Source organism: Jaculus jaculus, chromosome 5 (genome assembly GCF_020740685.1).
Source record: "Jaculus jaculus isolate mJacJac1 chromosome 5, mJacJac1.mat.Y.cur, whole genome shotgun sequence".
Taxonomy (NCBI): Eukaryota; Metazoa; Chordata; class Mammalia; order Rodentia; family Dipodidae; genus Jaculus; species Jaculus jaculus.
The window spans coordinates 140,830,566-141,048,367 of NC_059106.1; the positions used below are offsets into that span (position 1 = coordinate 140,830,566).

At 40.2% G+C, this 217,802-nt stretch overlaps 1 pseudogene; it reads right to left on the bottom strand.

The window, feature by feature from the left end:
• Positions 1-40,075: 40,075 nt before the first annotated feature.
• LOC101611566 lies at positions 40,076-182,966 on the bottom strand (annotated as a pseudogene).
• Between the last annotated feature and the right edge of the window lie 34,836 nt (positions 182,967-217,802).

The following is a 217,802-nucleotide window of genomic DNA, read 5'->3' on the forward strand; positions in this document are numbered from 1 at the left end:
TGATTTCATTGAAGGTATACTGTAATCTTTTTAGAACATTTCAAAATTTGCCTGGCCTTTTCCAATATAATCTCAGTTCCAACCAGAAATAATGGTCCAAAAATATCTGAATCTTGATCCTCATATCCTGCGAATATGTTATCTTATATAACAAAGGAAATTATGTAGTTATGATTAACTCAAAACACTTGAGATTAGGAGATTATCCCAGATTACCAGTGTAATCACGACAGCCCTTACACTGAAGAAAAACACAGGCAGTCAAAACAAGTGGGGAGATGCTGATGGAAGCAGATACTGAACTGATGCCCCTGTGGGACTGGTCGCTAGGGGCATAGTTGCATAGTTCTGGGGGTCCTATGGTTTAATTGACAGGTTTTGTCTTCACAGCATTTTCTTTTTTAAAGTTTTTTTTTTATTGACAACTTCTATACTTACAGGCAATAAACCATGATAATTTCCTCCCCTCCCCCACTTTCCTCTTCATGACTCTACTCTCCATCATATCCCCTCCCTCTCTCTGTTAGTCTCTCTTTTATTTTGATGCCAATGTCTTTTCATCCTATTGTGAGGGTCTTGTGAAGATATTGCTAGGCACGGCGAGGTCATGGATATCAAGGCCAATTTCTGTCTGGACAGTTGCACTGTAAGGAGTATTACTCTTCCTTTGGCTCTTACATTCTTTCCGCCACCTCTTCCTCAATGGACCCTGAGCTTGGAGGGTGTGATAGAGAGGTTTCAGTGTTAGACACCCCTCTCCCTATAGCATTTTCTTTACTACATAGGTTCCTTCTTACAATACATCTGATTTTAATCCTATAAATATCCAGTTACACATAGGAATAACAGTAAGTAAGAACTTATTCCTAGTGGCTGCAGAGATAGCTTGGTGGTTAAGGCACTTGCCTGAAAAGCCTAAGGACCCAGGTTTGATTCCCCACTAGATGCACAAACTAGAAGCACAAGGTAACACATGTGTCTGGAGTTAGTTTGCAATGGCTAGAGGCCCTGGTGTGTCCATTCTCCCTCTCTCTCTCTCTCTCTTCCAAATAAAATATTTGTTAAATCTCTCTAAAAAAAAAATTTTAATAGAAGAATTTGTTCCTAAAAGTTCTCTTAGAGGACATAGTTTGCCTTACTGTACATGTACCCAAGACCAGTCCAGGCTAAATAACCCCAGTAGACCTATGTAAAAGCCTGTTTGAATAGCCCCTGATCACAACACAGTGGTCTCTAAGGAGAGAAGAAAATAGTTCATTGTTTGGGGTACAGTGTTCATGCAACCTGATGCAGGTGGGGCACCCAGGTTGCTCAAGTGCATTGTAACAAAAATGGTGAGCTTAATGCCCAAATCTAGCTGTCCTGGGTGGCTCAGCTATTACCCTATGCTTGCTTGCCTCAGTATGACTTCTGACCTCAGAATAATTGTTACCAGCATCTCGTCCTGGCCTCTCTGCAGCCCCCAGTCAGTGGTCCTTATGATCACCATTGAGAGAATTCACACACAAGACACAGATTAGTGCAGCAGATAGCTAGGGTTTGTACAGTGACTGGGGCACTCTCAACGAGGAAGAGAGAACAGTGACCAAAGAGACCATTGACATGCAGCACACTCGCCAGGAGAGAGTGGACAATGGCCAAGCAGATCATGTGCTGGTCTATGTTTTAACCAGACTTTATACTATTTAGAAAGTCTTTGGAGCTGTCAGTTTCCCCTGAAGAGTGCTTCTTAAACCAGGTGACTTGACAGGCCTATTTGGATTAAGTCTTAAGGGAGGAGACAATGCCATGTCATTATCCTTTACTAGAAAGCCTCTATCTAGCTAGATCATAATCAGGTGACCTTCTGCACAGCTCCACCCAGGACCCGATAAACAGCTCAGATCCCATCCTGCGGATCAGTAATCTGAGAGCCCAGAGGTTTCAGTGGCTGCCTTTACAGATTACCATAATGAGGACGGCATCCACGCTCAAGCACCTTCTACCTTGCTAGTAACCAACTAGCTGCCTTACGTCAATGAGCGTTGCCTAAGCCCCATGTGCAGAGTCACTTTCGCCAACACTGAGGTAAATCAAGCTGTAAATAGCACACTTACCTCAGGGACGGTGCTGCTCATAAAGTAGTTCAGTCTCATCCATTCCTTCCTGACTAATGATATACACGAATACAGCAGATTTCTGACTGAGATTGTTTTAAGAATGTAGAGGTATACCATATTTAAAAAAATGCATTTATATCTTAAATTTAACTTCTATCTGGAAGTTCCCATCAGGAATCTCTGACTGGAACCTGAGAGACATCATTTGTTCTCGTAAGCCTAGAAAATCAAACCAAAGATACAGCTGCCCAGGATTTTATCAGCGGTGCCTTTAACTCCTATTTCCTATAGGGTTCCTCAAATTTCAAAGCTCCTTAATTTGGGCTGGAGAGATGGCTTAGCAGTTAAAGCACTTGCCTGAGAAGCCTAAGGACCCAGGTTCAATTCCCCAGTACCCACGTAAGCCAGATTCACAAAGTGGAGCATGCATTTGGAGTTCATTTGCAGTGGCTAGAGGCCCTGGCATGTCCATTTTCTCTTGCTCTATCTGCCTCTCTCTCTTTCTCCCTCTCTTAAATAAATTAATTAAATATTTTTTTTAAAAGCCCCCAAACTTTAAAGAAATAACCTACAACAGGTGCCCTGTAGACCAATAGTGCTGGGAAGGGGGCTTTGCAGGCATTAGCTCCAAATGGCAAGTCATTCTTAGTTCTTTAAAGGTGATATCAAAATTAATGAAATTTGCATTGATTTTAAAGGCAATGTTTTAGTCAAGGCCTTGGCTGCATAATTTATTGAACTATAATCTGGTACAGAGTCTTATTAACTCTGCATATAAGTGTATTATGAAAAGTAAAGACAGTGAGAATGGGCTGTCACTCAAAAAATGTTTTCATTTCAATTTATAAAAGAACACATTTATTACAATTGTATGGGGGTAGTGATAGCTAAAGAAAAGACAGAACTTCCTTATATATGCAGCAAATAGCCAAACAAGACAATATAGACCCAAAGGGGTGGGGAGGGGGGCCAGAAAACAGGAAGGGTATTCATTGGGAAGAAAAATGGATCTATTGGAAATGGGAGGGGACAAGAAAGGATAAGGAAGAGTGAATATAATCAACATTTATTATATACACCTATGTAACTGACAAAAATAAAATTTAGGACGCCAATGGTGGCGCCCCCTAGAGGAAGGGCAGCTTCTAGGTGTTAGTCTGCGATTTTACCTCCGAGTCCTTCCCATAGCCAGTATGATCAGTTTCCTGAACTAAAATCTCCCTATTTCAAGGGGTTTTTTCCCTCGGAGGGGCGGGGATAGAGAGATTGTTTAGTTGTTAAGACACTTGCCTGCAAAGGCAAAGGACCCAGGTTTGATTCACCAGGACCCACATAAACCAGATGCAGAAGTCGGCACAGGCATCTGGGGTTCAACTACAATGGCTAGAGGCCTTACTCGCTCTCTCTCTCTCTCTCTCTCTCTCTCCCTCTTTCTCTTAATAAATAAATTAAAATAAATTTAAAAAGAAAAGTCGGGCTGGAGACATGGCTTATTGGTAAGGCACTTGCATACAAAGCCTAAGAACCCAGGTTCTGTTCCCCAGGCCCCACTTAAGGCAGATGCACAAGGTGGCACATGTGTCTGGAGTTCGTTTGCAGAGGCTGAAGGCCCTGGCGCGCCCATTCTCTCTCTCTCTCTCAAACAAATATTAAAAAAAATTGAAAAAGTAAAATAACATTTTAAGCAAATTCCTACAACTAACATTGTCTATCAGTTCATCCTAATAATTTCCTTAATCAATGCTTGCTCTCCTGGGTCTTCTGTGTCTAGTTTCATGCAGCTATCTGCTTATCAACTAAGAGCAGTCAGGGAACTCCAGGTCCATCCACTGCTATCATTTTTCTGTAAAATCCATGGCAGTGAATATTTTAGGATTTACAGTCCTGATTCAATCTGTCACAATTATGTAACTCTGTCATTGTGCCAATAAAAGAAGCCAGGAACACTATGTAAATAAGTGGGTACAGTATTTTTTCCTTGAAACATTTTTAATTAAAAAAAAAAAAAACACAGGCAGTGGATATCTTAGGAAGCAGGTCCCATTGTTTACTGAGCCCTGCTCTAAACACTGTAATATTGGCTTTGTTAAATCAACAATTGCTATCTTAGTCTTTGGCTTGAACCTCTGAAGCTCCCCTCCTGAATGGAGGACTCCAACTCTGCCTTGCAGCTCCCAGCACAGCCTCCCTGTGAAAATCAGAGTAAAATAAATTGTAGCTGAAGGCTGGAGACACTGAACAGCTACAGTTTATTTACTACTAATAATTTTCAAATGTAAACATTTGATGTTTCTGAGAGGAATAATACAATTGGCAGCAAAACACAATTATTGCCATGGCATGAAAATAAAATAGGATAAACACTTCCCTCACACGTCCTGAAAGGTAATGATCAAATTTGCTTTAAAGAAAAAAAAAAGAAAGAAAGAAAGAAAGAAAGAAAGAAAGAAATCATTGAGTGTTGCATCTATGTGATAAAACACAGGGAGCAGTCTTATAGAAAAAAAATTATATGATGGAACATATTTCAAGCTTAAGGCATAATTCGCATATGTTAAGAATATAAAGTAAAAACAAATATTAAATAAATTGGTAGAAGAGCCTAAAAGTGTATATATATGTGATATACATCTCCAATCAAAGGCTTAGATGGCTCCATCCGTAAAGACCTTGCTTGACCTCAGCTCCCCAGAATTCACCTGTCATCTGATCACAGTGGGGACACAAACCCCAGGGCACGCTGACCTATTAGGGAGATTTGTTTTCAAGTGCGAGCCCCTACCTCAACAAGTAAGGTGGAGAGCCATTAAGGAAGGTGCCTGATGTCCACCTCTGGACTTGACATGCACACACACACGTGCACACTGAGGATACATACACCCACCCCATATGCACATATTACACATGTGTACATGTTAAGAAGAAAAAGAAATATCCACTGGGGTAGAAGACACTAGCTTCTGCTAGCAGAGGATTCGACTTCATTCTGCTTACAAAATGCTACGATATGTTCTTACTGTGTTATGAGTGTCAACAGAAGGCTTGAGGCTCCTGGATTAGGATAAAAGACTTAATTATCCACTTCCCAGGGTGCAAAATGAACATTCCAAAAGGGCCTTAAGTCTCCCTTGTCTCCAGGTCCTCAAGACCCATCAGAGAAGCTCTGATGAATGAGGAGCACACATAGGGTTTAAGTCACAGCCTGACAAACACAGACTGGAAGAATCCATCCCTACTCACTTCATCTCACAGGGAAATTTGACGTCATCCCGAGAATAACTCATGAGGACACAGCCTTGAGAACTGGCCCAAGTAAGAGCGCAGTCAGACCCTCGATTTTGACATTCCTCTCAAGACACAGGACTGCAAGAAACCTGCAGAGGGTTTCTTCGCCTTGGTCATAATTGAAGCCATGTCCTCATGCACACTGTAAGTGTTCCCCCAGTGAGAGAGTGTGAACATTCAAAAAGAAAACCTTTTCCAACAGATCCAGATAAAAAATGTAGGGATAGGGCTGGAGAGATGGCTTAGCGGTTAAGCACTTGCCTGTGAAGCCTAAGGACCCTGGTTCGAGGCTCGATTCTCCAGGACCCATGTTAGCCAGATGCACAAGAGGGCGCACGCGTCAGGAGTTCGTTTGCAGTGGCTGGAAGCCCTGGTGCGCCCATTCTCCCCCCCGCCATCTGCCTCTTTCTGTCTCTGTCACTCTCAAATAAATAAATAAAAATGAACAAAAAATGTAGGGATATAAACAACCATATGAAGCAGTAAAATGATAATAGATCCACTGTATTTCTGTTGGCTAATATCATTACACAAAATATAATAGAACTAGAATAAGTATTTTAAATCCTGACAAAATGATTTCCTAAGTATTTTAAACATTTATGTCACCAGGGTTAAAATATATTGTAGAAAATGACATTGACAATCCTATATGTACTTCATACAAAACATATAACCCTTAAAATCGTTTGGTTACTAACATTGAGCTTTACAAATTTGCTCTAAAGAAGAGAAGTATTTCTTCTGATTTGGGAGTTACCCATTCAGCTATTTTTTATTATTATGGAGAAAGTGTTCTGATAATTTATTTTTTTTAGCTGATAGAGAAACAGAGAGAGTAAGAAGCAGATATGGACAGAGAGAACAGGTGCACCAGGGCTTGCAACCACTGCAAACGAACTGCAGACACATGCACCACCTTGTACATCTGGCTTATGTGGGTGCTGGGGAATTGAACCTGGGTCCTTGGGCTTTGTAGACAAACACCTTAACTGCAAAGCCATCTCACCAGCTTTTCCCATTCAGCTTTTTTAAAAGTTTTTTTTTTAATTTGTTTTAGAGAGAAAGAGGAAGATTATATATGGAAAGAGAGAGAAAGAGAGAGAAAGAACGGACACACCAGGGTCTCTAGGCACTGCAAAGGAACTCCAGACGCATTCACCACCTCACACATCTGGCTTACGTGGGTACTGGTGAACTGAACCTGGGACCCTCATCTTCACAAGGCAAATGTCTTAACTGCTAAGCTATATCTCAAGCTCTTGATTTTTTTTTTTATCTATTCTATTTAACTTTCACAATAGTAGCAAATCAAATAAAACATGTTATTTCTACCATGAATTTTTATAAGGAAAATAAAACAAATAATGATTGGAAATCTTATTATAGTTCAGGTATAAAAGGTATCCTAAAATTTTCACATTTTCTGTATTTAGGAATTGAAATTCAGAAGACTAAATCATGGAGCCATGATTGAGATAAAATGGTGGTGCCTGAAAAAATAATGACTAGTCATCTCTTAGGAAAAGGAAGGATGTGAATATAGCTCAGTGGGGGAATACTTTGCAATGTGCATGAGGCCATGCTTCAATCATGAGCAAGGCAAAGAAATGAAAGGTAATAACCAAATAACTTGAATAGGGAAAGGAGCATGGTCATATAAATCTTGGTCCTTTTATAAGTAAGAAACCTTTCTTCTTTAATCTTTAATTTTTACTTTATAAAGTTGATGAACTCACTTCACTGAAAAGCACAACATGTATGTGCAAACTGAATAGCCTATGCTACTACATTTATTGCCAGAAGCTAAAGCAAAGCCTTTCATATCATTAAAAAGAAAAATAGTCAAGAATTTGAGAAACCAAACCTGAACTGGAGAGATGGTATAGCAGTTAAGGCACTTAAGTACAAAACCAAAGGACCCAGGTTCAATTCCCCAGACCCACTTAAACCAGATGCACAAGGTGGTGCATGTGTCTGGAGTTCAGTTGCAGTGGCTAGAGGCCCTGATGTGCCCATTCATTCATTCGTTTTCTCTCTCTCTCTCTCTCTCATAAGTAAAATATAATAAAAAGAACAAAAAAGAAATCAAACCCATCCATATTGAGTAAACTTGGCTAATATTTCAATATACTTCAGTTATTTTAGAATCAGGTATTATAAACCATGGGGGAAAATAAGCTTTCCAATTTCAGCTTTCTTTCTTTCTTTCTTCCTTCTTCTCTTTCTTCCTTCCTTCCTTCCTTCTTTCCTTCCATCCTTCCTTCCTTTTTTCCTTCCTTCCCTCCCCCTTCCCTCTCTTTCCTTCTTTTCTTTCTTTCTTTCTTTTTTTTTTAATTATTTTTTTCAAGGTTGTACTTTATAATAGTAAGAAAGTAGACACAAATAAATATCTGACAATAGTAAATAAAATAGAAACAATACGGACTGTTCTGGAATTTAAGAAGCTAAGATTTCTGAACAAAAAAACAGGAATCAGGATTCGAACACGTTGTTTTGAGGCAGGGTCTCACTCTAGCTCAGGTTAACGTGGAACAAATCCGTAGCCTAGGTTGACCTGAAACTCATCACAATACTCCTACCTCAGCTTTCTGAGTGCAGGTATAACCGTCTTGAGCCATCATGTCCAGCCAGGTTTTTTTGTTGTTGTTGTTAATGAAATGCATCTCCTGCTCCTCTTGACATATACTTATGATTTGCTCCAGACAAATTCTAGGAAGACTCAATCAAAATTATTCAACAAAAGGAAATTTACACAAGATGGATTAAAGTATAAGACCAAAGACTGAGTTTGAATGAATTTCACTTGATTACTGTACGCATTAGAAATGGTTTCTGCTTTAGTGCCCACACATCAGTTTTTTTTAAAAAAAAAAAAAACATTACTCTTCTTTATTTATTTGCAAGGAGAGAAAGATAGTGAAGAGAGACAGACAGAGAAAGTAGGCACAATAGGGCCTCCAGCTGCTGCAAATTAACTCCAGATGCATAAGACACCTTGGGCATTGGCTTATATATAGGAAACGGGGAATAGAACCCAAGTTGTTAAGCTTTGCAGGCAAGTACCTTAACCATTAAACCATCTCTCCAGTCCCATGTCAGTTTTTCTTTTTTTAATATTTCATTTTTATTTATTTATTTGACAGAGAAAGAGGGAGAGAGAGAGAGAACGAATGGGTGTGCCAGGGCCTCTAGCCACTGCAAACAAACTCAAGATGTGTGTGCTCCTTGTGCATCAGGGTGGGTCCTGGGGAATTGAACCTGGTCCTTTGGCTTTACAGGCAAGCACCTTAACTTTTAAGCCATCCCTCCATCCACCCCCATGCCAGTTTTTAAATAAAGTATGTGCTTTTAAAAAGTGTATGACATTGTATTAGTTATTTTTCTCATTATTGCAACAGTACCTGGCAGAAGCAACTTAAGGAAGAAAGATTTCATCTGTCTTATCATTCTGGGAAACACAGCCCTTGGTGGCAGCAAGGACAAGAGGCAGCTTTTCAGACTATGTCACAGTCAGGAAGCAGAGTGTCGTGAGTACACATGCTCAGTTAGTTTTCTCTTTTGTATTAAACACAAAACCCCAGACCATGGGATGGTGCCTCCTGCAACTATGGTGGGTCTTCCCATCTCAATTATCCTGATCTAGAAATTCCTTCATACACATATCCAGAGACAGAATTGTTTTGAAGGCGATTCTAGATGCAATTCAGTTGAAAATAGAGATTGACCATCCACCCCAGTAGCTTTCTTGGAGGTCTTTCCCACAAACCATGACTTAAGAGATCTTAGTCATTGTGTTGCGTGGCTCAGCCACTTTGGATTCTTTCCTTTCCAGGTGCAGAAAGCAAACAAGCAAAGCAGCTTATGAGAAAATCTAGGCCTGGGCCTAGAGTTAACACTCAGCACTTTCCATCGTCAACAGTGTGTTGAACCAGACACACAGCCCTAACTCAACTGCAAGGAATTCTGAGGAATGTACTCATGCTTTGTGAATAGGAACATGTAACCTGTCTCTGAGCTGGTAGCCTATTACTTTCATGATCATTCTCAAGAATAACATCCATTGCCACGGAATGAATCTTTGTAAAACATGATCATTGGTTTGAAATTTCTTTAAAATGTATTTCTTAACTTATGCTCAGTGGAAAATTGCCAAACTGTCTGACTCTTTGTCACTCATCAGGCCCAGTGTGGGAGGTTTTAACAGATCAGAAGCTTCACCACTTCTAGAAGAGGGCAATGGCATGCAAATCGGTAAGTCAAGCTGACGTGTTCCAACACATCCTTCAAGGCTTCATGTACCATCAGCTGTTAGTTTACGTATGTTGTTTATCATCAGCACTGTGTCTAACAGCCCCATTTGTTTACTTTCATCCCACCTTAGAGTAAACAAAGCTTGTAACTCTTGCATTTTAGAATGACAAGGGCAGCTTCCTTGTCTTTGCACTTATCATCACCTCTCTTTTGATATGACATCATCTCATTTGCTGAGATAAATGGCAAACAACAACAAAAACAAAAATCACATAAGGACCTGGGGAGATGTCTTAGCAGTTAAAAGTAGCGTGTGGTGCATTTGCCTAGAGTTTGTTTGCAGGTGCAAGAGGCTTTCGTGTGTCTATTCCCTCTCTCTCTCTCTCTCTCTGTGTGTGTGTGTGTGTGTGTGTGTGCATGTTTCTCTCACTCTCTCCTCTTTCAGTGAATAAAAACATGTTTTAAATATTGCACTGACATTTCACTTCCCACATTTGTCCATGTCATTCAAAGCTGAGCATGGAAATACAGAGGAAGGGGAATGGTAGTCATTGATGAAGCCATTTTCCATGATATGTATTTATTTTCTACAAGATTTGCATTCAGTTTGGAAGGGCTATCACAGATGGCTACTCACCCACTAGGCTACAACAAACTGCCACCAGTTTGGAACATAAGCCCCTCAGGTCCATGCTGTGGTGGCATCAAACCTCCCTTGTCTTTCTGTTTCCAGGCAGCACGCTTATCTCCTGAAGTACTGAGTAACATCAGCCAGGAGTTGAGGACTGGATTCAAAGCATCTGTGAATGGCTTCCTTCCAGAAAATGCTATGAAAGTTGTGATTCATTTATAAATAATACACAAGTTAACTCCTGTTGAAGCACACAATAGCAGTGTATGTGGCCCCATGTCTGCCACAGGCAGGCACCAGTCTTAAGCTCATCACAGATTTGAGTTCAGTCTTTCAGTTCCTGTTGTGACTGTGAAAAGTTTTTTGCTTTATGTTAGTCCTCAGCCTTTCTTTCTGTGATCTCAACTTGAAATTTCAGTGTTGGAAACTACCAAATGTAGCTAAATATGGCATTATAGCAGATCACTATGATTGAACACCAAAACTGATACGTGCAATTAAACCAAATGAGATGAACAATTCTGAAATATAATGATGATGTATCATTTGCAATACAAATCCTATACTGGATCTACATTTTTTTTAACCCAGAGTCTGAAAAAACTGGGAAGAGTAGAGCAAGAGGATGAATAAATAAATTGTATTGTTTCCAAAAAATAAAATATTATGTGCAAGAGAGAAAGAAAAAACTATATACCTTTCAATGCAGAAGAATCACATGCCTTTAAATATTGAAAGAAAATGTCAAGCTAACAAAAGACGCTGGTATGAGATTATTTACATAAACTTAAGATTCACCAAAGGATATTCTGTACTGCACAGAGTACATGAGTTAATGTACTGGAAATACACTGGATAAACACCAGTGATCACTCTCAAGGTAGAGAAGAGATGGGACATGAAGAGAGCAGAGCTACACAGGGGACTTAAAATGTATAAATAATGTCTAATTTGCTAAACGAGGTAGTGTTTACTTTATCCTTTCCCCCCCTTTTTTTTGACTTTTGAGAGAGAGAGAGATTGAAAGGCAGAGACAGAATGGACATACCAGGGCCTTCAGGCACTGCAAACAAACTCCAGATGTGTGCGCCCCCTAGTGGCACATGTGCGACATTGTGCGCTTGCGTCACTGCATCTGGCTCTGCGGGATCTGAAGATTAGAACATGAGCTCTGGATTTTACAGGCAAGCACCTTAACCGCTAAGCCATCTCTCCAGCTCTACTTTCTGTATTTATACATTTCTTGTTTATGTAAATAGTTGTAAGATAAAATTTACTGAAACGATGTGGGACTACAGAAATGGCTCAATTAGTAAAGTGCTTGTCACATAGGTTAGTTCACTTGTTGTTGAGACCAAATATCTGATAAGAATCAGATTAAGGGCAAAAGGGTTCATTTTGGCTTGCACTTCCAGTAGTCCATCATGACATATCCATCATGGCGTGAATACATGGTGGCAGGACTGGAAAGTTTGCTGGTCACATGGCATCTGAGGTCAGGAAGAAGGACAACTATGAAAGCCAGGGCTCAGCTAACTTCCTCTTCTTTTACACATATAGAATGCCCGGATGACGGAATGGTGCTGCCCACATTCAGGGTGATTACTCCCACCTCAAATAACTTAATCAAGAAAATTCCTTAAAGACACGTCTGGAGCCTCATTTCCCCTATGATTCTAAATCCTGCGAAGTTGACAACCAAGATTAATTATTACATCCCATGAATGTGAGAACCTGAGTTCGTGGTTCCAGCACTCATATACATGCTGGACAAGGTAGCATGTGCCTGTGATTCCAGTGCTTGGGAAACAGAGACAGATGGATCCTACAGACAAGCAGGCTAATCAAACTAGCTGAATCAGCGAATTGTGGGTTCAGTGAGAAACACTTTATCAATAAATAAAGTGGAAGGGGACTGAGGAAGACACCTGACATAGACCTCAGGGTGCCATACACATGAATAAACATATGTACCTGCACACACATGTGTCCACACACATATGAACACTCATGCACATAGGCATGCATAATACACACACACACACACACACTGTGTGTGTGGTGATCATTGCTCCTATAAGTCTGAAAAATCTAATTATGGAGAAAAAACTTTTGCACATAATAAAATGTAGATGTAAAGTCCAAATGAGTCTCACTGTTAATATTTTAAGAGACTTCAGGGAAATGTTCTTTGAGAGGACAGACTTCTTATTATTAAAGAAGCAGAACATGGACATAGAAGGAGGACTCAGAGAAAATCACAATGTATCTCTTCCCATTTAAACCACTTGTCCAGGAAGGCAGGATTATCCCTGCATTCAGATAATCCACGTGTTCCATGCTGATTCCTGGTGTCTCTCAGATCAGAGATGATTGTCATGTAGAATGATACCGATCATTCTACACTAACATTCCCTAGTACCCAGTGCTAAGAATGGGGAACACACAGACATTTTCTGTCTTTTAAAAAAAAATAGTTTTACTTATTTGCCAGAAAGAGAATGAGAGAGGGGGAATGGTCATGCCAGGGTCCTAACACTGCAAACAAACTCCAGACACATGCACCACTTTGTGTGTCTGGCTTGACATGGATATTGGAGAATGGAGCCCAGGCCATCAAACTTTGCAAACAAGTGCTATTAACCAGTAAGCCATCTCTGCAGCCCCACATAGACATTTTCACAGATTAATATTATTTGCACAGTAGTTCTTGTCTTCATATAGAGCCATAGCCCCACAGGAAACACATAGAGAGAAATTTCTTTGGATTCAACATTTGGAGCTAGCTGAACAAGGATGGATTAAAAGGGAATGTAGGGCTGGAGAGATGTCTTAGCAGTTAAGGTTTTTTCCTGAAAAGCCAAAGGATCCCGGTTCAAATCCCCAGGATCCATGTAAGCCAGATGCACAATGGGAACCCATGCGTCTGGAATTTGTTTGCAGTGGCTAGAGGCCCTAGTGCACCCATTTATTCTGTGTGTGTGTGTGTGTGTGTGTGTGTCTCAAATAAATAAAATTATTTTTTTAAAAGGGAATGTAATGGTACAGGAGTAAACAATTGTTTTCATTGTGATGTTGTTTTAATTTTTGAGATAGGGTCTCACTGTATAGCCCTGACTGGCTTGGAACCCCTGATCCTCTGGCCTCAGCCTCCACAGTGTTTTATTACAGATGTGTGCTCACCTATGTTTCTTAATATTAACCCTGACACTTCTGTAAAATGTAAGTAGTAACATATAACAACAATACAATCAAGACCACTTAAACCGCTGATATCAAAAAATACTAAATTGAGAACTATAAGCTTACTGGAAGATTTCTTTGTTTGTCATTCCAGAAGTGGAATGAAAAAAAAAAAACCACAGAGACACAAATGTTGATATACTTTATGTATTTATATGTAGGTTAAAAGAGAGGAGAGACATCACATGCACTTGTAGGCTCTACCTCCAAAGACCCGATGAAGATGAATGATAGAGAGGCTAGAGGAATGTCTGCAGGAGAGTACAGAAACCAAGTGGCTGAGTGAGGGAGGTCCAACAACTGTGGATTCCAAGAGAAGGCAATCTGCTACCAGTTAGCATTGAGAATGCAAAAGAAATGGTGTAACATGAGAACAGATATTTAAGAATATATATATATATATATATATATATATATATATATATATATATATATGCACACATATGTGTATACTTTCTGTAATACCACTGAAATAATGCCTATCTCAGTCTGCATGGCAGGCTGGGGGGGGGGGAGGCAGAGCAGAAGTGCAAGTGTCCCCAGAGTCCAGGAAGAAAAGGAGGAGTAGCAGTGAGCAGAAGGTGGCTGGCGATGGGTACAGGAGAAAGGTGAAGCTAGCAGCAGGGGAAGGGAGGATTCTGTTTAAGTAGAGTCACACAGGGCGGAACGCGGGGAAAATTGTAAGTAGTGTAGGGTTGCTGAACTGGAGTTCAAAGCAGCAAATAGTAAGAGAAAATTTAGTTTACAAATGATGGAAAGTTCGAACATGGTTCTGGAACAGTCCAGCTTATTGGTACTAATATCTTAAATAGATCTATCTGGTAACTATATAAAAGATTGGTTTGTAGGCAACAAAATCAGAAACAGATAGACAAAAAAGAGGTGTTGTGATAGCCTGACATGAATGGAGGCAAATGGAGATTTAAAAAAAAGAAAAATGGGGGGCTGGAGAGATGGCTTAGTGGCTAAGCACTTGCCTGTGAAGCCTAAGGACCCTGGTTCGAGGCTTAGTTCCCCAGGACCCACATTAGCCAGATGCACAAGAGGGCACATGCATCTGGAGTTTGTTTGCAGTGGCTGGAGGCCCTAGCATGCCCATTCTCTCTCTCTCTTTCTCTTTCTCTCTACCTGCCTCTTTCTCTCTGTCTGTTGCTCTCAAATAGATCAGTAAAAATAAAAACAAAACAAGTTTTTAAAAGAAAAATGGCAGAAAATATCAAGAAATCCTTAAGCATTAGGATTATCAGAATTTATGGTTGGGGAGTAATTAAACTGAGCATGGAAGATTATTCCACAAAGATTTAGAATAAAGAGAAATTTAGTGGAAAGCCAGAACCTCCAGATTTCACGGTATTAGGATCAAAATGATGATGGGTAGTTCAGAGCAACGTTATGGTATTAATCCAGAACATAAAGTAAGGATCCAGACTAGTTTATACGACAGTTTAAATAAGAGAGAGAAATGTAGAAGGATATGAAACAAAAAAGCTTACCCACAGGGCATTAGAAACTTCTGACGAATGGCTAAGACATGAGATACCTGACCAACAACCACCTTTAAAGGATAAGCCCTGTGGAAGAAGCTCATCACAGAAGCAGAGAAGAAACAGATGGGGGAAAATGCTCGGTTACTGAGGTCAAGTGTGCGATGAATCCAAAAGAGGAGACAGCCTCTGAGGAACGCCCTTTGAATATGCCAAAAAGAAGTAGTATGACCTTAGAGATGCTAGTTTACCAATGGGAAAGAGACTGAAAAAAAAAAAAAGCTAAACTAAACAGAGTGTAGTGATTTCTAAATAGGATGTGGATGTGTGAAAAGACTTTGCAGTCTCTCCCAGCTGCCTCAGTTGATAGTGCGCCATCTCTCAAGTATTTTGAGAAGGGAAGCCAACTCAGAACAACAGTGTTTGAAGAAAACAATGTCCCGAGAGTAGGCTGAGATATCTGGTTCAGATAAAGACTATGTCCCAAGACTAGAAGTCTCAGCCCAATGAAACACCTCATGTGAAGGAATACAGAATTTAAATAAAGGATGGTTCCACAGGAAAACTGCAAGCTCAACATCATTAGCAGCCGGAGGTAAAGAAACAGCAAGATGCATAGCGAGTTTGATTTTTGAGTTCTTGTCCTGTGAGTTTGTGGAGGAAGGAGCCATGGGTCCTCAGGCTAAGGACAGTACAAGCTTCAGAGCAAGCTCTGTGTTGGTCAGCAAGCTGCAACAAGGAGAACAGTCTGTGGGCCTAAGCCAGGGATAGGATTGATAAGGAGAAAGCATGAGAAAATGTGCCATTTGGAAAATATATACAAAATGGAGACAGCATCTCAGTTTGCTATATCTCATAGGTCAGATATATGAGATAATGTCCACCCTTGACACTGGAATTATTCATGAAGTATTGTTGAGTAAGGAAATAAATGAACAGATTAATAGAAAAAATAATAAATGGGAAAGTTGGTAGCAGTTTTATTTGGTTTCACTTTATATAAATTAAGATGGCCACCTAATATTCATTCTTCATCTTAAATTTTCACTTTTCAAATTAATTTTCCCCTTGAAATCAAATTTCTCAAGACAAAAGTGAAATTTAAGAAGATGATCAATTTCCTCTGGAAAATTAAAAAGTCAGAAGTCATGGGTGTATTTACAAGCACTAAGGATTCATTTTGCTCTGCTATTGTCTTTTTTTTCTCAATTTTCTTTCAGAATGAACAACAGTAATCTATCTGATTTTATCCTAGAACCATATTTTTACACTTAATTATACACACAACACATGCACTCAGCTTACTCTCAATAGAGGGCATTTCTTAATAAAGACAAAACAACATGTTTCTATAACTCAGCAAGGTCAACCCATGAGAAGAATAAATAACAAGATAATTGAGTAACTGATAGAATCATCTGAGAAGATATGAGGGAAGATCATGTCTGGAGGACAAAATGATGGAAAAATAAATAGAAGATGATGAGGTCACAAGGTAAAATGATAAAGAGAATTGGAGTCAAGAGACAAGGGTACTTGTTCTGTGACTTATGTAGTCTAGGACAAAATAATATATCTGTGCTTGAATTTTCCAGTTGAATTTTCCATACCTTTCTCAGTATGCAGCAGCCATGGTGAAATTTTAAAAACAAATCAAATCCTATAGTATCTCTGCCTAAACCATCCAATCATTTCTCATTGTGATAGGAATCAAATTCAACCCTTTTGGCACAGCCTTCAGCATCCCACATGAAGAAAGCCATACTCCTGTCTCTGAACTAATGACTTTACCTTTCGTTAGCAATCACTCATCCTGGTTTGTTTTTTATTTCTTAAACCCTATTAAGGTCAACTTGCTACTTAGCTGCCTCAAATAATGTGCTGTAGGTCCTTTTGTGGATTACTATTGTCATTTAGGTATCAGCTTAAATGCCACCTGCCCAGAGATGCCATGATTGACTTTCTGTTAGAAAATGCCCAAACGTCTCTTCTCCACCAAACTCCATCAACGACCATGAGTCATTTTCTTTACAAAACCCTCTGGTGTAGAGAATCATATGCTGGGCAATGTTGAGTGTGTTCATCTCTCCCATGACATCTTGCCCATCTGATTCATCATTGAAACCTCAGACTCTACTCATAATTTGTGACCAATAGGTATGTGTAAAGGGAAGGAAGAAGAGAAAGGGTAAGAGGAAAGGAAAGAAGGAAGAAAGAAAATGAGCTGAGTGTGGGGACGCATGCCTTTAATCCCAGCACTAAGGAGGCGGAGGTAGGAAGGTCATTATGAGTTTGAATTTGTGGCCAGCCTGAAACTACTTAGTGAATTCCAGGTCAATCTGGGCTATAGCAAGACCGTACCTCAAAAAACCAAACAGGTAAAAAAAAAAGAAAGAAAGAAAGAAAATGAAGTATATAAGTAGAAGTCTATAAAAGTATATAAGTTATGTAATAAAATGGAATGTATTTATTTGAATACCAACAGCATTTTGGATATAGTTGAATCCCATACTCTCGTTTGGATTTGAAGGATCACTACAGACTACCATCCTCATTTTCTTCATATTTTAGTAAAAACAGAACAATGCAGTGAGTTTTGTATATATATGGAGGAGTAAGTGCAAATGTGTGTTTTACTCTCCATGCTTCATTTGGGTGAAGCTAGGCTGTGGAGGCTCATAAACGCCTCAGAGCACCATCAAGATGCCAGCGTTCGCGAGCGCATGTGCGCGTCCTCTAAATCACACTCCTCCAGCTGGCTTGGTTAATTTTGTAGTGGATAAAACTAACAGTGCCATATCACACCCAAACAGCATAAAGCCGAGTAAGAACACAATAAAACAGTAACAAACAATAGATTATTTCAGTGGCATATGGCAGATACACAGTCAGGCCAGCTTCAAGTGAAACCTTTGGATTCTGCTTAAAAATCCAAGCCTAAGTTCCAGCTCTAGCTTTGAAGACACTCCTTGCAAGCAGCAAGCAATGATTTTTTTTTTTTTTTAAAGAAGAGAAAGAGAAGGTCGGACAAAGGAGAAAAAGTAAACAAAAGGTCATTAAGAAAGAAAGATGAACTAAAATAAATTAGTGTGTACATGACAACAAGCCATGGGGAATATAAAATGCATGAAAATATTCTGAGGAAAATAACAAGCATACTTGTATGAAGGAAAATAAAAATATAGGTAATACCAGGAAGAAAGAGAGGAAGATGAAACAGGAAAAAACAAAAACACAAATGAAATGAAAAGCAAATCCATTTTCTGATCTGAGTCTAATCATTCAAATCCATTAAAATGATGCAATGGCTTGAATACGTGTTCCTCAACAGTCCATGGGTCAGGGTTCTCAGAACAGTAATACTGGGAGGTAGTGGAACCCGGAGAAGTGAGACTTTGCAGGGGTATATGGGCTACTGGGGGCATGTCTTCCAAGGATATGCTACGACCACAGCTCCACTCTTTCTTCCTTCCTTCTTTCCTCCCTCTCCCTCTCTCTCTCTCTCTCTCTCTCTCTCACACACACACACACACACACACACACACACACACACCCTCTCTTTCTTTCTTTTCCTGGCCACGAGGTCAGTGACGTTGTTCTACTGTATGTTAATGTCATTATGTCCTGCTTTGTCACAGGCACACAACCTCACTACCCAGTGATCATGAACTTACCATTTGTGAAACTATGAACCGAAAGAAACCTCCAGTTCTTTAAGCTAATTGGCTCAGGTGATGGAAACAGTGATAAGAAACAAAACCAAATGATAATAAAAAAAAAAATCACATGATGAATCTTGAATAAATCTTGGATATATCACTGAAACTTTTATTTCTAATATCACTAGTGAATTATGTTTCATCTCCAGAATATGTCTTCATTATGACTCAAAATTCCAATTGTTATGAGTAAATAAGCATCTTAGGTTTCTGAGATTAAAGTTCTCAAGTGAAGAGCGCAGCCCATGTTTACTTCCTAATATTCTATGTACGCCATGTTTTAACATAAAGATTTGCCACATATCAACTGATATTATACACCTAATCAGTAATAAACAAAATGAAAACATTTTTCTTAAAGAAGTAGTAGGATTTTTAGTGTTCAATGCCAATGTGTACATGTAAGTTTCTAAGTGATAGACTTAATTGATAACTTCTTGGTGATGTAAATGAGCTGAATAAAGTTAATTACTAACATATTGAAACATTTCAAAATAATTTTGAGTGGGGTAACATTAACAAAATAATAGACAGGAAGTTCAGTCCTGATTGCCCCACAAAACACTGATTTAACAATGATATACAGATTATATACCCTTATGGAAATTCTGGGTTCCATTTAAGATGCATAGTTCCAATGGGCATGGTGGTGCATGCCTTTAATCCTAGCACCTGAGAGGCAGAGGTAGGAGGATTGCTGTGAGTTTCAAGCCACCCTGAGATTCCTGTAGTGAATTTCAGGTCAGCCTGGGCTAGAGAGAAACACTATCTTGAACCCCCCCCAAAATAAATAATAATAAATAAATAAAAGGTACATAGTTCCTTAGAAAAGCCCAAATCCAATAGTCACATTGGTATTCTTATTTTTGTATCCATAATGAGAACAAGTGAAGAAATAGACAGAGAAAGGGAGAGAGAGAGAGAGAACGAGTGGGAGGGAATAGAGAGAATAGGCACACCAGGGTCTCTCACCACTGCAAATGAACTCCAGATACATGGACCATTTTGGGCATTTTTTGTGGGTACTGGAGAATCAAACTCTGGACATCAGGTTTAGCAAGAATATGCCTTGAACCGCTGAGCTATCTCTGAGCCCAACAATAGTCACAATGAGATATGTCAGAAGAATTTTCCTTGTGTCAGATCCTCCTAAAATTAGCAAAATTCAGCAAAGAGAGAAAATGCTTCCGTGTGTCTTATCCATCTGGAGAATATGAGAAGTGCTGCTTGCTCCCAACATTCCAGCTTTTCAGAGGGCTGTCCAGTGATCTGTTTTTTTTTTTATTTAATTTAATTGGAACACCAATATAGCTGGCATAACTTGTATGCCAGAGGGATCACTAAGAACAAAGGAATGTAGCAAGATGGTTGCTATGGTCAGTGGCAGTTGGCCATCAGGGGAAGGTGTAGAGCTGGGAGATTCTTCCATGGCATGGGCAGAGTAGAAAGGAGAATGTGTTTGGCGTTCTGGCTCCTCAAAGGGATGCCTAGATTAGTCACTTCCCTCATCGCTGTGACAAAATTCTTGACAAGGCGCACCAGAAGAAAAATGGATTTTTATTTATTTATTTATTTATTTATTTATTTATTTATTTATTTATTTATTTTTTGTCTGATGGTTTGAAGGGGTACGATCCATCATGTGGCGATGAAAGCATGAGGCAGCTGGTCACCTTGTGCCTACTGGAAGTAAAGAGATGAGTGCTGGTGCCCACTTGACTTTGTCTTTTTGGTCATTGCCATTGTTTCTGGGTTCTCAGCCTGTGGGATAGTTAATTCCACCCATATGTAGAGTGAGCCTTCACTCCTCTTAAACCTCTCTGTGACCTACAGCAGAGATACATCAAGGAGTGTGTCTTGCAGGTGATTTTAAATCTGCTGAAGTTGACAATAAAAATTAATCATCACAGGTCCACCCTCTATCACTCTGACCTGAAAGCACATCACTTTGAAAGATCCTATCCCACCTGTGGTCCTCAAAGGCTCACGAACATCTCATAATGCAAAATCATGTGATTCACCTCCTAGAATCCCACAAGTCTTAACAGTCCAACATGGTTCAAAAGTCTGCTCTGAGACTCAAACTAATCTCTTAACTGTGAGCTCATGTACAATCAAAACAAAACACATTATATACTTCCAACATATAATAGCAGAGAACAAACATTCCCCTTCTAAAAGGGAGAAATGGGAGCATAGCCAGGATATATTGAGCCAAAGCAAGGCGGAAACTTAACAAGGCACACACAACCCTGAGCCCAATGTCCAGTACTCCGAGACAGCCAGAGACATCATTTGTGTGACAATGGGAATGGATAGCCCACCCCCCAGCTCTGTTGACTGTGGCACATGTGAGCTCTCTCTTGGGTTGGCTGCACTGTCTTCAGGCTTCCTTGGTGAACATTCTGGTTTGGGTATCTCTAATATCCTGAAGCCTCCATCACAACTTGAGTTTTACCTTCTCAGCCCCGTCAGCAACTCCATGCAAGTGTCCAACACTGCTGTACATTTCTTAGGCTCAGTAGGTCTCGGGAACCTTGTTGTAAACTTCCATGACTCCTCGCTCTTATACCTTTTCATGCCTGTTAATTTACCACCGTAGGTATGATGCCAAGTTCTGCTGCCAGCTTAAGATGTAGCCTGACCCCTTTCACAGACAGAACCCGCTGGATGCCTGCTTGACTATATCTGAGAAAGAACTTCCCTAGCTGCCACTATTAGAACAGAATGAGTTGCAGCCTGCTTTTGTTCAAGCATTTTATTTTTAAGTGAAAATTTCCCAAACTGTTTATATGGTTACACCCTTTAGCTCTCAGCAAGTGGGCTCTTTCCCTCAAGGCACATTTCCAATTATCCAGGTGGAAAAGGGTGACATTTATCTTTAGTAGTACTAATCCTTATATAATTATAACAGCATTGTCCAAAGCTTCCTTGCCTGACCTATCCATGACTTTAACTGAGTTCATGCTCCTTTCCTTGCCAAGTTGCACACTTTCTTACAATAAATCTGGCAAAGAGGAGGGAGCGATAACCATGTCACACCTTGAATGCTATTCTGCTTTGAAATTTCCACTACAATCCATTTTTCATGTATGTGTGCAGGTGTTCCAAGACAGAACTGTAGTCACAGTGAAATACAGGTGTCTTGGTTAATATGCTGTCTGCATGAGAAGACAGTGAGCATTTTCTAATCCTAATGCCTTTTCAACTAAGCATGTAAAATTATACGTAGAAACCATCATCTCCCATGTAAAGCAGGGGGCTCTAATGCCACTCTTCATAAAGGAGCAGGAGGAGTACATGCTTAAAGCTAAGACTTCCTTGGAGAGAGAACATCTGTCTTCAGAAAGAAAGCCATCACAAAACAAATAAATAATAAACGCAACAGTCATCAAAGCGGTTTCCACTGACAATGGTGTTCGTTACAGTGACTTGCGACAGCCTTAACCTAAAGGACAACAGCCCACAATCTTGTATCTGTGGCAAACTTCATACTTTAACATTTACTTTATACTTTAACATTATACTTTATACGTTAACATTTTTAAATTTGTCTATTGGCTCAGCCTATGCAGTTCTACTAACCACTTCTCTCCTACTGCCTTTGGTATAATATAAACCCTTTTATCTTGACAATATTAATAGAATCCTTCAGCCAAATGAAACTGACTTATTCACATCCCCACTTTCCCCATGTGAACATGTAAAATAAGATATAGAGGCTGGTGTGGTAGTGCAGGCCTTTAATTGAAGCACTCAGGAGGCAGAGGTAGGAGGGTTGCTGTGAGTTTGAGACCACATTGAATCTGTATAGTGAATTCCAGGTCAGCCTGGGCTAGAAGGAGACCTACCTTGAAAAATAAAAACAAAAAGATATGGAAAAATAATGAATGGTACCATTTCACTGAGAACTATTTGATAAAAGTACAAAGGGGGAGGAGCCTGGAACTCATGGAAAAAGTTTAGAAAGAACTTGTGATTAGTTTGATAATTGTTCATTGATTCATCTTCACAAAAATGGAACAGTCATGCCATTATGACCTCATTATGTCTTCAACACTCAAGTATTCAATAAAAATTCCTTAAATAAAGAAATGAAAGAATGTCCAAGGTTGTCTGGATTCAGTATGGAAAGAGATAATTAAGTAAAAGGACCTGCCTGGCAGTATATTAAAATGTGAAGCAAACAAGCTCTTTTATGGCCATTAGATGCTCAACATTTTGGTATCTACATATGCAGAGCCATGCTCAGTCAAACTTATGCAGTATTCATAGCATTTATTCACTTACATTTTCTTCATAAAAAGCATTAAGATTTGCAACATAAAATTAAATATTTTTTACATTATAATTTCATGCAAAGGATGAAGTTCTGAGTAAGCAATGTTATAGCTACTAATAAAATATGAAGAAAAAAACCTTAAAGTTCATGGAGAAAGACCAACTCACTGTCTTCAATTGTGCAAAAATTAGGAAATAAACTTTCTCTGGATAATCCGCAAACAAATTTAGATTCAGATCTTAAAGTTAACCCCCAGTATTATAAAGATTCAAGGTATCCAGTGATTTATTTTCTGTAAATGTTTCCTTAAACAATTTCAAATGAATGCATTTCCCAACAAATGCATTATTAGTATTGCCTCATATGTTCATTTCTAGAAAATAACCGTATTATTCATTCTAGTAGAAGTTCCAGTCCTTTAGTATTCTCTTTCAATCACTGAGCCACACTCAGCTTTTCATTTCTAACAGATGGCCAGGTCTTCCACCTCCCAGAGAGAACAGCAGACTTCAGTCACAAACTACCTCCCAGGTTATGCATGCGCCCTCCCAGCTCCCCACTTCCCTAATGTCACAGATGACTCCTGCATTTTTCCAAAGATAACATTCTTATCTGTATTCTTGATTCCGTTCTTCCTCTCTTCCTACATTTCCTTCAGTAAATGTTTATTTAGTGACTTCTAAGAACATTCTAAGACCAGGGATGCAGTGTGTTACATAAGACAAAGTACTATCTTTCATAGGCTGGCCATTTGCTTGTGTGTGCTCCAAGGCCTTTTTAGCATCCACCACCTTAAAAAAAAAAAAAATTAAAAAAAAAAAAAGATCAATATACCCTCTCTGTCAATGGCTGATCTCTTTCAACTTAAAAACCTGCTTAATTCATTCTCATACTTAAAATTCATCTGCTCAGTTTTCTGACCTTGAATGAATTTATCTCCCTCCTTTAATGCTACCCTTCTAGAATGAACTGTGGTTTCTGTCTCTACTTTCCTACTCTTTTGACTTCTCAATGCACAGCAATTTTACTTTTGGTGTCTGACACCAGTAATGCATTATTTATCCTCAGCCTTTGACACAGTCTTCTTTTCCTTAAATTCTCATGAATTTACAGACAAATTATAGGACAGAACACAGTTTATTCTCTTAAATACACTTTTTGCCATGGCATCTTTCTCTGCCCACACTCTTGCTGCTCAACTCCCTAAGATGTTCCTGACCTTCATTCTCCTAGAGTGTGGGTAAGTTTGAGGGTCCTCCAAAGGATCATGTGAGGGGAGCTTGGTCCTCAGAATGGCAATGGGAAATGGCCTGCCACATAAAGAGATGGGGACTAGTGGGCAATTCAGGAAGGCACGGAAGGTGCCCGCAACAAAAAAGATTAAAGTCATTCTTGGATGAGCCTTTGGTAGGTCTCATGGAAGGCCATTATAAAGCCTGAGACTCACTCTATGCACCTTGATCTCTCCAATCCCTTTGACAACATGTGACTGCTTCCCCATGTCCTCCAACGGTCACATAATGCTGCCCACTACTTTCACAGGGGCAAATTGGTGGAGACACCTGATTTTGAGCTTTGAGCCTCTGAAACTATTTTACACACTACCTATGTGGTTATAACTCCAAAGTTGTATATAGTAAAACCCCCATTCCAACAAATTCTTTATCCCTATGTGGTGGTTTGATTCAGGTGTCCCCCATAAACTTAGGTGTTCTGAATACTAGGTTCCCAGCTGATGGATATTTGGGAATTAACGCCTCCTAGAGGGAGTGTATTGTTGGGGGCGGGCTTATGGGCTTTATAACCAGTTTCCCCATGCCAGTGTTGGGCACACCCTCCTGTTGCTGTGGTCCATCTTCTGTTGGCCAGGGGGTGATGTCCACCCTCTGCTCATGCCATCGTTTTCCCCTGCCATCGTGGAGCTTCCCCTCGAGCCTGTAAGCCAAGCCAAAATAAATCTCTTTTTCCCAGAAGCTGCTCTTGGTTGGGTGATTTCTAACAGCAATGCGAACCGGACTGCAACACCCTATTTTCAAGTTCTCAAAAGACGTTCTCATTTAAGTGCCCTTAGGTATCATGTTAAAGAGATGGTACACACAGAGAGAAGGAGAGACAGAGAGAGACAGAGAGAGAGGAAGAGAAATATTGTTAGGAGAGGATTCAATAGCTCCAAATTCTCAGTGGCTTAATAAAACCAAGGTCTTTTTCTTGCTTATTTAAGGACCGTTTGGCAATGATGGTGGAAGTGTGATGCAGGGGATGGATGAAGGTATTTCTGGAACCCAAGCTCATGGAGTCTCTGACTTTTTTACTAAGTGGTTTCCCAGGTCATCCAGGAGGGTCTCAACCAGTCAGCAAATGTGGAGTTAGTGTACTTTTACTCACATTCTACCAAGTAGAATTCAGGTCAAAGGCCCACCTCCAGTTTGGAAAAGGCCAACATAGGTCTTCAGTAGATATCTGGGAGTCTCTGTACTGGAAGTATATGAATGTCTTGTGCAGACAAAATTTTTTTCTTAAATATTTTATTTATTTATTCTTTTGTCTGATAGACACAGAGGAAGAGGCAGATGGAGAGAAAAAGAATGGGTTCACTAGGGCCTCCAGCCACTACAAAATCCAGACACATGTGCCACCTTGTGCATCTGGCCTGTGTGGGTACTAAGTAGCTGAACCTGGGTTCTTAGGCATTGTAGGCAAGCACCTTAACCACATAGCAACTCCTCCAGCCCAAAATTTTGTTTCCAACTTACTGAATAATGACTGAAAAAAATAAAAGTGGAGACTACAAGGGAGCTTTCTAGACTGAACGCACAATGCAGGTGCAATGTTCAACAGAACCCAACCTTAGCCAATATGAGAAAGAAGATTCGGAGAAAGCAACTGGACCCTTGGGCTTCTATTTTTATTTTCTGTAATCCAAACCTCATAGAACTATAATAGACTTAAATTTCTCCCTCTTTGATTCCTTAATTAGTCCCTCTTTAAATTTGTAAGTTATTTTTTTTTTCTGGCAATAAAAGTAAAGAATATTCCTTGTATAACTCACTTAATATTTCATTCTCTGAGTTAGGACATTCAACCATTTCCCCAGCGATTACAGGGCAGAAAGTAAGAAGCACAGATCCTGCTACAAGCAGAGGTTCCACAGGACCTTAGTCAACATGCTTGTTTCTCACTGAGCTGGATGTCCATGAAACCAAGGCTACCATAGCCTGCCTCTCTATGGTCTGTTCTTCATTGCAAAAGAAAGGACAGCTACAAAGTGAATGCTGAGAATGCATACAGTGTTCTGTGTGGTCTGTGTGACCATCCACTCTTGAGTGACTCGCCTGAAATTTGGACAACATCATTCCCCACATGTTCTGAACAGATGCTTGAGTGGTCATGAGACTTGAAGCACAATGGAGTGGGCACTTGAAGTCACGTCATAGGTGGTCCACTCCAAGAGAGTCTTTATACCTCTCTGATTTCTTGTATTGGATACTTCACCTAGAGAATAGAAAGATCATCTTGAACAAACCTCAACAGATGTATCAACAAGGATTGTATAAAATTATATTATATTATTCCCCAAGTGTGTACAAGCACACACACACACCAAAAACCATGCAATTACCACATCCCTTTCTTTGCTTTGAAACATGCTATTTTCTCTCTATGGCATGCCCTTTCCCTGACATTTCTATCTGGAAAAAAAAAAGTCCTGTTCATCTTTCAAATTCAAATATCACCTTCTAAGTAAGGCCTTGCCTAATTCCCCCTGTTATTGACACACTCTCCTTGGGGGACATGTAATGAGTTGTTCATAACCCTTACCTGATATTTATGCCATCATTTAAATGGCTTAACCTTGTAAAGAGGAACCATGTTTTATTGCACTGTGGTTTGGTTCCCACTGCCAAGACTGTCATGTGGTGGACATTCCTAAATACATGTGTGACAAATGGTCCATTTTGAAACAAAATGTCATTAATGTAAAGGCACGTTTTCTTCACAGCGTCCTCTGAAAACAGGGAAAGTAGACCTCTGCTTTGAGGATGCCTTGAGAGTTCCTTGGAGTGACTCAAGAGCATCTCTCTCCAGGAGGAATGAGGAAGAAGGGTGGCAGGTAAATTAGGGGTGGAAAGGTATATGCATCATCCTGCCTTGCTAATTTTTAAAAAATATTTTATTTTTATTTATTTGACAGAGAAGGAGAGAGAGAGAGAGAGAGAGAGAGAAAGACAGAGAGAATGGGCGTGCCAGGACCTACAGCCACTGCAGACGAACTCCAGACACAAGTGCCCCCTTATGCATCTGGCTAATGTGGCCCTGGGGAATCGAACCTGGGTCCTTTGGCTTTGCAGGCCAATGTCTTAACTGCTAAGCCATCTCTCCAGCCCTGCCTTGCTAATTTTGACCTGTTTATCAGTTGCAAATTTAGCTACTCCATATCCAGGAACCTGACGAACAGCTTTTATCTGAATTTTGAGGTGTGATAGTTTCCCATATGGGGCTCCTCCATGGTCTCAAGGCTCTGTGTGGTTGACCTTTCCCCAGGAAATGCCCCAGCTGCACAGACAAATAGCACGGCCTGCTGTCGTCACAGCAGCCTGAGTGCAGTGGAAGCTGCTCCCACACTTGGTAAGGGGCAGAGACACAGCCAGGACTAGGGCCCAGCTGCCATGTCATTAACACCAGGCCAAAACGACACTGCTGTTTAAAATGACTTCTCTTTAATTAAATTAATGCCAGATCCTATTTTTCACCCTACCGCATGAGTTTTCAGTCCATTCCTTAAGTCAGAGAAAGAGAAAATAAAATAATAATAATTTGATTAGTCCTGTTGCTTGGGTTTTGATTTCTATGAGAAACTTAATTCAGATAAAATACTGTTAAGGAAAAGTCGCTTAAAATCACCCTTCCATTTGTAAGACAAATAGGATGTGGTGCTTGCAATCCATGCACCAGAGAAGCAGACACAGAAGATTTCCCTGGGTTTCCTGGCTAGCTTGTTTAGCTGAATCCGCAAACTCTAGGTGTAGCAAGAGTCCCTGTCTCAGAAAATAAGATGGTCAGGGTTGGAGAGATTGCTCAGTGATTAGGCGCTGGCCTGTGAAGCCTAAGGACCCTGGTTTGAGGCTCGATTCCTCAGGACCCAAACATACAAGGTGGCACATGCATCTGGATTTCATCTACAGTGGCTAGAGGCCCTGGTTTTCTCTCTGTCTCTGTCTCTGTCTCTCTGTCTCGTAAATCAATAAGTAAAATTTTAAAAGAAAGCAAAAAAGATGGTCAGTGTCTTACTCAGGGCTCTCTAGAGGAACAGAGCTGATAGACGGAATTGTATTAAGAGGAAGTATTTCTGATTGGCTTACGGCAGTCCAATAGCAGTTTGTAGACCTGAGAGTCAAGACACCCGGTAGCTGCTCAGTCCACAAGGTTGGATGCTTCAGCAGTCCCAAACCAGCACTGAAGGCTAGCAGGCTTCCTGGAGCCACTGGTCTTCAGTCCTCTCTGGTCTTCAGTCCATGTTGATCTTCACTCCACACTGGTCTTCAGTTCATGCTGGTCTTCAGTCCACACTTGTCTTCACTCCACACTGGTCTTCAGTCCACACTGATCTTCAGTCCACGCTGGTCTTCATTCCACGCTGGTCTTCAGCCCACACTGGTCTTCAGTCCATTCTGGATTTCAGTCCATGCTGGTCTTAAGTCCATGCTGGTCTTCAGTTCTTGTTGGCCTTCAGTTTACACTAATCTTCAATCAACACTAGAAGGTAGCAAGCAGCTCTGGCAATCAAGTGGAAGGAAGGGGCTCTTTTCCCACAGAGCTTCCTTATATAATGCCCCCCTGTGAGAGGGGCCGCCCACTCTGAGGGAAGTTCTCACCCTGGGGGAAGGAGTTCCTCCTTCACTTAATCCTTCCTGGAAATAACCTCAGATACCCACTCAAGAAGAATGTCTGTGGATTCCTAAGCAGATCAAATTGACAACAACTTAACCATCACAGCAATTGAGGAAGACACACAATGTTGACCTCTGTCTTTCACATGCATGCCATCCACATACATACATGCACTCACACACATATATACACATGTGCACATACACCATACACACTTAGAGAAAATAAGGAAAACAAAAAGAAAAGTAAGGGCTAAAAAGATTGCCAAGTGGTTAAGCGCTCTTCCTGTGCAGGCACAAGGGCCTGAGGAGTCATGAAACTTCCAGAGTTCCCTTCTCCAGTGGCCACATAAAATGCTGACAATGGCCAGTGCATTTATAACCTTAGAACTTCAGGGGAGCAGAGACCTGAGAATTGAAGTTTTGGAACCCCCCCTCCAACACGCACCACACCCTGAGTCCCCATAAGCTCTAGTATCAATAAAGAGGCTTAGGCTCAAATAAGAATGGGCTGAAGAGTGAAGGGGCAAGACACCCGAGGTTAGATTGGGCCACTACATGCATATCCACAAGCCAGCCAAAAGAAAACTGAACACAGAGAAAGGATCAAAAGGGCTGTGGTGCACATGCAATTTTGTGAAACAATGGCCAGACCTGGATACAGTAAGGGAATAAGCCAGGGAGGTACAAATGGGGAAAGTATTCCAGACATAGCTTAGGAAATGTCTGGGGTAATGAAGCCCAAAGTGTCTAAAACAGCAAGAAGGTTGCCATGGCTTCTGCTGGGCCTGTGGAATAGGCTTTGGGGCCTGTGGGGGGAGCAGGAGCCAGATCTGTTCCAGCTCTGCAACAGGAGCACAGCCTTCCATCAGGTCTAAATGACTATGACACTTGTGACAGGACTTTAATTAGACTCCTGCTCAATGTTCTTTACTCCTCTTAAGGACTGAAAATAAATTAGCCAATCTAGAATAAGTAAAACCAAGAAAGTTATTCCTGGTGCCAATTGTTTTGTTATTTGTTATGCTACCTACTTTCTGAAAGAAATTGCCTTGTTAAAACATCTCATTTATTTCCACCCAAAGGACTTTGCATAAACTGAAATTAAATGGGTGTGATGGCTTTTATAAAGTTGAAAGGAAATTACTTCTCAGTCTCAGAGTGGTACCAGGGCCCTTGTGAAACTATTTGCTTCCTAAGAAGTACACATTTCTTTACCTTTTTGAATGAACCTTATAGATAGTTCATTGGTTTTCATGTAAGAAAACTTTAACACTGTGATGGCTCTTTAAGTCACTGATATACATTGGCTGATCCACTCGATTTCATTTTTTTTTTAATTTTTTACATTTTATTTATTTGAGAGAGTTTGTGGAGAGAGAGAAAGAGAAGGAGAGAGAGATGGGCTGACCAGGACCTCCTGCCGATATAAACGACTCCAGATGTATATGTCATGTTGTGCATCCGGCTGTATGTGTGTACTAGGGAACCAAACCTAGGCTGTCGGGCTTTGTATATAAGTACCTTTAACCACTGCACCATCTCCAAAGGCCTCAGTGAGATTTTGGTAGAAGCTTAGGATTTCGAGTGAGTTTTAAACTAGACACACCCAGGATTTCTGAGTCTCCGTTTTCTGAAATGGTTGATGCTGCAATGAAATGTAGATACCTAGCCTCATGGTTGACACATCACATGCAACTTGAGCAGCTGTTTCTGCCTCCCTCACCCCAGTTATTCCAGTCATGCAGCTGGTGGATAAGAACATTCCGATCCTTCTTGCTGCAGAATATTCAAAGTCCAGAGCACATTTTGTTTCCTCTAGTCACTTGCCTTTCTCTCACCATGACCTTTAGAGACGAAGCTCATGTCCAAGGAGTCCTCCTTGCTCTGCAAATACAGAAAACCTTCAAATTGAAAGGGGTCTCTGAGGTAACTGGGCACAGTACCACATCATATGCAAATGGATCCCCAGTCTTAGAAAGCAGGACTTTAAAACCTACTATAGGTCATTCTGTTTCATCTCACAGACCCACAAGTTATTACAGTTTGATCTGTAAAACACTACGTACATATAAATTCATTTCCATGCATGGGTCAGCCACTTACCCTCACAATATGATTTACAAGTGCTATGTGGTTCCAGGGTCCATGGCAACAATTTGTAACTCACACCATCTACCACAAATTGCTTCCAGCTTCCTGTGAAGCAAGACCTTCTGTGATGTTTGGTGCTGTGTTGTTTCTGGCTGTAAAGCTTCTTAGGAAACATCATGATCACACACATACAACACAACACAACACACACACACACACACACACACAAACACACACACGCTCACTCGGAGTTGTTTTTCTTAAATCTACAAAACATTCAGATGAGAGTTTCAAACCTAGTATTTATTGATTAGAATTTTGGGTTATTTGTTTCTGACTATTGTTACCACTATATTAAAATGGTTTATTCTACACAGGACACAGATATATCTGTGCTCTGCTATGCCATATTGTTATGTTATGTACTTCCTCAAGCAACTAAGCCTGAGATCATAATGAGATTCAACATTAACTTACACTATTGCTCCTAGGTCTACTTTTGCCACAAAAACTATTTTTTAATTTATTCAAATTAATTAATTAAAACTCAAAACACACACACATTAAGTAATGACAATGCATGTATAGACCAGGAATTTGTTACGTGAAACTCATTTTTTTCTCAACCACACTCTTTATTGCTCCTTCTTAGAGTCATGTGATGAGTGGTGGGGGTGGGGGAGGCTTAGTAAAGAGTCAGATGTCTTCTGTTTCAAAGGACTCCATGTTGAATGTTGGAAAGGCTGAGGGATATATTTTCCTGCTTTTTCCTCACTTGATTCTGAAAAGATAGCAGCCTGGCCAGACCTATATTAAGGAGAACAGATCAGAGAAGACAACCATATATCCACTGTGACATCACTGGAGAAGACAAAGTAGTCCTTATCACTGGTGTCATCTTTTCCCCTTTGGTTTTTATTGGCGTTCTCCCCCTGAGAATTCCATTTGTTTCTATTATTTCCATTTTCCAAGACCCATGTCTAGTGTGTCTTATATATGATTTAACCATATTCTTTATCTTTACCAACTTGAACAGAGAGTGGTTTTGAAATGTCTCCCTCTTTAGTATGGTGAAGCATAACAACTGTGGTATAACAACGTTACCTGTGGAGCACTAGTGATCACTATCACATTGGAATATGAAAGAGTTGTTATCTGCAATAAATGATGATTTCCCCACCTTCACTGTAAAATGACTTTTGTTAAGTCTGATATTCTGAAATGGAGGTAACACATATTTTGGAATGGAGATAACTATATAGTATGAACAAGCATGCCACTCTTAAATTACTTTGCTATACTTCTCGGGAAAGTTTAGCCAATATTTTCTTACTATATCTGGCTTACTACATTAAAAATGAGATTGAAATCAGATTTAAAAAGAAACATTCCCGGACACTTTTTGCTCCAGGTAGAAACATTTGAATATTAGTTGTCTTCTTCTTTGGATCTCTCATCCTGCTCTTCTACTGAGTTCTCATAAAGAAAAATATAAATAAGGCAAGGTAATAAATTAGGGGCCAAAACCCTTATTTATTAAAATTCATAAAGAAATGCCCTAAGTATTATTAACGACCGGGCTGCTTGCCTTCTATGTCACATGTTGCTTCAGGTTTTCATTGTCTATATGTTATCTGATAAAGGATAAGGGCTGGAGGGATGGATTACCAGTAAGGCACTTGCCTACAAAGCCAAAGGACCCAGGTTTGATTCCCCAGGACCCACGTAAACCAGATGCGCAAAGTAGCACACGCTTCTGCAGTACGTTTGCAGCAGTTGAAGGCCCTAGTGAGCCCTTTCTCTCTCTCTCTCTCTCTCTCTCTCTCTCTCTCTCTCTCTCTCTCTTTCTCTATCCCTTTTTCTCAAATAAATAAAATGAATTCTTAAACATTAAAAAAAAGAATAAAATAATCACATCAGTAACATACTTCAGGTATTTCTGAAAGCACAGACACTTTGCCATCAGTCTGCCATATGTTGGGCTGGGAAGGCCTTGCTATGACAACTTCTGCCTGGATTCTGACTCAGAACTATGAGATAACGGATGTGGTATTGTTTTAAGCTGCCATGCGGGTAGTAATTTGTTACAGCAGCAACAGCAAACAAATACTGAGTACGACGCTAACATGCTGCTACAGTCATCACGCATGGGAAATAAATTTACTGTTTCTGACTGCAAAATAACTCATTGGTGATTTAACATTCAGAACATGAGGCCTTCCCTAGTGAGTTCTGGCAACATTCAGAAAGCCTGGACTTTCCTTTCGGCTTCTAACAGCAGGCACTCCTCAGTCAGTACATTTGCCTTGAGGGCACTCGCATTTTCTTTGTGGGTTAGACAGCAGAATCTAATAGTCACATCTCAGTCTCTAGAAACTAGAAAGAGAAACTTGTCTGTCTTTGTTCTCTTATTTCAGAGGAATCTTTCTATGTAGAAGAAAAGGTTTAAAGAGTTCAGACAAAAGCCACAGATAACTCTGCTGCAGTATCTTGGTAGATTTTAATATGTGACATATTGTCAGACCTCAGTACGTACAGAAAAATGGAATCTTTCACAAGTGAGTTCACTCTAGTGAGTTTATACTTTGCAGGTAAAGATGATACATTTAATTTTCTTTTATATGAAAGAAACATATGAGGGATGCCTAACAAATTTATACACATATGCTTGAATCCCCTGTCCTTTGGAGAAGTCATGCTGAGGAGTCTTGGAGAAAAAGTGATGTGAATTTTGCTGCTTTTCTACAGCATGAGAGGCTAAAACCACAGAAATGTACTTCTCGTAGTCTTGGATGTTAGAGGCCAGACATCATAGGGTTGGCAAGGTTGTGGACTTTTTCTTCTGCGGATCGTCATCTTCAATGTCTTCCTGTGATCTTCCCTGTATGTCATTCAGTGCTCTAAATTTTCTCACAAGAACACTAGTCAAATCAAACAAGAGCTCGCCTCAATAATGTCACTCAACCTGCTTCCTCTTTACAGCGTATATGTTCAAATACAAAGTCATTTTTCAGAATTACTGGGAGTCAAGACCAACTACAACATATTGACTTGAGTGGGACACATTAAACCCGCAGTAGGATGGGCTCGGTTACTTTTGGAGCACAGCCCCATGTACTCCTGACTTCCATTACCCTCCTTCATAGGGTATCAGAAGCTGCCTCACGGTTTTCAAACACTGGCAGAAGAAGCTTGTCTCTCACACATTTCCAGGGATGATAATAGATGAATTTTCAAGAATTGTTAGGAAATAATAGTCATGAAAGATTGAAGTCTCCTGACGCAAAGTCCAATAACCCCCCATCACACTCTACTGTTGGCCCTGGTTTACAATAGAATGCATCTCAAGAAGGCATAGGCCCTCCTTTTATATCATAGCTATCAGGACATTCTATAAAATTAGAAAACTAGAGAACAAAGACAATGCCTATTTAATATCCTTCACTAAATACGAAGCCTAATCAAAGCACTCTAGAGCAATCCTTGAGTCAAAATGTGACCAATACCATACTGAGTCCTTTATACACTAATCTCACGAAACCCAAGGTAATTTTATGAGGTAAATTGTGGAGTTATGTCGGCAGTATTCCAGAAAAGAGATCTTAGATTTAGAGAGATCTGATGCCTTTTCCAAAGCTAGTATGTTATGAGGCCAGGTTGATCATGGTGTATCCCTGTCCCTCTCTGACAGTGATTATTTTCAAAGCATGATGGGTAACATCACAACAGAATGAAAATCATGACCTCACTGTGTGTGAGTTTCTATGTGTGATGAAAAAATATATTTGCAAGAGAAAATTCACTATGATTTTGGCATGGTTATATAACATAAGTTCTAGACATGCCTGATTGCCTTCATGTCTAAAACACTTTGAAGGTGGGAAAGCTCTTTCTAATACACATAAAATTGAAAGTTTCAGTCAATCATCATGTTCACATACTACAGATAATAATAGAATATAATAATAGAATATAATCTTCTGACAAATAGCCAAACTGTTCTAGAATGCAGGTACAAATCACTATGAATAGGTATGCGTAAAGATTACTTGCTTCTGAGACCACAGTACACAGACATCAACATTTTCAAAAGAAAAACATTGCCAGGTATGGTAGCACATACCTTTAATCCCTGAAATAAGGAGGCTGGAGTAAGAGGATCACTGTGAGTTTGAGGCCCTTCTGAGACTAATTCCAGATAAGCCTGGTCTAGAGCAAGACCTTACTCAAAAAATCCAAGAAAAAAATTAAAAAATAATAATAATAAAGAGAAAAAATATCAGCACCAAGCCATGCCTTAGAGGACAAGCAGATGTGTTTCTTATCATGAAATTCAATCTAGACAAATTATTTGTAAGGAATTAAGCCAAGATGTACTAAGAACTTTTTGCAAACAACAACAAAAAAATAGAAACTCTCACTATTTGAATAAGACAACATATTTTTATTGGCCTATTTCATGAATACTACTATCACCTTCTAGTAATATTTTTATTTATCCAGAAAGCTCTGGAGAGCAGCTGTTCTCTTCCTAAGCTTTGAGTTGAAACAACCCCCATGCAAATTCAATGCCAAGGCTTTCTTGGGAGGCCAAAAGTCGCAGAACTTATCATCTATGGCAAGCAACATCACCCTCTGCTGGTTAAAATCACGGGGCCACTGCAGAAATACCCTGCAAAGAGATGAGAAAGTTTCCAGATACATTGTGCTACAAAATTTTTCACAAACTGATCTGAACCCAAAGAAATGCTAAAATAAAATAAAATAACATAGATTTTAAAAAGTGCTTGGGGAAGAGGAAAATTATATTGAACAGCAAATTAAACCTACACAAATGAATGAAGAGTACCAACAGTGATCGATATAAATAAATATTAAATATGGTCATTTAAAATCTCTTGGCTTTCCCCCATGAATAAAGTCAAGCCCAGGGTCACATAGCTGCTAAAAAATCATTTGACCACTGGGCTACATTACCAACCTTTTAAATCTTTTTTTATTTAAATTTTTTTGTTCATTTTTATTTATTTATTTGTGAATGACAGAGAGAGAGGCAGATAGAGAGAGAGAGAAAATGGGTGCGCCAGGGCCTCCAGCCACTGCAAATGAACTCCAGACGCGTGCGCTCCCTTGTGCATCTGGCTAACGTGGGACCTGGGGAACCGAGCCTCAAACCAGGGTCCTTAGGCTTCACAGGCAAGTGCTTAACCGCTAAGCCATCTCTCCAGCCCATTAAAATTTTTATTTTTATATTTGTGTGTGTGTGTGTGTGTGTGTGTGTGTGTGTGTGTGTGTGTGTGTGTGGTGGGCCCATAAGTATGCTGTGAACATACATGTGTATAAGCATGCATGTAAAGACCTGAGGACAAGTCTCAGGTCTGCCGTATGTCTCTGTTTGAAACCCGGTCTCACCAACTAGACTAGACCGGCTGGCTAATGAACGCGAGGGATTCTCCTTCCTCTACCTCCCCAGTGCTGGGATTCCAAGTATGTACAACCATCCCTGGCAGTTTTACATGGGTTCTGGGCAGAACTCAGGCCCTCATGCTTTCAAGGTAAATGCTTTGCCAACTGAGCTATTTCCCTAGCCCAAGCTTTTTAAATCAAGCAACTAACTCTTGGTTCGAGGCTTCTCCTTTTCTTGCGGACAGCTACATGTTGTCGCGTCATACATAGCACATCCCTGAGGCATGACGGTAAAGGGCACATGAACTGGTTTGTAAGCATTGGATACATGGACAACAAAGCTATTTCAACTCCGATAGCAACAGCAGCAAAAGACGTTAGCATTATCAGTGGCCCCTATCTTGCATAGAATATACTGTTTACTTCTTCCAAAGTGATTTCACACATATGAACATAGGTGATACAATCAAGGCTGGGAATTACAGGCTTGTCAACAATGAGAATGCCATCTCTACTTTCCAAAAAACAAAACAAAATAAAACAAAAGGTTGCTGTGGACATCAGATGAAATGAGGTTGTTGCAGAATATATTTTGTGGATTTCATTGGTCCTCAGGTTTATTTGAAGAGTAAAATCAGGCAGGTCATCGGCTCCGCCCCTTTCACTGATGCCCTAATATTTGTAGTACACTCAGCTTCAACTCTGTTTTCATCCCAGACTCGCTGCACCGTGAAAGGTACAACAGTCCTCTCATGATTACCCTCAGTGCTTCCTCCCCCACCGACTGCTTGACTTCCCTGACAAAAGTCAAGACAATTCTGACATCAGGGAAGAAACACAGTTCACATCATGAGTAGAGTGGATGGCCCATCTTGGAAAGCAGATGATGATATGGGGTTGATTGCATCTGCTGGGCCTGACGAAGCTGTGAACAAGGCCATTTTTGACCTGAATGGAACATTTTGTGTTATGGCTTCCATATGGCAAGCCAACACCGTGTATATTGTTGTGGCTCTTGTCTGTCATCTGAAGAAAGCAACCAAGAATTATGGTGGCAAGAAAGTGGTGAGGCAGATATCAGAAAACCCCAGGGAAATCCTGGGCTGTGTGAAAAAACCATGCTATCTCCTATAACTAACAGTGACACCCACTCTCTCCACTTCAATGCTGGGGCTGGCATTGCTCTTAGTGATCATTTGTCGAGCTCACTGATGACTTTAATTACAAAAGCAGAATGGCATGCCCTCTTAATGATGGCCATTTTATGCATGAGCATGCTATAATTTGATCATATTACCTTCAAATTGCCCTTTTTTGTTCCCCTTCCACATCTCCATTCCATTGAACCCCTTCTTCTTTCCAAGGAGTCTGTCTTCCACTTTGATGTCTCTTTCTCTTTGCCCTTTTCCATCCTGATGGCATCATGTTGATGGGCTCAGTATTGGGCAGGTCTTGGAGAGATAATAACAACCACTGTGAGGTCATGAGTGTACCAGTCAGTTCATGTCTGAAGAACAGAGCCCCAAAGTACTCGTCCTCAACCTGTGGCTCATACATTCTTTCTGCACTCTTTTCCACAATGTTCCTTGAGCCTTGAAGGGCCTGAAAGAGACATTTCATTTAGTGCTGAACTCTCAACAGCAGTAAGGCAGAACCAATATTCTTTCCTCTGCATGTTCCCTGAGTCCCAGTGGGTGTGATAGAGATGTCCCATCCAGTGTTAAACACTCAACTGTCACTTCTCATCGCCATGATGATGACTCAGTAGTCTCTCTGGTAGTCAGGTACATTGAGAACTGACTCACCTATGGTGGTAACTCCACTGGGTGCCTGCAGGAGACATGCATCAGGGTTGAGGCAAGGGAGGGTCTGACACCAGAGTGGTATATCTTATGGTCCAGACGTCTCCATGAAGGTCAAGCCCTTAGAATGTCATTGTAATAACAAAGAGAAAAAGAGGTCTTCAGCTGCTGTCCCAAATGTTGCTCCCAACATACCAAGAATCTCCCATACTCAACACAGATGGTAAGAATAAAATCCTGGGGCAGGCACAACACAGATTAAAGCTATGCAGTGCAAAATAAACCCACAAAAGATTGCATAAAATATGATTTTATTAAATGAAAGTTTAAAGAAGATAAAAAACTATTTTACTGTGAAAAGTAAGAAACTCAAATTGGGGCCAAGAAAAGGGAGAATTGACATGGGCACTTTTCAGAGATTAATGAAAGTATATCTTGGTTAGAGTGGTATGTCTAAAGTATGCATTTATAAATAAATCATATGGAAACCTACTTTTTTGGACAATGGCACACCCGGAAGCCATAGATTATTACTAGAAAGTTTGCAGTGGCATACCTTCCAGTGAGTTGTTGGCTAGGGAGGACTCTGATATCCCCAAGGTTATATAGGCCATTGCTGAAGCTCTTGGCTTCCCACAAGGAATAGATGGTAAGACCCTATTGCTGAAGACTCCACATGCTTGGGCTGCAAGGTCATTGAGAAATCTTATTGTTGGTGAGCTAAAAACCTCCTCCATGTAGACCAGCTGACAGAAGGCTAGAAAAAGCCATGCTGCATGCAGTTCCATGGGAGTGAGAGAAGTAATCAGTGGAAATAAACAACAGTGGACACTGTAAGCCTTAAGTTTGGCCAGCCACACCAAATGAGCCAATGGGTGCAATAGTGGCATGTCTGTTATGGGGGAAAACAACTGCTCTATAATTGGACTGGAGGTCTGCCCCACAGGAAGGAATACATGCCTGATACTGAAAACCTATGACAAGGAAAGTAATGAGCCCTAACAGTATAACACTTGCTGGTGTCTGGCTAAATGTATATATTATGCTCACCAAACTGCCCATTAAGCACTGCTCTTAATGTTCATGCCCACATATTAATGCTACTCTCACTTTTTCTTAGAGAAGCTTCTCTTTTCAAATGGCAGTGACCATTGGGATGACTCAAAATGCACTATAGTGCTAAGAAGTGGCAGAAGAGTGGTCAGCACTGATACATCCCTATCACACCTTGCATGGTTCAAGGTCCATTATGGAAGTGGCAGAAAGAACATAAGAGCCAAAGGAAGGGTATGAGTCCTTACAATTCATTCCAGACACAAAATGTACTGGATCTCCATGACCCCGCAGTACCTGGCACCACCTACATAAGACCCCCATAGTAGGAGGGAAAGATAATGCCATCAAAACAAAAGTGAAACTGATTGAGCGGGGGAGAGGATATGATGAGAGTGGAGCTGTGAAGAAGAAAGTGGGGGAGGGATTCTATAATTATGGAAGATGTCAATAAAAATAAATAAGTAAATAAACAAATAAAATATGCATTTGTCAAAACTAATTATACTCTGTACTTCAAAAAATTTCAAGGATAGAAACAGAAACAACCTGGGAAAGTTTCTCCAACATTAATCTCTTCTTCACAGTTCTAAACAGTCATCATGAGATTTCCACTCTCTCCTTGCGTGCCTCTTATATCTGTTCTTTGAACATACTTTCTCTTGACACACCACTCTCTTTCCAGGCTACAATGTTGTCATTACTACCACCATGAAATCTAGATTTTTGTTTTGAGAAGTAGGATATGGAAGTCTCAATTTTGCCCTCATTAATAACTCACTGGAGCAACACACAGATACTCCTTGTTTCCCCACTTTTTTTAAGCGAAATAGTCTCATTTTACTGTCTTCATAGCAAAATTGGCTTTGAACTGGATCACTTGGCCCTTTCTCTTCTTATCTCCTCCCAGTTCAAAATGCTTGCGTCTCTTAATAGTCAGAATTCTCTTAGATCTGCAGTTGGGCTCAACACACTCAAGCCTCAGCACAATCTTCTTCTTAGTTTTAGCCTTTTTTCTGGAATATAGGCTTAGTCTGCCCACTGTAGCCACTCCGCTTTCTGTCATAACGCCGCTTCCCTGGGCATACAGACTCCTTTCCCTTCTTGTCCTGGGTCACGTTGTGGGGCTGGTGCTTGCCACACTTCTTGTAGAAAGTCCTACGAGTTACAGGACATTTGCCATGTTGGCAGGAGTGCTCTCAGCACGGAAAAAGCTGTTTCCCCATTTTTACAAGAACTGCCCACAGGGGGAAAGAAGTAGATCATACTGATAACCATACAGGGACAAAATGACATAGCTGTGAAAATTTTTCACATGGCATTAGAATTTACTATCTGCCCTCAGATTTATGTCAGTCTGTCTCTGGTAGGTAGTATCTGCATTTGGAATATTTATGTTTGGGACTGGTTGGCAAAACTCAAAATTCCATGGGTACTGGAAAGAATCACTAGAACTTCACCTTTCTGTGGTTCCTCCTCAGATTCCCACAACTCTCAGTTTATTTCCTTCTCTAAAATCCAAACACCGGTCTACTCCTGTTACTACCTTCCCACATCTCATATGGGTAATAACTGATGAATTAACGAGCAAATAAATGAATACCCCAGTGGTTTCCCTAAGTAGGCATTTTACTGAGAAATTTCCAATGCCAAATGTTTAAAGTAAGTGAACATTTACCACACATACTTTTTGAACTTAAACTATTACCACACCTAGACTATTGATCATCTTTGATAGAAAGCTGGGAAATATATGGATGTCCTGAACAGTTAAAAGTGCTATTGCTTATTCCTTTCTAATGTGTGAAATGACAACTGGAGAAAGCAACTCTTTCTTGACAGAAAATACAAAGTAGCATCCTATTCTATGATTGACAGCTTTGACAGAAACTACATGAACCATTGAAGCACATGGCCATTACACAGCTAATTGATACATTCTTCAGGTTGGGTTATGAAAATAAGTAACCCCCAGATTTCTATAGCTTAAAAGAGCAGACATGTATTTTTCCACTCATGGGTGTGAGGCCTACTGAAACCTTCCTCTCCCCTGCTTTATGTGGGGACTTAAGCTGATGGAGAACTTTTCCTGCTAGAAAATGGCTTATGTTGGGTTCATGTATATCCTATTGAACTGATAAATTCACATGACAGGTCTACAATGGAAAGAACATTATTGCCAGTGGAGGGTGTTGGCTGTCACACAGTGCAGGGGATGGACATGCACCACCTGTGGAGAGCACTTTGAGAACAAAAGTGACGTCCTCCACGTGTGGTTAACAGGCTGAGAACAGCGGCACCATTTTCCAAATAAAGATTATGCTCTTTTCCCACCATTCTCAAGCCATCTGCAGCTTAGGGGAATAGAAAAGCAATTATTACCCCTTGATATATTTGCATAAATCTTTAAGTTCAACCACAAATTGCAGGATAAACAGATATGCAAAGAGATGTGGTAGTTTCTAGAAATAGACCTTGGGGTTGTGACTGGCCTGCCACTCATCAGATGTTCAGAATCAATTGCACAGCAAGGATTAAAGTCTGCATGTCAAAAAAGAGGACAGAAAAGAAAAATAAAGCCAGGTTGAATTGAGAGGAAAACTTAAATATTCATCAATGTATCTGTTCTCAGTGAAAAGCATACACAATTTAAGTTAAATAAATTCCTTCCATCCCAGCCAAGTGCAATCACTTTGACAAATCATTATAGATACATTAGAATTCTTATTTTCACCAAATCTTCAGGTCTTATTATACATGAAAACTGACCACAGATCACTCACTGTGACCTTGCCCATAGAGTCAAGTGAAAATGATCTCAGTTTTAGGTTATTCTTTTTCATGAAGGAGAACTGAATCCTAAATTAGAAAAGCATTATCTTAAAGCCCAGCCCTGGGTATAAATAAATAGCTTTGTGAAGGTGGACTTCAGGGATGGAATGAGATAGAAAGACTTCTTGTATCTTACATGAATGTCCTCAGTAAAGCCTCCTTTCAATTTGCTTTACAGGGAAGGTCAAAACTTTTCAAGCCTGATCAAACAGGCCAAGTTCTCTGTGGAGAACGCTATGGAAGAATACAAGCAAATGTCTGTTTGGACAGTTAAGTACCTTCTGCTTTTTACACTAAGTAAACAGTAAGATAAGGACTTCATTAAGTTTACCGGGCAGTGTCACACAAACCTCCTCTAAGACAGGAGACTTAGCCTCGTGAACGAAGTAGGGAAGCACTCCATTTCTGCCTACAGGTGATGGGAAGCCACTTCCTCTGTGATTCCCGGTGATGATTCTTGTTTCCTGCTATGCACACATCTGTAGAGCACTCTTCTACTTTCCACCAGGGTTGTGTGTGACAGTGGATGTGGCATAAAGTGACTGTGTCATCTCCAAGATTAGCTAATAAACCCTCTACACATCCCTCTTGGTACTGTAGAGAAAGCCAGTTCTCTGCTGTGAGCAGTCCCAAGGAGGAGTAGGTAGCCAAAGGAGGTCCCTGGCAAAGAATCAGGAAGTTTTGATGGGGCTTGGAAAATAGTTTAGCAGTTAAGGCTTTTGCCTGCGAAGCCTAAGGACCCCAGTTTGATTCTCCAGGACCCACATAAGCCAGATGCACAAAGGGGTGCATGCATCTGGAGTTCGTTTGCAGTGGCTGGAGGCCCTGGCATTCCAGTGATCTTTTTTTTCTCTCCCCCCCCACCTTTCTCTCAACTAATTAACTAATTAACTAAATAAATAAATAAAATATTAAAAAAGAATGAAGTTCTTGGCCGGGCGTGGTGGCACACACCTCTAATCCCAGTACTTGGGAGGCTAAGGGAGGAGAATTGCCATGAGTTCAAGGCTGCTCTGAGACTAGGGAGTGAATTCCAAATCAGCTTAGGGTAGAGTGAGATCCTACCTTGAAAAAAAAAAAAAAAAAAGAAAAGAAAAAGAATGAAGCTTTCAGTCCCCGGTGTGTGAAGAGCTGAGTACTGCAGCAACCATGGGACTCACTCAGAAGGCGCTCTCCATTTGAGCCTTCAGATAAGAGTGTGGTCCTAGGCTGGAGAGATGGCTTAGCGGTTAAGCGCTTGCCTGTGAAGCCTAGGGACCCCAGTTCATGGCCTGATTCCCCATGATTCACTTTAGCCAGATGCACAAGGGGGTGTACTGTCTGGAGTTCATTTGCAGTGGCTGGAGGCCCTGGCATGCATCTGCCTCTTTCTCTCTCTGTCTGTCATTGTCAAATAAATAAATAAATAAAAATAAACAAATTAAAAAGAAGAGTGTGGTCCTGACCAACAGCTCCTCTGACTCAGTGTGAGAGGCCTGGAGTCAGGTCTTAACTTTAAGTGAAGGCTTAATTTTAAGGTGTTAAGTTTTTAAATCATTAATGTAGCAGTAGATATGTAATGTACCCTAACTAATTTATGTCTGTTGAATTTTATTTTTGAAAGGACAGAGAAAACCATCAATTCTTCCATTTTTTTCTTATTTTTTTGTGGCAGACTACATTGACCTCAATATTTTAAAGCACATGTCTCCTAATTTTCATAGAAATCAACAATATCAAGTCAGGTATAAAGATATGCACATTGAAATGCCAGGGTTAGTTTCTATCAATATAAAGCATCTCTCTATACAGTGGGAGAATTAACTTCTACTGTTAATGCCCATAATTCATTCTGTTGAGATGAGTGATATAATATGCTATGACAAGACAGTGTTCCTTCTGTTAGCCTCATAAGATAGGAAACAACCTTCTCGGATTTTAAATAAATGTAATAGACAAAATCTAGCATAATACTTATATACCACACATGTGACTTTATCAGCAGTATTTCAATACTGGCACCCTGATATCAAGTTGAATAATTCAATACTAAAAGCATGCTAATAAGATTTGCACATGTGTGTGCATGTATGTATGATGTAAACAGTTTGAAAGTTAAAGGTAAAAGAAATGCTTAAATGGTATCTATAGCTGTCATTAAGACATCTAAAAAAGGAGATGGCTTGATCAGTAACGTGTTTTCATGTAAGCATGAGGACTGACTTCAGCTGCCCAGCACCCATGTAAAAGCCAGGTGTGATCGCAAATACTAAAGAGACAGCCCCTGGGCTTGCTGACTGGCTAGTCCAGCTGAATTGGTGAGTTTTAGATTCGTTTTTGTTGAACTGGGGTCTTACTGTAGCCCAAGATGACCTCAAACTCAGGGCCATCCTCCTACCTCAGCCTCCAGGGTGGTAGGAATAAAGGTGCGTGCCACCCCAACTGGCAATTTGAGGTTCCATGACAGATCCTGGCTCAAGAAATAATGTGGAGAAAGATACTTGATGCTGACCTCTGGTCTCCACATCATCACATGGGCACTCACACACATCTGAACATGAACACACACACACACACACACACACAAGCACATAGCACATGCAAAAAAATCAGTATTCTGTTATTAAAACTGAGACCTAAGCTTTATGTATACATTCCAAAATGAGGCCAACATCTTTTTTCCCTGGCTATATTGACTTACATTGATGAGTCAACTGAAGCACTTTTAAAAAGTATTTACTAAAAAAAACAGTATTTACTTATTCATAATATAAAAAAGTATATCATGTCAATTTGTAACACATCCATGAGTGTGCATATGACACTCTGAGCACAGGCCTTATTACTGTTAACTGAGGAAAGCTGAGCCTGTTAAAATTACATCTAAAGTATCTATGGTGTTACTGTTAGGAAATGGCAGAGGATCCCCAAACAAACTCTCTTGCTCTGGCACTCTTATTAATCTTTCTACTGTTCTGTGTTCTCCTCCACATGACTGATAATCTGCTTCTCTGTTTTTCATTGCCAATGTCACATTGCAACTCCTATGATAGTATACAGTTGTTTTTTTTTTTAATTATTTGAGATAGAGAGAGGAGAGAGACAGGCAGAGAAAGAGAAAATGGCATGCCAGGACCTCTAGCCATTGCAAACGAATTCCAGATGCATGTGCCACCCTGTGCATCTGACCTACATGAGTACTGGGGAATAGAACCTGGGTCCTTATGACTCACAGGCAAGAGCCTTAACTGCTAAGCCATTCTCCAGCCTCTAACAGTTTGATATTTTTTAAGACATGTCTTGCTTATTTCTCTGACTTCAAAATTCATGTGCAAAAAACCTAGCCCTTACTGTGATAGTTTGTGAAGGAAGGGCTCTCAGGGGGGGATTCAGTCATGAGGGTAGAGTCCTCAACACAGGAGAGCCCAGAGAGGCCCCTCACCTTTTCTCCCGTCTGTGAACACACTAAGAAGTCATCTGACCAGGGACCTGGAAGTGAACCTTCACCACATGTTGAATGTGCTGACATCATGTTCTTGATTTCTCAGCCTCTGGAACGAGAAGGAATAAATTTCTTTGGTGCCCAATTTACCAAGTTCATGGTAATTTGAGCAGACTAAGACAAAGTAAGACTGAAATGATGGTGTAGTGATGATGATGATGATGACGATAGCTTCACATGTTGGCTTCTTCCTATGTCCTTAATTCTTACTTCCCATTTAGCTAATGCTCACACTGGTTAATATGATAAACTATATAAAGGATGATGATGTCTAGTTTACAGAAGAGGGAAATGATGCAGAGCTAGATTTTAGTATTTAGTGTAAAAAGAACAACAAAATTTTATACTGGAAAAACCAAAATGAAGCCCCAAGCCACCATAAAATCCTGTCATCTCAATGACTTGCGAAACTACCATACGGTTTCCTCATTTCCAAAGTATGATGGTTAAGTGAGATTTTTATTTCCATTGTATCAGCCTATAAAGGCATATCTGATCTAGGGTTATACTCAACATATCTGTTTAATCATAACCTCCAACAGAAGCAGCGGCTCCACAAATGTGCAGGACTTAGATACATTTCAGCTCATGAAAAAACAAAATTGCAGTCTCCATGTCAGAAGCTCTATCAAACAGCTCACCAAGTCCCCTTTCCTGATGGTTTCTGAACATGTGGGTATGACCGATGCTATCCCACCCATATAGACAAGAGTTCCTTCACTATAAAACACATCTTTTTTACTAATCTGTTATCATATATAAAACTGTTTCGAAAACACTTATGTACTTTTTAGTAGTGTTTATTTATGTGTTTATTCATGTTTACTAATTGTTGCAGTCAGGTTTGCATTACTGGTAGAAATCATACAACCAAGAGCAGCTTGTGGGGAAAAAGAGATTTATTTTGTCTTACAGGCTTGAGGGGAAGCTCCACGATGGCAGGGGGAAATGATGGCATGAGCAGAGGGTGGACATCACCCTCTGGCCCACATAAGTTGGACAACAGGAATAGGAGAATGTGCCAAACACTGGCATGGGGAAACTGGCTATAACACCCATAAGCCCACCCCCAACAATACACTGCTTTCAGAAGTCATTAATTCTGAAATCTCCATCAGCTGGGAACCTAGCATTCAGAACACCTAAGTTTATGGGGGACACCTGAATCAAACCACCATATTAATGAACGCTATTTCCATTCATTTAGTGATTTTCAAGATTACTTCTATACCTTTCTATAAAGAATCTTTTTTTTTTCTTTTTAAATATTATTTATTTGAGAGAGAGAAAGAAAGGGTATGGGTATGGGCACACACAGCCAACTGCTACTACAAATGAACTCCAGATGCATGTGCAACTTTGTACATCTGGCTTTATGAAAGCACTGGGGGATCAAACTCAGGCTGTCGGGCTTTACAAGCAATCTCTAAGCCATCTCTCCAGCCTTAAATCTGTTGTTTTTAAGCCAAAGACAATTCCTTCTTCCATTATAAACCATAACTTACTAATTTATTAGGCTAAGTGATAAAATGCTTTCTTAAACCCCAAATAAACAACATCATAAAATAAATTGCCAGTGTCTACCTACAGCACAATCTTTTCCCAGGTTAATGAGCAAGAAGCCCCTCCTTCTAAATCCAGATTCATACACCTCAGGAGTGTGCCAGTTATTTCACATATGTCAAGAACACAAATCCATATAGTAGTGATTGAATATTTGGCAATGATGGCAAAAAGTCATGGTCGAACTAGGCATGGTGGCACATGCCTTCAATCCCAGCACTCGGGGAGCAGAGGTAGGAGGATCACTGTGAGTTTGAGACCACCCTGAGACATAGTGAATTCCTGGGCCACAGTGAGACCCTACCTCTAAAAATAAAAAAAACAAAAAAAAAGTCAAGGTCACCAAACTAATTATAATGTTCAAGCATGAATCCTTTATAACAGAAGAAGAAAAACTACTTTTATATGATTTTTCAGATATGTATTCATATAAGCCTTTCAAAGCCACACTCAAAGAAATTTCTTTATATATTGTTATGATATACACTTCTAACTAAAAAGATTTCAAAAAGCAATGCAGGGCTAGAGAGATGGCATAGAAGTTAAGTTGCTTGCCTATAGAGCCTAAGGACCCAGGTTTGATCCCCCGCTATGCACATAAGCCAGATGCACAAGATGCCACATGCATCTGAATTTTGTTTGCAGTGGCTAAAGGTCCTCGTGCACCCATTTTATCTCTATCTTCCTATTTCTCTCTCTCTCTCTCTCTCTCTCTCTCTCTCTCTCTCTTTCTCTTTCTCTCTCTCTCTCTCTCTCTCTCTCTCTCTCAAATAAATAAATAAAATATTTTAAAATATTAAATTCAAAAAAAGCAATGTAAAGTATAATGTGGTAGCCAGAAGCCATAGATTGTATTAGAAAAATATGTTGGTCAGGGAGACCACTGATACCTCCAAAACATTATAAGCTATTGCCAAGGCTGTTGGTTACCCACCAGAACCAGATGGTAAGACCCTATTGCTAAAGACTTCACATGCTTGGGATGCAGGTCACTGAGAAATCAAGCTGGAGCTGAGCTGGAAGCCAGCCTCCTCCCTGTTGACTAGCTGTCAGGATGCTGAAATGGCACATGCAGCCTGCTGGGGAGAAAAGCCATCAGTGCTATTAACCATACGAGGACCCTGCAAGTTTTATGCCTGGCTATCCAGGCCAAATATACCAACTGGTACAATGATGGCATGTCTGTTATAGGGGAAACCACTGAGCTCTGATTGGACTTTAGGACTGCTCCATGGACAGAATTCGTGCCTGGCATTGGAAAGCTAATCAAAGGCCTATGGCTGGGGAGGTTATAAGCACTAGGGGAATGGGAATGACTGCTAGCTAAATGGATATATTATACCCATCAAATTACCTTCTAAATACTTGTTTATTTCCATATATTAATACTACTCTTTCTGTTAGAGAGGCTTCTCTTTTCAGATGATGGTGATTACTTGGATGACTTAAAATTCTCCAAAGGGCTGAGAAGTGACAATGGAGTGTTCAGCATGAAATGAAGCATCTCTATCACACCAAGGCTGGGGCCCATTGCAGAAGATGTAGAGAAAAGGATGCAAGAAGGGGAGGAGTGCTTATAATCCCATGTTCCAGACACAAAGTAGCTATGGGATTCATGGTCTCACAGCGGCTGATGCTACCTACATAAGGCCCACATAATAGAAGAAAGAAATTATGACATCAAAATAAGAAAGTAAAATAAGAGAGAGAAACTAGTTGGAAAGAAGATTCTGTGGAGGCAGAATTTAGAAGGGGAAAGTGGAGGGGTGTGGGACAGGATTATGATCATGGGCATATTGTTTATATTTATAGAAGTTGTCAATAAAAAAGTTAAAATACACAGGCATGAACAAAGAAAAACATATAAAGTACCTCCATATGGAAAGTCCCTACTAAATGACAATAAATCTTGAAAATTTGATGGATTTTTAAATAAATTTAACAGCAAAGTAATGACAGTTGTAAATGTCTTTTTAAAGTCAATGTAATGTTTGGTGACTCTACAAACTTATTATCCACCATTTTAAAAACACTCTCTGCATATATCTGCAAAAGAATATTTTAGCATATATTTATTTATTATATATTTAGCATACTTTTTTGTATTTTTATGAGAGAGAGAATTGCATACCAGGGCCTCCATCCACTGCAATCGAGCTCCAGATGCATGTTCCACCTTGTGTGGCTGCTTTATGTGGGATCTGGAGAGTTAAACATAGGTCCTTGGGTTTTGCAGGCAAGTGCCTTAACTGCTAAGCCATCTCTCCATACCATTTTTGTTGTACCTTTTCTGTGACCCTCTATACCATTGTAATTATCCTTCTCTAACACAAGTTAAATAACACTGACAGACTGTATAATTTGTTGCTCAGTACATAGAGTCTGATTTTTCAGCAGAACTTGAGATTAAATCACTTAAAATGCTCTGAATTCCCCAACAGTTGTCGCAGCCTGTGCCTGTTACCTGCTTTGCACAATGTTTTCACTTTGGTTACTCTCAGTTATTCAGCTACTTACACATTTGACCAAAAATCATTAACTCAGACTGCATTATGTATTGTGTTAACTATTGGCCCCAGTTAGGATGATTTTTCTACAAAGTAGCCCTTATTAGCTCTCCTACAAAACTTTTTTTTTTTTTGATGTTTCAAAATTTTATTTATTTACTTATTTTTGTTTTTCAAGGTAGGGTCTTACTCTAGCCCAGGATGACCTGGAACTCACTATGTAATCTCAGGGTGGCCTTGAACTCATAGCACTCCTCCTACCTCTCCCAGCTGCTGGGATTAAAGGTGTGAGCCACACAGCTGGCTTCAAACTGTATTTTTATCCCATGTCTTTTTGTTCTGAACTGTCTCAATCCACTCAACACCTACTGGTGGCATATCCACCCACATGACCTACTTCAAATGTGCATTTCCTTGGAGACTATTTTTTTTTTTTCTTTTTAGTGTTTCAAGGCAGGGTTTTACTCTAGCCCAGGCTGACCTGAAATTCACTCTGTAGTCTCAGGCTGGCCTCAAACTCACAGCAATCCTTTTACCTCAGCCTCCCAAGCGCTGGTATTAAAGGCGTGCTCCACCATGCCCAGCTAGATTAAACTTTCTTCAGGATGACAAAGCCTGACCGACCCTATCACCCACTTGGATATCAGTACAAACTAACTTTCTTCACTAGTAATACTTTTGTAACAATATAATGATGAGCCTTGAGAACAGGCTTTTCCTAAAACCCTATTACTAGCTCTATTACTGGCTCTATTACTAGCTCTATTCCTTGTCAGCAGGAAGTAATCTATCTATCTATTGATCAATATATATACATACATAATCTATATATATAATATCTCTCTCTCCATATATATACATATATATGTATATATATATATATGTATGTATGTGTGTCCATATATATATATATATACATATATATATATATTTATGTAATTTCCAAACAATGAGCCAAAGAAACAATTCTACACATCCAGAGACAACCAATTTTACTGTCTGATTGCTAGGAAAAAATACCCAGGCAGAAGCAGCTCATGGGAGGAAAGGCTTTATTTCAGGCTTATGGTTTGTGGGGGAAGCTCCATCACAGTGCAGAAAGCATGGCAGAGCGGGTCACTGGGTCATCACATATCTGTACCTCAGCGTCAGGGCAGGCAGGGCAAGCAGGAGAGCAAGCTAACATTAAACTTCCAGTCAGATAGACCAACCCACTTCAAAGTCTGCCCCTCGCAACCTCCCCAAGGTCCCACCAGCTGGCAACTAGGTAGGAGGCCTCACCAGGAGCTATGGAGGACATTGTACATTCAAACCACCAGTCATGACAAATGAGTGACCTGCACACCCAATTACAACCCCACCTGTAGATAATCTTTTAAAGTTTATCTAATGAAAACACAAGGTATCAAAATGTACAGCTAGCTGCAAAACCAAGTTCACAATGCTTACATCAGAAAACAGAAGTCCTTAATTACCTAAGAACAATGACCCTCACATCTGTTCCCCCTTCCATTACATTAGAGAAAATGTTCTTTAAGGAAAATTCATATGTCCAAAAAATGTATAGTACAAACACATGCATGCACACCCTGAAGCCAGACTTTATGATCATTTGAGAGGCATTCCTAGAACATCGACTCACCTGCCAAGCATCCAATTTAGGAAATACCACTTTCAGCATTAGATGCTTCTGCTTCTGGAACAGCTCATTCTCAGCGAACTTATCCAATCACAGAAAAAAAAATCGACACATAGTCTCACTCATCTGCAACACCTAACCTGAATTTGCCCAAGATGCCTTACATACCCAGCAAGTACCTCATGGACTAGACAATAAGATGGATGGGAGGGCGGGGAGGGAATCAAAGGGTGGAAAACAGTAATCCGGACCCAAACGGCAATGGTACCATAAAATTCTACTTCCTAAAAGACAGACCAAATGACTGAACCTTCACTAGTCCCTTACAGGAAACACCTGAACCACAAGACACTGGAGAGGGTAGGATCAACACTGACCTAAATCTCCTACATCTTCCCTCCCTCCCTCTCCCCCTCTCCCCTCTATCTCTCTCCTCTCTAACTCTTGTATATTAGTTATCTTTTTCCTCAATTTCTTAGTGGACACTGACCTGTAACCCCCACTTCCAGCTTGGGCCTACAATCCACCATGAGCTTTTGATCAGAGAAACCTACAAGGTTTCCCAAAACAATGACAGACTTCTGTCAGAGTAATTGATGACCCACCAAAGGCCAGTGGTAAGACCCTATTGCTGAAGACTCCATACGCAGCTGACACGTAAAATGGAATGACATGGCTGGAAGCCAGGAGAGAGTCAGTCCCCAGACAGTCAGCGTGTCTAGTGCCAGAAGGCGCTACATAGGCGACTGGGGGAAGTGACCAAGATCTGTCCAAGCAACACATTGTTTAACCTAAGTAGCAACAATTAACAGGATGTGATACCCACACAAGTGCAATAGTGGTACACAGCCATGGTGAGGAATCAATTGTTCTTGATTTGGCTAACTGATCCACTCAGTGGTACTAGACCCTTAGCTGGAGCTGGGAAACAAGTCAGAACCATACCCAAACACAAGCCCACTCTACAATATCAAGCTACCATCAATCACGGGGTATAAGAGGGCCTACACCTATCATACTGTCTATCAAAAAAGTAAGTGTTATCTCAATTTTCTGGGTGCTAACTTACTCTCCGTTGGAGAATCTGCTTCTCTTTTCCAGATAGATGCAGATCCTAAGAAGAGAGCTGCCCCAACATACCTCAGAAGGGGCCCAACTGAAACTAAGGACAACTGGCGAAATAAGCAAGGGTGATGTTTTCCCGTGAACTGGATACCAGCACAAAGGGGAAGGAGATCAATGCAGAGAAAAATCAACTCCTACCAAATCAGAGAGCCAGAGCCTCAGAGGCCCCCAACACCTCAGCACTGAAGCAGACCAAAAATGAACCCAACATGGCTCAGGGAAATCTTGTGGAAGAGGGGGCGGAAAGAATGTCAGAGTTACATGTTGGGTCATGATTTTCAGAGACATTTATCATACTAATAACTGGGGGCTAACTCCACAATGCACGACCCATTTTCAATAATAAGGAGGGTCTAATGGGAGGGGGTAGATCACAGATGAGCCTAAATAATGGTACCAAACTGTCTGTATTTACCGAAAAGAAAACTAATAAATTAAATTTAAAAAAAAAATAGCATTTTGCCTTCTTCCTTTGGAAGTGTGGTTTGCTTCAAAACCATAGCTTTATAATCACAGAGATTTATTTTTAATAAATTTTTGGTTTTCATTTTTATTAATTAGAAACTTTATTGTGTGGACCAATCATTTTTGGTCCCATTCCTCTCCTCTCCTCCCGCCCCCAATTCCACTGATGCCCATTCCCAGTGGTATTACTGTATTCACCATGGGGGTTGATGGTTATAAATGCAGCAGTTGTTGGAGGGAGGGGCAGTGCCACCCTTACAATCTTTTCACCAACCTCTTCTGCAATGTTCCCTGAGCCTTGGTGGGTAGGTTATAAGTCAAGTTTGCTACTGAGCTCATAGCAACTTCTAGATTTCTGCTTTGATATGCTTTGAGTATCCCTGGTGTATATTGCCATTTCCTTGGCATGGGTTGTCAGGCTTGCAATGAGAACAGCACTCATGTCTAACTGGCCATTTCCCCTGCCGTTTCACCTGGCCCCTGGCTGTTGTACAAGAGGTGGCTCATCTCATGATAGGGATTCAGCTATCTTTTCTTGTCATGTGGATGGATTTTGGGTTCTCCCCAGTTTTTACTGCCTTCTGTTAATAAAAATAAATAGAGAAATAAAAACATGTTCAACAGAGAGAGCAGTGTGGGCTAACGGGGCTAGGCATAGTTAATAAAGAGAGATTTTGATGGGTGTAGCCTCTCTTTTTTGCAAAAGACTAGTGATAGCTTATTATTGGAGTCAATGCCCATTGTCTCCATAGGATTCTGACTTGGTTCCCAGTTCCAGCTATGAGTTCCTCCCCACTGAAAGGGCCTCTTATCCAAGCAGAGAGCCATTGGTTATCTGCCTAGACTGAGTGCCGCCATTGCACAGGTGAGCACATCTTGCCCAGCTAGCTGATTTTGTCTCTTGAAGAATCTCCTGCTTGTTTACAACGTTGGTGGCCATTTCACTCCAGCAGTTCATGTAGCACTGTTCAGTACTGTGAGGGCTAGCCATCAGGGAGCTGGCTCCTTCTAAATTCCAGTGTGATCTCTCCATGTTCTGTCAGTAGCTTCACCGAAAATGTTAGTGTTACTTGTCTTACACTCAAGAGGAAAACCAATGAAGCATGGAGAATGAAAGTACAATTTGTATGTGTATCAAAAAAATCATAAAGTTACAATTATAAATGATGTACCTTGAATTTAGAATAAAAAGTGAAACACATTGCTTAGGACTAAAGGGATTCTGAAGGCATGGGGCATTCTTTACGAAAACCAGGAACTTCCTGGGCAAACCAGCATATGCTGGGGGCACTAGACATATATTGCTAATGCATGGCAAGGATCTATCTCAATTAAAAAATTAAAAACCAATTGCTGAGACCCGATCTCTAAAGATAAAATAACTCAGCCTGTTACTTTGATTTTTTTAAATTATTTTCATGTGATCGTAATTTGTGTTAGCAAATCGATGACTTAAGCCCTCATGCCCTTAGACCATCCTCCATGTATGTTTTCATGCTTTCATTTTTATAGCTACTGGTACATTATGTTTTAGCATTATTTACCAAGGTTCTTTCTATAAACATACTTGGAAACCCAAGTTCCACTTGCTCTTATCTTTCTAAATGTACAACAGAAAATTGAAAAGGCTAAGCTAAGCTAAACTTGCCACTAAAGTTTGGCACTCAGTTGTCCTTCTTTGTAGATGATGGAGTGCAATGTTTCTCAATAAAAGTATTTGGGGAAGATGTTTGAGGTGCACCCCAACCACCAAATATGCTTTTGCAAATGGCATAGGCTCCCACCCACTGGGAGTCTTCCTGAAAAACTAAGGTGGGAAGTAGCAATAATACCTTGAAAATGTCTTAAAATGATTATGATTTATTTAAACCAAATTTTCAAGCTACACACACACATTCATGTGCATGCACACCTGCATACACAGGAATCATGGAGGTATTTCCTGTTGGGAAGAAAAACAAGAGAAATGGCCGACAATTTAAGTGATAGTGGATGGGCTGGAAATACAGCTCAGAGTGCTTGCCTAGCATGTACAAAGCCCTGAGTTCACTGGGTTCAATTTCCCAGCACTACATAAAGCAGGCACGGTGTTGCACATCTGATATTGCAGCACTTGCGAGGTAGAAGCAGGAGGATCAGAAGTTTTAAGGTCATCCTTGGCTTGAAACCCTATCTTTAAAAACACACCTCAAAAAGTGAGTTCATCTTGCAACTCACAAATGCCTTCAGGTTCAACAAAGCTTTGAGGAGAGGTGATGCCAAACTATAATGTTATTTATGTATTCTCTCTCAACTACAAAGATATATTGTCAGAGATATTCTGTAAGTATGTTAATACTCTATTCATAAAAAAAGTTATTTTGTGTTCCTTTCTTTCTTTTATGTTGCTTTTTTTTTTTGCCTCCTCTTCCTTCCAGAAGCTGAACCATTCCTTTATTTTTTAGAGCTGCTGATTGTGAATCTCAGAATCTTAAGAGAGAAGCCAAATATATTCCTCTTATAAATGAAGGAATAAACCTATTTAAATCATGTCCTGACAGCTCTGGGGATGAAATGGTTAGGAAGAGGCAGGGCATCTACACATGACCAGTGTGTCAACCTGCACTGACTCTAGCGCATTGGTTCCTAAGATGGTCAGGCTGGGCTTACTGCAGGGGACCCCCAAAGCAGAGGCTGGAATCATACACAGTGGCTTGTTTATTAAAACTTCTATGAAAAAAGAAGTCTCTAAGGCTGCTGGAGGCAGAGCAGGCTGTGCTCAGGGTGTCTGCTCCTTGCTCCTGGGCACTTTCTTTGTCTTGCCCCCACTCTGCAATAGGCTGGGGCTCCTGCTGACCAAAGACAGAGACAGCCTTGACTTTTTCCTTGGCAGGGCACTTGCTCAAGACTCCTTCTGGGGGAAGACACTTCCTGCGCTACTTTTTTGCCTGAGAGCTCTGTTGGGGACACAGGAGTGACTCCATTCACCTGTGACAGCTGCTCTTTTTTCTTCTGCAGATTTGGAGTCCTGGCAGGGGTGCTGGCGCTTTAGGTGGAGCTGTCTGGAACTGGACTCTTGGTGGCAGGTGCTCCATTCACATGGGTCTGGGCCACAACTTGGGCTTTCATCTTCTTCCTCTTCTTGCTTGTGCTGGGAGGCTGGTTTCCACTAGTGGCAATATGTTGCTGTTTTTTTTTTAATTTTTATTTTATTTTATTTTATTTTATTTTATTTTATTTTATTTAAAGAGAGAGAGAGAGAGAGAGACAGAATGGGTGCCAGGGCCTCTAGCCACTGCAAATGAACTCCAGATGCATGCACCACTTCATGAATCTGACTTTAAGTGGGTACTGGGGAATCAAACCCAGATCATTAGGCTTTTCATGCCAGTGTCTTGACTACTGAGCCATCTCTCCAGCCCTCTGTTGCAACTTTTTATTCTGCTACCAACTGCTCTGATACACTATGGTCTCTGTATCAGGCCTAAAGTAACATAGTTGTCTCACCACGCAAACCTCCCAGGATACTAGGTGAATTACTTGGAAATCCCAAGCCCATGAGACTATCCCTGAAAAACTCCACTGAGTTTATCCACACACAGAGTCTACTCTTCATTGGTTTTTGTGCATGATTTAGTAAAGATGAAACATTAGACAGTGATATCCAAGTTTTGGGGTGTTTTCCTCACAATCGCATAAATTTGGTAAGGATCCAAACAATCAGGATGCTCTTCTCACTGAGAAATGAATTTGACTTGATACTTGTCATTATTACTATATCCTTAAGCATAATACGGATATTTTTCCTAGGTTACATGTGCCGGTAACTCCCAACCTTTCTGTTTTATTTTGCTTAAAAATTAACATTCCCCAGCACCCAACATTCTTAAAAATAATAGTTTGATGAGGAGATGGTCTAGTCTTTGATATCTGTCATTTGGTTATTGATAGGTAATTCTTGTGTTTACTGTTAATCTAAAAGGCTAAGAGAGAGCTGGGGAAGATGGCTTAGAGGTTAAGGCAGTTGCCACAAAGCCAAAGGATCCAGATTCGGTTCAATTCCCCAGTACCCACTTAAGCCAGGTGCACAAGGAGGCACATGCATCTGAAGTTTGTTTACAGTGCCTGGAGGCCCTGGAGCACCCAGTCTTTCTTTCTTTCTCTCTCTCTTCCTCCTCAAGTAAATAAATAAAAGTCTAAGAAAATTGAAAAGAATCTTACATAGTTTGCAAGTGTTCACTGGAATTACTGGTATATTTTTGAAGGTCAGAGCAATCCATAGAACATAAACATATTTTGGGGCAATAAAGTGGTGTCCCCAATATTCAAGTAATACCCAGTAATAATGATGGGAGGGCAGCATCTTAAAACTTTTAGTAGCTACTTTGTGTGTGTGTGCGAGTGTGTGTAGTATGGTGATGTGGTCTGGGTATATATAACATTTGCATGTATGGGTGTGCAGATGTGCATGCATGCAAAGGCCAGAGGAGAACATCAGTGTCTGCTATAACTCTTTCTACTTTGTTTCCCTGAGGAGTCTCTCAATGAATCTGGAGTTGCTATTTTTTTTTTTTTTTAGACCGGCTAAACAGAAAGCCCCAGTGATTGTCTTATCCTCTACTCTCCACAAGACTGGGATAACAGCTATGTGTGATCATGCCCAGTTGTTTTTTTTAATGGGTGCTGGGGATCAAACTGGACCCTGTCAAGCCCTCATGATTGCAAGCAAGGGCTTTTACTTGGAGCCATCACCACAGGTCCATAGTGTCAGTATAAATTCACTAATAGGGATATTGTGACAATCTAACTAGAGACTGAGTTGAATATTAACTTTGTGCACTGAATGCAAACTGGAAATATTAGTATATTTAAAATATTAACCCATGTGAAATGAATGTACTGAGAACTTCACAATATCAACCTATTGGATAGAGACAGAGACTACTGTGTTAGAGAATAAAATAGAATATGGTCTGGAGGAAAGGAAGTGGAATTATTATTTAATTGGTTTTGGGTTAGATGATGAAAAAAATTCTATAGGTAGATAGTGATGATATATACACAACAGTGGCAAAGGAGTTAATGATGTTGAGCTATCTACTTAAAACTGCCCAAAGTGGCAAAAAATAGTCCCAGATGCAACATGTTGTTTCAAATCTTAGTCTAGTTATTATATTTCCCAAAGTAGGACAAATGTACTATTAAAAACTATACACTTCAGTTCTTCCCACAACAAGTAAAATGGAGAGGATCATGCATATAATGCATGAGCCTGACTTTGGATAGTCTAATTATGACCACCGAATTCTCATTTCACCAACTTCTAGCTATGAAAATTAGACAAGTTCCCTCATTTCTCAGTACCTTCCATTTTCCATAAATGAAATCATGCTAATAATAGTAATTACATTATATTATAGTATCTTAGTACATTTTAAAAACTTTACATATATATATATATATATATATATATATATATATATGTATACATATATATAATATCTATATGCATCATTTTAGTTTTTAGTATCTAGCAAACATTTTTTAATGCCAGCCAATATGTTTTGTCATGGCATAACCATATAAAGATAAGCTTACTTTTAATATAGAATATTATTACTTAGAACATAAAACATCTATAACACAGGTAAAGAAGGAATGTTATATTTTTCAATAGCATAAAAATAATGTTAATAACCTGGGCGTGGTGGCACATGCCTTTAATCCCAGCACTTGGGAGGCAGAGGTAGGAGGATCGCTGAGAGTTTGAGGCCACCCTGAGACTACATAGTGAATTCCAAGTCAGCCTCAGCTACAGTGAGAACTTACCTTGCAAAAAAAAAAAAAAAAAAAGAAAAAGAAAAAATGTTAATAACCAAAAAGAAATGTGCCAAAAAACTTACTAAGAACTTAATAAAATCATTCTAGTTATGTGTTTTAAGTTTTATTGATGATTTTGCTTTGCATTGTACAGTGATTTTTTAACATATGAATAATCTTTAAGAACCTTTGTCCTCTAAGCAGTAGACCATGTAGGATAACAGCCTTTGCCACTTTTCATTTGCAGATGATTAATGGACAAGAAATTTAATTGTTATTTATTTATGTTTAAAATTTAATGAAGATATGAATAATTTAAATTTTTGCTATGCATACAAAAATGGAATATTAAACTTGCAATGTCTCCAGCCAATCTCAGTGTCTAGAAGTACATCAAGTGGAATTTATATGTGGAAATATTTATGCAAAATGTGAAGGAGCATAAATAATGAATATGAGGAGTCACCATTGCCTATGAAAACCATAACTCAGAATTACAGAAGATAGTCCTCAGCTTTGGATACTTTGACTTGGGGTTTTTGGACTGTAATGTGAAAAGTATGTGAGAGCAATAGCATTCAGTAGGAGAAGCACTTTGAATTTTAACTTTTCTCTTGACTAGGAAAACGTGCCTTGACACTCTCTGGTGATGCCGGACAGTGGCAGCAAGCTGAAGCGCCAACAGCTGTGGGATTATAGGAGTAGATGGGTAATCCTCTGCAGTGCAGGTAGGGAAAAATGCTCAAGACGTGACAGGAGATACTGAACACATTATTATAAAATCGGATTTATATGAGGTAATTTTGCCCAACTGTAGATTAATGTAAGTGTTCAGAACACATTTAAGGTCAGCCAGGCCAAGCTCTATTATTCAGATGGTTGTGGGCACTAAATGCATTTTTAAAGAAGATGGTTGTTTATTTCACTTTTATTCTTTTTTTTTTTTCTTACCATGCACAGAACTGGGTTTCATTATGATATTAAAAAAAAAACACATTCACACATTTTTGTTGTTCCTCCTCCCCCTCCACTTCTCCTCCGTCCTCCTTCCCCTCCTTGTGCACACCACACTCCATAGCCTCTTTTCGACTTTAATGTCACATATATTTTTGGACTTCCTGTTTCTTAACACCTTTTGTTTTCTTCTGGTGTTCTCTTACCTAGTTTCACAGCTTTTACCTATTCTCACATCCCCTATTTACATGTGCAGAGACATTAAAGCTAGGATCCTCATATGAGAGACATATGATTTTTGTCTTTCAGGGCCAGAGTGACCTCATTCAACATAATATTTTCCAGTTCCATCCATTTTTCTACAAATTTTATAATTTTGTTTCTTGTAGCTGAATGAAATTGCACTGTATATATGTAACACATTTTCATTGTCCAGGCATCAGATGATGGCAATATGGATTGATTTTATAACCCAGCTATTGTGAAAAGAGCAGCAATGAACATGCATCTTTGATTTTACAGTATTTTCAATTTGCAAGTGGTTCTTTAGACATAAACACATCCTCCTTAGCCAAGGATCTCCTGTGCTTCTCAGGAGCCAATCTTCTTTGAACTGACACTTTTAGCGCCCAGAACTTTCTGTGACTGTGGATAAAGCAATCGCAAGGGTACACAGCAGGGACTGGGATCATTTCTTCTTCTGATCTTCGAAGTGATTTCCCCTGTATATCTTGGCAGGATGCCTGCTGTGGTCTGAACAAAACAGTGCCCAATGTGTGCAACACAGCCAAAGCTCATTAAGGGCCTTTGTCTCACGCATCCTGAGAAACACAACATTGCACCCCTGATGAGCAATGCATCCACATGTTATGTTAACATTAAAAGTGCCAGCAGCCTAGTCAATTTGCATCTCTCAGCAGTATTTAGATAATGTCCTGGGGAATGAGCTACTTAGCACCAAGTATAAATGAAATGTCCAAATTCCAGGTGCTTCATGCACAGGTTATAAAACTGCTCTAGAATATGGCTAGTAATGAAGTTAGAGCAAGCTAAGATTTTAACCAAAATCAAGAGTCTTCACATGTGTTCAAGTGTAGACACAGTTTCATAGCACTCTGGCTTCACTCCTAGATTGCTTTATTTTAGAGAATTAAAGTGGGTCATCAATACCTCCACCCTCTACTGACATGTCCACTACTCAACCCACATTTTACTTTGTCCCAGTGTCAGAATTCCACATCTGTATATTCCCATATTATCATTCTTTTATTTCTCAAGTATAGCCATTTCCTTCTCTTTCTAACTGCTTTGTTTTAAAACATTTTTATTTATTTTTATGTGGTGGGCACACAGCACCTCTTGTCACTGCACATCAGCACCAGACATTTGTGCCACTTTTTGTGCGGCACTTTTTACATGGGAATGGAATTTGTTTGGGAAAGCTTTGCAGAAAAGTGCCTTTAACTGTTGAGCCATCGTCCCGGCCCCTCTAACTGCTCTTAAAAATGCACCCTATCAATGAATTACCCCCAGAGTTATTGGAAGGCATAGTCACCTCCTCCTAATGTCTTTTTGTTAAGTACTCTCAAATGCTCCTTCATACTACCATTCCATATATAAATATATTACCATTCATTAAGTTTACATTTAAAATCATACTTATGTTTATGTGAATGATTATAACCCAAACATTATAAGGCTGTTTGATGACTTAGTATGGACTTTTCTAGAACATCATCGGATAATAAAGGCCAGTTATTAAGTATCACACAAATAAGTGCAATAATCAAACTACCAAAATGGAATACTAAGAAAAGCTGTTCCTCTATTCCTCAGCATCACTGGTTTCTGCAGGTGACTAATCAAGTGTTCTCATCTCTCTAACCTGGGACACTTCTTGACTGACAAGTGAGAAATCCTTTATTCTTCAATGACAAAATCAAACAAACTACATGACAACCTGGGCAATAAGGCAAAAATTGATCTTTAAGACTGGCCAAAAGACACCTAAGTCAACAACAACAACAAAATAATAGATCAATTTAACCACTGAGTGTGCACAATGCCAGCACACATAGATCAAAATGCAACTCATTTGGTTCTAATAATCAAAAGGTTATCTTTTCCCTTTTAGCCATTTGCTAAATGCCACATTCAGTTGGGCTTCCTTAACTCAATATTTAAAATTATTATAAGACAATAACAATGATAACATAGTATTCATTGATTTGGAAAATATTTCCAATTAGAAAAGCATGATAACATGGCAAATTTTTTTAATGTTTTTGTTTGTAATGGACAATGAGCTAAGATATAAAAGGCCTGTTTACAAGGATAAAGTTCTTTTATTTTGCACAACATCAGAAAAGAAAATACTGCTCTGTGATTTGCCAATAAACACTATTAAAGGAGAAAGCAAATAAAATGATCTATATGAGCAGCTGAGCTCATCACTCACTAGAATCCATAAGGACAGTAGGTTATGGCCTCCAATGGTGTTTTCTGAAAACCTGAAAATGGCAATAAGATCAGCCTTATTTAGATGTTGCGACTGATGATTCAGTCAGGCCAGAAAGTTCAGAAGAGCTTCTCAAAAGTTAGACTCTCATCGGATTTTGTAGTAACTGAAACTTTTATAATTTACAAAATTGCTTACAAAGACCCAATAAAGATCAAAAATATTAATAGTCACATAAATGTGTGGCCCTCTCAAGTAACAAAGTTACACATCAAACAAAAATCCTTGAGTGGAAAATGGTGTGCTCTGCTGCTATAGAATATTATTAGAAAAATTTCAGTGCCAGGGAATGAATGCCTTTCAGTGAGTTTTGGGCCAGGAAGACCCCCAATGCCCCTTGGTTGCCCACTAGGACTAGATAGTATGACCCTATTGCTAAAGACTTCACATGCTTGGGCTGCCAGTCACTGAGAAATGGAGCAGCAGCTGAGCTGGAGACCTCCTCCCTATGGACTAGCTGTCAGAATGCTGGAAGAGCTATGTACCCTTTAGGAGAAAGGCACCAACGGTGGACTCTGCAGCAGTCTTTGCAATGGACCTGCAAACCTTACAACTGGCCAGGCAGGCTAAACATGCCAGCTGGTAAAATGGTAGCATGACTGGAGTCCTGATTCACGGGAGGGAATACATGCCTGGTGCTGAAAACCTGGTCAAAAAACCTACAGCTGTAGAGGTTATAAGCCCTAGGGGAGTCACAGCTACTGTTGTCTGGCTAAATAGATATATTATGCCCCCCAAACTCTTAAGTTTAGGCCAATATATTAATGCTACTCTCACTTTTGATGAGAGAAACTTCTCTTCAGATGATGGTGACTAGTGGGGTGACTCAAAACTCACAATAATGGTGAGAAGTGACAGGGAATGTTCATCCCTGAGAGACCTCTATCACACCATCAAGGGCTCAGGGTCCATTGTGGAAAAGGGTACAGAAAGAATAAAGAATAGAAGAGATAAAGGAAAGGTAGGACTGCTTACAATGTTGCCTTCCAGGCACAAAATGGTCTTGTAAGACCTCTAAAACGAGGACCCCATGCTCTGCCCGGATATGGCGACACCCCAAATCACTCACGAGAAGCGGTCTTGATGCAAACTGCAAGAGGATTTTATTCCAAGCGCGCTGGGGCCCACAGTCGTACACCGCACAGGGGTAGAGGACTGCATAGCCCCGAATGCAGGAATGGGACAGTTTTTATAGGGTTTCTAACAAAGCCTGTGTATTAGACCAATCATTTTTTTAATATCAGGAGCACGCAGGGTGCGAGCCAGTCAGTTTGTGCCACTCCATAGTTTCTAAGCCAATTAGTTTAATTTGTTCAAGCCCCTCGTGGACCAATCATTCTCTTATGACCTTGGTGGTCAGCATTTGCGCAGGTCCTTGGGTGGGAGTAGCAGAGTGTGGTATCAGTCTCCTATGACCTTGGAGGTCAGCATTTGCGCAGGTCCTTGGGTGGGGGTAGCAGAGTGTGGTAACAGTCTCCTATGACCTTGGTGGTCTGAGGCAGGCTGCTACAGCTTATGGTGCAGGCTACTAAGGCTTACAGTGTGGGCTATTAAGGCTTATGGTGCAGGCTATTTACAGAAACCAAATAAGTGGTTCACTTAATTACTTATTTCCCATCCTTGAGGGCTATCTCATGCCCTTTTTACCTAGTTTTATATTAGGAGCGGGCTCTGATATAATGAGAAGAGGGATTCTTTACTTGCTTCCAACAGAGAGTAAAGCCTGGAGTTTGAGGTATGCAGGGGCCTGCTTAAGCTCCCTTTGGAGCGTGATAGTATTTCTGGGCTTCTGGATTCTTGGGCCTTTCAGTCTCAACATTTATGACCTCACAGTAGCTGACATTACCTATATAAGATCTTCATAATAGGAGGAAGAAAATAAATAATGCCATCAAAATAGAAGAGAGACTAGTTAGAAAGAAGAGGGATCCGTTCACAGGGGGAATGTGAGAGGGGTGGGAGGGATTTATCATGGCAACCAGCTGCCTCACGCTCCTGCTACCAAGCCTTCCATGCCGTGATGGACTGTACCCTCAAGCCAAGAGCCAAAGTCAACATTTTCTTCCTCAAGTTGCTTTTATCAGAATTTTTCTTTAAAAAGTAACTAATAACCCCCCAAACTGATGAGTACTCCAGACTGAAAATGCTGAAAGTACAAGCTAAGAACAGAAAATGTAGATATTAAAGGTACTGTATTAATTACTTCCTTGTTGTTATGATCAAACACCTGACTAGAAGGGACTTCAGGCAGGGTTTGTTTCAGCTTACCATTAGAAGGAATATAGTCCAGCACGTGGGGAAGAGGGAGAGGCCTGTGGCAGGAGCATGAAGCAGCTGGTCACATTCAGTCTATAATGAGGAAGCAGAGAGAGAGGAATACTGGTTCTCAGCTGTCAACCTTTCTCCCTTTTTTTTTTTTAATTTATTAGTTTTCTTTTCAGTAAATACAGGCAGTTTGGTACCATTATTTAGGCTCATCTGTGATCTACCCCCTCCCATTAGACCCTCCTTGTTAATGAAAATGGGTCGTGCATTGTGGAGTTAGCCCCCAGTTATTGGTATGATAAATGTCTCTGCAAATCATGACCCAACATGTGACTCTGACATTCTTTCCGCCCCCTCTTCCGCAAAATTTCCCTGAGCCATGTTGGGTTGATTTTTGGTCTGCTTCAGTGCTGAGGTGTTGGGGGCCTCTGAGGCTTTGGCTCTCTGATTTGGTAGGAGTGGATTTTTCTCTGTGTTGGTCTTCTTCCCCTTTGTGCTGGTATCCGGTTCACAGGAAAACATCACCCTTGCTTATTTCGCCAGTTGTCCTTAGTTTCAGTTGGGTCCCTTTTGAGGTATGTTGGGGCCGCTCTCTTCTTAGGATCTGCATCTATCTGGAAAAGAGAAACAGATTCTCCAACAGAGAGTAAGTTAGCACCTGGAAAATTGAGATAACACTTACTTTTTTGATAGACAGTATGATAGGTGTAGGCCCTCCTATACCCCATGATTGATGGTAGCTTGATATTGTAGAGTGGGCTTGTGTTTGGGTATGGTTCTGACTTGTTTCCCAGCTCCAGCTATGGGTCTAGTACCACTGAGTGGATCAGTTAGCTCAATCAAGAGCAATTGACTCCTCACCATGGCTGTGTACCAGTATTGCACTTGTGTGGGCATCACATCCGCTTATTTGTTGCTAATTAGGTTAAACAATGTGTTGCTTAGACAGATCTTGGTCATTTCCCCCAGTCGCCTATGTAGCACCTTCTGGCACTAGACACGCTGACTGTCTGGGGACTGACTCTCTCCTTGCTTCATTCCATTTTACGCGTCAGCTGCGTATGGAGTCTTCAGCAATGGGGCCTTACCACTGGCCTTTGGTGGGTCATCAAGTACTCTGACAGAAGTTTGTCATTATTTTGGGAAACCTTGTAGGTTTCTCTGATTAAAAGCTCATTGTGGATGGTAGGCCCAAGCTGGAAGTGGGGGTTATAGGTCAGTGTCCACTAAGAAATTGAGGAAAAACATAACTAATATACAAGAGTTAGAGAGGAGACTCCTGAAAAAGCTGACTATAGAAATACCAACAGACCCAGTTATACCATTACTGGGCATCTACCCTAAAACCTTCAAACCAAAAGCCAGAGAGATTTGCTCAACCATGTTTGTAGCAGCTCAATTCATAACAGCTAAAAGCTGGAATCAACCCAGATGTCCATCATTAGAAGAATAGATAACAAAGATGTGGTATATCTACACAATGGAATTCTATACAGCAGTAAGAAAAAATGACATAAAGAAATTTGAGGAAAAATGGTTGAACCTGGAACAGATCATTCTCAGCAAACTTACCCAATCACCGAAAAAAAATCGACACATAGTCTCACTCATCTGCAACACCTAACCTGAATCTGCCCAAGATGCCTTACATACCCAGCAAGTATTTCATGGACTAGACAATAAGATGGATGGGAGGGCGGGGAGGGAATCGAAGGGTGGAAAACAGTAATCCAGACCCAAAAGGCAATGGTACCATAAAATTCTACTTCCTAAAAGACCAAATGGCTGAACCTTCACTAGACCCTTACAGGAAACACCTGAACCACAAGACACTGGAGAGGGTAGGATCAAGACCGACCTAAATCTCCTACATCTTCCCTCCCTCCCTCCCCCCCCCCATCTCTCTCCTTTCTCCCTTTTTTTACAGTCCAGGCCCATGAAATGGTGTCACCCACCGTTATGGTGGGTCCTCCCACCTCAATTAACCTAATCTAGAAAATCCTTTACAGACATGACCAGGGATCTGTTTCTATGCCATTCCTTAATCCTATTAAATTGGCAAGATTAGCTATGATAGGGGCAATGACAATAAATTTGAAACTTAATTGCACGGGAAAAGGATGGTAATTTCTAATAAGGTAATTTGTCAAAAATGGGTACCAATCAAAGGTCACAGCATCCTACAGAAGACTGTAAGCAGTCCATTCTGTATCACTAATTTGAGTAAATACAGGTAGCAGTATTTTCATGCAAATTGTACAAAAAGAACATATGTCAAAGAGATGTCTGGGGCTGTTTCCCATTCTACAGCTGCTCCTCTAAGGAACAAGTGAGCGCTAGTCTTTATTATTATCTTGCAGGATTAACATATGCTTTAAAAATCAGTGGTCAGGCTGGAAAAATGGCTTGGCCATTAAGTGCTTGCCTGTGAAGCCTAAGGACTCTGGTTCGAGGCTCGATTCCCCAGAACCCACGTAAGCCAGATGCATAAGGTGGTGCATGCATCTGGAGTTTGTTGCAGTGGCTGGAGGCCCTGGCATGCCCATATTCTCTCTCTCTCTCTCTCTCTCTCTTTCTCTCTCTCTCTCTCCCTCTTTCTCTGTCATTCTCAAATAAACAAATAAAAATAAACAAAAACAATCAATTGTCAGCTGATCATGGTGGCACATGCCTTTAATCCCAGCACTTGGGAGGCAGAGGTAGGAGGATCACTGTGAATTCAAGGCCACCCTGAGACTAGATAGTGAATTCCAGGTCAGCCTGGACTAGAGTAAGACCCTACCTTGCAAAATAAATAAATAAATAAATAAATAAAATCAATTGTCAATAAAGGCAAGGGGAACTCCCAGAAGTTACCCATTCAACTAATCAGTTCATCTACTTCTGGCACCACTACCAAACATGGAATCAAAACCCTGTGTTACAGGGTTTAAACATAGTCTTAGAATGTAAAATGGCTAACCAGGAATGGCAACAATTTTGAGCAAAAACTATTTCAAAACTATTTTTTGCTATTTCCTAATGTTTCAAGCACTTTGTTCAAGTACTCTTCTCTTGTAAGGACTCCTACTAGAATGATCTGCGCAAGGATATTTCAAAACAATAGTATCATTTTAAGGAATCCTTTCTGATCATTCTGAAGAGAAACCCCTCTATACACTTTTCCTTTCAAAGATCGTTGACAACAAGGTGTTAATAAAATCACGTTTTCTCACAACTGAATACTGTTTATGTATACTTACTACTATGCGTGAGATAATATAGTGCTGATGTAAGTGATCTGCTCCTTATTTTTAATTTGTATTTCTTTCCTGCAGGGGCTACTGCCACTAGGGAACATAAGTAGGCAAAACTCACAGTCCTTCAAGCACCACTTCTGCTGTAGCTTTCTAGAAACAATTGTCACCAGTCTTCTGTGACTAAGAACAGTCTTAAAGATGTGATGGGTACCTCACGTGATGCCTTTTCACTGAGCCATTCTCAGAAGAACCATAGCTGAACTGATTATTTCAGTTGCTATTCTACTTTAGAAACATTTTTCTAACAAAAAAAAAATTGTTAAAAAAATCACAAATCTAAGCAAAATGTAATTTTTTACCATAATACATTATTCAATAGAATTTTCTTCAAGATATAGACAAATTGTTTTCCCATATGGGCTTGTCTCATGAAAAACTATTTTAGATATGCAAAGGCATTATTTCACAAATGAATTTGGACAGGATATCTGTGAGGATGCCACAGGATCCATGTGAGTACTATTTCAGATTTTGCAGGAAGTTTGGAATACTGCTTTGAAGAGGTATTGAACAGAATATCTGCTGGCCAGGATCACATGAAATAGAAAATAGATATCATTTCAAAAACAGCCCTTGAAATAAATCATTATTGGTCAGTTGTGTAGATAACATACAAAAACAATGTTTGGAGTTTAATTCAACCAGAAAACCTCATCAATTTAATCTTTAGATTTGACATTAAGAAAAGAAATATAAACATTAAGTAAATGCAAACAAATTATATGATATAGGAACATCTAGTATTAACAATCCCAATAATTTTCTTAGACAATTAGGTTTTTCTTTTCTTTCCATACTGATAAGAAAAAATAATTAGTAGTGACATATTAATGAAATAAAATCATGTGTCTGACAGTTTAAGGTAAAGTCTAGGCTATGCAAGTTCAAGTTTTACTGCCTTTTTAATAATTTGTAAATCATGCTGACACTTTTAAGAAAATTTTCCATATTATCTAAGTCCAAATTTTATTACTTTATTATTTCTGTTATGTATTTTGGAAATGGAAATCTTTTGACCTTAAAATAACCATGCAATAAAATAAAGTAGTAAAAGGAATTGAAAAGCCATGCATCTGAGTCTTTATTTCAACCCATTAAGATGAAAGTCAGAAAAAAAAATGATGAATTTTACCCATAACCAATAAGAAAAATGGAGCAAGTGTCTCTTTACCCTGAAACTATACAATTAGATAAGCGTGAATAAAACTGGATAAGCTTTGGTTGGTCACTCTAATGGGCAGTTAGTACTATATAGATATTTTTAATGGCCTAGCCAGATGGAAGTATCTTAGTCTGTTTTATATGAGAAATTACTTGGCTATCCATTCGACTTATTTCCCTAAAGAGAGCTTACTATTTTAAACACTTGATTACAAACACTGCATCATGAAGAAAATAGAAAAAGATAATGTCCACCACCTTTGATACATCAGTAACTTTCACTGTTAACGATGATGTGTGGTCTCTTATGCCAGAGACAACATCAATACTGAAAACATTGATTGAAAAAAAGTCCAACAGAAAAACTGAAGAATCATGCCAGAAATGTGTCAAAAAATTGCAGATAGAAAACTACAATAAACATATGAGCTCGTTTCATAACAAATTATTGAATGTTGAACAGTAAGCTTTGTTGTGGCATGCACATATTTCAGTAGTTACCATGCTGTTTACTAATGACTGCTAGATAAAATGGCTCAGGATAGGGCTGAAGAGATGACTCAGTGGTCAAGAAGCTTGCCTTTAGAGCCTAAAGACTGAAGTTCAATTCCCAATACCCAAGTAAAGCCAGATTCACAAAGTGGTGCAAACATCTAGAGTTCGTTTGCAGTGGCCAGAGGCTCTGGTGCACCCATTCTCTCTGTCTCTCTTCTATCTCTCTCTGCTTGCAAATAAATAAATAAGAAAATTAAAAAGTTGCTCTGAATATAACCATACTCATTTCTATGACAATATTATATGAAATGTATAAACTTTTATTTTAATATTATTTATTGCACATAAAAATTTAATGAAATAGAATACTAGTCCTGTGAAGTAAGTACTTAAGATATATTTCTGCTCTGCATCTGACTCCAGCTCAATTCCCTGTACAAGTCCAATCTATGGTCAAGTTTATTTAGATATGTAATATTGAGCTTTTCGGCTCAAATACAAGATGGCATTATGGAATTTATCCAGTTACCTAAGCCTTCTCTTTCTCTGGCAAACATGACTGAGTACACCCCAAGTACTTGCCCCATTGCAGAAGGATAATCTAGACCTGTCCTCTCCTGTTTCCACCTCATTCCAATGACCAAACCACATCAGACAGGCCACATTCCTGAAATGACACTTCTCCTTTGTATTGTACTATTGGGAATTATCAGTTTCTCCTGGGGTGGCTTTGCAGATTCTTCCCATATTAGTTTTACAAGTGCATCTAGTACACCCTGTGCTTGTAAAATTTGTGTCTGTTGGGGAACATGAAGTCCTTACCCATGAATCACACCACAGGCTTGAGTGCAGTGTATTCTTATCTTCTATGGAGCTGTGGTCCAGGACTGGCCCTCAGATAACAACTAAAAGAATCAAACACAGCAAATGAGCAAAACATATGCAGCAATTCTCCTTGGGTTTTAGATGAGAAGGTCAAAGGGATTGTCACTGATTGACTACCTGTCTAGTTTCTTCATTGAAATGAAAAGGTCTCTTGGATCATTTCTTTTTTTTTTTCTTTTTTTTTTTTGAGGTAGGGTTTTACTCTAGTCCAGGCTGACCTAGATAGAATTCACTATGTGGTCTCAGGGAAGCCTTAAACTCATGGTGATCCTCCTACTTCTGCCTCCCGAGTGCTGGGATTAAAGGCGTGTGCCACCGCACCTGGCTTGGATTATTTTTTAAGCATAACAACACAACTAGTAAGGCCAGCCAATCAGCCATAAATCATAAAACAAGCAATTAATGTCATCTGTATTAATCATATACTCAGCAATTATGTGAATAAAGCTGTGAGGCCATGTGTAATTTTAACTTACTACTATTATATTTTTTGCTTTATGCTTTATTTTTATTTTGGTTCATATTTTTTGTTTTTTATCTTGGGCTATCTTTTTTTGTATTTAATATATATTTTTATTGACAACTTCTATACTTACAGACAACAAACCATGGTATTTCCCACCCCTCCCCGACTTTCCCTTTCATAACTCTGCTCTCCATCATATCCCCTCCCTCTCTCCATTAGTCTCTCTTTTAATTGGATGTCATCATCTTTTTCTCCTATCATGAGGGTCTTGTGTAGGTATTGCTAGGCACTGAGAGGTCTTGGATATCAAGGCCAAATTCTGTCTGGACAGTTGTACGTAAAGAGTGGTACCCTTCCTTTGGCTCTTACATTCTTTCCGCCACCTTTTCCACAATGGACCCTGAGCCTTGGAGGGTGTGAGATGTTTCAGTGCTGGACACTCCTCCATCCCTTCTTCTCAGCACTATGTTGCCTGGGATCATCCCATTGGTCATCGCCATCTGAAAAGAGAAGCTTCTTTAACCAAAAGTGAAAGTAGCATTACATTTTTATGTGTTTTTTTAAGGTTAGGGTCTTACTGTAGCCCAGACTGACCTGAAATTCACTATGTAGTCTCAGGTTGGCCACAGTGAACTCCCAGTGATCCTCCTACTTCTGCCTCCTAAGTGCTGGGACTAAAGGCAGGCAACACTACGCTTAGCTTTGCTACTATTACTTTTAAAACACCTAGAATTTCTAAGCTCAGAGGCACTAAGAGAGAATGCCTGAAAGATGCTGGCCCTGTCACCAACTGTGATCCCAGGTGACTTGGGGATTAAAGGCCAAAAACCACATCTTGCCACACCTTATAAACAAAGCTGCTATTTGACTCAGACTCCAGTCAGCAAGGACAATTTATATTATATATTATAATAATAGCTATACATAGTCTATTCTGTTAATTGTGCATATTCTGTTCTATTTATTATAATATTATGAGCTGAAGAACTTTAGCTCTTTATTTGCATCTAGCAGCATGAGAGAATACGAGGCACTGAAGAATGTTTGGCCCTGATATCTGTCTTTGCAGATGAGCCCTTTGAGATGCCTTTTGGATAAGGCTCAAATTATTAAACCAAAAATTGCAAGTTCACGGCAAAGAAATAATTTGACTGTGTCAATGAATGAATACAAAAAAAAAAAAAAAAACCCTGAGGTTTAGGGGAATGCCTTAAAATTAGAAGAAGAAAATTGTGCAACTGTCACATATTTCTAAGAACATGACATGAGAAATCTCTGGTTTGGGCTTTGCACTTTGAAGTTTGAGTCAGAAACTATTGCGCAGTCATGTCTTTTTCTCTTCCTGTTGCAGAGATCTATCTCGTGTGATGTAACAAGATGAGGGCTATTAAGGCAGCCGCTCAAAGTAAAAGGTCTCTAAAAAGCAATAGCTTCAGCCATATCAAGTCTTCCCTGTGGAGCCATATTCAGACACAAGAGCCAAGAGCGTATCGCGTGTCTTCTCCGTCTTGTGCAAGCTGGAAAGCAAAAATACCAGAGGGAAAAGACAGTAAAATCAACATTAGGCCTGAATACAAAGGCTGCTTAATTATTAAATTTTATGTAAGGGATGAACCTCAAATTATATATTCTTCTAAAATTATCATCGTTAATCACAGATACCATGATTCAGTTTAGGGCTCATCTTTAATTTAGAAATTAGGGTTCTTCCACATTGGCACACAGTTTAGACAATAAATGGACTTTTACACACTAAACATGAAACATCAAAAATGTGAGCTGTAGAGATGGCTTAGTGGTTAGCCGTTTGCCTGTGAAGCCTAAGAACCCCAGTTTGAGGTTCCATTCCCCAGGATCCACGTAAGCCAGATGCACAATGTGGCACATGCATCTGGAGTTCATTTGCAGTTGCTAGAGGCCCTGGTGTGCCCATTCTCTCTCTCTATCTGCCTATTTTTATCTCTTTCTGTCTGTTGCTCTCAAATAAATAAATAAAAAATAAAACAAAAATAATAATAATAAAATGTAACCTGTTTGCTGTTTCAGTTAGTGGCAGCTCAAGTGTGCACTGGTTCAGGAAACCCAAGGACTACACAGATGAGTGTCTGGAGGATGTAGTTAATTTCCTTTTCACCTATCAAAACCAAGACTTGCCCACTGTTAGACATAAGTTGCCCTTGCTGTCTTCTGTTAGAATTACAAATGACAAGGAAGGGCACAGGCCAGTGAGGTCAAGTAATAACTATGACTGGAATCACACTCACTCCAGAACCACCTCAAGGAGATCATACTGGAAGAAACAGTTCTCTGGAACCAGTAGTACATCCAAGAATGCAAACTCTGAATTTCAGTTCAGAATTTGCTCACTTTATTTCACTCACCAAATTTAAGACTGAATTCATAACCCCATATCACAGGTATATATGATAGCAAATGGCTCAGGAGAAGAGGTGAAAAATATATGCTCACTTGTTTCTATTCAAGGATCCCATTTCTAAGAATTTATCCTACAAGAATACCACACACAAACATGCACAATGCACTGCTTTCTTTTCTTTTTCTTTTATAAGTTTTCAAGGCAGGGTCTCACTCTAGCCCAGGCTGACCTGGAATTCACTAGGTAGTCTCAAGGTGGCCTCAAATTTACAGCAATCCTCCTACCTCTGCCTCCCAAGTGCTGGGATTAAAGGTGTGCACCACCACACCCAGCAATGAACTGGCATTTTAAGAAGAAAATGTTTGTTTACCTGACTGTTCAATGCTGTACCCTATTTGTTACTTTCATTGACTTCAGTAAACTGGGAAATGAACTCCATTCATCTTCTCAGAATTCCCCCTCCTTCCTCCTCCTTCCTACCACTCCTCTCCTATCTCCCTTGCCAGAAAAACCATTCACAGAGCTTGTCTCTTCTTAAGAGTCGCTGCTTAGAAATGTCTTTCCTTCCTCTCTATAGTTCTTTCTTTCTTTCTTTCTTTCTTCCTTTCTTTCTTTCTTTCTTTCTTTCTTTCTTTCTTTCTTTCTTTCTTTCTTTCTTTCTTTCTTTTTTGAAAGACAACAAGGGAAAGAGGGAGAAAGAGAGAAAGAATGGGTGCACTGCTGCAAACAACTCCAGACACATATGCAACCTTGTGCATCTAGCTTATGCGGGTACTGGGGGATTGAACTGGGATCTTTGGGTTTCACAGGCAAGCACTTCAACCACTAAGCCATCTCTCTAGCCCTAAGGATCTTTCTTAAACCTCTGCTGAAATGCAGTGTTCCTTTCATCTCCTGTACCACGCTCTTAGTCCAGGCCTTTCAGCTGTAGTGCTCATCCCCACTGCAGCTTCTGTTTACTTATTTTGGTTTTTCGAGGTAGGGTCTCACTCTAGCCCAGGCTGACCTGGAATTGACTGTGTAGTCTCAGGGTGGCCTCAAACTCACAGCGATCCTACCTCTGCCTCCTGGGTGCTGGGATTAAAGGCGTGCACTACCACACCCAGAAATCTCAACTACCTTTGTATCCAGCTCCTCTCCAGCCTAATTCATCTCCACCTTCCCACCTTACTCCTTTTTAAAATCGTATTTCTGGTCAAGCTGGAAAGGGTTGCACTGTCCGTGGTCAGTGGACACCTCAGGAGTTCACTCTATCACTCTTTCACTTGTTCTTGCTTGAGCCAGAGTCTGTTGCAGACCCAGGAGCTGGCATGGTTTTTTCCTCCTAGGCTTCATTAATTCTCAGATCTCTGTTTCCCCCATAAGACTGCAGTTGCAGAACTGTAGCCTCACCCAGTTGTTTACACGGATCCTGGGGAGCAAATTCAAGGGATTCTTAGCCCTCCTCTGGTCTTCTTTCTTGCATAGAAAGTGCTCTTAAATTTGGAGCCCTCTCTCCGCACCCCCACCAGCTCTCTTATTGACGAAGAAGCAGAGGCTCACATGGTCAGAGCTTATTTGCTTAGCCTGGTAAACTATCACAGAGTACCACTCTTAAAATGTTAGCCATCAACCTGGAAAGGATTATACTCAGTGAGGTAACCCAGGCCCAGAAAGCCAAGCGCCACATGTTCTCCCTCGTATGTGGATCCTAGCTACAGAACTGGGCTTCTGTGTGAGAACGAAAATACTTAGTAGCAGAAGCCAGTAAGTTAAAAAGGAGACATAAAGGGAAGAGAAAGGAAGGGAGGAGGGTACTTAATAGGTTGATATTGTATATATGTAAGTACAATGATTGTGATGGGGAGGTAATATGATGGAGAATGGAATTTCAAAGGAGAAAGTGTGTGGGGGGGGGAGGGAGGGAATTAACATGGGATATTTTTTATAATCATGGAAAATGCTAATAAAAATTTTAAAAAAATGTTAGCCATCAAATTTCTGAAGAATTTACCAAAGGAGCTATATAAAACTTGCAATGTAATTTCAAGTACTAAAAGTTTGAAGGGGTATAAAAAGGAAAGGGAAAAAAAATCACATGTTAGGAGAATTTTGCCCAAGATGTTTTATTTTTGTAGGAAGATTCTAACATGATCAACTGGGATAGTTTTTTCTTTCTCTTGAGTCATCAAAATTATCAACAACCACGATTGTATTTCTTTTCTTTTTTTTTTTTTTTTTTTTTTGGCTCTCTCTCTGTGTGTGTGTGTGTGTGTGTGTAAAAGCAAGGGGGTGGGGAAGATTTATGCATTAGGAGGAGGAGGAAAGACTTCCGCTCTCCAGTGACCCTTCCTCGTCCCAAGTTCATCTTTGAATCTTTCATGGTGCCACCATGAGGTCTAGGTTTAAATAGATGGCCAGAGGTGCGTATGGCTAAGCAGGTGTCATTCTTCCCATCACCGACTTATCACTGCTTCATTTCCTTGGTCTTCACAGCAATGTAAAACAGAGCCCTTTATAAACCCTCTTCTTGTCCTATGCAAAATTAATTCTAATAATTTCCCTACATTGAGAGAATACACAAGGGAAGTCTCCTGCAGTCAGTCCATAAAGAACCATCCAGGAAAATGTATCTGTCCTATTCATAGAATGTCAGATATGTTAGGTACCACCACACACACACACACACACACACTCTCTCTCTCTCTCTCTCTCTCTCTCTCTTTCTCCCTCCCTCCCTCTCTCTCTCTCTTCATTCAGCTTACTGAGTAGCTACACCATGGTTAAAGGGTTCCTCTTCATGCAGTAAAGCCTGCACAGTTGGGAGCACTGAGTGTCCGACCCTCACACAGCAATGTTAGATGAGCATGGATTCTGCCCTTCTGGCTTCTGGTGGAGAACCTCAGAGCCATATCCAGTCCTGCCCCGTGCCCTGCTCTGTCCTTCAACATTCAGCATGTCATGCTGTTAACCCATTCACCATACGGAAGTGTGCTGTTCATCACTAGTTTAAAATGTCTAAGGTGGGGGCTATAAAAATTGCCTAGTGGTTAAGGAGCTTGTCTGCAAAGCCAAAGGTCCAAGGTTTGCTTCCCTAGAACCCACAGAAGCCATATGCACAAGGTGGTGCATGTGTCTGGAGTTCGTTTGTAGTGGCTGGTGGCCCTGGTATGACCATTCTCTCTCTGTGTGTGTCTCTCTTTCTCTCCCCCTCCCTCTCTCCCTCTTTCTCTGTCTCAAGTAATAAATAAATAAATAAATAAATAATTTTTTAAAATGATAAAAAGTCTAAGCTAGTCAACAGGATGACCAGACTGGAATGAAAGCTCGTTTTCTGAATTATTGTGGAAGTTGAAACTTTCAGATTTCATATTTCTTTCTTTAAATAGGCCTTTTTCTTCTTCTGTGGGTATATATGTGTGGTAAGTGTACATGCACATTCAGAGGACTGTGGGTAATTGTGTGAGAATTTGTGCACATGCAGAAGTCAGAGGACAACTTCAAGTGTCATCCTGAGGTATGCCTGCCACCTCTTTGGGGGGCAGTGTCTCTTTTTGGCCTGGACTTCATGGAAGAGGCAACACTGTCTGCCCTGTAAACTCCAGGGGTCTGACTGTCTGCACCTCCTCAGCACTGGGATTATAGACACACAACACTGTATCCAGCTTTTAAGTGAGTTCTGTGGACCAAGTTCAGTCCTCATGCTTGAAAAGCAAGCTCTTTACTGACAGCTATCTCCCCAACCCCTGTAATGGTCCTTTTGATAGTCTTCAAGGTGCAGGTTTCAGTTTGACCAGATAAAAAGAGATAAATATTTGACATGTTACAAAGACAGGTGTTTAGATTGTGCTTTACCTAGAATTCACCTTTTATATGAGTCAGTGTTCTCCAGAGAAAAGGACCAATACAGTATGTGTATATAGTGAAAGATAATTATTTTAAGGAATTTAATAAATGATTGTGGTTATTGTGGCCCAAGATCTGCAGCTAGAGAGTGTGAGTCCCAGAATAGCCAAAGTTTAATTCCACTCTAGAATCCAAAAGGCTCCCAGCCTCAAGGTTGGAAAGGATCAGTATCTCAGCTTAAAGCTCTCAAACGGAAGTTTCATACTGCTCATGGGAGGGACCACTTTTTTATTTGCAATATTTAGGATGTCAACTGAGTCAAAAGAGCCCAGCCCACATTAAGGAAGGCCATCTGCTTTACTCAGCCAGCTGATTCAAATATCAATCTCTTATCAAACAAACAAACAAAAATCCTCACAGACAGACAAACCCAGTATATTTTGCCAAAGATCTTGGGCACCTTATGATCAAGTCAAATGAACACATAAAACTAACCTTGTGCCTACCATGGCTCTTGGACTGAATAAGCTTACTGTAATCTGGTGGTAAGCCTGCCCCACCATTCCACACTGCTTCACTGATGAAGAAGATGATCCTGTCTCTCAAGTATGGTCTCAGGGTGACTATGAGGTACATTTGTGTGTGCGACTTAAAATGGTTCTGAGAAGCCAACAGGCATTACAAAAGCTGTAGGTTAAGGCTCCAGTGAGCACCTGCAGAGACTATTTGATTTGAATCCTCAAAATAAGCAATCAAATTTCTTGTTAAAAAAAAATCCTACTACTTTTGTAACCCATAAGTCTATAAAACTGTAATTTTTCCCCTCACCCCAAAGGTGTGCAGATGCACAAGGTGGCACTTGTGTCTGGAGTTTGTTTGCAGTGGCTAGAGGCCCTGGTGCACCCATCCTCTCTCAATCTCCTTTTCTCTCTCCTTATCTCAAATAAATAAAAAAAAATTTTAAATAAATTAAAACTGGCACTGTAAGGAAGGTGACTAAGTCTTAGAAGCTTCTTACATATCCTAAAACAGACAATATACCTCTACCATGATATAATTTGTCCTATAAGTAAGTTCATCTGGAAAGCAAGATAAGTGCTTACCTCACTGAGCTTCCTTCCTTCTCCTATTTAAGATAGCCTATGCTTTAGTGAGAAATTCTCATGGCTACAATGTTATGTACTAGAGAAAGAATTTAAAATTTTTTACTGTGACTAAGTGTTGGAGTCCGGTTCGCATTGCTGGTAGAAATCACCCAACCAAGAGCAGCTTCTGGGAAAAGGAGATTTATTTTGGCTTACAGGCTTGAGGGGAAGCTCCATGATGGCAGGAGAAAACGATGGCATGAGCAGAGGGTGGACATCACCCCCTGGCCAACATAAGGTGGACCACAGCAACAGGAGGGTGTGCCAAACACTGGCAAGGGGAAACTGGCTTTAATACCCATAAGCCCACCCCCAACAATACACTCCCTCCAGGAGGCATTAATTCCCAAATATCCATCAGCTGGGGAGCTTGCATTCAGAACACCTAAGTTTATGGGGGACACCTGACTCAAACCACCACACTAAGAGATTAAATAAATTATCCCAAGCCTTTGCCATAACAAATACCCAAGTTATTCTATACCCTTGAGACCATATGAAAATCAGATGGGGGAAATCAACAACTTTCAATTCACACTGTAAAAGATGAATACTTTCATTAGCATTGATACCATTTATACCCTGAACAACAGTACCAGTCATAAATATCCCACTGAAAAAAAAGGAGGTGGGGAAAGCCTTTGAAAAGCCTAACTTCTAAGAATCCAGGGAAATTCTATGTCTCTTAAAGCTCTACTCCACAAGCCAGGTGTGTTGGTGCACACCTTTAATCCTAGAACTTGAGAGGCAGAGGTAGGAGGATCACCATGGGTTGGAGGCCACCATGAAACTACAGAGTGAATTCCACATCAGCCTGTGCTAGAATTAAACCAAACCAAAAGAAAGAAAGAAAGAGAGGGAGACAGAGAGAAAGAGAGAAAGGAGGGAGGGAGGGAGGGACGGAGGGAGGGATGGAGGGAGAGGTGGAGGGAGGGAGGGAGGGGAAAGAAAATAAATGAAAAGAAAAGAAAAGAAAAGTCAAGTCTACTTCACCAAAATAGCCACATTTGGCACAGACAACTATAAAAATGATGGCATTTATCCTGTTGGGCTTATCAGATTCCGTCCCATAAGATCATGGAATTGAGATTAAAACCTCTTACTATTGGTCAGTCTGTAAAGACCTACCTATACCCTTGGAAGTTCTGACGCAGTCATATGGCCAAGAAAGGGAAAGTCTGTCTGAAAGAGCAAGAAAAGAATGAGAGATGGTATAGCTGATGAGAGAGAGAGGAAAAATGGAAATGCTGCCTGAGGCTCTGGTGTGCTCCAGCCTCCGCACAGGTTGGTTATCCACTTTTGCTTGGATTCCATGAGATGCCTTTCCATGCTCCCACTAAATTTGGTTCCATGTATGAATAGGGGTGGGTACTATACTGCTTACAAACAACTTTGGCTAACTTGATTCAAAGCATGATATGCCAGTTTGCTACAGCTGCTCCAACAAAGCACTCCAGACTATACAGCTTTAAACAGAAATGTGTGATCTCAATTCTGGGGGAGAGAAGAGCAAATAACAAGGTCAGCAGGGTTGCTTCTTTCTGAGGACTATGAGGGAAGAACCCACTCCAGGCTTTTGTGGTCTCATCTCCAATATCTCCTTTTGGCTCGTATGCTAAATGTTTGGTTGCTGGCCAACGGCACTGATGGCAGGTGCTGGGAATGTTAAGAGTTCGGGTCTAGTAGAAGCCAGTTACATCACTAAGGAATGTCTCTGAAGGAATACTGGGAATCTGAACCTTTCTTTTCACTTTTTGGTCACGAGAAAGTGAGCAGATTAGCTCCACTACACGCTCCTCATCTTTTTTGTTTTTCTTTAACTTTTTTTGTTCATTTTTATTTATTTATTTGCAAGTGGCAGAGGGAGAAAGACGCAGATAGAGAGGGAGAGAGAGAGAATGGGTGCGCCAGGGCTTCCAGCCTCTGCAAATGAACTCCAGACGCGTGCGCTCCCTTGTGCATCTGGCTAACATGGGTCATGGAGAATCAAGCCTTGAACCAGGGTCCTTAGACTTCACAGGCAAGCGCTTAACCACCAGGCCATCTCTCCAACCCCATGCTCCTCTTCTTGATAGTTGTCCTTTGTCATTTTTCCAAAAGCAGTCGAGCTAAGAAACCATGGACTTAGATCCAAAATTTTTACTTCCTCCTTTGAATTTGATTATACCAGGTGTGTTGTCGCAGGGAAGGATGCGAACTGTCACTCAAGGCTTCTTCCCCGTCTGTGTTCTGTGTCTAAATTTTCCCTCTCTGTAAGTAGATCAGTCTTTGGATTAAGGACTTCTCTCTCAGTGGACTCACTCTACAGAATATTTTCTGGGGACCTGAGGATTAGAAACCCTGAGGATAGAATGTCTGCTGGAATTATAGACAGAATAGTGTTGGTCCATGTATAAGCACTACTTCGTCTTCTTTCAGGGGTTGTTTCAAGTGAAAATTTTACATTAATCTTGATTCTATGTTTCAGTTAGGAATTAAAAGACTTACCTTGGGCTGGAGAGATGGCTTAGAAGTTACGGCATTTGCCTATGAAGCCTAAGGACCCAGGTTCAATTCCCCAGTTCCTGTGAAAGCCAGATGTACATGGTGGCATATGCATCTGGAGGTAGTTTCCAATGGCTAAGAGGACCTGGTGCACCCATTCTTTCTATCCATCTCTATCTTTCTTTCTCTCTCAAATAAATAAATTAATAAAAAAAAAATTTTGTTTGTTTTTGAGGTAGAGTCTCACTCTAGCCCAGGCTGACCTGGAATTCACTATGTAGTCTTGGGGTGCCCTCGAACTCACAGCGATCCTCCTACCTCTGCCTCCCAAGTGCTGGGATTAAAGGCGTGCGCCACCACGCCCGGCTAAAAAATTTTTAAAAATTTAAAACACTGATTTACTTTACACATGAAAGTATCTGTAACTAGTTGCCATTTAATTGACAATTCTGAGACAACTCTTCCAAGTGAATATTTTGGCCCCACTCTTCAGAGACCAAAATGATGTGTAAATTTTTCTATTTTATTCTCCTCTTCTTTCCTCATAATCCCCCTCATGACTTTCCTTTGTGTCCTGTCTCCTGCCCCTCCTTTCCAAGTAGTCCTTCTATTATTATCATCTTTGTTTCCCCTCCTCCATTATCCGTGATGACATGCTGATGGGCCCGTATTGTGCACATCTTGAGAAGACAACAGCCACGTTGAGGTCGTGAATGCAGTGACAGATTTATGTCCAAAGCATTCCTCTGCATTCTTGCCTCATATTCTTGCCACTACTGCTTCTAGAATGTTCTCTGAACCTTGCTAAGTGTGATAGAGATGTCTCATTTAGTGCTGAACTCAACTTTCACTTATTTCCAGCATATGGATGAGTTTGGATCTCCCTGGTAGTCATTGCTACCTACCACAAGAACCTTTTTTAAAAAAATACTTTATTTACTTATCTGATAGAGTGAGAGAAAGAGCGAGAGAGTAAGAGAGAACATGGGTGTGCCTCCAGCACTGCAAACAGACTGTAGAAGCATTCACCACCTTGTGCCCCTGACTTTACATGAGTAATGGGGAATCAAACTTGGGTCCTTGGGCTTCGCAGGCAAGCGCCTTAGCTGCTGAGCCATCTCTTCAGCCCAAGAAGAAGCTTTTTGGACTCAGAGTGAAGGCAGCACTGATCTATGGGAATAAACATAAATATTTAGACAATTTGATGGGCACAACTTGGTTCTCTATCTTGATACTTATATGGGATATGAAATTGAAATGAGCAATTAAAGAGTTGAAATCTATAGACAACCTATAAAGAAGGGAAAGTAATTCTCTTATAGTTTTAAAGATGGACTAGGAAGAGATAGCAGTAGAAGTTTCAATATTTAATAACAATTTGTTTCTCACTTTCTTTGAGGGCTATATATGTATATTTGGTATCAGCCAGGTGTGGTGGTGCACACCTTTAATCCCAGTACTTGGGAGGCAGAGTAGGAAGAGAATCATGAGTTCAAGGCCAACCTGGGACTACAGAGTGGCTTCCAGGTCAGCCTGGACTGGAGTAAGACCCTACTTAATAAAAAAAATGCAAAACAAATTCCAGTTTTATGTGCATTTTAGAGCAACCATACTATGAGTTCAGTACTGCATTGCTTACAAGCAAGAAATTAAGTCACAGCTCTGTTGGAAGAGGTTATTTTGGAATTTTATAGTCATTGCTGTGGCTTAGATTTGATTTGAGCGTTCCCCAAGGTGTCATGTGTTGAAATTTGAGCTTTCCTGTGAGGTCTCAAGACAGGAAAAACTTAATTCAACTCTGCTGTTTAGAAGTAAAACCTTTGGGGAGTGATTAGCGTTAGATAAAGTCATGAGTGTGAAGGCTCATAATTAAATGCTGGTGGCTTTCTGAGAAGAGGGCAACAAAGCAGCCAGGCTCACCAACACACATGAACACCCAACCACCCTCTTCCCATGTGATGCTCTGGTATGCCTCAGGACACTGTTAGCAAAGTGGAGAAGTATAGCCCCTGAAAGTAAATAGATCTCTGCTCTTTGTAAAAGTAGCCTGCATCAGGTGTTTCACTATAGTAATGAAGAATTAGAATGTCCAATATGTAAAAGTAACACCTTCCTTATGATGATGCTAATTGCTACACAGTTTTCCTAACCTTTAAAGCACAGAGCTTAATGCAGACAAAAATAACAGATGGTGTTTCAGGAAAACAAGCCTTTATATTGATTTTATTTCTATGTGACTGCTAGAGAAAACGATGTTAGAAATTTGCTGAGATCTAATTATATGTCTTCTGTATTCTGTATGCTTCATTCCAATAGATAATTTAATTTTAGTTGAAATGATATTACATTGATTAAATATCATAGTAGAAATCTTACACTATCTTAGCCAATCTTCTAATAATTGATAAGATCAAAAGATACGTTTTTCAAGTTTACATTGTATTTCACATCATTGTTTGATTTTAATGACTTTGGGAGACTTCTGACTAGAGGATCTGAGGAGAAATATAGTATTGGATTGAGCTTGAACAAAAACCATCTTCCCATGTTAGTCTATACCTGTGATGTTTTCTATAAGTAAGCAAAAAACTGAAGCCTCAGCACTTCTACAAAACAATTTTCCTGCAGGCATATAAAGATGATCCTTCAAGGGGTGACATCACTGCTTGTGACAATTCCATTTTAAACTTAGACTCCTATTGAGGATAACATTATCTGATAAACTTTATGAATTCTTTGTTGAAAAATATCTTTAAGTCTGGAGAGATTGCTTAGTGGTTAAGGCACTTGCCTGCAAAGCCTAAGGACCCAGGTTTTATTCCCTAGTACCCACGTAAGCCAGATGCACAAGGTGGCACATGCATCTAGAGTTCATTTGCATGTGGTGGCTAGAGGCCATTCTCTCTCTCTCTTTCTCTTCTCCCTTTCCTTCTCTCTTTTCCAAATAAATTTTTAAAAAATTAAAAAATAATTTTATAAAATTTAGAGAGACAGAGAGATAAACTGAGAGAAGGAGAGAGAGAGAGAGAGTAAGTATAGGCCCACCAGGGCCTCCTGTCACAGCAAACAAACTCTAGATGCATGTGGTACTCTGTGCATCTTGCTTTACATGGGTGCTGGGGAATCAAGCACAGGACTTAGGCTTAACAAGCAAGCACCTTTAAGTGCCAAGGTGTCTCTGCAGTCCAAGCTTTGTAAATTCTGTGTTGACTCAGTTTTATGGGTTTTAGTCTCCCACCCCCAGATGGCTGAGTAGACAACTTTTCAGCAGAAGACCATGTAGAGTCGTAGTGGCAGTCACTGCCTTGTACAGTGATACTAAGCAGATGGTATGCTCACAACAATGTAATACATCTTCTAGTTAGTCTCTATTTGTACAAATACAGTAGTTCCCACCCAGGGGTGGTTTGAATGAAATATTCCCCATAGGCTCATGTGTTTTGAATACTTGGTCCCCAGTTGGTGACAATTTGAGAAAATGGTGGAGCCTTTGGGAGGTGGAGCCTTGTGCTGGAGGAGACGTGTCACTGGGGAAGGACCTTGAGTTTTATTAGCCCAGCCCATTGGGTGATCCAGCAACCTCATTCTTTCTCATTGCTTCTCCCAGATGATGTGAAAAGATGTGACACTCTGACTGTCTGCCCTGCCATGAAGAAACTTCTCCTCAAGACTGTAAGTCAAAATAAACCCTTTCACTCCCATAAGCTTTAGGTTGGGTAGTTTGTTCCAGCAATGAGAAGGTAACTGAAACACCCCCTTATCTATGGATCATATGTTCCAAGACCATCAGCAGATGCCTGAAACTCTGAATGACATGGATCCCTGTTTACTTACATTATACTTTTTCTTTATACACATACCTAGGCTGAAGTTTAATTTGTAAGTTAGGAATGGTTTATGATTAGCAGTGGTAATAAAATAATTGTGACCATGTGCTATAATAAAAGTTCTATAAATATGATCTCTCCCTGTCAAAATATCTTACTGTGCTCAACTTACCCTGCTATGATGATGAGAGATGATATAGCATTTAGGTGATGGGATGTAGTAAGGTGAATAATACAAGCCTGTGGCAATATTAGGCTACTACATAGGGTTCCTTATATACAAGTAGTGCCAAACCATAGTGGTTGTTCTGATAATCAAGACAGCTACCATGTGACTAGTGGGTACATAGTATATACTGTGTTAATATGCTGTACAAAGAAGTGATTCCTATCTTGGGAAGGACAGAGAGACAGATTTGAGGGTTCATCACATTGCTCAGAGTACTGTACAATTTGAAACTGTTTGATTTTTTTATTTGTGGATTTTTTTCACTTTCCATTTTCATATCATGATTGAAATTGCAGAAAGCAAAACTGCAGATGAGAGGCAACTGTAGCCTTCATTCTCCAAGAGAAATGATTATATTATATAGCTGAATCACTAATGCTTTGAGAAACAGAGTGAAATAAAATGTATATTCTATAATAAGTGTAACCATACAGTAGACTTATCAATATAGGAAGACTTAGATAATATGAATATGACTTTTATTAGCTTTACTGTCTGACTTACCATTAAAATAGATTCCTTATCCTCCTAGTAAAAGTCAAGTCATTAAAACCTATGATACTAACTGTGCAAATACTTGCCCTATTTCCTACTATATATCCAGTACTATTTTAAAAAAAGTTTTAATGTAACCTGGACTACCTAGTGTGTTCTAGGTTATCCTGGTATACAGTGAGACCATAATTAAAAAACAACAACAACAACAACAATATAACAGAACAGCCTACTTATATTTCTATGGGTTGATTAAAATTTTACCCTACATTAAAAGACCAGTCCATATTTGTCTTTGCCTTATTGTGTGACTCTTCTAAATATAGTTCATTATTGCACACTTTTCATCCAATCATCAAGATTTACTATAAGTAGTGCATGTATTTCTCAGTCATTTGGATACAGTCCAAATTCAAACTAAATGGTCTTCATGCTACCTAGTATATTTTATAAGGAAATCATGATAGATAGATAGATAGATAGATAGATAGATAGATAGATAGATAGATAGATAGATCATGATCTAGTGCAAATATACCAAGATTTAAATGTAGCTGTGACTTGTCTCTTTGATACTGAGCTTAGAATATCAAAATGAAACTAGGAATAGTTCACTCTCTCTGAATAGAGAGGGCCAGAACCTGGCTCGTGTAATTAAACTGAAGATGAAATTTTCACTAAACCATGAGCTCTTCTTGGCAATGAAACTGAGATTTTCTCAGAATAAATCACATCATGAAAGGAAGCCATTGGTCCACTCACACCTCCTCAGTATAAATCCTTGCTGAGTCTAGAGATTTATGTTTTCAGTTTGGCCTCTCTTTCAATTACTAGAGAGCTTTAATTTCTTTTCATTGGGATTTTCTCATTTTCTGCTCCCACTTTCAATGTGCTGCATATATTACACACCTGTATTTGTCTTTGATAATGGAAAGAAAGACTCATCACTTTCAATGCTCACTCGACATATCCTCATTATCTTGGGAATATCTTCAACAAAATATATTAAATTGTCACCAGAGAAAAATGAATGTATATAGAATGGGACTCTTGCTGGGTGAGATCTATATCTGTACCTCATTAGTCAGCATGTAGTCTGCTGAAGGAATGCCTGCATTTCAAGTGCATCCAAAATAAATAAACAACTAAATAAACAAATAGACTTAAGACACCCAGATGAAAAGGAAGGAAAACATTTTCAACCAGCTTCTTATTAATTTAATTCCTTTCCCTGGTCAAAGACAATATTTGCATCAGAATCCAGCAACTTCCTTTCATTCCTTCACCTTGTAAGCATGCCTTGCTACCTTCTACATTCCAGAAGCTACTGTACATCCTAGAGAAAAACAAAGAAAACCAGCAAAGCCCCTAGCTTCATACATTTTGTACTCTAATAGAAGGCCAGAGACAGACAAATAAAGGTATGGAATGTCACCTGGGGTGAGGGTGAAGGCTAAAGAGGAGAAGAAAAAGAATAAAGACAGGTGAGAGTTGCCAGTGAGGTCACACTGTGCGCACAATGGGGTGCTATGACATCCTGCTGATATCTGAATAAAAAGTTAAAGGCAAGGATGAAGCAAGTCACACAAGTATCTGTGAAAAAATATCCTGGACAGAAAAATGAATATCTTACAAATCCAATATATATGTATAATATAATGTCCCATATATATATATATATAATCTGATTATGATATTATATATATATAAAGCAAACAAGCTTCAAGGAGGAGTCTACTATTAAGCAATGAACAAATCAGATTATATCTTCACTACAATGTTGTATATTATTTGATTTTCTTAGAAATTTTGCAAGACATTATTTATTTAACTCTTGCTCATACTTTAGAAGTTCATCCAAGTTTGCCTTGTATAATTGTTGTCTATGAACTAAACTTTGGTAATTTAGGGTTGTTGTGTGTGTGTGTGTGTGTGTGTGTGTGTGCATGTGATTTGTTTGTTTTTGTTTTGTTGTTGTTGTTGTTGGTTTTTTGAGGCAAGGTCTCACTCTAGCCCAAGCTCACTGGAATTCACTATGTAATCTCAGGGTGGCCTCAAACTCAAGGTGATCCAACAACCTCTGCCTCCTGAGTGCTAGGATTAAAGGCATGTGTCACCACACCCAGATCTGTATCATATTTTTAATCAATAGTAATTTAGTGAGGCTTTATTGCAATTTCAAGTTTGGTTAGTTGCTAAGATTTCCTTTAAGTTCTTGGACTCTGAGAGTGAGGAGCGCGTGAGAACCCGGAGCAGATGTATGAGCGCTCTGATTTCAAGCGAGGCTTGCATACTTTCCGCACAGGCTGCTGCTTTGCATGGCAGTGTGAATGTTTTCTATCACAAGATGCTGTGATCTTTGAAAGGGAATGCAAATCCCTAGTCTCACAGGCAATCTGATAAATGCATTTAGATGTTTGAACATAAACAGGAAAAACACGAGGAAAACAGCACCTGCCAAAAGGAGCAGAATACCAAGTGAAGGGTCTAGGAGCATTTCCTTTCTTCCTTTATGTTAGAACCCAGTAAACAGTTCAGTGTAGAATCATTTGACATTTAGACAATAATCATTATATCACTTTTTTTTTCTTTTCCAGGATTGAAGGTGAAGGTATAAAAAGCAAGGAATTCCAGAGGTTTTCCAATACCTGGAAATCAATTTCAGAGGGTGAGGGAGTCAAACTTTCTCACTGGACATCAAACATTACCCATCACATAACCTGAGAAGCAGTAATTTCAACAGCGAGTTTTCTCTCGCAAGTTCTTATTTAGGGGAAGAGCAGATGAAGGGCACTCTGTAGAAATAATGCTAGTGCAAGATCCTTAAGGATTTTTTTTCCCCAAGATGATGATGATTAAGCATAAAATATTTACCCAATATAACATGAACAGTTAGATATTTTATATTTGTATTTTGCCTTTATTCTTTACAGCCTCCTGTAAAGAGATGCATATGCAGTGTGCCACCTTCTTGAAATTTACAAATAGAAAACACAACCTAAGAGAGAAAAGCTAGCATTTTAGTGGCTGAAATATGATTTAAACAAAATTTGAAAATGTATTATTGAAACAATTAAGGAGATGATGTATATCAAAATATCATGGAAGTGGTTGACATAAAACTTGTTTTATTATATTTTGTTCTTATAGATTTCAGATAATTACCTTGATTCCTTCTTTACTCTCCATGGAGAGATACAGGCTAAGTAATTTGTGTAACATATTTTATGTATATTCTGTTTCCAGAACAATCATCAGTTTAATCAACATTTATGCTTGGTTGACTTTTCTTAATTAAAAAAGGAAGATTAACGTAGCCATTAATTTACAATCTAAAAGTATAAGCTTCCCTCTTGCCAAACAAAGATCTAGTGCTTGCAAATGTGTATGGGATTTCACTTGACTGAGTTTTAGTGACAACATAGTACCATGACCTTAAAAGGAGTGACATGGTGCTAATACACAACTATACCAGATAATGTTCACTAAGAAGCAAAATACATTATTGCATCTCTGCTAAATTAAACTGGGCTAAAAGCAAGAAATAGATTGAAAGGAAACAGCACATAGAGTTGCATTCAACTAATTTGAGATTCATTTGAAATTTTCTGATCCCTACTACATATCAAGCAATCTGCCAAGCCCTTTCTTTATTTCATTCTACCCCATCAACCTTGTCAGAAGGCTATTATTATCCTCTTTGTGTAAGAAGAACAAGCAAGTTTCAGAGAAGAGACTGAGAATCACACAGTATTGTGAAGAAATTGAAAGTAAGTCAAGATTTCATTCATGTGTTTCCTATAACACACAATGGATAAAATATCAATATATAAAGCCGGGCGTAGTGACGCACGCCTTTAATCCCAGCACTTGGGAGGCAGAGGTAGGAGGATTGCTGCGAGCTCAAGGCCACCCTGAGATGACACAGTGAATTCCAGGTCAGCCTGGGCTAGAGTGAGACCCTACCTTGAAAAAATTTAAATATACATACATACATACATACATATCAATAAATATAACTAAGAAGCCAATTCAGCTATGACATGGTTGAAATATATATATATAATGTGTTATATATTTATTAATATGAAGGCATCCTACAGTATCTATGAAACTTTCAAGAATTATGTCTTGCTGGGCATGGTGGCACATGCCTTTAATCCCAGCTCTCGGGATGTAGAGGTAGGAGGATCACCATGAGTTCAAGGCCACCCTAAGACTACATAGTGAATTCCAGGTCAGTCTGAGCTAGAGTGAGACCCTGCCTCGAAAAGTCAAAAGGAGGGAAAAAATAAATAAAAGAATTATGTCTTGAATTACGTAGCACTGTACACCTGGAATTTAAAAGTAGATAAGAGCCACCACAGGATTGTGGTGAATTGGTGCAGAATGTAACACCATTTATCTACATTAAAGGAAAAACTCCCACCAGAACTCAACTACGATAAGTTTCCTTCTGAAGGGACCTTGTGGCCATGGCAAAAATTGGTAGAAGCCCACAAACACCAGTATATATAAACAAACATCAATATAAACAAACATTGTCACCAGCCTTGCTGCTGCCAATTTGTTCCCATAAGAATCTATTTGCCTTTCCTTAAGCAAACCATGTGTTCTTCCCAGAAAACCTTTCCTCCTTTTCCTTTTCCTCCACTTCAGTTAGCTAGATAAGACTTTAGCTTTACCCATTTAGAGAGGGAATCCTGTGTATTCCTACGCAAATATAAATGAATTTTGTATGGGGGGGCTGCTGGTTTATTCTCCCTTGATAATCTATATTGAGTCAGTTTTATCTTTGGCACTAAGACATGACAGCATTGGGAAAAATTGCTTTTTCCTCCCTACCAGTTTGACAAAAGAGATGGGATTGGTACCCCATTCCCCAGGCTGTAGATGTAATTGTAGCATTTCTGACCTAGCCAGCATTCTCACCAGTCAAACTGTAGCATCTTGGTTCTGTGTCTATCTGAGTGATGTCTGTTCTTTTCAAGACTTAGGTTAGTCAGAGGAAATATTTATGGGAAATACGACTCTTTGAGTATTGTACTTCTTGTTACGGATGCTCCCTTGCAAGATTAGCAGTGAAGCCCTATTAGTGATATGTCTTCCAAAAACTTGTCTTGGTTTTAGAGAGAAGGTTTTCTCCCCAGTTTTCTGCCAGCCAAGGCATGCAGACTGTAAGGTCTGGCCTCAGAGGCAGCTAAACATAAGGTTGCAGGACCCAAGAATTTGTCATCAGCTGGTCAGAGTTTGGGCTAGCCTAGGTACCTCATGTGCAGCTGACATCTTACCATTGCCATTCTTCATGAGCTTTTCTATGACACTCTAGCAATCTTTGGAAATAAATTTGGATCATGAGAGCTGTATCTTTTCCCTTTGAGCATGTCTTTGGTGTCCATGGCTAACTCATTAAAAAAAAAAAAAAAGATTATTGGTTTTGAGTCACATTTTGGCAACTGATTTTTCAATATATTTTATTTATTTATTTATTCATTTATTTGCTTGACAGAGAGGAGAGGGAAGACAGGAAGAGGCTAGAGAGATAGAATGGGTACATCAGGGCCTCCAGCCACTGTAAACGAACTTCAGACACATGCGCCACCATGTACATCTGGCTTATGTAGGTACTGGGGAATCAAAACTGGATCCTTAGGCTTTGTAGAGAAGTGCCTTAACTGCTAAGCCATATCTCAAGCCTGCTGAGCCATATTTTGGAAAAGATATCTGCCAAACATTCTACATCATTGATGGCCAATCAACAGATGTCGTGATATGGAAAAGTTTTTACGTTAAAGAATATTTTCACAGGCTGGAGAGATGGCATAGAGGTTAAGGCACATGCCTGTGAAGCCTGAGGACCCAGGTTTGATTCTCCAGGTCCCATATAAGCCAGATGCACAGGGTGGCACATGCATCTGATGTTCATTTTCAGTGGCTAGAGGTCCTTGCATGCCCATTCTCACTCTCTTTCTCTCTCTCTCTTTTTCCCTCTCTCTGTTTCTAACAAATAAATAAATAAAAATAAAATGTTTTTTAAAAAAGACCGCACCCTAAGCAAATGTCTATTTATAAAAGGCAGAAATTGAAAGAACAAAAGTATATAATCATCCTAAAACACCCTTGACAAAATTAATAACAGAAGTCAAATTTATAAGAAAAACTAAAATACACACTTGCCACCAACCATACCACCTACCATTATTCTAGAGTCATAGAACAAGCCAGATGACCCCTGGAAACCTCCTCCTCCCTGAGGTACCAGACAGCCAGACCACCTTCTTGACAATCTGACATATAAACAGAAGGTGGTCCATTTGTGAGATGATATTGCGGGCCTATTAGAAGCCTTACTTGTGAAGGTTAACTAGGCTAACATGGAACTGTGCATTCACAAGGAGGGAGCACAGTTCCAGGTCTGGCCACTGATGGACACATAATTTCCAAAGGCAGACGTCTCTCCGTTCAGAAGCCTCAGAAGGAAGAATCTTTACACTTCCATGTTCATTGAAGAAGAACGCTTCTACACTTGAAGAAATAAACTAAAAGAACAACAGCAATAAGGAAAAAAGGATGTGGTGGAATGGGCAGGTCAGTTGAGGCATTTTAGGGTGACTGTCCACCACTCTCCAAAGGAAAAGCATGTCCTTGAGTTTGCCCTTGCAATCTCACTTTGTAAGAGGTCAGAGAAGGATCTGACTTTTCCTTATTTTTTTTTTTTCTAAAAAAAGTTCCCTAGATCAGTTTTTCCATAAACAACCTGAGTCCCTCCCTCCCTGGAAAGGAGTTCCCCTTTCCTAGAATTGAGATTCTTGTTAGGATTAAACCTCAACTAGAATCGTGATGGATTAGCTCAGCCCCCATTCAGAGCCTGCAAGCGATCCCAGTGTGGGTCTGTAAGTGGGCTCTACCTTCTCGCAAGCTTCAGCTCTTTATAGTCTCTTCTTGTTCCCTCACTTAATCTAATAAAATCTCAAAACCTATTCCTGTGGCCTGTGGATTTTAATTCTTTGAATTCATAAGATAAAAATACGAGGCAACCCAAAATTCCCGTATCATATTGATGTGTTGGTACCTATTGATGTAATGACAAAGAACCTCTAAATTCATGTATCAATAGCTTGCAAGAAAAGAAAAAAAAAAAGACTGACCAGTCAATAATCCTTGCCTTAAATGTCAGCATTAAATACCACTGCAAAAACAGAAATAGTAGTCTAAAAATTGCACCTAACTTTTGTTTCTGTTTTTATATTTTGTTGGGGTTTTTTTGTTTGTTTATTTTTAGAGGTAGGGTCTCACTGTAGCCCAGGCTGACCTGGAATTCACTGTGTCTCATGCAGGCTTCAAACTTACTGTGATCCTCCTACCTCCTACCTGGGAGTAAAGGCATGTGCCACCATGTCCGGCACACTTAATCTTTTTTTAACAGTGGTAAAGACTTCCTTGTTCATCTCTAGACACTGCAGACAATGTAAAAAGCCAGGACATTAGCAGAAGGATGATCCTGCGACAATAATTGTTCCAGACTTCAAGCTTCTTCAATGTGGCTGCATGGAGACCTCCTCTCAAATAGGGTCAAAAATACACCTCCAAAAAGTGCACACTCTCAGCATAAATATCATGTTCCTTCCTCCATCCCACTGTCTATGTTAAAGCAAAAGTGCACAAAAGTTACACTGCTGCTAAACGACTCAGGGGCAAGGGCAGGAGGATGATGAGAAACATAGGAACTATTAAAAACGTTTTTCAAGTTTACATGGTTTGGGAGACTTTTTGATAAATAAGACTGATTTGGCATGATGGGATTAATACACACCAGAATTTGCAGAATTATCAACTATAAATATAATGTGGTAGTGTCCTCCATAAACCTAGGTCTCCTGAATGCTCATCTCCCCAGCTGATGGCGATTGCAAATTAAAGCCTCCTGGAGGGGATGTATTGTTGGGGGTGGGCTTATGGGTGCTATAGCCAGTTTCCCCAATGACAGTGTTTGGCACACTCTCTCTATTGCTTTTATCAACCTGATGTTGGCTAGGAGGCGATGTCTACCCTCTGCTCATGCCATTGTTTCCCCTGCCATCATGGAGCTTCCCCTTGAATCTGTAAGCCAAAATAAACCTTTTCCCCTCAGGTTGCTCTTGGTCTGGTGATTTCTGCCAGCAATGAGAAGTGGACTGCAACATATAATATAGGCATACAATATTTATTCCAAGTTTACTAGTCAAGTAAACATTTGTTTTTTTCAAAGAAGGGTTTCACTGTAGTCTATGCTGACCTGGAATTCACTATGTAGTCTCAGGGTGGGCTCGAACTCAAGGTGATCCTCCTACCTCTGCCTACCAAGTGCTGGGACTAAAGGCTTGTGCCACCACAGCTAACATGTCTTCTTTTTAGGATTATGAAATTTATAGATTTAATTTTAATTAAATTGAGATATTAGCACAGGCTTTATTTCAACATTAATCAAATTTTATAATATATCTAGTGAGAAATAATCTTCACACTATTATATGACAACTTGGTCCCTTAGAGCTATATCAGATATCAGTTACATACATCATTTCTGAATGAAATAAAATATTGAAATATTTATGACTAAATAGAAGTTTACCTACTTTCATCTACACACACACACACACACACACACACACACACACACACACACATATAGCTTGTTTGTTTTCTGTTTGTTTTTTGTTTTTTTGAGGTAAGGTCTTGCTCTAGCCCAGAATGACCTGGAATTCACTATGCAGCCTCAAGGTGGCCTCAAACTCACAGCAATCCTCCTACCTCTGCCTCCCCAAGTTGTGGGTTTAAAGGCGTGTGCCATCATGCCTAGCTAGCTTCATATTTTTATAGAACTACAGATACTGATAAACATATTCCTTTTCCACACAATGAAACTGTACTCTTAAAAGTTTGTCTCCATAAATGATAAAATGGTATATTCATAAACCTTCTAGTATAGATATATACACTATGATAGTCTGCAAGTATTTATTTCCTTAGTAAGGGATAAAAATTCTAATGAATACATGTAATGAAAATGAATCTACTAGGAATAATATGATCATATGATAATGTAAACTGACACTCAAGGAACTGAGTGCAGAGCATTGCTGTGAATTTGATGCCAGTCTAAGCCTGGGAGAAGCTTAACCTACATTAACACCTTGTCTCAAAAACGCAAAATACTTAATTTAAAAATTTTCAACATTTTTTAAATATTTACTTTTAAATCTTTGTTGTTATTCTGGTTGAATCAATGAGCATTTCTCCATAGTGACCTGTGATCCTACTTAATGAGGGGATCAAATCTTTTTATACTTTACAGAACTTCCTAAAATCAAACTTGAAATGGGATTGCCTTCTCAGAAATCTCCAAAACACTCTGAGATGTCAGAAAGGGCACCTGTAAAAGATCAAAAGATGTCTCTTCTCACCTTGCAAACAGAGAGGTGCTAAACCATTAAGTCTGTTTGGTGTGCTACATTGCATGAAAGCATTATGAAATGAGAAGAGACATTTAACCTTCCTGGAGTTGTATTTATTTTCTGGATAGATACTACTAATACAAGTATTTTAGAAATGACCAAAGGTTCATAGTAATATGACAATATCTCTCTTCTTGATGATATGACCTGGTATATATTAATTAGTAATAATTTTGGTTATCATCTTCAAGTATTGTGTATTGAGACATTTAAATTCCCCCTTACCTACACCACAGGGCTCTCCATCTATCCTTTACCACAACCATTTTGAACTTTTTATTTTTCACAGGTAGTTATTGCTTCACCTTTGATGATTTCCTGCCATCAGGTGCATGTCCATTACTTACTCATTGCTGGGACAAAATGCCTGAGAAAAATCAGTGTGAGGGAGGAAGAGTTTGTTTCATCTTACAGTTCCATGTTATAGCACTTTATGGTGGGGAGGGGCACGGAGGCAGAAGCTTGAGGCAGCTGCTCACACTCATTCCAATGGTGTGGATGCAGATCAGAACAATGAGTGCTTAATGCTCAGCCAGCTCTCTCCTCTTTATACCATCTGGGATCCCAGTCCATGGAATGGCACTACCTATAGTTAGGATGGGCTGTCCCACCTCAACTAACCTAATCTAGAAGCTCCCTCATAGTCATGATCAGAGATTTGTTTCCATGGTGATTATAATCCAGTTAAATTAACAACTGGAAATTAATATCACAAGGTGCAAATGAAAATGCTTTGTTTTCAACAAGGGTTATCTCAAGATCCATGGAAAGGACTGTGACAGAAACTGTGGGGTGCAAGCTACCAATCACATTAGCAAAGGAATTTTAAGGTCATCTCACAGAAGTGAGTAAAGATGTTCAGAATTAATGGAGATGCTGATGGGTTCATAAAACCACTACCCCAGGTTCAAGCAGAACAAGAATTAATTACATGAGAATAAAAGAGCTGATAAAGAATTATCATGTCTTTTATGACTTCCTTGGAATATCACTGGCTCTTTAATATTCTCTTTCCTGAATTTAAGGAATGCTTTTCCCTTAAACTATTTGGAAATTACAACTAGTGAATTAAACTTTTGCATACAAAGCATTTATTATTTTCTTCTTACCTGATGAATCCAGAATTTGGAAACTCTGTTAAATACCCTTATTTCATAACAATAGGGTTATTTTACCTATGTTCAATAAAAATCTGTTCTCTATGTAACAGGATATCTTGTCTCATTTGATGATGTTATACAGGAAACCTAGAGCTGAATAATTTAAAGACAAGGCATTTATCTCTTTCCAATTCCGGGGGCTGAAAAGTCCAAGCTGAAGAGCTGGTAAGTATCTGTATATGGCACTATTCCATAGCAGAAGTCAGAAGAGGAAAAAAGGCATAGAGAGGGGAAAGAGAGGAGCACACAGAGAACACAAAGAGAACAAAAGATAGGGAAAATTCACTACAGCAATAACAGTATTATTCATTTAAGAAACAGCAGGGTCTCTGTAATTCAAACACCATGACAGCCTACCCCACCATGTTGGAGAACAAGTTCTCAACACATTAACTTAGGCAACCCATTCTACCCAAAGAACAGAACATGATGAGAACACTAAATATAGCACAAGTATGATATACATGCATAAGCTATGGCAGTTTGCATGGACTAAGTTTATATTTATGGAGCCAATGCTTATAAAGGCTTCTTGGAAATATTGTCTTAGTATCTGGGTAAGGTTCCCAGCTATGATAGCTTGCTGTCACTGTGACCAACTATCTGAGATGATCAAGTTATTAAAAAGAAAGGTCAATGACATTTATTATATTCTTATTATTTATTGCTTTTAAATAAAAACAGTTATACTCTTAGACAGCCCCCTACTCTGCCTCAGTTCTGCTGAGGGTCTTCTCCAATGGGGTTATTGTTATTGTGGGGACCAAGGGGCCACAGTCATTGTCTACCCATTACTTTATGATACCTTAGAAATTAATACAAAAATAAAATTATAAAAAAGGGAAAAAGAAAGGAAAGGTTTACTTTAGCTTGTGGTCTCAGTCCATGGTTGGTTGGCTTCATTGCAGTTGGAATGGTAATAAAGCAATATATAATAGGACATGCCATAGCAAATCTGGTCACCTTACAGGAGCCAAGATGCAAGAGAGAGGAAAAGCATATGGTCCCACGTGCCATGCAAAGACATACCCCATGACCTCACTGCATCTGGTTAGGTCCCACCTCTTAGAGGCTCCACTACCACCCCACAGCTCACAAGCACATGGGCCTTTCAGTACGCCTCTGATCCAAGCTATAATTCCAGCATGACAGGTGCACAAGAAAGATTACCTCCTAGAAGATCTGGGAACCTTATGACAATGGAGGAACTTCAGGAAGATGAGAATTCACCCAAATTTATGGTGCTAAAAATATGATGGTGAGCTATTGGTCAGAATATCTAGCCTCAAAAAAAAAAAAAAAAAAAAGCTTCAAAGCCCAATCCATAATTCTTTATAAAATTCCAGCAAGGCAAACTCACAAATATATACATGGCTAATCACTTTTTTTTTTTTTTTTGATATTTGAGATTGGTCTCACTGTAGCCCAGGCTAATTACTATTTTTGCTGCACTTATATAAATGATCAAATGATATGATTATAACTTTTATATAAAAAATATTGTTGCTCTATTTTTCTTTCATGGGAGGACTTGTAGATAGAAATGATGTTTTATAATGGAAAAGTATAGCCTATCTTTCTGGGCTATCAAACCTACTCTTTGTTTTGTTTTGACTTTATTATTATTCATTTATTTGCAACAGACAGAGATTGAGAGAGTATGGACACTCCAGGACATCTTCCTGCTGCAAATGAACTCCAGACTCATGCAACACATTGTGTATCTGGCTTTACGTGGGTACTGGGGAATTGAACCCTGGCTATCGGACTTTGCAAGCAAGTGACTTTAACAGCAGAGAGATTTCCCCAACCTAATGTATTCTTTAAAGAAAAAAAAAAAACTTATTTATTTGAGAGAGAGAAAGAGAGAGAGAAAGAGAGAGAGCATATGAATGGGTCAGGGCTTCTTGCCACTACAGACAAACTTCATGAATGCTCCACTTTGTGCACCTGAATTTCATACGTAGAGCAAGTGCCTTTAACAGCTGAGCCATCTCCCCAGCCCCAGATCTAGTCTTGTGCAATGTTAGAGACATTTTCATCTCTATGAAAACTGGAGCCTCTTGTCTAGGATTCATATTCCCAGGTTGTCTCCGCCTCCATCACTGAGAACTGTAACTACCCTTCACATGAAGCCCAGCAGGCTGAAACTGGGTGATTTGTTGTCCTGGTAAAGGAGTGCCAGCATCGCAGTGTCGGCCACGAGGAAGTTTACCATCTCGCTGCAGTTTCCACTCACTGTTGCAGGAACCGGCTAGGATGTGACAATGTCCCCACCAGTCTCTCGTTGGCATGGAAGCACACCTGGGCCCTGGATCTACACATCTCCCCAGGTGTCTGCTCCCAGCTGCTCAAAAGCAAAACAGGAGGAACAAACAATACCAGCCCTCTGAGTCTGCTCATCTTTATCTTCTTGTGTTTCTGTGGAATGGTCCCTAACTGCTAACATCTTAGGGAGCCTTTGATATGTGTCCTACCTCAATCAACACACACCTCCACCTCCTGAAGTGAGACATAGCAGTTTTACTGGAGTGACTCATTTCCATGACTAGAAGATGGATTCAATGGGATATTAGGTGCTGTGGTTTGAATATAAAATGCTGCCCACCCTCCGCCCCCCCCCCCTTGCGGGTAAGTTCACATGTTTGAACACTTGATTCTCAGCTGCTGATGCTGTTTGGGAAGGTGGTGGAACCTCTAGGAGGTGGAGCCTCCGTGGCTATGGGTGGACCCTAAAGTATTATAAACCAGCCCCACTTCCTGGGGTTCCACTCTCTTCCTGGCTGTGGATGTAATGTGACCTGACAGCTTCTAAACACAGCTGCCATGCCTTTCCAACCACGATGGACGGTATCCCCTAAAAGTGCAAGCTAAAATAAGTGTCCTTGCCTTCCTTAAGTTGCTTCTTGTCAGGTATGTGGCCACAGCGATGAGTGAAGTAACTAAACACGAAGCAGTCAGACAAGTCTCCTCCTTCCATGGGAAACTTCTAGTGAGACCCAGTTCATAATACTTGCAAAAGACAAAACATTACTTTTTTTTCCAAATTTATCCTTTGTATCTAATGACAGAAACTCCCAAGAAGACTTCAGCATTCCTAAATCCTCTCTCTGGGCAAGTGTCATGGCCACAAATATGGAAAAAGACTGCTTGTACATGCATACAGGGCATTATCATAAACTTTCTTATCTTCAATTTGTTTCCCTAAGAATCTATTTGTTTTGCCCAAAGAAACCCAAGTGCTCCTCACATAGATGCCTTTTTCCCCTTTTCTTTCTCCATTTTAAATATCTAAGCCCCCTAACTCTAGCCATTCAGAGAGCATTTCATTTACCCATATTCATCATGTGAATAAACTTTTTTTTCCCTTGAGCTAATTTGTCTTTTGTCATCACCTAAATACAGACAGTAAAAGTTTTCTTCCTTTACAGTTTTTAAACATGTTCTGCACAATAGCTGGGGCTGGAATTGAAATTCAGCAAATGATGAAGATGCCTGCTGAGGCTTGTATTCTCTCTAGTACCCACGTAAAGCCAGATGCACAAAGTGGCACATGCATCTGGAGTTTCTTTGCAGCCACCAGAGGCTCTGGCATGCCCATTCTCATTCTCCCCCGGGCCGCCTTCTCTCTCTCTCTCTGCTGCTGCTCACAAACAAACATATTTAAAAATGAACCCCCGGGGCTGAGAGATGGTTTCGTGGTGAAGGCACTTGCCTGCGAAGACCACCGAAAGCACAATGGTGAGGCACGCGCAAGATCGCACATGAGCACTAGGTGGCGCAAGCGTCCGGAGTTCGGTTGCAGTGGTCCTCTCTCTCTCGCTCTCTACAAAGAATAAAAGTTAAAAACAATAAATCTCCTACGTAACCATATTATCCCATTGAAACCTGCCTTTTCCCTTGAAATTACTGCAAATTATATGCTACCTCCACATGAGCCCATGTGTTTGATCTAAGACATGGCTCCTGGTTGGTGGTTCACAGTGAGGTGCACCTTCTTGAAACGGCTTCAATCACATTCTCATGCTCTGCTCTTCTAGAACTTTCTCTCCCTGCCTGCTCTTTCAGTCCCGTTTCTCTCTTGTCACTCCTGAGATGTTGATGTTTTGCATCAATATCTATTTGAACTTTTCTTTCTTCAATCTATATACCCTTTTATGGTTTTTTTTTTGTTTTTTCGAGGTAGGGTCTCACTCTAGCCTAGGCTGACCTGGAATTCACTATGTAGTCTCCGGCCGGCCTCGAACTCACAGCGATCCACCTACTTCTGCCCCTCAAGGGCTGAGATTAAAGGCATGTGCCACCATGCCCGGCTCTTTAACTCGCATCCATCAACTGTCTCCACGTTTTTAAAACTTATTTTTATTTATTTATTTGAGAGCAACAGACACAGAGAGAGAAAGACACAGAGGGAAAGAGAGAGAATGGGTGTGTTAGGGTCTCCAGCCACTGCAAAGGAACTCCAGACGCGTGCGTCCCCTTGTGCATCTGGCTAACGTGGGTCCTGGGGAATCAAGCCTCCAACCGAGATCCTTAGGCTTCACAGGCAAGCGCTTAACCACTAAGCCATCTCTCCAGCCCTGTCTCCACATTTTTAATCTCAGGTTCGTGGTCCCATTTCTCTCTCCAACACTAGCTACTTAGTAGGTTTCCTATAAAATATTGACAACTGCTTCTTGACAGGTGCTCTACAAAGACTTCAACATGGTCCGTAAAAGAATATTTTCTCAGCTAGGATCACAACTCGCCCTTTCCAACCAATCCCCAAGGTTTATCCACTCAAAGTCATAAGTATTTCTTCAATAAGCCTCTTGCTGTCAATCCCAGCCATTCTCTTCAATCTTGTGTTGAACAATATGATACCTTACAAGTCCATCTCTTAGCTACTCAATTCATCTTCCTCTCCAACATTGCCTCTCCTTTATCAACAAACATTCTTTTTTTAAAATTCTATTTCTTTCTTTATTTATTTGAGAGCAACAGACAGAGAAGGAGGCAGAGAGAGAGAGAGAGGGAGAGGGAGAAAGAGAGAGAGAGAGAGAGAGAGAGAGAGAGAGAGAGAATGGGTGCGCCAGGACCTCCAGCCACTGCAAATGAACTCCAGACGCGTGCGCCCCCTTGTGCATCTGGCTGGCTAATGTGGGTCCTGGGGAATCAAGCCTCGAACAGGGATCCTTAGGCTTCATAGGCAAGAACTTAACTGCTAAGCCATCTCTTCAGCCCAAACAACAAACATTCTTTTTTAAAAGAATATTTTATTTATTTGTTCTTTAGTATTATTATTTTAATTGACAGCTTCTATAATTATAGACAATAAATCACGATAATTCCCTCCCCTCCCACACTGCCCACTCACAAATCCACCCTTCATCATATCCCCTCCTGTGCTCAGTCTTTCTTTTACTTGGAAGTCATCATCTTTTGTTTCTATTATAAGGGTCTTGTGTAGGTAGTACCAGGAACAGCAAGGCCATGGATATCGAGGCCAATTTCTGTCTGGACAGTTGCACTGTAAGGAGTTGTACTCTTCCTTTGCCTCTTACATTCTTTCTGCCACCTTTTCCACAACGAACCCTGAGCTTTGTATGGTGTGATAGAGATGTTTCCGTGCTGAAAACTCCACAGTCTCTTCTCAGAATCGTGGTGCCTTTTCAACAAACACTCTAAATGCTTTTGCTTAGCAAACTCACTCAGACTCTAGCCTTCTACTATTGTCCTACCATTTTTCACTCACTCACTTGCTTAAGAAATAAATATTATAAGTAGTTACTACTTATTCCTTTGATTGACAGAAACAGAAACACTATGATGAATAAGTTATGGTCAACGAGTTTGTGACATTTACAGCATAGTAGAGAGGACAGAAAATAAAACAAAAGATGATGATAGCTGCATCAACTATGTGGGTTGTGTTGTGTAAGAAGCAAGAGAGAGCAAATTGTCCAACTTATAATGGTTGAGTTGATGGTATTTTTGACTTCTTTATTTTATTTCATTTATTTGCAAGCAGAGAGAGGGAGAGAGAATAAATGAATGAGAATATGTGTGAGCCCGGGCCTCCAGCCTCTGCAAACAAATTCCAGATGCATGTGCCACTTTCTGCATCTGGCTTTACATGGGTACTGGGTAATCAAACCCAGGTGGTTAAGCTTGGCAGGCAAGTGCCTTAGTCACTGAGCCATCTATCCAGCCCCATTTTGACATTTGATGGTGCAAAAAGTAATATATATTCAGTAGAAACAACACCTCCAGGCTAGTAAGATGCAGCCCCACAACGCCCAGCAGCAATAAGGAGGCCCAGCCCCCAGTCGGTCTTGTGTGTCACAAGCGTGGACAGCTTACACCAGTGTTCTGTGATCCCAAGCGTGACACTTAGCTAATTTTGATTCCCACATGATTTTCCTGTGGTCTCTAAACTACTATGTGCTTATTTTCCTTACAGCCCAGGTCTACCACATGAGTACTTTCACACTAACTTTAGGTCTTCTACCTGTGTAATTTCTTTAAACTTGGAGTAATCAGGAGAGTAATTTTTTTTTATTTTTTCCAAGGTAGTGTCTCACTCCAGCTCTGGCTGACCTGTAATTCACTACCTAGTCTCAGGGTGGCCTCAGACTCTCCAGGATCCTGCATCCTGGGTGCTGTGATTAAAGATGTGCACCACTGCACACTGCTTTTTTTTTTTTTTTTTTTTTTGTAACTTTCTTCCTTACTCATTTTTCCTCTGAATCTCCTGATCGCTGCTTTGATATCTGCCCTCTCATTTTTCCTTGAGCCTTACAATTGGCCCCCTTAACTTCCCTATATGGAAAAGCACATGGCAGGTGCCATGCTGGGTCCTTCTAAGTCTCCCTGCACAAGCTTCTGGATCCTACTTTCCACACCTTTGTGGATTTACTCTGAACTCTCCTTAAAAGCCTCAGTTTCACCGGGCATGGTGGCACAAGGTGGTACATGTGTCTAGAGTTCATTTACAGTGGCTAGAATGGTGTGCCCATTCTCTCTCTATCTGCCCTCCTTCTCTCTCTCTCTTAAGTAAATAAATAAGTGAAATATTTTAAAATATTGTAAGATTAACTATCTTTATATAAGGATCACCATTTAGACCTGGCACTTGTCCATCACTGGTAAGTGGCAAGGGATTTTTTCTTATATGTAATCAACCAAGGGCCCAGGTCGACAGGGACCTGAAAAAATAACTGGTCACTGTAGCAGGAAATGAGTGCATGCCAATGTCAAATCTATTCTTTTGTTCTGTAAACTAGAAAGACACACGTGTCACTTCTGTTCATTACCCATTGGCCAGAAAGTCTAAGGAGGGATCCAAGTGTGCTCAGAAGGCAAGGAGAATGGGGATAGTAGTGAGCACTGGGACTGGCTGCCTAGTCCCATCCTTGTTAGGACTAGCAAAAAGAAATACTCATCACCTGACCTGGTCTAGATTCTCTCTCTCTCTCTTTTGCAACTATGTCAGCCTGTGTTGGTATGACCTATTCCTTATATTCTTGATTACAACAAAATTTGAATAACTGAAATTCTTCACATGTCATTTTCATAAAAAGACTCTTAACTCTTTCTTTAGCTCTAGCTATTGCAGCTATTCAAAAATCAAAGAATGTATGAAAATTGTTATTTCCATATTTAATGAAGTAACAATTACAAGTACAAATCACACTGGCCCTCATTCATGTCTCTTAGGTTCTCAGGAATGTTGTTTGCTGTATCTTACCTGACCCATCTTCTTTATTCTCTTTTCTTGGTTTTCTTGGTGTTTCAAGGTAGCCCAGGCTGACCTGGAATTCAACTATGTAGTCTCAGGGTGGCCTCAAAATCACAGTGATCCGCCTACCTCTGCCTCCCAAGTGCTGGGATTAAAGGTGTGTACCATCATGCCCAGCCTCTGACTCATCTTCTAATGGAGCTAAAAGATAAAGTCCACCTTTCCACCTTTTCTCTTTCTAGAAGCAAACTACTCACAGGTAGGAGAGACCCGAAAACAACTTTCAATGCAAAAGTGGACATCAGCTCTGTATAACAAAGCCATGAAATTTTTATGTGATTTGATGTGTGTGTGTGTGTTCGAATAGATGAATGTAATATTATTTTGTACCTAATTCAATGTGCTAGATAGAAAAAATATATCTTAAAAGCATTTATTTGGAAGGGAGACAAAACGAGACAGTGATAACTGGATTACTCTAGGGGTCACAAGCAGACTTCTAAGGTGGGTCCTGGGAGTCCTGCTCCTTGAACGCTGACCCTGTATGTGTTCCCACCTGCAGTGTGCTCTGGACTTCATGACTTGCTTGTAACCAACAGAATTAGTAAAAGTGATGGGGTTCCCTCAGTGACTTCCTTGTGGGCTTCGACATATGCTGCAGAGGTCATGAAGAAAAGAATGAAAGCAAGTCTCTGGCCAAGAGCCAGCAGGGGACCCTGACCAAAACCTGCAATGAACCGAGTTCTACCAACAGCTTAATGGATGGAATTGGGAGTGGATCCTCCTCAGCTAAGCCTTGAATTTAGGCCACAGCCCCAGAAGACAGCATTATTGGAGCCTGCGATAGATACCAAGGAGAAGAGCTGGTTACATTTTTCCAAAGTTCCTGGCCACGGAAACTGTAGTAAGCTACTAGATATATGCTGTTTTCATTGTCTAAGTTTTAGGTAATTAGTTGAAAGGCAATAGATAGCTAAGACAGTAAAGGCTTGTTTGCTTTAAGTGTTGTTATTGTTTTCATCTAGTGAATTGTTCCAACAGTCTGTTTTGTCCTCTTCTAGTAGGTTTAGGAAGGAGGAGAAGGAGCAGGGAATGGAGGAGGAGATAATAACAGAGAAGGAGAAATAGAAATTTTGGACTAAGATAATCTGATTACTAATTAAATTCACTAAGAACATCAACAATGCAGATGTATCTCAGTCAGTTGTAAGGGACTTACCTGGCATATACAAGGTCCTGAAGTTTGGTAAGAGAGATTTTTTTTTTAAGGAGTTATTCTGTGGCCCTAAAAACTATATAGACTATTGTCATTGCTCTTGGTTCTCCATCCCAACTAGATGGCAAGTCCCTATTGCTGCAGATCCCACACATCTTGGTTATAGCACATAAGGAAAGTAACTGGCACTGAAGCCTCCTCTCTGCCAGCTAGCTTTCTTTGCAAGAAGGAGGCATGCAAGCTGCTGGGAGAGAAAAGCCATGGACAGCCCCACCCACCTGTGGACCCTGTATATTCCACAACTGACCTGCCAGACATGATATGCACACTGGGGCAATAGTGGCATAGCTGGCAAAATTTCCCAAAATAAGTGAACTATTGTATACTCAGCCTCATTGAAACCACCACTTCCAAAGCTCAGAGAACCTCATGGAAAGGGAGGAAGAAAGAATGTAAGAACAGGAGGATAGGGATAGGGCTGCTAGATGCTGTCTTCTGGTTTCAACATAGCTATTGCAGTCCTGAATATCCACACACACCCCAAAACAAACAGTAAATGAGTATACATTAAAACTGGGGTTGCTCCAGAATTCCAACATCTATATGTCCCCAAAATTTATAAGGAATTTCTCCACTTACACACACGCACTAATTTGTACCTTTTTTCCACAAGGATATATCTGTTTGGTAAAGTGAGTTATATCTAAAGAAAGCTTATCATTTCCTTGTTAAAATAAACTATAAGGCTTTGTTCTCTTCTTCCTAGTGAGTAAGAAAATTTGAAAAGAAAGCAGGCAAGAAAAGGTGACTTGAGATAAAGACATGGAGGCTTTTATTAGATTTATACTGTGAGAGGAAGAATTGTTTCTGCATGGAAGGGCTCATTAACTATGACTAGGAACAATGTAATAATTACAGTAATACCCATAGATGTTCTTTTGAGTTTGGGTAACAGAATAACACGGGTCTTTAAATTTCCAGGCTTATCTTTTCTGCCCAATTTTCCCCCCACAATTTATTCCTCTAAGCCTTCAAAGCCTTCACATGCACAAGAAATGCACAAAGTAGAGGAAGATGAAGGCACCAACTTTCTTCAGAGCACATACAGATTTACTGTAACCAGCTGCTAACATGACCAAACACTCAATACTCCAGAAATAAAAACAAATAAGAATGGACCCGTTATAGTATGTGAAAGCTTGGTCCTTAAACGCAAGTCAGTATCAGAAGAATAAAATGCCTTTAGGAAGCATTAATTATTTACACACCTGCAGTGCACAAAGAGGCTGAAAATGTTACATCCTTAATAATCGATTGCATGAAGATACTATGATTTTTTTTAAGATAATGAAATTTCTTTTTAATAAGAGAAAATCACACTAAACAGCAAACTTTTGGAAGAAAAAACCATACTGACTATCTCCATTCTTCTTTTTTTTTTTTTAAGTCCATTTATTTATGTAATTTATTTGACAGAGGAAGAGACAGAGAGAATGGGTAAGCCAGGGCCTTCAGCTGCTGCAAACAAACTCCAGATGCACTTTGTGCATCTGGCTCACATGGGTCCTGGGGAATAGAACCTGGGTCCTTTGGCTTTGCAGGCAACTGCCTTAACCACTAATCCATTTCTCTAGCTGTATTTTTCAACTCAAATACAGTATGATTCAGTAATAAGCCCTATGTTTTAGGTATAAAAGTTCGAGTCATAGTTACAAAGAATCCTCCCAACCCATATGACGATAAGCCCTACATGGATTACAGATTGACCTACTTTCTACATTCAAAATTTCAGATTTTATTTCCAGCATTTTCCAAAAGGTCATGGGTTGGCACAAGGCAGTTGTTAGGACTGAAAGACAGCAATCTGAACTGCAGCTTGTAATCAACTGGAAACTGGCCCGGTATCAAGAGGACACTTGACAGTAGGTTTCACAGGACTCATCCCTCTGAGCCCCAAAAGTAACTACACATTCAGCACAACAAATAAGCCCTTGCCATTGTATAAGAGAATAACTTCGCATGAAAGACAATTTTTATAATATCACAGAGCTCAGTATAGAGATACATTAAATAAAATTACATTAAATGTAATTCTAATTAAAATAATTCAAGGAAATGCTTTTATTAAGTTATCACATGAAAGTATCTGGTAAGGAAATTTGTCAATAAGTAGGTATTTCATATAATTTAGCACTAGTTTGGAACTCTAAAATCCAGGAGAATTATAAATGTGGGGAGAATCTTCGTCCTCAGCTTCAGTGTTCTTGTTTCTAATGTGGGAAGTCTGGGATGAATAATCTTACACCAGTCAAATATTGCTGCATAACAAGCCAGTCCATACCTAAGGGCTGAAACGTAATTGTTAGCTGTGTTGTCTGAAAAGATCTGATGCTTTGGGCTATGCTGGTCTGATCTCAGCTGCTTTCACACATGCCAGCTGACCCCAGGCTTGTTAGCTCTAGGCAATTTATCTTGATGGGATCACAAGGAAAGCTAGGCTTTCCTTCATAGGGTTCCACGTACATTAATTCTGCAAGCTATCTAGGACATGCCTCATGGCAGGGGCAGGGGTTTACAAAAGGAAGCAGAAATGTTAAAAAAAAATGCATTTCAGGCTTCTGTGTGTATGAATTCTGCCACAAACCCATTGGTTATGAGGTTAGGCTCAGGAGGGAGGAGTCAGTACCAAGGGTTGGAATTGGAAAGCATAAGGTATTAGATGTTTTAATATAACCACAGTGTCGCAATCTTTAAGGTATAATTTTAGCATCCAGTATTTTTTTTTAAATTATTTATTTATTTATTTGAGAGCGACAGACACAGAGAGAAAGACAGATAGAGGGAGAGAGAGAGAGAATGGGCGCGCCAGGGCTTCCAGCCTCTGCAAACGAACTCCAGGCACGTGCGCCCCCTTGTGCATCTGGCTAACGTGGGACCTGGGGAACTGAGCCTCAAACCCGGGTCCTTAGGCTTCACAGGCAAGCGCTTAACCGCTAAGCCATCTCTCCAGCCTAGCATCCAGTATTTTGAGGGTAAGGCTTGTTTATTTGCTTGCTTGTTTGAAGAGACATTCAGGATAACATACTGGAAATATCCTAAGGATGAATAGGAAATAGGAAGAAAGTTATCTCCCACTCCTTTGTCACTAATGATATGGATAGACTACATAACTGAGCAAAGAGTAGACATGTTCTAATTAACAGGTGTTGCTGTACATCTAATAGACTTAACTATTTTCCCCATCAAATTTTTTTCAAAGCAGGTCTAGGCAGATGGCTAAATGGTTAAAGACGCTTGCTCACAAAGTCGGCCAGTCTGAGTTCAATTGAGCAGTACTCATATAAAGCCAGATGCACAAAGTGGCACATCCATCTGGAGGTCATTTGTAGTAGCAAGAGGCCCTGGTGCACTCATTCTTTCTCTCTCTCTCCTCTGTATTTCTTTATCTTTCCCTCTTTCTCCCTCCCCCTCTCAGATAAGTAAGTAACTTTTAAAAAAGTAATATAATCAGGGCTGTAGAGATGGCTTAGTGGTTAAGGAGCTTGCCTGCAAAGCCTAAGGGCCCAGGTCCCACTCCCCAGAACCAATGTAAGCTATGGTGGCAAATGTGCCTGGAGTTCATTTGCAGTGGCTAAAGGCATTGGCATGCCCAGCCTCTCTCTCTCTCTCCCTTATAAAGAAATAAATACAAAATATTAAAATAAAAAAGTAATATAATCAGGCAAGGAAAATTCACATGATTATGTATTTTAACTTTCACTTTTTATTCCCATTCAAATAAGAGCAGAAGAAAAAGAAATGGAAAGAAAAAGAAAGAGGTCTAAGGCTTTTTAAAAACAGTGATGAGAGATTTACTATTGCCTATTTCCATTAACACTCATCAGAGGCCCATTACTGCATCGAAGGGCATCTCTTCCTCGGGGTAGTGGTACTGACGGATAGTCAGTAGTAATTTGGATCAAGTAATTTGCACTGGAATGTCATTGCCAGGAATTTCTTATAAACCACAACTAGATAAAGAACTTTCCCCTGATTGACCTCTTCTTTTAGGACCAGGAAGGAAACCTATTAAATTCCTGCCTCAAATTATGCCTATAGACAATCTTAAAATCCAAGGTGATAAGTCATATAATCTTGGCCACTGGTTAAATCACTGAGTAATAAAACTGCATCCCCTCCCTGTTTTGAAGGATAACCCTGGGAACTAAGGCATGGTAAAGGACAGAGCTATGCAAGCACATATAAATCACAGTCACATTTGTACAGTAAGCCATGACATGGCTGCCTCCAGTCTCTTTCACTATGTCTTCTCTCAGGGAGATTTTTGGCTTTTGACTAAGTACACTTATATTGATTTATTTATACCTTCATTTATATAAATTGTTTAATATTCAATTCTATAGTCCCAGTTTTCTAATAATTTTTAAATTGAGTTAAAAGCTCTGATCCATTTCACTAATGCATAAAACCGACTTGCCAACCAAATCAACCAATCACTCTGCCAAGATAAGAAATCTGATCATTTGCTACCAAAGTATTTCTATAGCTAGTGTACTTAGAGATGGTGAAGTTATATCTTCAAGTTTGATCTTCGTCTTTGTCGTTGTCTGTCTGGACTGCTATTATAAAATATCACATGCTGCTTAGCTACCAAGCAATGGAAATTGCTTCTTTGCTGTTCTGAGGCTAGAATGGGAACAAAGTACTGGCAGAGTTGGTGTCTGAGAAGCGCTGACAGTCCGGATCAAAAATGGCTCCATAGGGCTGGAGAGATGGCTTAGCAGTTAAGGCACATGCCTGCAAAGCCTAAGGACCCAGGTTTGATTCTCCAGGTTCCATGTAAGCCAAATGTACATGGTGGCACATGCATCTGGAGTTCGTTTGCAGTGACTGGAGGCCCTGGCATGCCCATTCTCACTCTTTGTCCCTCTGTCCCTCTGTCTGTTTCTAATAAATAAATAAAAATACAATCTTTTTTTTTTTTTTTTTTAAATGGTTCCATCTTGCTAGGTGCTTGTATGGGAGAAGGCATGAAGGGTCTCCTCTCTCTAGCTTATTTTCAAAGGTCATTAACCACATTCATGTGAGATCTACCGCTGTGAGCTAAGCGCTTCCCAAAGACACCACTTTCTTTTTTAAAAAATATATTTTGGGCTGGAAAGATTGCTTATCAATTAAGAATTTGCCTGTGAAGCCTAAGGACCCCAGTTCAAGACTCGATTCCACAGGTCCCACATTAGCCAGATGCACAAGGGGGTGCACATGTCTGGAGTTCGTTTGCAGAGGCTGGAGGCCCTGGCGTGCCCATTCTCTTTCTCTCTCTCTCCTCCTCCTCCATTCTGTCAATCTCAAATAAATAAATAAAAATAAAAATAAAAAATTTAAATATATATATATATTTAAGAGTGAGAAAGAGAGGGAGAGGGGCACACCAGGGCCTCCAGCCCCTGCAAAGGAACTCCAGATGCTTGTTTCCCCTTGTGCATCTGGCTTATGTGGGTCCTGGAGAATTGAACCAGGATCCTTTGGCTTTGCAGGCAAACACCTTAACCACTAAGACATCTCTCCAGCCCCAAGACCTCACTTTCTAAAAGTATCACCTTGGGAGAGGAGCTGTAGATTTCAGCACATAAATTTTGGCATAATTGCTCAGACCATAGCCCAAGTCATTTTCATTCTACATTCTACTTCATAAAATACTGAGGAAAATATGCTATCACTTGTCAGCTAAATTACTGATCATTTATTCCAATGTGTACAAATTGTCACACTATGAAGAAACAGCAGGCTCATCCCCTAATCACCCATGTCCCAATGCTATGTATTCCAGTTTAGCAAATGGCCCTTAGCCAGGCTTTCTCTACTATCTGTCTTATTTCAGCAGTCAGTCTCATTTTCTCTAAGTTAAAATTGTGCAATAATCTTGTGTCTTGCACATTAAACTTGGAATTCCTGACTTTTGAATTACTTGAAACATCCAATCTAATTATAGAGATAGTGCTTGCTTTCTCTGTCAGGGCCAAATTATTTTTTAATTTTTTAAAAACATGTTACTTATTTGTTTGCAAGGAGAGAGAGAGAGAGAGAGAGAGAGAGAGAGAGAGAGAGAGAGAGAGAGAGGGAGAGAATGGACACACCAGAGCCTCTAGCCACTCCAGATGAACTGCAGATACATGTGCCACTTTGTGCATCTGACTTTACATGAGTACTGGGGTTGGGGTATCAAACTTGGGTCTTCGAGTTTTGCAGGTAAGTGCCTTAACTGCTGAGACATCTCTGAAGCTCCAGGAGTTAATTTGTATTTGAAAAATCATGTGAGGTCAGTTTCAACTTCTCTTGAGACTTCCCTTAGTTAACACATGTTTCTACCCTTCCTTCACTCTCTGGTGAATTGTTCTGCCTTACCATTAAGGATACTACACATACATTAATAAAATGGGCCCAGAGAGAAAGAAAAAGAATTTTTGAATGTAAGAAATGATAATATAATCTGGAACTAGATTCCAAAAATCAATGACAATCCTTTTGTAGATGACTCCACTAGTTCTAGAGGCCTTTCACACACTTCCAAAGTGCCTGGAACACAGAACACTTATTTACTTATTTGTTTTTAGGGAAAGAAGCAGAGAGAGGGAGAGAGAGAGAATGAGCATACCAGGGCCTCTACTCACTGCAAACAACCTCCAGATGTATGTGCCACCTTGCAGAGCAATATACTAAAAGCAGGCATGCTGGCTCACACCATGTTACCCTGCGGCGAACCCCCTGACCAGCAGGAGAAGAACGACCAGCAAACGAAGATCCTCCTTGATCACACTTTATTGGAGAGCCTCTTGGTTAACAGGAAAGCTGATGGCGAGGGGCAAGGGGTGCAGGAGTGTAGCTGCTTTTATAGGGCAGAATACTATGGGACGCCTGCTGATTGGCTGCCATAGGCTCACCCACCCACAGGAGCCACGGGATAGGCTCAGGACAAGGTGCTGCCCAAATAAGGAATTGTTTACTTAAAGACTGGCAGGAAGCCAGCGCCATTTTGTAATGGCGTCTGCATTGGCTCCCTACAGATCCCCCTTTTTTATTAACTTATGGCATAGCTCAGAAAAATAGCCATCTTCCCGATCAGGTCCGCACCTCATGATGTGTTGACCGATCAAGGGAAGAAGTTCAACCTCCCCTTCCTCAGTGCAATGGGACAGATCCCCTGAGAGTGCAAAGGCGGCAGTCAAACGAAAGCTACCAGATCCCTGCCCATCCTCGTGCAATGGGTACTCTGAGACCCTGAGGGTGCAAGGCCCAGGGGAGCTATTTGCCTTTTAAAGCTGACAGCCAAATTTGGGGGGAGGAACCACTTTCCAAGGCAGCGAGCGCTTGAGAAATGACCATCTTGCCTCTCTTGGTCTGGGTTCGCTGGCGGCAAATCAACCAGAGGCAAAGTACGCATCCTCCCAGGCAGCACACTAGGAACATTTCCACTCCTACCCCTTCCTTAAAATGACAGATAGCAGGAAGCATTGGTGTAATTACTAAAAGAGAAGTTACTAAGAACGAACAGAAACGGTGGATGAACACATGCCGGCACAGGGGCAAAGGAAGTATTCCTCCCACAGCCATGTCCAATGTCATTAACACCCCCAGATGTATTGAGGCGCTTCCAAGACGCCCCTTTATCTTGTGTCTCTTTTTCTTCTACTTGATTATCCATATGGAGGGTCCCGGACACATTATTGTAAGCTACAAGTCCTCCTTGTAACAGTACAAAGGGTGTAAAGTCCGTGCAGCTGCCATTTGTCCCACATAAAATCCACTTTGAAAATGGAGTTGTAAAGAAGCAAGGGAAGACCGTGGCAGAATGGAGCACCAGCATAGGTTTGGGAAAGGTTGACAGAATACCCCAACGTGGCTCTCCTTCAATGGATTCCAGGCACAGGAGGAAGATTATCCACAAGACCTTCATCATCTCCGCCCTGATGGACATCACTGTCTCCTGGACCCTCCTCCGGAGATCGCTTGACTGTCCTCACCAGCCAGGCTGGAACCCAATGAGGGGAATCCTGTTCCTGTGGAAAAACACAAACAGCTCCCCTGGATCTTATTACAACAAGATCCGGTCCTTTCCATTTATTATCTAAGACATCCTTTCACATCACCATCTCACTGGATGATTGAATCACATGTTGACTGTGCCTGTCAGCTGCAGATTTATTATTATTATCCAAGATTAAAAAATTAAGGGTAAAAAGGGCTAAAGACACTCTTTCCTTGGGAGTTGCATTTTCCGCTATACCCCCTTTTTGTTTAAATAAAAGAGCTTTTAGACTTTTATTGGCTCTTTCTACTATACCTTGACCTTGTGGGTTGTAAGGAAGGCCAGTGGTATGAGCAACCTGCATTTGGGCACAGAAGGCTTGAAAGCCACCAGATAAGTACGCTGGGCCATTATCAGTTTTTAGGCGGTGTGGCTTTCCCCAAGCAGCCCAGGCCTCTAGGCAGTGAGTTTTGACATGAGAGACCTTCTCACCTGCCAATGGTGAGGCAAAAATAATACCTGAGCATGTGTCCACTGAGACATGTAGGTATTTTATTTTCCCAAACTCTGGAAGATGTGTTACATCCATTTGCCAAAGGTCTCCAGGACGTAGGCCCCAGGGGTTAACACCCACATGTGGGGAGGGTAGAAAGGTGACACAAGACTGACAAGATTTTACAATGTCTCGTGCTTCATTTTTAGAAATAGAAAATTTTTTTCTCAAGGTGTTTGTAGGAACATGATATAGTCTATGGAATTCAGTAGCTGAAGCTTTTGTATCTTCCAGAGAAATCATGGCGAGCCTAGTGGCCAGGTCCACGAGGTCATTAGCCTGTGATAAGGGGCCAGGCAGCAACGAATGCGCCCGAATATGAGTTACATAAAAAGGGCAAGTTCGCTGCAAAATTAAAGACTGAAGTTGTAAAAGAATATTAGACACTATACTAGCAGAGCAAACCGAAGCGGCAATCTCTAGGCCAGCAACCACATTAGCTACATATAGGGAATCCGTGAACAAGTTAAAAGAAGTAGAGAATGTCCGAAAGACCTCCAAAACAATTAGGCATTCAACAATTTGTGGGGAATCAGGTCTAAACATTCTTACAATAGGCTCCGAGCCCTGTACCAAGTAGGCCCCACGACCAGACTTTGAACCATCAGTAAAGATGGCAGGGGCTGATGTAATAGGCTCTTGAGCAGTGATTTTAGGAAAATACACCAAATTATTTCTAACAAAAGACAAAATAGGGCTCTTTGGATAATGATTATCTATGACATTTGGGAAAGCGCACATGAGAATGCTCCAATCATCCACAGTGCCAGACAAGACCTCTACTTGTACTTTAGTATAAGGGATGATAAGCTTGTCAGGCAACTTTGCAAAGTGTATTAATCAATATTTAAGCCCCAAACAAGCCTGTCGGGCTACCAGCTGTAGAAAATATTGGAGAGTGCGGGCTCCCAAGGAGTTTTTTTTTTTTTTTTTTCTCTTGAAGCCATAATAGAAGCCCCTCCTAGCGGAGGCCAGCCGCGACCAGGTTTTTGTTTTAATGAAGTGGCATGTGTCCCCAGGGGAGTTATGGGGTGGGGGTGCAGAAGGCTCTATCGACTGTAAAGGACCACACCCTTGGCCTTGAGGCCCCTTTGTTAGCAGAGGGCGCCTAGGCGGGGACCTATATTGTTCCCTTTTATAACAGGCGGTGGCCTCCTTTTGTCTTTCCTCTTCCCCTTTAAATAATTTTTTTTCTTCCTCCTCTGCAGAATCGGAGCTAGCCTCCTTATCTGTGTCAAGTACATTTACATGTGTAAGCTCCTCAATGGGAGGATAGAGCCTGTTAAAGGCTCCTCTTTCCCCCTCGGGGGGGGGGGGGCAATTATAGATTTCACCTGTTTCTCTGAGCTCATCTTGTAAACCTTTTTCTTTGTTTAATCCCTTCTTTTTTACTTTTTTTCTTTTTCTAGGCCTAGTTTTTGACTCCCCCTTTGAATCTGACTCAGAAAGGCTATCCTGATGTCTTGCGAGAATTTCTCGTCCCCTTCTAATAAGTTCCATGTGGTTTTTTTGAGAATTGCCCATGTTGCGCTCACAGCAAACGACAAGGACAATAAACCACACAGGAATGAAAATAAGAAGGATCAGGTAGGGATCTAAGTGAAAAAACATTATGACTGGGGATGACTTACCGACGTCTTCCTTACCGACGTCTTCCTCTCCGTGTGTCAAGTTCTGGATCCTCTTCGGCCCCTCGCCCGGTGACCACAAAGCACCCGGTGTCCCGGGTTTCGACACCACTTTGCGGCGAACCCCCTGACCAGCAGGAGAAGAACGACCAGCAAACGAAGATCCTTCTTGATCACACTTTATTGGAGAGCCTCTTGGTTAACAGGAAAGCTGATGGCGAGGGGCAAGGGGTGCAGGAGTGTAGCTGCTTTTATATGGCAGAATACTATGGGGCGCCTGCTGATTGGCTGCCATAGGCTCACCCACCCAAACAGGAGCCACGGGATAGGCTCAGGACAAGGTGCTGCCCAAATAAGGAATTGTTTACTTAAAGACTGGCAGGAAGCCAGCGCCATTTTGTAATGGCGTCTGCATTGGCTCCCTACATTACCCCAGCACTCAGGAGGCTGAGATAGGAAGATTAGCAGCTCAAGGCCATCCTGGGCTATACAGTACAACTCTGCCTCAAAGCAACAACAATAGAAAAATTGAGAAAATAATAAACAAGTATGTCATATTACAGGGCCATTTCTGGCCTTTAATGCTACTTCTTACACCCATGATTTTTTTATAGTATATTTTATTTATCTATTTGAGAGAGATGAAAATGCAGAGAGAGAGAGAGAGAAAAAAAATGGGCATGCCAGGGCCTCTAGCCACTGCAAACAACTGCAGATGCATGTGCCCCTTTGTGCATCTGGCTTATGTGGGTCCTAGAGAATTGAACCACGATCCTTTGGCTTTATAGGCAAATGCCTTAACCAGTAAGCAATCTCTACAGCCCACATGATTTCTTAAATTTTCTCCCAAATGCAGGGTGAGAATAGAACCGACTTTCTCCAACTAGCATTTCATTCCTGAAACTAGAATCTGCTTCTTTGTTCATAATTAACTCTCTTTTTACTTATTTGACAGATAAAGAGGGAGAGAGAGAGAATGGGAGCGCCAGGGCCTCCAGCCACAGCAGACGAACTCCAGATGCGTGCGCCCCCTAGTGATCTGGCTAACGTGGGTTTTGGGGAATGGAGCCTGGGTCCTTTGGCTTTGCAGGCCAATGCCTTAACCACTAGGCAATCCCTCCACCCCCATAATGAACTTTCAACTTGTCTTGGGGGAAGGCCAGAATCCAAATACTCCTTTGGAAGTTTTCAAAGATTGACAGGAACAGTAGCAGTGCAAATGGAGGCAGCAGGAATCATGCCTTACAGGTCTTGAGATGGAATGGAGGGAAGCTCAGCCAATAAAGTGCTTATCATGCAAGCATGAGGACCTCAACTTGTTCCCCAGGACCCACATTAATTAAAAAAGGGGAAAGAGCACAGAGGGGCAGTGCGGCTTCGGGAAGGCAAAGACCAGTAGATCCCTGGAGCTCCCTGGCCAGCCAGTCTATCCTAACTGGGGAGCTCCAGGCCACTGAGAGACCCTGTCTCACAAAAGGTTGACAGCATTTCTGAGGAAGACACTCAAGGTTGTCTTTTGGCTTTCCATATCTGTGCACACATATACATAAATATGCACTTACAGACAAACATACATGCATAAGTGTATGCAGACACATATATGTATCTGTGTGCACACATACACAAAAATATGCATACATATGAACATACATACATAGTACACACACAAACATACATACACACATACATGCAAACAAATGTACCTGCACACAAACAAACAGTTGTGAGAAGGGGAGTGGAATTAAAGAGGAAAAAACATGTTGCTCAGACTAACAGAAGCAATGTTAAATCCAACAGTCTTGCTTCCTCCCTCCATTCGTTCTTTACAAACCTAAAAAGTTCAATAGTTTCCAACTTGGTTTTTAATTGAGGGAAAAGAAGAAACCCAAAAGAAGACTCCCAGCTGGCCACTCTAACTTCTGTCCCACTTGTGCCTTAAAATTTATATATATATATATATATATATATATATATATATATATATATATATATATATATATATATATATATATATAATATATATATATATATAATATATATATATATATAATATATATATTTATATATATATTATATATATATATTATATATATATTATATATATATATACATATATATATATATGTATGTATATATGGTATCACCTTATTTCACCTATATTCAAGAAATAGTTTAACTTCTCATCATTAATTAGAATTTCACTCTAACTGAATTAAATGCACTATACAAACATAAACATAAATTCCTGAAAACAATTCTGTAACTTCATGGTGTTTGAACCTAAGGGAAAAGTTGGCCTTTTAAAGATACATATTTTTGTTAAAGTTGCACTTCAGATTATATCACCAGTAGCTTTATATCTTATTGCTATCTTAATCTAAGGGGGGAAATTTTGTTTTGATTATCCCAAACTCATGAAGGCATTTAAAATTCAATAATAAATGAGAGTTTTGTCCAGAATTATTTATAATATCTGTTCTGTGTCTTATTCTAGAAAATTAACAATACCGTGCACAGTATAGAAATCCTGAGGCTGGATTTATTTCACGCTGTAACTTGAATCCACGATGAGGTCGTTCTGTAGACTTAATCCTTTAGAAAACAAAACTTCCTAGGACAGCCTGACCCAAGTTGTAAAGGAATGTAAATAAAAATGATTGAATATTTCTTTCTTTACATAAAGCAAATATTTTACTACATTATATATTATAGTCATCATTCTTGTGTCCAGTACAAAAATCTTAGCATCTACCAAACATAATTAAATACTCAAAACCTACTTTTAAAGCAAAAGCATCAGAAGAAATTGGCATCACTTCCATGTAGTAATATTTTCAAAGGAAAGTGTGATTAATGAAGCAGAGAAGTTCTTGTGGAATGTGGGTACCTCTAAGAGTGACAGTCTTCTCAGAGCACACATTTAAGACCTATCTTCACTTTACTCCAACAGCTTCTGAGTGGCATGCTTGGGCATGTGTGAAAAGTTCAGGGCAATTTAAGTATTGACTTGGCTTCTGTTCTTACAAGACCAGCCCCTTCCCCATTCCTGCTGTCAGTGATTTGGAAAAAGTTCAAGTTACATTTTATGACCTCTCTGTAAGACCAGTAATGAGGAATGGCTGAGACCCAGAGCTTGGTTCATGGGTTTAAGAACATTACTATTCAATATAAAACCGCTGACCTTTGTAGCTCAATGGCGGAGCATTGCCCTAGCACGTATGAGACCCTACTTTTGATCCCCACCACCACAAAGGGAAAATAAAAAACAAGCAAACCAAAAAATCTTTGACCTCTCAAAGTTAGTGTGAGCATAAAAGTTGCCATGACATGCTACACTTTACCTGCAGAATCTGGTCAACAACTTTATGATAATCTTGCTGGATTGTTCTTTGCCTAACACCTTCTATTTGATCATGAGACAGTCAGGGGATTGGAAATGTGCCACTTGATGAAGTTTTCAGGTTGATAACAAGAAAGTAAGCAACTATGTCATCCAGAAGGATCCGAAGTCCAGGGTCCACTCAGGACAAGCTGCAACCATTCCCCTTATATTCTGGAAATGCCCAGCTTCTGAAGCCCATTGGCGGCCAGCTGCTCAAAGCTAAACCTGGAGAGAATAATGGGCTATCCAGCTTAAAGTGGACCAGAGCAGTAAGGCAGCTTGAGTGGTGAGAAAAGACACTGTAACTGGCTGTCTGCTGTGATGCTCCCCAGACATGTGGAAAGCAACATCTGGAAGAGCCTAGAGGAGAGTTTACATAGAGAATAACTATCTCTGCCTTTCTTTAGCTCATGACTTTTTTTTTTTTTTTCCCTTCAAGGTAGAGTCTTATTCTAGCCCAGGCTGACCTGGAATTCCAATAGACTTTCCCTGTCTTTGACTTGCCTGACTTTCTGAATTTCACTTAAGCCATTGGGTGGCAACTGAAACCTTCCATTGCAAAGATACTCCTGAGGGGGGCATCATTGAACTTGGTCTGGGATGGTGTTCCTCTTCCTGGCTGTGTGGCTTCTCTATGCGTGAATCATAAACACCACAGCCTTCAGGGAGAAGATTTCATTGATGGAAAAGAAAAAAATGCCCTTAGAGCCACAATTCAGCTAAGCCAGTCCCATAGCCCTGCGAAGTGCTGGGCACATCCTCAACACTTGTGTTTGCTTTCTAAAGAGAGAGGTTATGAGAAGAACAGAAAATCTCACTTGTATTCAGTTTCCATGAATCAAATTATCCCTGAAACCAAATACTATCTGAATGAAACTACCCTTAAAGGGTTGCAGATATTTACTATCAGTTTAATTAATAAAAAGATTAATGAACAAACATATTCCATTCTAGTAAAGAATGCATACAGCACATAACTGTAAATACGGGAGGTATAGTTGTCAGAGAAAATTTGTAAAACATGTCAAAAGTCTGTATTTGTCTTGGTAAGTACAGAGGAAGTTCAAGTTTGTTTTTATAGTTGTGGAGGTTGAACCCAGGGCATCATATAGGATAATCAGACAGTCTACCACTGAGCTTTATCTCCAACCTCCAATTGTAATAAAACAGCTTTTCACCTAATCACAGAAAATAACAAATGATTTTTTTTCTTTTTCAGAATTTTATTTTTTTTTATTAACAACTTCCATGACTAAACAATATCCCATGGTAATTCCCTCCCTCTCCCCCAGACAATTTCCCCTTTGAAATTCCATTCTCCATCATATTACCTCCCCATCTCAATCATTGTACTTACATGTATACAATATCAACCTATTAAGTACCATCCTCCCTTTCTCTTCCCTTTATATCTCCTTTTTAACTTAATGGCCTCTACTACTAAGTATTTTCCTTCTCACGCAGAAGCCCAATCATCTGTAGCTAGGATCCACATATGAGAGAGAACATATGGCGCTTGGCTTTCTGGGCCTGGACCTCACTTAGTATAATCCTTTCCAGATCCATCTATTTTTCTGCAAATTTCATAACTTCATTTTTCTTTACCGCTGAGTAGAACTCCATTGTATAAATGTGCCACATCTTCATTATCCACTCATCAGTTGAGGGACATCTAGGCTGGTTCCATTTCCCAGCTATTATAAATTGAGCAGCAATAAACATGGTTGAGCACGTACGTCTAAGGAAATGAGATGAGTCCTTCGGATATATGCCCAGGAGTGCTATAGCTGGGACATACGGTAGATCAATCTCTAGTTGTTTTAGGAACCTCCACACTGATTTCCAAAATGGCTGGACCAGATTGCATTCCCACCAGCAGTGCAGAAGGGTTCCTCTTTTTCCACATCCCTGCCAACATTTATGATCATTTGTTTTCATGATGGTGGCCAATCTGACAGGAGTGAGATGGAATCTCAATGTAGTTTTAATCTGCATTTCCCTGATGACTAGTGACGTAGAATATTTTTTTAGATGCTTATATGCCATTCGTATTTCTTCCTTTGAGAACGCTCTATTTAGCTCCATAGCCCATTTTTTGATTGGCTTGTTTGATTCCTTACTATTTAACTTTTTGAGTTTTTTGTATATCCTAGATATTAATCTCTATCAGATATATAGCTGGCAGAGGTTTTTTTCTCATTCTGTAGGTTGCCTCTTTGCTTTTTTCACTGTGTCCTTTGCAATGCAAAATCTTTGTAATTTCATGATGTCCCAGTGATTAATCTGTGGTTTTATTGCCTGAGCAATTGGGGTTGTATTCAGAAAGTCTTTGCCAAGACCAATATGTTGAAGGGTTTCCCCTTCTTTTTCCTCTAGCAGTTGCAGAGTTTCAGGTCTGATGTTAAGGTCTTTAATCCATTTGGACTTAATTCTTGTGCATGGCGAGAGAGAAGAATCTATTTTCATCCGTCTGCAGATGTATATCCAGTTTCCCAACACCATTTGCTGAAGAGGCTGTCTTTTCTCCAATGAGTATTTTTGGCATTTTTATCGAATATCAGATGGCTATAGCTACTTGGGCTTACATCTGGGTCCTCTATTCTGTTCCACTGATCTACATGTCTGTTTTTGTGCCAGTACTAAACTGTTTTTGTTACTATGTCTCTGTAGTATAGGTTAAAATCAGGTATGGTGGGTGATACCACCAGCCTTATTTTTGTTCCTCAGTATTATTTTAGATATTCAAGGTTTTTTGTGATTCCAAATGAATTTTTGGATTGTTTTTTCTATTTTCATGAAGAATGCCTTTGGAATTTTGATAGGGATTGCATTAAATGTATAGATTGCTTTTGGTAAGATTTCCATTTTAACAATATTGATTCTTCCAATCCAGGAACAAGGGATGTTTCTCCACTTTCTAGTGTCTTCTGAAATTTCTCGTTTGAGTGTTTTAAAGTTCTCATTGTAGAGATTCTTTACTTCCTTTGTTAGGTTTATTCCAAGGTACTTTATTTTTTTGATGCAATTGTGAATGAGAGTGATTCTCTGATTTCATCCTCTGTGTGTTTGTTGTTAGCATATATGAAGGCTACTGGTTTCTGTGTATTTATTTTGTGTCCTGCTACATGGCTGTAGGTTTTGATCAGCTCTAACAGTTTGCTAGTAGAGTCTTTAGCGTCCTTTATGTATAGAATCATGTCATCTGCAAATAATGATAACTTGATCTCTTCCTTTTCAATTTGTATCCCTTTTATGTGTGTCTCTTGCCTTATTGCTATGGCTAAGACTTCCAGAACTATATTAAATAGAAGTGGGGACAGTGGACACCTGTGTCTTGTTCCTGATATTAGTGGAAAGCTTCTAGTTTTTCCCCATTTAGTAACATTTGGGCTGTAGGCTTGTCATAAATAGCTTTTATTATATTGAAATATGTTCCTTCTATTCCCAGTCTCTGTAGGACTTTTATCATGAAGGGATGTTGGATTTTGTCAAATGCTTTCTCTGCAACTAATGAGATGATCATGTGATTTTTGTCTTTCAAACCATTTTACAATTTTACATTTATAAATGTATTACATTTATAGATTTGTGTATATTGAACCATCCCTGCTTCTCTGGGATAAAGCCTACTTGGTCAGGGTGAATGATCTTTTTGATATACTCTTGTATTCTGTTTGCCAATATTTTGTTGAGAATTTTTGCATCTATGTTCATGAGGCAGATTGGTCTGTAATTTTATTTTTTTGTTCTATCTTTGCCTGGTTTTGGTATCAGGGTGATGTTGGCCTCATAGAAGGAGTTTGGTAGAATTCCTTCTTTTTCTATTTCCTGGAAAAGGTTAAGAAGCAATAGTGTTAGCTCTTCCTTAAAGGTCTGGTAAAATTCAGCAGTGAATCCATCTGGGCCTGGGCTCTTTTTAGTTGGGAGATTATTGATAACTATTTGGATCTCCATGTTTGTTATAGGTCTATTTAATTGATTAATCTCATTTTGATTTAATTTAGGTAGGTCATATAAATCAAGGAAATCATCCATTTCTTTCAGATTTTCATACTTTGTGGAGTATATGCTTTTATAGTATGTCCCTATGATTTTTTGAATTTCTCTGGAATCTGTTTTGATGCTAACTTTTCATCTTTGATTTTATTAACTTGTGTCTCTTCTCTCTTTCTTTTGGTCAGATTTGCTAAGGGTTTATCAATCTTGTTTATCCTTTCAAAGAACCAACTCTTTGTTTCATTAATTCTTTGGATTGTTTTTTTTTTTTTTGTTGTTTGTTTGTTTGTATTTCATTAATTTCTGCCCTAATCTTTATTATTTCTTCCCATCTACTGATTTTTGGTTTGCCTTGTTCTTCTTTTTCCAAGGCTTTAAGGTGAAGCATTAGGTCGTTTACTTGCGACCTTTCTAATTTCTCAATATATGCACTTAATGCTATAAATTTACCTCTTAGAACTGCCTTCATTGTGCCCAGATATTTTTTTTAATTAATTATTTATTTATTTGAGAGCGACAGACACAGAGAGAAAGACAGATTGAGGGAGAGAGAGAGAATGGGCGCGCCAGGGCTTCCAGCCTCTGCAAACGAAGTCCAGACGCGTGCGCCCCCTTGTGCATCTGGCTAACATGGGATCTGGGGAACTGAGCCTCGAACCAGGGTCCTTAGGCTTCACAGGCAAGCGCTTAACCACTAAGCCATCTCTCCAGCCCATGCCCAGAGATTTTGATATGTTGTGTTCTCATTATCGTTTGACTCTATAAATTTTTTAATTTCCTTCTTGATTTCTTCATTGACCCATTCATCATTTAGTAGTGTATTTTTTAGCTTCCATGATTTTGTGTAGGCTCCATAGCCTTTCTTGCCACTGATTTGTACTTTAATTCCATTGTGGTCAGATAGAATGCAAGGAATTATTTCAATTTTCCTGAATTTGTTAAGAGTTGCTTTGTGTCCTAATATATGGTCTATTTTAGAGAATGTTCCATGTGCTGCTAAAAAGAATGTATATTCTGCAGCCTTTGGATGAAATGTCCTGTATATATCTGTTAGGTCCATTCCTTCTATGACCTCATTTAGTCCAGATGCCTTTCTGTTTATTTTTTTCTGGGAAGACCTGTCAATTGATGAGAGTGGGGTGTTAAAGTCACCCACCACCACTGTGTTTGGTGTTATCTGTCACCTTAGTTCTAATAGTGTTTGTTTGATGAATTTGGGAGCCCCCATGTTAGGTGCATATATGTTTAGAATTGTAATGTCCTCCTGTTGGAGTGTGCCCTTAATCAATATAAAGTGACCTTCCTTATCTTTCTTGACTAACATTGGACTAAAGTCTACCTTGTCAGATATGAGGATAGTAACCCCTGCTTGTTTTCTAGGCCCATTTGCTTCAAACACTGTTTTCCAACCTTTCACCCTAAGGTAATGTCTATCCTTTGTAGAAAGGTGAGTTTCTTGGAGACAACAAATTGTAGGATCCTGCTGTTTAACCCAGTCTGCAAACCTATGTCTTTTCATTGGGGCATTGAGGCCGTTGATATTAAGAGAAATTATTGAAAGATGTGTATTTATGTTTGCCTTTTTTTTTTTTTTTTTTTTGGTGGTTCCAGTTCTACCTGTTGTGCTCTTTTGTGTTAACTAGTATTTGAGTATTGCTTGTTTTTTCTAGGTTCCTTATATGTGTGCTTTTCCTTTTCTTCAGCATGGAGGGGTTGAGTTTTCCTGCTATGGGAGTATTCAAGTAGAGTGAGTGGAATAAAATACAGGTAGATTCTAAAATTTAACTAAACACTGTACACATTCAATCAAAAACAGCCCCAAGTATGTATGCAAGATTAGTTATTATAACGACCAGATCCTCTATCAACAAAGAGGTTAAGATTTCTGGTCTGTTGAGGGATATAAGTCAGCTTGTGACCAAATGAGACCCTTCCCTGGTGCAATCCCAGTTACCTTGGATGATTTTGGCCGCAGTCAAGTTGCTGCCTGGGTCGTCGGGCTGCTGTTCTGGTTTCTGGACCTGGGCACTCGCTTTTCCTGCAGGGCAAACCGAGCCTGGCAAGTGTGACCCTGCAGATCAGCACCCCTGCTGCTGGAACTGCTGCTGCTGAAGCTGCCGCTGCTGGGTCTGTTGCCGCTGCTACTGAAGCTGCTGCTGCTACCTCTGTTGCTGCTGCTGTAGCTGCCACTGCTGGAGCCACTGCTGCTGCTGAATCTGCTGCTACTGGGTCCACCGCAGCTGCTGCCTCTGAAGCTGCTGCTGCTGGGTCTGCCGCAGCTGCCGCTACTGGATCTGCCGCTGCTGGGGCCACTGTTGTTGGTGCTGGAGCCGCTGATGTTGCTGCCGAACTCTGCTCCTGCTTGTGTCCTGCTGTTGGCTCAAGTTGGCCTTGCCGGTCCCGGGACGCTGCTCTGTTTGCTGGAGCTGGGCTCAGGCGGTGGGGGAGGGGAGGGAGCCACAGCTGCTCTGGTTCTCTCGCTGTTCCATGTGTTCTTCTACCTCGCGGTCTGCTCCTCCATTGCTCACTGCCGCTCTCCCCTCACGTTTCCTGAGTTGCGGAGAGCGCCGGTGTGAGTGGAAGCTCCCGCACCTGGCTTTTCCTGCAGCTCGAGCAGAGCCTGGCGGCTTTCTGGTGGTCCACTGCTGCTGCCACAGTTGGTGGAGCATCCAGGGCAGCTTTTGCCGGCCTGTGTGGGTTCTGGATGCTCTGGATCTCTTCTACTTCTCCACTGCCACTTCAATTTCCTATACACCTCACTTTTTAGTAAAAGTGTGTATTTTGTTGAGTTTTTTTGGTCTTTTCCCCCCCTAGGCTGCTTTTGTGTGGTACCTACACTGCCATGTTAACCAGAAGTCCAACAAATGATTGTTTAGACTCTGATGGAATAACAAATTATTGTCTCATTTCAGATCTACATATTGTGACAAACCTGTATTCTTCAGTAATTGTGTAATATTAGGAATCTTAAAAAATAGTACAAAGCATGAGAAATTTACATGTTGATATGTATATGGATATGTGTGAGAATATATGTTTATACATATATAATCTAACGAACCTATATCTGCTTTGAATACCTTAGACATTTATGTTGATAAGGAGTATATCCTAAAATAGTATAATTTTAATAATTATATTAGTTTGATCTTTAGTGAATAAGAGCAGTTAGTTCGATATTGATACCCTTGCTGACTCAAGCCCCACTCCCTATGTACTGGTGACCTCCACCTGATGCTTAGATTGTCTCCCACCTTCACTCTTCGACTACCTGTGCCTTTCACAGGAACTCTTCATTTCACACTCACAATTCAACTGTTGCCATTTGGCTTCACTCTTGATCTCAGCTCTCACAAAAGCTACTTAAATGCAAAACATAATGAATGAGCTCTCTGCCCATCAGACCTTGCATCCCATCTGATAGTGCTATGAGTTCACTTGTGCCCCTTCCAAGAAAAGTTAGGTTGCTGTCCTAACCCTTAGTGCCCCAGAATGTGACCTTATTTGGAAACAGAGTTGTTGTATATGGAATTAGTAATATGATGAGACCATCCTGGAATAGGCTGACTCCTCACCCAATGCTCCTGGAGTCCTGACATGACACACCTGATGGAAACATAACAAGCGCAGAATGGAGTCACACGGTCACAAACCAAGCAACACCAGTGGCTGCTGGCCAGCCACCGGAGGATAAGAAGAGGCAAGGAAGGAAATCCCACAGATTTAAGAGCAACCCCACCACTGCTATCATCTGAGCTCAGGCCTCCAGAGCTGGGAGGCAATCCATTCCTATAGTTTTACATGGCCCTGGCTCATGGTAGTGCATTATGGCAGCCCCAGCAAACTAATTTAGTTACTACTCGCCAAATCTTTTTTTTTTAAATTTTTTGCTTATTTTTATTTATTTGAGAGAGACAAAGAAAGGGGGGCTGAGAGAGAGAGAATGGGTGCACCAGGGCCTCTAACCACTGCAAATGAACTCCCGATGCATGCACCATCTTGCATCTGGCTAACATGGGTCCTGGGGAATCGAGCCTCAAACTGGGGTTCTTAGGCTTCACAGGCAAGCGCTTAACTGCTAAGCCATCTCTCCAACCCACAGATCAGTTTTGTAGTGGGGACAAAATGTTTTTGCTTCATAATCTTGCCAAATCTTTAATTTGAATTTACCATACTTTCTTAAAATGCTCTTTACCGGGCTTAAGAGATAGCTGAGTGGCTAAGGCTCCTGGCTGCAAAGCCTAAGGACCCAGATTGGGTTCCCTGGTACCCACATAAGCCTGATGCGCAAGGTGGTCTGGAATTTGTTTGCAGTGGTTGGAAGCCCTGGCACAACTATTTTTTCTCTCTCTCTCTCAAATAAATAAAATAAAAATATTTTCAAACAATTAAAAAATGTTCTTGTTCACAGGGTCAAATATACTGTCTTTTGCCAGAAACCCTGCTACACTCTACCCAAGATTCTTCACTGTTCCCCATGCTCCAAGGTTGCTTGAAACCCCCCAAAGCATCCCATACTGTCACGGATATATATGTTAAGGCTTCTCACATTCATAGTCACAGTCTGAATCTCCTTATGGCTTGCTGTTCACATGGCCATCTTTCTGTGAAACACAGCAAGCTTGATCATGTTCCTAAGGCTCAAGCACTCTTAAGTTAACAGCTATATGTTTCCTCTATATGTCCCTAAAGGTAATGCTTCCAGGGTAAGACTGCAGGGAAACCCCTCACTATTCTTAAAAAAAAAATGACATGTATGTACATGTGTGAGGATGGATGAGAGTATCAGTCCTCACCCTCTCCCTTGTTTGAGATGGAGTCTCTTGTTCAGCTGGCCTGCAAGCTTCTGTGGATTCTCCTGTCCCTTCCTCGCATCTTGCCCTAAGAGTGTTAGGATCACATTTGCAGGCCACTATGCCTGGTTTTACATGGGTGCTGGGGATCCAAACTCAGGTCAGTACAGTTGCGTAGAAAACCCTTTATCACTGAGTTGCCTCCCCAGCTCTTAGTTCTACAATGCTCTTCAAAGCAAGAAAGAAACCCCTGTGGATCCCTGTCCTAAAGATGAGATGGAGATAGTTACCTGGCATGGGAAATACCAGGATAATAAAGGCAGTTTTCCCAGGGTAAGACTTATCTATTGCACTCAAAAAAAGAAAGAAAAGAAAAAGATGAGATGGAAGTCCAAAACAAACAAAACAACTGACGGAATTAGATACGACTTCCCTTTCTCTCGTCCCATTCTCTCATTGTGTGGCAATATACTCTGCTAACTTCTGCAGCCCAGTATTGCATGCAGACGGGCCCAGTATAGGATCAAGGTTTTCCTCTTCTCATTCTAGACCCAAGGAAAGGGGAGGAAAGCAGCTGGAGAAAGGTGCCCATGTGGGGAGACAATGAAACAGGCCTCTGGGGCTGCTGTGATGGGACTCCTCCCAGCGCCTCTGCTCGCCATTGTCCTGCAGGGTTCAATTCAATTGTATTCTCTTTTGAAACAGTTTTACCAGAATAATCCAGTGCTGAAACATCAGGAAGAAATTTTATTGCTTTTATTTATTTGTAATTTTTCACTTGAATCTTCTTTGGCCAATGGATAGAAGAAAAGCAATGACAAATTTTTGATTGGGAAGTATCACTCTTGACAGTGTTTAAAAATTCACATGAAGATCTATTCCAGATTTCCTATGAGATCTTTAAAAAAAGACAATTAAAACTTTAACAGATATTCATAACTTAATAACAAAAATGATATTTTATGTAAAAAGAGAAATGTTTGTCTGAGCCATGAAAATCAGAATAATTGAAGGCCTATGGTCTAATATATATAAAATAAAGTCAAACAAAGACCCAATAGGAATTTCATTAGGAGAGTAGACCACAAAACTACTTACTCTCTCCCATCATTCTTAGAATACTCAAAGAAATGAGACCTATTAAGTTTGTATGTATCACATACAAGCATGTGCATGTGCACAAATGACCACACACACACATGCACACACACTACTAAATTATAATTTAATACATATTCCAGAATTAAACATTCTCAAACTTGGCAAAGTCCACACATGTCCCTACCTTTATTTTACTTATAATACAATCCTACAAAATTATAATCCAAAAAAACTCAACTATTTGTCTACCATGATTCACAAGAACCTCCATTTGAATCCCCTGGGATTATTAAAAACTCGTAGAATTTCATCATAGATGAGGGAGGGGCCCATGAGACCCCACAGCTCCTATAGTAAATATAGTAAATGGATGACGCCATGGTGATGTAGGTAATGGGAAGAAGAAGGGCTTTAGAGGGAGAGGAAAGGGAAAGCGAGAAGGTACTTGGTGGGGAATGAGATGAAAATGTATTGTATACATATATGAAAGGGTCAAAAATAAATATCACTTTTTAAAAACTCCTAGATGTTAGCTGTATATAGCACACTCCTTTCTCTGTTACCCAAAAAGAAAACCAGAATGTAAGTGAAAACCTTGAATTTATTGTATTTAAAAAACTGGTAAACAACAAGAAAAGTTAGATACTTTAACATTTAAACTATTTGTAACATAGTTTTTAAAAAAGATCATTACCTATGTCAACTATACCATAAGGACTACTGTATTAATGACTATGATACCACAGTAGTACTTAACATTCCTTGTAAAAGTAATCTGTTTTTTGTTGTTGTTGTTTTCTCGAGGTAGGGTCTCACTCTGGCTGACCTGAATTTCACTATGTAGTCTCAGGGTGGCCTTGAACTTAAAGTGATCCTTGTACCTCTGCCTCCCAAGTGCTGGGATTAAAGGCATGTATCACTACGCCTGGCTGTGAAAGTAATCTTAATGTGTACATTGTATAGATAGGTGATTGATTGGGGGATAAAAAACATATGATCAATGATAAATTCCAAAATAATACTGATGAAAAAGGTCTATATTCAAAAGCGTGTCTATATCTCCAGATAACAAAGCTTGTAAAACACAAGAACTCTTCATCAAATGGTGACAGTTTATCTCACAATAGTCAGAAGAATAACCAACTATTGTCAAGTATTAAAATGTGTTTGTGTAGTAAAGTGAAAAGGACAACATGAGGAAGAGGCCATGTAACATTGCATCCAGATAATATCTGATTGTTTCTTAATTTATATATTTATTGTCTATGTATGTGTGTATGGGCATATGCATGCCATGGTGCATATGTGGAGGACAACCTCAAGGTATCTGTGCTCCACTTGCTGTGAGACAGGGTCTCTTGATGCTGAAAGCTTTCCCTTTGTCATAAGTGCTCTGGGATCACAGCTGCATGTGTCACTTTGTATCTGGCTTTACGTGGGTGCTGGGAAGATCAAACCAGAGCTAGTGGGCTTTATAAGCCAGTGCCTTTAACCACTGGACCAGCTCCCCAGTCCTATGTGAGTGTTTTGTAAGTTCTAAGGGATATAACTTAGAAGCTCTGAGAATACAAGAGTTAAGTCATTGACTTGTTAAATAAAAAAATAAAAAATAACTTTCAAATATACTTGAAAGTGCCATTGTAAGCAGTGTAGAACTAGGTAACATGGCCCATACCCATTGTCCCAGCTTTGAAACCGAGATAGGAAGGTTGCATCACCATGACTTTAAGGCCACCCTTCAAGGCAATTTAGCAACATGAGTCAATTATCAGTTACTTAAGCCCATGTAGGCTCTTGTAAGCTCCATGTTGCCGGAATGAATATCCAAACCAGACACAGTTTATAAGAGGGTTTATTTCAGCATACATATCCCAAGGCAGAAGAAGCTGGCTCCCAGTCATAAATCCAAGGGGAAGAGGGGTCGGGGAGAGCACATCACTCCCCAGCAAACACAAAAACAAGGCAGCAAGCAACAGCCAGTAGCAAATAGCAGGGCACTGCAGCAAGCAGCGGAGACCCAGGCAGAACCTGGAACCCAGACTGCTTTCTTACATCTTTGAGCTGGAATTCAGGTGCTGCCTACCCCTGCCAGTGGTACCTTAGGGCTGGACCCCGGGATCTTCCCCCAGTTACATCTCTTCCAGTCAGGCTACTGGAGAGCTTTAATAAAACATCTGAGTCTGAGGATATGCATAGGCTACAGTAAGTACTGTACCAGAAGACACTTGATGAGCCTCTTCAGATCTTGGTGTCCATGGAAAGGGTAGAGAGGGAGTCAAAGAACCAACATTTCATGGGTACTAATTGATGGCTATGTAGTATGCTTTCAATTTTTCTATTCGTTCTTTGATTTCCAAATTTTCAGCAAAAGAAATATATTTTACATGTTAAAAATAAAAATGGGGGAGTGAAGAGATTGCTTAGTGGTTAAGGGACTTGCATGCTAAGCCAAAGGCTCCAGGTTCAATTCCCCAGGACCTTAAGCCAGATGCACAAGGTGGCACATGCATCTGGAGCTTTTCTGCAAGGGCTGGAGGCCCTGATGCGCCCATTCTCTCTCTCTCAAATAAATCAAAATAAAATATTTTTAAAAATGTTAGCATATCTGTTTATGATTAACAAAACAATACTGGGATTATCTTTTATGGGCTTGTTTGATGTGTGTGTGTGTGTGTGTGTGTGTGTGTGTGTGTGCAGCTGATCTGTTTTTCATAATAAGTACCCTCTCTGGACAAATTCACGTTAGATGATGTTATAGATGGAATGAAGTCCCATGAAATGTCATACAGTGAAGTCCTGATGCCCAGTGTATCAATTTTGACAAAGAGATTCACAGAAACAATTATGTCGGATGTCATGAATATGGAGCTCTAATATGTTAGGTATAGTGTTGTTAGAGGAAAGACAAAGAAGTCATGTGTGTACACACTGAGGAGGATTCTTCCTCTAAGTCAAAAGAAAAACCCTCCCAATGAAACACATAACATATACCCCATGAGCATCCTCTCCTGCTTAATGTCATCACTACACTGCCTGTAATTCCAACACAACGTAAATACTATGGAAATCGTTATGCTGTTTGTGTTCAATACAGATGCAATTATGTTTTCAGGGAAAATCTGATCCAGTATCTCCATTTTGAACTTCTCAACTTCTAGAACTGTGAAAGTAAAGTTCTGCTGCTGAAGACAAGATCTACTTAAAATTAAAAATATTTCTATCAGAGTTAGAAGGGAAGAATCACATCAACAACTGTGGCTAGCATGGAAACTGTGTTTAGACTACATGTAACTGATAAAAACCCAGTGGTTGCCCCCCCATACCACTAGCTTCATTTAAAAATGTTCTAAGCTATATATTAGGGTTGCGTTTGAATTTGCATATTGATAAGGATAACTGAAATGAAGGAGGTAGCTATAATTTGTGAATTCCCTATTTTATCTTGTTTATAAAATAGACCCTGTATGAGATGGATTTTTCTCATTTGATTACTAAATCTATTCATGCATAACACTAGGATGTCATTTCTTCTGAAACGTAAGTTCTACTGCTTAAGCCACCCAATCGGTGGTATGGTGTGCAGTAGCCTGAGCTGACATCTTCTTGATCTCAGCACTCAGTTTAGTTTCTAAGTGTTTGTCATTGTGCAAAAGTCATAACCAAGGCCTGTAACATAACACTACAGTGAAGAGCAACATAAATAAATCAAAACAAGCAGGCACTTTTCATGCAAGACCACTCAGAGTAGACATCAACCCTCTGGGTAGTTCCCATTATCAAGCGATCTAGTTATCTGGTTGCACTATAATCTCAATGAGGCGACTGAAAGAGGCTAGACATCACTGACTGCTGAGTCTCAAGCTGTTTAATAACTTCTCAGTTTTACCGGTGGTGAAATCTGTGGATGTTGATTATTTCTTACATACTTTTATGTGTTTATTTGCAAGCAAAGAGAGAAGACAGAGACAGAGAGAATGGGCATGCCAGGGCCTCTAGCCCCTGCAAACAAACTCCAGATGCATGCACTACTTTGTGCATATGGCTTTATGTGGGTACTGGGCAATCAAACCCCGGTCCTTAGGCTTTGCAGGCAAACATCTTAACCACTAAGCAATCTCTCCAGACCAGTACTGAATATTAAATAAGAGTTGTTTCCTAATAACCGTTGAAAATCTTGTGCATATAGCTACTGTTTCATTGGAATGGGTAAAGAAGTAATGATGCTTTCGGACAGATGAGTTTTGGATCTATTACCCAGAAGAGATGCATCTACTCACAATTTCCATTCTTACATTTTTACTATTTTACCAAATATATCTGCTTCTTTTATAAATATCTAGTTCATCATCTATTTCATGTGAATATAAATAAACTTCAGCCTAGGTTTGCATCTATTCTTTATCATAGTGAGGAAAAATAGCAAAAGTACTTTAAAAGCTGTCAATCCCTCAGCATGGTGGTGTATACCAATAATTCCAGGAAAACACAAGTAAATAAATAATAAATATCAGAAGTCCATACCCTCATTCCACTCTACCAGCTAATCAGTTTTATTTATTTATTTATTTATTTATTTATTTATTTATTTATTTATGAGTGAGTGAGAGAGTGTATGGGCACACCAGGGCTTCCTGCCAATGTAAACAAACTCCATATGCATGTGCCATTTAGTGCATCTGACTTTATCTGGGTACTGGGGAATCTAAATTCTGGTCGTTAGGTTTTTCAGAAAAGCACCTTAACAGCTGAGCCATCTGTCCAGCGCTAGGCAGTAACGTTTTTATGAATGATTATTGAAAATGAAAGTTAAACCCACAGGCATACATATGCACACATGGACGCACATGTGTAGATAGACAGATAAATAGGTATGTGTTTTATTCATATATTCAATTTCTATAGACTTGGTTTAAAGCCAAAAGATATAGTCACTTCCCAGAAAACTCAAAGAATTAGTTACATTTCAGAAAGGCATGTAGTTAGTCCATCTCAGTTTGGAATAAGCAGTTTTCCAGTGGCCTATAAGTGACGTGTGGATGCTGGCTAACCTATCAGCACAAATCTACACATAGGGCAAATAAAATCTCTTATTGAACTATATTTACTGTTTTTTATACTTATGGGGATTTTTCTGATTGTGAGGGGGAAAAAAACATGCACAAACATTTCCCATCACATTTATTCTGCTTTGAACTCAGTTCTTGCTGGAAATATATAATACATCAGAAATTTTGCTTCTCAAGCAGTAGTATCTATAAAGGTCTATATTTATGCTCTATTGTTTTTTTATTTTGAGTTGTGGCTCTTTAAAGGGAAAAAATGTCACATTTAAGAATCTGTGACACTAGGGACATGAAAATAGGTAACAGTACTGAGTATGGTTCACAAATCCACACATCTAATATAGATTGTGGGGTAACAATAGAGATGGCACCCTGATGCCTTCCCACAGGCCACTCCTTGTTGGCATGAGTCAGGATCAAGCCTCCAGGGTCATGTGGTCTTCCTCAGAGGTAAGGTCCTCTCTGACCTGGTCAGTCTCCCCTGACAAGGAGGCACTTTTAGCTTATCTAAACAAAGAGAACCCATGCTGCTGTGCTTAGATAGAGAAACAGCCCGGTGATGATGAAGGAAGAGTTAAGAGTGAGTTAGCAGCCTTCATTTCCAACCAGTCTCCCTTTAATTTTTGTACCAGCACACTCAAAGGTGTGATGTGGACATAGGCTAAACTTCTCCTTATTTTATCAACAACCTCTTTTATAGTAATAAGAAAAAGAAAGAGAGAGAAATAAGAAAGGAACAGGGCTGGAGAAATGGCTCCACAGTTAAGGCGCTAGCCTGCAAAGCCTAAGGACCCAAGTTCAATTCCCCAGTTCCCATATAACATCAGATGCACAAGGTGGCCTATGCGTCTGGAGTTTGTTTGCAGTGGTTAGAGGCCCTCGTGCACCCATTGTCTCTTTATATCTCTCTCTCTCAAATAAATAAAACATTTTAAAAAACAGAGAGAAAGAAAAAGAAAAAGAAGGAAGGGAGGAACCAGTCCTACATTCTTCATTTATATAACAGAAATGTAAGTTGTTTGCAGACAGGATTTGCACATAATTCTGCTGGCATTTGGGGACAGGAGGAACTTAAAGAAGCAGGTTTTCCTGGTGTGTGGGGAGAAGCAATGAAGCAGTCACACTAATTTGAGTGGAACAAAGCCAATACTTGGACTTCTTGTTCCTTTCAAATGACTCTCTGGTATTTCTAAGTTCTCACAGTCCTGGAGAATCATTAGAGACAGGAAAACTGAACATTTCAGAACTTCAAACTTCTGCACAGGACTAACATACATCAGAGGTTGTTAGGAAGGAACAAGTGGGGCGTGTTCTTAAGCCGCCTATGAGCTGATCAGCCATGGAAACTTATTTTCATCTTGCACGATGAAGGGAAGGGAATGGAAAGGAAGAAAGAGGGAAAGGAGAGAGAGAGAAAGAAAAGGGACATAAGAAGAAAAGAAAGAAGAAAGGAAGGAAAGAAGAGGAGTAAAAAAGGGAAGAATGGAGGAAATATTCCTCCTGCTCCATAATAAGTTGTTTAAATGTGTTAAAATATTTTCTTTGTGAACAGATAAACCCACTCAGTTATTAAGTCTACATAACTTCATTCAAATTCCCCAACCTTGACTATCTAATCATGACTATTTTCTCTCTCTCTCTCCACATATATTTATATATATGGTATTCCCAAATGTGGAGTTTAAAGGCAATCTCTGCATCATCTCTATTTATCCTTTAAAATTGAATATAACATAATATTTATTCAAACTATTTTCTCTTATTCAATCATCAGTGAACAAAAAAAATACCATTTCTTCCTTCAGCAGAGATTGCTCAGTGTCTCTAATAAAATCAACCTGCTTCACCACAGCCATAAGCCATCTCCACTAGAATATTTCCCCAAGGGCTATCAAGAGTTGAAGTTGATTTGTTCCTGTCAAAGTAGACAAGTTTCTAAATGAAAGGAAAAGTATTAGAGTACTCCTTGCTATAGAGCTAGCAGTGAGGAATAAATGACCGTATACACAAACACACACTCCTTCTCTGCTCATCTAGATCTGCTGTGACAGTCATATGGAGAAGGCACCTTGGCTCTGTTGAGAAATTCTGACACTTGAAAGGAAAGGGAATTTAAAATGTACAAATACCCTACTATTAATCATTTTGGGTTCTTTTGTCTTCTCTCTCTGTTGTCCTCTACATTCAACTGTGGGTCTCTTTATCTCTCCCTCCCTCTCTCTCCCCCATCCTATAAGAACATGGATATTATTAATAAACAAGGATTCTTTTTTGTTGTTGTTTTCAAGCTAGGGTCTCATTCTAGCCCAGGCTGACCTCGAATTCACCCTGTAGTCTCAGGGTGGCCAGGAACTCATGGTGATCCTCCTACCTCTGCCTCTGCTGGGATTAAAGGTGTGTACTACCACTCCCGTGTTAAGGATTTCTTACTTTAATGCTATCTCCTCTTGAAACTGAGGATAAAGAAGTCCTGAGCTCACAAATGACATTCCCTAGCATTTAAAATAAATAAGCTGGAAGAAGTATGTGCGTGAATATAAGAGATGCCCACAAGTGAGGACCAAGGGAATGCGTAAGCAGGAAGCTTTCCCTGTCACTTCCTCATGCCATACAGAAAAGAGAACTATGGCACCTATGAAAAACTTCAAAAATGTGATAGTTTTCAAAATTGGTCCTAACAAGTCACATGTATAAAGCCAGTCTCACTCCATTCTTCATTTAAGACATCAAATTCAAATGTTCCACCATAGATCCAAAGGTACTTTCAAATACACTTTTCTCCCTAAGGCTAAACCTATGGGTAAGTGAAGAACAGGTGCAACCAGTTCCACCAGCAAGTTATAAGCCTTCATGCCCTATTTACCAAGTTAAAAGAAAGCCAGTTATCCTTTTTTTTTTTAAATTTGCATTCTTGATATAGTCTGAATCCATTGTTATTTTTCTGAAGCTAGGCCAGTCTTAGCTTAGACATGATGAGGGCAGGGGGGATTATGGCTTACTATACACACACACACACACACACACACACACACACTTTTTTATGTGTGTGAGATTCGTTAACATTTCATCTGGGCTGTCCTCCTGTGACTGTGCATGTGCACCTCAGGAGATATGAAGCAGAAGTTTCATCAGTAGACGGTTGTTGATGCTTATCATGATATTTCTCTGGATTCTAGCATGCGAGAGTCTTGAGATGACCTACTAAGATAAATATCTAAGTGACAAGTATTGAAGGCAAAAGACACCATCTGATTGGAAAGGGCTCAAGAATAAAATGGGGAGGTCACTTTTTGTTATTGATTTGTGGTTTAATCCCATTGTGATCAGATAGGGTGTAAGGAATTATTTCAATTTTCCTGTATTGGTTAAGGTTTGCTTTGTGTCCTAATTATAGTTTATTTTAGAGAATGTGCCATGCACTGCTGAAAAGAATGTGTATTCTGCAGCATTTGGGTAAAATGCTCTGTAGATATCTGTTAGGTCCATTTATTCTATGGCCTCATTTAATCCAGATGCTTCTCTGTTTTTGTTTTTTTTGTTTTTTTTTTAAATTTAATTTATTAGTTTTCATTTCAGTGAATACAGGCAGTTTGGTACCATTATTTAGGCTCATCTGTGATCTACCCCTCCCATTAGACCCTCCTTGTTAAACGGCAATGGTACCATAAAATTCTACTTCCTAAAAGACAGACCAAATGGCTGAACCTTCACTAGACCCTTACAGGAAACACCTGAAACACAAGACACTGGAGAGGGTAGGATCAAGACTGACCTAAATCTCCTACATCTTCCCTCCCTCCCTCTCCCCTCTATCTCTCTCCTCTCTAACTCTTGTATATTAGTTATCTTTTTCCTCAATTTCTCAGTGGACACTGACCTGTAACCCCCACTTCCAGCTTGGGCCTACCATCCACAATGAGCTTCTCTGTTTATTATTTATTTATTTTGCCAGGATGACCTGTTAATTGATGAGAGTGGGGTGTTGAAGTCACCCACTACAACTGTATTTTCTGTTATCTGTAACATTAATTCTAACAGTGTTTGATGAAATTGGGGGCCCTCATGTTAGTTGCATATATGTTGTGAATTTAATGTTCCCCTGATGGAGTGATCCTTTAATCAATATAAAGTGACCTTCCTTATCTTTCCTATTTAGTGTTGGATTGAAATCTACCTTGTCAGATATTAGGATAGCATCTGTATTTTATGGAAAGGTGGGTTTTTTGGCACTAACAATTAGAAGGATCCTTCTTTTTAACACAGTCTACAAACCTGTGTCTTCTGGCTGGGGCATTAAGGCCATTGATATTAAGAGTTAGTATTGAAAGGTATGCATTTTTTCTTCCCATTCCTCTTGTTTTGCAGTTCTTCATGCTTTTTCCTTTACTCTCTTGTATTAACTATATTTGAGTATGGTTCATTTTTTTCCTGTTCCCTTATGTGTGTGCTTTTCTTTCTCTTCAGCATGAAGGATCCTTTCAAATATTTTCTGTAGAGCTGGTTTTGTGTTCATTTATTCCTTTAGCCTGTTTTTGTTGTGGAATGTCCTTATTGCTCCATCTTTTTTGATGGATAGCTTTGCAGGATAAACTAATCTTTGATGACAGCTGTTATTTTTTAGAACTTGCAATACAGCATTCAAAGCCCTTCTGGCTTTTATGGCTTGTATTGAGTAATCTGCTATTACCCTGATGGACTTGCCTTTGTATGTGACTTGATTTTTCTCTCTAACTGCTTTCCATATATATATGGTGTGTGTGTTTTGTAGTTTAATTATAATATATATGATGGTCAGAGGTTCTTTCCTGATTTTGCCTGTTGGGCATGCTATAGGCTTCCTGTATCTGTTTTGGCATCACTTTTCCTATTTGAGGAAAGTTTTCTTCTGTGATTTTGTTGAAAATACCTGCTATGCCTTTGGAGTGAAACTCTTCTCCTTCTACTATGCCCATATATTTAAGCTCTTCATAGTTTCCTGAATGTCTTAAAATTCCCATTCATGCCTTCCTATTATTTTGTCTTTCTCTTTGTTGAACTGTATTAGATCTTCCACCTGGTCTTCTAGTTTAGATATTCTGTCTTCTCCTTGATCCATTCTACTAGTGAGGCTTTGTCTACAGAGTTTTCTATTTGACTTACTATGTTCTTCATTTCTAATAATTCTTACTGGTATTTTTTCATTATTTCTATTTCCTTACTCATGTCTTGTATTGACCTCCTTATTTCATGAAGTTGATTTCCTGTGCTCTCCTTCAGAAGTTTGTTTTCTTCTTTGATTCCTTTGTTTTCTTTTTTGGTTCCTTTGCTTTCTTTGAATATAAATATAATCTTTTTCCTGAAATCTTTGCCAGATATTTTATCTAAAACAATCTCAGTGGGGGGGTCATTTCTGGATGATTTATAATTTTTGGTGGGATTGTATCATCTTGATTTTTTGTGTTTCTTTTATTATAATGTAGAGATTTTTGCATCCTGAGTTAATTTGATGCTTGGATTTTCTAATTATCTGCAGTGTTCTTTGCCATGTAAATCCAACTTTATATCTTAAGGGTAGGAGTTTAAGGTGCCAAGTGTAGCTCTTGTAGTCCAAGAAAATAGCAGAAGCAACCCTAAGTGTTGGATTTGCCTGCTATTCAACTATTTATACTGGGGGGAGCAAGCTACTGGAAAATTCTAAAATTCAACCCAGGAGGTCATTTTTTTTGTATGTGCATCAGTAGTGTCTATCTCAGAACTCTTATGCCTGGTTCATTGATGTTAAGTTTTATTTCTGATTCATGGGAATAAACAGTTCTGCTCATTATAGTAAATGATAGGGAGAAATAAGGATTCAGAATTCATTTCAGGTGATAGACAATTAGTATATCAGAATACCCAATTTAGGCCTTTAAAAATGAAGACATGAGGAAATATGTTGTGATCGTGTGTGTGTCCCACTTTTGTTGTCAAGAATGGTGACTATCTCTGCAAAACAATTCTCAGGTCTACATTGCTTTCTCTGTCCTACACCTATCCCTCTTACATATTTTTCTCACTTTCTCCTAAGTGTTCCCTTCTCAGCTGATATCTGATAGAAAAAATGAAGACTATGGTTTAATAAGCTTGTTGTATCACCAACTCTCTTTTAAAAACTCTTAAATGTTATTCTAGTAAAATAAAGTAGCCATCCACATTAATTAAGAGAGAGTTAAAACAAGACCCTTCATTGGGATAAGACAGAAATGCAGGGTACAGCAAAATATAAGTTTTGTGGATGCAAATCTTTTAAAGAGAGATAGAGAACTTTCTGCCCAATCCTGCAGAACAACCTTGATCAATACTCTGATTTGTCATGTAAAGAGGTCAGCTAGGTTCAGTAATGGAAGACTCCTGACCCACTGACCTTGTTTCGGCATTAAATAGTCAACATTTGCCATGAAATGTCAGATCAATCCCCAGTGATTTAAACATTTTACCCAGAAGTCTCTAGCTTCCTGGAATCTTTAATAAAAAAAAAAATCAAGTATTATCATTACTCAAGCACCTGAAGAATTACTATTTGCTATTTGGCTTAATCTATCTTCCTCATTTTTTAATAGTCATATTCAATTTATTTCTTGTGTTTATAAAACAGTGCCTGTGAATTTTATATATAAAAACCTACATTATTATTTTTTACATATATTTACATTTATTTTATAGGCATAAAATAACTTTTCTCTTTGGGATTATTTTTATTTACTTATTTGTAAGCAGAGAGATAGAAGAGAAATGGAGAGAGAGAATGGACACATCAGGGCCTCCAGCTGCTACAAATGATGATACATGGACCACTATGCATCTGACTTTATGTGGGTACTGCGGAATCCACCCTGGGTCATCACTTTGCAGAGAAGTACCTTCACTGCTGAACCATCTTTGTAGCCCCTATGAGATTCTTATTAAACAACAAAGCATAAAGTGTTTTCTTCTATAGTTCATCAGAATTACCCTTCTTTTGCAATTATGTATGAAAATGCTTTTTTCTATTTCAAGGAAGGCCATGTTTAATTTATCTTTTGTCCCATGTGATACCAAACAGATAATCTATAACTGAAGTAGACAAAGGCAAGAGGAAATACGAGAGGACCCTCAAAACAGCTACCAATATTGTTGAAGGCCTTATAATTTTTCTCCTGGGGGAAAAAAAAATGAGCCAATCTTTGGCCCTCTTCTAGGAGAATTGTCTTTCTTTTTTTATTTTAAGTGAAGGCCTTAGGGTGTAGAACAAGCTTCCACCATACATCAGAGGTCCACTGGGTCATGTCCTCTGTCTGGAAATAATTTAGAGATGGGCATGTAGCAGAGCTAATTCTCAACTCATTCTCTTATATCTCAGAGATGACCAAGAGATTCCTGTATCCAGAGATGAACACATCTTTCTGGTGGCCATGATACTGGTTATTCAAATGACTGATAAAATGAGCCAATAGCTGGTGTCCCTAGATACCAACAAACTTCCAGCTAGTATCTGTACCTTTTTGATGGTGTCACTTCTATTCAGTGTGACAAGCTGTAATTTAAAGTAACACCTAATTTAGATACTAGCTCAGTTTCAGAACTGCTTGGGAAAGAAGAGAGAAGATTACAGCTCCTCGTAGTACCAGCCTCCCACTTCCGTTGTACCTGCTGTACAATCACTGCTATTTTGCCTGCCCAAGTTCCATTAAGGTCTCTGAAGCTTCTGGCATTTGTGTGGATACTCTACTAGATTTAATCCCCAAAGATGTCTTATTCTTGCCAGCTGGGCACAGCAAACCCAAGAAGTATTATCAAGCAAATATATGGGGCTTATTTTATATAAACATATGGAGGAAGGAAATAAAAAGACTGGTGTGATTTGCAAAAAGAAATAACACTTTTCCCATCAATCCAAATATTCATGCCAAAATATATAATATTGTCAGGGATAACAGGTATCTGCAGAGAAGCTTTTGCTGCTCCTAGAGACGAGACCTTGGCTCCACAGCTGAGTTGGAGTTGTGGCCCTATCCCAACCTGGGGGTGTATGTAGTTGAGTTGGCAAAGGCTGCTCTCTGTGCTCTGCTCTTCCACTGGCCTTGGCTGAAGGGAGGGCATCTTGGCAGCAGGAAAAGGTACTTGGCTGTCCTAGCCAGGCCTTAGATCCCACTTTTCAGTGGGATCATTAGATCCAGCTTTAGGAAAGGCCTCACTGCAAACCTTCACATACTGAATTATTTGGCACACACTCTCTGGGATGTGCTTAACTGTTCCTCCATTGCCTGAAGGTACAAGTTCTTTGAAAATAAGTAAATAAAAAGGACAGAATCATCATCATTTCATCAAGTCAAGCCACCTGGAATCTGCTTTATCCCTTCTCTGAGAACAACACCATAAAACTTTTTTTCTCTCTCCCTTTTAATCTCATAAATGCAACATATTTGCATTGTGAAACTTTCCACTAGTGAGGTAGCCAGCTGACAGTACCCCATGTTTTAGTTTCTTCTATAGTTTGACGAAAGTAAGTGCAGTGAGACAATAGGCTGGTTTCTGGTGTCATGAGGATAACCACACTCTGTGTGGTGACCTTTGACCTCCCCCAGGGGATCTTGAGGCTAACATGATTGTACTCTGAACATGTACACCAAAAGGCATGTATTCAAGACTACAAACAGTGGAAGGCATCTAGTGAATGAATATAGCAATGCTGGGCAGACAAAAAAAAAAAAATAACTGGGTACTTTTGTCCACCAAAACCCCCAATTAACAGTTATTTACAGCCCACTGGTCTGTAACTTGAATTGCCTGATCAGACATATTCAAGTTAGTGTAGTCTGTTGCTCACACAGAAATAACCTGCAGTGGTCTGGCTCTCTGAGGAGGGGATGGGGTAGAAGAGTTTGAGAAGGAGAAGAACAAAAACTTTAAAGCAGCTAAAAATGGTTATAGAAATAGGTTAGTTAACGTGTGTGTGTGTGCGTGTGTGTGTGCGCGCACGCGCGCACACACATGTGCTGAACTGACATGTTTGCCACTCTCGCCAGGCAGTGACCCGGGATGCCCTGGTTCCGGGGCATTGCAAAAGGCCTCTCCTGCCCTTCCCCTCCAGCTGTCTGTACGAGGCTACCATGCAGCATCTCAGGGTTTTGGTCTCCCATTTTTTCTTGAAACCAAGAAGCTTGGGAATTCTTCCGTAGTCCTATTCCAAATGTGCCTCATTTTCATGGGGAATATTTTCCAGGCTTTGCAGCCGCACTGAGAGGGTTTCTTTTGTATATAAAAGGAGGACAGAATGTTGGAAGGGAGCTCTCATTGACAGATGGCCATGACTGTCATGTGAGTCACTGACTGGAGGCAATAAAGGTATTAGATGATAGCAAGAGGGAAGAGTGGGCCTCAGAGCAGACTAGCAATCCTATGTGCTGCTCATTGTCCCAGTGCCAGCGAAAGCTGCCCATCTAAACCCCCCCTGTTAAGAGCATGGTTTTTGTGGGGATCACAAGCCCTGGATGAGTGTCTGATCAACTAAGGATGCTACTGGCTCCTCATTACCATCTTGCTATTTCCCCTGGTCCTTCCAGGTTAACCTTGGTTACTCCTTTTACCCACCTTCCTCGTCAGTTTTCTTTGTCCCTATGATGCCTCAACCTTGACATTCCCCCTTTCCTTTCAAATGTTTCTTTATTTTTATATCTAATTAAGAAGATCCTTGTTTTCAGTGCCAAGCTTAGCATGATGTAGCCAATGACTCTAAAATCTCAGCCATCTGGGCTTATTCTCTATGTTAAGGAAACCCGTGGGGCTGGGGATATGGCTTGATGAGTAAGAGCATTTGCTGGACATAGTCACACATGCCTGGATCCCTAATCCTGAGGCAAATGGAGATAGGAGAATCACTGGAGCTTTTTGGTCAGCCATCCTGACAGATAAATGAGAGCTCTAGGTTCAATGAAAGACTGTCATGTGCACAGGGCATACACTACATGAATATACACATACACACACACACACACACACACACACACAGAGAGAGAGAGAGAGAGAGAGAGAGAGAGAGAGAGAGAGAGAGAGAGAACCCGGCTATTCCTTGAATTGTCTACACAGTGCTAAAATGTGAATTGCAGGAAGACTTCTTAAGGTGGGTTGGAGATGTAGTTTAGTGGTATAGCACTGGTGTAAGGTCCTGCTTTTAACCTGTAGTATTGCAAAACAAATTCTTAAGGCAAAAATTATCAGTGGAACAATAAACATTATAATCGAAATTAGTCTTGGATGCTTACTACCACCTCTCAAGTTTTGGATTTTATCTCATAATAAAACAAATCACAACTTAGAAAAGTTCAGTGAGTTCTTAAGGCTACACAATCAACAGCAATGACAGGATCTCTTGGGACCCCCTCCTAATGCCTGTCATGAATTTTAGTATTAAAAAAAAAAGAATAGCGGCTGGGAGATTGCTCAGTGGGTAAAGTACTTGCCTCACATACATGAGGCCCTAAGTTCACATTTCCAGCACCCTCATAAATGTTGGGTGTGGTGGCAAGCACCTGTAATCCCAGCACACTGGGAAGGCAGAGATAGGGGGCGGGAATCTGGGGGGCTGGTGGGCTAGTCAGTCTAGCTAAATAACTGAGATCCAGGTTCAGTGAGAGACTTTATCTCAAAAAATAAGTGGTTGAAGAAGACACCTGACATTGACTTCTGGCCTCTACACACGCACACACACACACACACACACACACACACACACACATACCACATGCCCACATGCCCATAAACACACATACTCATAGGCATACTAAAAAAAAAATAGAAGCTATAGATCTTTTAGGCCCTTGTGCCACAACCAAATATATCTTACCCTATCAAAGATGTTCTTTTGTTACCCTGTGACTCCTGGGACCTGAAGGAAATCACTGGTTTTCAGTCATCTCTTTCTAACTGAAGAGGCTGGACAGGTGATCTGAAGTTGCACTGGCTCTTGAAATTCAATGACCCTTGAAGCTTAACTTCTTTCCCCAGAATACCTGGGATTTCTAGGTCAATAATATTCTTGGTCCTCCCTGCCAAAAGAGGTTAAATAAAAAAAATAATAATAAAAGTTAGATCAGGCTATGCTTTGGGCCTAGATTATAACTTGGTGACCAGGGATAAAGGAAGTTAATAGCAATAAGAAAGCTTCCAGAGCCTACCATTTATAATTTAAATACTTTACTGGAGAGGTTAAAAGTTCAAAGTTGAGTCACAGTCTGAGGTGGTTCTGCTCTTCCTTTTTAATTATCTGAGGTCAGGAAGTTAATAATACCAGAAATCCCCAATGGAGACCTCCTGTGCACTGTGTGAACTTTAAACTCGCTCCCTCCCCCCCGTTTTTTTTTTTTTTAATGGGTAAAAAGTTCAGTAGAAACACAGTGGACTTTTCCTCTTAGCCTCCACCCATTCATCCCCAAGGTCAAAAGTTCAACTGTAAAACAGAAAGCCTTGTTCTCTGATCCACATTTTAACAGATCACTTATTAAAAGGTAAACATTCGGAATGCAATCCAAAGGCCGAAGTGAATCTGTTCAGTAAAAATGAAAATATTGTAATAAAAAGAGTCTTTGATCTTTATCATTGCCCTTAGAATTAAACATCTGAATTTATTTTCTCATTTTTTGAGTCTCAAAGAAAGAGCACTCACATGAGCCCTTTGCCCACCTACTGTCCTGAGACTAGCCTATCTAGAAAAGAAAACCTGGGGCTCTTTTAAGTAGTTTTTAAAGCCTTCCCTCAGACAATTTCTGCAATGAATTCTGCACCTTTTAGTTTTGTCCATTCTCTTCACCCCCGGAGATCAAGAGCTACAAGATGTGGCTTCAATCATAGAAGTATAAGATACTGTGAAATTAAGTGCTTGTGGAAGATGGAGGAGTATGCTGAAAAACTGAAGAAACAAGGCATGAATCCAATGAATCACGTGAAAATAAAAGACAGACCATATATGAGAGCTTTGAAGCTAAAAGGACAGCTACAGAGCTATAAATAGGCACTTAACAGTAACAAGACTTGTTTTCTTGAAGTGAAATGTTCTAAGACAGTATCTTACAAAGCCATTATTTTATGTAAAACCTTGGAGTATGCTGTTGTAGAAAAGTAAATTATATAGATGTTCTTTTTTTCTCTAGTATATACCTACGAAGAATTTTTTCATTCATGTTTTTAAAGTCCTACCTATGAAGAAAGTTGTACTCTTTTGTGGGGATGCAGAGACAATGGGGAATAGCATCTTGCTGTGTAGTTCAGGTTGGCCTACAACCTGCTAATCTTCCTGTCTCAGCCTCCCAAATGCTGGGATTATAGGTATGTGCCACCATGCTCAGCTCAAAAACTTTTTTGATAAATTTTATTTATTTATTTAGAAGCAGAGATACAGACACACACACACACACACAGAGAGAGAGAGAGAGAGAGAGAGAGAGAGAGAGAGAGAGAGAGAGAGAGAGAGAGAGAGAGGGGATAGGTACTCCAGGGCCTCCAGCCACGGTAAAGAAATTCCAGATGCATGTTCCATTCTGCACATCTGATTTATGTGGTTACTAGGGAATTAAACTTGGGTTGTTAATCCACAGAACCAACTCTCCAGCCCAGCTCAAAAATTTTTACAGAAAGGTTTTTCATCACTACTTCAAAGTGCAAAAGTAGTATGCAAAGTAGGACAATATCACATGCTTCCCAAATCAATAATTTTTTTTTTACTTTATTTTATTTTTCCTGAAGTTTTTTTGAGGGGTTTTAGAGGTAGGGTTTCACTCTAGCTCAGGCTCTCCTGGAATTCACTATGTAGTCTCAAGGTGGCATTGAACTCACGGCGATCATCCAACCTCTGCCTCCTGAGTGCTGGGATTAAAGGCATGCGCCACCACTCCCAGCTTCCTTAATAATTTTTGAAATATAACTTTAATAAACCACTTCATTACAGAAAATTCTAACAACTTTGAAATAATAATATACAATCAACATATTCATAATAAGTACTTTTCCCATAAGATAGTTTTGACAAATGTCAGTTACATTTCAATGACCTTCTGGTAAATTTTAGCACAACATCAAAGCTAGTTGAGAGACCTCTAAGGAAGTTATGCCCTACATCACTCTCCACTGTGAGTAATATTGGTAGTGTCCTCTGGGACTCCTTGGATGCAGCTGGATGACCCAGACCCAGGAATGACACAGCCAGGAAGGAAGTGCTGAGAGAGCATGGGCTTACTTCCTCTTGCTAGGGCTCCCTCTCCACAGCTGTGAAGGAGGATGGAAATTCCTGATGAGTCAAAAGTGTGCCTTGAAAGTATGGGATAAAGTTTGAGAGGGTGCATTGAAGAGGGTGTTGGGGGAAATCCATGCATCAAAGTAGATTACTAAAAAGGGATGACAGGGATTTGGATACTGCATAGACCTGTGAACCAGTCTTACATGAGAATAGCTTCTGGTTTCAGTTCTTCTTCTAAATATTTACCCATGAATATTTCTGTTCTTTTTAAAAAAAATTTTAAATGACCATATTTTATTTGAACTAGTAGTTTCTAGCCTTCTGCCTGACTGAATCCTCCTTCTTACTCTGATTTTACACTTTCCTGCAAACCACTTTTTTTTTTAATATTTTTTATTTATTTGAGAGGGAGAGAAAAAATGAGAATGGGCACACGAGAGCCTCCAGCCACTGCAAAGGAACTCCAGATGCATGCACCCTATCGTGCATCTGGCTTATGTGGGTCCTGGAGAATTGAATCGGGATCCTTTGGCTTTGCAGGCAAATGCCTTAATCACAAAGCCATCTCTCCAGCCCCCCACTGTTATTTTTAAAAGGCTATCATTGTATGGCAAGGACCACGTTGCATGCAGCATAGCTACCCTCAGGGTTCTTGTTGGGTAGCAATAGAACTTGATCCACACAGAACTAGCTACATATAAGCATGTGGACCGCGTGCTACAAGGGACATCCATGCATATTCTTTGATGCTCCATCTATGCAAACTCTGTTGCCCATGTTCTTTGATGCCCCTATGCCTTACACACTCTGATCGCTGTACCTGAAGCCACCTTTTGCCCTTGATCCTGGAGATGTTCTCTGCCTCACTATGATCTTGTCTCACACTTCACCTTCCTCCAACTGTCCCCTCTTCTTCTTCCTTGGGTCTCTTCTAGCAACTGTGTAAGGAGTAATATCATACCAATGTCGGCATATTTAGCTCATTGTTCTGCTTCAAACAGAACAGAGGGAAAGAACTCCTGTCTTTAGAAATCCTCTCTTTAGAATTAGAGGCTGGCACCTGACAGGAACGGGATATAGTGGATTAGTAAAAGTAAGCTTAGACTCAACAGGATATATGACGAAGAGGTTTCACACAATCCTGCCAGGACAGCACAAAGAGAACTGTTCACAGCTTTAGTTCTACTTCTTTAGCCTGAGAATCAAAATATTAGATACATAAATTTTGAATTAAGTGGACTTGGGTAGAATGAGGTCACTAGAGTTTTGGGGGAGAAGAAAGGTTTTGTTGTTGTTGTTATTGTTATTGTTTTGTTTGGTGAAAGGTCTCACTCTAGCCCAGGCTGCCCAGGATCTCCCTCATTCTGTAGACCAAGCTCACCTGAAACTTGTGGCAGTCCTTCTATCTCTGCCTCCTGAGTACTGATGTGAACCACCAGGCCCAGCTTCACTGGGGGTTTTGAATCTTCTCAGGTGAGATTGGAGATCTGAGACTTTCAGGATGAGAAACAGTTGATAAATGGGAAGGAAATTCTAATTAAATGTTAAATGGCACTAGGATTTATAAGCGAACTGTCTATTTAAGGGGACCTTGCTTTTCATAATTCTCTTAAGGGATAAGCTATTCTCCCATCTGAACCAACTCAGGAGCTTGTCCTCATAAGACAATCAAGCATGTTGACTTTTGCTAGCCCTGTATGAGGGCTTCATCATTCTCTTCTTAATTGTTTGTAAAACAGGGTCTTACTCTAGCCCAGGCTGACCCGGAACTCACTATGTATCTCAGGGTGACTTCAAATTCATGGTGATCTTCCTACATTATTCTCTTCCTGTTCTTGTGTGCTTGAGTTATGTTAAATTGGTTGCCTTTGGGAAGTGTGTCATACAAACCCTTCCCAATATCTTCCTATGGGTTTGCTTCCAGGAAAGCCTTTCATCTCATTTCCCTGGGTAATGCATCCAAATCAGGCTTACACTTCTCTGGAATGCCTTTCTTAATCCTACTGGTTTTGGAAAAGATTGTAACACCCACAGCTTGGTTTACCACAGTATCACAGAGCCAGCATTGGCTGAGATGAAGCATGCTCTGTCTGGAACTTAGTCTCTTAGTACATTTATGCTGCTGCAACAAGATACTGTGATCCAAATAGCTTATGAAGGACAGGATTTTATCTCTCACAGTCTGGAGACAGGGCAGCCCAAGGTAAGAGTGCCCATGGGTTTCTTGTCTGGTTAGAACGAGTTGCTAATTCATAGATACTTTTTCACTACATTCTCACATGGTACAAGTGGGAATGGGGCCTTTAGGACTATTTTAAGAGTATTAATCAGGGGCTGGAGAAATGGCTAAGCAATTAAGGTGCTTGTCTGCATAGCCAAAGGACCAGGGTTAAATTTCCCCAGGACCCACGTAAGCCAGATGCACAAAGTAGCACAATGTCTGGAGTTCCTTTGCAGTGGCTAGAGGTTCTGGTGCTCCCGTTCTATCTGTCTGTCTCTCTCTCTCCTCTTCCTCTTTCTCTCTTTCTCAAATAAATAAAAGAAAATAAAAAAGAGTATTAATCAGGTTCATAGGGACTCACTTTCGTGACTTAACACCTCCCAGAGACATACCTCTTGATACCATCACTCTGTAGAGTCATATTTCAACATATGGATGAAGTTGGGGAGTAGGCATAGACATTTAATCTTAATACTTGTACAAAGATTATTTTGAGATTTCCAAGGGCAAAAACATTAATTTATTTCCTAGAACCTACTTTACCATTACGAAACACCATGTTTGACATATGCAGGTGCTAAATGGGTGACAGCTAAATAAATGGGTGGAAGCAGGGATAGAAAGATGATTATGTAAATGAGTACCTTGCCTATTTAAAATCTATGGGCTTCTATTGAATTTTATCACCAAGGGGGAAAAAACAATAACTTCCTCTTCAATGTTTTTTACATGCAGTTTCCAGAGGCTGGAGAATAGGAACCTGAACCAATTATAGACTGTTACAGGCTCCAGGAGAGAGTAGGTGAGCCCAGTAAAAAGAACTACAATTTTGTCTAGATACAAGGCTACCCGGGGATGGCATCTATCACCTCTAGCCACACCAGTGAGAACAGTGCTCCAGAAATGAGCTAAGAAGATGGAAGAAACTGAGTCCCTGAGTAATTTTGGGATTATCCCCCTGTTAACTGTAGTGCCTCTGGACAGTTTGAGAAAATATGTTAGGTATCTGTGTCCTTCCCATTAGCCTAAAATATCAGGGGATACAGTTTCTGAACATTGCAAAGAGAAAGTCTTCTACAATGACATTTAGCCATCAATGCAAACCCAAAATACAATGTTTAATTAAAATATTAAGACTGGTTGAATGCCCACAAAAGAGTTGGGAAAGCAAATATCCTTGATCCTGAATACAAAAGTTTCAAAGCTGGCATTGCAAAATAGTTCAAGGTCCATGTCTCAATCAGAATTTAAATATTTGTGGATGCCGTTATGGACTGAATTTTTGAGCCCCCCCCCATTCATATATTGAATCTCTAACCCCCAGTGTGATGGTATAAGGAAGCAGGGCTGTGAGAAATGTGTCTCAGTATTTTCTGTACTCTTAAAGCATACAAGAGACTAGGTAATACAGGAATGACAGAAGTTTGTTTAGGTCGTGGTTTGGGTGGCTGACGAGTTCAGAGGGTCCAGTTTCTGATCACACATCTTGCTATGTTGTAGCATGATAGAAAGCATCATGTGCTCATCAGTACTGGGAAATGGGATGAAATTGCCCTTTACAAGGACCCTCTCTCTTGCAATCATAAACCTACTGCTGAGATAAAGGTGTCGATCCATTCCTAAGGGCAGAGCTGGCACAATGTAACCACCTCCGAAGCCCCTACTTCTCAAGCCTGTTTCAGCGGGGATTAAGTTGCAGATGCATTCAAACCAAAGCAGAGATGGTCATCTTGTGTTAAGGGCAAGAGGGCTGATCCCTTAAAAGTGGTGGCGAGATCCCAGAGTTTTATCTCTCTACAACATGAAAATAAAGCAAGAAGACAGCCTCTATAAGCCTGGCAGGTGATCTCACCAAGAACCCAATCCAACACTCTGACTTAGGACTTCTGTAGGCCTAGGACTAAAACTATGAGAAATAGACGTCTGTTTAAGCTACCTCATGTGTGATGTTTTATTATAGAAACCCAAACTAATTTTCATTGTCACCCTCTTGTTATTGACTGAAGAAAAAAACTAACTCAAAGCAGAGAAGCTATGAGCTTAACATAGGTAACAACATTAGGTGACTAATCAGGTGACTGGAGAGATGGCTTAGTTTGTAGAGTACTTACCTCACAAGCATGAGGACCTGGGTTTGAATCCCCAGTATCCAAGTAAAAGCCAGGTGCAGTCACAAACATGTAATAGTGCTGGGGAAGGGGAGGTAGAGACAGTAGGAGACCATAGAGTGCAGCTTGCTACTAGCTAGTCTAGCTGAATCAGTGAGATTTAAACATGAGTGCTGCTCTCATTGCTAACCTGACAAATATTTCTAGGGAGATGGCAATAGATATTGAGGAGATTCAAAATGTACCAAAGCAGAAATTCAGATGTTACAGACACCTAAACACTAAAGTAGACTGATAACATACCCATCAAGGCTCAAGGAACATTGTAAAAGAGGATTTATAAAGATTGTGGGAGCCATGGTGTGGGAATGAGTATCATGAGGCATTGGCCCCCACCACAGAGGCTGACTGATGCATTCATAACCCCATGGTGAATAGCAATAACCCCACTGAGGATGGCCTTCAGTAGAATAGGGTGGGGAGAGGAAGTATGAGTATAACCCTATGGGAATATGACCAATATGTGATCTGCTCATACAATAAAGTTTATAATTAATAAAAAAAAAAACATATAACATGAACCCAGCTTGGTGTTGCACATCTTTAATCTTATCACTTGAGAGGCAGAGGCAGGAGGATCGTCATGAATTCAAGGCCACCCTGAGACTACATAGTGAATTCCAGGTCAGCCTGGGCTAGAGCAAAGCCCTACCTCAAAAAACCATAAGCCAAAAACCAAAAAATAAAAAAAAATTAAGAGAGATACACGTGGTAGGTTGCTAGGGAGGAGGCACGGGCCCCGGCCCCTGTGAAACCTCTTCTTGCAGATGTCAGTGAATGCTGGGGAGATCCAAGACTCATCAAAGTGGTAAAAGAAAGCCCAATTCCTAGGCTTGGATGAGTCATCTGCATCACACCTGACAGGGCTTGGAGAACATTGCAGAGGAAGTGGTAGAATGAATGAGCACTGCTCTCGCTGCTAGCCAGAGAACTGCCTCTGTGGAGATGGCCACAGACACTGAGGTAACTCAAAGCTCACCGACGTAGAAAATAAGAGGTTGTCAAGAGCTCATCACTAAAGGAAATTTCCATTATGCTCTTCAAAGCTCAAGAACATTGCAGAAGAGAGGACAAAGTACAAGGTGTTCTTATAGTGTGTTCAAAATACACCCAGGTGGACTCTGGAACACTGTCCTCCTGACATGAACTGACTGGTGCATTCATGACCCCAAAGTAGTTGTCGTTATTCCTATAAGACCTGCATGCACTGTTCTGAGTCCATTAACATTTTGACATGGAGAATAGAGAGGATGAAAAAAGGAATGCCAATAAAACAGGTTGGACTACCTTGAAAGAAGAAAAGAGGAGGGTCCTCAGAGGATGGGGGCAGGGGAAGGGAGACAAAAGAGGATAATGGGACAGGAACATGATAAAATTACTGTATATTCATATATTCAAGTGCTCAATCAAAAGTAAAAGTAAGATCGAGAGTAACTGAGGAAGACACCCAACACTGACCTCTTGTCTCCAAATGTACACACATGGTCATGTGCCTGTGCATACACATGTCATTTACGCACAGAAAAACAATCATATACATATCCACATATATCATACGCATAAAAAATAAGTAGTCATTTATGTCATATTATAACTGCAGATGGAGACAATCTAATTCACCTATTTAAGTAAGTATATGTAAGTAAATATACCTTTCCTTTACAGAAAGAGATAGGGAATTGTCCCAGTAGTTCTTGGCTTCTTAGTCCAAGTCACAAGGTATAGTATTTATAGGTTCAGTTTTGAGGAAAGACTGGACAGACCCAGCTTATTCTGATCATGATATTGTTCACATTATACCAGGAGCCTAGCCCAACATCTAAGCCAATCTTATAGACCAGCCTCCCAACTTCAAATATGTATCTTTTAAATAATTTAATTAGTTATTTGAAAAAGAGAGAGAGAGAAAGAATGGGCATACCAGTGCCTTCAGCCAATGCAAATGAACTACAGATGCATATATCCCCTTGTGCATCTGGCTTCCATGAGTCATAGGGAATTGAACCTGGGTCCTATGGCTTTGCAGGCAAGTACCTTACCCACTAAGGCACTGCTCCAGACCTCAAATTGTATTTGTAGTTTTGAAAATATATTGTTATATTATATATTTAGTTATATTTATTTGACTGGATGTATGAAGATAAAATGAGTCAAAATCCATGGATTTTTCATCAGTTATCCTGTGCAGGGATGAAGCTGCAGGATACTAGTAAGTGTACTGGGGACAGCTACAGACTTTCACTCTATGCGTGCTGGAAAAAGACCAGCCTTCAAGACAGAGGACACAGGCTCCATGTAACCAGAGATCTGATGCCAAGAGGGAGCGTGTTTAAAATAGGCACAGGTGGCAAGGCATGATTCCTTTCTGTGAGCTCCTAGGCCTCCAGGAGGCAAGATTCTTGATTTGGTGCCCAAATGCTCTCTATTTGTCTTCACAGAAAGAATCCCTGAGTAGAATTGTGATCATTGGGCAGCATAGGAAAACCATCACATTCGACTAACTACTTATGTTGGTATATAGGCAATGGTGAAATATTGACGTTACATGATGTATGCTGCCTTAGAACAACTTGCTGTCAGTGCCTTCAAGGATGGTTCTGCTGTGGAATGCTTTTGTCTTTGTGACATCTGAGTCTAAAATTGTCCTATCAGAGTTTCTTGGATCACAGCCTATGTTGGGAATATTGTGAGATGTTCTACTCTACCACAAACACTTGTTTAAAATCCCTTTCTCACCATGACATTATTCTATTCTCCCTTGCACAACATCTGCTCTGTGGCAGGTGGTACTTGATACTGTGACTAACCTCAGACCCACTGACTCAAGGGGAATTACAGAGTAGTAACAGTTGTTTCCCATGTATGTGTCACGTACCTTCCAAGCATATTTTGTTTATTAATGGAGAGTGCCCAGCATATACGGAATATCACAACCACCCTGAAGGGTAGTTTTATGATTCACATTCTATAACTAAGGAAACTAAAGTTAAGCAACTCCACAAGCAGCAGGCTACTTTTGGCAATTACCTTTCTCCTCACAACAACAAAGTACCAAACAAAATCAGCTTAAGGAAGGGTTTATTTTGACTGACAGTTCAAGGCCACAGCCCGTCATGGCAGGGAAGTCATAGAGGTGGGCGCATGAAACAGCACAGGTCATACCGTGTCCAAGTTAGGAAGTAGAGGTCTCAGCCAGTTGTCTCATTTTTATTTATTTGTATATTTTAATTAATTTATTTATAAGAGAAAGAGGGAGAATGGGTGTGCCAGCCACTGCAAACAAACTCCAGATGCATGTGCCACCATGTGCACCTGGTTTACATGGGTTCTGGGGAATTGAACCTGGATCCTTAGGCTTCACCGGCAAGCACCCTAACCTCAGAGGCATCTCTCCAGCCCCCGATGTCTCTTTTCTATAAAGTCCAGAACACTATCCCATGGAATGGTACTGCCCACAGTTAAGATGGGTCATCTCACTTCAATTAACCTAATCAAGATAATCCCTCACAGGCATGTCCAGAAGTTAACCTAATCCAGATAATTCCTCATCATGAGTGATCATAGGTCCTGTAAATTAGCAATCAATAATAAACCATCACAGTCAATATTCAAACCCAACAACCTAGCAGTGTGACACAAAGGTACCACTGGTGGGCATTCCTATTTAACCAAGACCATTTGGAAAGATGTATTAAAAGTCTATGAATTGAAAATTTACAGAGTCATTGACTCTGAGGGCCAAAGGTAACTTTAAATGTCCTCTGGTATTTCTTGCCCAAAATATCAATCCAACAAATTAACTGGCTATTAATTAAAAGTAGATAGGTGGGGTAAGGGGAGAGCTGACTATCTCAAAGAAACCAATCTGAGTAGACAGCATGAAGGCTGAGCAGAAGCACTCTTAGGAGAAACGTGAAGCATGGGGAGTAAGGGCTGACATCTAACACAGAAATCTAACTTGGTCCACGAGTATACTCATGTTAACGTAACGTGCTGGTGGCTGCTATAGGCAGTAAGGAGGGAATACAAAGTCTAGTGGGACAGAGTGCTCTAAGAGGGTTTTTCTTTTACTGTTTGGCACCACTTAACTCTGGGAAGCGATAGGGAAATTCTAATTTCTGAGAACACTTGTCATGAGAAAGACCAAGCTTAGCCATTCCATGGAATGCATTGCTGCAACAGAAGGAACAAAGAGCAGTAAGGGTCCTGGGCCAGATGGCGTTTACCTAAGCGTCTAAGGAAAATAAGGTGTGAAATAGCAGAGCTGGATGAGGACATCCACCACATCTGTAAAACAGTAGCTATGTATGAAAGCTGCCCAGTGTCTAATTCCGTGCCCCTGTGTTGCTATCGCTTCAGTTTGGTCTGTTCTTTTCGTTGCTTGTTTTTAAAGATATCAAGAGATATGCCAGGAAGCCAGGTGTGGTGGCACACTCGAGAAGCAGAGGTAGGAGGATCGCCGTGAGTTCGAGGACATCCTGAGACTGCGTAGTGAATTCCAGATCAGCCTGGGCTAGAGAAAAACCTTACCTCAGAAAACTAAAAGAGTGACAGAGAGATGTAAGGATTCAAACAAATGAATTCTGTGTTGGTGCTAGGATACCACCGATTAGGAAAGGAAAAGGGGGAAAAATATCTGACAGTCGTACTACCTAAGATCTAGGGATTGAAACTTGACAGGCTGCCAGCAACTATGTGGAAATGGGGATTAACACCTCTGTAAGTTTAATTGATAATAACAAGTGCAAATTAACATCCTGAATTTGCCAACTCAAAATACTTGAGAAATGGAGAGAAACAGGTGGCATTTTGGATCTAGCACTATTGAAGGGATTTTGAATCATGAAGCTTGTATATTTAGACAAATGAGAAGAGATTAATGACAGTATGCCTGGAATATGGTGTGAGAGGAAAAATATGTAATTTCATCTATATATTTTAAATAATCAGGAGTTCCATGTGAAACACAGGCCATTGATTCTCATGTGACTGACAGTCTACGGAGACCAGCTGTTAAAGAGATATTGCAGTCACATGATTCTGTGATAACCATCACTAACATTGATCGAATATTCAGGACAGGGCAACCCACTGCTTAGGGTCTGCATCCATTATCTCAATTACTCTCCCCTTGTGAGTGAGGTCATAACCTCCTTCACAAACACCTGCTATTTCAGAAAGAAAAGTGCTCTAAGGTGTAGGACAGCGAATCAGCCAGGGTCAGAGTTGAGAGGGTTTCAAACAAAACATGCTTAAAATATTCTGGATAAAATACAGACTCCATTTAGAGCTGAGTGGGAACCAGGAAAGACATAAAAGGAAGTGGAAGATGTAACTTCTTCTCTTCCTCTTAATTTCTTTTTTCAAAAAAAAAATTATTTATAAGCAGGAGAATGAGAGAGGGAGGGAGGGGGGAGACAAAGACAATGGGCATGTCAAGGCTTCAAGCCACTGCAAATGGATTCCAGATGCATGGGTCCTTTGTGCATCTGGCTTTATGTGAGTACTGGGGAATCAAACTTGGGTCAACAGACTTTGCAGGCAGGTGCCTTAACCACTGAGCAATCTCTCCAGCTCCTTTCCTCTCGATTTCTAGACCATCCAAGAACTTCTATCTTCTCCTAAACCTTGGAATAGTTGTGCTAACATTGGTTCCAGCCTCCAGGATCACTAGCCCTGGAACTGAAAAATTCTTTCTCTTTAAGTCCTGGTTCTTAAACCAGCTTCCTTATTTGACTTCTTATAACCCCTGTACTCATGTGTTTCCGGCTTCTTCTGGCTCAGTTACCATCTTCTTTGTGGCCCACAGGGGAATTGAGAAAGCTGTGAGTCTAAAGCTGAAGCACAGGCTTTGTCTCAAACTCCCAGGCTTTGTTCTATAACCTCCTTCCATTCAACTATTGCTGAGAGAGAGACAGAACAATCTGGAGCCCATCAAGCTTAGAGCTATTTCAATTAGAGCTCAACAATGACCTTTCCCAATTAAAATACTTGGTTCATAGATGTTCACACAATGTTCAAAGGGCTCTCTGTTCAATAAAGGCTTATTGACTGAATTTATAACACATGATATACCATGAACTGTAGACCAAAGTCCAAATCACAACATTTCAGAATAAGAAAGAAAGGGGGAAAATAAAACACCTTACTTAACCATAAGCCATAGTATACTGTGCCCATGAAACACAACTTCTGAGATAGAATAGTATACACACCACCGTCCTGCCCTCTGCTCCTTTGTGAACTAGAAAGTGTGGTCTACTTCACAAAAAGCAAAGCTTTTATTTTATTTTCCATTTTTCAAGGTAGGGTCTTGCTTTATCCCAGGCTGACCTGGAATTCACTATGTAGTCTCAGGCTGGCTTGAATCCAAAGCGATCTTCCTACTTCAAGCCTCCAGAGTGCTGGGATTAAAGGCATGAGTCAACATACCTGACAAGAGAAACTTCCAATAACAGGGTAAAAGGGAATGTGTAATATAGTGTATTGACCTTCCCAGTAACTCCACACCAGGGCCTGAGCAGAAATCTAACTCCCTGTTGGGTGACATGTTCACATCATCTACACCGAGTCACTTGAAACACATTTGTCTGCATTCTGCATCTTTGCTATTAGAAAACATTTTCTACAGGCTTTTCAGTATCCATAAAACACATTCATCCAAATCTGTCCCTGGCTTTCCAAAGAACCCTTTCCCCATTTGATTTCTCTATGCAGAACTCCTCCTTAGTACCTAGTATAATGATTACTTTTATTGCCAAATTGGCTAGATTTGAACACCCAGTTATTTAAGCACAGACTAGGTATTGCTATGGAGCAAGTGTTGCTCTTAAGGCAGAATTCCCTCAACAGTACAGGTGGGCCCTATTGAATCAGTTGAAAGGCTTAAGGGCAAAACAAAGGTTTCCTTGAAGACACTGAAATAATTCTGCCTCGAGCCACATCAGCTCCTACCCAGGTATTTCTAGCCACTGGTTTCCTACAATACACATTTTGGCTTTCACTTTTTGTCTGCTAGTTTATCTATGAATTAAATCCCAAGTTTTGTCTTCTCCTATACTATTATTTACTCCAAGACCCATTACTCCAAGACTCTCTTAAGTTTCATAGTAATGACCCAGAATTTAATCTGTATCTCTTTAATAAAGCTGTTTTTAAACACTCAGAAACTAAACTTTAGCTTATGAAGCTATTCACATCCATTTACAAGGAAAATATAAGCATGTCTTTGAAAGTCTGAATAGGTACAGGAGGTTCAAGGATCAATTCTCTTTTATACTTCTCAGATTGTGTTCATCACAACTAAGTATATAAAATAATACGAATTCTGAAATATGTGCTCAATGGAGTAATTCTTTTTCCATGTAAATCTTTGTTTTCTTTAACAGCCCAAAGTCAAATTTTCATTGTCTCATTTATTATAGTTAAAGAGAGACCAAAGTAGGCTGAAATACAGCCCCATGTTTAGGGGACTTGCCTAGCATGTGAAAGGTACTGGGTTCAATCTTCAGTATAGCAGAGAGAGAGAAAATAGGAGATGAAAAGACAGCAGAGAGGAATCCTACTTAATGCCTTCCCCTTGCATAAATTACTTTTGGGAAGTTGCTGAGGAACACTTGTTCCCTAAGAGTAGACGCCCCTGACAGACTAAACACCAATTCCATCAGAGTTCACCCTGGCAAACCAGTGAATTTATTAGGCTTCCTTATAGACAGAGAGCATAGGGGAGGGGTTACTTATAGGAGTGTGATCCTAAAGTAGTCATAACATCCAAAGGTCTCAACGTAGCCTGAATGACAATTTCCTCATGGTTGCTTTGACGGAACTCCCCATCCCCTGATCTTCCACCCTCTGTGTACTCTGCCTCCTACTGAGGCCATGAGAACCCATGGTTCATTGCTCACAGCTGGAACAGGGAGCACCTGATATCTAGGCGAGGGTCTGATGATCTTTCCTGCCCTGTTCCTTAAATGGTAGAATGTCAACAGGCCCAGTATTAAGAATCTCTTGGGAGTTGTCCTAGCTGCTTCTGATAAAAATGACAAGAGTTTTTCTTGGATTAAGACCACATTGCACCACACTTCTCAAGTTCCATTTTCTAGCTATAGATCCAGGGTAAGAATAAATGGGAAAGTCAGAATACAGTCTTGAGAATACTACATTGAGAACTGTCAATCATACTTCGGCTGCCTAAACTAGGATTGTAAAACTAGAAAATCAACTATAAAACCTCATTTCCAATTGTGTGGTACATAAGTGAGGAGGGAAAAAAAAAGGTTTTATATATCATATATGACATGTATACCCAGCAAAGAGAAGAGCCAAATAGTCGTGTTTGGGTCTAATACAACTGATACTATGAAGGTAAGCTATGGAAAAGAACCGTGCCTGGCTCCCTATTTCCTGTCCTACCTTAAGTACAGCTACATTTCTATCATCCACTTGGCTTAAATTATTTCCTCTGGGTTCCATCACAGGTGAGCCAGTGATCCCTGAGGAATAAAGTCCCTCTAAAACTATCCAGTGTATAACTAAGCCTCAGAGATATCAGGAACATGTAGGAAGCCAGGTAAGAGGAAGAATAGAAGAACAACTTTCCTAACAATGTATTTTCCCATCTGTACTATTAGCATCTGTAACAGGATGGGATAACCACTATTGCCCACTCAGGAATGGGTCTAACATTTTGAGATTGTACATTGTCATTGTTATCTACAAATGTGTTATAGGTTGCATTCATCTTGAGATGCAGGTGGCTCACAATCTGCAGGTTGGATCTACCTAGTAGACCTTATACTAAGAAAAGAATGAAACTTAAGTGATTCTAACATTCAGGACCAAGAGTGAGACCAAGAACACAATTACACTGAATCTGCATTTCAAAAGCTAAGTGAGCCTTATTTCTCCTTCCTAAATAGAGAAAATAGGTTGTGAAACTTAAAAGAAAGCCAGTTGCATCAGCAAACCCAAGAGGATTAGGTCAATGTTGCTATTTGCGATTCTCATACCCATGATTATGCTACAGAAGACAAACCCAGGATCTATTTTATCATTCCTGGGTTCCATATCTCACATGTCTATGTATCTGTCCTTTAAGAGCATCAGTACTAGAAAATAAGCAAATGTGTGGGTTCAGGAAGAATCTAATGACCTTGCACAATGGTTAGCCTATGGAGAGGAAGAAGTAAATAACAAAGCACTTTGGCTACAGAAAAGTAAGTGATACAATCCCCTGGGCAGTACAAAACAACTCAAGTTTCCAAGAAAGGAATGCCAATGCTGGAAGTTTCTCCATCTATACAGTAGTAGAAGAATTTTCTTTAGAATCATGGACTCTGGGGAGGCAGACTGCTAGGTTTCCATCTCACCATCTGTGTGACTATGGTGGCTTGAGTCAGATAACTACCATAAGCTCATGCGTTTTGAGTGTTTAGTCACCAGGTGGTGGTAATTTGAGAGAGCCTTGGTAGAAGAGGTGTGTTGTTGATGACAGGCTTAGGGGTGTTATAGCCAGCTCCCCCTTGCCAGAGTTTGTCTCACTTTCCTACTAGTGTTTTCCACCTGATGTGCTACAGGTGATGTCCAGCCTCTGCTCATGCCATGTTTTCGCTTGTAATCATGAAGCTTGCCTTTGAAATTGTGAGCCAAAATAAATTCTTCCTTCCCATCGACTGCTTTTGGTTGAATGTTTTGTCCTAGCAACTAGAAAGTAACTATAGTAGTGACCTCTGGGAAGTTGACATCTCTGGGCCTCAAGTTTCCTAATTGACAAAATAGAAACAAAACATCCCTGTCGTGGTAGTTATAAAGGGTAAATGAGTTAATAGATTTAAGGGTCTTGGCACAGAACCTGGAATATAATAAGCATTCAATAAATATTAGCTGTGATGACTATAACGTCATGGATCACTTAGTTTTGTAGGCTCAAATAAAATGCACCCATGAGCATGTGCACACACGCACACAGGTTTTATTTAAATAAAAAAGAAAACATGACTCCACAGAGTAAATATTAATTAAATCAGCTAATGGCATAGTATAGATCAGTTACATAAAAGCAATTACTTCACAAATTCTTTCTAAGAATTTTCCTCATCAAATAATACCACCACTCTATAGTAAGCATCAGGAGTATCGACATGGAACTAGCACAAAGTTAGAACAAAGGGAAGGAGTGAGGATAGACAGAGAAAAAGGGAAAAAAGGGGGAGTGGAAGGGTCTTTGGGAGGAGTTAGAGGAAGGGAGGTGGGGAGGGAATTACACAAAACTAATGACACATGAATCAGTGCCAAAGAGCCCCTTTCCTTGGATAGCATTCTACAAGATATGACCTTCAACAAGAAGGGGGAGCAAAATGCCCTGTAGAAGGCAGAGAAGCTAAATCCTAAAACACTGGTCTCAGTCTGGTAAATCCCAGACCCTAAAACAGTGCAGGCCATTGCCAAAGCACTTTGTTACTTTCCAAAAGCTAAAAGGTAAGACTCTTTGCAGAAGATGCCACAGGCTGCAGTTGCAGCACATCAAAAGACCATGTTTGAACTGAAAGGGAAGACAGTACCCTCCTGGCTAGTGCTCATATTGCTAGAAAGCATTATGGGAGCTGTTAGGGGCAATCGTCAGCAAGAGCATAAATAAAGAGGAGATTGTGCAAAACATGAACTCAACCAACTGGGTAAGTACCCACCTGTGTAAAAGTGGCACACAGGCTATGTAGGTACCCCAACTGTTCTCAGATTGGACATGAGACTTGTTCATACATAGAACTGGGAACCAAGTTAGCATCCCATAGATAGGAACTCAGAGACTCCAGAGAGAGGCCCCCACTGCTCTCTGGATAAGATAGTGGGTATATACATGAAAAAGTCTTTGAGGGCTAGATGCACAAGGGGGTACACACATCTTGAGTTTTTATGCAAGGGCTGGAGATCATGGCTTGCTCTCTCTCTCTCTCTCTCTCTCTCTCTCCCTATTTCTTTCTCTCTCAAATAAAAAAGTCTCTGAAATAACTATCCTCATACCCTTTAGTCCAAGCTGCTATCACTCTGGGTTGGAGAATCTGTTTTTATTTTATAGATGGTCAAGAACACTGGGGAGATTCAAGATCTATAAATGCTATAAGAAAAGGTAGCCAACTGCATACTATGTGGCATGTTACCTCTGCCACATCTGCTGGGGCCTAGGAGACATTGCAGAGGAAATGGGGACACAACTACTGCTCTCACCGCTCACCTGACAACCAGCTCCAGGGAGATGGCAACAGACACTGTGGTCACTCCAAACTTATCAAAGCAGAAATCCAGAGTCTACAGAGAACTCAACACTAATCCATACTTCTAACACACCCACCAACACTCAGGGGACATTTCAGAAGAAGGGGTAGAAAGGTTGTAAGAACCACATGGTAGGTAGGAAGGTATATCCCACACAGAGACTGACTGAGGCCTTCATGACCCCACAGTGAATACCAATAGCCCCACTGTGGAGGGCTGTCAGTGGAATGGGGATGAGGGAGAGGGGATATGAGTATAACCTTTTTCAAAAGATTAAATTAAGAAAATAAGGGGCTGGAGAGATGCCTTAGCAGTTAAACGCTTGCCTCTGAAGCCTAAGGACCCCGGTTCAAGGCTCGATTCCCCAGGACCCACGTTAGCCAGATGCTCATGGGGGCGTATGCCTCTGTAGTTTGTTTGCAGTGGCTAGAGGTCCTGGTGTGCCCATTCTCTCTCTTTCTCTTTCTCTCTGCCTTATTCTCTCTATCTCTCTCTCTGTTACTCTCAAATAAATAAATAAAAATAAAACAAAAAAATGAAAAAAAAGAAAATAAGAGCACTTTACATGTATAAAGGGACGATGTAAAAAAAATGTATAATGTGGTCAGCTGTGTGGTATACACCTACAAATCCCAACACATGCAAAGATGAAACAGGAGAATCATGAAGTTGAGGAATAGTGCAGGCCATATAATGAATTTTGTGCTGGACTATCCAGAGTGACTCAGTATCAAAACAAAACAAAACTGTAATGTGGTATTACTGAAATTTTTGTCCAATAGCTGCTTTCATTATTCTTATTCACAGTGATTTTTGGCTTAAGTGGAACTGCATGAATGATTTTCTGAAGGAAATCAGTAACTGGGCTCAATCCCCGAGATCATCATAGCCCAGTAACTACCAGTGCTCAGACACCAGAGAACTGTGCAGGGAAAGGCTGCATCTTTAAAGTATTCTCGAGAACAAGAAGGGCATATTGAAACAATTAATCATAAACAAGTCATTAAAATTAAAAGTGTATTCTTAAATAGTTTCTTGATTAGGAACAAATGGCTCATTAATCTGGAACATATTGACTTGGGAACACTAGTAAAGTGAAGGAGAGTAATGACTGACATGACACGAAACGCAGCTGTGTGTTCCCGTCACAAGAGCTGCGGAGGAACACATGCCGCAGAAGGTCACGGATGTGGTGACTGAGCAGAAAACCCAGCATGTCCCAACAATGTAGAGGGAAAAATTTTAAAACCTAGAATATAGGAACGTCCGATATATACAACACAGACACTTTCCATCTATAGATGCTAGGTATATTCTATTTACTGTAGGAATACGAAAAAAAGCAAAGTCAAGATCTAAAAAGCAAAGATAAATAATAAAGATGCATGCAAAAGGAACAAAGCATCTAACTAAAGGAACTTAATATTGATCTTTTCTACTCCTATTTTTCAAGTTTTGGCTAAGTATGTAAATATGTTGTCATGGGAAGCATTTTTTATTTTTTTTTTGTTCTTGTGTTTTTATCCTGGGGGGATGCAAACACGTATTTGTTTATCCCAGATAGGTCACAGAGGGCCTACCATAGCACTCTTGCATCAAAATCAGTTTTTGCAAACCAATGAGTTTACTGGAGTAGGGGGTTGCTTACAAGAGTAAGGGACGACTCAAAGGCAGCCATGTCACTAAAAGCCCACCCCAGCACAGGTCACAGCTCACAGGGGCTGCTTTCCTGGAGCCCGCTGCACAGGTTGACCTGAAAGTAGCTGAGCTAGTCAGAGAGTCTCTTCCCAAGCAGTTGTTTACACTTTGTATATCTTTAGGAAGGGGGTCTTTCAACCATTTTTCCCTGACTTGTTGACCTCCTGAATTTCTTTCTTTCCCCATGAGGGACTGTTTCTTTGGTAGAAGACACCGGGCAAAAGCTGTCTCTCAGCAGTTGTTTACCATTCTTATAACCTCAGGGCATGGTTGTTTGACCTTTTAAGTTTCAGTTCTCCCAGACTATAGACTTCTAGGGTCCCCTGAGTACCACCCCCTCAGGAGGGAACGTTTCATTTTAGAGGGATTTGCCATACAATGTAGGTATTAACAACTTATACAAACAGCTTTGAAGGAAAAGTTAACATAATTGGATATGGATCTTCCTTGGACCATACTAAAGCTGTATTTGTGAAGGGAGTCAATGGTAAATAAAATAAATGTTCATTCATATAAAGCGTGTATAAAATTCATGTACATAATTTTTTTTAATTTTTGTTTTGATTTTTATTTATTTGATAATGATGGAGAGAGAAAGAGAGAGAGAGAGAGAGAGAGAGAGAGAACGGGCATGCCAGGGCCTCCAGCCACTGCAAACTTACTCCAGACATGTGTGGCCCTTGTGCATCTGGCTAAAGTGGGCCGTGGGGAATCAAGCCTAGAACCGGGGTCCTTAGGCTTCACAGGCAAGTGCTTAACCACTAAGCCATCTCGCCAGCCCTCATGTACGTAATTTTAAAAACAGATTGGACATTAAATATACACATGATAATGATGACTGGGTTCTTTGAATGAGTGAAATAGGATGAATCTTGTTTTAGAGTATCTGTCAGGAAGTGTCATTTATTCTTCTGAAAAGATACAGACTTTCAGGTTCTAGAAGTTAAGCTCTGTGAGAACAAGGGCTTTTCCTACATCAATCAGTACAAGAGTGCTTATGACATGATAGGTGCTTCATGTACATTTGATAAATAAATTACTTCTGTGGTGGCTGAAAACTTAACTTGTAAATATGCTATGACTTGTGATCTGACCACTCAGCCTCTGGACTTTGCCCTCTGCAGTAGACATTCATGCTTCTCCTTCTGAGGACATGATCCTTCTCCCTGCAGCATATGTCTATGAGGATTATATGAGATTAGGGAATATTACAAGCAAATAATTTCCCAAATGCCAATCTCAAGGGCATGTATGGTCCACGTCAGTTACATTTCCATAACTAGAATAAACTCTTCTGAAGGTGAGCAAAATCAGACATAATTTTAAAAGCCATATTCAACATATAATCTGTTATTTTCATTGTTAACATACTTCATGAAAGATTTCAAGACAAGAGAAAGAATATTTTTTATCAAGAAAGAAGAAACAGTGGTGTAAAAGGTAATGCAAGCACCTAGCTCAATGAATAGCATGAATTAGACATGCAATAGCAAGTCCATGAAAACTTGAATGAGAGAAAGAATAAAGAATGCTCTTAGAAAAAGTAGACTCTCTCTAAGATCTTTAGGGCCCACATATTAATGCTATTCTCAGGTGAGAGAAGCTTCTCTTCGCAGATGGTGGTGATAACCGAAGTGACTCAAGAGACGGTGGAGTGTTTAGCACTGAGACATCTCTATCATATTCACCGAGGCTCAGGGTCCATTGTGGAAGAGATGGTGGAAAGAACATAAGACCCAAAGGAAGTGGATGAGTGCTTACAATATTGTCCTCCAGATACAAAGTGGCCATAGTATTCATGACCCCATAGTGGTGACACTCCCTACATGAGACCTGCATGATAGGAAAGAAAAAAAATGATTGTATCATAACAGAAAAGAGATTTGTTGGAAAGAAGAAAGGATTCAGTGGAGAAGGATTATGGTGTGGGGAAGGAGAGTGATGGGAGGGGACTGTGTCATGATGTATTGTCTATATGCATGGAAGTTGTCAATAAAAAAATTTAAAAATTAAATAAAAAGAAAAAAGATCTTAAAGGATGGTATTCAGCACTTAGCTGGAGTCTTCCATAAATGTTTTAATTATTTCTACTTCTATATCTTCATTCACATAATAGAAACTGTATCAATATTATGCAGAAAAGACAGAAAGGGCCAAGCATGGTAGTACACACATTTAATCTCAGCACTTGGGAGACAGAGGTAGGAGGATAGCCATGAGTTCAAGGCCACACTGAGACTACATAATAAATTCCAGGTCAGCCTAAGCTCCAGTGAGACCCTACCTCAAAAAAAAAAAAAAAAAAGAAAAGAAAAGAAAGAAAGAAAGGTTAAAAAATGCAATTGTTTTCCCAATAACATTGGAAGTCTTAGAAACTTGATCCATAAAATTACTCAATAAAGCAATTCTGTAAGCAGTTCAATGGGAGAGAGAGAAATCACCAGTGAAGATACTCAACAGTGAACCCTGAGGCCTTATATTTGGCCAGCCAGGCCAAATGAGCCAACAGGTGCAATAGTGGCACATCTGTCATGGTGGAAACCAACTGCCCTCTAATTGGACTGGAGGCCCGCTCCATGGGAGGGAATACATCTCTGATACTGAAAACTTAAAACAGGGGTAGTCATGAGCCCTAGGGGTGTAATGTCTGCTGATGTCTGGCTAAATGTATAAATATGCTTATCAAACTGCCCAGTAAGCACTTCTCTTAATGTTCATACCCTGATACTCTCACTTTTGGTAGACAATCTTCTCTTTTCAGATGGCAGTGACCTTGGGATGACTTAGAAGGCATCATGCTACTGGAAAGAAGTGACCAGAGTGCTCAGTACTGTAACATCTCTATCACACCTCCCAAGGCTCAGCGTGTAATGCAGAAGAAGTGGAGGAAAAAATGTAAAAGCCAAAGGAAGGGTAGGACTCCTTACAACGTGATCCCCCCAGACACAAAATGGCATGGATATCCATAACCTCACAGTGCCTGACACTACCTATGCATGACCATCATAAGAGGGGAAAAGATCATGACATCAAAATAAAAGAGAGAATGATTGAGATGGGGAGGGGATATGATGGAGAATGGAGTTTCAAAGGGGAAAGTGGGGGGAGGGAGGGTATTACCATGGGATATTTTTTATAATCATGGAGGTTGTTAATAAAAATTTGAAATGAAAAAACTACTCAATAAGGTTTGGTTGTCCATAGGCTCATGGTTTATAATGAAATCTATTTACACTGTGAATACTATTTGTACTGTGAATCACAACAGATCTGAGTTAAATTATTGCTAGAATTTCCATTATACATCCTTGGTTTGAATTACTCATAATCAGGTTAAAACAGTTTTGTTTATTTATATACAATCATATTCTTATCTTAAGAGGTATACTTTATATCATTTTCTTAAGTATAATTTGTATTACTTTTAGGATGCTTTAAGGCAATTTTTCTGCAGGGTCTCACTCTAGCTCAGGCTGATCTGGAATTCACTATGTTGTCTCAGGGTGGCCTTGAACTCAGTGTGATCCTCCTACCTCTGCCTCCTGAGTGCTGGGATTAAAGGCGTGCACCATCATGCCCAGCTTCACCAGCATAATTTTCAAAAAAAAGAAGGAGTAGAGTGCTGGAGAGTTGGCTAGGCAGTTAAGACACTTGCCTGTAAAGCCTAAGGACCCAGGTTCCATTCTCCGGGTCCCACGTAAGCCAGATGCTCATGGTATCACATGCGCAGAGTCTCCACACAGCTGGTCAAGCTGCAGAGTGATTTTGTGTGTGTGTGCTTTGTTGAGATGACTTCCTGTATTTGAAGGCTTACTTACCCTGTAGGAAAAAACCCCCACAGGGGGTCCCCACGCTCTGCCTGGATAAGGCGACACCCCAAATCACTCACTCACGAGAAGCGGTCTTGATGCAAACTGCAAGAGGATTTTATTCCAAGCGCGCTGGGGCCCACAGTCGTACACCGCACAGGGGTAGAGGACTGCAGAGCCCTGAATGCAGGAACAGGACAGTTTTTATAGGGTTTCTAACAAAGCCTGTGTCTTAGACCAATCATTTTCTAATATTAGGAGCCCCGCAGGGTGTTAGCCAGTCAGTTGGTGCCACCCCATAGTTTCTAAGCCAATTAGTTTATGACCTTGGTGGTCAGCGTTTGCGCAGGTCCTTGGGTGGGAGTAGCAGAGTGTGGTATCAGTCTCCTGTGACCTTGGAGGTCAGCACTTGTGCAATTCCTTAGGTGGGGGTAACAGAGTATGGTATCAGCCTCCTATGACCTTGGTGGTCTGAGGCAGGCTGCTACAGCCTATGGTGCGAGTTACTAAGGCTTACAGTGTAGGCTACTAAGGCTTACAGTGTGGGCTATTAAGGCTTATGGTGTAGGCTATTTACAGAAACCAAATAAGTGGTTTACTTTATTACTCATTTCCCATCCTTGAGGGCTATCTCATGCCCTTTTACCTAGTTTTATATTAGGAGTGGGCTCTGATACAATGAGAAGAGGGATTCTTTACTTGCTTCTGACAGAGAGTAAAACCTGGAGTTTGAGGTATGCAGGTGGCCCGCTTAAGCTCCCTTTGGAGCGTGATAGTATTTCTGAGCTTCTGAATTCTTGGGCCTTTCAACCCCAGGTAGGCTGCAGGGGTTTTGTGTTTGTTTTGTTTGCTTGCCCCCAGGGTGACAGTATGATGTGCACATTTCAGTCACATGAATGATCTAGGTCATCTGAAGCGGTGGTTTGCTGAAGGAACACAACCTTTATCCCAGGCGTACTGGAACAAGACCAAACAGGTGAGTCACTGAGGGAAGAAGCCACCTGACCCTGCAGCCAGTCTCTCGTACTTTGCTCCTAGAAGGTCTCATTAAGAAGGGGCATCAGGGTGCATACCTGATGAAGAGATAAGTCCTAGAGTCCTCAGTTACCTCCAGAGAATCTGGGTGAGAAGCAAAGACCTCTGCGAGCGTGGCCTATAGCCACATGCTAAGAGGAAGTGGGATGTGAAGTGATCTCTTAGTGACGTTATCATCTATAGAACACAGAGGTCTGATGGTTCGGTTCTTAGAATACTTATTCTACAAAGGTGAAGCCAAACAATAGATGACGAGTGGGCTTCCTGCTGGGGCTCAAGCCATGAGACTGAATACAAACTGCCCGAAGGGTTAGGAATTTTTCTATAGCCAAAAATTAGTTTAGGAATTTAGGAATTTTTCTGGAGCCAAAACAAGAGAGCTTATGCATAGCTTGGTATGAATCTGGTTTTTCCTACATCAAATCTAGCACTTGAACTAGGCATGGTGGCGTACACCTTTAATCCCAGTACTTGGAAGGCTGAGGTAGGAGGATCGCTGTGAGTTCCAGGCCAGCCTGAGACTACAGAGTGAGTTCTAGGTCAGCCTGGGCTAGAGTGAGACTCTGCTTCAAAACAACCATAACAAAAGCTAGCACCTCCCCAAAGAAGTCACTCTGCAAAAGTTACTTAAAATTTTGGAATCTCAGGAAATAATTCCAAGTGTTGACAACTGGATTGCATGAAATTAAAGAGCTTCGGCAAAGTGAAGGTTACAGGCAACCTAAGAAACTACATTTGACAAAGAATGAATATCTAGGACCTAAGGAGAACCCCCCCCCCAAAGTTAAACACACAAAAATAAATTTTCCAGTCAATATACAAATGAATAGGATAGTTCTCAAAAGAATTACAAATGGTCAGTAAATATTTTTAAAAGTGTTCAATGTCTTTAGCCATGAAGGAAGTGCAAATTTAAAACCATCTTGGGAATAGTCAGACAAAAATAAATGGCAGTGAATGGTGGTAATTTGTAGCAAAGAAGGAACCCTTATATACTGCTAGTGGCAATGAAAGCTAGTGCAGCCACTATGGAAATTAGAACCAACTAAAAATGAGGTGGGGCTGGGAAAATGGCTTAGCAGTTTAAAGTGCTTGTTTGCAAAGCCTGATGGCCCAGGTACAATTCCCCAGCCACCTAACCAAGTAATGAGGCAGTTTAGGGATGACAGCTGAAAGTCAGAGCAAGGAATGTAATGTCCTTGAACCTGTCTGGGTCATAAGGATTTCCTTCTGTAGATCTGTTTGTCCTTGAACTCAGCTTGAGTCCTGCAAAAAAGAGTGCATCCCTACAAGAAATAATTGCCCCCTTCAGAGAAGGCTGCACCCTTCCTAGAAGATGGAGATTCCTGAGACACCACAAAGAAAGCTGTCAGGCTGACCCCATCAACCTCCATCCAGAGCCTAGAAAAAGCTCCATTCAATCTGGCTCTCTAGGCAGCCCTTCCCATTTCTGGGAACTCCTCTTGGGCATGATCTCTGTCTTCCTTCCTTCTTTTAATATATTTTTTAAAATTTTTTATTTATTTTGAGAGCGACAGAGAGAAAGACAGGTAGAGGGAGAGAGAGAGAATGGGCGCGCCAGGGCTTCCAGCCTCTGCAAACGAACTCCAGACGCGTGTGCCCCCTTGTGCATCTGGCTAACGTGGGACCTGGGGAACCGAGCCTTGAACCGGGGTCCTTAGGCTTCACAGGCAAGCGCTTAACCGCTAAGCCATCTCTCCAGCCCCCTTCCTTCTTTTAAATTCTATCTCTACTCTAATAAAAGCTCCAAACTTTACCCTCTGGTCTATAGACTTCATTTCTTTGAATTCGTAAGACAAGAACCTGGAGGCCACTGACTAAGAGTTTTACATGACTGTTGAGTTTTCCAGGCCTTAGCTCCTGAGTGATTGCCCATCCAGAGCCATGAAAACCTTCTTCCCTCAAAAAAGACATTACAAACTTCCCATATTAGTAAATCCAGATGAACAATTTTTTTTGCAGTGGCAAGAGACACTGGAGCATTGCCCTTCCCACAACAAAATGATAAAGAAATAATTTTTAAAATTATGAAAAAGGGCTGGAGAGATGGCTTAGCGGTTAAGCACTTGTCTGTGAAGCCTAAGGACCCCGGTTCGAGGCTTGATTCCCCAGGACCCACGTTAGCCAGATGCACAAGGGGGCGCACGCATCTGGAGTTCATTTGCAGTGGCTGAAAGCCCTGGCACTCCCATTCTCAATCTCACTCTCTCTATCTGCCTCTTTCTCTCTCTGTCACTCTCATATAAATAAATAAAAATGAACAACAAAAAAAATTTTTAATTATGAAAAAAAAACTAGCATGTGATCCTACTATACCACCCCTGGGCATATACCCAAAGGTTACTGATTCATCATACCACAGAGATACTTATGTATCTATGTTTATTGCTTCTGTAACAGGGTGCTAAGGGTCCAGGTTTGAATTGAATTTTAAAAAGATTGAGAAGGATAATTATTAAATTATTATATTTATTGAGGGAAGTACAGAAAGCTGAGGAAAGGCACCCACATGGCTAGAGATCCCACGTGGAGGGCCTAGGAAAACCATGGAAAGAAAAGAAAGAAAAGAAAATTCAAGGAGCTCCTGCCATGTGGGGAGCTGAGGGGATAAACAAGCCATGTGGAGAGTAAGGGCTACAGAGCCTTCCCTTCTGCTCAACTTGGCTGGGCCTGGATCAAGCAAGTCTAGGCCCAGCGGAGGGTAAAAAAAACAAACATACCCACAGCTGGAAGTGACCAAGTGGTCAGAGAGCCTACTCTCTCCTTGCAAAGGTGTTTATAACCTTATAATGGTGTGTCTTCCGGCTCAGGTGAACCAGAGAGACAGCTGGTTTGGTTAGAGCTAGAGGCTATCTCAGGAAGAGGTTAGCCCTGACACCAAGTGCACAGAGTTGAACTTGATCAACCACAATGTTTAAATCCTATGAACTATCTACCTCCCTGGAGGGGTCCTGGTTGTTTGTGGAAAAACAGGTCTAGGGAACTAGGCAAGAGCTAAGAAGTCAGATCATCTGTGATTTCTAGCAAGTGCAGACTTTCGGGGTCCAGTCACCCTAACTGTACTCCCTCTCACTACAATATGCCAAGATATAGGGACAGCCCAGATGCCCACTAGCAGATGTATAAATCAAGAAAATGTGGCCTATGTACACAGTGAAGAGCTTCATTCAGCCATAAAGAAGAATGAAATTACATCATTTATTGGAAAATGGATAGAACTTCAAGTTACCACTTAAGCACAAGAAGACTAATTAGCAAGACAGTGATCCTGTGCTTCCCCTCATGGGTGGAATCTAGTTTTATATATGAAAGCCAAAGGTGGACTATTTTGAGAAGGAAAGAGGCTAGCAAGGAGGGGACAGACGGATAGGGGAGAGTGGCAAGGGGTGTGTATAAGCAAGGTATAGAGTGATAGATAATCTATAAAAATGTCATATAACCCATTATTTTGTACATTAAAAGCCCAAATAAAAGAACAGAAATTGAAAATTCTTAGAACTAAAATCCCGTTGCATCAGGAAATCAAAACCCAATTTCAAAATGATACTATAAAGCTGGGTGTAGTGGTGCACCGTTTTACTCCCAGCATTCAGGGGGCAGAGGTAGGGGGATCACTGTGAGTTTGAGGCCAGCTTCAGACTACATAGCCTATCAGGATCCAGGTCAGCCTGGGCTAGTGGGAGACCCTACCTCAAAGAAACAAAGAGGGGGCAGAGTGCACATGTGTTCCTAGCTTCAAGTCACATGTCAAAGGAGACAAAGAACTTGCAAAGTTCACTGTCCTAAATATTTACAGATTGACGTCATCTCCTTTTCCACCCACCCCATACTATCTTCTTTCCTTATCTATGAAGTCCAATGTCTAGGGCCTCAGTCTGCACATCAGTACATGCATACAAGCTTGGAAGTCTCTCTGCTTCCTTCATATAAAGAACCTCAGGACCTGCAGGATTTCTCACACCCTCCAAAACTTGACTCTTTCCAGAGAGTTCCTGTAGTACTGAGGAGCCTGGTAGTGCTTTTTAAGATAGAGCTCTTGGTTTCCTGCCGTGGCCTGTGTGGCGTTAGGTATCTGCTTGTGCTAAGACATTCATCTTAAGGAGACGACGACCTCTTTACCCAGGACAGTTCCTGCGGTCCCCAGGGCTGCTCAGTACTGTGGTGTTGTGCCACCAAAGTTCCTTCAGTCTTTCCCATGAGGTGATTATTAGATGCTGTTCAGAAAGGACCAGAATGGATCTAACTCCTGAGATCACAGCAATGATTTTTTTTTTTACCCGCACCCCTTGAAGGATGGAGGCACCACATTATTCTCCGCATAGCCTACGTGCTCATTTTCTAACACCCTGTCAGACCTTCAGAGGAAACTTCCTCCCTCTTCCACTCTCTTTCCCTCTCAAAATGCAAATAAACATGCAAATATGTGCTTGGGAGGATTGCTGAATCCAAAAAGCTGCTCTCCGTTTAGGCAGAGCAGAAATCACAGTACACATTCACATGTGGGCTTGCATGAACCCCAGACTATAAAAGTAAACAAAGATGACAGGGGGTCATCATTCTCCCCTCGGGCTTTTGTGTTGTAAGGAAGATGAGCACCAGGGTTCTCCCTCACTTGTCAAAAACAAAACAACAAAAAAATATTAAGTGGAAATGTATTCAACTAAAGGTAAAACACTGGGATAGCTAGATAAAATGAAGTGATGTCATATCCACTCCACCCCCCACCCCCAGTACCCCTCTAGTTCCCATTTCCTTTCCCTCCAACATCCTCCCCAGCTCTGGTTAAAGTCATGTGTGACCTTTCGCCCTACTCACATGCCCTTTGCTTATACATCTCTTCACAGACAATGATTAGGAAAGGCTTAAATTGTGACTTTCAAACTACACACAAATCTCTACCTCTGAATCCAAAATCCTCAGGTTCTATATTCATCAAGCTTATAAATGTGAAACCTGCACACTGTTTGGAGGGATATAATTCTGCTTATTCAAATAGAAATATGTTCATATTAAACACAAACTGAGCCATTTGGCTGCATTGCTTCTATAGGGTCGGAATCAGTGTCATATCTATTTCAAAATCAATACGTGAGAATGTTACCAAGGTTTCACCATATTATGTATTCCAGAACAGAAGAGCTCATTCTAAACTCTCTCTCTCTCTCTCTCTCCCTCTTTCTCTCTCCCTCTGTGCGTGCAAGCATGCTTACTGCTAGAGGACCAAGAAGGCTTTAGTCTATAAACATTCTAAAGAAAGACATGTTCTGCAAATAATTAGCATGAGTTTTTAAAACATTATTTTATTGGCCAGGCATGATGGTCCATGCCTTTAATCCCAGCAGGACTTGGGAGGCAGAGGTAGGAGGACCGCCATGAGTTCTAGGCCACCCTGAGACTACATAGTGAATTCCAGGTCAGCCTGAGCTAGAGTGAGACCCTACCTCAAAAAAAATTATTTAAAAAAATTATTTACTTATTTGAGAGAGAGAAATAAGAAGAGAATGGGCACACTAGGGCCTCCAGCCACTGCAAACTCTAGTTGTGGGCACCACCCTGTGCATCTGGCTTCCAGAAATCAAACCTGAGTCCTTAGGCTTTGCAGGTAAGCACCTGAACCACTAAGCCATCTCTCCAACCCCAACTCGCATGACTTTCAGTCATTTAAGTGTAGGGTTTTGTTTTTAAGGTGTCCATATTGGAGGCTGTGCACTTGATCTAAAAAGGTTGCCAACTGTGCCTTCTGGAAGATAATCTTCATTTCCTGTGTCACATTCTTTCTCTTTAACTGCATATATGGTGATGCATTCACGTCACTTTGGCTTAAATTGCATTTGAAAACCACCAGAAGTAAGTTTCAGATAAATCTTTGTGTGTGCTTGGATGAGATTGTGTGCATGTGCGTGTGTATGTGCATGTGGGTTTGTGCATGTGTGTGTGCGCACACACATGGGTGTGGTGGCACATGGGTCATGGAGTATATATGGAGGTCAGAGGACAACTTTAGGTATTAGTTTTACCCTTCAACCTTGTTTGAGGCAGGATCCCTCCATGTTAAATGATGCATACATCAGGCTAGCAGTCCTGAAGCTTCTGGGAGGTTCTTTTGTCCCCAACTCCCATCTCACTGGAGGCATGCTGGGATTAAGGATGCTTGCACTGCCATGCCAGGCTTTATGTGGGTTGTGGGAACCTGACTCAGGCCTCATGGTTGCACAGCAAGCGCCTCATGCACGGAGCCTTCTCTCCAGCCCGCATTGTAAATCTTAAGAACAAAAGAGTTAAATTGAGCAATACCACGAAGAGGAAAGGTAGACATTGCAGAAGCTCTCTGTGAATGTGGATTTCCAAACGTATCTCTGTTTTGTGAACTTTGAATTTTGCTGTACTTTCAAATATTTGTGATGATTGTTTTTGTCTTCAGTTTCAAAGTAGGAATATTGTGAATTGTCACATGACAGAATAGGTTACATTTCTGTTTATTTCATAACTGAATGAAAGCTGTAATCCCACAGAATTCAAGCATTCATGTTTAGCAAGAGAAAGTGTTGCTCTGGATTTATTTTAATCTATCAGTGAATAACAATGAAGCAAACTAATTACTAACTCACAGAGAAACAAAAAGCCATCATGTGCTGGGCATGGTGGCACACAAGTTTAATTCCAGCACTCGGGAGGCAGAGGTAGGAGGATCACAATGAGTTGGAGGCCACCCTGAGACTCCATAGTGAATTCCAGGTCAGCCTGGGCTAGAATGAGACCCTACCTCAAAACAACAACAACAAAACAAAATCTAGTATTTGGGGCTGGAGAGATTGCAATGGTTTTCGGTCATTTGCCTGCAAAGCCTAAGGACCTATGTTCAATTCCCCAGTACTCATGTAAAGCAAGATGAACAAAATTGCTCATACAACTGAAGTTTGTTTGCAGTGGCTAGAGGCCCTGGCACACCAATTCTCATTCTTTCTCTCCCCTTGTCTCATTTTGTTTGTAAATAATTAATTTTTTAAAAATCTAATATTTCTTTTAGTGAATTTTATCCATCTTTTATAGAAAGGTCCACTCTGTGGATGATTTGACAAAATAATTGTTACAAGTATTACATTTTTTGTTTCAGCTTTTTATCTCTTTGAAAATACTGTTTTGTAACTTATGATATTCAATAACAACTATTAGCATTTGTATATTTTCCATGATCTCTGTGGGAAAATTTTTATTTTTATTTGTCTATTTTTTTCTCATGGTGTTAGGGCTCAAATCCAGGGCTTCGACCACTGAGCTATACGTCCAGCTATGCTTGTGTTGCTTATGTTTTGAAATTTGAACTTGCTATAATGTCATTTTATTAGAATTATAGCCACTTAGTCACTTTACTTGTGCAAAATGTTTTCTGCTTACTATTGTGCTGGAGAAGGACTGCTGACTCTGATACTTTGTTGCTTCTAAAATAACTGTTCAATAAGATTAGGTTGTAGGACATGGTCACAAAACCCTGAAGTCTAGACAGGACCACTAGGAGTATCATTCCACAGTCTTTCAACTATATTATGCTCACACTGGAACCTTCTGCCTTCCATACCTAAAACTTGTTCTCAAAAATTTAAAAAAAAATACATGCTCTGAAAGTCAAGTTCCACCAAACACAAAAATGACAGGAACACTACAATTGTAATAAAGTAAAAAGGTGGCATAGGGGTCAAAAGTTAGTATAGAAACTGCATGGTTATAATGAACTAACACACATACCGGCCAACATTTTGTTCATACTTGTATTTAATGTAGGGACTTTACCAAAAGACATGGAAGTCATTTTTCTTGGATACTGTCTTTCGAGCAGGGTTTTGATGCTTCAGCTTTTTTGACAGTTGAGGTTGGATCTTGCTTTGCTGGGGACAGGGGATAAGCACAGCCTGCTATGTCTTAGACTCTGAGAAGTCTCCTGTCTCTATTGCCAGCCCATTTGATGCCATGGATGATCCTCCCCTCAAGTGTGACAACCAGAGATTCTTCCAGACATGCTCGTGTCACCTGGGGGGCTTTGCGTTCCTCCCCAATACTGACTGTCCCTTCTCTTTAGTGGGGAAACAGTGCTGAAAGCAGCCCTTCCAACACTCACCATGTGCCTGGTAGTGGTTTTATGAGGGGATTTACCTCATGATCATGCATTAGTCATGTTGACTGTAAGTAGTTTAAGGTCAAGGAAATGCATTCTGCTCTACATAAATTTTTATCCACTATGTTCTTATGTTTCTTTTAAACTGCATCCCGACAGTTGCCTGAAATATTCTCAAGCGAGAAGTAACATATACTAATTATACGCAATAAAAATTTAGTATGGCCAAATATAGCATATACTAACTTTCTAAAGTACATCATAAAGTATATTTGCAGCATTTCACAGCAACAAAAGTTGCCATAGAATAAGTGGGTCAGAATTACCATCAGGGAAGTAGCACTCAAAATGCCTATGGATTATTATAAGGTAAGTCAAAGCAAGAAGTATTCAATTAAATTGGGGAGGTGCTCCTTCCAGACCGCTGCAGATTCACCAGACATACAGAATTTGCAAAATACCAATCTGAGCTAACCCAGTGAGCCCTTATGAGATGTCAAATGCTCTGAAAGTTAGCTTGACTGTATTTAGGGCAAGCAGAAGGTTCAGATCTATTCTTACCCTCACCTAAGGTTTTAATAGTCCTGTAACAAAACAGATGAACTCCAAACTTCACTCCAAGTAGCAACAGGCTTTTGCAAAATATACAACTAACAATAGAGTAAGGAAAACCTTGAATAATAAACAAACTCTAACAGAGAATGAATCAAGAAACCTGTCACTACCTTCCAATGTCCTTGGCAACCAGATAAGCAACCAATGAGTTCAAAAACACATATAAACACCTGATGCTCATAAGTCATAAATAATAGAGATGATCATCAGAATGAGTGACAGCGTACAGATAAACTGACCCAGCTTTGCAAGCACCAAACCAGTTACTCAACATTTTACCAAGGACAACTTCCCATGCATACAAAAGACATGAACTGCACGGAAGTTTGCAGGTGTACGGGTGGGAAACTGGCATGAAATTACCAGAGTCATCTTCCTCTGTGAGCGCTGGCAACCAACCTGTCGCTAGAGAAGATGGCAGAAAGGAGAATCCACTTCATCACAGGTTGAAAATACAGCAGTGCAGGTGTGAATGACCTGGCTTTGCATTAGCTTTTGCAAACCAGCTGCCTCCATAGGCATGAAGGGGAAAGGAGGCGCCTCACCACTTAAGAATCTTGATATCCACATCCTCCCTGGGCTTGCAGTTGTTCACAGTCATATCTTATGTGCAACTGAGGCCTCAAAAACCTGTTCTTGATGGTCTCACATTTTCTTGCCAACCAATATTTTATTTTCCCTTGGCATTACTCTCTTCCAGATTCTTCTCGAGTGCAGTGTATTTTGTAACCACCTAAGAACACACTGATCCAAAGCCGAACATTATAAATAGTTATAATCATGCACATCAAAAAGTTGAAAATGAGAGTGGGCTGAGGCAAAAGTAGGAGTTAGAAAGACAGAGTAGGAGATTGGATAAAGTGATAAAATAATGAGGGAAAGAAGTATTTTTTATGTATGAGGTAGGAGAGAAAAGCTGTTTCCTACGGCTTAGGGGGAGGTGGATTTCCCACACTGAACCTGGCATTCTCTTGGGAAGGCGATACAGATTGTTCTATAGTCTTTCTGGGAGTTTCTGAGACTGTAGGCAGGGTGTGGGCATGGGATCTTAAAGGTGCTACATCTGTACCCACTGAATTGCTCATCAGTAAATTCCATAGTTTTATTACTATCATGTGTGGCACACAAGGTGAACAACATTGTCAGTGGCTCAGAGGCGATGAGCTTCACAAGAGTGGGGCTCTTCCTTCAGACAACAAATGCAATGAACAGGATATAATGGTGTTTCAGGTTTCTCGAATTCACCTCCATAACATGCTTCAAGCTGAGCTGGTATAACCCATCCTTGGATGTTGCTCTCCCCTATCCATCCTTACTATCGCCCTTCCCATACAAACCTTTCTCCTCTAGGCAACTCAAGGGTCTCAGGAAAAGAGATTACACTCAGGTACCTATGCCCCGACCCCAGAGGCTGGAGGGTCAATGCTCCTGAAATCACACAAATGGAACAAAAGAGAAGCAAAGGTCTACATTTGACACGTGTCTGAAGACTGAAATCTCGAGTTGTACAGAAATTATCATGTAATTAAATCACCAGCTGATCATTTTGAACAGCTTAATTGCTCAATTTGTTTCTTCTGACAATTCTGCCATTTAGCATTATTTTATTTGTAAGCCCTAATATGTGTCCATAACCTCTTTAAGTAATATGTACAGAATCATGTTTTACAATTATCCTTTAGGACACAGTCTGAAAGTTTTGAAGAGAACTTCATTAAGAAAACCTATGGACAACTACAGAGAATAAACAAAAGTTTTCTTTTTATGCTCACTAAAAAAAAAAAAAAAAGATAAAGAAGAAAAAAAGGGCAGTCACAATGTCTACTTACCTTAAGTTCTTGGCGTCACCAGACTTCCGATGCTAAGAGGACAAAGGAAAGAACTGTCTGAGAACAGCTACAACGGGATGGAGAAAACATATGGTGTCCATCTTGGTGGCATATGGCTCCCCCAGTAGTGTGGCCACTTTCCTGGTGCTCAGAAAATCTGGAGTGAGCCACGAAGCAAGCTGGTGTCTAGGCCAGAGAGTGCCAGAAGCAGGTGGTGCCTACCTAACCCTTTCCGTCCGCCACACTTCGTCCCACAGATCCTATATTCCTCATTATCAAGTTACCTTAAGACATACTTAGCTGAAATCCAAGAATGTACAATGGTTCATTGTGCCTGAAACTGTTGTTGTTGTGTTTCCCTTATACACTTTTTAAATTGAATAATTTTCAAGTTATACCAAAACATACACATTAGAGAGACATTTACGGTGTGAACTGTATACACCAATATTTCATATTAGTGTGTGTATGTATAGCACATCACCTAACATAAACTATAAAATATTTCATCACCCCAGAAAGTTGGTCATGCACTTTTCTGGTCCGTCCCTACAACACTGCATTTCATTGCTATAGACTATATTGCCTGTTATTAAATATACTGTACTTTTCTGTTCAATACATTTTTTGATATTTAGTAATTTTGCATACATTATTAGCTCATTATTTACTGCTGGGTAATATGTAATTATAGGAATAAACCACCATTTGGCTATCAGCTTTCTTGGATATGGATATTAAGGTGATGTGTAAATATTATTGTACAAGTTTTGTATAAGATGGGTTTTCATATCACTTTGATTATTACCTAGGATGTAATATTTTACAAAGCTAATTTACCATCCTCCAAAACAGTTTTAGCACTCTCAACTACCAATAACATGCCATTATGTAAGCCACATCTGAGTCAGTAGTTGGTATTGTCAGTCTTGAAGCCACTCCAGTGGGTGTGAGTTGCAATCTGCTTTTCAGTGAAATTGCATCTCCCTGATGGGTTCTGTCCATGTGTTCATTGGCTGCATCCTGTGGCAGATGTCTTGCTCCTAAGTTTGCTTTCACTAGGACTTTGATCCACAATTGTAAATTGGGCAGTTTATATTTTCCTCATTGACTTGTGAGAATATTTTGTATCTTCTGGATATTAGATATTCATGAAACATAAGTGATAAGAATTTTTTATAATCTATAGCTTGCCTATGCATTTCATTTAATGAACAAATATTTTAATTTTTTTTTCATTTTTTATTTATTTATTTGAGAGTGACAGAGAGAGAGAGAAAGAGACAGAGAGAGAGAGAGATTGAGAATGGGTGCGCCAGGGCTTCCAGCCACTGCAAACGAACTCCAGATGCGTGCGCCCCCTTGTGCATCTGGCTAACGTGGGTCCTGGGGAACCGAGCCTTGAACGGGGGTCCTTAGGCTTCACAGGCAAGCGCTTAACCGCTAAGCCATCTCTCCAGCCCTGAACAAATATTTTAAATGTTTGATGAAATCCAAATATTCTTTTATAAGTGGTATCTTTTCAATTTTGTATAACAATCTTTTCATATCCCAGAGTCTCAAAACTTGTGTTGTTTTCTTCTAACAGATATTTAGTTACTTTTTTAATATTTAACCTCATCTATCTTTATTTTTTTTGATGTGGACTGAACCAGATAGAGTCAGAGTTCTTTTTTTCTACTAGATATCCAGTTTCTCCAGCATATTTTTTAGAAGCGTTCTTCTTCTCCATTAAGTTATCACATTTTTGTAATGCTAGGGATTGAATCTAAGGCCTTACCATGATGGGTAAGCACTTTACCACTACTTCCCATTAATTCAATGTGCTATTTTGGTCAGATAATAACATGTTTGTACATTTGCATCATACATGTGTATACATATCAGACATGTACACGTATCTATCATATGTATGTGTACAAGTCTGTTTTGCTATGCCAGTACTATGCTATCCCATGAAGTCCTTAAGTCAATTGCTGTGAATTCACCCATTTTATTCTTCTTTACCCATAATATTTTCATTATTCTTGATACTTTTCATTTTTAGGCTAAATTCGAAAAAGTCTGCTTAGATTTTTATTGAGACAGCACCAAATGGAAGATAGACATCATAGCAGTACTACATTTTCTAGTTGGTAAAAATCTTTCTTTTAGTATTTTTAATTTTTTCAGTAATATTATAAACTTTCTTCCCTTTTTTGTTATATTTATCTCATAAAATAATTTTTCTGCTGTTGTAAGCCTGTTTTTATTTCTGTGTTATTCCAATGCTAGGAGCCAGTTCTTCACACAGGCCAGGCACGCCCTCCGCCACACCACCACACTCCTAGATCTTGTGAACAGGAGATTTAAATAGCATTTTATCTTTGTTTTTCATTCGTAATCATAAATAAAACTGATTTTAATATTAATCATACATCTTAAGACTCAGCTAGGTTCACTTATTAATTGTATGAGTTATTAATATGTATATGTGGAATGTAGGAATTTTTCTACACAGTTTGCTAGCTGTGAATAAAATTGCTTCCACCTCTCTTTTTAATCTTCATTTCTGTCCCTTTTTCTACCAATAATTTTAGTTCAATGCTATATATTTGTGATAATGTGGCTATGAAATATGTATTTGTAGATTTCTATTTGTGACTACCCTCTTTTATGTCACACAGACCTTAGATATTCTATTATTTGCATTATTTTCCTGTCAGTGTTCTACTTTGCATGATAGATCAAAGTTGAAGTTCACCAATGCCCTTATCTGTTCAGTCAAGTTGCCCAAAAGTGCATTCAATACATTCACGCATTCAATTCAACATCTAGTCTATTTTTCCCTCACTCTGTACATGTTCATGACTGTACTAAAATTTCCCACCTATTTACATGTATGTTATATACATTTGCCACATATTGATAATATTAATATTCCCAATGTTTGCCACATCTTTTCATTTGCTTCTATTGACCATGTCCTCTATTTCATGTGTATTATATTTTCTTCCCTCATCACTTGTTTGTTAACTTTTTATTGAAGAACATAAAAGGGCACAAAAATGATGAAATTTAAACCTTATTCTACCATAGAAAAATCATGTCCTTTCTTGCGTTTGATATTAGTTTTGTGAGCTGAATTAACCTAATCTACAACAAAACTACATTTGGACTTTTTTTTTCCTCAGGTGTAAGTAAATTCAGTTCACCAGAGGCTTCAAATTATTTGTTGGATTTTTAAAAATATTGAATTAATTAATTTAATTATTTGAGATAGTGAGAAAGGGAGAGACAGACAGACAGACAGACAGAGAGAGAATGAGAGCACCAGGGCCTCTAATCACTGAAAATTAATTCCAGATGCGTGTGCCACATTGTGCATCTGGCTTAAGTGGGTCCTGGGGAATGGAACATGGATCCTTTGGCTTTGCAGGCAAGCGCCTTAACTACTAAGCCATCTCTCCAACCCTAGTTGTTGGATTTGTCTTCATCAGTGCTGAGGAATTTTAGCAACAATGATACTCTAGAAACTTTCAGGTAATTTATATGGGGGTGAGTTGGAGAGATGGGTGTGTTTTCATGTTCATGAGTGGGCGAGGGCATGTGTGCATGCATGTGTGTGTTCACGTGTGCTCATGTGTGTGCAGGCCAAAGCACAACCTCCAGAGTCACTCTTTGGGCACTACTCTCCTTTTTGAAAGCAGGGTCCTGCCTTTGCCTGTAACTCACCAGCTGGCCAGACATGTCTGGGAATTCACCTGTCTCTGTCATCCCGGCACTAGGGTTATAAGTGTACCAACGTGTTCAGCTTTGTAAATGTGGGATACAAGGATTGAACTTGGGTTCTTATGCTGACAAGGCACTTTACCTACTGAGCTATCTCCTCAGTCTTCCTTGTAATTTTCATCCAGTCTCTGGATTTCTGAATCCTGGGGTCTCCTTTCCTCCCCTCCTATTTTAATTTATCACCTTTTTACTAGGTTTCTTTCCATGTCTGCCAGATTTCCTGACTTTTAGCTTTGGGCCCACCAATGACTGATTGTATTACTTGAGTGAGGTCACACTAGTAATATGGAATACGAACCACTACCCCCACTACATGGAAGGAGCCTTAACTGTCCTAAACAGCTAAGGTGGCAACAGAAGAGGCACATTCTGATGGCACTGGATGTGAAAGAAAAGGTCAGTTTTGCTACAGAAAATAAAACATTATTTGTAGATTCATCTCTATCATTAATATTTTAAAATCCATTACTAGTAAATCAATGACTAAGCCCACAATATTTATACCTTTCTAATACAGGCTCATCCCATTATAAATAAGAAAGTATTAAGTCAATTTTATTTATTAGAAAAGGTACTAGAAGAGCCTAGTCAATTAAAACTATAAGGATTCCTTAAGTGGCTTTATGATTTGCAATGTTCTAGTCCCCCTCTGGATCTTTGGAAATGGAACATTTTAATGGGCAAAAATATGGAGAGGCAGGCAGCATGTTAATTCACAACCTCTGAGGTATAGTTTTCAAGAAGACTGGAAAGGGAGGGAGAGAAGGAAAAAAGGACTCTGTGGGGTTAATATTTAGCCTTTCTCTGTCACCATCTGCAACGGCTTCACAATCACCAGTCTAATATTTTAGCCATATAAAGTAACACAGAATTTCTGTGCTATCTCTGTAACTGTGGTTTAAAAAAAGAAGGTTGCATTGTTGAAATTAGACCATATCCCCTGCCAGAAGTCCATGATCCAGTGGCTAACATGTAACGATGCTATTTCTGAAAACTGTGTTGTAATTGAATGTCACCGTCTTGCATATATTTCAGACAACTCAGCATTGAAGTCAAGTCAGGTCACTGATAGAAAGTTATTGGTCAATGATCCCATTAAGCATGGGAAGGGATGTTCTATATTCAAAGTGACTTCATCTTCTCTAAGGACAAAAACACTACATAATCCCAAAGGGTGCACCCTTGTCCTCATGAGAACTTCATTAAAAATTAATATCTCAACCAATTACGATAAACTAGAAGGAGATTTTGCTTTTATTGTGGTAAATTTTTATTATAATGAGAACATTGCTAGGAAAAAAAACCTCTCAAAATACCAGGGTATAAGGTCAAGAGAAGAACTGGAGGCACCTTCTCTTCACCTTATTGTCTCACAGTAAGATATAAGAAAATATTTGTGGCCCAAGATTGTTGCAGTACACGATTTGCCATGCCTATATTTGTAAAGTCCAGGGGTGGAGGCTAAACAAACTTGAATTAAAATGTTTTCCCTGGGGGGAAAACAAATTTCACTTCTGTAAATTCTTCTCGCAAGTATGGTTTTTGCAATGGAATAGACTGAGTGCATATTTATATCTTCACTTTTACTTCAAATCACATAAGATAACAAAATATTTTGGGTCCATAGCAATGCAATAAATTAACCACATAATTTTTTTGGGTGGGGGGAATTTGAGTCATACAGAGAGAATACATTGTCACACACAGGTATGTGATTTTAAAGCTTTTATGCCCAGTGTCGACAATATACAAAATACCTGGGCAATAATAGTAAGAAATCATGCTATTCATTGAGTTACTACCCAAGATACCTTACATACCCAGCAAGCATCTCATGGAGCAGACACTAGGATGGATGGGGGGGGGGGCATAGAAGGGGTGAGAAACACTAATTTAGACCCAAATGGAAATGGTACCATAAAATTCTACTTCCTAAAAGGCAGACCAAATGGTTGAACCCTCACCAGGCCCTTATAGGAAACACCTAAACCACAAGACACTGGAGAGGGTAGGATCAATCTAACCTAAACCTTGTACATCTTCCCTCCCTCCCTCTCCCTCTCTCTCTCTCTCTCTCCTCCCTAAATCTTGTATATTAGTTATATTCTTCCTCATTTTCTTAGTGGGCACTGACCTGTGACTCCCAGTACCAGTATGGGGCTATCATCCACAATGAGCTTTTGATCAGAGAAACCAACAAGGTTTCCTAAAAGAATGACAGATTTCTGTTAGAGTACTTGATGACCCACCAAAGGTTAGTGGTAAGACCCTATTGCTGAAGACACCATATGCAGCTGACATGTAAAATGGAACAGCATGGCTGGAAGCCAGGAGAGAATCAGTCCCCAGACAGTCAGTGTATCTAGTGCCAGAAGGTGCTATATGGGCGACTGGGGGAAAATAACCAATATCTCTCCAAGAAACTCATGGTCTAACCTACTTAGCAACAAATAACCAGTTGTGATGCCCACACAAGTGCAATAGTGGCACACAGCCATGGTGGAGAACCAACTGCTCTTGATTTGGCTAACTGATCCCCTCAGTGGTACGGGACCCATAGCTGGAGCTGGGAAACAAGTCAGAATCATGTCCACACATAAACCCTCTCTCCAATATCAAAGTACCATCAATCATGGGCTACAAGAAGGCCTACACCTATTAAAATCTCTCTTAAAAAAAAGTAAGGGTTATTTCATTTGTCCTGGAACTATCTTACTCTCCGCTGGAGAATCTGCTTCTCTTTTTCAGATAGATGTAGATCCTAAGGAGAGAGCCACCCCATCATACCTCAAAAGGGCCCCTGCTGAAACTAAGAAAAATTAGCGAAACAAGCAAGGGTGCTCTTTTCCTGATGAACCAGGCAAGGGACAGTGAGATGGTTTTCACTCAAACATAAAATTACAGAATTATACAAAGTTTTGAATAATCATTGCTATTTCACAGATGCATGCTTTGAAATTATCTTCGGATCATTATTATTGGTAGTTTATAAATTCTAACCAAATATTCACAGGTTATTTTTTTGTTGTTGCTGCTATTTCTGGAGATGCTAGGGATTGAACCAGGACCATGTGTATGCAAGTCAAGCGCTATATCCTTTGGCCCAGCTTGTCTTTTTTTTTTTTTTTTTGAGGTAGGGTCTCACTCTAGCCTAGGCTGACCTAGAATTCACTATGTAGTCTCAGGGTGGCCTCGAACTCACAGCGATCTTCCTACCTCTGTTTCCCAAGTGCTGGGATTAAATGTGTGCACCACCACGCCTGGCTCCAGGTTGTCATTTATATCTACAATGGTAATGGTGGTATATTTTTCCAATTTCTCTAAGATTTGTTTAATTTTCATGAAATCAATGTGAAGTACAATATGAAATGTTCCACGTAGACATATTGTAAAATATCTAGGATACCAATGGTGTCTTATTGTGGGTGGTTTGAAAATGCACTAATGCTCAGTTTTAGGTATTCCTTTCCCAGAAAGTTTTGACATTACTTAAGTAAACGGAAATACAGAGTTACATGAAAAAGCCAGTACTAAGTTTTATCAAACAGTGCAAAGAAACCCCTGTAACAGAAAGTTGGTGATATATTTAAAGTGGTGCTTGGCAGAAGAGGAAGGCATGATAGAGATGGAGTTAATAGTCCTTGCTACAGAACTTCATCATGGACTGTAGTAACAGAAAATGAATTCATTAGAAAACGTGGGCACATAAGTGGGGGACCTGCTTAATATAATGCATAACATTGGGGATCTGGATATCTACTTCCTCTTTGATAATCACAGGGATAGGAGATCCATCATTACACCTCAGATAATACCAAATGTTGAGCTTCCTGTGTGGAAAAGAAAAGATGAAACTCTGCAGTAAGGCCCTCTGACTTGTGGGAGATAGAAAATCCTATACAGCAAATGTGTGTTTTTGTAAGTTGTCTCTCATGGAAATGGGACAGGGCGAGACTGAGGGAAAGAACGAATACACTGGAGAACATCTGTCCTGCAGGATCTTGTTTTGCCTCAAGGACTGGCTCTGTCACGCAGTGTCCCATAGAGACACAGAAGCATTCACACACACTCATACAGCACAAAGATGCCTCACTAACCAAAATCTGTACTCAACAACCTTGGTGATTTGTCTAAGAAAAGCAATTATTTGGTCTGACTACATGTTTGATATTGAGTATATGAACACAATCTTTACAATGATGATCCATTTTTAAATACTTTTTGTTTAATTTTATTTATTTATTTGAAAGTGACAGAGAAAGAGACAGAGACAGAGAGAGAGAGAGAGAGAGAGAGAGAGAGAGAGAGAGAAGGGGGGGAGGGAGAGAGAATAGGCATGCCAGGGCTTCCAGACACTGGAAACGAATTCCAGATGTGTGTGCCCCCTTGTGCATCTGGCTAATGTGGATCCTGGGGAATTGAGCCTCAAACCAGGGTCCTTAGGCTTCACAGGCAAGCCATAACCACTAAGCAATCTCTCCAGCCTTGATGACCCATTTTTAATACAATGTAAGTAAGGTTCAGAGAGGTTAAGTCATTGATTCAAGTTCACACAACTAGGAAGTGGAAAGCCAAGCTATAAAGTGAGAAGCAGCCTGTCTCCCAGGTCTAGCATCACACCCACTATCTCTGGGTGTGATGACTTGCTCCTCAGCAAGGTGGTGAAATAACAGAAACACATACTTAATTTATCCCTTCAAGTAGTGGAAAAGAGAGAGTAGGCTTTTTCTACAATGGGGACCACTTTAGCATCACAGTAACATCCAGATAGTACAAAAACAAAATCTTTGCCTCTGAGAGAGGGTGAGGGAAGTTCTGCAGGAATGAAACAAGTCTGATCAGGAAGCACATTATTTATAGCTATCAAGACAGGTTCTCAAAGTAAGGTGGGTCAGTTCCAAGATACACTTAGGTTTGCATATGTTCCCTTGATTTAATCTTTAAAATTGTATCTGCGCTACTGGAAAATTAGCTAATTAATTTAAGAGCACCTGCCTCTCCTTCTCTTCCCAAGAAACTGCACCTCTGGTTGAGTTTAAAGTACTGAAGTTTAAAAACCTGGATTTTCTCCCTGGCTCTCTTCCTGCATGATACAGGCAAAGGCACTTAACTATTCTGTGCATAAGTTTCATCATCGGAAAACTGCAGGCATTTATTCCAGATGAAGACTCTGATATTCTAGCTCACTGAAGCCTATGTGGACATTCCTATAAACTACATGGACATTCTGGTAGAAGAAGACAGTTTGTGGGGCTAAGGAAACGGTTTCGTGACTAAGATCGCTTGCTGCACAAGCAAGGGGGGTTGAGAGCATTTGAATGTGACTCCCAGTGCTCATGTAAATAGATGTGCAAGGCCATGCATGCCCATAACCCCTGTGCCAGTGTTGGGTGGGGAGGGAGAAATAGAGTTGCTAGGGCTCATTGTTAGCCAATCTGACCAAAGAAATTGAAGCTCCCGGTTCAGTGAGAAGAGGATAGCATACCCAATGTTCTCCTCAAGCCTACACACACGTGGATTTGGGGCACATACATCTGCAAAACACATCTGCACATACATATACCACAGATCATAACACACCCCACATACTAAACACATACACACATGCGCGCTTGCCCACCAAAAAGAAGTGTTTCTGAGAAAAGGGCTCATATTTATCATAGATACCATTGTTTACTAAACTTAGCATGTAGTTGGTGATTGTTTAAAAATATTTTAATTTTATTTCTTTATTTGAGAGGGAGAGAGAAAGAGAGAGAATGGGCACACGAGGGCCTTTAGCCACTGCAAATGAACACCAGACACATGTACTACCTTGGGCATCTGGCTTATGTGGGTACTGGGGAATCAAACCTGGGTTCTTAGTCTTCACAGGCAAGTACCTGCACCACTAAGCCATCTCTCTAGCCCCTAGTTGGTAAATTTTCTATCTTGTGTGTGTTTGATTTCCACATGTGCTGCAGCATGAATGTGGCAGTCAGAAGACAACTTCTGGTATCTGCCCTAACCCTCCACCTTGTGTGAAACAGTGTCTTTTGCTGTTAACCCCTCCATTTACCAAGCTAACTGGCCCAAGAGCTTCCAGGGAAATTTTCCTGCCTCTACTTTCCATCTAAACTGCTGAGTTACAGAGTCCTGTCACGGCACCTGGCTTTGCACATGGGGTCCTGAACTCGGAAACTCATGTGTGCACAGCAAGAATTTTATCTGTTGGGCGATCTCCATAGCCCACAACCTCAGTTTTTAACATTTGTAAATAGGAAATTATTTCAGTGGAAAAACCTCCAAAAGTTAAAGTAAATGTCTCAGAAGGAAGCTTCACATTTGGATCAGTAAACAGAAATAGCCAGAAATATTTAATTTATAATTTGTATTTTTTCAGGGGAAAGATCCAATAATAATCTCGATTTCTTCTCATAGGTTTAATTTAAAAATCATAAAAAAATCTTTCATTCTCCCACAGTTTTTACTTAATTCATGGAGTTGGTCAAACTTCCATTTATATAACAAAATACCTGAAGTACTCAACTTAAAAGAAAGAAATACTGGGCTAAAGAGGTAGCTTAGTGGCTAAGGTATTAGCTTGTGAAGCCTAAAGACCCAAGCTTGATTCTCCAGTACCCACAAAAGCCATATGTACATGGTGACCCATGTGTCTGGAGTTCAATTGAAGTAGCTAGTGGCCATGGCATGCCCATTCTTAATCTTTTCCTCCATCTCTTTCTCAAAAAGATTAATTAAATAAAAATGAGATATTAAAGAAAAGAGAAAGAAATACTTATTTTGGTTATATGGCTCAGAGGTTCAGCCCACAGTGGCTTGACTCTGTCACTCTGTCCCCGTAGTAAAGCAAAAAACATGGTGAGGGAGAAGCCAAGATGAGAGACAGGAAAGGACCATTTTTGATCCCCAAATCCCCTTTGAAGGTATGCTCTCAATCTCCTAAGTTCCTTTTACGAGGCTCCATCCCTTAAAGGATGAACAACTGCTAATGCTGGTGACCAAGCATTTAATATATGAGTCTTGGGGGTTCATTTAAGATCCAAAGCATAAGATTTGCCAAAGACTGAAAGTTGGTAATTACAATATCTGACACATTGACAGATATTTAAAACCTGAGATTATTAACTTGAATTCTTCCTTTTTCCTCCATTGTTTGCCTCCTCTCCAACAAATGATACCGATTAAAGAAAATTTAAATTCCATAAAATTAGTTTTGGGAAACTTACAAAATGGAACTGGATGTTCATTTCATACTATTGTATGTATAAACTATTACTACTTAATAGATGGAATCTCATATGTGCAAAACACTTCAATCTGCATGTGAGGTAACTCTCATATGATTAAAATAGATAATAAAAGCCAGGTGTGGTGGCCCATGCCATTAATCCCAGCACGTGGGAGGCAGAGGTAGGAGGATCACCATGAGTTCAAGGCCACCCTGAAACAACATATTGAATTACAGGTCATCCAAGGCTAAAACGAGACCCTACCTCAAGAGGAAAAAAAAAAAAAAATAGAAAGAAAAAAATGGATACTAAGGGCTCAGGAGATGGCTCAGAAGTAAAGGCACTTGCCTATGAAGCCTAAGGACCCAGGTTCAATTCCCCAGTACAGACGTAAGGCATATGCACAACGTGGCACATGCATGTGACGTTTGTTTGTAATGGCTGGAGGCCCTGGTGCTCCCATTCTCTCTGTCTCTTTCTTTCTGTATGCCTCTCTCTCACTCCAATCAACCATTCAATCAATAAATGGATAGGATAATAAGATAATTTTTTAAATCAATAAACATTTCTTTTGATGTAAGACAATACCTTTAATGTGATATTGTCAGGCTCACTAAAATGTTCTGTAGTGGCCCTATTTCTTCTGTACAGCCCTGAATTTAAAGACTAACTTCTGGAACTTTTTATGTCCAGAAGTGGGTAAACTTCTTCTAAGAACAGATCCTGAGAAGTGGCAGAGCTAAGTCCTGTTGTAACCAACACAGGAGTAAACTAGCTGCCTTGAGCAGCAGCCTGAGGAAAATGACAACTGAAGAGTTTGGTTTAAGTCATTACTAAACTTGCTGCGTCTGTTGTCACCACCATCCTGATGTTACTGCGGCTGTGGATCCTCTGCGTACACATTCTTATTGGCATTTTTACTGAACAGCCAATGCCAGTAATATGTGAAAAAGCAGTACATCATTCACACAAAGGGTAAGGAACTTTTGATTTGGGATCACTTTAATCACTTCTTAAAGGAAGGCAATGACTCTGCTGATCCAAAACACACACATACACTCTGATTGTCGGTGGAATCGCATTAAGCCCACCTTTTGCCTTCAACGTATCTGTAGGTCCTTAGTTGCTGACCTCACCTGCAATGATCTGATCATCACTCTTCCATATGTATGCTTGCTCTGAGTTGAGAGTCCAGTCAGGTCACTGAGGAAATTGGGCAAAGGGCATAGTTTAAGATCAGTCAGCGTCTCTAAACATTGCTTGTCAATGTTGGTCATCTGTGCTGTCCAGGTCAAAGGCACTCCAAGGCAGAGGAAACCTAGTCACATTGCTTTAAGCAGGTGAATGGCATAGTTGTGAAACTGAGTTTACTGCAAGTTACAAGTAAGAAATTAGCATCTCACAGCAATGATTTCCAGAAAAGCTATTTGTAAGGTCTGTGAGAAACATACCCACAGTTCTTTCCTATAGTTGATTCCAGATTTCATTCTCATACTTCATTCACACAGTTTGTTCTCCCAGTTCATTCTCACACTAAAAGATCTGAATATTAAAATTTAATTCAATTCGGGCTGGAGAGATGGCTTAGTGGTTAAGGTGCTCACCTGTGAAACCTAAGGACTCATATAAACCACGGGTCATTCTTGACTACGAAGTGATTTTGAGGCCAGCCTGGGCTACATAAAACCCTATTTCAGACCAAAACAAACTATAAATTTTATTTTTAGTGTAATTAATTTGCCCTTCATGTGTGTGCACTGTACTAAAATGATAGGGCTTGACAATGTCTGCTCAAATGCATTAAGAAATCTTTTGTATCTTTAAAAATATATTCAAAAGAGGAAGAAAATGCCACTGTATCAGTCAGCATTCTCTAAAAGGTAGAACTGGTAGATTGTGTCTGTATGTGCACACACATAGTTATATAATTTAAAAGGGTTATTTTCTTTTTTGATTGGCTCATGGGAGGAACTGAGTAGCTCAATTATGACTGAGGCTCTCAGGAGAGGCAGATAGCCCCATTAGCTGCTGATTCTAAAGAAAGCCTAGACTTTCCACTTCTAGTCAAGATTAACCATCACAAACAACCATTTGAAAGCCTCTAGCAGAATCATTTGTAAGGACCTCCAGAATGTTCTAGATTATCATATGGGTCATAGGGGAAAGCAAGAGGTGGAGGCAGGAAAACTGTAGGAGTTATCTGCATAATCCAGTAGGAATTGGAAGGACCCAGGGACGGATGATGCACGCCAAGTTTGATGCAGATGGCCTAGAAACTCTGAAGAATTGCTGTGTGAGTCTGTCGTCAAAGGCTGAGGAGGTGGGCATGGAGTCTGATGCCCGCAGGTGAACACAGCAGCAATACACGTGTGTGTGCTCATGTAGAGTGGAACGTCCACGTGCTGGTGACCTCCTCTTCCACTTTGATTCGTTCTGGTTAATCTTGACTGGAATAAGAATGAATTAGGAAACAAATCTCTGGGCATGGCTGTGAGGGTCTTTCCAGAGTTAACTGAGGTGAGAAGACTCCCCCTTAAATGTGGGTAGCATCAGCTTATGGGCTGGAGTCCTGGGCCGAATCAAAAGGAGAAAGAACGCTTAGTACCAGTATGCATCTCTCTGTGTTTCTTTTTTTAAATATTTTTAATTTATTTTTATCCATTTGAGGGAGCAAGAAACAGAGACAGATAGAGGGAGAATGGGTGCCAGGGCCTCAAGCCACTGCAAACAAACTCCAGACACATGCACCACCTTGTGCATCTGGTTTACATGGGTACTGGAGAGTGGAACCTGGGTCCTTCGGCTTCACATGCAAGCGCCTTAACTACTAAGCCATCTTTTAAGCCCCCTCCTCTGTTTCTTGACTACAGACAAAATGTGATCAATGACCCCAAGTTCCTGCCTCCATGCTTTTCTCACCGCGATAGACTGTACCCTCAAACTTAGAGCAAAAATAAACCTTTCCTTCCTTAAGTTGTTTTTGTTAGGTATTTTGACACAGCAACTACAAAGTCACTAATACATAACTCATTTCACCAAGGAATTTTGCAATCTTCTTATTGAGCCAAGAATAACACAAACTAAAAACAAACAATATGAAGGAGGAGAGGAAGCACTTGTTTCACTTGGGTTCAGAGAAAGTAAGCAATTTGTATAAACTGATAGCTAGTAATTGTATCGTCAAAGGTGGCTCTAGGGTCTGTCTTCAGAGTCATGAACTGAAGTTCCCAGTGGGAAAACAAAAGTCACATGTGTGCTAAAGGTTCCCCAAGGCCTGACATCCTTCAACTCTCAGGTGAAACCTCTAGAATACACTTAATAAGCCACTATGTTCTACCAACCCCCAAACTAATAATGTCATCAGATCACATCTAAAACCTGTAACAGTTTGCCACAACCCACCAACCCAATGTTTATACCAATATAACTGAAACAATGCCTTGATTTATGACTTTCTTTTGTTCTGTGACTTAAATTCCTATGTAACTACTTCCACATTGAAACAGGTTATTCAGGGAACCTGAATCCAGGTTCCCAGGTATTGGTCACTCATTAAATTAACAATTACTGTGTTTTAGGGGAGAGCTGTATTTTATATCCACAGATAGGAGGGATCAAATCACATGAGATTTTTAAAAAAGTGACAGGAGGTTGAGAGTGAGGGTTTGTTGACAAAATTCAAATCAAATATATCAGTTGTGTAGTAGAATAAAAGCTATGATACATTCTATACCAGTCCCTATGAAAACTTAAGCCACAGAAAATGCATACAGAAGACAACCCATATGTCACCTAATAGTTCCTGAAAGACACTATGGCTTTTAGGGACATAGTTGAATGCCATTCATCTAATCCAATGTTTTCATTATAAGAATCAGGAAACCATTTCCCAGAGATATGAATTGATCCCTTTAAGGTCACATGGCGGCTTTAATGACCAAGACCAGACTATAGTTAAGATCTATATTACATCACTGTATTTTCAAGTTTCATTTAACATTAATACCCACCCCATCCCAGACATTATCACGACATAACAAGATCTTCTTCTTGTCATCCTGACCTGGTTACGTACAACTCTAGCTGAGTTGCTTGTAAATTAAAAAAATAATAATAACAGTAACAACAAAAAATGTATACAAGATTTGGATAAGCTACAATTAAAGATAAGGGCTTATATGGTGTCAAAAAACTCATGGGGGAAATTAGACAAGAACAAGTTCATGTTGTGTCTGCCCCATTAAATGTATCTTTTACTGTAGATGGGACAGCTGCTAAACACTGCTTTGCTTTCTAGGAAAAATACTCAATTATCCAAAGGGCATAATCATAGTAGCCACCAGCTAGCTACCCATTATAATTAAAATTTTCTAATATTTGCAAACCATAAAGGTGCCATACTTTAAACATAAAGAGTTACTGTTCCATCACAGAAATTGATCTTCTGGACTTTATTGAACTAATCATTCAGTGGGACTCAGTGGAGAGAAGTGTACACTGCTATTGTTTAAATGACTTCCCTTGGAGTCTGAGAAAATCAGCACAATGAAGCCGGGAGCTCCATTCCACAGCTGGAAAACAAATATTCCGAATAAAGAGTACAGTTTTACACCGGCCTAAAGCAACTCCATTATCCATAAAACTGTCTTAAGTTTACATAGGCTGTGCTTGAAACACACAGATGTCCCATTTTCACATTCAATAAATAAAGCAACTCAGGAACCAGGACTGTGGTGAGGGGAAGGGGCCGGAAACCTCTCAGCCTGAAGCATCAGGAAATAAAGTCACAACCCAGTTTTCCTTTCTGACCTGGGACAAATGATTGACTTTGGAGCCACCAATGACTTGCTTAGAGCTATTCAGAGTGTCAAGTGCCACATGTCACTGAGCATGTAACATAGCACAAGAAAAGAGAGGCTGAGGCATTAGGGGAAAAGGTATGCATCGAATTACATCCCGAAAGCTCAGTCTTTCCCAAACAAATGTAAATACTTAGACGTCTCTGAATCATTCATTTTGAAAACCCAGTGGAGCCTCTGCCTGGCAGGAAGGACAGATTAGAGCAACAATAACTCCTGCTTTGCTCAACTGATTTTCTAGATTGGGCTAACAAAACTGCTCTTGCAGAAACTTGGCCCTTTCACCTACAGGAGTCAGATGCCTGCCTAGCCTATCCATTCTGGTGTGGGAGAAATCCAGCCAGAGAGCCTGGGAAATCCCAACAGAAGTGAACTAGGTAGAGCCCAAAGGTCTGGGGCTGGGACCCCATTAGTTTTGTTTGGAGTATTATTATGGTGGCATGATACTTTTCAGATTCAGAAAAATCACCTGACTGTGTCCAACCTCACCAGTGACTTTGGCTGTCATCACATTGCCACGAACCCACTTAGCATTCCTGTGCCTGCACACATACAATCTCACATTTCTTTTTGAAAAAAATATGTCAATTGACATTTTCCATATATATATATGTTATACTTGATCACAATCCCCTCCTACCACCTTCCATATTTCCCTTCCATTGAATCCCTTGTTTCTAACCAGTCTCTCTTCTCTTTTCTTTTCTTTATTTTTATTACTTTTTATTTTATTTTATTTTATGGTTTTTCAAGGTAGGATCTCACTCTAGCTCAGGCTGACCTGGAATTCACTATGTAGTCTCAGGTTGGCCTTGAACTCATGGTGATCCTCCTACCCCTGCCTACCGAGTACTGGGATTAAAGGCGTGCGCCACCATGCCCGGCATCTCTCTTCTCTTTTGATGTCAGCTCTTTACCATGTATGTATGTTGTATGTGTCTATGTTTGTATGAATATGGGTTTATGTATGTCTGCACATGCACATGCACGTGTGTGCATATGTGTGTGAAGGCCAGAGGTTGACATGGATCCATGTCTTTTTGAAAAAATTATTTTTGTTTATGTTTATTTATTTATTTGAGAGCAACAGACAGAGAGAGAAAGAGGCAGAGAGAGAGAGAGAGAGAGAATGGGCATGCCAGGGCCTCCAGCCACTGCAAAGGAACTCCAGATACGTGTGCCCCCTTGTGCATCTGGCTAACGTGGGTCCTGGGGAATCGAGCCTCGAACTGGGGTCCTCAGGCTTCACAGGCAAGCACTTAACCACTAAGCCATCTCTCCAGCCCAGATCCATGTCTTCTTAAACACTCTCCATGTTATTTTTCAAGACCCTGAAGCTCACCATCAATTTAATAAGGCTAGAGTAGTTACAGAAGCCAGCAAGCCTTGGGATCCTCCGCCTCTGTCTCCTCAGCGCTGGCATTACAGACATGTGCCACATGCCCACCTTTCATGGGCATGCTTGGGATCTAAACTCAGGCCCTCGTGTTTGCATGGCAAGAGCTTCATCCACTGAGCTAGCTCCTAGGCCACTGGTCAGCTTTCTATGATGGCAACGTGCCAGTGATCCTGAACCACTTTAGCAAAAAAACTTCTCTCCTGAATTCTTTTGTTGACCAACATCAGGCTTATACTTTCCTCTCATGATATTATACTCCATGGTACATGTCATAGTCTATGTGTCTAGATATGCAGATTTCCAAGAAGCACATTTTTATTAATCCTTTTGTAAACCTAACACATATCTGAAGGTTAATCCCAGGTGTTTTCAGCTATACCAGGAACTTTCACCTGCCGCAATAGAGACTCAGCCTCATGAGATCATGCCACGCATTCTCCCAGTTTTTCTCTCACCCAGCCATCTCTTTTGCAGGAGAAGTGAATGATGACTCACAGGCATTCAGACTGATGCTAGTCAGTTTGTCTCCAAGGCTGTGCCATACAGTCCCAACCACAGCCACAAACACCCCGTGTCTAATCAATGGACTCAGAGTCAATAATCCTAGCACAAAACTGCAAAGACAAGGATACAGAAATTGCTTTAATTCTGCCGTGTTAAATCCCCAGTAGGAGTTTTAAAATTGTATTTGAGACTGAAAACAAGGAATACAAGCTGTGAGATATCCATTATTTGACTTGGTAGGTACCAGCTAAAGTTCATGTTTGAAATAGTTTACCCGACTTGAATACCTTTTAAAGTTGAAATTCATTCTTTTGAAACTGTGTTAAATTGTGAAAGAACCAATCCAGAAAAGATGATTACTGATCTATCTATGCTAATAACTGAAATAACCTCACCATGTGGCAGAATCTGTTCCAAGCATCCCTTGTTCAAGAGGACATGTATCATGAATCAAGGGCTTCTTCTCCCTGCTTTGAACATGCATTTCTTCTGGTTTCCATGACATGCATTCTCCCAATTTTTTTTTCCATACCTCACCCTTTATGATCCCATACTTCTCTGGGCTCTGGGCTAGGAGATCATCTCTTTCTGATCTATAGGTTTCCAGAGTACCACTCTTTGGCTCCACAGCTTCTAATAGTAACTGCATTCTCAGAGCTCCCAAATCTATGACTTTGGCCAAAAATTTCTCTCTCCTGAAACTGCTTCTTTATCCAACTCCTTGCTCAACATTTCCTCTTGCAGGTGAGACACATCCAAATTAATTTTCTGAAATTATTACTTTTATCTCTTCATCAGTTTGGAAACCTAGGAGTTATCCTTAGTATATCTTTTTCTTTCTTTTTCCCTGTTGTCTACTCTGTCACTAAGGCTTCCAAATATCTCCCTCAATTCCCCTTGTATTATCCACTCCCCTGCATCCCCACTGGGACAACTCATGGGCACCTCTGCCGGCCTCAGTAGTGCCAATGGCTGCCTTCTACATTGTGGTTGGAAAGCCTGTTTTTGAAGAAAAGATTGGATTGCATCATTAACTCACTTATCACCAATTATACTCATGATTTCTTCAATTCATATCACAATATCTCTCAGCTGATTTGACATTTCTATATTTTAGTTTTTATTTATTTATGTATTTTAGGTACAGAGAATTGGTGAGCCACGGCCTCTAGCTGCTGCAAACAAACTCCAGACACACGTGCCACCTTGTGCATGTGGCTTACATGGGTACTGGGGAATTGAACCTAGCTTCTTTGGCTTTGCAGGCAAGCACCTCAACTACTAAGCCATCTCTCCAGTCCATGGCACTATTTTAGTTATTTTTGTATGTTTCAAGTGTTTTAATGCTCTCTCACTCTTGCCCTCCTCACTGCCTCTTTTTACTTCTTTCATTTTTCAGTGCTTGGGCTAAGCCCAGGACTTGGCACATGTTAGGCAACTGGTGAAGTTGTGAACTACTGAGATGCAGTTCATACTCAGACCCATATCTCAGGTTTTCCCTTGCTTCTAAACTATTGCCAGTTCCATTTCCATTTTCCAAGTTCCAAGGAAATATTATTTATTATTTCCTCTGCAAAGTACGACTGTCCCTCGGGTTTGGGTTGGATATTTCTGTACTGGACATTCCCAGAGCACTCAATGGTGGCTGCAGTTTGTCATCTCTACTAGTCTTTGAGCTAATTTGACTTTAGATTCTAAGAGTAGATGGCAGGTCTGTCTTGGTCTTCATGGTATTTTAGAACCTTACACAGTGCCCACAGAGTGGGCACTAAAGATATCTGTTAGATGAATGGATATATGTGTTAGCTGCTTGTTTTTGTAAGGAGAATTTCTCCCCAGTGTGGCTCATGGCTGCTTGATCTGTGACCCACAACATGAACTGTTCCATTTTGACTTGTTTTATTTCTAGACAACATTTTATATGCTTTATTATTCATAATCACAATGACTTTTTCCAAAATCTATCCTATAAAATAAAGCATGCTAAATGAAATTGGGCATTTTTTTTTTTAATCTTCAAGAAGGAAATGGGGAAGGTATAAATATCTGCTTCGATTCCCCAGTACCCACATAAAGCCAGATGCACAAGGTGGTGCATGCATCTGGAGCTCCTTTACACTGACTAGAGGCCCGGTGTGCCCATTCGTTCTCTCTGTCACAAAGAAATAAGTCAGGGCTGGAGAGATGGCTTAGCGGTTAAGCGCTTGCCTGTGAAGCCTAAGGACCCCTGCTCGAGGCTCAATTCCCCAGGACCCACATTAGTCAGATGCACAAGGGGCACATGTGTCTGGAGTTCGTTTGCAGTGGCTGGAAGCCCTGGCGCGCCCATTCTCTCTCTCCTTCTCTCTCTGTCACTCTTAAATAAATGAAAATAAAAAAAAAAAAACAAAAAAAAACAAAAGAAATAAGTCAGCTAAATATTTAAAATCCACTATGTGGTGATGGAATGCAGAAGTTTGGGCTAATTTGAGAATGTCTTTCTCTCATTATTTGTTTATTCTTATTGTGTGTGTGTGTGTGTGTGTGAGAGAGAGAGAGAGAGAGAGAGAGAGAGAGAGAGGGAGAGAGAGGGAGGGAGAGAACTGGCATGCCAGGGCCTCTAGCCTCTACAATCAAAATCCAGATGTGTGTGCCACCTTGTGTGCATGCATGACCCTGTGTGTCTGGCTTAAGTGGGTTTTGGGGAGTCGAACCTGGATCCTCAGGCTTCACAGGCAAGCACCTTAATTACTAAGCCATCTCTCCAGACCTGAGAGTTGTCTTTCAATTTAAAATTTACATACCAAGAAAGGTGGTCATCTTAATCCTCTCCTGGTCCTGAGTTTCTGGGCAGAGGTGTGAACTGGATTGTTTTCTGATTACAAACAAAGACATACACAAAGCTCCCACCCCCCGAAGTAAAAAAAAAAAGTAAAGCCTGATGCTCACGAGAAGAAAGAGGGTCTCCTCACTGTCTGTCTAGTCAACACACCTTTCTCCTTGCGTTTGTATCTACAGTGAGCTGAGTCTAGCCTGGCGTTTGCACAAAGCAGAGAGGCGACTGGATGCAATTCTCCAGCTCCATGCTGGCCTCAGGCAGAGCTGACAGCAGCAGGTAACAGCCACCTGGGTGGGGCTCCCCACGGGCCATCAGAGGTTCTAATCAGCTTCTCTTAGCTGGCAGATTTTGAACAGTGGGTATGTTCCAAATGTGTCAGGGCATATTTTTCAAACATCACTGCAGATTCATTCGTTGTGTCTTGCCTTTTTTTAGACCTTGACAATAAAAGGACAGTTTTAACGAAAGAAGAAAAGGGGAAGGCAGTGCACACTGATATTTTATGACATGCTCAGATTCACAGTGAGATTAACCTATTTTTTTTTTTTTTTTTTTTTTAGGATCTTTGGGCCTCTATTATCTGTGACTCCTTGTTATTTTCCATTCCCTGCCTGCAATTATATCTCCAAAGGGGGAACAGTCAAACTCCACTTTCATGTTGATGTGCTCTGAATTCCTGCATACATCAAAGTGTATACCTCAAGGAGGACCTTGAGGAAACACAGGTGTCTGTGCTCTGCTCTGCTGATAGATGTGTGTGTGTGTGTGTGTGTGTGTGTGTACGTGTACGTGTGCAAGTGTATATGTGTGCACTTGTATGAGCATCTCAACTCTGAATATAAATAATTCAAGTACATGAATCTTACCTTTGCTTTAGTATTCTCCACAGGGAATAAAAAGTTGACACTTGGCAAATTTTTACACACATAGAAACAAAACCAAGAACTTGTGCCTGTTTCCTGGAGCTTGTATTTATCCCAGGAAGCTATGTGAGGGGCAGAATTTGGAGCAATTAAAATCAACCTTTTATTTCCTCTATTTCTTATGTGAAGGCAAATAATATATTAGATTACCAGGGAAAATCACAATCATGAGAAACGACAGAAACTTACCCTGGACTAAAACAATAGAAGTTTATCCTTGCAATGTTCTGGATGACCAGCCATCTAAAACTAGTTTCTCTGGGACAAAATCAAGGTGTCGTTGGGCCACCTGGCTGTCAGAGGATCTAGTGGAGAAAGTTTTCCTTGAATCTTCTAGACTGTAGTGGCTGCTGGAATGACTTGGTACTTATGTGTGTCTCCCAAGCCACCACTCCCTCTTCCACAGTCATACCAACTCTCCTCTTCTGTTTTGTTAATTCTTCCCATTGCTTCTCTCTTATTAGAACACTCATAGCTGTATTTGGTACCTGCTTGAATTACCTATAATAATCACCTTATCTGGAACTTCTAACCTCAATTTCATCTATAAGCTATGTTTTACCATCTGAGATAGCATTCACAGGTTCCACAGATTAGGAGTCATCCTGCCATTGAAGGAGCAGCAATATTCAGTCTACACAGACCATGAAGACATTCACTACTTTACTAAAACCCAATCTCCTCTGGGGCACAAGCACTCCAAACAATAATACATAATACATAAGACCATTTTTATTCTAGTGAGCCACATAAAGCTAATTAAATATAATGAAGGATAGAAATTATTTACATTTGTCTTCTAATGATCTATTCCATGAAAGTAATCAAAAATGCAAAAAATCAAAATATATGTGCAAACAGTACTATGCGTGACAGCACAAAAGGCAGTAAGAAAGTTGAATGTGGGAGACTACAGCAGGAGGATTGCAGGCTAGTCTGAGCTAATGGTTAAAATCCTCTTTCAAAACCCCCAAAACAACAACAACAACAACAACAACAACACACACACACACACACACACACACAATGACTGGAAAGCTAATTATACAACAACATAGTGAGATTTATATGATATGCCATCATATTAAGTTAGCATAAAAGTTGTTAAAATGAGAAATATGCATATTGAATTTAATTGAAATGACCACATTTGCTTTGCTCAGGAATCTGTAGGTTTGGCAGGGACAGTTCCTTTACATTCCATTTGGCCATAGCTAAAGCCTTTCAAAAGCAGAATCACATGGAAGGCTCCCTCACTTGTCAGCCAGAACACTCACACACAGGATTCCATTGTGCGCTAGCCGTTCTTACATTATGGTGGCTGCATTCCCATGGCCAGTAGACTAAGCAAGAATGCCAGCATAAGCTGTGTCCCTTGTCATGACCTAGCCTTAGAGTTCAGGCAGTGTCATACTTGCCATATTCCATTCATCAAAACAGTCACAAGATTTGGCCAGTAACATGTAGAAGGAAAAAAAAAATTACTATGCCTAGAAATACTGTGAGGCCCCTTTGGAACATAGAGTTTGCCACACAAAGACACAAGCTACACATAGAACATAAGCCCGGCAATGTAAAATACAAACTCATAATTATTACAACATTGGAAGAAAATACTAATACCATTTTATAGTAATAGAGAAAATTTGTTCTATTTTTTTTAAATTGCTATTTTATTAACAACTTCCATGATTGTAAACAATATCCCATGGTCCTCCTTCCCTCCACTTTCCCGTTCAAACTCCACTCCCCATCATATCCCCACCCCCTCTCAATCAGTCTCTCTTTTACTTTGATGTCATGGTCTTTTCCTCCTCTTATGATGGTCTTGTATAGGTAGTGTCAGGCACTGTGAGGTCATGGATATCCAAGCCATTTTGTGTCTGGAGGAGTGCATTGTAAGGAGTATCTATTTTTTTAATCCTTTTAATTTTTAGTGTATGTGTGGAGTGTGTGGATACATAGGTAGTACACATGTATGTGAAAAGTGTGTGTGCTCACATGCAGAGACCAAAGGAGAAAATCCAGTGTCTTCTCCTAGCACTCTTTCACCTTATTTCTTTGGAAAAGGGTCTCCTACTGAACCTGGAGGTCACCTTTTTGTTTGTTTGTGTGTTTGTTTGTTTTTGTCTTTTCAAGGTACGGTCTCATTGTAGCTCAGGCTGACCTGGATTTCACTATATAGTCTCAGGCTGGCCTCAAAATCATGGTGATCCTCCTGCCTCTGCCTCCCTAATGCTGGGATTAAAGGCATGTGCCACCACACCCGGCTCACCATATTTTTTAGTTTGGCAAGAATAGCTGACTCACAATCCCCAGCAAGCCTCCGGTGTCCAAGCCTCTCAGTGCTGAGGTTTTAAGCTTGTGTGGCTAAATCTGGCTTTCCCCACAGTTGCTGAGGAATTGAAGGCAGGTCTTCCTTCTCATAAAGCAAGCCCTCTTATCCGCTGAGCATTCTGCTCAGCTCTCATATTTATGTCTTGATGGTCGAATTATTAGTTACTGCTAGTCTTTCTTCACACACTTCTCCAACATCGTGAGGATGTTCATGAGCATATATATAATCACGATGATTATACACACACTTTCTAGAAAAGTGAGCAGATGAACAGAAGTGCTGTCTAGCACTCTCATGTGTAATCCTAACAGTGATTCAGATGTGCAAAATACTCAACTCATTTTCAGGCTAAGAATTTGAAACTAAGACAGGTTCAGGTAAGTTTAAGGGACCTTATATTCAAGGCTTTTGATTGCGAAGTCTTGTTTTCTGTTGTATTCTATGTCACACTGCAGTTCGCATGTGTCATCCTGGAGGGGACAAGCTCCTGCCATCATCTTGCTCCTCATGGCCACAGTCATAGGAGATGGTTCCTTCTCCTGCTCTATGCTATCTCTTTGCCTAAAGGCAGGCATTGGGGGGATTGACAACCCTGGAAAAGCATCTAGATGGGCTTACCAGAAAGACGAGAACTACAGAAGTTTCAGCCACAACCCTGGGAGAATTCTCTTCCAGAGGAGACCCAAGCAGGAGCAGAGAGACAACTTGGACTTCTCTTGAGGCTCAAACAGCTTTGGAAGGGACCAGCTGGGATATGTCTTATTATGTGTGTGGGTTTATGTTCATGTATGTGTGAGTGCACACATGTTCACATGTATGTGTACACATACATGTGGAGGTCAGAGGTCAATGGTAAGTGTCTTCTTCACTCACCACCATATACATATATATATATATATATATATATATATATATATATATATATACACATACATACACACACATACATATATACATTTTTTTTGGTTTTTCAGGGTATGGTCTCACTGTAGGTCATGCTGACTGAAATTCACTATGTAGTCTCAGCACAGTCCTCCTCCCTCTGCCTCCCGAGCACAGGGATTAAAGGTGTGCGCCACCACACCCGGCTTCTCACCACCCTATTTTTCAAGATAGGGTATCTAATTAGCTCTAGAGCTCATGGATTCAGCCCTAGGGATCCTCTCATCTCTGATTCTCTAGTACTGGGATTACAGGTACACACCATGGTGCCCAGCATTTGATGTGCATCATGGGGATCTGAACTCAGGTTTTCAAGCTTGCATTGCAAGCACTTTACCCACTAAGCCATCTCCCCATCTTGTTCTTGACCACAGTGATGCTGAGATAAGAAGGGTGAGGAAAAAGGAAGCAGAGCTGATTCTCCCAAAGTCAGCGGTTTGGAGAAGGATGAGAAGTTGCTCAGTCAAGGAGCAACAACCTAGTTCAGGAGTTGTTCCTACATCAGCAGAGGATTTTCATAAACTAATCTGTGAATCAGAAATCGCCAGCAAAGACTGAGAAGTAAAAAGTACCTACTTAAGAATTCAAGGGCAATTAAATGAATTTAAATGTTCTAATTAAACGTCCTCAGAATTAATTTGCTTCAGGATGTGTCTAAGTTCAAATAGGATATCCCATGCTGGAAATGGCAGGAGACTTTAATTATATCAACAAATGAACATAACAAAACCCAAGATGATCTGGGCCTAGATGAAAAGAACTTATCTTTATTATTTTTTAATTATATATATTTTAAGGAGAAAGAGAGAGGAGAGAGAATTGGTATCCAGGGTCTTTTGCCACTACAAATGAACTCCAGATGCATGTGATACTTTGTACATCTGGCTTTATGTGGGTACTGGGGAATTAAACCTATGCCAGCAGGCTTGTAAACAAGCACCTTTAACCACTGAGCAATCTTTCCAGTTCTTCATTCATTGTAGTTTATGACAGATAGCATGAGAGTGAGCATGCATGTGTGTGAGTGAGTGAGAGAGAGAGAGAGAGAGAGAGAGAGAGAGGGAAAGAGAACTGGTGATCCAGGGCCTTATCTGCTGCAATTGAACTCCAGATATGTGTGCCATCTTGTGCACGTTACCTTGTGCATCTGGTTTAATTGGGTTGTGGGGAGTTGATCCTCAGTCCTTAGGATTTGCAGGCAAGAACTTTAACCGCTAAGCCAGCTCCCTCAGTCACTTTTGAATCCTATAATGTCAGCAATACAAACTCAAGCAGTCACTTACTAGATGGGTTCATCTTCCTTCCAGTAAACCTACAGACCTGTCTTACAAACTAAGCCTTTCTTTCGGATTAGTAAGTATTGTTTGAGTCCTAGGTGCTAATTTTTGCTTCTATACTATTGTCCATAGTCTAATCAGGGAAGGCAAACATATTTAAGTTTAATTTAGTGATCAACAGATCATTGTCCCATGCTCTCAAAAATGAAGGATTATGTGTTGGAGAGATGGCTTGGCAGTTAAGCACTTGCCTGTGAAGCCTAAGGACCCTTGTTTGAGGCTCGATTCCCCAGAACCTACGTTAGCCAGATGCACAAGGGGGCGCACATATCTAGAGTTCATTAGTAGTGGCTGGAAGCCCTGGTGTGCCCCTTCTCTCCCTCTCTCTCTCTCTGTCACACTCAAATAAATAAATAAAAATAAAAAAATTAAAAATGAAGGATTACAAGATCTTACTGAATGCTCACCTGATTCCTCTTCTTTCATGTTATTCATACATTTATACATCCACCCCCCTTGAAATGAAGCTGACTTAACTGTGGTAAATTACAGGAGAAATGTTAAGTTCTCACAGAGCTCATTTTCCCATAATCATTCATATCTCTCAGGCTAACCAGTACCATTTCTAGGCAGTGGAGGTTCCACACTCTAGGGCCCCAGAGAAGGGTGAGGTGACTCTAGTGTGGCACAACTTTGCTTAGCCTGCATTCAATAAAATTAATAGGCTTGAAACTGACAGATGAGTGTGGAAATGGTGGGAAATCTAAATTGCTGAAAGGCTGTGCTTTTTCTAAAACTAAACCAGAAAAAACAATGGAAAGACTGATGTCCTTACAAAAACCTACACACTAATGTTTATAGCAGCTTTACTCATAATTGCCCAAACTCAGAATCAGTGAAGTCTTTTTATGACTTGTGTATGTGCATGTGGTGTATATGTTTCTCTCTGTGTGCGTTTGTATGTGTGTGGGCTCACATGTGCACATGTGTGTTTGCAGGACTGAAGTTAATGTCATATGTCTTCTTCAATCACTTCAGCCTTATTAGGTTTTGGAGACAGAGTCTCTATTTGGCTAGACGGCAACCTCTCCAGTGCTGAGATTACAGCTGTGTGTCACCAGCCCCAGCTGTCACGGGTGCTGGGGATCTGCACGGGGTCCTCACGCTTGTAGGGCAAGCACTTCACTCACTGAGCTGTTTCCTCAGCTCCAGGAAATCTTGCAGCGTGTGAATGGATAAGAAAACTTCTGTGCATCCCCCAAGTAGATTATTATTCAACAATACAAACTAACCAATCGAGCTGGGTGTGAGGGTGCACACCTTTAATCCCAACACTCAGGAGGCAGAGGTAGGAGGATTTCTGAGGCCACCCTGAGACTCCATAGTGAATTCCAGGTCAGGCTGGCCCAGAGTGAGACCCTACCTTGAAAAACCAAAACAAACAAAAAAAACCTAACCAATCAAACTACTAAAGACATGAAAAAAAAAAAAAAACATAAATAGATACCACCAAGTGAAAGAAATTCCTCAAGAAGGTGACATACCAAAGGATTCCAACTCTATGTTGTTTTGAAAGACTTAGGGTGCCTGTGAGGGCCATGTGGTGGGGAGAAGGCAGGGCGCATGAGGCGCAGGGTAGTGCCAGGAGAATAAAGCTATTCTATCTGATAATATAATGCTTGGTACATAGTTTACACTCATTAAATACAGTGTTTGCTACAGAGTCCACCCTGATGCAAATTCTGGACTTTACTTAATAATGTATCAACACTGGTCCATCAGTCATAACAAAAATACTACATACATCAAGATATTCATAATATAAGGGAAGCTGGGATAGTATATGGAAAGTTGGCTGCTTCTGCTCAGTTTTTCTATAAACCTTAAAAAAATATATAAGGAATGTTTTTACTGTGAGAAATAGCAAAAAGTTACTTAAGATTATTACATATGTCATAAACCCTGGGAAAAAACAAGGTTTATTTTGGTTTACAGTTGTAGAGGTTTTGGTCCATGTTCGGCTGGCTATGCTGCTTTGGGTTTGTGGTGACACGTCACGGCGGGAGAAAACCATAAGACTAATCAGTCACCTCACTGCCAGGAAGAGATGAAGGAGACTGGGGTCCCAACGTGCTTTCCATAGACACGCCTCTCCCATGACTTGAACTCCCACCACATTCCAATCGTACCAAGCTGAGGACCAACCACTTGACATGTAATAGACCTTTGGGGCATGTTTCTAACCCCAGTAATCATAATAATGAGGCCTCATATCTCCATGAAGGCCATGGCTTCCTATCGTAATTCTACAAGTCTACACCTTCACCCCAGGCTGAAGAGACACTGGAAAGAAATCTGATTTCAAACGTGTAGAGCCCCAACAAAACCCTTATCCTAAATGAATTGGATGGAGTACCTTTAACCTTTAAATAATTAAGATTAGAAGCCATCTTAGCTTTCTCAAACTAGAAAGTTTTTGTTATTTTATTTTATTTTATTTTTTTTTGTTTTTCAAGGTAAGGACTCAGTCTAGTCCAGAGCTGACCTGGAATTCACTATGTTGTCTCAGGGTGGCCTTGAACTCTTAAAGATCCTCCTACCTCTGCCTCACCAGTGCTGTTACTAAAGGAGTGAGCTACAACGCCAGAGAGGGGGAGAGAGAGAATATGAATGGGCATGTCAGGGCCTCCAACCACCAAATGAACTTCAGATGCATGTGCCAACTTGTGCATCTGGCTTTATATGGGTACTGAGGAATCAAATTTGGGTTGTTAGGCTTTGCTGGCAAGTGCCTTAATTACTGAGCCATCTCTCCCGCCAATGTTACTTTTTTGTAGTGCCAACAGCTTCGGAAACATTCCCTTATTCTTAGCAAAGGCAGGGACCCAAACTGCAAACTGCTGTTCTCCTTGTAAATATACTCACCTGTTTTCATGGTACTTCTAACTGCATAAGAACTAACTTTAAAGTGTCCTCTTTATGTAAAAAAGAAAAGAAAAGTTGGAGCCGGGAGTGGTGGCACACACCTTTAATCTCAGCACTCAAGAGGCTAAGGTAGGAGGATCACTGTGAGTTCAAGGCCGTCCTGAGACTACACAGTGAATTCTAGGGCAGTCTGGGCTAGAGTGAAGCTCTACCTTGAACCCCCTACCCCCAACAAAAAGCTGGAAAGTCAAGGCCTATTCTCCCATCCCTCCCACCTTATAAGGGACTGAGTCATGAGTCTTATTTATTGACGTCACTTGCTGGGGAAAGTGAACCCTTCCACCATCTACTCATCCTCAATATGCTTGCGCCAGGTTACATTTTTTCAGGGCCAGTTAGAATGATTTTGAACACAATAAACATTCAGCATATCTTATTTCTTTTTGTAAATTTTAATTTATTATTTATATGCAACCAGAAAGCGGGGAAGACAGGGATTGGTTGCACAAGGGCCCCTTGCCACTGCAAAAAAAAAAACCCCAAAACTCCAGACACATACAACACTTTGTGCATCTGCCTTTATGTGGGTACTGGGGAATCAAAGCTGGCCCATTAGGCTTTGTAATCACGCTCCTTTAACCACTGAGCCATGACTCCTGTCCTTGTTTTTCTTGTTTTGAAAGGTAGGGATAGGTCATATTGGGATCAGAGTACAAGGAAAGCAATATCTATCAGCCCAGCTCCACGGATGAGATGAGCTTCTTTTTCATCATTTTAATGCAGCTTCTGTATCTACTGAGCTAATGAAATGCTGGTGACTTAGTCCTAAATGAGTGAGTTGCCACCTTCAAAATAGTGCATCAGGTGAACATTAGCAAAGCAGCCAAGATTTGGAACCAGGTCCTTGGACTTCCTACTCCTTGATTGCCTTGGGAATAGAAAAGGGTGCATGTTGGGAGAGAGGCTTATCCAGAAGTTTGTTTGCATACCTGCTGCCTTTAGAAGGACTCGAAAGTATATGATTCAAGCCGGGTGTGATGGCTCACGCCTTGTCCCAGCACTTGGGAGGCAGAGAATTGCTGTGAGTTTGAGGCCACCCTGAGATTACACAGTAAATTCCAGGTCAGCCTGAGCTAGAGTGAAATCCTACCTTGAAAAACCAAAACACAAAACAAAAAGTATATGATTCATTCTAACGGGTTTAATAGGGAGGTTTGCACAAAGCATTATGCCTTCATAGAGGCCTCAATGTCACCTCTGGGTTATGGAGAGCTTCTCGGAGGGCACGGCGTCTGTTTTGAGGGGAATGGAGGTGTATTAGGCTGAGAAGGGGACTGGGAGGGGAAAGGAAGTGCCCGAGGTGAACCGTGCTGAAGGGCTAAAGGCACCACCTATAGCAAGAAGAAAGGAGTGCTTAGAAAGGCGAGTTGCAAACAAAGGTTCTTACTTACCTGAGTGGGAACACTGGGCTGGAGTGGTATTTAATATGGTAGGGTAATCAAGGGAAGATGTGAAAATGTAGACAGGGTCAGAAGTCGGACAACCCCTGATAACATGGAATTACCTAGCTGCACTTATACTAGACATCACTAGTTTTGTTTGGCCAATAGAGTGAGTTGTTAAAAATCTGGACCAGGATATCTTTTGTGCCTTCATTTAGAGTAGAGCTACCCTTTCCTACATTTTCCATAAGAAGCATACACACTTTCCTGCTCTACAAGGCCCTAAAGACACTCAAGCATGGAGTTCCATATGCACCATGTTACCAGAGGATGTTAGGCAGATTTGACAAAGTTGAGGTTACTCGGGCCAGAGTGGCTATTACAAGTGGGGAGAGATGAGAAGGAGGCAGGTCAAAGAGATGCTGAAACCAAAAATGAGAGATGTTAACAGAGCTGGCTTTGAAGGCAAAGGAGGAGTTGGATTGGAAGCAACAGAGGAAGAAAATCTCTAACAAACACAGCAGCCATCCTAAACCGAATCTGTGAAGAAACATTTTGAGAAACATATGAGTACAAAACTATTGAACATTGGATTTAAGATTGACTTTTTTTTTCTTTTATCAAGGGAGGTTCTCACTCTAGCCCAGGCTGACCTAGAATTCACTATATAGTTTCAGGCTGGCCTTGAACTCCTGGCGATCCTCTTACCTCTACCTTCTGAGTGCTGGGATTAAAGGCATGAGACATGTTGAAATTCAGGTCTTAATACTTAAGACATGGTTGTAGGAAACAGTTAAAAATTCAGGCAATTAGGTAATGAGAAGAAACTTGAAAGTATGGGATGTGTGAAGACAGTAAGAAGATGAGGGAGCAATCATAGTAGACCACGGTTATAGATAAAAGAACCTGTTGAGACAAGGTAAAATGAGCGTTCTGAAAAGGACTGAAAGGCATTGCATTGTGAGATCATATCAGTGGCTTGCTCAGACCAGCTAGGGAAGCAGTTGTAAGCCTTGTCGTGTTTCTGCCTCAGCCTTCTTGTTTTCCTAGTAGGTAATCTGTGATTCCTGAAGACTGCTATGCTCTTACTACATACCTCCCAACAGAACCCTGCAAGAACTCCCACACTTGAACATCCCAATCGTGCCCTTCCCACGTGGACCACAGTGGGAGATTTCCCTTTTGTAGGGCTGTCTGATCTTTTGCACAGCACCTAAGTAGATACTAAGAGCCTAAGAGTTCATGAGTTGCAAGCAACTGAAGGGATCTGAAAGCCCCACCCGATGCTCTCCATGTTGGAAACTACAATTATCTTTAGCATCAGAGAACTAAGCCAAGTGAGACATTAGCACGCTTGATTGTGAAAGTATATGAGAACAGATAACGTTGCTTGAATTTGTTAGCCCCAACTTACTTTACCCTCTGCGCAGACTAGCCCAAATTTACCTACACCAAGTCCCTCTTTTAGACTCTGCCTAGGAGATAAAAGATCTCTGTATATTGCTGGGTGTGGGAATAGGTCTTTCCCACATTGTGACCAACTGGCTTTAGAAAATCAAGGACGAGCCCATTGTGGTAGCTCACGCCTATAATGCCAGCACTCAGTAGACTGAGGCAGGATTGCTGTTAGTTTGAGGCCAGCCAAGGCTACAAATTGAGACCTTGCCACAAACAACAAAAACAAGAGTAAATGGCCAGATTTTTATGGACATAATGGAAAGGTCATGGTACCTTTCAAGAAGCACTTTAAAATTCATTTGCAAGGAGGGAGGGAGGGAGTGAGGGAGGGAGAGAGAGAGAGAGAGAGAGGGAGAGGGGGAGAGGGAGAATGAATGAATGGGTATATCAGGGCCTCTAGCCACTGCAAAAGAACTCCACAAGCATGTACCACTTTGTGCATCTGGCTTTACCTGGGTACTGGGGAATTGAACGTGGGTTGTTAGGCATGGTAGGTTAAATGGTAGGTTAGCCTTAAATGCTGAGCATGTATTCAGTCCCAAAGTTTTTTTTTTTTTTTAAGGTAGGGTCTCACACTAGCCAAGGCTGACCTGGAATTCACTATGTAGTCTCAGGGTGGCCTCAAACTCATGGCGATCCTCCTACCTCTGCCTCCCAAGTGCTGGGATTAAAGGTGTGAGCCACCACCCTCAGCAAGAAGCCCTTTTCTTTTTTAAGACTGGCCTTTTTTATGAGTGCATACGGGGGTGGGGGGAGATGGGGGAGAGGAGAGGAAATATATGGGTATGTCAGAGCCTCTGGCTACGGCAAATGAACTCCAGATGCATGCACTATCTTGTGTATCTGGCTTTATGTGAGTACTGGGTAATCATACCTGGGCCCTTACACTTTGCAGGCTTTAACCACTGAGCAATACCTATAGCCAGAAAAACACTTTTTATGCTAATGTGGGGTGAGCAATTTTATCAAAGCAGGTAGCAAATCCAAATGCATGATCTCATGAGGGAAAATGTTTACTGGTCACAGGAAAACAATGAGAAAGAGTGAAAGTTTGGAAAGTCATATCTTCTGGGACACTGTGTTGTCAACACTAATCCCCACCAGCATCACTCCTGTGCCGTGAAAAGCTTCAGCCCTTGGATCTCAGAACCATTTTGTTTTTTTCCCCCCAAAAGAAGTAACTGAGAGGGAAAAGCATAGTTTAGAATTTGAGGAAATGTTTAAGGATAGTACTACAACCTTGAGGGTTTCAGGGTAACTATAAAGTTATGAAAAGGAAAGAACGGGAATGGATACTACTCAAGACTGACTTAGAGAACCCACCACCTTCAAAGACATAAACAAGAGTATAAAACGAGAACATCAAAGCTCACAAGGCAAGAGTGGAGGAAAGGCAGCTGGCAGCCAACTAAAGGCTAGCCAATATGCCCAACAGGGTCCTGAACATCCTCGAGGGACTTGAGCTTGCTAATTTGCTACAATGGTTGCCAGAGGCAAACCTTCAGCCTCCTGATAAAAATTACCATTTTCTAATTATACAAGATCCCTCCCATTTTTATCCTTGAACTAGACGGTCTCAGCTGGGAGAAAGTACCATCTCCGCAATGTCTGCCGTCCTCTGAGGTTGTTCAAATAGCTTTCCAAAGCACATACACATATATTGATAACATGGTAGGTCATTTCATTTTCCACATGTGATCTTAAATGTGAAAGTTTATCAGCAAAAAATGAGCACAACAGGCCAAAAGGATTACAGACTTTTCTCAAAAGTTCGGAGGACATGTCACATGTCCTGTAAACACACGAAAAAGAGAAAATAGAAGCTTTGTATTAATAAAAAGCTGCGAAACAGCGAGGTGTTGTGATGCATGCCTCTAATCCCAGCACTCTGGAAGCTGAGATAAGGAGGAATGCTGTGAGTTTGAGGGCAGTCTAGGACTACAGAGTGGATTCCAGGTCAGCCTGGGCTAGAGTGAGACCCTACCTCAAAAAGCAAAATGATGACGGCTTCAAAACTTATATGAAATTGTAATACCTTAGTTACTGAGAGGTTTGTATAATTACTTGTAATAACTCCTAAGAGGGGCACAATCTTGGCAAAATTTACGGGATTTTAAGATTTGCAATTCTTTCTGCTCCCATTTAAGTAAACTTAGGCTTTAAAAGCAAGGGGTCTTGAATGTAAGAACTGGAGTATGGAGAGGAATACATGCTATGGGATGCTTCCCAGACCTGACACGACTGTTACACTCATGAACACACAGCTGTGTTTACCTGTACAATATTGGGCGCATGAACATTTAGTCATGGATGGAGAAGGGACTCACGAGGACACAACCCTTCCTGATGAGTTATGGGTAATTAATGGTTGCTAAGGGAGGTTTGGGAAGTATTTGCTTCAATGTGTAGCCACTGGTAAGTATGCTTGGGTAAACATCTCCCCTCATGTTCATACAAGCAACCTCACTTAAACTCAGTGGGTCACCAAATTAAAAAAACAAACAAACACCCAAGTAGAAGAGGGAATAGTTGTAAAGAAAGGGTTCAGTGGGAATGGGAGGGGGCCAAGGGATGGTGAGAGGACAAATACAGTCAAGTTACATCATAGCATGTGTAAAATTTGTCAAAAAATGAATTAAGGTTTTAAGTTGGATGGAAAGCAAGCAAGGATCTTAAACTTACCAAGGAAAATGGCATCTTGAAAATATAAATATGACTACACTACCACTTCCAGAACTAGAGTATTAGCAATGCTACATGATGCTAACAGATGGAATACCAACTTTTAGAGAGCATTTGATTATCCACAAACTTATGGAATAAATAGCAAAAACATACACCTGCCTAAGCCATTTAAAACCTTCTTTATGTAGTCAAATAGGAGGTCACAGTATTGATCTTGGTGGTAGGAAAAAAAAAACTAAATTATTTTGCTATCTTCCCATACTAATGAACCTTACCTTGCATAGGATGAATAATTATATCTTGATTTGACTGTTTAAAGTCATAAACTTCTTAGTTAAAAGTTGTTAGTGGTGGTTCTCTTAAAAATATCTCTTCAGGTGGGCATGGTGGCACACTGGAGGCAGATATAGGAGGATTACTGTGAGTTCAAGGCAAGCCTGGGACTTCAAAGTGAGTTCCAGGTCAGTCTGGACTACAGTGAGACCCTACTTTTAAGAAAGAACCAAAAAAAAAAAAAAAATCCCTCTTTGGCAGGTTATTACTTGAAACACATTTTCTCACCATGTAAGTACATGAAGCAGGCTGTGCACCTCTCATTCTAAAGCTAGCATCTACAGTCACAGTAAGGTTAAATTTGTTGATAATGTAGAAAAATGAGATGTGTTCCTATGACGTGAACTTTACTTTGTGGTGCTAAAGAGTGAACCTAGGGCCTTGCACGTGCTAGTTAAGGCCTCTTCCCACTGGGCTATGTCCCAGCCTACTTGAACTTTATTTTTAAATCTTTTTTTAAGTTGAGCATTTTTATACATTTTATAAACCTGTTGAGAAAGCCAGCATGTCTTATAACAGAGACCTATTTTAGTCTTGGGGAATAGAACTCATCTTCAGGAAAACGTCTTTCATCTAAATTAATACTAATATACTCAGAAAAATATAAACTGTCAGGTCATCAGATCACAAAGTTACACAAGATTTTTTTTTTTTCTTTTGCTCTCTAAATAAACTTGTCTTTGCTGGGTATGATGACTCAGGCTTTTAATTCCAGCTACTTAAGGAGGCTAAGGCAGGAGAAATTGCAAGCGCAAGATCTATAAGACCTGTGATGACTTCAAAGCCACCCTAGGAACTTAGTGAGACCCGCAGAGTGAAATAATGCAAAAGAAAGATTGGGAATAAGATCCAGGGGTAGAGCCCTTTCCAAGCATGGATGAAGCCCTAGGTTCAATCCTTAGTATTACGAAACCCAGAAAACAATAAACTGGTATTCATCACATACTGCATACGGATATCACTTAGGACATTTAATTACTCTTTACTTAGACACATATAGGATACATTTACTTCTGTTTATGCATTTCTCAGGCACATATACATTTATTTGGGGAAAGGATTGAAGATATTTTTCTTCCATTTAAAATATTTTACCCTTATTAAAGACTGGTTAAAAGCCCTTTGATAAAATCTTAAGACAAGTATACATGTCTAACTTAGTACTTTACTGAACACAGTACACATTTTCCAGTTTAAAAATGTAGTGGGGGGGGGGGCTGGAGAGATGGCTTAGTGGTTAAGCGCTTGCCTGTGAGGCCCAAGGATCCCGGTTCAAGGCTCCATTCCCCAGGACCCACGTTGGCCAGATGCACAAGGGGGCACACATGTCTGGAGTTCGTTCACAGTGGCTGAAGGCCCTAGCACACCCATTCTCATTCTCTCTCTCTGCCTCTTACTCACTGTCTATTGCTCTCAAATAAATAAAAATAAATAAAAATTTTTTAAAAAAATGTAGTGGTCGTTCACTTATGGACTGAAAGGTGATGAGCGAAACTACAGGCTGGTTGAAGTCTTGTGCTGCGCTTTCAGAATTCTGTTTCTAAATGCCCTAACTTGCTGGCCAGCTGCTTTTTTTCCCTTTTCTGAGACAGGAGAAATATTCTGGAAGGCCTATTGCTATTTTTATGACCTGGACTTTTACATTTATGGAAATCCTAAAAAAAAAAGAGAAAACCCACAAAATAACAGTCATTTCAAATTCGAGAGACAATGCATTTTTCTCATTTATTCAAATTCACTGCAGGAAGTAAACACTAAAAGATTAAAAAAAAAACAAAATTCACACTGTAGTATGTACAATTCATGACATCATATGAAGAAATTAAATTTCTAATAAAATGGCAAATTATGTAACTGAGCAGAATGCATCAAAACTCGCTGTGTAAACCCCAGAATTCTCACTGTGAATGGAGAGGCGCCTGTGTTTCAGTATTTACTAACTGTGAATGCTCCTGGCATAGCATTATGTTTCCAATGAGATTTAAAAATTCATGAAAGTAGCTGTGTGAATTCTTTATGTTGAAAAGCAGTTGATTCAAAAAAAATTAAGACCCTTGGATTCAAAGCACATTCTTTCACAAAGCTTAAGCCACAGAAGTCATGTCCAGAAATGGAATACTGTCATGTTGGGACGAACATCTGATCTGACTTGTTAAGACACTTTGCCAAATGCACAGATGCACAGGGTCCCCCATGCACTTTCATGCAGCAGGTAATCACAACTTAAATAAAAGATTTATTTTATACATTTGTCCAGACTTGCAACTGTATACATACATGCACAATTTTTAAACCTGTCTGATTATATTTACACTTATACATGGAATATACAGGAACCAAAGAGATTAAAAGGCTTTTCTGTTGCATTAGAACAATACAAAATATGTATTTTTTTCATTAAGGAAATCACTATTTACATCACCTTTAAAAACCAATTTTAACATCTTCATGTAACAAGTCAATATATATATATATATACACACATTTTATATATATATATATAAAATATATACTCTCACCAGTTTACTCTTCTGTAAGATGTAGCAGAGAATAAACAGGTAATGCTAACTAATTGATGTTAATGAAAGCTGTAGTACCCTTTCACAAATGACTTTATTAGGAAGAAATTGCCTAGATATCTAAAATAGTCCTTGACAATGTGTGTATGTGCATACCTGAATCTACATACAGATAAACAACGTGAATCTGTGGTTGTATGCCCTTTCTAACTGATCTTTAAAAAAAAAAAAAAATCACTCTAACACTCAATTGGGGACACTCTACAGAAGTCAGAACAGCATTCTTTCTAGTCTTATTTATTTCTGCATTACATATTCTCATTCCAACACAAACAAACAAATAAAAAATTCAATGCTGGCTCTGGATGTTCTTTTCCCTGACCTAAATGCCATTCTATTGTAAAAAGCCCATTTCCTCCAATGGAGGCAAAACCCATCTTAAATGACACATTTCTAGACCTTTCACAATAACTTACTTTAAAGCTTATTTATATAGTAGAGAGAGCAAAACTGCCACAGTGTGGACATGGAATAAAATATGTTCACTGGCCAGTGGAATTTCCATGTCAGAATAAACATATGCCTTCACCTCCCCCAGGATACAGCATGATGTACACTCCCATTACTGGTTAACATATCCAATAACATACCCAAGTATTTACAAATTACTTTGAGAAAAAAATAACCATTTGGAATTTTAGATATCAGGAAGTAATGTCTATTTGTAATATAAAAATCTTAGAAACAACTTCAAGTAGAACTTCAAATAAACTTCCTAATTGTTGATTTTTGATAGAATGGTTGCTCACCTGGTTTAAGATTGAAAACCAAATATTGTCTGGTGAATGAACTGTGAAAGCTAAAATTTAAAAATAACTTGTCTTGAGATTGAAACCCCATGTAGCTCAATTACATATTAAGGTCTTCCAGGACAGTGCCAACACTGTTAAGAAAGAACAGGTCCAGTGGAGCAATCTCTTACATTTAGTCATGGATATGTGCCCTTGCCTTTGGTTTGTGTTTTCATCAGTCTGTTTAGTGCCTTCCTTGGATTTGAACAGAACATTTTTCTCTCTATCAGTATTGTTCGTCAGACAATGGTTTTGAAAGAAGCTATGGATGTATTCAGAAGTTTCCAAACCATCCTGGCATCACCTGAGTTTGGTA